This window comes from Symphalangus syndactylus, chromosome 1 (assembly GCF_028878055.3).
Source record: "Symphalangus syndactylus isolate Jambi chromosome 1, NHGRI_mSymSyn1-v2.1_pri, whole genome shotgun sequence".
Classification (NCBI taxonomy): Eukaryota; Metazoa; Chordata; class Mammalia; order Primates; family Hylobatidae; genus Symphalangus; species Symphalangus syndactylus.
The window spans coordinates 92,684,987-92,927,563 of record NC_072423.2 but is presented as its reverse complement, the minus strand read 5'-3'; the positions used below and the strand labels follow the sequence as shown (position 1 = coordinate 92,927,563).

The window sequence follows — 242,577 nt, the reverse complement described above, 5'->3', positions numbered from 1 at the left end:
AATATTTTTATTTTTTGTGGAGTCAGGGTCCTACTATGTTTCCCAGGCTGGTGTTGAACTTCCAGGCTCAAGCAATCCTCCTGCCTTGGCCTCCTAAAGTACTGTGATTCCAGGCCTGAGCCACAGCACCCTGCTGGCTTTCACTTTTTACTTTATTTCTATGCTGTTAAAATGTATTACAATAAACATTACTTTTAAAGAATTTTGTGCACTTCAATCCAAATGTCCCTGAAGCATCTACCTCCTTCCTGGGCCTTCTCTGAAGTCAGAGTAGGGGCAGCTGAAGCCCTCCCTCTGCCAACTCCAGGGACGAAACCCCCTGGCCCACTAAGGCCCTTCCCCTGGGGAGGGTGGTATGGGATAAGAATATTCAGGGCTGGGCGCGGTGGCTCATGCTTGTAATCCCAGCACTTTGGGAGGCCGAGGCGGGCGGATCACGAGGTCAGGAGATCGAGACCACGGTGAAACCCCGTCTCTACTAAAAATACAAAAAAATTAGCCGGGTGTGGTGGCGGGCGCCTGTAGTCCCAGCTACTCGGAGAGGCTGAGGCAGGAGAATGGCGTGAACCCGGGAGGCGGAGCTTGCAGTGAGCCGAGATTGCGCCACTGCACTCCAGCCTGGGCGAGACAGGGAGACTCCGTCTCAAAAAAAAAAAAAAAAGAAAAAAAAAAAAAAGAATATTCAGTATCTGTCTGGCCCTCTCAAGAGGACTTTCCCAGACAGCTGACATGGTTTTCAGATCACTCTGCCAAACATCATGTAGAGGCTGGGCACAGTGGCTCACGTCTGTAAACTCAGCACTTTGGAAGGGCAACGTGGGTGGATCATCTGAGGTCAGGAGTTCGAGACCAGCCTGGCCAACATTGCAAAACCTCGTCTCTACAAAAATACAAAAGTTAGCTGGGCATGGTGGCATGCGCCTGTAATCCCAGCTACTCAGGAGGCTGAGGCAGGAGAATCACTTGAACCTGGGAGGCGGAGGTTGCAGTGGACCAGGATCGCACCACTGCACTCCAGCCTGGCCAACAGAGTAAGATTCCATCTCAAAAAAAAAAAAAAAAAAAATCAGGTGGAGGGGCATCCTCTGTTTTCTAGGTTTCTGGTTGATAGCTTCAACTCTGGACATTTAATACCTTGTAATCCATCCTTCCCTTGTATACCTGTCAACATAATGACTGTACCATATGGCCAATGAAACGGACAGTAAAATGAAACATAGGCAAGTAATAAAGTGAGATATGAAGAGAGTAGCACAACCTGGATGAGGGTGGAATGCAAAATTGTCATCAGACAGAGAAGATGACAGGAGGACCTGAGAGCTGGAGGGATGGACACTTATCTACTCAAATGAGGCAATAAAAAGTAGAAAGATGGCAGGGTAAAAATGGGGGAGAGTTACCACTTGAAAGACTCTCAGGAAACAGTGATGCATCAGACTTTATCATTAAGTCCCAGGGGAGAGGAGTGGATCTGGGGATCCCTTTAGATATGGTAGAATTCTCCTGGGTCCTGCTCTGGTCTTAAATCTCAGACCAGTAGCAGGAAAACCCTAACTGTACTGTGGTCCTGCATGTCACTGCAACTTCAGCCCTGCTGTGATGGTGCATCTGCTCCTCTGGATGGCTTTGCCACCTTGAAAGGTGAGACCATGTGGAGCAGAGCCAAGGGGCCTCAGCTGACAGCCAGCACCAACCATCAGTCATGTGAGTGAGACCACCTTGGACCCCCAACCCCAATTGGGTTGTCAGATGACTATAGCTGCAGGTACAAGAGTGACCCAGTGACACCAGCAGATGAACCGGCTAGCTTAGCTCAGCCCAAACTGCTGACTTAGAACTGTTGTTATGTTAAGCCAGTAAATTTTCAGTGACTCATTACAAAGCAGTAGATAACCGTGACAGTCTAAGAGGATCTAAGTTTGGAAACAGGATTGAATATTTAAGATAACTGATTTGCCACATTTATAAGTTTATTAGTATATAAGAGTTGCTTGGCTGGGCACAGTGGCTCATGCCTGTAACCCTAACACCTTGGAAGGCTGAAGCAGGAAGATTGTTTGAGCCCAGTTGTTTGAGACCAGCCTGGGCAACACAGTGAGACCCAATCTCTAAAAAAAAAAAAAAAAAAAATTAGCTGGGTGTGGTGACACACACTTGTAGTCCCAGCTGCTCAGGAGGCTGAGGCTGGAGGATCGATTGAGCCCAGGAGGTCGAAGGTAGTGAGTCATGATTGCTCCAGACCCTGTAGATGCTGTCCCTGAAAAAAGGAAAAAGAAAAAGAGTTGCTTAAGTGATAAGAAAAAAAAAATCCTTGTAAGTCTCTTCTGCTGGGAATTCGAGGTGTTTGAGAGGATCAGCTACTTTAAGTCTGTAAAATATAGTTTAAAATCTATTAGAGGATTTAATTACCTGTTTGTAATTGGCATTAATTTTTAGAAGAATTTAATCTGTTGAACTTATGAGTTAATTAAATATTAAAGAATAAGTGAACATAATTGTTCCTACTTTTATAAAAAAATTAGTAGGCTTATACATAGAAAACTAGATTTACAAATTGCACTTGGATGCTTAAGAAAAACTAGTTTTTAAAATTTATATGTTTAATAAATACAGTATTAATTTAAACACAAGCAGCAGTAGGTAGCTTTTCTCTGCACAAAACCCCCTCTCCAACATTAAAAATCCTCAACTGACAACACCCTAAGTCAGAGCCCCAGCAGATGATTCAGCATTCCATAGACTTCCACACCTTTGCTTCTGTGGGTCTCTCTGCCTGGAACGCCCCCAACGCATACACACCTTCCATACCTGGCAAAATTTTACTTTTTCCAAAAGGTCCAGCTCAAATTTTATGAAGATATCCTTCCTCACTAATGTTCACAATCCTGCTGCCTGCCCAGGACCACTTACGCATGTGACCCAGGCCTCCAGTAGACCACGGAGAGCTGTTAGCAGGGACCTTCACTATCTTTGTGACAACAGAGCTGAATCCCAGCAAAAAGAAACAGTAGCGCTGGTACACAGTGGGCGTCCAGAGTGCTTCAGCAGCCTGGCCGTGTAGGACATGGGTTTTGGAGATTTCCGAGCAGGTGAATAACACGATATAAATGTTTTTTTAAAATACATGTTTGTTGGCCGGGCACAGTGGCTCACGCCTGTAATTCCGGCACTTTGGGAGGCCGAGGTGGGTGAATCATCTGAGGTCAGGAGTTCGAGACCAGCCTGACCAACATAGTGAAACCTCGTCTCTACTAAAAGTACAAAAATTAGCGGGGCGTGGTGGCGCAGGCCTGTAATCCCAGATACTTGGGAGGCTGCCCCTTGAACCTGGGGGACAGAGGTTGCAGTGAGCCAAGATCATGCCATTGCACTCCAGCCTGGGCGACAGAGCCAGACTCCGTCTCTAAATAAATAAATAAATAAATAAATATATGTTACTTATTTATTTTTAGAGACAAGGTCTCACTGTGTTGCCCAGGCTGACCTCCAGCTCCTGGACTCAAGTGATCTCCTTGTTTCAGTTTCCCAAGTACTTGGGACTGCAGGTATGACCCACTACACCTGCCTTATTTTTATTATTATTTTTTTTTTGAGAGGGAGTCTCACTCTGTCACCCAGGTTGGAGTGCAGTGGCACAATCTCAGCTCACTGCAACCTCTGCTTCCCAGGTTCAAACAATTCTCCTGCCTCAGCCTCCCGAGTAGCTGGGACTACAGACGTGTGCCACCATGCCCAACTAATTTTTTTTTTTTTTTGTATTTTTAGTAGAGACGGGGTTTCGCTATGTTGGCCAGGCTGGTCTCGAACTCCTGACCTCAGGTGTTCTACCCGCCTCGGCCTTCTAAAGTGCTGGGATTACAGGCGTGAGCCACCGCACCCGGCCTGAACACCAAGACTTTCTTATGGCTGGGGCCCCTGCCTCTACCTCATCATCCTCACTAGACATTGCCAGGAAGGTTGCACAGGGCAGAATAATGGCCCTCCAAAGATTCCACATCCTAAATCCTAGAGCCTGTAAATATGGTACATTAAACGGCAAAGGGGAATGAAGGTTGCAAATCAGCTAAGTACAGAAATTGTCACAGATTATCTAGGTGGGCTCCATGTAATCACAAGTGTCCCTGAAGATGGAAGAGAGAAGCAGAAGGAGAGTATCAGAGGGAAATGCCACTACAGAAGAATGCTCAGATGCAAACGCGCTAGCTTTGAACATGGAGGAAGAAGTCTCAAGCCAAGGAGTGTGAGTGGTCTCTGGGAATCAGAAAAGGCAATGATACAGGCTCTCTGCTAGGGCTTCCAGAAAGGAACATGGCCTCATGTTCCCCTTGATTTTAGCCCAGTGATACCCACATCAGACTTTTGTCCTACAGAACTTTAAGATACTAAATGTGTGTCGTTGAAGCCAGTGAATTTGCGGTAATGGTACAGCAGCAATGGAGAAGTAATATACTGCATCACGCACATGCCTCATTTCACCAATCAGTGACACCTGCATAACCATTTTCCAGACCACAGATGGGAACCAAACAGACCTGGACCCAAGTTGGGGCTGGGATCCTGACTTGACCTTGGGCCAATCATCTCTCTGCCTGGAGGTGGTGAGAGCTGAGGATGTAACGGGCTAATGGAGGTAGTGGGAATGGACATAGAGGGCTTAGCTCAGTACAGCTGGGACTTCGTGCATGTAGGTGTTGGCTCTCCTGGTTGCAGTCAGCAAGGTCCTTTTACTCTGAGTTACTGGAGGGGCCACAACTAGTGAGGTGACCTGGAGCCTGACTCCTACATCCTGAACCATGCCTTGCTGATGTTTTCAGGAGAGGGTGCAGGCCTTGCTGGTGGTCCTGGAATGCTGGGGGCCATGGGCTCTTCCTTCCTGGCCTCTGGCTCCCCTTTGCCCTCACTCCCAGGAATGATGACTGCCTACCCTGCTGCTGGCAAGTTTATGCTGATCCTCTCTTGGGCGGATTTAATGTCTGGAGTCCAAGGCTGAGCCCGTGTCACCATCCCAGTGGTTCCATCTGCATCCATGGCAGGTCAGGGATCCTTGTACAGCCATCCAGCGTTGTTGCCACACTCAGAGCCAGAGGCCTGGAGCACAGGAGCAGATTTGCAACCAGCCAGACTCTCTTGTTCCTAGCTGACAGCTCAAGAAGCTTGAGTCTCAAGGGGCTAGGGCACCCCAGGGCAGCAACACTAGTACTAGAACCTTCTCCGAAACCTGGCTCGTTCCTCCCTGGTATTAAAATATATTCATTATTATTATTACTTTTGAGATGGGGTCTCACTGTGTTGTCCAGGCTGTAGTGCAGTGATGCCATCATGGCTCTCCGCAGCCTTGAACCCTTGGGCTCAAGTGTTTGCCTGCCTCAGCCTCCGGAGTAGCTGGGACTAGACGTGAGTGTCTACCACCATACCAGGGTAATTTTTTTGTGTGTGGGCGGGTAGAGATGAGGGGGTCTCACTATATTGCCCAGGCTGGTCTTGAACTCCTGGCCTCTGATAATCCTCTTGCCTCAGCCTCCCAAAGTGCTGGGATTACAGGTGTGAGGCACCTATTCATTATTCATTATTACATTCATTATATTATTATAATGGCCCGGCCTGTATTCATTATATTTATCATAATATTAATAGTACATAAAAATATATAAAAGTACTTAAAAATCCATCCTCGTGTATTTTTTTTTTTGAGACAGAGTCTCGTTCTGTCACCCAGGCTGGAGTGCAATGGCACGATCTCGGCTCACCACAACCTCCACCTTCCGGGTTCAAGTGATTCTCCTGCCTCAGCCTCCCGAGTAGCTGTAATTACAGGCATGCACCACCACGCCTGGATAATTTTTGTATTTTTAGTAGAGACGGGGTTTCGCCATGTTGGCCAGGCAGGCCTCGAACTCCTGACCTCGTGATCCACCCGCCTCGGCCTCCCAAAGTGCTGGGATTACAGGCGTGAGCCACCGCGACCGGCCGATTTTTGTTAAAAAACAAACAAACAAAAAAAAAACCCCCAAAACAAAAAGAAAAAAAAAACCACACACACACACACACACACACACACACACACACAAACATCACCCCAATCCTTCTACCCTTGAACGCCACTTGAAGCCCAAGTTTCCTGCCTCCAAATTCCAGTGTTTCCACCCTCGACTCCCCTCCCCAGCTGTCCTAGATTCTGCTCCAGCTGAGCCTCGGCTCCGGGGCTGTTAAGAGGCAGAGGCTCTGGGGAGAAGTCCCCAAACTGGATTTACCCGTTCGTCGCACCTGTCCCTAGGAGGGCGGGCTGGGGTGTGGAGGCGGTGCGCTGCTGACCCATGGGGAGAGAAGCCCGGGTCTCCCAGGCTGCAAAACGCTCGGCACCGCGGAAGCCGCGCCAGGCTCTCCCAGCTCGATACGCAGCGGCCGGCGCGCCTGCTCCGCCGCGGAGCCGAGCGGCAGAGGGGCCCGGGGCTGCGTGGAAGGCCCCGGGGGCTTCAGCCCGTGCCGGGGAAGCTGAGGCTCAGCCAACCAGAAAGTCAGAGGCGGCGGAGGTCTCGCGGAGGGGAGGCACCTGGCGGCCACGGGAGAACTCGGAAGGGCTCAGGCGTGGCTCCACCCGCGACACTGGGAGCCCGGGCGGGCGCGCACGTGTGTATACGAATGCGTGGGCCCATCCGGCGGCCCGGACTACAAGTTCCAGGGTGCCCAGCGGCGCTCCCGGGTTTTCTGGCCGCGCCGCCCGCTGGCTCCGAGCAGGTCGCCGCTGGCTGGCAGTCGCCACCCGGTCCCAGAGTAAATAAGGGAGAGACACTCCCGAGCGCCGTAAATAGAGTCCAAGTGGGCGGAGAGCCGTCCCGCGCCGCCCGCTCATGTCTCTGCAGAGCCGACTGTCCGGCCGCCTGGCACAGCTGCGCGCGGCGGGGCAGCTGCTGGTCCCCCCGCGCCCCCGGCCCGGCCACTTGGCGGGTGCCACGAGGACCCGCAGCAGCACGTGCGGTCCCCCGGCGTTCCTGGGCGTGTTCGGCCGCCGCGCGCGGACCTCGGCGGGAGTTGGGGTGTGGGGGGCGGCGGCGGTGGGGCGGACAGCCGGGGTGCGCACTTGGGCCCCCCTGGCCATGGCGGCGAAGGTGGACCTGAGCACCTCCACCGACTGGAAGGAGGCGAAATGTAAGTGTTAAGCACGAGGGGGCGCGAGGGAGAGGGCGGCCTCACGTGGAACTTCCCGGCTGGGCAGCCCCCAACGAGCGAGCAGCCCCTTCCACCCGAGAGACCTGGGGAAGTTGAGGCCCCATCTGCCCTGGAACGGACCCCTCCTCCCCATTCACAGCCCCCTCCGCCCCCGCGCGTGTTCCCAGCCCCACAGAACAATTCACTCCAGACCAGGTCCAAGTGTCCACGCAGGGGGAAGCGTAAGGAAGGCGGCCTCCCATAGCCTCCCCCGCCCCGCCGCGTGTTCCCAGCCCCACAGAACAATTCACTCCAGACCAGGTCCAAGTGTCAACGCAGGGGGAAGAGTGAGGAAGGCGGCCTTCCTTACCCCACTGGCATGGGTCACAGGGCACCCCAGAGATTGTGCAGGACCTACCACCTTCCTCCCCTGTGCAGGAGGAAAACTGAGGCCGAGTGCCACAGCTGGATTCCCCAAGGTCACTCGGAGCTGGTGGCAAAGTGGAGGTTATGATCCTGGACTCTCCAAACTTTGCACAGTGTGGTTCTTAAGTGCTCGGGAATGGGCTGAGGGAAGAGCTCCGAGGCTGGCGTCCCACCTGGTGGGGCACCTAACCCCACAGAGTGACCTTCCTGGGCTGGCCTGGCCTGCCTCCACCCCACCCCAAGGCTGCACTCTGATGCCTTCCTGGGCACGTGGTCTGGCGCCCTTTTCCCCTTCTGGCTGGCCTCTGGCCACTTGTGAGCAGTTTGCTCATACCAGGAACAGAGGGTAGAGGAGCAGGGCAGAGGTGGGGTCTTGTCCCTGTGACAACTGATGACACCCCCCAAGAATCACACCACTTCCTCTTGCTCCTGGAGGGGACATGAGTCCGGGGCCTGGGAAGGGAGAGAACCCGAGCTGCCTCTACTGAGCCCCAAATAGCCCTGCCGGGCACCCAGCTGCCCCTGCCTTTCAGGGCCTGCCTCCTGGGATCCTATGACTCTTCCTGGCTGGATCTCCTTTCAAAAGTGCAGGGAAGTGGCTAATTGGCTGGGCCTCCATGGTGGAGTAGGTGTGACCTCCGGGCTGGGCAGGCAGGATGGAGGGTCCTGCGGTGTTAGGGGTGAAGAGAAGATGGCTTTCTCGGGACCAGAGGTGGAAATCAAAATGATTTACTCCTGACATGAATTGCGTGGGCTGCGCCAGGATCTAAAAGTGACGGCTGAAAGCACCGACTTTAGTCTGTGAGCAGATGGAGAACTTGTCAGGCACTTTTCCCTTGCCCCAGAACAGCAGGAGGAGTTGGGGGCTGGCAGAGACCCCTGGTGGGGGAGCCACTGTCCCCACAGAGACCCCTGCTCCCCTGAGCACTCTCTCAGAGGACAGCAACCCAGGAGGGTGGGAAAGAGCTAGGGAGACAAGGCGCCCAGGCACCTGCTCAAGCGCTGCCGCTGTTTTTAGGATCCAGCCCCCACAACCCCACTCCTTGGTGCCAGGAAAGCAGCCGGACCTTGTGATGGGGCTGGGGTTCCTGGGCTGCTGTGTTGTCACTGGGGTCTTCCTCTTTGCTTCAAGTTGGGATTTCCAATCATGCAGCAAACTTTTATTGAACGCCCTCTAGGTGGTCAGGCTGGGGACTCAGACGTGTCAGATAGGCAAGGGCCCTGCCCTCATGGAGCTTGTAATCTGGTGTGAAGATTACAAAGCATCTATTGTAAAGAATGTGTTCTAGCAGCTGAGACAAGGCCTGGTAACCTCAGTGCTGTGAAGACACCATAGCAGATGGGGCCACCTGAGCTGGGGAGATCAGAGGAGGCGTCTCAGGGGTGGTGGCCTGGGAAGAGGCATCCAGCTGGGGAATGATATTCCAGACCTGTTATTGAGTGACAGTGGGCCAGACCCAAGGAGTGGGGCTGGTCTGGGGCTCTGCCTGCTACTGAAGCCACAGTTAGAGGGACCCTTTTGGGGGTGAGACGTGGAGATCTCCCAATAGTTATCTATTTCTGTGTAACAAAACACCCCGAACCTTAGTGGCGTAAAACAGCAAAACTGCATTCTCTCCGTCTCTTGAGGGTCAGGAAACTGAGAGAAGCTTAGCTGGGTGGTTCTAGCTCAGGGTCTCCCTCTCCTGAGGCCTCGTGGGACTTGGTTAGGGCCGGAGGATGGGCTTCCTAAATAGCTCCCTCCTTTAAAATGGCATTTGGTGAGAGGCCTCAGTTGGTCACTTTGGGGCCTCTCCATGGGGCTGCTTGAGTGTCTCACACAGGATAGATGTCCTAAGCCTTTCCCCCAGAGCATGTGCTCCACGAGAGGGATCGTGAGGAGACCCCGATGGAGCCACAGTGCCTTCTTTGTAACCTCGTCTTCAAAGTCTCTCCTGCTTTATTCTAGGGGTCAGAATCGAGTCAGGGAGTCTGGCCATACTCCAGGAGAGGGAAATTAGGCTCTACCTCTTGAAAGAAAGAATCTCAAAGAATTTGAAGGTGTGTTTTTGTTTTCTTAAAAAAATTTTTTTTTAAAACAGAGTTTCACTCTTTTTGTCCAGGCTGGAGTGCAGTGGTGTGATGTCACTGCAACCTCTGCCTCCCGGGTTCAAGTGATTCTCCTGCCTCAGCCTCCTGAGTAGCTGGGATTACAGGCACCTGCCACCATACCCGGCTAATTTTTTGTTTGTTTGTTTGTTTGTTTGTTTTTTTGAGATGAAGATTCGTTCTGTTGCCCAGGCCGGAGTGCAGTGGTGTGATCTCAGCTCACTGCAACTTCCGCCTCCAGGGTTCAAGTGATTTTCCTGCCTCAGCCTCCCCAGTAGCTGGGATTACAGGTGTGTGCCATCATGCCCGGCTAATTTTTTTGTGTTTTTGGTAGAGATAGGATTTCACCGTGTTAGGCAGGATGGTCTGGATCTCCGGACCTCGTGATCTGCCCGTCTCGGCCTCCCAGAGTGCTGGGGTTACAGGCATGAGCCACTGGGCCTGGCCAATTTTCTTAATTTTTTTTTTTTTTTTTTTGAGATGGAGTCTTGCTCTGTTGCCCAGGCTGGAGTGCAGTGGTGTGACCTCGGCTCATTGCAAGCTCCTCCTCCCGGGTTCACGCCATTCTCCTGCCTCAGCCTCCAGAATAGCTGGGATTACAGGTGCCCGTCACCACGCCCAGCTAATTTTTTGTATTTGTTAGTAGAGACAGGGTTTCACTGTGTTAGCCAGGATGGTCTCGATCTCCTGAACTCGTGATCTGCCCGTCTCAGCCTCCCAAAGTGTTGGGATTACAGGCGTGAGCCACTGTGCCTGGCCAAAATTTTTTAAATGAATTAAAATTTTTTTTGAGACAGGGTCTCGCTCTGTTGCTCAGGCTGAAGTGCAGTGGTGTAATCATAGCTAGCTGCACCCTTAAACTCCTGGGCTCAGCGATCCTCCTGCCTCAGCCACCTGAGTAGTTGGAAGTACAGGCGCGCATCACCATGTGCAACTAATTTTTTTTTCTTTTGAGACAAGGTCTGTTGCCCACGCTGGAGTGCAGTTGTGAGATCTCAGCTCACTGCATCCTCAATCTCCTGGGCTCAAGCGATCCTCCCACCTCAGTCTCCCGAGTAGCTGGAACTGCAGGCGTATGCCACCACGCCCAGCTAATTTTTTGTATTTTTTGTAGAGAGAGTTTTGACATGTTGCCCAGGCTGGTCTCAAACTCCTAAGCTCAAGCGATCTACTCACCTCAGCCTCCCAATGTGCTGAGGTTACAGGCATGAGCCATGGGCTGCTAATGTTTTAAAAACTTTATTGTAGAGACTGGGTCTGACCATGTTGCCCAGGCTGGTCTCAAACTCCTGGCCTCAAGTGATCCGCCCACCTCAGCCTCCCAAGATGCTGGCATTACAGGTGTGAGCCACTGTGCCTGGCCAAGTGTATTTTTTAAGCCATCACATTATGGCAGATCTGGGGGGCTGCCCCAGCTGGACTCTGCCTTTGATTAGGGTCTGAGCCGTGGCCCTTGAAGACCGCTACACTTTTCATCGTTAATTCAAATCACACTTTCAGCCAAGTTACATTTGACAGTCAAGTGCCGCAAGTGTAGAGATCTTCAGTGCACAGCATATGCAACTGTGCAGCCACTACTTGGATCAAAAGATAGAGCATTGCCATCACGCCAGAAGTCGCCTCTTTTCACTTGGTACTGTCTGGAGCTAATCACTCTTGTGGTATCTGTTCGTTTTGTCTCTTCTTGAAGTCTGGCCCCTTTTACTCAATATCCAGCCAGTTCATCCACGTTATTGTATGTGGCAATGGTTCGCTCTTTTTCATTGCTGTATAGTGTTCCAGCATACGAATGTACCACAGCTTGTTTCCCACTCTTTTGTTGTTTTGTTTGGTTTTGTTTTTTGAGATGGAGTTTGCTCTGTTGCCCAGGCTGGAGTGTAATGGCACGATCCCGGCTCATTGCAACCTCCGCTTCCTGGGTTCAAGCGATTCTCCTGCCTCAGCCTCCCGAGTTGCTGGGATTAAAGGCACCTGCCACCACGCCTGGCTAATTTCTGTATTTTAATAGAGACGGAGTTTCACCATGTTGGCCAGGCTGGTCTCAAAATACTGACCTCAGGTGGTCTACCTGCCTCGGCCTTCCAAAGTGCTGGGATTACAAGCGTGAGCCACCATCCCGGCCCCCAGTCTTTTGTTGATAGGCATTTGGGTTTCTTATGAATAAAGCTGTGCTGAACGTTTTTTTTTTTTTTTCTTTAGACAGGGTCTCATTCTGTTGCCCAGGCTGGAGTGCAGTGGTGCAATCACAGCTCACTGCAGCCTCCAACTTCTGGGCTCAAACCATCCTCCCACCTCAGCCTCCTTAGTAGCTGGGACTATAGGCATGTGCCACCATGCCTGGCTAATGCTTTTAAAAATGTTTTGCAGAGACAGGGTCTCATTATGTTGCCCCAGCCTGGTCTCGAACTCCTGGGCTCAAGTGATCCTCCCACCTCCGCCTGCAAAAGTGCTAAGCGCTGAGATTACAGATGTGTGCCACTGTGCCTGGCTTCCTGAACATTCTCTCCATGTCTTTGATGGACATGTGCTCTCATTTCAGGGCTGTACCTAGATAGGTCTCCAAATACTTGTCTGCCTGAATGGATCCTCTCTCAAAGCCTGGCACACAGTAACCAAACTCACAAGAGACTGATGTATACGTCAGAAGGCATATGTGCAGTTTGTGGTGGGGAAATATAATGGCAGTGGGTCTGAAAACTCAGGTGTGCCTGAGCAGAGCCTCCTTTCCCTATGGGAAAGCCTCATGGAAGCCAAATTGTAATCTTAGGATTGCTCAGAGCATTCGATCTCATCCAGGGCTGGTTGAGTGATTTTGGAAGCCTCGCCCTGGGCAAGGCAAGCAAGCTTCCCTGCTTGAGAAGGGTCAGCCCACCCACAAGGATCCCCTTCCCAGGGCATTTGCTCGGTATTTCCATCTATATGCAGTGCTGAGTGCCTGCTCTGGACCCATGTAAGGATGCCCAGCCCATGGCCCAGCTTGTCCTCCAAGCTGATGGCCAAATTCAGCTTGCCCCTGGACACTCCTTTTCTTTACCTCCAAGCTGATGCTCATTTCCATGGGCCCATTCTCCCTCTAGGTATGTACATACCTTCAGGCTGGATCTTCCTGGCTGGGAGACTTTCAGTCTTTTGGGGACACTTCAGCAGTGTCTGATTTTACTAGCCAGGAGTTACTTTCTCTAGTTTATTTTTATTTATTTATTTATTATTATTATTATTTTTTTGAGACCGAGTTTCGCTCTTGTCGCCCAGGCTGGAGTGCAGTGGCGCGATCTCAGCTCACTGCAACCTCCGCCTCCTGGGTTCAGGCAATTCTCCTGCCTCAGCCTCCCGCGTAGCTGGGATTACAGGCATGCGCCACCATGCCCAGCTAATTTTGTATTTTTAGTAGAGACGGAGTTTCTCCATGTTGGTCAGGCTGGTCTCGAACTCCTGACCTCAGGTGATCCGCCCGCCTCGGCCCCCCGAAGTGCTGGGATTACAGGAGTGAGCCACCACGCCTGGCCTGTTTATTTATTTGAGACAGGGTCTCACTTTGTTGCCCAGGCTGGAGTGCAGTGGTGGTATCTTGGCTCACTGCAGCCTCCGCCACCCAGACTCCAGCAATCCTCCCACCTCAGCCTCCCGAGTAGCTGGTATTACAGGTGTGTGCCACCACACCGGCTAATTTTTGTATTATTATTATTTTTTCTGAGACGGAGTCTCTCTCTGTCACCCAGGCTGGAGTGTAATGGTGCAATCTCGGCTCACTGCAACCTCCACCTCCTGGGTTCAAGCGATTCTCCTGCCTCAGCCTGCTGAGTAGCTGAGATTACAGGCCTGTGCCACCACACCGGCTAATTTTTGTATTTTTAGTAGAGACAGGGTTTCACCATGTTGTTCAGGCTGGTCTCGAACTCCTGACCTCGTGATCCGCCTGCCTCAGCCTCCCAAAGTGCTGGCATTACAGGCGTGAGCCCCTGCACCCGGCCTAATTTTTCTATTTTTTGTAGAGACGGGGTTTTGCAATGTTGGCCAGGCTGGTCTTGAACTCATGAGCTCAAGCGATCCACCCACCTCAGCCTCCCAAAGTGCTGGGATTACAGGCATGAGTCGCTGTGCCCGCCCTACTTTCTCTCATTTAATACCCTCAGTTTTGAGGCACTTCGTTATCCCCCCGGGAGTGCCTTTTCATCAGAAGATCATGGAAACACCCTCGCTGTAAAGGCAGTTGGGCATGAGGGACTTACGGTTGGGCCCTTGTCGGTATCTGGCTCTGTGTCATCACAGGAGGGACCTGGCTTTGGGTCCTTGTTCCAAAACCCCCTGCAGGCAGAGCTGTGAGCCACAAAGAGCAGGGACATCGTTGTCGTCAGATGTGGAGATGTGCTGCTGCTTCCTCACTCTCCAAGCCTCAGTTTCCTCATCTATAAAACGGGACCAATGGCACCTGCTTGGAGGTTGTGCTGGGATCACATTAGAAACCACTTTGGGCCAGGCCTAGTGGCTCACGCCTGTAATCCCAGCAGTTTAGGGGCCAAGGTGGGAGGATTGCTAGAGCCCAGGAGTTCGAGACCAGCCTGGGCAACATATCAAGACCTTGTCTCTCCTAAAAATAAAATAAAAAAAGGAAAGAAAAGAAACCATTTTATATACCATGGCCCAGAATGGGTCCCAGCAGCCCCCCTTCCTTGTCACCCCTCAGGCCCTCAGGCCTGTCTCCTCTCTCTGCTCTGTGCTGGCTGTGGTGACACTGGGCTCTTGTAGGCTTGTCTCACATGCTGGGGCCCCGAGCCTGCACAGCCTAAGCCATCCTCTCCTTGGTGACTCAAGGTGGGGCTGCTACGCTCCAGCCTGGCACCACACCGTGCAGAAGCCAGGGCTAATTTCAGCCCCCTGGGATTTCATCCAGAGTGGATGGCTTATCTGATTTGACTGCAGCACTGGCAAATTTTCCAGGTACCCCGGGAGTCGGGGGGCTTCTCCCACCTGTCTTCTGGGGACACAGCCTTGCCAGTGCCCTAGTGTGGGCAGAGACAAGGGGGCAGGGGAGAGGAGAGGGGCTCCAAGGTGCTGCGTGCTCTGTGGACTTTGACAAGACCCTGCTCTTGCGGGCTGGTGAGCGCAGGTGATTAATGCCCCTGCCACCGAGTCTAAATGCCGCCACATTCTGGGAGCCCAGCCTTCATCAGCCCTGCCCACCTGGCATTCTCTCTGAGAGGAGCCCCGCCTTGGCACCCCAGCCTGCCCTCACCTCTCTGAACACCATCTTGCAAAGTGCCATAAAGATACTTCTTAAAACACATCATTGAATTCTCGTTCGCCTGCTGCACTTTATGGTTCTGGCGGAGCCTGCTTCCTCCTGCTCGGCTTTCGTGCCTGGGAGCCGCTGGAAGCTTCGTCCAGGGTCAGGCCTCTCCATCAAAATTTACTGCGGACATCTTTTTACAACACCTGTCTCACTGAGCTGTGAAGTACTCTCGCCTCTTCAAAAATGAAAGAAAATGAAAATGCATGTTTTACATCTTTTATAAAAAATAAAATAAAACTCACTTGTGCTTTAAGTCTGCATTTGTCCTTCTTACAGGAGGAGGTGGGAAATGCTAGAAATTCATGGGGCAAGGCCGGGCGCGGTGGCTCACGCCTGTAATCCCAGCACTTTCGGAGGCTGAGGCGGGTGGATCATCTGAGGTCAGGAGTTCAGAACCAGCCTGGGCAACATCGTGAAACCCTGTCTCTACTAAAAATACAAAAAATTAGCTGGGCGTGGTGGTGCATGCCTGTAATCCCAGCTACTCAGGAGGCTGAGGCATGAGAATCGCTTGAACCCAGGAGGCGGAGGTTGCGGTGAGTCAAGATCGCACCACTGCACTCCAGCCTGGGTGACAGAGTGAGACTCTGTCTCAAAAAAATAAAAAACAAAAACACAGAAATGCATGGGGCATGTTCCTGGCTTAAGGCCCCTGTTTCTCCTCCAGGGGGAATGAAGAGGGGCCTGGCGGGCGAGGATTGCCGATAGAGGGCACGGAGGTGAGATGCTGAATGGGCGCGGTTGGCCTTTTCTTTCTCCATAAATCAAAAACCAGTGTAGTGTGTAGCTCTTTGGGGATCAGCCAGGCCACAGCCTTGTTCTGGTGGTGAGGACACACATGCTGTCTGGCATGCTGGCCTTCTGAGGTATGCACTTGGGTCCATAGACTAGAAGGGACAGGCTGACAGATGTCCTCAAGGTCGGCGCCCAGCCGGCAGGTGGCAGAGCCAGCATGCTGTCTCTGGGAAGTGGAGCCATCCTGTGGGCTTTGCTGGAGAGAAGGGGCTCTGTGGGCTGTGGGTCACTCAGGCCAGGCCACCATGCTTAGGGAGGACAGTGTGGGAGCAAGCCCAGGTTCCTCTCACTTGTGTGTGACCGGGGGCGGGTCATTCTGCCTCTTCTCTAGAACAAGGTGGTGGCATCTGCCAGATGATACCTGCTAGGGCACCTGAGGTGTCTCTGGTCACCCTGGTCTAGTTCCATGGGATTCCCAGGGCCTGCCCAGCCAGAGACACTTCAGCAAGGCCTCTGGGGTCTGTCTGGGTCCCAGCCCACCAGTCCCACCAGCATCACTGTGGGTACCTGACTTTCTGGCCACAGGTCCAGCCATCTGGGAGTACTCACACAGTGGCATGCCAAGGCCTCACAGTGGGGAGGTCACAGTTGCGCAAGGTGACAAATATGGGGACTCAAATTATTTATTTAGAGACAAGGTCTCGCTCTGTTGCGCAGTCTGGAGTGCAGTGGCACAATCACAGCTCACTGCAGCCTTGACCTCCCAGGCTGAAGCAATCCTCCTGCCTCAGCCTCCCAGGCAGTTGAGACTACAGGCACATGTCCACCACGCTCAGCTGATTTTTTTTTTTTTTTTTGAGATGGAGTTTTTCTCTTGTTGCCCAGGCTGGAGTGCAATGGTGTGATCTTGGCTCACCGCAACCTCCGCCTCCCAGGTTCAAGCGATTCTCCTGCCTCAGCCCCCTGAGTAGCTAGGATTACAGGCATGTGCCACCACACCCAGCTAATTTTGTATTTTTAGTAGAGACAGGGTTTCACCATGTTGGCCAGGCTGGTCTCAAACTCCTGACGTCAGGTGATCCACCCGTCTCGTCTTCCCAAAGTGCTGGGATTACAGGTGTGAGCCACCATGCCCGGCCACTCAGCTGATTTTTTGTATTTTTTGGTAGAGATAGGGTTGCTCCATGTTGTCCTGGCTGGTCTTGAACTCCTGGGCTCAGGTGATTGGCCTGCCTTGGCCTCCCCAAGTGCTGGGGACCCAAATAATTAGAAAAGCTCCTCCAGCTGCTGTGTCCCCACGTTGGAAAAAAGAGTTCTCCACAATTTTGTCCTGTTTGCTTTGTTCTATTTGGGCATTATTTCGCCGCCAGGAAGAAGTGAGTGCGTCTGGCGTGTAGACCGCACTTTGCAGCGCACAGCCACCTTCTCTTTGACCCTCCCAGCAAGCCTGGATGTTAGCAAGGGAAGGTCTGCCTTGTCCCTATTCTAGAGATGGGAAAACCAAGGCTCCAAACTGAGCATGGTGTTGGGAGGTCATGAGCCCAAACCTGGTGGAACCTATAACAGAAGAGAAGGCGCAGCCTGGGTCTAGGCCGGCTGCCACCAGCATCTGTCCATCCTCAGACGGGAGGCAGACCTGGAGAGACCGACTGGCCTCACTTTCTCCACCCAAATGCTCTCTCTTTTTTTTTTTTTCTTTTTTAACTAGAGGATCATCTCTGGTTCCCTCTTACCTCTGGGCTTTTGCACATACTGTTCCCTCTGCCTGGAAGACTCTGTTCTTAGCAAACTCGCCCTCAGCCTTTGGTCGTGGCTCATTTATTCCTCAGCGCACCCCTCAGCCACCCTCAGGTGCCCACGCACCATGCCAGGTGGTGGGAATCCGACGGCAAACACAACAGATCCCTTATGGAACCTACAGGTCAAAATGGCCAAGATCAAGAAAGGGGGCCGGGCACCGTGGCTCACGCCTGTAATCCCAACATTTCGGGAGGCTGACACGGGTGGATTGCTTGAGGTCAGGAGTTCAAGTCCAGCCTGGCCAACATGGTGAAACCCCATCTCTATTAAAATACAAAAATTAGTTGGCCGTGGTGGCGCACGCATGTAATCCCAGCTACTAGGGAGGCCGAGGCAGGAGAATTGCTTGAATCCAGGAGTGCAGGTTGCAGTGAGCCAAGATCGTGCCACTGCACTCCAGGCTGGGTGACAGAGTGAGACTCCATCTCAAAAAAAAAAAAAAAAAAAAATAAAGGAATAAATGTAAACAAAAGCAAACTATCCCATATCCTACAGAGCACAGCAGGTACAAAGGGCCTGGGGCAGGAAGCAGCCTGGCTGTTTGGGGAACTGGTGTAGTGGGGAAGGCAGCATTGGGAGTGAGGTGGGAGAGAGGCCAGAGGACTGGCGTTTGAATGCAGTTTTGAACAGAGAGGGGGATGTCACCTGATTTATGTTCCCAGGATCCATGGCTGCTGGTCAAGGAACAGATGGGGATGAGATGCTCATGGGGATCAGCTGGGAGTTGGGAGTGTCTGTTGGGATCTAGGGAGCCATGAGGAAGGCTCAGCCCTGGGGGGTGAGAGGAAGGCTTGGTTTCTAGGGTGTCACAGGGATCAATCCAACAGGGCTGTGGCTGGATGGGACGTAGGGAGGAAGAGGATGGAAAGGGACGGACCCCTAGTGCCGGGCCCCAAGCAAAGAAGGGGGAAGAATGGAGGAACAAAAAAAATGATGTTTTGGGGGAAAGAGTCCAATATTCTGTTTTGCATGCCTGGGCTTTGGGGAATGAGAGCAGGCAGGTGCTGTGGGGGTCAGAGGCTCAGAAAAGAGTGGAGGGACAGCCCCGGAGGTTGCTCGCTTCAAGAGGGTTTTGAATCTGTGCAACTGATTAGAAGACCTAGGGAGGAAAGCAGCAAGGACACATCCTGTCCACAGGGAAGGCAGGAGGGGCCATGGTATGGGGTGTGGTGACCTTGACCTTGACCTTGTTGGAGGGAGGGACCAGACTGTGTGGACTGAAGGGAGCATGGGAGGGAGGAAGTGGACACAGCGGAGGAGGGGGCAGCTGCAGGGGCGTGGAACGCGGGCGTCGAGGGAGGGGACGGGTATTATTTGAGGGCAGGCAGGACAGCCTGGTGGAGGGGGACCTGCAGCAGTGAGTCCTCTGGGAGGTGGGCCTGGCAGGTGGCAGTGCTGGCAGGAGGGACCTTCATGCCCAGTGACCTGAGGGAGGGAGGACAAGGTGCGGGCAGGTGGTGGAGGTGCCCGGCTCGGTGGGAGAGGACAGCAGCTGGAGGAGGAGTGGGGGGCAGCTGGGGAGAGGGGGGAAGGTGGGGTCCACTGCCAAAGCAGCAGCTGAGTGGCCAGGCTGACAGAGCCCCCATGGGGTAGGTGAAAAATTTAGAGGCAGCTTTCTGCTTGGTGGTGAGATTTCCTCCAGTGATTTACAGCCCCTGGGACCAACCAGAGAAATTGGGATCACTTCCTCCCTGAAGCTTTCCTGGCCTCCCCTCTTCTTGGTCAGACTCCAGGACCTCACCTTGGTGAAGGTGAGGATGCTTGATAAATATTTATTAACTGACTTATCGGCATTCGAGCTGCCAATGAGAGGTGCAGAGCCCGGATGGAGTGGCCTCTCCTCCCTGGCCTGTTCTTTGCCCTCAGTAGGTGGTACTGGCTGCCAGCAGCTCAGCCCTTTGTCACGTGCCAGGCTAGCCCGGTCCACTTCCTGTGAAATGCAGGAGGTAGCTTCCCACAGCCTCATTATACAGAAGAGGACAGCAGAGGCTTGGGAATGCTCCTTTCAGATGCCAGCGTCCCCTACCCCCACACAAAGGAGTCTTCAGATGGGAGCCCCTGGCCTGCTTCTCAGGTCCTGCTGGGGTCACGTGCCCAGCAGGGAGGCTGGCCTCTTGAAAAGAGGGGGGCAGGGAATGGGCTGTGAGAAGTGAGGGACGCTAGTGATGGAGGGGCCAGCAGAGGTACCCTTGGCCCCTTAGAAAGAAGGCATATGGCAGCCGGGCGCAGTGGCTCACACCTGTAATCCCAGCACTTTGGGAGGCTGAGGTGGGCAGATCACGAGGTCAGGAGATCGAGACCATCCTGGCTAACACGTTGAAACCCCGTCTCTACTAAAAATGCAAAAAATTAGCCAGATGTGGTGGCACGCACCTGTAGTCCCGGCTACTTGGGAGGCTGAGGCAGGAGAATCCCGGGAGGGGAGGTTGCAGTGAGTCGAGATCACGCCCTGGACTCTAGCCTGGGCGACAAAGCAAGACTCTGTCTCAAAAGAAAAAAAAAAAAAGAGAAAGAAGGCACATGGTACCCTCTTTTTTTGGCAGAGTCTTGCTGTGTTGCCTAGGCTGGAGTGCAGTGGCATGATCTCAGCTCACTGCAACCTCCACCTCCCGGGTTCAAGTGATTCTCCTGCCTCAGCCTCCTGAGTAGCTGGGATTACAGGTGTCCACAACCATTCCCAGCTATTTTTTGTAATTTTAGTAGAGACGGTGTTTCACTATGTTGGCCAGGCTGTTCTCGAACTCCTGACCTCGGGTGATCTGCCCGCCTCGGCCTCCCAAAGTGCTGGGATTACAGGCGTGAGCCACTGCGCCTGGCCAGGTGAAAGCATTTTCAATCTGGTTATAGCGCCCCTGGGATGAAGTCAGTTCCCCACTTCTGTCACCCCACAAATAATTTTATTCTCCTGCGACCTTGTACGTGCTGTTCCTGCTGCCAAACACCCTTTCCGGCCCTGGCTACTTCCCACGCCTCTTCCGAGTCTCCCTTGAGCCTCCCCCGCCGCCCTGCCTGGTCAGGTTCCCCAGGGAACTCCTCTGCCAGCCCCTGAGTGTCTCATAGCACGTCTCAGAATTGGAATTGCTTGACTAAAGTGCCTGGACCAGCTTCTTCTCCCTGGCTGGGTGTAGATTCACGAGGGCCAGTGCCAGGTCAGCCCGCTCAGTGCATCCCTGGCACTGAATGCAGGACCTACTTGTGCCCAAACATGTTTATGGAAGAGGGGGCAGAAGTGGCTGCCAGGAGAGGTGGCTGTGGCTTGAGCAGCAGTTGGGGCTGACCAGGGGTGGGCCTAGCCTTTTGTGGTGACCCCACCTTTGCATCCAGCAGGGACTCTGGACTGGGCCGCTTGCATGAGTTCTGTCATCTAATGCTCTTGGCATCCTCGGGCTGTTATCACCATATCACCACTGCCAGCAGTGGTTAGATGAGGAGATGGAGGCCTGGATGATGAAGTGACTCTGGCCGAGAAAACACCCTGCTGTGTGAGGGTGGCCTCCCAACCTCCCTGAGCATTTGTGGAGGGACCTACCTGTCCCCCTCACCGCTATGTGCATAGAAGCTTCCAGGCTGCAATCCTTCCTTTCTCACCACCTCCTCTAATTGCTCTCCCGCCTCTACATACTTTTTGATGCTTTTTGAGTCTCTCAATTGTAGCCTTTACTGTTTGCCGTGGGGGCTGCCCCATCCCGGGAGCCTGTGGTCCAGGGTGCCAGGCTGAGCTGAGAGCCTGGGTGTGCAGGCGGCCTCTGGCCAGCAGGGGGAGCCCGCGAGCTGCGAGCCTCGCCGGGCGCGGTCGGGGCGGGCCCTTCTGAGACGGGTTCCAGGTTTCTGTGCCTGGTGCCACCCCCAAGGGAAGGCGGAGCCCATGGGACAGTGCCCAGGCAAGAGGAGGCGGCCAGGGTGGACCCAGAGTCTGTGAGCGGGTGGGGGGTGACTGGCTCCTCACTCAAGTCTCTGCTGTGTGAGGGTCGCCTCCCAACCTCCCTGAGCCCTGGTTTCCTCATCTGTAAAATGGGAATGATTCCAGCCCCATTGGTCATGCTGGGAGCCCTCAGCCGCTGTCGGGGGGATGTTGGGGACAGGTGCCAGGTCCGCTTGGTCCTGCAGCTCCTGGAGGAGGACAGCTGTCCCGCTGCCTGCATGCAGTGACAGTGAGGGCAGAACTGACTGGCAGTGGGACTGATGGATAATGTCACTGGCTGAGTGCTGCCAACCAGCTTGGCCTTAGTGTGTGGGAGGAAGCTCGGAGCTGTTCCGCAGGGGACGTCTTCACCCCCGTTCTAATCAGGGAGAAACGGGGGACCCAGAGAGATGTGGACGCTGCTGGAAAGTGGCAGAGCTGAATTCATCGCAACCCAGGTCTGCGATGCCTGAGCCAGTCCCTCAGCCTCCCCAGACCTCAGTTTCCCTCACTGAACAAAGAGAGCAGGACAAGATGTTCTAGGGGCCTCTGAGGCTCCCCCAGCATGCCTGCCCTGTGTGCCCAGGGAAGGATGGACAGGAAGGGCTGGTTTGCATTCTTGGATGAGGCAAGAAGGGAGATGTGGGGGTGCAAGCCCCGGGCCCGTTCCTCTGCCCCCACCCTGACCCTCCTTCCTGCCTCCGCAGCCTTTCTGAAGGGCCTGAGTGACAAGCAGCGGGAGGAACATTACTTCTGCAAGGACTTTGTCAGGCTGAAGAAGATCCCGACATGGAAGGAGATGGCAAAAGGTAGGCCCTGCTCGGGGGAGGCCCTGGTGGGCGGGCTCCAGACCCGTGGCTTGGGAGAATCGTGTAGACAAGAAGAGCGAGTCCAGTGGCGTGTATCGAGTGCTTGCTGCAGGCAGGTGCTCTGCGTGTATCACCTCATTCAATTATTTTATTTTATTTTTCGAGATGGAGTTTCACTCTTTTTGCACAGGCTGGAGTGCAATGGCGCGATCTTGGCTCACTGCAACCTCCGCCTCCCGGGTTCAAGTATTCTCCTGCCTCAGCCTCCCGAGTAGCTGGGATTACAGGCATGTGCCACCACGCCCGGCTAATTTTGTATTTTCAGTAGAAACAGGGTTTTACCATGTTGTCCAGGCTGGTCTTGAACTCCTGACCTCAAGTGATCTGCCCACCTCGGCCTCCCAAAGTGCTGGGATTACAGGCATGAGCCACTGAGCCCGGCCACCTCATTCAATTATTTATATATTTATTTATTTATTTATTTATTTATTTTAGTTTTTGAGATGGAGTCTCACTCTGTCGCTGAGACTGGAGTGCAGTGGTGTGATCTCGGCCTACTGCAACCTCTGCTTCCTGGGTTCAAGCGATTCTCCTGCCTCAGCCTCCTGAGTAGCTGGGATTACAGACATGCACCACCACGCCTGGATAATTTTTGTATTTTTAGTAGAGATGGGGTTTCACCATGTTGACCAGGCTGGTCTCGAACTCCTGACCTCAAGTCATCTGCCCGCCACGGCCTCCCAAAGTGCTGGAATTACAGGCATGAGCCACTGTGCCTGGCCATCTCATTCAATTATTAACACAAGTACAATTTTTATCCCCATTATATGGTAGGAAACAGAGCCCTAGGTTAGGTGAGCCACCTGCCCGAGATTACTTGCTTGTGGGGAGCTGGGGTTTGAAGCTGCGATTTGATTGCTTACAGCGGGGTGTGTTGGTGAGACAGCAGGCCTGGTGACCCATAACCCTGGGCAAGTCCTTGACCCACCTAATCCTCAGTTTCTACCTCTGTGAAATGGGATGGATGATATTGGCACTGTACCTGCTGGTGGCCTTGCTGTGAAGATGCAAGGAGTCCCCGCATGATTTTAGCACACAGTAGGTGCTCGTCAGCACGGGTTCCTGGTACTGGGTCAGCAGTCATGGTGCTGCAGGCTGCCTCTGGAGGTGGAGGGAGGTCGATAGGGAAGGCCCTGGCCCCTGGGCCCTGGCTGGGTCCCTCTGCAGTGGGCAGCCTCTCTGTGACCTCCCCGGCCCCTCCTTATTCCAGGGGTGGCTGTAAAGGTGGAGGAGCCCAGGTATAAAAAGGACAAGCAGCTCAACGAGAAGATCTCCCTGCTCCGCAGCGACATCACCAAGCTGGAGGTGGACGCCATCGTCAATGCTGGTGAGTGGCTGGCCTGAACCAGAGACCTGGTGGCTGCCCTGTTACCTTTGCTCTGCTCTGCTGTGCCAGGCCTGGGTGGACGCCACCTGGCTCCAGTGAGGCTCGGGTTGCTGGCGAGGACGGCCTGCTGGCGCCATGGCAGCCCAACGCGTCGGCCACTCAGGCTCCTCTTCCCTTGAAACCCTGACCTGCTGTGTCGGGGGCGCCTTGCTCCACTGAGACCCATTAGTGGCCGGGGAAGGGGGAGAGCTGGGCTGAAACTGGGCTGCCCTGCCAGGAAGGCAGAGGCCACAGCGGGGAGGTCTGACCTTGGGGGCCACAGAAGCCCCAACCACCGCCTGCCTTCCTCTGCCTTTGGCCTGGCCTGCCCCCCCTTCAGACCTGGGCAGGTGAGGGAGCTTGTCGAGGGATAGTGGGGGCAGAGAGGTCCCCTGCGGCGCCCTGGCAGCTTTCCAGTGCCTGGAAACAGGAGCTGCTCAGCTTCCTGCACTCGCCTCTTGCTGGCTTGGCAGTTTATTGTGATGAGTATGGGAGCCGGCTGCTTCTTTGTGGGAGGGAGGAAGGGGGCTGCTACTCCACGCAGCTAGTGGTTGTCTGGCAAGGTCAAAGGCGCCAGGAAAGGCGCCATGCCTTTGGCATGGGGTGCCAAGGGCTGGTTAAGTCCAGGAGGTGGCTTGTGGAACAGGTCGAGCGGCGGCTGAACCCCGGCCCTCGCCCGCCTGCTCGCTCGCTCCTTTGCTTACCTGGCATCTGCACCAAGCATCGGAGGAAGGGGGGGCCTCTTTCTCAGACCCTGAATGTCGGGGGCAGATCCTGTCGTCTTGGGCTCCAGCTCACAGGGAAAACCCTGTTGTGCCAGCCCCTCCCTAACCTGTGCAGGCCCAGGGCACCCCCGGGAGCTTCTCGAGTCTCCTTCGTCCCCACTTTGCGCTTGTAGTGGTCGTGCCTGGCCCCAGCACTGTCCCCCAGTGACTCTGGGGCGTGGTGATGCCGATGCTGTGAGCATTTCCGTTAATCTCTGTGAGTGACGGGCTCTAGGATCCGGAGAGGGGAGGTCACTCGGCGGCCCCAGGCCTGGTCCATGGGGTCTGAGTTGTGTTTCCTGAAGCAGCCTTGCTCTGTGCGTCTTCCCACCATTGACTGCAAAGCTGGATAGTCATATGGGGGTGCCTTGCCCACACATTACCTGTCTAGGCACACAGGTAACAAGTTACACATAGGCAGGAGTTTCTGCTCAGAGTGGCTGGCTGAGGGGAGCAGGGAGAGCTAGGGTCACCTTGGGCTTCTGCAGGTGGTTCTGGTGTGTTTCTCTAGGGCCACTAGGATGAGAACTGCTAGTCCATCTGGGTACACACGGCTAAGACAAAGCCACATCTGGGTTGGCAGACGTTACAGCGGCCTAGGGGAGAAGGGCATTCTTGCTGCCTGTGCCCAGGAGGGGCTGGCCTGGAGCAGAAGGGCAGAGCCTTGGGGCTGTGGCTGAGGGGCCAGTCAGGCAGGCCAGTGGGTACTCCAGCCCTGCCAGTCACTGGCAAGCATATGAGAGGTACCCCAGCGATACCTTCTTGCTGAGCTGCAAAGTGGCCAGAGGGAAAATGAGGCATCTTGTGAGCTCTGTCCCCCCTGGGTTGGTGGTTGGCTGCAACATGGGCCAGGAGAGAGGGTACAGAGACCAAGGTGGGGTGTTGATGGGTGCAGATGGAACGGGGGCACTCTGGAGGCTGCACCCGGGCTGTGGGAGTGATTAACGCTGCTTCCTAAGTGCCCTTGGGAGTCACAGGCTTTGGATGCAGCAGCTCCATCAGAAGCGCTTTAGTGCCAGCTCCATTTGCACCAGGGCCAGGGCTGGAGCAGTGCTGGCTGAATTTCTCTGGGGACTCCCCTTCTCCGTGTCCTTGCCTAGGCCTCTGTTTCCTCCTCTGCACAATGAGGGTGTCGAAGAAACCATCCGTCAGGTTACTGGGGGCACTCGGAGCTGATGCACGTGACGTGCAAATGATGCACGTAACTCAGCACCTGGTGGAAACCAGGGCTCAGCACCTCGCACTGGTGCTGAAACTGGTGTCATCAGCGCCGTTCTGGGCATCACCCCTGTCCTGGGCGTGCCGAGGGACATGGTACCTCCTGCAAATGATCAGCTTTCGCCTGCCCCTGCTTGCCTCAGTTTACCCACATACCTCGGTGTGTTCTCCTGGGATCTTTTTGTTCTAGACTCTCACAGCCAGGAGGACCCGGTACCCGCCTGGAGTCCCAGGTAATGACGGAGGCAGGGTCTGAACACAGGCTTCCCACACAGAGCCCAAGTCTCCTTTCAGCCGTCCAGGGCTTTGTGGAACCCCAGCGTTCAAAGTGGCCTTGGCACTGGTCAGACTTCCAGGGTCCTGGGTGGCCTTAGCTCCCACCCCAGCCCCTTTGCCCACCAGGGGGCAGCAGAGATTGCAGTTCCCAGGAGCCCATAAATCAGCCTGTTTATTAGTGGAATAAAAGTCGTCGGCAATGGCGGGGCTTTTCGGGGCTGCATAAATCTGCGTCTGTGCCTCGTGAAACCCATATGTGCTTAATTCATATGTAAAGTTTCAAGCAGGAAGAGAATACGTGTCCATTAAATTCTATTTGACTTGATTATAATCATTAGCCGTGAATAATTGCTTCTCAGTGCCTACCGCGGAGCCACCACAATAAGCCAGAGGAGAGAGCAATTATCTTGGGGTGGGGATTTTTAAATTTATATTTTTGAAGCCAGGAGCAGTGCTGGCCCCGCGGGCGTCAGTGGCCCATGGAGAACGCTGTGGGTCACACTGGGCTGGGAGCTTGAGATCTGGATTTTGTTGTGGGGGGCGGTTCTCTTTGTTCCTGCTGCCATATGGGAGGGGCTGTCGCTGCCTGGGCTTAGGTCCAGCTGCAGGGATGTGGAGGGGAAGGGTGCAGTGGGAGCTAGGAGAGGGCTGTGAGGGAAAGGAGGCGGGGGGAGCTCCCAACCCCCCACCCTCCTTCATCCTGAAAAGCTGTGGGCTTGAAGGGGCCTCCAGCCAGGCTGTGGGCATCTCTCCTGCCACTCAGCAGGGCCCTGGGGATCCTTGGAGAGGGAAGTTGCCAGGTGTCCCCCTGCCCGTTCCCCTCACTCCTTCCCCTCCCTGAAGAGGCATCTGCCTGTGACCTTCCTCAGGCCTTTGAGAATCTGACCCTGGGCGGGACGTAGTAGCTCACCCCTGTAATTCCAGCACCGTGGGAGGCCGAGGTGAGAGGATCACTTGAGCTCAGGAGTTTGAGACCAGCCTGGCCAACATAGTGAGACCCTATCTCTACAAAAAAATAAAAAAAAAATAGGCATGGTGGTGTGTGCCGATAGTCCCAGCTAGTCAGGAGGCTGAGGCAGGAGGATTGCTTGAACCTGGGAAGTTGAGGCTGCAGTGAGCCATGGTTGTGCCACTGCACTCCAGCCTGGGTGACAGAGTGAGACCCTATCTAAAATATATATATATAATAGAACATCAGATTCTGGGCCAGATGTGGTGGCTCACGCCTGTAATCCCAGAACTTTGAGAGGCTGAGACAGGCGGATCAGTTGAGGTCAGGAGTTTCGTGACTAGCCTGGCCAACATGGCAAAATCCCATCTCTACTAAAAATACAAAAATCAGCCAGGCATGATGGCACGCACCTGTAATCCCAGCTACTTGGGAGACTGAGGTAGGAGAATCACTCGAACCCAGGAGGCTGAGGCGGGAGGATTGCTTAAACCTGGGAGGTCAAGGCTGCCATGAGCCATGATTGTGTTACTGCCCTCCAGCCTGGGCAACAGAGTAAGACTCCATCTCAAAAAAAAGAAAATCAGACTCTGAGGCTGCACACGGTGGCTCACTCCTGCAATCCCAGCACTTTGAGGGGCTGAGGCAGGAAGATTGCTTGAGCCCAGGAGTTTGAGACCAACTTGAGCAACACAGTGGCACCCTATCTCTACCAAAAAAAAAAAAAAAAAGAAAAAAGATTAGCCAGGTGTGGTGGTGCATGCCTGTAGTCCAGCTACTTGGGAGGCTGAGATGGGAGGACTGCTTGAGCCTGGGAGGTCGAGGCTGCAGTGAGCTGTGACTGTGCCATTGCACTCCAGCCTGGGCAACAGAGTGAGACCCTGTCTCAAAAAACAAATAAAAATAAGAAAATCAGATTCTGTTTCCCTACTGATCTCCTGGCATTTGAAATTCAGGACTGGTTTCCACTCTTACATTATTGGGCTATGAGATGTGATTGGGATGTGTGTGATGGTGTGTGTGTGAGGTCAGGAGTTCGGCCTGTGTGTGTGATGTGTGTGGTGCGTGTGTTTGTGATGTAGCGTGTTTGTGTCTGTGCTTGTGTGATGCGTGGGGTGTGTGTGATAGAGTGTGTGTGTGAGGTCAGGAGTTTGGCCTATGTGTGGGGGGGTGTACGTATGCATTTGATGTGTGTGATGCGTGTGTGTGTGTGATGTGTGTGTGTGTCTGTGCTTGTGTGATGCGTGGGGTGTGGGTGATGGAGGGTGTGTGTGGTGTGATGTGTGTTTGTATGGGATGTGGGGGGAGTGAGGTGGGAGGTTGGGCAGAAGCATAGAAGTGGGGATGCCGGGCTGGCGGGTGGCAGGGCTTGAAGTTACAGGGACGGGACAAACCCCCACACCCTCAGGCACAGTGCAGGCCTCCCTGGGCCCTGTCCCCGTGGGCTGCCAGCTGAGGCCGCTTGCTTGGGCAGCACCCGGGAGAGTCTCAGGCTCCTGCCATCTGTGCCGGCCACAGCTCCTGCCCACAGGAGCATGGCACATCCATCTTAATGAAATTGGGCTGCCGCGTGCAGGAGATAAGCCAGGGAGCCCTCGCAGGCCCCCTCTTCTGGAGGAGGAGATTCTCAGAGCCGGTGCCTGCCTTTCCAGCCTTGCCTATGACCTCGGGCTTGTTTCTGGGGAGAGCTCCAGTCTCAGGGTCTCCACTAGGGGGTGCTGTGGCTTCCAGGGTGTTTATGTCTCCTTTTCACCACAGGGGTGCAGTGACCTTGACTAGGCCACCTCCCTGCCCTTGAGTTTCCTGGTGCATCAGACCTGTGTGTGTGGACTTCTTGTTCCTGACAGATAGCAGAGTCCTGGGCAGGACGTGTCTGGGCACAAAGAAAGATCCCCATTCTTGGCCAGGCACGGTGGCTCAAGCCTGTAATCCTAGCACTTTGGGAGGCCGAGGCGGGAGGATCACTTGAGGTCAGGAGTTTGAGACCAGCCTGGCCAACATGGTGAAACCCAGTCTCTATTAAAAATACAAAAATTAGCCAGACACAGTGGCACGCGCCTGTAGTCCCAGCTACTCAGGAAGCTGAGGCAGAAGAATTGCTTGAACCTGGGAGGCGGAGGTTGCAGTGAGCCGAGATTGCACCACTGCACTCCATCCTGGTTGCTGGGTGACAGAGCAAGATTCCATCTCAAAAAAAAAGAAAGATCCCCATTCTTGGCCAACCCAGGGGTCCGGCTGCCTGGCTTTGGCCTTCATGTCATAAGAGGACAGGGCAGAGATGGATGAAAGTCTTTGTGCAAAGATGGAAGGGATCTTTTGCATCAACGCCAGCCCAGAGCAGTGAGCATGGGCTGTGCGCACCATGGCCAGGAGCAGGTCAGGGTCCCAGCGCCCCTGCTGGCCACTCCGTGGCCTCTACTTCCTCATCTGAGAAATGGCATCAGCATCAGTTCCACCACAGGGCAGGGGCGAGGAGGACAGGAGTTCAGGCCTGTCCAGCCCTGGGCCCAGGGCCTGGCACATGGAGAGTCCCCAGGAAATGATTACTGGAAAGTCAGGAGCGAGAGCAACTAAGCAGAGTATAATGTGACAAAGTGCTAGGAGCAAGGTCTGAACAAAGTGCCACGCAACGCCGCAGGGACCAATTAATTCTGCAAGGAGGTGGCGGGAGGCGAGGCGGGTCGGCAAGCCTTTGAGGGGCCCGGGTGTGCGGCAGGGACGGGCGGGAAGCCATGTTTCACAGCGACAAGCCGACCTCGCAGGGAGATTTTTAAGCCGCTTATTTATTTAAAATAAGTCATGAAGTGGCGTTCTGTCTCCTTAAGTCTTAGGGCTTTGATTTGTGAGAATCTGCTGGCCACTTATCACCGCCCTCCTCCCAAGCACCAGCAGCCCCTGCCTCATCCTCTTCTGCCGCCTGGAGGGCCCAGCAGAGCCTGGCCTGGTGAGAAGGAGCAGGCCAGGACCTGAGTCGCCACCTGAGCGGCCACCTGCCCCTGCGCCTGGCCGTCCCCGGGTGCCGCTTGGAGTCAGTGATTTAGAGACCGCCTTGATGGACTACCAAGCAGGGGGCCCGCAGGGATGCGGACTGCCTTGTGGGAAGTGATCTGACGCTAAACTGTCACCGTAAATCGCTTTATCTGTCACTTCAGATTTAAATGTGTTTGCTGAGGCTTGCCGGCCGCCACGACAGCAGAAACCTCTCCGCAGTGGGCAGGGGAGGTGGCCGGGCCAGCAACGAGCCCAGGGCTGGCTGCATAGCAGACTTTGCTGCTGGAACCTGCTAGCTGCACAGGCCTGGCCCTGGGCTCCCTCCTCCTCAGGGGAAGCCAAGCGCGGGTGGGGCCAGGCCACTTTCCGGTGCTCCGGCCACTCTGGATGTGTGCAGTGCTCTCAGAGGCCCGAGAGGCAGGCAGGATTGTTACCCCATTTTCGGGGATCAAATAACAAGCCCCACCTCAGCAGGTGACTTCAGGCACTTTCATCCATGCAACATACATAGATGATACGGCTGTTATGCACCACACTGTGGGGTGGGCCTGGGCTGCAAAGGACACAGTCTCTAATTCCAGATAAAGAGTGACATATGTGAATGGAAAAGGAACCATGGTGCATGAGAGACAGGAGTCTGGCCTGCGGGGGAGGGAAGCAGTGGGGAAGGCTGCCTGGAGGAGAGGGTGCTTGGGTTGGACGGGGTGCTAAGTCAGAAGTCGGGGCAAGAGCATTCTGTGGGGAGAGAGCACAGACAGGGAGGGGTGAGGTGGACAGGATGCTGTGGGGAGGCTCTGAGAGGTCTGGAGTGAGCCACGGCCCGGGCCTGAGTTGGGGGGGCTTGGTCAGATCACTTGGGCTGCTGGGTGGAAAAATGGGGGCAGGGAGCATAAGATAGTAAGGACAGGGAAACCTAGAGCTTGGGGTGGGAGGTGTCTCCCTCTAGGTCTAGGCTGCATTCATACCCTGTGCAGTTAACCTCTCTTGCACTATTTCAGTCTCATTGTGCTAATGGTGAAATGGAGGCTCAGAGATGTGAAGCAACTTACTTAAGGTCACACAGCTAAATGGTAGTAGAGCTGGAATGGGAGGTTTGCCGAGCTCCAGAGCCCCCAGGAAATTGTGTGTGTGTGTGTGTGTGTGTGTGTGTGTGTGTGTGTGTGTGTGTGTGTGTCAGGGTTGGGGGAAGGAAACACCTCCTCTCTGTTCTCGTTTTTTTGGTTGATGAATTTGAGTTCTGAGAGTGGGTGTGTCCTGTCTGTCCTCATGGCCAGGAAACTGAGAGGTGGGGCAGAAGTTTGCCACAGGGGGGAGGGGTCGTTGTAAAAAAGATGGGACCAACATCTGAATCTGGGCTCCTGGGTCCCCTGAGGCCTCCTGGTGGGCTTCAGCTCCTCAGCCTGCCCGGCATCCTGTGTCCCAAGCCCCTTCAAGTCTCCGGCATGCCCCATGGAGCCCCGGCTCTGGAATGAGGGTAGCCTGTCACCTGCTGATTGGTACTGAGTGTTCCCTCTGCTCGACACGCTGCATACGTTGCCTCGTGTCTGAGTCAGGCACTGACATTTCCCCCATTATACAGATGAGGACACTGAGGACACTGAGGCACCCACGGGTCATGGCTCTGGGTAAAAGGCAGGGCTGGGAATCAAACCCTCATCTTTCAGATTTGGGGTTTAAGAGAGAGACCATCAGGTTTTTTTCTTTCTTTTTCCTTTCTTTCCTTTCTTCCTTCCTTTCTTTCCTTTTTTCCTTTCTTTCCTTCCTCTCTTCCTTTCCTCCCTCCCTCCCTCCCTTCCTCCCTCTCTTCCTCCCTTTTTTTTGACAGGGTCACACTGTTCCCCAGGCTGGAGTACAGTGGTGCAATCATGGCTCACTGCAGCCTCGATCTCCTGGACTCAAGTGTTCCTCCCATCTCAGCCTCCTGAGTAGCAGGGACCACAGGCATGCCACCCCTCCCAGCTAATTTTTTTATTTTTTGTAGAGACGAGGTCTCGCCATGTTGCCCAGGCTGATTTTGAACTCCCAGGCTCAAGCAATCTACCTGCCTCAGCCTCCCAAAGTGCTGGGACTACAGCCGTGAGCCACCATGCCCGGCCCAGGTTTGCTCTTTCGCTAGCTTCCTCTGGGTCGTCTGGAAGTGAGGGGCAGAGTTGATCAGGGGGGCCAGTCAGGATGCCTGGGGTCCAAGGGGCCCCTTCCCCACATTAGAAAGCCCGGAACACCCAGACACGGCCAGGAGCTAATTTCTACCAGTGCAAGAGGAGGGTGGCTCATCCCCACAAGGTCGGGCAGTGGTTACATAAATTCATAAATGATGGATCCCTCCTGAATTATTGAGATGCCCTCATGGGCTCGCAGGGCCTGGTCCAGTGAGTGGAGCATTGGCCGGGGTCGGCACTCAGAAAGGACCTTCCAGGGTCCTTTCATCCCAAGGTCTTCCGCCCAGTCCCCTGCTTCTTACCTTAAGTTCTTCTGTCATTTCCACGGGGAATGTGAGAGTAGACTGTGGACCCAGTAACTCTCTGTCCTGGGTTTCAGTAGATTTCTTTTGTAAATTTTTTTGTAGAGGTAGGGTTTCCCTGTGTTGCCCAGACTGATCTCAAACTCCCGAGCTCAAGTCATCCTCTTGCCTCGGCTTCCCAACATGATCAGATTATAGGTGTGAGCCACCATGTCTGACCTGATGTTTGTTGAATGATAAGTGACTCCATGCCCATGAGACTTGGTCAGGTGGTGGGAGGGGCTGCACGAACCAGTGACACCCTCTAAGTCCCCTCTTCCTGCCTAGCCCAGCCCCCTACCCCACCCCCTGGGCCTGAAGGGGCTGATCCATTTTACAGATTAGGATGGTGGTGGGCATTTCTGGGTCCTCGTGAGGTTCCTGGCTCCTTTCGAGGCGCTGGAGGTACAAGGCCCAGTGTAACCCAGTGCCTGCCCTCCTGGCATTTGGAGTCCTGTAGAGGAGGACAGGGGAGGATCTGAAGCCCAGAGGGGGACAGTGACCTGCTCAGGGTCACACAGCAGGAAGGTGGCAAAGCAGAACTGCAAACCCAAGGGCCTTTTCTCCCCCTTGCGGCAGACTCGTAGTTAGAAAGCCCCAGCTAGGGGTCTGCTGCCCCCACATGGGGTGGCCACCCTGCCTCCCACCCTGTGCCCAGTGTCCCGAGCACATCCTCTCTGGCCCCTTCCTGTCCTTGAGGCCTCAGTGCCCACACCTGTGCCCCTGCCTGTGTCCCCGGTGTGCTGTCCACCCGAGCGCTGAGCCGAGGAGGCCGGAGCTTGTGGGAATGTGTGTGTTTTGAAATTAATGGGGACCATTAAATTGGCCAAGCATGAAAAGGGCTGGATCTGCAGCCCTTGGCTCACTCTCCTGGAATGATCCGCCAGTTCCTTGGCAAGGCGCAGCCGAACTGGTTTCAGGGCTCCCCAGGAGGCCGCGGCTTGCCTGCCCGTTTAACGGATGGGTACTCTGTGTGCCTAGAACATGAAGGGGTCTGGCTGCAACAGCACACGGTGGCCACAGTGCCCCCGCTCCCCGGCTCTGTGCAGATGGCAGTGTCTGTGGGTGCGTTGACTTGAATCTTTGCCCTAGACCTCTAGAGTGGGTTCAGACACACTCCAGACCCTGACCCTGGGGCTTCCTGGATGAGTCCTGGCCGGGCCTGGTCCCAGCTTGGCGTGGATTCCAGGACATAACAGGATTAACAGTCAAGGAGGACCCAGGCCCCGTCTCCTCACCTCCCCCACCGCAAATAGCCCCATCTACTGTGGATTCTCCATGTGGACATTTTCTTAAAGATAGGGTCTTGCTCTGCCACCCAGGCCGGAGTGCATTGGTGTGACCACAGCTCACTGCAGCCTTGACCTCCTGGGCTCAAGCAATCCTCCCGCCTTAGCCTCCCGAGTAGCTGGGACCACAGGCTCAGGCAACCATGCCCAGCTAATTTTTGTATTTTTGGTAGAAGTGGATTTACACCATATTGCCCAGGCTGGTCTCAGACTCCTGGGCTCAAGCGATCCTCCTGCCTAGGCCTCCAAAAGTGCTAGGATTACAGGTGTGAGCCACTATGCCTGGCCATGTGGGACATCTTGTAACTGAGAGTTGGAGTCCTGGGTACAAGTCCTGGCTTCACCGTGTACCAGCTGTGTGACCTTGGGCAAATCACTTAACCTCTCTGAGCCTGTTTTCTTGTCTGTAAAACAGGGATAAGAGTGCATGGGGACCCAGCCCCCAGCACTGTGGGTTTGAGAAGAGACCGCTTGTGTAGCATGCTCAGTACAGTGTCTGGCACAGAGCGAGCGCCCAGGAGATGCCAGCTGTAGTTCTCGTTGCCGTAGCTGCTGCTCTGGAAGGGCTGCTGAGACCCGCTGAACCAGGCATCCTATCAGCCAGCACCTGCCCTGCACCCAGCACTTGGTGGGGCTGGGAACAGGGGAATGGTCCCTCTATCCTGAATGGGCTGAAGGCATCTCCTTCCCATATTCGTGGTAGGGAATCGAGTCACCTGCTGGACCTGGCATGGCCGAGGGGACGGCCCTCTCCTGACCGCCAGAGTCTCTTGGATGGATTTCCTGACTATGAGGGCATAGGGCAGGCAGACTGAGCCCCTCACTCCCCACTGCCAGCAAGGCGCCTGCTCTGCCTTCCATTGGGAAGGATGTGTGGTCATGTGGAAACGGCCTGTGCAGCGGGGCATGAGGTGGCTAGGACAAGGGATGTCCCCAGGGAAGCCATGTGACTGAAGTGGCCCTGTCAGGGCCTGGTTGCCATCTGCTGAGGCCTAAACTGCCAGAGAAGGCCCCTGAAGGCCTTCAGGGGTGGGGCGGAGGGCGCTGGCATGTTTGGTTGGCCAGCTTCGGAGGTCCCACCCAGAGGCCAGGGCAGTGGCTGCTTACCAGACAGAACTGGCTAAGATCTGGTTCCACCACTGTGTTGGGCAAGCCCCTGCCTCTTTTTTTTTTCTTTTTTTGTGAGATGGAGTCTCACTCTTTCACCCAGGCTAGAGTGCAGTGGCCCAATCTCGGCTCACTGCAAGCTCCGCCTCCCAGGTTCACGCTCTTCTCCTGCCTCAGCCTCCCGAGTAGCTGGGATTACAGGCGCCCGCCACCACGCCTGGCTAATTTTTTATATTTTTAGTAGACACAGGGTTTCACCGTGTTAGCCAGGATGGTCTTGATCTCCTGACCTTGTGAACCGCCCGCCTCCACCTCCCAAAGTGCTGGGATTACAGGCGTGAGCCACTGCACCCGGCCATCCCCTGCCTCTTTAGGCCTTGGGGCTTCCCATCTGTTCCTTATGGGGGCATTAATAGGAAAAAAATGCATTACTGCCTGGAAGGCCCAGCACGCTGGAGGGGCTCATAAATGGTAGTGATTGTTATTAGCAGTGAGGGATCTCACTTTACCACCCATAGGACTCTGAGCCCCTCGAGGGCAGGGGAAGCTCCATGGACTCTGGGTCTCCGTCCCTGGACAGGGCTCCTCCGCGGTGGGGGCAGCCCAAGCATGCCTGCCCCTGGAAGGACATACAAGAACTCATGATGGCTCACGGCTAAGCAGGCTGCCCTGGTAGGCACGGCTGTGTGGGGGTCTCCTGCTCTGTCCACTCCTGCTCTGTCCACTCCCGGCAGGGGCAGGGATGCGGCTGTTTATATCCGCGCCGGGTGTCAGGAGATGGAAGCCAGGGAGGACGGGAGGATGCAGGAGCATGGAGAGCATGTGGGCTGCAGATCCGGGGGAGGATGGGCTCCAGGACGGAGCTTGTCCTGACGGTGGTGCGGGAGGCAGCAAGCAGAGGCAGGGCTGAGAGGTCACTGGTGGCTTCCTCCACTGAGGCATGGCTGGCATTCCCTTCGGTTCATTAAAACCCATCAGTGGACCGGGCATGGTGGCTCACACCTATAATCCCAGCACTTTGGGAGGCCAAGGTGGGTGGATCACCTGAGGTCAGGAGCTCAAGACCAGCCTGGCCAACATAGTGAAACCCCGTCTCTACAAAAATACAAAAATTAGCCGGGCATGATGGCAGGTGCCTGTAATCCCAGCTACTCGGGAGGCTGAGGCAGGAGAATTGCTTGAACCTGGGAGGCAGAAGTTGCAGTGAGCTGAGATGGCGCCACCGCACTCCAGCCTGGGCAACAGAGCACGACTCTGTCTTAAAAAAAAAAAAAAAAATTCCCAATCAGTGGCACCCACCTCCTGGCGGCAACAAGTGGCCCTTGAACGCCCATTCCCCACTCTCCTCCTCCCCGCCGCTGCCTCCTCCTCCTCTTTGGACATTGTAATTGCGGTAAAAACCAGAGTCGAGCGAGCAGCATCGCAGGTGGGGAGAGAGGCCCGGCTGTCAGCCATTCCTCTGCCAGCAGGGCCCGCGGCTGTTTTATTATTGCCGCCTGGCTGTATTTCAGGTACGGTTTAAACATCATCAAACGCCACATCCCTTTTGAAAATCAAGAGCTACCTTGCTGAGGACGTTGAGGAGAAACAGGAACATTAAAATCTACGAAGCAAATGGCCCAGAATTGACATTTGTGACGAGAGCTTTGCAGCTTCAATTGTCAAAGGAGCTAAATCCCCTCTGGCAGCCGGCGGGTTCCCCGTGAGGGTCACAGGAAGGTGGAGTATGTTTGCCCGGGAGGAGACCAGGCAGTGCTGGGGAGGGGGTTCTGTGAGTCAGCTGACTGCCTCTCAGGGCCTCCCTGGCCTCGGCTTCCACCCAGCCTCCTCTTTCTCCTAACAAGGAGGCAGGAGTCTTCCGGTGTGCATGGGACAGGGCTGGGTTCAAGTCCTGCTGTGGCCACTTGCTAGCTCTTGTGACCTTGGCCAGGATACACCTCTCCCCTGAACCTCAGTTTCCTCATCTGTAAACCCAGGAGAGCGATGTCCCCTCTGAAGGCGGAGGACGGTGCATGCAAACACTTGACAAGTCATTGGAATTCAGTAAATGGTGACTACTGTCACCAAGGAAATGGGCATGTGAGCTGGCATTAATTTTTTAAAAAACATTTACTTATTTCCACCGAAAAATAGGAACAGTAAAATTGAGAACCATTAAAACAGGAACAAAAAGAACCAAGCCACAGCAGGGGATGCTGAGCTGGGTATCTCCTAAGAACTGTGCTCCTGGTCCCAACTGGAATTCTGCGGCCTGGATGCCCTCAGCACGTGCTTTCCAGGCCACCAGCCTCTTGCCTGGTTCCTGGTCACGGCCTGCTCTCTGCCCCGGCACCTGCCACTCGATGCTGGTGTGTGGCCTTCCGAGGAACTATGGCTCATATCTGCCCTTGTAGTTTACACTCTCGATGGCTACTTGGGGGTATCTTGGCTCCTGGTATCCTCTCCTGACCCGGCCCGGATGACACCTCAAAACTAGGCTGAGCAAATCTGTTGCAACTGAATATGAGATGCAGCTTTGAGCTTCCCAGCAGCCACTGCAAAATTTGTAACAAGATTTTAGGATCCATAACTCCAAGCTTGGAAGTCAATTTAAATTTCGGCTGAATGCCTCCTTTTCTTTCTCCTCTTGGCCTTTTTTCTTCATTTTTCCTCTCTAGTATCCTCACCAACTATTCTTTATCTCCCCCAAGGGTGGTTTATCCCTTGCTCCAGAGCCCATCCCAAAGTGCTCGCCCCTCACATGGCTGTGCCCCAGCTCAGGAGACCCCCCCGCCGCTGCCCTCCTATTTGCCACTGTCGACTCCCCTGTGTCGTGCTCATGGCAGCTGGCCTCTGGGCCTCTTGTCTTGCTCAGGCCCACTGGGTTCTGCTGTTGCTGTTTCTCTCAGATGAGCCTGTGACTAATAAGCATTGCCCCTGGGGGGCTGGCAAAATCTTTCCCTCCTTAATATCGGAGTTTAAAAATGTGTCACCATCGATTTGAAGAAAAGCCTTGTTCCTGCTGAGAAAAGCGGCCTGGAGATTCGTCTCGCCTTAGGAATCACACAAGCGGCTGCATAAATTCAGCACCACAGAGAGCTCTCCATGCAAATGCTGAGATGCCCACTCCAGCCCCGCGCCAGCCCTCCCTGCTGCTCCCGAGGGCTGGCACCCCCACTTCCTTATCCCCCCATCCCTGCAGAGACTTGGGGAGGCCCCTGTGCAGGGAGGGTCTCCCTGGTTGGAAGATCCCCATCTCCCGAATCTGTCCACCTCTTTTCAGAGGCTGATCCCGTAGCTAATTCCACGTCACGATGTGTTCTAATCCCGGAGAAAAAGGAGGATGAGTGACTTCCGGGCTTGGGGCTCCTGGAAGCCATCTGGGTCCCTCACAGGTCGGGGGGGTCCCTCTGACCCTCTCTGGTGGGTCTGCCCTGGACAGGCCTTGTCTCCTGGCCTTGTTGCATCCTTGCCTGGAAAGGACTGTTGGGGTCCTTCGGTGCATCCCCCTGCCTCCAGGCAGGCCCCTCCCCTCTGGACCTTGCCCTCATACTGGGCCCAGGCTTGCAGCTGCTAACGTGTCCCACTCTCATCCAGCAGCTCTCCCAACCCAGAATAACCATCACAGTCATGGCCTGAGAGGTGGCTATGAGTCCCACTTCTCAGGTTGGGAAGCTATGCTATAGAGACCGTAAGTGACTTGTCTGGGATCCAGGAAGCTTGAACCCAGATCTTTTCCCTATGTATCCTGGGATGTGCCCTTAAATGAATCAATGAATGGGTGAATGGATGAATGAATGAGGAGGTGTGGGCACACGGTGACCACTCTAGGTGTTGTTCTGGTTAGTGAACTTGGTGACAGCCCAGGATGGGTGTGTCTGGAGAGCTTGAGGGAGGGCTGAGGTTTCTGGTCCCTGATGGGATCCCCTCCCACTCTGCCATCGAGGTCATGGTGGCCACCTTTGTGGCAGTGTCCTTTGCATTCCCCAGAGAGCTCAGCCGAGCGTGGCGGGGAGCAGGACGGTGGGTTTGGCTGCCTAGGACTTCCACCGGGCCGCCCGCAGCATGGGCCGTCCCCTGCACTGGCTGCAGCAGGGGTGACTTGGACCAGCTGGGAAGCTGCTCTAGGGGTCCTTGCAGAGAGCTAAGTGAGGGAAGGGGAGAGAGGGCAGGCACGGGGTGCCAACGAGGCTTCCCTGGTTCTTGGGGAACCACACAGCCTTGGGCAGGGGCACCAGGGAAGAGGGTAAGCAGGCAGTTTGCAGTCTCTCTGGCTGCCGTGGGCCCTTGGAACATGTGCTGGGTGGCCATTTACCACCTGGCGCGGGGAAGGCTGCAGGCTGGCCCTGCGCTGCTCCCCTCAAGCTGCAGAAGGGGCCCCTCGAGGACTCCCGGCAGCCGTTACTCTAGGAAAGGAGGGGCTTTATTTTTCCTCCTCCCTAAATGTTATTGCCTTTATAGGCTTTGGAAATCAGTTTTATGGCCTGCGTGTTTGTCCGCTGAAATGTGGGATGCTCTGGAAGGAAAATAAAATGCAGGGATGGTTCTGGCCCTGAAAGGTCAGGTGGCCGAGGGCAAGCGGTAAGGGCTCAGGTGTCTCCTGCAAAGCTCAGGGTGGGGTGGAGTGACTGTGATGGACATGGTGACCTCCAAAGTTGAGTGGCCCTGGCCGGGGTTGCCCTTTAGGGACCGTTGTAGCTGGAAAGGGGGACAGGGAAGGTGTGTGCCAGGACCGGGTGGGGGCCTGGAATTCTAGTGGGAGGGCCGGACTGAGGCTTCAGGACCTGTCCCGTTTGTCATATGGTCCCCGCTAGACTGACCTGGGATGGCGAGAGTCATTCTGTCCTCTGTGATGCCCGGGTATGCCAGCTGGCTCCCCTCAGGTGCCATCTGGGGCACCTTGCCAGCCACTGGCAGTGTAGACTTCTCAGTGTAAGTGAAAAATAAGCCCTCTGGGTTTTACCAGTCAGGATGCAGGCCTGGCAGGGGCTCTCACCTGCAGGAGATGCCTCATCTTCCAGCAGAGTTGGCTGATCGGGAGCTGGGCAGGGGGCAGAGATTCAGCGGGAGCACCCAGCAACTCACACAAATCTTCCTGCCTTCCCTGGGACCAAGGACCCTGGAGGGAGACTCTGAGGGCCCCGCCCTAGGAGAAGGCTGCTTCTCTACTCCTCTCTTAATATGCGAAGAGCTCCTACAAATCAATAAGAAAAATGGGTGAAAGATGTGGACAGGCAATTCCCGGTAGGAGAAAAACAAATGGCCAGTAAACAAGTGAAAAGACGCAGAACTTCGCTAGTAATCAAGAAAAAGCTAATTGAAATGAGAGACATCATTCTTCACCCACCGGAGAGGCAGGTGCTACAAGTATTACTGTGTACAGGTGTGGCACAGCCAGGGGAGGCAGGTGCTTCCTCAGGTGCTGTCCCCCACCCCTGCATCTCACACCAAACCCGCACATAGTAGGTGCCTGGAAATACTTGCTTCATGCCAGATAAACAGGGCTCCTCTCTGCTCACAGCAAGTCTCAGCGGGGCTGCTGCCACTGCCTTTGTATCCTTTGCTTTCACTCCTCCCTGTGGGTTCAGCTTCCAGTCTCACCCCTACGCCCCCAGCTCCCTTGCCCCTGGGGTCCTCACGCTTCCTTGACAGAGGCTGGGGTCTCTGGGCCTGGCCTCTCACTAGGGGAATGCTGCTTCCTGCTTCAGGGTTTCAACTCTCTGCGACCTCATGGCTGGTGCCATGGGTGCACTGCAAAGCTCAGGGTGCGGTGGAGTGACTGTGATGGACATGGGGACCTCCAGAGCTGGGCGGCCCTGGCTGTTATCTTGGCTTCTTTGGAATCCCCTGGAATCCTCCACTGTGAGAAGCTCTAATAGTGACCTCAGCCTTCTTGCCCTGATGACCACTTCCATCATCCAGCCCCAGAACTTCTCCTGCCTTTTCTCATTAATTCATTCCCTCTCCTACCCTATCCATTCTAGCTGGGCTGGGTGACTTTGGGCTTTATAGCTGCATGTTCTGTCTCTGCTCCTGGCCTTTGCCTGGGCACTTACCCCTGACAGGAGCACCCTCTCCTCCATTTCCTTGGCTGACTCCGACCATCCTCCAGGTCCCAGCTGAGAAACCCTCCCCTCCAGGAACTTCCCCAGACCTGGGTTTGCCGTCGCTCTCATGTACTCCGTAACAGTCATTCATTCATTTCATTAATTCCTGCAGCAGGTGCTGGGGCTGCAAGGGGGAATAAGGGAGATGTACCCGGGCAGCTGGGGTGCCCTAGGGTCCTGCAAGTCACCTGTCATGACCGGATCCCAGGGGAAAACCTATCTGAGAGTCAGGGACAGGGGACAAGGGCCCTGGGTCAGCCCGCTCTGGGAGTGGCTCAGCCCGCTCTGGGAGTGGCTCAGCTTGCTGCACTGGGAAGGGAGGCTGGGGTGGGTTGCAGGGCCATGCCCATGGGGTCCGGGTCCAGATGTCTTTCTCTGCCTGCTCCACCTGCGTCCAGTGCTTCCAGAGCACAGGGGAGCTGCCTTTCGGGAGGAGATCAAGGGAAAGAACGCAAGCCACACTTCACACGGCCGCAGCCCCGGGCATCTGGCTCGGCCTCCTGCCGTCTCACTTTGCATGTGCCTTCCTGTGCAAGGCAGCCAGTGGGAGAGCTCCAGCCTGGGATCCCCAGCAGTCTCCTCCCTCGGCTCCCTCTGTCCCTGTCCCCCATCTTTTGAGGCATAGCCTGGCCTATCCTGTGCCCCTGGCTTCCTGCCAGTCTTCTTTCCAGTTCCCCAAGCCGAGGTGGATGCCACCTTCCTTTCTGCATTCAAAGGGCACGAAGTGATTAAGACCTGGTCCCTGCTCCCTGTGTAGCGGGGCAGCAGGGCATAGCGTGGGGGCTCCGTGCATCTGTGCAGGAATCCAAGGCGCTGGGGGGCTGCTCAGGGACGGCTTCCTGTGGGAGGTCTTCTTGGGGAGGTCTATTTCCCCCCAGGGCGCTCTGGCTGGGGCTCATGGGTGTGCATTTCTCTCCAGCTCACTGACCCTCAGCCTGGTCTCTTCATGAGGCCTCATGGGGCCAGGACTCGGGGCAGTGTGGGGAACCTGGACAGACCTGGTTCCAGAGCTAACTCCGTCACCATTGCCTTGGGCAAGCTGCTTAGATCTGGGCCTTGGTTTGCTTGTTTTAAAATGGGAGTAAGCCAGCCTGCTGTGCCTCCCTGCCATGAGGATGAAGCTCGGTGACAGATGCCTGGTGCCTGGCACCACTGGCCCCCGCTGCCTTGCCTCTCGCAGATGGGCGCCCCTTCAGGAAATATCCCCTAATTATGAAGTTACAGATCTGGATGGTCACATGGGGAAGAGCCACATTCATTAGGAGACCCGGGCACACAGCCTGGACTGTGCCAAGCATCTCTCCGTGCCAGCTTCCTGAGGACCGCAGGCTCAATAGAGCACATCCCTGCATCTTCCTGGTGGCAGATTCCATCTGCCAGACCCTGAGGAGCCGCTGACTGGGGAGGGCTTGCTCGGGACCCGCCCATCCCTGGCAACTGCCCTGAAGCCCTTCAGCCTGGGTTTGTAATCTCTGCTTTAAAGAGGACTTCAATCCCTTTCCCCTCCCCCAGCCCCACCCCCAATGACCAATCCATTCGCCAGGGCCGTGATCCAGGAGAAAGCTAATTAAAGAATTTCTGCTCTTGGCTCAGCCTGGACATAGAAGATTCCCCTTGGTCTTCCTGGAGTATCTGAAAACAGGTGGAGAAAGGGGGCATCAGATAAGCCCCGGGAGCCTCCATAATAGGATTAATCCCCCCAAAGCCAGCAGGCATCAAACAGCTCTCCTCCCGGGACCACTGAGAAAGGGCTCGAGAGCTCGGAGGATGTGGGGCTGTTCCTAACCCCATGGGTCCCAGACTGTAGGTCCCCTTGTCCCCAGCTCCCCATGAATGGGAGACTGTGTTCCTCATGAGTTTGGACGGAGTATCAGCCGTTTCTGCATAGTTCTCCAGAGCAGGGGACGGTGCAGAGACCTGGCCCCAGCAGCTCCGGTGTGGGGAGGCCCCACTTCCAGGGCTGCCAGCAGTCACTGTGATGACTGGCATGTAGCAGATGCTCAGTCAAGTGCGCCCCTCCCTCCCGCCACTCACTTCCCTCCGGTTCCCCTTGCCCCCCTCGTCAGCTTCTTTTCTTTCAAGGGCCTATTTACCTCTAGGAGATTTTCATCAACCAACCTCAACAGGCAGCACGTGAGCTCCACGGGGCAGGGGGCTCTCGGTCCCATTCGCTGCGTGTTCCCCATCTGAACAGGGCCTGGCATGCAGTAGGTGTTCAATAAAGGCTTGGTTGGCAGTCACATCCTGAGACAGGGTAGTCTCTGCTCCCAGGGAGCTTACACTCTTGCTGCCTTCAGAAAACATCCTGAGGGGCCAGGTGTGGTGGCTCACTCCTGTAATCCCAGCACTTTGGGAGACCAAGGTGGGCGGATCATTGAGGTTGGGAGTTCAAGACCAGCCTGGCCAACATGGAGAAACCCCATTTCTAGTAAAAATACAAAAATTAGCCGGGCATGGTGGCACACGCCTGTACACCCAGCTACTTGGGAGGCTGAGGCAGGAGAATCGCTTGAACCTGGGAGGTGGAAGCTGCCGAGATCACCTCACTGTACACCAGCCTTGGCGACACAGCGAGACTCCATCAAAGAAAAGAAAACGTCCCAAGGGTCTTTGAGGGATCACAGAGCCCCCACACGTGGGTGGGGTGAGGGCCTTAAAGCCTGCCCTCCCCGTCACTCTGACCTATGGCCAAGCTGGGTGTAACCCTGGAGAGAGTCAGGGTGTCCTCACCCGCTTCAGGCAGCTGGCCCCCATTTCCCTCTGCAGTGCCTAGGGCGGGGGTGATAGGGAGCATTTAGACCCGCAGCTCCCTGCGCAGGGACCTCCTGGGGCACTCGCCTGCATCACAAGAATAAAAATGATAAAAACCTGCCACCGAATTCTGGGTGGCAGTAAATTACTTAACACCTGAAACAGGTTGAAATGTGGCCACCGTGGTTTTAATAAGCCCATCTCTGATGCAGTGCTTCCTCGTGGGGCCGGCCGGGTCTCTTCTCGAGGCATAATTTCATCTCGTCCCAGGCTTGGCAGCATTGCAAATAAGATTTCACTTCCCCTGTAAATCTCCGAGGGGGGAAGTGCAGGATTTCATTTGTGCTGTCAGTTAGCACTCCAGAGAGCCTGTTTACTTTGCCACAGGAGGAGAAGGTCCTCTGGAGGTGCTGGACAGGGTGGCGGGTGGGGAGGCAGCAGTGTCAGCACTGGAAGGTGACGTGGGTGCAGCGGCAGGGAGGCAGCAGCATGTATGGGGGGGTCCTGGAAGCACGCCTTATTTGGGGTGCCTGAAAGTGGATGAGCCAACGTCAGACCCACGGAGGCAGAATTTCAGGGCCAGCTGGGTGCCCTCCCATGCGTCCGGGACCCTCCTAGGCTGGGTGATAAGACTCAGCCACAGAACTTGGGTGTGAGGGTGTGGCCTGGGGTGTTAGACCCCTCCCGGGTTTGGACGCCTCTTCTCCAGGATGCTCGGTGAGGCCAGAGACCCCTCCTGGGAAGTAGGGGCAGGAGAAGGGAAGCTTCCAGAACCCAGTGGTAGCCAGGTAAGGGCAGTTTCCAAGTACAGGAAAGCAGCCACGGAGGGTAAGGTATCATGCACTCTTTCTCCCGTTTAAGCAGAAACTTTTTAGTCCTGAGTCTGACAAAACAGATGGAGTCAGATACACAAAGCCGGAGCCCCGGGACTTGAGGTGCCTCTTGGCCGCAGGGCAGCCATTCGGGTGTCTTACCCACACATGCCCCTAATCTCAGTGATAATGCAAGTCCTGAGAGATTTGTGGGGAAGGAAAGGGCTCAAAGTGGCTTGGCTGGAGGGTGGCACGGTGGGGGCTGCAGCAGTGGTGGGGGGTAGGTTTCTCGGGGAAACACCCCATCTCCTGGCATCCAGCTGAAGACATGGTGTCAGGGCTCTTTGGGGCCAGCAGGTCCCCTGCAGTGCCTTTGAGGCACTGGCCAGCCCTGCTCGCTCTCCTGTAAGGACGGGAGGCTCACTGCCCCTCCAACCACCCAGTCCTCTTCAGAACAGGTTATGTTTGGAGGGTTTTCCTTTCATTCCTGAAATGCAGGTCCTGGCAATTCCCTCCTGTGCGGCCCAAACCTGGCTGAGCCTCCAACTCCCCTGGGGCGTGTATTAAAACCTGACATGTCCCCCACACCCACCCCCCATCCTGAAGCCTAAGGCTGCAGCCAGCCTGTCATCCTCTTCAGCAGGCTGTGGACCTGCGAGTGTTGCGGGGGTGCTTTGGGGAACAGGCCCCACCCTGTATGGATGCCTCTCTGTGCTGGACCTGGGGGCACTTTGCTGCCTGGCTCCGAAGGTCCTGCCAAGAACCTGGGCCTCCCTGCAAGAAGTGCCAACCAGCTCAGCACCTGGCTCCGTCCCTGGGGGCCAGGAATACGGGAGAAACCCCCTAGGAGGCTGTGCTGGGGGTGGGGGAGGCCTACGCTCTCCAGGCAAACTGTAGGCAACCCGGCCTCCCACGCCCTCTCACAGAGGCTCCGTCACAGCCATAGGGTCAGTGCGGGTGGTTTCTGAGCTGGGCACTCCCAGTGGGTTTACCTGTGTCGTCCCACCTCACCTTCCCAACAGCAGTTGGGGATGGAACTGTTATCATGTACACATGGAGGTGGAAACTGAGGCACAGAGAGGATGAGTAGCACAGGTGGTAACTGGTGGAGCCCATGGGTCTAACCCAATACCCAGGGACTCCAAGGCTCTGCCCCAGGAGGGCAGTGGTGTTAATCCAGTGGTTCCCAAAGGCCTGTGACCGGGAACCCTTTCTGGGCAACACCTCTGTTAGCTCCAGGGGCTGAGGAACACAGTTGGAGAACACAGCCCTTCTTCCCCAGTTTTGAGGGCTCCACAGGTATCCCCAGATTTGTGGCGCTGCCACACATGGGGAGGGTGAGGTAAAGTCGGGAGCAGGACTTCCTGGGGGAAGGGTGGGTTCACTGGGGTTGGCAAGGGCTGTTGTGCTTGGAGAATCATCCTCCTTGTACTCACATGGATCCATGGAGTGATTGGCTGATTGATTTACTGTTTATTGACTCACTCTTCATTCCTGTTTACGGAGCCTCCTGGTGCCAGACCCTCTGGGGATCTGGAGGTGTGGAGGGCAAGACCTGCCAGTCTGGGCCCAGCCAAGCAAGGCGCTAGAAGGGGTCACCTGTGCGGGTAAGAAAGGCCAGCAGAGGCGTGGGAAACTAGCGCAGCATAGACCTGGAGTCTGAGCCAGACCGGGCCTGGGGGGCGTCGGGGGTGGTGGGCAGAGGGCGGGACTGCACTGCGGCTGGAGTCTGAGGGGGGCAACGGGGATATGGGGGGACACAGGGCCTTCCTGAGTGGGGCACAGAAGTGGACCTGCCCTCCTGTCTACCTCAGGTGGGCGGTGTGCCAGGCCTTCCCCATTGCCTCCTAGTCCTCCTTATCCATGGAAACGTCCTCTGTGGAAACCTGGTTCCCCAGAGAGCCTCCCCAGCCCGACCCAGGCTAGGCCCCAGCCACGGAGATTCCTCCCCACTCCTCCATGAGGCAGGAATACACCAGCCCCAGCGAATAGTAGGCCCTCAGTCAATATCTCCTGGCTGGCTGACTGTGTTCCAGAAAGAGCCCTCGGCAGCCCCAGAGAATGGGTCTCAGGTGAGGGAGTGGGCACCCCTCCTAGGCACCCACTGTGCGCTGGGTCTGAGGGAGAAGTTGGAAGAACAGCCTGGGTCCTTTCCTGGGTGGTCACACTGTGTGCCACACCTTAGAGTGGTCTCTCTTGGGCTGCTCCTGCCCTGGCAGGACAGGAGGTGAGGCTGGAGGAGGAGAGTGGGGCAGAGAGCACCTTTGGGGCCCGCGTCACCCCACCCAGGGCCACCTGCCACCGAGAATTAACTTTGCTTCCTTGGAATATGAGGAAAAACCCGTTAACTGTATCCAGACATGAAATCAGATCTCAGGCAGAAGTAATGAGTTCTTGTTTTATGTTAAATTTAGCAGAAACTGCTATTGTTCTCATGGAAATTTTGTTCCTTCCTGTCCCCCTCCCTTTGGGGTGTGAGAGAGGCAGATGAGGCTCCAGAGCTGTGAGTGTAATGGGCACATCTAGGGGATGGGGGACGTCTTGGGTCGTGGCATAAGCTCATGTCCCCAAACACCCGGACAGTCCCACTTTTATCCCGGAGCCACTTGGTTGCTGGAGCCTCTTCCAGGATAACCCACAGCTCCTGCTGACACACTTCTCCATGTAGAGACCCTCTCGGAGTCTGCGTTCAGCTGTGGGTCCCCTCGTGGTGACTCAGGTGTCAGTAGACCTCTGGGGCCTGTGGGTGGGGACAGAGGGCCCTTCTTCCTGCAGCGGAATCATTTTGGTTGGGACGGTGCCCGAGGGAACAGTCTCCATCCTGCCCGGCCACCGCCTCCGAGCCAGGGCACCCCAAGAACAGAGCTGACCCTCGGGGGCAAGGCCTGGGGAGGGGGTGAGCTGACCCTCGGGGTAAGGCCCGGGGAGGGGGTGGGCCGCTGAGACCACGTGTGCCCCGGACACCTGGCCCCTGGCCCAATGGGTTGCCAAGCCGAGAGTCAGCAGCAGAGATGACCGTAAAAGTTAAATCTTTCTATTTATTTCAAGAAAGAACAAGGCAAGTGGACTTGGACATTTTCTATGAAAACAGACAAACAGAAAATAGGACCAAGTAGTTAATCACATTCATCTCAACATTGAAGTTTCAAGGCACCTACAAGAAGGAGGCCAAAGGGCGGTTCGCAGTGCACTTTGGTTTGTGTTGTTGTCGTGGTGGTGGGTGTTTGTGTGTCTCGGTTTTCTGGAAACCCTTGCCTGGTGGTGAGGTTGGGAGCGAGGCAGGTGGGCATGAGGCCAAGCTGGTCTGGGCCCCGCAAAGCCGGGCCAGGTCAGCCATCTGGTCGCATGGCAGCGGGCGGTAGTGGGGATGGTCGGGCCCGTCACTCAGGCCCCTGAGACCACTTCCAAGAAAAAGAAAGGAGACAGTGCTGCACCCGGGTGGCTGATTCTGGAGATGAGGGAGGCTGGGGGGCATGGGAAGTGGGGGTACCGGCACAGGGGCCCCTTGGACATCAGACGGGACCTCGGTCACAGGCTTGGGAGAGATCAGGCCTGCTCCCCCTGACCTGGGCGGTTAGCTGGCGGGCTTCTTGCCTTCTGTGGAGCAGAAGGACCCACCTCATTCGCTAGGGGCTGGCCGAGGACCCCTCCCTGGTCTCCTCCTCCTCTTCAGACCACCGGGAAGGGGATGACGCTGTGTGCCACTCCAGAATGCTTTACAACGCCACATGAGATACAAATAACCTGTTAACATCCGGAAAGGAAATTACTGTTGGTGGCTCTTAAGACATTCCTCTGCCGTGTTTATAGGGGGTACGGGCTCTTTTAGATAACTTTCATCTTTGGCCTCCCTGTTCACACTTACCTCCTGGCTCCAGCCACAGAATCCCACAAGCACCCCTCTCTCTGGCTAGCCTATTTCGACGCCACACACCCACTCCACCCTCCGTCACCTCTCTCCACACTTCTCTCACTCTTGGATGACAAGCCCCGAACGCTGCGCCATGTGGCTTCCTCCCCATGGCTCTCAGCCTCTCCTTATGAGCTGGAAGGCACCAGGCAGGGTCCTCGGAACCCCCTGGTGGCTCGCTTTGGGTACCCAGATGGGCTGCTGGCGGTGTGGAAGTGCGTTGTGTTGGGGAAAAACAGTCTAAGGCTAGTTTTGGGGTTTTGTGGGGGTGTCTTCTCACCTGCGTACTCAGAACTTTTGAAAATGGGACTAGCCCGAGGACGGGTGGGCTCAGAACATTGCAAGCCTGCGTTCCATACAAGAAAGGTGAGAGAGGCCTGGAGCCGCCTGGCTCCAGGGAGATGAACCGCTGGCGGCCCCGCATCCGCCATGGCTTTGATTGTCGGTTTGTGGTGCGTTTGTTTTTTCCCCGTCTACAGAGGAAGCCGGATGAGTTCCTCCAGGTGGGTGGCTCCGGGTGCAGGGATTCTGCGGGGGTGGCAGGCAAGGCAGCAGGTGTCGCCTGGGATCTGGATTTCTTGCAGCGCCTCTGTGGGGCCCTCCCCCAAGTCTGTCCCCCTTGTCATCCACTCAAGGCAAGTCTTGGAGAAGGGAAACTGAGTCACCGACGCAGGTTGGGGCAGCCACTGGATCTCTCAGAGTGGCTACATTTCTCCATCTGGCTCACAGCTGGCGACACGTGGATCCAAGGCAGGGTGGAGCGAGGTGCTTCCGAGAGGTAAAGCTGCCGAGATGAGCCCCACTCTGTGCCAGCTGCTGGCGGGGCAGGTGCAGGACGAGAGAAGCCCGTTTGTTGCCAACACTCGTGCCTGGGCCATCCTCACTGAGTGGGCAGATGGCAACTGGGGAGGAAGTGAGAGGAGGAGGCGGCCTTGTTCCGTTGCTGGCAGAGAAAGGATTGAGTACCCCTGTGCGCCAGGCACTGTGCTGGGCCCCAGTGACCCTGGGAAGGGCAAGGTGCTCACTCTGACCATCTACCTTGATGAGATTTAGGGCTGGTGGAAGCAAAGACCTTCCTTTGAGGACTCTCTGGTCTTAGGCTTTGGGCTTTCAGGTGTAGGGAGGCGGGGGGGCCAGGGCACTGTGCCCGCTCAGATGGCCACAGTGCTTTGGGGGCTGGCTTTGTTAGGACGTGGGGCAGTCATCCCACCCACAGGTTGCCCTATGCCCTCAGCACACCCACACTCTCTCCTGGCACAGGCCGGGCATTTCAGTGACAAGGGGTGGGAGGGGACTGTGACAATGGTCTCAAAGAGCCAGGCCCTGGCCAGGGTCTCCAGTGGGTACCAGAAGCAGGAGCTGTCCCAAGCAGGGGTCTCTGGGGGAGATGTGGAGAAAAGATGAGGCTTTGGCCAGATGCGGTGGCTCATGCCTGTAATCCCAGCACTTTGGGAGGCCAAGGTGGGCGGATCACCTGAGGCTGGGAGTTCAATACCAGTCTGATCCACATGGAGAAACCCCGTCTCTACTAAAAATGCAAAATTAGCCGGGCGTGGTGGTGCACGCCTGTAATCCTAGCTAATCAGGAGGCTGAGGCAGGAGAATCACTTGAACCCGGGAGGCGGGGGTTGCGGTAAGCCGAGATTGCGCCTTTGCACTCCAGCCTGGGCAACAAGAGCAAAACTCCGTCTAAAAAAAAAAAGAAAAAGACCAGGCTTTTCTCTGTGGCTTCGGGGGTCTCCAGGCACACCTGCAAATCTGTTATGGTGAGAAAGGGGGCCTGAACCCCCCTTTTGGAATTTCCAAAACCAGGGAAAACCCACAGATTAAAAATGCTGAGGGAGGGGGAAGAGCAAAGGGAGGGGATGGAGAGCAAAAAGAATCTTTCTGTGAGTTTTTAAAAAGAAGCAAATATGGGCATTTCAGGCACCTACTTGGAACATTTCAAAAGAAACAGTAAATGCTTAAAACCACAGAGTGAAAAGTGCCCCAGGCGCCGTCCACCGGTGGTGATGGATGGATGGATACAGTGGCAGCAGCGGCAGCATGAGCGTGTTGGACTGCACGTGGGGTGGCCCTGGCTTAAGAGACAGGCCCAGGACGCAGCCTGGGCTTCGGAGCTGCAGGGCCCGGGAGGCGCTCTCTGTCAGCCCCTCCGGCGAGCCACAGGTGCTGAGTTTAGACTCTGGAAAGGGGGTGGCACGTATCTGTACTTTCTTGGTGCCTCTTGGACACTGCGGATGGGTATTTTGCAGCCTCTTTGCTGGCACAAGCGGCTCTTTGGTGGGGTGGGATGGTCTGGCTTCAGGACTGCCCTGACTTGGGGTTTTCAGGGGACACCAGTGACTTTGAGCAACATGGTGAACTTCTCTTGATATCTGCTCCCTTTCAGTGTCCTGGGGGATGAGAAAGCAAGGGTGGGAACCACGATCTTCTAGTCAAAGCACCAGATCTTGGGAGGAAAATATCTGCCACGTCCCCATCTAGTGCTTGAATGCTCCCAGTGACGGAGAGCTCACTGCCTGCTTCCTTTGCTAGGCTAGATTTTCTCTTCCCTGACCTTCAGTTTTCCCTTTACCCACTCCCCTTTTACTGGCCACAAGGAATGGATTGGAGACAGACCCACCCAGAACAAAGGAAGCAGAAAAGCCCACGGCTCTAGAGTCCTACTCTCTAAGGACTGGATGGGCCACTTGTCCCAGAGGCCTGAGCCCCTTTCCCTAGGGCAGTACTGGAGCCTCAAGCCTGAGTGCTCTGGCCCATTTGGTGTTGTCTTCAGAGAGCCTGGCTCCCCAGGGAGCCAAGCCAGGGCAGGTGCCCCACCTTGCACCCCCACCCCCCACCCCACCCATCGAGGCCCAGAAAGTCCCTGCTGTGCAGATAGCCACTTGGGGCAGGTTCATAAACCATGAAAAATCCCCCTTTCCCTTCACCTCCAAGGAGTTTAATCTCTCCTAATCAATTTAGCAGACTCGCTTGGTTGTAAACGGTAACGATTTGCATTTTTGAGCCTTTTTATCCCTCCTTAAGAAAAAAAAAATGCCTCCTCTCTGCACTCGGGAAGGCCGATGCACGGCTGCGAATCGCTTGTGAGTGCTCACCCTGGCGCCCATCCAGGGGCAGGCAGCAGCTGCCATCACCTGTGCTGATCGAGTATGAGGAGGCACGTGGACGCCGCCACTGACCCTGGCGGCGTCCTGGCCCTGAGAGCAGGGTCTGGCCCTTGGGGGCACAGGTCCCTGCGCCCGGCCCCTCCTGCCAGCACTGCCCCCGCTCTCCCCATTGCCCTCCCCGCCTCTTTGCTCCCTCTCTGCCGCATCCAATTCTCCTTGTTGTATTTTTCATAAGTGCGAGGCTCAGAAGCCCCAGCCTCCTCTCTGGCACGTTCAGCAGGAAGCAGGTTTCTGAAGTGGGCTGGCTTTGGGACTCGAGCTGCCATTTTCAAGGGGGAGGGTCTGCTCTTTCTCCTCCTCTCCTGGCTCCTTGGCTCTAGGGCCGGAGGTGAAGGAGGGAGGCACAGGTTCGGAGGCAGCCTTGGGTCCCGGCCTGTCCTCCGCTCAGGCCCTGACAAGCCCCTCCAACCCTTCAGGGATCCCTCACCTGACTTGGGCCAGCTAGAACCTTTCAGCACCAGCAGCGAAGAGAGGCCCCCACTTGGCCTCTGGAGCGCTAGTTTCTTGAGTGACGCTGGACCCCTCCCTAGCACAGCCCCCACTTTACAGAAGGGGAAACAGAGGCCATATTCTCACCAAACCCTCTTTCCCTGCACCGCTCGAGAAACATCTCCCCGACCCCCTCCCCAGCTCTCTGCCAGGCTTTGTTAGGACAGGGCGGGGCTGGGCTCAGAGGGAGGGTTTCCCGGACCCCCAGGGGAAGGAGAAGAGGCACACTGCAGGTGTGGGCTTTGGGCTTTGGGAGAGTCAGGTTGGGCCCCTCCTAGCTGCTGCCATCTTCCCAGGTGCTGTCCCCTCCCCTGCCAGCGTCACCCAGAGCCAGGAAGGTGCAATGCCCCTGCTCTTGGCTCCGGACCTGCATCCTGGCCCTGGGTCAGGGAAGCCCCGGCTGCTGCATGCACCATGTTACTGTGGAGCAAGCCCCAGCCTATTTAGAGAAGATGGAGGCTGTGGAGGGAGGCTGTGGGGAGGGGGAAGGAGAAAAGGGAAGAAAACGAGCTTTTGATGCACATCATGTCTGCGGAATTGAGTATGACTAATTAATAGATTTTATTTTTAGTAATCTCTTAAGCATTCCATACGTTGGGCCCCACGCCTGAGCTGAGCTTACAAGAGGCCTCATTCGCAAAATGCAAATGATTCCCGGCCTGCTGGTGCCTTCTCTCTCTCCTTCCTTGCCTTTTCTTTCCTTTCCTTTTTTTTTTTTTTTTTAGGGGAAATTTAAAGGAAAATTGCCATGTAATAGAAAAGAGATTCCAATCACTACATCTAATTACCACGAAGGGTAAACCACTTAACCAAAGAAGTGTCGTGGGCTTTTTTTATCTTTAACTTTAAACCTGCCTTAAATGCCACAAAATGTACTCATCAGTGCTGAGGCTGCTGAGGTTGTTCTGGCTACTTAGAGGCTGTGAGGGTCAGCCCAGCCACGGATGTTCCCTTGGAAATGTTGGCTGTGCACGGGAGCCCGGGAGAATTTAGACAGGCCCGGAGTTGGCATCCCAGGCCTTGTGTCCTCACACATGTCTGAGGCGTAGGGGAGGCTGGGTGTCCTAAAACATCTCCTATCTTGTGGTATGAGACCAGCTGGGAGGAGCTGGGCCAAGAGGGGATAGGGTTTCAGAATGGACCTAGCTTCTGGCCCCTCCCTGGCTGAGGGGGCTGTGACACAGCAGATATTTGGGGGCTTCCTCTGGGAAAGCCCAGAAAGGACCCTGGGAAGGTGTCAGGATAGCTAAGGAGCAGAAAAGATGAGAAAGTCAGCTCTAGAGCTGGGTCCCAGGGCCCTGACTGGGTGGAGCATCCACCTTCATCCACACTTAGAGCTCCAGGGGGCGGGTGATCCCCACGATGAGGAAGGCAGGGTCTGGTAAGAGGGGCCGAGCCCCGCCCTCGCCCAGTTAGTACAAGAACCAGGAGCAGGAGACTCGCGTGGTCCTGGGGCCCAAGGAGCTCTTCTGGGGCAGCTGCCAGGGGTCCTGCCTGCCTGGGCCTGCTCTGTGCAATGGGGGGGAGGAAAGCTCATCACCTAGGCCTTGTCTCGGAGGGCGTGGCTGGGCACAGGCTGGCTCCCAGCTCTGCCTGCTCTCTAGCACTAAGTCCCCCGCACTCCTGCCCCAGCCAAGCAGGACCTTCCCAAGCAGCTCTCACGGTCCAGGCCGCCTGCTGTCCCCAGATGCCTTCCTAGCCTCTAAGGGCATGAACTGACCTGTCTAGGGTGGGGAGAGGAGACAGGGGGACCCAGGTGAGGTGGGGACAGTGTGCTGGCAGCACTGTGTTGCAGATGGGCGGGACTTGGGGGAAGGCAGTGATCAGAGTGGTGCCCTTCAGGGAGGGGGGGGTCTCATTTTAGAATCAGCAGAGACCTGGGACTTCTGTCCCCTGTGCCACCATGGCACACCTCAGGCACACTCTCCTCCCAGACATCCCAGGTGGGCCCTTCTGCTCATCTCGGGGCTGGGAGGTCCATGGTCCACTGGGAGGACCTACTTGTTTTTTTTTTGAGATGGAGTCTCACTCTTTGCCCAGGCTGGAATGCAGTGGCGAAATCTCGGCTCGCTGCAGCCTCTGCCTCCGTGGTTCAAGCGATTCTCCTGCCTCAGCCTCCCGAGTAGCCGGGTAACAGGCGCCTGCCACTATGCCTGGCTAATTTTTGCATTTTTAGAGAGATGGGCTTTCACCATGTTGACCAGGCTGGTCTCAAACTCCTGACCTCAGAAAATCCGCTTGCCTCAGCCTCCCAAAGTGCTGGGATTACAGGCGTGAGCCACCACGCCCGGCCTGGGGCTGACTTTTATACAGACCTGACATTAAGGCCTGGGGAAATTTCTCTCTTGACCTTATTGTGTGAGAAAATGATTCAGGCAGGAAAAGGAAAAACACGTCTAGTTTCGAGTGAAACGTGCCCATGCTGCTCAGCTGTTCCCCAGGGCTGGGGAGTGGACCTATTTTGTGGGCTAGCCCCCCCAGGCCGCGCTGGGAGCCTGCGCCCATTTTTCTACTTTCCACGTGGCTGTCGTGTCCGCTCCTTTCAGCCCCATCTCCTCACTGAAGGCGCCGGTCGGGCCTTTTAACGTAACCCCTGCCCCGCTGCTGCTTCTGCCTTTGCTTTTCGCACGGCGGCAGAGGCCGTTTGAAAACAGCACCAACCAGGCGCTCCCAGCCCTCTCATCCTCCTGCCCTCGGACCAGCATCTCCTCTTTGACGTTCCTTTTCCTTGGCGCAGAACAAGCGGCACAATGACAGATGGTGACCCGGGCTCCCCGACTACTGGGACGCAGGCACGTCGGAACCCCAGGCTCCGCTCTTCCCCCCTCTCCAATTCGCTGTCATTATTTCATCATCGTTTTAATCTCATGGCTCACCACACTGCACTGTCAGTTGATAAATGAATGATAGCGACATGGATTCCAGAGTGAGGAAATAAAATCTTAACTCTTCTGAGGGCCCCAGTCAGGGCCCTTTCGGAGGCTGGCATTTTTAGAAAGAGATCTGGTCTCTCCCTCTAAAGCAAGAGTCCCAGGGGTGGGCCCAGCTGAGTTTTCTACTTTCAGGGAGGGACTGCCATCACCCAGGGTTTTTCCGAGAATTTTTCTTTTTCTGGGCTTTATTTGAGCAGCCATGGAAACCAATAGGTCTAATCAGCTGATATTAAAAAAAAAAAAAATCCCTGCGCTAATTACCCATCCTAGGAGGGAACATTCAGCACATGGTAAATGCTCAGAAAGTAGCTGTTAAGGTGATTGCACGTGGTGGGGGAGGGAGACGAGGACACTGGAATCAAATAAAGCTTTTATCTATATCAGAAAGGAGAGCAGCCCAGCGCTGGCCAAGCTGAGCTAGGATGGGACTGGCAGCCCCAGCTGTGACACCTCCCTAAGCCACCCGTCTGAGACATACACACCTCAGCCTTTAGGAACAGCAGTAGCCCCCGGAGACCAAGTCTCCTCCCCCACCTCACTCCCATCCCCAACACATCGTCTACTTACTCAAGGATTTCTAGGAGAAAGCAACACTTTCGCAATTCTATTGTTCAGGAAATGGTAAGAACTGACCCAAGAAGAATGGTAAGGACCGCGCATGTGGCTCTATCTACCCATCTGTACTTAGAGACACCGCGACAGGGATAGACAGGCAGACAGATGCACCTCCAGGTGGCAGGGAAAGCTACGGCTTCCGCCGGGGCTTCTACGGAGCATGTTGCATGGAACTGAAGAGGGCTTCAGCCTAGGAAAAAAAAGTTTGTTGTTTTTTTTTTAATCGACTACATGATTGTTCAAAGAATGCAGTGAAAGACGCCATGTTTCTGCAAATCTGCAAGGGAAATGGTATGGAATGAGCCAGGGGAGAGATTTCAGGACCATATCTCCAGGGCAAAAGATCTTTTCTTCCCTCTCTCCTTTGTGAGGAGCCTGAAAACCTTCCATCGCGTTGCCAGCGAGTGGCCAGCGGTGGGAGAGCTGCGTGGGAGCTTTGAGAGCCGGCTGCTTCTCCCTGGCAGTTCCTTTGTGATGGCCCTGAACAGAGCATGAGGTGTTCACAGATGTTGTACAGGTAGTATCCTTCCAGTTCAGGGGGAAAAAAAGCAAAACAAAACCCAACCCAGCCCTTCCTGCGATATTATTTTTAGTCTTTCCCTCCCCAACTGGCATAACTCAGTATAAATTATGTCTTCAACAATGTCGAATTCCCCCTTCTGCCTTCTATTCTTTAAAAAAAAATGTCACTGTTGTGTTCTACAAAATCGTCAGCCCTCCCCAAACTTTGCTTTCTGCGGGGGAAGTCACCCGTGGAATTTCTCTTCCTTGCTCTCTCGGATTGCAGCAGGCTGAGCAAAGCCACGTGGCCATGCCAGGGCAGCTGGGGCTGAGGTGGGGCAGCCCGGGTGGGCAGGCATCATGTGTAGGAGTAGTCTATGTCGGGGATGCCACCATCCCGGTAGCCCCGCGTGGTGCCGTAGCCAATGGTGTGTGTGGCCTTGCAGAGGCTGCTGCCGTTGGAGGGGAAGATGGTGTGGACCACGTACTCATCTTTGGCGCGGTACGGGTTGATGGGCAGCATCTGCAGCCCGGGGCCACGGATTTCCAGGATGGAGTTGTCCTTCTTGGTCCCTGACTCCATATAGTCATCCTTTTTCCTGCTGCCCCGGTTGTAGGCCCTCTCCCGGGTCAGCAGCTCGCCAGCCTGGTGCACGTACCAACAGATGGCCCCCAGGACCAGGAAGAGGAAGACCAGAGCCACGGCCCCGCCGATGATGCCGGCCAGGGGCAGGCTCACCATGGGGCCGGCGTTCTGCTCCTGGTTGAGCGTGGTGGTAGGGCCGTAGCTGTCGGCCGTCTCTGCCTTGGCACACACGGGTGTCTCATCAGCTACGTAGGCATTGCCGGTCTCCATGGTGACCATGCAGATGATGTAGGTGGACTTGGGCTCCAGGGCCGTCAGCAGGTACTCTGTCTTGTCCCCCTGCACCAAGGTCTCCGTGATAGAGCCCACAGCCGGGCTGTGGCCCAGGCGCAGCCAACTGAGCCGGAAAGAGGAGGCGGGGAGCGTGGCCTTCCACGTGATGCGGATGGAGTCTGCCGTCAGGGCCTTCACGTGGATGGCCAGGGTCTTGGCGCCATCACCTGTGGCCATGGGGTAGTCAATGTTGGAGTCAGGGAGGCGCAGCCCTGGCCTTTTGGCCTTGAGGGTAAACAGGGAACCCTGGGGCGTGGTGGCGGAGGCATGGTTGCTGGCCGTGGTCTTGGTGGCCGCGTTGGCCATGCCGCCCTGCGACCCCGTCTCAAAACACTCATCCATCTCGCTGGTAATGTCCTTGATGGCCATGCCCCGGACCTTCTCAGGGCCCTGGCACATGAGGCCCCGCACGTTGACCACGGCTGCCCGTGCCTTCACCCAGTCCCGCAGCCACATGAGGTTGCAGCCGCAGAACCAGGGGTTGTTCCTGAGCAGCAGCTGGGCCAGGTTCCCCAGGTCGTCGAACAGGCCACGGGGCAGCGTGGTCAGGTTGTTGTTGGACAGGTCCAGCCGCTCCAGCTCACGCATCTTGGCCAGCGTGTTGTAGGGGATGTGGCTGATGGCATTGTCCTGCAGGTAGAGCTTCTGCAGGTGGGCACTGGGCAGGTTGAGGGGTGGCGCGGCCAGTGAATTGCGCACCAGCGAGAGCTCCGTGAGGTTCTGCAGGCGGCTGAAGGTGTCGTCAGCGATGCGCTGGTTGGCCAGCAGGTTACCATCCAGCACCAGGCGCCGCAGGCTGTTGAGGCCCTTGAAGGCATGCAGCGGGATGGTGGAGATGCGGTTGTCATCCAGCCGCAGCTCCTCCAGCGTGTGCGGCAGCCCCGAGGGGATGCTGCTCAGGTGGTTCCGGCTCAGAAAGAGCAGTTTGAGCTGTTTGCTGTCGGCGAAGGCGTCCTCCTCAATGCTGACGGTGGACACAGAGTTGTCATCCAGGTGCAGCTTCTCCAGCAGCGGGATGCGGGCCAGCGAGTCCCTGGCGATGGTGCGCACGTTGTTGTCCTGCAGGTGCAGCTCCCGGAGGGAGCGGGGCAGGTTGATGGGGAACTCATCCAGGTCATTCTCGTATAGGTAGATGACCTGCACGTTGACCTTGGTCTTGAGGTCCTGGGGAATGCCGGCATTGTTGATCTGGTTGTTCTGCAGGTAGAGGGTGGTGGCGTCGTCAGGGATATCCGCGGGGATGGATGTGAGTCCCCGGTCGTTGCAGTAGATGAAGCCGTTGTCGCAGCGGCACACCGAGGGGCAGGTGGTGCTGTCGATGACCTCCGTCAGGAAGGCGATGAGCCCGTAGCAGAGGAACAGCCAGTCCCGCAGGTCCATGGTGGCTGTGGTCATCACGACGGTGGCCGTGACAGTGGCAGTGGGTGTGGTAGTGGCAGTGGCGGTGGGGTGTGCCACCACCATGGTGGATGGCTGGGGGCGTCCGGCCCTACCTGGCCTGGAGCCTGAATACCTGCAAGGAGCACAGGACAGGGGCAGTGAGAGGGAGGCGGTGACAGCGACCCCAGGAGTGAATCGTGCATTCCCTCCCACGTGCCAGCCTGCACCAAGGGGTGACCGAAGTCCGGTCCTGCAGGGTGAGGTCAAGCTGGAGGAGCGGCCTTTGTGCCAGGTTTATGCCGCAGGTGATTGCTCCTGCCAAGGTCAGACTCTAACAACATCTGGCTAACGTTAAATCGTATCAGGAGCCAAGAGGCTGCCCATTAATGAGACCTGTGCTGCTGTGGCCCTCCTGGAATGTGATCCGGAGCCTCAGGGAGGTTAATTTAGTGAGAGCCATGCGGCAGGTTTGGTTTCTTCTCTCAAGACTTCACACAAAGCCACTTTATGGCCAACGCTAAAGGTACCAGTCAATATGGATGGGATGGATTTAGGGCGTGTTTTATGGATTCATAGCTGCTGTTTCCCTGGCACTGCACGAGGAGCAAGCATTGCTGTCTGGCTCGGACCCAGGGTTCAAAAGGAAAGCTTGTTTCTGGAAGGCCCAGGAGCTCAAAAGGGGGGCGTCGCCAGAACCTGCGGGAACGAAGCTGTCAGTGCCATCATTGGTGAGGAGTGGAGAGCAGGGAGCTTCATTGTCTGGTGTTAAAACAACATGTCCTGTTGTCACTCGTACATTCTACAGACAGAAGAATGAGGTGTCAACCGAATCACTTTCTCATGTATTTACAGAAATCTCTTTTCATCAGAGGTGCCTCCCTGGCCCTGGGTTCCGAGCTATGTGGGAAATTATCCCACACCTTGCCCCTTTCTCAAATCATAAACTTTCAGCTATTCAAAAAAAAAAAAAAAAAGCGGTCTGTTTTCTTGCATTTAAAGGAATGAGACAAATAAAAGGAGGGAGGCATCGCATCTGTACTCTGAGGGAATTGGCTGCAAGGTGTAATTTTGGATTTCACAAATGGAAAAATTGCAGCATAGATTTTTCTTATATTATTTTACTGTTCATAGTGGTAAAAAAAATCAATTAAAGAGAAATTGTCTTTCAGTCTCAGTGAGGAAGGTGTCTTCATGCAGCCAGCAAAAGTCTGCTGTAAAACACTGGGTTCACGGAGGCTTTTCAATGATGGGACATGATGGCCTCTTGGAGCCTGAAGTCCCAGCCTGGGAGGGCAGCCCTGGTGTGCAGAGCAGAGCCGGCACCTGCTCACTGAGCCAGCAGGGACCTTACTTTCATGCCCCAGGGACTGAACATCTCTGTTTCTCAACCAGGCCGAACTTTCTGTCTTCTCTGTCCTTCTCTGTTCCTGAGCTGCTTTTTCTTTCCATCGAGCAAGCCACTCTTGCAGGACCCAGCTCAAATGTTACCTCCTCTGCTAGGTTTTCCTGAGGCCCCAGATAAAGCTTCCCTCTGCTCTCCCCATCCATCTGTCCACCCTCCCATCCACCTACCATCCATTCATCCATCTGTCCACCATCCATCCATCCATCCATCCATCTGTCCATTCATCCGTCCATCCATTCAGGCATGCACCTGTCCATCCATCCATCTATCATCCATCTACCTGTCCATCCATCCATCCATCCACCTGTCCATCCATCCATCCATCCATCCATGCATCCACCTGTCCATTCATCCATCCATCCATTCAGGCATGCACCTGTCCATCCATCCATCCATCCATGTATCCACCTGTCCATCCATCCATCCATCCATCCATCCATCCATCCATCCATCCATCTGTGTATCAATCCATGCATCCACCTGTCCATCCATCCATCCATCCATCCATCCATCCATCCATGCATCCATCCATCCATCCATCCATCCATCCATCCATCCATCCATCCACCTGTCCATTCATCCATCCCTCCATTCTGGCATGCACCTGTCCATCCATCCATCCATCCATCCATCCATCCATCCATCCACCCACCATGCATCTATCCATCCATCCATCCATCCATCTGTATATCAATCCATGCATCCATGTGTCCATCCATCCATCCATCCATCCACCTGTACATTCATCCATCCATCAATTCAGGCATGGACTTGTCCATCCATCCATCCATCCATTCATCCATCCATCTATGTATCAGTCCATGCATCTACCCGTCCATCCATTCATCTATCCACCTGTCTATTCATCCATCCATCCATTCATGCGTGCACCTGTCCATCCATCCATCCATCTGTCCACCATCCTTCCATTGTGCATCTACCTGTCTATCCATCCATCCATCCATGCATGTATCAATCCATGCATCCACCTGTCCATCCATCCATCCATCCATCCATCCACCCATCCATCCATCCATCCATCCATCCATCCATCCATCCATCCATCCATCATGCATCCAACAGAGCTTTATTGAGCATCTACTATATTCCAGGCCCTGTTGTAGCCACTTGAGATTCCATTCTGATGGGATGGATGATAGTTCACACTATAATAAAGACTTTGCTAAGAACTTTCCTAATATTTGAGTCATTTAACCCTCCCAGCAAACATGAGGTCAGTGCCCTTAATCCCATTTAACAGATGAGAAAACTGAAGCTCAGAGATCTTAACTTACTCAAGACTACCTGAGAACCAGGTAGGAGGAACCCAGGCCATCTGGGGAGGAGGCCAGAATCTTGGCAATCTTGAGGCTTGCAGCACTCTGTGGGTTGCAGGTCACACTGTTTGGTGACTGGTGTTTTCATGTCACCAAACTGCAAGGGCAGGGACTGTGGCCAAGCTTGGCTTTGCATCGGTGACCACCCAACGACAGAATGGGCCCTGCCATGGTGAATGTCTCTGCCACTCACCCCTGCACACTCAAACGCTCCCTTCACACTTACAGGGTCTCTGCCCAGGCAGCCACCACAGTCATCAAGGTGGCTGCCAAGGCGCTATGCAATCCTATGTGGCACCCCTGTTGGCCTCATCCACTCCATTCCCCTCTCACTGACTGCAGCAGCCAGGCACCCCCCGGTATCCCCAGGGCCCTTGCACGTGTTATGCTCTCTGCCCGGACAGCTCATCCCCAGATCCATGCCTGCATCTCCTTCCAGTGAGGCCTTTCCTGGGCACTCTATCGAGAATTATAACTCCCAGATACTCCTCTCAGTTCCTTGCTTGCCTATAGTATTTACCACCAACTAACACACTACGTGTTTTGTCTTTTTTGTTTTGTTTTGTCTTGTTTTGTTTTTTGAGATGGAGTCTTGCTCTGTCACCAGGTGGGAGTGCAGTGGAGTGATCTTGGGTCACTACAACCTCTGCCTCCCAGGTTCAAGCAATCCTCCTGCTTCAGCCTCCTGAGTAGCTGGGACTACAGGTGCGCACCACTGTGCCCAGCTAATTTTTTGTATTTTTAGTAGAGACGGGGGTCTCACCATGTTGGCCAGGATGGTCTTGATCTCTAGTCCTCATGATCCACCTCCCTGGGCCTCTCAAAGTGCTGGGATTACAGGTGTGAGCCACCGCGCCTGGCCCTTTTTTGTTTTTATTGTCTGTCTCCCCACTAGAAGGTACGCTCTACAAGGGCAGGGATTTGTGCATCTTATTCATGGTGTTTCCCACGTGGCAGATGCTCACTGAAGATTTCAAAGGAGAAACTGTGATGGACTCGTTCTGTAGATGAGGGAACAGAGGCACAGAGACCTGTCCATGGTCCCCTGGCAGGAGGAGGTGGGGTCTGGATTCCACCCCAGGGCTGTGTGGCTGCAGGACCCCAGTGCTTGACTCCACACCGCTAAGGGCTGTGAGTCCCTAGCCAGCCCAGACACAGTCCTGCGGCCCAGGCTGAGCATTCTCAGACCTTCATGGAGGTGCCCACTCTCCCGTGAGCCTCCTGCTTCCTTTGCCCGGGGCATCCCAGGCTGCCCTGGCCCTTATCTGACCACCTCACCTTTCATTACATCGGGGACTGGGAAGGACACTGGCCCAGATCGTGGGAGAGGATGGGCTTGAAGGCCAGGTCAGCATGCAGAGCTAGACACATCAGCCTCTGGAGGATCAGGAAAAGCCTAGGCAGTGGGTTGACCTCTCTGGCCAGACCTCACCCACTCCCCTTCACAGGCAAGGGTGCAGAGGTTGCCGCCTACACACAGGTCCACAGCCCTCATTTCACAGCCCAGCAGCCTGAGACTCAGAGACATGAGGGGCCCAGCCAAGGTCACAGCCAGCCCAGACTTCCCACTGCACATCTGTCCCTTCTGCACCAAGCCAGGCCCATGAAGGTTATGGAGCCGGAGGTCCTGCCTCAAGCCACTTATGAGCAGGCAGGTAGCACAGGGCAATGCTAGAGACAGGAAGACACAGGCCTGCTCACGGGTCACCTTGCCTCAGTCTCCAGGGTCAAGTCTGAGTCTAGGAGCACCTCTGCCAGGGGGCCCCCAGCATCTGGCTGGAGGATTACCCCCTACCTGGTCTGTTGGCTGCTGAGTCCTGGCATAAGGGATACAGGTGGCCTTTGTACTCAGCTGTTTCTGAGCAGTGCCCTAAGTAGGGGGCAAACTTGTTAAGGCCAAAGCCAAGGCAAGCCACCGCATTCCCTGGCATGGACATCTGTTCCCAGCACCCGCTCAGCTCATGGCCACAGTCCTCAGCCTTCAGAGGCTTCAGCATCATAATAGAGTCTAAATTGCACCTTTCAGAGATGCTTGATGGATAACCAAGAAGCATTTGGGAGGCAGGGACCCAAGGCCTTTCCGCTCCACTGTCCGTAGGCCTCATCCATCTTGGCCAGAGGCTTCCCTGCCGCCCCCATCCCCAAGGCCAGCCTGAGGCTGAGCCCTCTGGCTCCAGGAAAGTAGGGCGGGACTTGGCGGGGGGAGGAAGATAGCATGCCTCACCAGAGGAGTCTTTAATTGCCTGGGTGCCTGGTTGCCTTTTTATTCCCTTGTTGTGTGTTTCATAGTTTATGCGGCCATCAAATTAAACCTGGTAAATCACCCATCTTTTATGGGATCGCTTGTCACCCTTGCGTGGATCCCTCAGACTTCAGCGTGGTGTGAGTTACGACCTGCCAGCTCCATGACTGACAGCCGGATCCTTGGCGGGCCACAAGGGTGGGAGAAGTGAGTGGTGGGATGGCTCAGGCTGTAGGTGTCCAGGACTCCTCCGCTTAGCTGGGGGCCCTGGGGCATTATTCTTGGCATTATTCTTGGCTGTATCAGTCATTGGCCCCTGCCAACCTCCAGGACAGAGAGGCCTGAGTTCAAGTCCTGCCTCTGCCACTTTCAGGTCGTATGATTTCTTTTTTTTTTTTTTTTTTGAGACAGGGTCTCACTCTGCCACCCAGTCTGGAATGCAGTGGCTCGATCATGGCTCACTGCAGCCTCGATCTCCCCAGGCTCAGGTGATCCTCCCACCTCAGCCTCCTGCGGAGCTGGGACCACGGCCTGTACCACCACACCCGGCTAACTTTTCTATTTTTTGCAGAGATGGGGTTTTGCTCTGTTGCCCAGGCTGGTCTTGAACTCCTAGGCTCAAGCAATCCGCCCACTTCAGCATCCCAAAGTGCTGAGATTATAGGCGTGAGCCACCACGCCGGGCCTCAGGCTGTGTTATTTTGAGTAAGCTGCTTGCCCTCTCTGAGCTTTGATTTCCTCATCTATAAATGTGGTCATAATAGGGGCCCTTACATGGGAACTTACAATTCAGGATTCAGACATTATATGTGCAGAGTACCCCCTCCTGAGTGCGATCTGGATGCCCCCAACACATCCAGTTTAAAAGCTGCCCCAAATCTCTGCCTCCCCAGACACACAGCCTAGCTTCTGCAGTAGTTGCCCGTCTCTACTCCCCTGCTCCTGCTGTGCCTTCAGGACAGGCTGACCCCTTATCAGCCTCTGTGAAGCTGAGATGTTGCCCCCCGCCCACCTCAAACTGTGTGGGTGCAACCCTGCCCCTCCCCCAAGCCATGCTGGCAGCCTTGACCCTATGTCTGGGCCGCACAGAGCTGGTGGATGGGGCCATCAACCATCCCCTCCTGTGGGGCCGCACCAGCCTCCCATGGGAGGCCCTCCAGGCTGGGGGCAGGGTGGAGGAGTCCGGGGAGGTAAGAGGGTTTTAAATGGGCCTTCGTCACCAGGTCATCCAGTGGCCAGAAATAGTTCCCTACCTCCTCCACGCCACACTCACTCCCACCCCTGAGAAGTCCTGAGGCTTCTGTCCCCCCTCTTTCCACCCCCTCTGCAGCCCTCCCCAGAAGCTGTGCTCAAGGTGCTTTAGACCCTTTGTGGAGCTGCTGCCCAGTGTCACGAGTGGGGAGAGGCCAGCAGCCTCCCGAGTTTCCCAGGTCTGGGGGAGCAGTAGGGAAGCTGAGTGTGGGTGTCTGCACCCAACTGCAAAGCCTTTATAAGCCAGTGACACCAAGCTTCTTCCCCACCCCTCGTGGTGGCTTGTGGCCCACTGTCTGCTGCTCAGCCTTTGCTGGGGATCCTGCTGCTGGCTCCTGGCCCTCATGGAACCTGGGGATGCTATTTTCTATAACAGACATGTCCCAGGAGCTTCTGGAAGCCAGCAAGGAAACAGCCCCCCATCCCTGTTTGGCCTCGCTCCCAGGTCTCATCTTTCTCCTGCCCCATCCCTGGGATGGGGGCATCTCAGGCAGGGCCAGGCGGGGAGAGGAAGTGTCCTGCATGTAAACTCTGTGTGTAGGAAAGACAAGCACATGCTCACGTGCATGGATGCTGGTCACGTCTCCCCCACCCCCACTTGCCCCTCAGCTTCCTTCCTGCCCACCTGCCTGCCGCTGTCCTCAGGAATCTGGCTGCCCATGTGGCCTGGCACTGGTATGTGGCCTGGCACTGGCGTGTGGCTGCTGCAGTCCCTGGGGTCCTTTGGTTTTTCCCCCACTTCGCAGCCCCCAGGTGGGGTCCCTTGCAGGTGTCTTTCCCCTGCCAGTCCCTCCCTTCAGCAATAATTCATGTGTCTCCCTTAAACCTTGCCGGGCCTTCAAGTCCTCACTGAGAATGCTGTGCAGGCAGACTGTGGGCAGAAGCAGTTTCTCAGCCCCAGAGCGGGAAAGGCCAGTGGGACCCCAGTCCCACCTCCCACTAGACAGGAAGCCCTACCAAGGCACAGTCATCTCAAGCTCTGTGATGGGGCTTCAGCAAACCTTTGTTTAAATTAATGAGAGACCCCAACTTCCTGGGGGCTCAACTGCAAACAAGACAGAGAGGGAAGAGGGCCAGGAGGTAGACAGGGCAGGCCGCTGCCTCCTGGTGCTCAGGGAGACCCAGGGAGAGCTCCCCTCCTTCTCGCCAGGAAGCCCCTTTCCTGTGAAGGCAAGTAGCCCAGTGGTCTGCCTGGCTCAACCAAGCTGCTCAGCCTACTGTGGGGTGGCCTTGGGTCTCAAGTCTTTTTTTTTTTTTTTTCTTTTTTTGAGACAGAGTTTCGCTCTTATTGCCCAGGCTGGAGTGCAATGGTACGATCTCAGCTCACCACAACCTCCGCCTCCTGGGTTCAAGCGATTCTCCTGCCTCAGCCTCCCGCGTAGCTGGGATTACAGGCATGGCTGGGATTACAGGCATGCACCACCACGCCCGGCTAATTTTGTATTTTTAGTAGAGACGCGGTTTCTCCATGTTGGTCAGGCTGGTCACTAACTCCCGACCTCAGGTGATCTGCCCGCCTCGGCCTCCCAAAGTGCTGGGATTACAGAGGTCTCAAGTCTTTATCTGCAAAATGTGACCATAAATGATCTACTTCCCTGGGCTCTTGTGAAGATAAAATAAGGTTACTTTCAATGTTTAGCAGAGTCATATTCAGAATGAGGGAACTATTACCATTACTAGCAATGAGCCATGCTTCCCCGAGCCCCAGACATGAACTGCAGGAAGGGAGGGGAGCCTTGAGTCGTGTGAGTGGGGCTTTTCCAAGCCCTAGTTCAGGCAGATGCCCCAGGGACTGCAGGCCCACCAGAGGCATCTCCTTAGGGCAGGGGCTAGATGCCATGACCCTCAAGGACCTTCTAACCCCAGTTCCTGCCAGGGCAGGGTGCCAGCCAGCCACACCCATCACCCTAAACAGCTTTGCTCCTGGATCCCATCCACTGGTATCATTTAGAGCTTGTGATGCATGGGGGCTGGGGCGGGGATTCTTTTAAAACCTAAAGTTAATTATTTTTCTAATTTCATGCTGCATGCATTATGCATCAGCTGTTATCACTGGCAGTAATTGCAGACAGGTATGCAAATCCACTATAAATGCACCTAACCACATAGGCCGGCTGGGCAGCGCTGGTGCCAGGCGGCGGGATGTCCTGAACTTCAGAGAATGTAAATCGCTTTTAAAAAAACAGGACTTTAGAATTGTGTCTTAGGAGGTTAATTATATTGATAACAGTGTTCGATATTAAACCATTCAAGGTCAGGAGGGGGTGGGGGGATGAAAGGAGACACGTGTAATTTTGTTCCTTTCTCTCTCGGCATTATTTAATAAGATGCTCCTACACCTGATATTTCTGTCTGTCTGTGTCCATTTTTAGTAAAGCTGCCTAAACTGAGACTTAATTCCTTTAGGGAAGGGAAAAGGAAAGCCCAGTGGGCTGGGCGAGGTGGCTCATTGTAATCCCAGCACTTTGGGAGGCTGAGGCGGGTGGATCACCTGAGGTCAGGAGTTCAAAACCAGCCTGGTCAACATGGCGAAACCCTGTCTCTACTAAAAATACAAAAATTAGCTGGGCGTGGTGGTGCGTGCCTGTAATCCCAGCTACTTGGGAGGCTGAGGCAGGAGATTCACTTGAACCTGGGAGGCAGAGGTTGCAGTGAGCCGAGATCATGCCACTGCACTCTAGCCTGGGTAACAGAGTAAGACCCTATCTCAAAAATAAATAAATAAATAAAAGAAAGCCCAGTGGAATTTCAGAGGGAAGGAGAGGGGCTAAAGGTCTTTATTTTGGGGGATGAGGAAAAGGAGGAGAGGCAGTACCAGCAGGGCTGAGGACAGTCCCCCAGAACAGGACTGAGGCTGCGGGCTCTGCGCTGCTTCCCTCCTCAGCCTCCTTTAGGATCCTGGGCCACAGCAGACAGCCTGGAGAGGAGCGGTGTGACCAGTAAAGGCTGGTGATGGGCAACACTCACTGATCGTAGATCAGAGGCTTGGCGCTGGGCTCCGAGGGCAGGGCCTCTCAGGGGCTGAGAACAACCCTGACAAGGCGGGAGGCAGGCCCTGCTCCCAGTGGGACCCTCCCTATTTATTTATCATGAGTTTATGGATTGTCTCCTGCCCTAGAATGTAAACTGCTACAGTTAGGACATGGTCTGCCTTGTGCCTGGCATGGAGCCTGGCACAGAAAGTGCTCAGTAAACATCTGATGAATGAATGAACAGGGCCACCAAAAGGGAGGCCCCTGAACCTAGACCTGGGGCCGGGTGGTGGTAGAGAAGAGGGAGGCTGGCCTTCCTACCACCCACCCCAGGACGTCATGGTGACCCAGGGTGCCCTCACCACAGCAGCCCAAAGAGGCAAAGGGAAAGGTCTGGATTGTGCAGCAGATGGCAGAGGGGTGGCCACAAACCCAGGCCTCAGATTCGATGTCCGGAGCTCTCCCCTTCCCAGGTCTCCTACCGCCTGTCTCAGCTGCCCAGCGGGACCGCTCTGGCCCCAAAGGGAGACTCTTGGCCGTCTGTACTCACCCCCACTGATATGGATGCTGGCCTGGCACTGCCCAACTGCCTGTCTGTCTCCAACTATCAGAGGTGATCCTCACTTTCCTACAGAGGGCCTTTTCCCCTCCCGCCCACCCCACAGATACACTCACGGGTGGAACCCACCACTCAGGACCCTGGAATCATGAGAGAAAGGACCTCAGCGATTGTCTGCTTTTTGCAGATGAGGAAAATCTGAGGCCCTGCATGGATGAGACAAGCTCAGGGTGTAGACAGAGCCCTCCAGCAGCTGTGGGCAGCCTCCCCGCCCACCTCCTGGGGCCTTGGCGCCCAACTGTAACCCTTTCCCAGGGGTTTGGCACAGGGAGGGTGCTGGGGAACAGTGTCCCAACTCCAGCAGGGCCTCATGGGGGCCGCTCTTCTCCACCAGCAGGTCTGCAGCCCCTCAAGCCTGTCGGGTCACTCACACCTGTAGGGTCACTCATGCCTATGGGGTCACGCCTGTTAGCATTAGCAGTAGCTGGCAGGGCTGGGTGCCTGAGTGTTGGGCACGTCATAGAATGCTCTCTCCAGCTGGCCACAGCCTGTGTGGTGGGGAGAGGCTGAATACCCAGTGCAGAAAGGGAGGGGCAGACCTGTCCAAGGTCACACGTTCACAACCAGAGGGCCAGGCCCCAACCCAGGTCTGTCTGCCCAGAGCGTTTGTTTCTTGCCTCCCTTTGCACAGAGCCACTGAGCAGACCTTCCATGGCAGCAGTCCTTGGGGACAGCAGCTGCTCCCCTCTAGCTTGGCTTCAGCCTAGGAATGACCCCCAAGCCCTCCTAGGGACTGGAGGGGCAGTAGGGACCAGGGCTGGGCACTGGGAGAGAAGCAGCCAGCCCAGCTCCGGCTCAGGCATGCTCGCAGCCCCGCTGTTGGGCTGGCGCACTTTTATAATAAATAACAGCAAATAGCCCATCCACAGGGCATCTTTCACGCCGGTGGCTAATAACATGGCTATTAATGCCCCCGCAGACGGCATGCACACTGCGCTGCGCTGACGAATGTCCCAGGCCCTGGTGCAATCATAAATCAACCCCTCTCCTGAGGAAAAGCATGGGAAGTGTCATTTTCCATCTTGGTAATGAATTGGGGCTTCCCTGTCCTGCCCAGGGCACCACGGCTTAAGGTTGCTGGGATTTGTGTTTTTGGAGGTGCAGCCTCTCCCTCTGGCCTCCTGGGATCCCTGGAGGAGTCAGCCCCGCCTCAGCGGGAGGGAGCACTCACCGCCTGCTGTGTGACCCTTGGGGCACTCTCTGCCCTTCTCTGGGCCTCAGCTCGCTCCAGTAACCAACGAAGAGGCTGAACTGGAAGCCAGCGCAGATGGTGCCCAAGGGCCAACAGGAGCAGGACCTTGGGCAGTAGCTTTAGATCAACCCACCCTAGGTCCCCCGGCCAGAGCAGGGGCGGGCCCTGATATAGACTTGTGGACTCCCTCCTGTTCAAAGGCAGCAGGCGCCAGGGCAAGTAGCCTAGGTTACCAGAGCTCCTGCCCACCGCCCCGCCAAGGCCTCACTGTTACCACCTTTAGGGAGGGGGCTCAAAATGAGATTCCTCCACCCTGCTGCAGGGCCATTTACTCCAGGAGAGGCCACTCCGTTACATCCTGGGTCCAGCTGCTGGGCAGAGCTGGACCAAATGATGCTTATGCCGGCAAGCATACGCCGGCAAGCAGAAGCCGCCAGCTGCATGAACTGCATGAGTGGGTGGGTGGGATGGAGCTGCAGACCCGTGGAGACCTGTGGAGCTCTGGCTGGGAAAAGGGGCCTTTGGAGGGCGCGACCCAGCTGTCTGGGTGCGAGGAACCCTGGGCCACCCTGGAGCCCTTCCGAATTCGCATCCCTCTTCCCTCCTCCTTGGGCCTTACCTCCTTCGTCGCTGCAGCCCAGGAGCCCTCTGGTTCCGACTGGGGTCACAGGTCCGGAGGCCCCCGCCAAAGTCACGAAGCCGCGACTCGGGATACCGTGAGCTCGGATGGCGCTCACATTCCCAGCCTCGTGGTCCTACCAGGCCTTGCACCACTAGGGACGCAGACCTCAGCCCTGGGGTGACTGGGCAGCACTGGGGCTCCCCAGGGCACAGAGAGGGGATCCGGTGCCTCGGTCTTCTGATCTCCTGGCGTTCAGATGAGGCTGCAGGCCACAGTCAGCAGAATCCTTGGCAGCCTAGGCCGCAGGCGCAGCTGGCTTATCCCTGCAGAGTGAGGGTCCTGTGTGCAAGGGGTACAGGGACACCCCTCTGGACCCCAGGACTCCTGAGGGTGGCCTGAGGGGGTTCCGACTCCCTGTTCGTCGGGCATGCCCTGTGGCCTGGCACCCAGCCCTGAGCAGGGTGGCCTCTGCTGCTTGCTACTGCCACGGCCCTTTTCAACTCTTGCCCTTTTGTCTGCAGGCCGCCACCTCTTCTGAAAGGCCTCTGCGTGGCTTTTACCCCCTTTTTGTTTACCAAGTCTTTTTTTTTTTTTTTTTTAATCCCTTTAAGTCACTTGGCAGAATGGGCTGGGTGCAGAGAGCGTTCTTGCGTGACAGAGCTGAGAGGGAGCCACTCTCCAAAGGCTCTGTATTCCTGCCACTCAGGCTGCGTCTCTGGGGGGAAGGAGGGGGTCCATTACCCCGCTGAGGAGTTCAGATGTTCATGGTGGGGCTGGAGCTGCTGACACATGCAGCTGAGCTGTCAGGCCCCCACATGCCCTTCTTTGGGAAGATGCTTGGGGGGCGAGGGCCTCAGTCCTGCTTGGCTGCTCCTGTTTGTAGAGGTTTCCTTGCTGGGGAGGTAGGGAGGATGGGTTATTCCCGCTTCACTCCCTGGTCTTGTCTGTCCAAAAAGGAATCCATCTTCTCGCCCACTGCCTGCTTCCTCACCTGCCAAAAACAATACCAGTGATTAAGCCCAGAGACATGAGGGACCGCACTGGGACAACATCCACCAGGGCCACTGGGCCACAGCCCCCTTTGCTTTGGATCCTGTGGTTTTTTTTTTTTTTTTTGGAGATGGAGTCTCACTCTGTCGCCAGGCTGGAGTGCAGTGGCGCGATCTCAGCTCACTGCAACCTCTGCCTCCCAGGTTCAACCGATTCCCCTGCCTCAGCCTCCCAAGGAGCTAGGACTACAGGCGTGAGCCACCACACCCGGCTAATTTTTTTTTTTAATTTTAGTAGAGATGGAGTTTCACCATGTTGGCCAGGATGGTCTCGATCTCCTGACCTCGCCCGCCTCGGCCTCCCAAAGTGATGGGATTACAGGCATCAGCCACTGTACCCAGCCTGGATCCTGTTTTTTTTCTTAATGCCACTTGCCCATGAGCCGGGGAAGGGGCTGGGGTTATTCTCCCTATCTCCTGCCTCTTTCCAAATCCTGACAACAGTTAGCCATGCATAGTGCCCAGCCTTGCAGCTACCTGGTTTTCCCTCCCTGGTGGTGGAAGGACTGGGAAGAGAAAAAAAATGAAGTTTTTCGAGCTCCTGGCCGTGCAGGGCCACCCGCCCAGCCCAGAGCTGGCTCCAATTCCCCCGGCACCTGCTCTTCTTGCTAAATGTCATTCAAAGGCTCCAACTGGGCCGCCATGGCCTGGGCTTCCAGAACAAGCACTGCCTTTCCCCACCACGGGAAGCAGGACCATCAGGGAACTGGGGAAGTTGGGTCTCTGTGTTCCTGGCCTCTGTCTGGTGCCCACCCCACTTTCTAGGTGGGGGGTCAGTCCTCAACACCGGCAGCCGCCCTCCTCTTCCGCACAGACGGAGGGCAGGGCAGGCTGTTCTGGAATCCAAAACAAAACCCCGAGCCCTCCCCAGCACCTCTCATTAGCGCGGCATGTGGAAGGGCCGAGGTGCCCTGGTGTCTGTATTCCCCCTGCAGGAGCCCCTCTTTGGAAAAGGGCTTTTATTACACATCTGAGAGTGCTCGCTCTGGTTTGAAATCAGATCCAGATGGGCTCAGCTGCATCTAGGCACTTTTCTTTGTAGGGCCTAAGGTGGCTGATTTGAGAAATGCTTGTTGTCGGAGGCCGTTACAAATAAAAACAAGGATATTAGGGTTCATGTTTTAATAAGCCTAGCACTCAGATGGGGGGTGGCTGCCCACGGGGCTCACAGCCTGGCAGAGAAGGCATTTGGGAAGGGTGTGTGCCAGCCAGGTGGTATGCAGGCTGAGTCTGATGGGGTGGACAGGGTGGCGGGGAGAATTTTCTTGGGACAAGCTGCCCTAGGAAGAAGGTTTCAGAGCCAGCCAGCCCCATAGGACATCGATTCTGAATGGCCAGTGCCTGGTGAATACTACACGTGGGGCAGAGGCCCTGGAAGGGGTACGGTGGGGCTTACGCAGGAGGGAAGATGAGGACAGAGTCCCTGTATGCGGGGGGGAGGGCGGCCGGCTCCAGCACAAGCCCTTATTGCTATTACCACCCGCGTGATTTCATCCAATTATAAATTGTAATTTCTCCATGAAAGCGAGAGATGGAAAAAGTCCAGTGAGGTCATCTGCCTCCCTGGCCAGGGCACAGAAATTGTTTTATACCGATGGGGGTGGGGCAGGGGCAGCGGGCCTTGGCATTTTGAGAGGATGACGGCCGTGTCCTGGGAGCCCAGAGGCTCCAGTCAGCTGTGGCCGCTGCCTCCCCATAAAGAGAGAAACCACTGAGCTCTGCTTTTGAAATTTAGAATTCAAAAAGGAGGCAGGTTCATCCCACTGGTGTGTTCGCCTCAGACCCTTCCCATAGCTTCTCGGCTTTATCCTGAGACCGTCCCATAGCTCTCAGGATAGAGGCAGTGCTCCTACGGTAGTTTCCAAGGGCCCTGCCCAGCCCACCAGCTGTGTCTCCCACTACTGCCCACTAATGCCCCGAGCTGACTCCAGCCTGGCCCTTCACTGTACTTTTCCCCTTCTGTAAGAATCCGTGCAGACGTCATCCCTCCCTCCCTGCAATGGGCCACCCTCCCCTTGGCTTGTGTGGTCCTGTGAACCATGACAGCAACGACATAGCATGAAAAGAATTGTCTCCCTGGCTTCAAGGGAGGACCTGAGGCCGGATCCCCCAGGGCCTGGCTCAGTGCCTTGCATGCAGTTGGTGCTTAATAAATGCACCCATCAAACTCTCCATCTGCTCCCTCATTTAGAAAACCAAGGCACTAAGCAAGGCTCTTGGTGCCCGTCCAGCTTTGTATGTCCTCAGTCCACCTTCCCTGCTGCAGCCCCCACCCCCACCTTCCCTGGGGCCTGCAGAGCCTCCTGGAACCCCAGTGCTGGGATACTGGGCTCCTCAGCATCTGTGCCCTGGATAAGTGGGGCCTCTCAGGCTTCTGGGGTGTGTATTGGTTTTCCAAGTGAGTCTGGCTGGCAGTGGTTGGGAGGTGTGAGCTCTCCAGCAGCACTGTGGCTCTTCCCTTGTGTGGGTGCATAATGATGATCATTAGTAGCCACCTGCATTCACTGAACCAAAGGAGGCCCAAGAATAAATATGTAAATGCGTGTGCCTGGCAGACACCTCCCGCCAGAGCCATAGCGCCCCCAGTGGCCGCCCTCCTGGCTCGAGTGAGTGGAGACCATGCCATGTGAAGTTAGTGGTTACACTCCTTGCCTTGGCCTCCCCTGTTCCCACAGGCTCCAGGTCTGGTCTCTGTGCTCAAAACCAATAAACCATTTTTTGAGTCAACATCATAAAAGCTGCCATTTTGAGTAAAAGTACTTTGAGACGCTTACACAATTCTACTTTTGTTGTCGTCAATCACATCACAACTGTATTAAAAGAAATTTGAAAGGAGGGAAAGAAAGCCAAGTGCCCAGTCTCACATCTCTGCACCACCCTCTGATTTTGGCCGAATCTGCCCATACATATGTGCCAGGGGACAATGCACCTTGTCCTTTCCCAGTAATTTCTGCCTTGCCATCTTCCCTGAGCTTGGGAAGACAGCATGGCTAGCAGGTCAGGGAGGACCACTTCCATTGTGTGGACTGAGAATAGGGAGCGGGACTTGTCCAGGGTTATACAACCTGCAGCAGTGTCAGGGCCTCAAACTCCAGGCCAATTTCCTTCTTGCTGCACTACTCCAAGACAGTGCAAGAGAAATGGACCATCCACCAAACACTGCACTGAGGGGCCCTGGGCTTCTCCCAAGGCTCTCTTGTGCACCCCTCCATCCATCCATCCCTCCATCCTTCCATCTCTCCTTCCATTTCTCTATCCCTCCATCTCACCATTTCTCTATTCATTCATCCATCCATCCATCCATCTATCCATTCATCTCTCCATCCGTCCATCCTTCCTTCTCATTTCTCCATTCACCCATCCATCTCTCCATCTGTCAACCCATCCATTCATCTCTCCATCCATCCTTCCATCTATCTCTCCATTCATCCTTCTATCTCTCCATTCATCCTTCCATCTCTTCATCCATCCATCCCTCCATCAATCTATCCATTCATCTCTCCATCCATCCTCCTATCTCTCCATCCATCCATCCTTCCATCTCTGTATTCATCCTTCCATCCCTCCATCTCTCCATCAATCCATCTATTCACCTCTATCCATCCATCCATCTCTCCATCTTTTCATCCATCCATCCATTTCTCCATCTATCCATCTGTCCATTCATCCATCCATCTCTCCATCCATCCATTTCTCTCCACCTATCCATTTCTCCATCTTTCCGTCTACCCATCTCTCCATCCAGCAAACATATTCTGAGTGTAATCATGCTCCAGGCATTGTACAAGACATTGGGGATCCAAAGAGATGCCCCCATCCTCCAGGAGCTTACAGTCCAGTGGGGAGGGCACTGGTTTTCAGAAGGCTACGGTGTGAGATGCACACAGGGCAGTTTGGGAGCCAAGAGCCCCGCCTTCCCAGCCTTCGGGGAGTGGGGTGGATCACGGAGGCTTCTTGGAGAAGATGACGCTGTGCTGTGGTTCTGAGGTACTCTCATGTCATGACAATCACATGTGAGCTCATTGGCAATCCAGAGTGGGGCAGGTCTGGCTGGGTTTTCCCTTGACCACCTGCCTATCTTCTAGAGCCACTGCCCACCCTTGGCCCTCAGGGCTTCCTCCCGAAGTAGAAATGGTCCTCAGGCCCTCAGCTTTATAGTTCATAGCTGCCTTAAAGATCGGAGCTCTCTGATATTAATTCCTATATTGGCAATTAGCCCTCCTGTTTCATTTCAACCTTTGGCTCTTCGGGATGGATTTTTATGTATGTGTCATTAATCAGATGGCTGGTGTGTGCTGCTAGAAACCCAGGTGGGCTTTATGGCTGGTGACTTAGTGAAGTGGTGTTTTAAATGAACAACATGCCTGCCCCCTCCCTGGGCAGAGGTGCCCTGTGGCAAAGAGGGCAGAGTTTAGATCATTGTAAGCAGGTCAGAGCTGATGCGAGCTAGGAGACCCAGGATTTTCTTTCATTTTGGACTTCCAGGCTGAGGTCAGCATCTGTATCTGACCTTTATAGATGAAAAGGCTCTTTGTGACTCAAACTGGAGTTTGTTCTATGGCTGCTGACTTCCCCCTACCAGGATGGCCGTCCACAGAGCCTGTTCCTTTCTTTCCCATTGCAGAGAGTGGTCTGGGGGCTGCTTATTCCCTCTCTCCCGAGGGCACTGGAGACGGAAGGCTGGGGGCAGGGAGAGCATTGCCGTGTGGGGGCTAGGACCGCTCCAGTAATGGGCTCAGCATGTAGGGAGTGGGATGGGAAGAACATTTCAGGCTGAGGGAACAGCCTATGTGAAGGCTGGAGGTGGGAGGGCTTGGTACAATGAGAGGTCAGTGTCCCAGAGCTCTGAGTGAGTGGAGGGCCGTGATCCGAGCTGAAGCAGGGCCCGGAGCCTGGTCTTGGGGGCGCTCTGAATGCTACGCTGAGGGGCCTGGTCTTCGTACAAGGGCAGCGGGGAGGCCGTGAGGGTGCCGAGGCATGGAAGAGTGTGACCAGACTTGCAATTTAGAAAGAGCGTTCTTGCTGCTGCATGGAGACCTGGAAGGTGCCCGAGTGCATGGAGAGGACCAGTGAAAAGCTGGGACTGCGTCCTCAGGAACAGGGGCAGGGACCTGGGCTAGGGACCTCACACAGTGAGGGGTTGAAGGGAAGGGGCCAACTTGGGAGGCCCCCAGGCTTTACTCCCTGAAGACAGGCCTGGGTGCTGAGTGGGTTCCCACCTCCTTCTCCTCACTGGAGGGCAGCTGAGTGCTCCCAGGAGCACCACCAAGAGAGCCATGGGCAGCCGGCTTGCTATGGGCTTCGAGCCTGGTCCTGATCTGCAGCCTGCAGCCCCGGGCCTGAGCAGGAGCAGGAAGGCCACTGGTGGCTGTGCCTTCTGCTCTGTGAGATGGGCCCACCCCATTCCCTGCCCACTCGCTCCCGGCCCCCAGGCTTGGCACCGCTGCATGGCACCCGAGTAGCAGGGTGAGAAGAGGCGGAGGCGAGAGCCTGCTTGTGTGGTGCGAACCCTTCCAGCCTCCGCTCTGCTAATTAAACCATCTCCTGACAAAACCCAGACTTTCAGGGTATTTGCAAGTGTGCGAGCCAGGCTGTGGGTGGCTTCAGGAGTTTGTGCCGCCCGGCCGGCAGGCCTGGGCCTTTGCCAGCGCCCACCCTCAAGATGGCCATCAGAGAAACTCAGCAGGCAGCGCCCAGAGCAGGGCGCTCCAGGGGTGCGGGGCCCACTCACCCAGGACAGAGCTTCTCTTGCCATGGGACATCTCTCCTTCTTTATTCTCTTCCTTCCTTCCCTTCACACATGGGCAGCTCTGGCCAGAGGTGGCCTGGGAGTTCACCCATCCCCTGGTGCTGAGTTGGCAGAGAAGCCCAAATTGGGCACAGACTGTAGCCACCTGCCCCTCCCTACCTGCCCCACTGGACCCAGCAGTCCCTCCCTGTACTGTCTGGGGGGTCTGGAGGCCCAGTTCTGCCAGGCTCAGGGTGCTGCAGAGGAGGAGGGTTCCCTAGCTGAAGCTGCTGCCCTCACAGTGCAGCTGAGCAACAGGGGACCTAGAAACGGCTGCCGGTGGGCACCGCCATCCCCGGGCAGCAGGGAGACAGGAGCAGGCAGGCGCCTGAAGAGTCCTCATCCGCCTGGAGTGCTCTTGTGCCTTTGAAATCTCCTCCCAGCAAGGGCAGGCAGGAACTCCCAGGCCCAGACGCTGAGAGAGTGGGTGAGCGGGGGACCAGCAAGGGCCGCTCGCACCCAGCTCACTGAGTGACAGGCATTGGCTCTCAGCTCTGCGGGGGGAGGCCCTCGAGGGGACACAGCCGGCAGTGTGCTTGGAGGGTATGGGGACATGGCAGCCCCCCACAGGCCTGCCCTCTTCACCTCAGGGAGAGGCACTGCGGCCAGAGCCTGCCCCTTCACAGAGCAACTCTAGGCACAAAAGCGGACAGGGCAGGGTGCGGTGGCTCACGCCTGTAATCCCAGCACTTTGGGAGGCTGAGGCAGGCAGATCACTTGAGGTCAGGAGTTCGAGACCAGCCTGGCCAACATGTTGATACCCTTGTGTCTACTAAAAATAAAAAAATTAGCTGGGCATGATGGCAGGCGCCTGTAATCCCAGATACTCGGTGGGCTGAGGCAAGACAATCGCTTGAACCCAGGAGGCAGAGGTTGCAGTGAGCCGAGATCATACCACTGCACTTCATCCTGGGCAGCACAGTGAGACTCAGTCTCAAAAAAAAAAAAAAAAAAAGAGGGGACAGGAACGACCACTTGCCTGCCAGCTCTACCTGGCAGACCTCACTGTAATGCGTCGCCTGTGCCCATTAGGGCCCGTGTCCACCCTAGAGGAAGCTCGGGGTGATGAACCTGGTGCCACCAGCCAAGGCCGGAACCTCTTCTTTCAGGAAATTGGCCTGCTTTTGTCGGCAGAACAGTGGCTGTTCAACCCCCTGCCTGCCCATCACAGTGCTCTTGGCTGCCCCTTGGCCGAGGCAGGTGGTGGAGCCAGCAGGCAGCTCTGGTCCCCTCCTGGCCTCCAGGGTCTGGGCACTCTCACAGTGTCTCCTGGCAGCCTGGCTGTGAAGTGGGCCCCACGCTGTCCCCACACTAGAGCTCTTGAGTGGCAGTTTGAAGCAGCACTGTGCTGGCTGCAGCGCAACACATCCTGCAGGCTCATGGGCCCCTGGGGGGTGGGGGGACCACTGCTGGAGACTCCCCAGGGAGAAAGCTGAGGAGCTGTCAGAGAACCCAGGCTCTGCCCAAAGGCAGTCAGCTCCCTCCCTCAGCTGCCCCTTCCCCAGACCCTCTCCTCAGCCTCGCGCTCCTCCATTCAGGTCTCAACCCCTGACTTGGAGCCCCTCTTGGCCTATTTCAGGAGCCCCCTGCTCACCTCCTTCAAGGGCTCTGTGCTAGTGCTGGGGGTCCGGTTTGCAGCACCTCCCTCCGCCTGCTGCATCTAGAAACCCAGCCCTTCTCAGACCTCCGCTGTGAGCTGGGGATTCCAGGCCACGCGTATGCCATCATCCGAGTTACTCAGGTGCAGCTGGGGGAAGCTGCCTTTCCTTCCAGAAGCATCCACTAGCAACCTCAGTTCTCTATTTCCCTCCCACCAGCTCTGCCAGCCTCCAGGCCCCAGGGACAGGTGCCCTCTCACTCAGCTCCCAGCTCTCTGGTTTCCCTGCACCAGCAAGAGCCTGTGCCAAGGGATTTTTTGCCTGTGTTGGAAATCTCCCACCCTTTCCCTCCTTCCCGTAAACATGCTCTCTCTGGCCGAGAGCAATGCTGTGCGCTCGGCCCAGGAGGCCAGACTTTGTTAATATTTACAGCGAGTGGCTCAGGAAGCTATTAGCTTCCTTTTCTTGTTGTTAATTGAAAGAGGAGAAAATGGTTGTAACACTTCAAAAGAACTTAAAGCGCAGCCTGAGAGACTAGCTGAATTGGGAGGAATGGGGGAAAAAGAGAGAGACTATTTTAAATAAATAAAGCAAGCAAGCCAGCCCACACCTCACACAGGAGTGGAATGTCGTTCCTTCCCCATCTTTGCAGACGCCTGGCTTTCCTCTGAGGTTTCCTTAGTGCCTCTCATTGTATATTTTCCTTTTCATTCGGGAGCCTGCCTTAAGGAGAGAAGGAGGAAGAGAAAGGACTCGCAGCACACTTTTGTTAATAACAAGGCTCTTTGAAGCCACAGCTAACGAGGCCCCTGCTACCTTCACTCCTGGAGCACACGGGGCTGGGTGACCTGTGGCTGCCTCCCCTCCTGGGACACAGGCCCAGATGGGACATTCAGAGAAATCCACTCCTGGGCCCCACAACCCGGATGTGACCTCTGAGAAGTGCTTCAGCCTCAGTTCTCCTGTGAACCCCAGGCACAGCCAAGGATGCCGTGGTTGTGGGGTCGGGGGTGACTTTCTGAATCCTGGTAGATAGGGGCCAGCATTGAGAGGCCTCTGGCCTCTGTGGTCAGCCTCCCTGAACCACTTTTCCCAAAGACAAATGGTCCCGCCCGCAGCAGCCACACATTGAGCTTCCAGAGTCTGCCCCATGACGTACGCGACCAAATGGCTCTGCCAGTCACCCTGCGGTTAGGCAGGGACAGGAATGGATGACTCAGGAGGCCTTCACTCCAGGAGCCTGCCATTCATTTCTAACTGACAACTGTTTCTTCCTCCAAGAAGCTTCCCTGACCCTTCCTTGTCCCCAGCCTGCTTAACTTTGTTTTTTGGGATTTTTTTTTTTTTTTTTTAGATGGACTCTCACTCTGTCACCCAGGCTGGAGTGCAGTGGCATGATCTCAGCTCACTGCGACCTCCACCTCCCGGGTTCAAGCAATTCTCTGCCCCAGCCTCCCAAGTAGCTGGGATTTCAGGTGCCCACCACCATGCCCGGCTAACTTTTTTTTGTATTTTTAGTAGAGACGGGGTTTCACCATCTTCCAGGTTGGTCTTGAACTCCTGACCTCGTGCTCCACCTGCCTTGGCCTCCCAAAGTGCTGAGATTACAGGCGTAAGCCACCACGCCCAGCCTAAGTTTTGTATTTTTAATAGAGATGGGGTTTCACCATGTTGGCCAGGCTGGTCTCAAACTCCTGACCTCAGACGATCTGCCTGGCTTGGCCCTCAAAGTGCTGGGATTACAGGCGTGAGCCACCGCGCCCGGCCCTGGCCTGCTTAGCTTTGGCCTCTCAGGCTCCCCTGGCACCCTGCTTTCTATCAGCGGGCTCTTCTCTGCTTCGGCGGAGCAAGATGGCTCACTGTACCAGACACAGAGGGATGCCTTGCCCCCAGCTTCTGGTTGCTGCACAGGCTGCATTAATGGAGGAATCAACAGCATATTGAAGGAGGTGATCACTACACCACCTCCTCCCTCCTTCCACCCTGGTCACGCCAGACTAGAACACTTTTCTGTTCTGGGCTCTTAGAGACGCACAGCCACACTACAGAGCGGGAGGCCCAGCGAGTGGGGAGTGACCTTGGCCATGACCAAGAAGGGGTGGGGCTTGTTCAGCTCTGTCCAGGGAAGAGGGCAGTCTCCTGTCCTCAGCAAAGAAGGAAGACCGACCTGTTCTGGGAGGCCCAAGAACTGGAAGGACTGGGAGGGAAGGACTGGGAGGGATGGAATTAAGAAAGAAATCTGTACCAGGCAGAGATGCCCAAAGGTGGGCCAGGCTGCCCCCGCCAGGGGCATCCATACCTAGTCTACATGGCCACTGGCAGAGATGCCAGGCAGCGGTGAGCATGCCAGGTGGAGGCCTGGCTTCCCGGCTCACTCAGCCCTTGCCCTCTCCACCGGGGAGTATAACTGTCTTTTCCCAAAGGGCCGTGAGCTCTTACGGGTAAGGACTGTGTCCACAGCAGTGACAACACCAGCAGCTGACTCGATTGAGTTCTAGATGGCCCAGGCACACAGAGCTGAGATGTTGATGTGGATAATAATAATACTAACAACAACAGTAGTGGCCGCCCTGTGTTGTGTCCGAGGCAGACACTACTCACACGTCGCCTCACTGAATGCACAGGCATTGTTATTACCATTCCAATTTTCCACCTGAGAAAACAGATACTCAGGAGCCTGCCCAGGGTCCCACAGGGGGTCTGCTCCAGAGCCTGGATGCAAACTCACTCCTCTCTCCACTCTGGGTCCTCAATGCCACACCAGCCACTCCAGTCTGGCCAGGGACTAAAGGTCGGCAGGAGGCTGCAAGCCGAGCTCCCTCTGCAGGGTCACAGGGCACATTAGCATATTAAAGGCTCTGAGAAGTCCTGCGGCAAAGATGCCAATTGAAGTTTGTTCACTCCGACGGTTACCAACTGACTTTGTCTTTGGTGACACCAGTTAACCTCCCAGCATTCGTGTCTTCTTCAAACCATGCTTGGGGAGATGCTGTGAGTGTTCATGCACCTGTTTACTCAGGCTTTTGGTAAGGGGCTGCTGTGTGCCACGCAGGGGCCTGGTGCTGGTGACATGCAGTGGGGAGGACAGGCCTGTCCCTGCCCTGTGCCTCCCTGGTGCCCAGCTGGTGGCTGGCACACAGTGGCACACGTGCCTGCAGCAAGTGAGGCCTGAATGAGAGTGGGAGTGGACGGGGCAGAGGAGCCAGGCTGGGCCATGGGAAGCCATGTGTCATGACCACACGCGGTCTCTGAGCCGCCCCATCTCCTCCCATCGTGGATGCTGTGTCAAGACCTCTGGCCACACCCAACCTCAACCTCTCCAGTGGCATATAGGCCCCTGGGAGGCCCCACCAGCCTTCCATTGGCAGGGTCAGAGCCCTCTGCCCCCACCCCAGGACCCCTGCCAGGTCCAGCACCTCTTCCCTTCCCTTCAGGCCCTGTCTCTCTGGACCTGACATTCTGATCACATCCCCTGGCCTGCCTGGAATACTAATTCTCCCCATATGAAACCATCCGTGTTTAATTTTTTTAAGAGGCAGACAGAAAGACAAGAACAGGGGAGATGTCAGTGGGTAGGAATTGGAGCCCTCTTTGGAGCCTGAGACTGTGCAGTGACTCCAGCCACTCAGGATGCCACGGCGACCCTAACACAGGCCAAGCTTGGAGGCCGGGAAGGACGGTGGCCTTTTGAATACACCAGAAGGACGGTGGCCTTTTGAATGTGCTATGGTCCTGGCTTGGGTGGGAGGATTGTTTTTTGGGACCCTCAGGAGCTGAGATCACGTGGGGATAGAGGGTCGGCAGCCCCGCTGTCCTCTGTACCACCTGAGAGCCCAGAGTGCCCCACCGCCCTCAGTATGCTTCCTGCAGCCCCAGAGAGAGGCCTCGGGACACAGAGAAGAGTGGCCAGATGGTGGGATTGGCCCAGCAGCTGCTCTGGTGCTCCTGCCTTTGGCTGTGCCGGGCCTCAGCAGCCTCTTGGTGGACTGGGGTAGTGGCCCACTGTCAGGAGGGCTGTTGTGGGAAGAATAGGTAAGCCTTGCTGGAGGGGACAGGACAGTGCTAACGGCCGGTGTCCAGGTGGGGAGTTGGGGCCCCTCATGCAACTTCAGCAGCTGCACCCCTTGGGCTGAGTGTCTTCTGAACATCAGTCTCCTTATCTGTCGGATGGGGGGATGGTGGCGGCAACGTCCTAGGCTGTGGCGAGGACTCCAGGAGGTGCTGTGCAAACGACCGAAGGACTGGCCCAGCTCTTCCTGGGCATGCACCTCAGCTACTGTTCTAACCCACCAGCCCCGACCCCACCCCAGCCTCACCCCTATAGGCTCGTCCCCCACATCCACCTCCCTGGCACCGGTGCAGCCCTGGGGCAAAAGCTGCGGTGGTACCACCCGCCCCCCAACCTCCCTACCTGGCATCCTTATGTCCCCAGAGGAATGAATGAGATTGTAACGGCAGGAAACTTGACAGAAAATGAAACGTGATGAAATCAGCTATGTGAATGATGAAATCCAAATTCCAGCCTCCCTGTGAGGCGGGGTGAACGCTGTCCCATGCTCTGCGGGCTGCAGACCCTGCAGCGGAGCCCGCCACTGCCCACTTCCCTTGCCCCAGGAGCTGGAATCTTAGGCCCCCTCCCCATCCCACTTCTATCCTCCTCCTATGCCCCCTCCCCACCCTCCCTTCCTTCTCCTCTCCCTCCTCCTCCCATGTCGCTCCTCATCTTCTCTTCCCTCCTCCTCCTCCGTCTTCTTCCTCCCCTCCCTCCTCCTCCCATGTCCCCATCCTCTTCCCTCCTTCTCCCCTCCCTCCTCCCCTTCATCCTCCCCTCATCCTCCCATGTCCCTCTCCATCCTCCCCTCCCTCCTCCCCCTTCTCCTAGGCAGTCAGCAGTCAGTGACCAACTGACCCAGAGGTCAGAGGTCAGTGCTGCAGATTCTGCCAGTGCCCCCTGCAGAGCAGACCAAACTGAGACCACCCTGGCTGGCACTCCCCCTGCCCTCTCCTGCTTTACTTCCTCCCTCAGGGCTCCCTGGGAGCGCAGGGCTGGACCCGACTCAGGCTCTGCTTCTGCAGAGCCCCAGAGACAAACCCCAAGGGCCTGATAGAGATACGCCACCACCCCTGCCCCCATTTTAGTCTTGGGACGCCCCTGCCTCAGAGAAGGGGTCTATCGGTGGCTGGGGACAAGGCCTGGGGCTGCGCAATGCTCCAGCTGGGACCCCTTCCTGCGGCGATGGCTGGCCACAGCCTCCACTTCCTGCCTCATCCCGCAGCCTCCTGGCCCAGCCACCTGTGAGCAGGCAGAGCCGGTCGAGGGAGGGCCCAGGGAAGCAAATGTGATTATTTGGCCTCCTCCTCCTCCTCCTCCTCCACCTCGGGGGCTGCCTCATAAATTATTATCGACCCACTGCTGCCCGGGCTGGAGGCGAGTTGAGGAAATAAAGCACCGGGCTCAGTAATTGTGCCCTGCTGCCTGAGTTTACTTATTTGTGGCTTTCCTACCCACTAAGAAACAAGACGATAAATAACTGCTATTAGGCTCCCAGATGGGAAAAGCAATGCACGATGCATTTCCCGAGGACGAGCAAAGGCTGGACACCCACACGCCCGTTGGCCTTTCCCACACCCTGTCACCCTGTGGACTCAGGCTGTTCAGGGCCTGAAACCTGGGGCCTGGGAAGACAGGCAGAGGATGAGTCCCCAGCCCCGTGGGGAGAGGGTGCATATCTTCCCCTCCCCCAGCCCCATTCTAGAAGGTTCTGCGCTCAGGATGACACGGCTGTTGAGTCCAGTCACAGGCTTTGTGTTTCTCTTTTGTTTGTTAGTTGGATGGAGGGCCTTGTCGTAAGTGCTGAAAGAATGAATACGCCACCTTATCCAACCCTCTCACTCTACAGGGCGTGGGGGGCAAACTGAGGCTCAGAGAGGTGAATGCCCTGCCCAGGGTCACACAGGGCAGAGCTGGTCTCTACTCCAGCACCATCGTCCTCCTCATTCTTTCCCTGGGGGCAGGACACCTACGAGCGGGCACAGAGACTGGCATCAGGGGCCCTTACCCTCCTCTCAGCCCTGCCCCCACGGGACTGGCAGCTTCCCCGAAGGCACCATCTCAGGGCCTCTCACCCTCCCTCAAGAGCCCTACTTTGTCCAGGCCCTGGGCCGGCTTCTCTCAAGGCATCACCTCCACCCCAGGAGTGGGGCCAGGCTGGGACTGGAGAACTTCTTGCTCTGAGAACAGTCTCCCCAAGTTTTTAGCCGCTTTCTCTGGTCCGTGGCTGCTGACCTGGCAGCTGGGAAGGAAGGTGCATGGATAAGAGGAGGAGGCTGGAGAAAGCCCCTGGGGAGTCAGGGGAGAGGGCTGGACCCACACCCGTGTTGAATCCCACCCCTGCTCCGTGAGGCAACGACTCCTCCATGTTACAGATGGGGACTCTGGGCTCAGAGATGATGAGCCTCCTGCCCAGGTCTGGGGGACTTGCGGGCCCTGTTTTGACCGAGTTTGGGTACGAATCCCTGGCACACTGGGACACTTGGCTGCCCTACCCCGGTCTCACAGCTGGTAAACAGCAGCACCAAGCCCTGCTCTCCCACCCAGAGCCCGGGGCCCTCACCTCTGCGGTGCAATGCCAGCCCCTCAGCAGAGCACCTGTCCCGTCAGATCACTCCCCAACCTGCCCTGTGCCTGGAAGGCTGCTGGTCACCAGCGGGCTCCTGGGCCCCTGCCTTCCGGCTGGGTTCACAGAGGAGCCACAGCAGCAGGCCGGAGGAAGGGAGGGCAGCCCGGGGGGCACCAGTCCCTGAGGCGTCCCTCTCTTGTCAGTGGCCCTCCCAGTGGCTTCGGTGGCTCTCTCTAAGTCTGGTAACCTCTGCCTCCTCCCCAGCCTCCATGGTGACAGCTGCCCACCTTCCGCTGTTGGTTTCCTAACCCCACCCATGACTTTGTGAATGGCGCCTTCAATACACTCGATTCCGCCTGCGATCCTGCCTAGTGCCCCTGCCAAGTAATAACAGAACAATCGCTCCCACCCACCAAGAGCCCACCATGTGCCAGGTTCAGTCTCTTACTGTCTGCTGTCGTTCATCTCATGCTCTTAGTGACCCCAGGTCACACACGATTATCCCCATTTCACAGACAGGGCAGCTGAGACCCAGAGAGGTCGAGTGACTTGCCGTGGGTCACACAGCCAATAAGGGTGAGCTGGTGGTGTGTGCTGATGGAAAAACAAAACCCAGGGAGGAGGAGGAGAGACCTGCTCCAGGCCAGGAGAAACAAACTGTAAAGGGCGGCGCCACCTGCAGGTGAGAGGAGAGTCAGCCTCTGCCATCCTGGGTGAGCAAGGGGAGGCCAGGCAGCCAGCTCCTGAGCGCCTGCCCTGCCCCAGGCCCACGGCCGCACCTGCAGGGCTCACAGGGAGGATGCTTATGCCGGCCTTCCACAGGTGAGGACCCCGAGGCTCCCAGACAGTCACGCGCAAGGCCCCACTGCCCCCTGGTCTGTGCTGCCCCTCCCTGGCCCCGCCTGGCCACCGAGCCTAGTGACGAAAGGTCCCCCCATCTCCTGGCTACGGCTCCCCTGGGTGCTTGCCTGGTTCCTCCCCAGAGGAGGCAGCGACTTTTACCAGCCTCCCCACCCTACACCCCTGGAGGAGTCTGGCTGCTTTGGGTCCCTGCGGGATTCGACTTTATTTTTGCAGAGCACTTTCTGAGTAACAGAACCCCCGGGGCCCTGGGGTGGAGACAGAGGGGCCAAGTGCCTATGGGAAGAGCCAGGGGAGGCCCAGAGAGCCAGTGACAGGGCCACCAGGGCCTCCACCGCCAGGGTGTTTCCACACCACAGCCCCTCTCGGGGACCTCCCAGCTCTGGCCCCTCCAATAGCTGAGGAGGCCTGGCCTCCCCTCCTGACACAATCCAGGCCTCTCCACCTCTCCCCTGTCGCAGAAGGAAGGAGCTAAGCCCTGTGCACCCACTGCCTTCATCTCCTGAAACAGCCCCCAGGAGAGGTGGTCTGTGGACCCCACAGTGCAGAGAAGCCAGCCCTGGGCAGGCATCCAGCCTCCGGTCATTCAGACATGCACAGCGTGCTCTGTGTCCTGGGTGGACAGGGTGAGGGACCACAAGGGCCAGGCCAAGCATGCAGCATCATGAGATCATCACAGGAGAGTGAATGTGAGGACAAGGACCCGTGGCAGCATGTCCTGCAGGGTGGCTGGGGCCGCGGGCAAGGCCAGCCTTGCAGGCCGCAGCGAGTGAAGCTGCAGGATGCTGGTACCAGCTGCGCCCATTTCTTGGGGACTGCGTGCCTGCCCCCAAGCCCAGAGCTCCAGCAAGGGGTGGCGACTGTGGAGAGGTGTGGCCAACTGGACCCTGCCCAGTCTGGTTCCCAGAAAACCTGGCTTTCTTGGGAAGCAGATGCACCCTGGAGTCTCCTCGGGCTGGGGACAACTGGCCTGTGGTCAGAGCTGGGCAGGACCTACAGCCAAGGCAGGGGTGGCAGGGGTGGCAGGGTTAGGGTGAGGTCTGGGTGGCGGACCCTGTTCCCACATCCGAGGTGACAGGAGCAGGTTGACTTCCCTGCACAGAGGCCATGGAGCTGGGGCAGGGGCCCAAGAGAGCAGTGGGGGCGCTGCGCAGGCGCACTTCTGACGGACCCGAGAATCGAAGACCTCACTGAACTGTGCCGTCATTTATTTTAATGCCTCTGTGGCCCACATTTGGGTGCAGGTGAAATATGGCCCCACATCATTTACTGGTGGGGATGTGAATTGTGCTTTGCTGTGGGAGGACAAACACATCTGGGGGGTGTTGGTCACTGTGGCAGCTGCTCAGGGTGGCCATGTGGCTGCTGTGTGGGTGGAGGCCGGGGAGGGTTCATCTCCCTGCGTCAAAAGGTTTCTCTTCATACCCTGCCATCAAGGAGAGAGGCAGTGACAGCTCCTGCCAGGACAGGGAAGGGCTAGCCGGCTGCCTGCTACCTCCCCTCCCAGCTCCATCCCCAGCCTCTACCCCCAGCACCGCCGGTGGAAGTCACAGGCTAGTTGGAGGAGCGGATGAGGGCTCACATCCAGCTCCACAGCTGCTTGGGTGATCTGGGTGTGTCTACATCTCTGTACTGTGAGCACGAGAACCTTCCTTCCTCATGCTCTTCTCCCCCTCTCTGTCTTCCTTGAACACACGACGTGAGTCCCTAGAGCATGAATAGGAGTCTCAGACAGAAGTGGGGCTGCAGGGGCTGGAAAAAGCACCCCCAGCTGCAGAACCGCTGTGCAAAGGCCCGGAGGCAGGAGGAAGGCTGGCTTTGTGGCTGTCCTGAGAGAACTCAGCCTGGGGCAGGGCGGTCAGCCAGGGGACCTCAGGGAAGGGCCTGGAGTTCCTCCTGAGGGCATGGGGAGAGCAGAGGGACAGGTTTGGACTGGAGAGTAGAAAGCTGGGGGTGGGGAGAGAATGTTCCATCCTCTGAGCTCAGGGGTAGTCACAAGGGCACCATATGCATATGTAAGATTCCCAGGTCTTAGAGCTGCGCACTCCAGGCTGTGCAGGTGCAGGTATGCACTTTACGCCTCCTAAAACCACAATTCAACAAAGGAAGCCTCCCTCTGGCCCCGAATGCAGGACCTGGGGCAGGGTGGGCTCTGAGCTAAGCCCCTCCTCCCCACTCCAGCCCTGGGGGATCCCAGTGTTGAGTCCTAGCTTCCTCTGAATGGCTGTGTGTGCGCAGCCACCCACCCCACCAGTGCTGACTGCTCATGGCCTGGCCCAGCCGACTCAGCTCACATCCCCCAGGGCTCCAGAGGGAGGGAGGGCAGGGACAGGCTGTGGCCACCTCCACCCCCACCCTCCCTCCCTGAGCCTCCTTTGAGGCTGCAAGGCCACTAACCATCTGCTGAGGCAGGGGCTGGGGGCGCAGGAAGGGCACCTGAGCCTCCCCCTCTGAGGGGGTGGGGTGGCCCCTGAGAAGAGCCCCCTTTCCTCACCCCCCCAGGACTTTGCATCATCTCTTATTCCTCCTGCATCCCTGCTGGGGATGCTGTTATTCCTCCACTTGCCCAGCTGAGGAAACTGAGGCCTGAGAAGTTAAGGTTGCTGGGAGAAGCAGGCCTCCAATGGATAACACTGAACTTCCTCCTGGGACAGCCTGCAGGTTGCCCCAGGCCTGTCTGTGGGTGACCGTCCCACTTCCCAAGGCAGGTAGGCCCAGCCTCCCTACAGCCACGTGGGGCAGAGGAACAAGGCTGTCGCTGTGCTGGCCCACGCTGCGGCCTGGGGTGGACCTAGTGGGTGGCAGAGGACGTACTTAGTGGAAGATTTATGAGCTGGGTTAAAATTTAATCTGGGTGGACAATCCTAGCCAGCTAAGCCAGCCACCCCAGACACGGCCTGGTCCCGGCAGCCCCGTGGTTGGGCCTGGCCCCCCTGCCAGTCTCCCCTGCCCTCCGTCCCCAGAAGGCAAGCAGCCCACCGCCCGCAGAGAAATATTAGCACGAATTCGATTTGGGGTGGGAGCAGCGGGTGCTGAGGCTTGTTTGCACTTCAGTTCAAAATTGAACAGGACAGAATCAGCTTTGGCCAGGAACCACCTCCGTGGTGCCCAGGGACAGCGCTGCTCTCCAAGGAGCCCCGCTAAGCCTTCCAGCTCCCCACCTGTCCACTCGGGCGTGCCCCTCCAAGCCGCCCTCTGCCCTCAGGCCCCATCCTCTGCCCAGAACTCCCAATCCTCCCTAGTGCCCCACTGCCTGGGCTTGAAACCTACTGATATGTTGGGGGGTCTGTGCAATGACTGAATCTGAGCCTCAGTTTCTTCATCTGTAAAATGGGGATAATAATAGGACCCATTGTTATAGTAAGGCAGAGTTAGAACTGTGTCTGCACGTGGCCTCCCCATAGACGGAAACCCTCACTGTGGGAGGGCAGCACCAAGGCTGGCTGGAGGGAGCAGGGGGACTGCAGAGCCCCCACACACGCACGTCTCCCTGTGAGTCCTGTGGTCTTGCGGCCTGCCCAGGCCAGGGCATTACCTCTTTGGACCTTGGGGCTACGGTTCTTGGTTGCCCAGTTTGGGCTGGTGGGTGAGGGAGAATGCTGGGGTCGCCAAGGCACGGAGTGTGGCCTAGGGCTGAGCCGAAGCAGCATGAGCACGTGGACAGCCCTGCTCCCTCCTGACTGGCCCTGCCTGACCTGCCCATCACTCTTTGACCACTGCCATGTGCTGGGTCCCTTCTAGGCGCTTTCCTAAGTGGGTACTGTCCACCCATTTTACAGAGAAGGAAAGTGAGGCTCAGAGAGGCAAAGAAACTGCCTCAGGCCTGTAGCAGCAATGACCCAAGCCCAGGCCCCTTGACCCCAAGGCTCACTGTCCTCCCACCCCCGCTGCCTCTTCGCTGCTGCCTCCACAGCACCTGCCCACAGTGCAGGGAGGGGGCTTCGCGGGAAAGGCAGGCAGATCAGGCAGCGGGGGCAGAGCAGGAAATGCACGTGGGCAGAGCACGTGCCAGGGGCTTCTCGAGGCTGGGGGACAGGCATCCCCCACTTTCACACATGCATTCCTGCTGCCTCTGGCCAGGATCCAGGCCTGGAAATAGCCGTGTCACCTTCGGAGGCTGAGTCCCTGTCACTGCTTTGCCCCAGGCCTGGGAGGGGGCTGAGAGGAGGGGGAGGCAGCATCCTCCAGGACTGCAGAAGGCGCGTGTGCCATGCACTCATGTACAGGTATACCTGCATGCACACCTGTGTACACGCACACGCTCATAGATGCACACACAGGCCCGTGTGCAGGATGGCAGGGACATGCTATGGAAACCTCAGTGTCTGCCTCACCACCAGCTCCGCCTCCTGAGGGACCAGTGAAAGTTAGGTCGTAACCCGGCACCTGTTCCAGTTGTGTAAATGACACTCTCCATGTCAGCCGGCGCTGCTGCACATGTGCCCCTACCCATGGGGCCGGCCGCACGCCCACCTGCACACTGCTCACACTCGCCCAGCACCCCCCAGGGCAGCTCCCCCCACCGGCCCTGGCAGGTCCGTCGGTCTATTGATGCCCACCCCTGCTGACTCACCCCTTGACCTTGGGAATTTGGGGCTGGGACCCTTCAGGAGTCACTGAACCCCCATCCCACACACTAGCAGAAGACTTGGAGCCAGTCTGGCGAGTCCCATTCCTATTTTGATACCAGGTCCTAGCTCTGACCTGGCGTCAGCATCTCACTGCGGCCTCTCATTACTCACTTACATGCTTATTTATTTATTCCCGGCTCGTTCTCGAAAGGATTTGTGGCAGCTTACAGAAATACAACATAATACGAGAGGATCAAGAGGCGGGAGGGGGGAGACAGGATGGAAAAAAGCCAGGCATCCGAAGCGGACAGGCTGGGGTTCAAATCCCGCCATTTACTTCTTTTATTTTGGGGGGACAGAGTCTCACTGTGTTGCCCAGGCTGGAGTGCAGTGGTGCAATCTCAGCTCATGGCACCCTCCACCTCCTGGGTTCAAGAGATTCTCCTGCCTCAGCCTCTGGAGTAGCTGGGACCATAGGTGCCCGCCACCACACCCAGCTATTCTTTTTGTATTTTAGTAGAGATGGGGTTTCACCATGTTGCCCAGGCTGGTCTCGAACTCCTGAGCTCAGGCAATCCACCCGCCTCAGCCTCCCAAAGTGCTGGGATTACAGGCATGAACCACCGCGCCCAGCTCCATTTACATATTATACCACTGTTTACGCATTCATCTTTGGCCTGTGGAGTCACTTTGCCCCCCTGAGCCTCAGTTTCCTCACCTGTGAAATGGGGATGATGATACCCACCGTGTGGGTTGTTAATGGGATATGAGAAGATACCAGGGGAGACTAAGCCAGCACTTGGCACACAGGAGGTGCCAATGGCACACAGCAGCTGCTGTGACGAGGAAGGAAGGCAGAGAGAGGTCAGGGTGGGGACAGATGAGGGCAGAGAGGCAGGGGGCCCTGGGTTGGAGCAGGCACAGCCCTGCCTACCTCTGTGTCTGGTGCCCTGTGGGTCGTGGTGAAGTCTGAGCTGAGGGAAACAGGTGAAATGGGAGCAGATGACTTTCAGGGGCCCCAAATGCCAAGGCCCAGGAATCCCCTCCGAGTCCTCTCAGAGGAGGATGCTCCACATTCCTTGTGTGAGACCCAGGGGCCTGCAGGGTGGAGCAGGACAGGGGTCTGGGGCTCCAAGCTGGGGGTCCCCACCCTCCCACCTGGTGCCTACACTCAGAGGTTTGGTCTTCAGCCCAGGGACCCCTGAGCTTCACCTGAATCCGAACCCCACTTCTGCCTGGAGCTCTGACTCCCACGGCCACCACCGTTAGGCATTGAGCCTTGTTTCGCCCCCCAGGACCAGCTCTTGGCCCCAGCCTGGCCCTCAGTCCCTCAGCCCTGCGCCCCAAGCCCCTCACCTGCCTGCCCCTCACCTTAGGGCACCCCCACTTCAGCCTCCCTCCCAGCCATCAATCACTCCAGCCATGCTCCTGGCCCCTGTCCTGCCTTTCACGGTCTCCCCGAATCATCCTCCACCCAGTGTCCCCACTGGCTGCTCAGAGCAGGAGGCAAGATTTTCTCCACGCCCCAGGCTCAGCCACCCTCTGCTAAGCAGGGGCCCAGTGCTGCCGAGAGCACCAATATTTAAGGGATGTTTCGGGCCTGCTCCTGGCTCTGGCCTCCCTCCTGGGGGACTCCAGGCGCAGCCACAGGAGGGCCTGGGGAGATGGGCACAGCCCCATCCGTTCTCGCCACGGCCCCTCTGCCCCAGCCCAGGACGCTGCAGCTCACACACTTTTCAACCCTGTCATGGGATCCGGCGCCCACTCTGTAAATGGCTGATTTATTGACACAGCTGTGGGGATGGCATGTCCATTTAGAACACAGCAGGTGGAACGCGGCACTCGAGAGCCAGGAGTCCAGAGGGCTGCAGGATGCTGCCAAGCCCCAGCCCCACCACCAAGTGGCCACTGGAACCATGGCCTCAGTCTTCATGTCTGTGAATTGGGGAGAACGGACCCGGACCTCTCTCTGGCAGCTCCAGGAGGCAGTGGAGGGGGGCTGTCAGGCTCAGCTCTGGACGTGGAGTTGGGATGTTGTGTGGCCAATCCCCAAGCAGGAACAGGCTTCAGCCACACGCCCTCACCTGCATGGTTCAAGCAGAGAAGCATGTATGGGGCGCTGACTGAATACCAGAGTCTACACCCAGAGTGGTCCCCTCCCTCACCTTGCTCCCCGTCCTTGGCCTGTGCCTTCAACCACTGCTCTGATAATACCCATGATATGTGTGGTTTGCAGTGGGGTGCCGGGGGGTGTTACGCTGATGTTCACAGAACCCCACGTCCCAGGCAGGGCCTGTCCTGAGCCCTTGCTGGCACTCTGCCAATCCCTGTATGAGGGTCACAGCTGGGACAGGTCCCAGGACCACAGTGCTGTTGTAACATCCCTGAGCACGCCCAGCACTCTCGACACCTCAGGATAGGCGAGTTCATGGTCATTGATTTTAAAATATGAAGTGTAGGCTGGGCGTGGTGGCTCACGCCTGCAATGCCAGCACTTTGGGAGGCCGAGGTGGGCAGATCACCTGAGGTCAGGAGCTTGAGACCAGCCTGGCCAATATGGTGAAACCCCATCTCTACTAAAACTACAAAAATTAGCTGGGCATGGTGGTGGACGCCTGTAATCCCAGCTACTCCAAAAGCTGAGGCAGAAGAATTGCTTGAACCCGGGAGGCCGAGGTTGCAGTGAGCTAAGATCATACCACTGCACCCCAGCCTAGGGGACAGAGCAAGACTTCGTCTCAAAATAAATAAAATAAATAAAATAAGAAGTGTAGCCTTTGGGGGAAGATGGCAGAATGTCCCCTCATTAAACAGACTTCAACAATGTCACATAATTCCAACAGAGTGGAGGGACTTCAGGAGCAGTGGGGATCCCCTGAAGGTCTGCCTGCAGCCCGAGTCCTCAGTGCCAGAAACAGCCACTGATGGCCACTCAGGGCGCCTCTTCCCTCCCCATCACCCCAAGAGTTCTCCCGTCACTAAGCCCAAGGACACTGCCAGTCCTCTCTGAGCACCGCTGGCTCTAAAAGCCACGCCTGGATCCAGCCGGGGGCCTGTCCCCTCTGCACGTCCTCCTTCCCCGGTCCTGGGTCTGAGAGGTCCTCAGTAGTTGAGGTCTGTGTAGTAGACGCAAGGAGGGGAGGCTCCCCAGGGCCATCTAGGATGGAGACACGGGGAAGGGCCACATTTCTGCATCATAAACGTAACCTTCCCTTGCTGAACACCTATGTGTCGAGCACTGTACTGGGTGTCTTGTGTTCAACCCTCGCCACCTCCCTTTGACTTAGGTGCTTATTTTTGTCCCCACTTTACAAATGATAAACCTGAGGCTTCTTTTTAGGGGATGAAAATGTTCTGGAATTACATAGGAATCATAGTTGCACAACCTTGTAAATACACACAAAAAACCCGCTGAATTCTACACGTTGAAGGGGTGACTTTTATGGTATGTGAGTTATATCTCAGTGTTTAAAGATGAATTTGAACTAAGCTTATAAAGAAAAATATTCGTGGCCGGGCGTGGTGGCTCAAGCCTGTAATCCTAGCACTTTGGGAGGCTGAGGTGGGCGGATCACGAGGTCAGGAGTTCGAGACCATCCTGGCCAACATAGTGAAACCCTGTCTCTACTAAAAATACAAAAAAATTAGCAGGGCATGGTGGCAGGCGCCTGTAGTCCTAGCTACTCGGAAGGCTGAGGCAGGAGAATGGCGTGAACCCGGGAGGCGGAGCTTGCAGTGAGCCAAGATGGTGCCACTGCACTCCAGCCTGGGGGACAGAGCCAGACTCTGTCTCAAAAAAAAAAAAAAAGAAAAGAAAAGAAAAATATTCAGCCAGGCACAGTGGCTCATGTCTGTAATCCCAGCACTTTGGGAGGCTGAGGCAGGCAGATCACTTGAGGTCAGGAGTTTGAGACCAGCCTGGCCAACATGTTGATACCCCGTCTCTACTAAAAATACAAAAATTAACCGGGCGTGGTGGCACACACCTGTAATCCCCGCTACTCGGGAGGCTGAGACAGGAGAATCTCTTGAACCCGGGAGGCGGAGGTTGCAGTGAGCAGGGATGGTGCCGTTGCACTCCAGCCTGGGCGACAGAGTGAGACTCCATCTCAAAAATAAAATAAAATTCCAGGCTCAGAGAGGGGAAGCAACTTGTTCAAGGTCTCAAGTGAATAACACAGCTGAGGCCTGATCTCAGGTCAGTTTGCCCCTTCCTGTGATACAACCCTGTTTCCCTCATTTACAACTGAAGACAAGCTTCTGTCTTGGTACATCCTCACCCCGGAGCTGTCGCTGGCTCCCTGTGGCTCCTTCCTGGGGTCCAAGTGGTCCCCAGGCCCAGCTATACCTCCAGATGGAAGTGCCTTCTTCTCCCTCCTTACCTCCACTCTACATTTCCCTGAGCGTGCGCCCCACTCTCTCCCTGAACCCAATCCCCAGTCCTGCTTGTCCCCAACCACACCTCCTCCACCTCCTCCAGGGGTCTCGGCTCCCACAGGCTTTGAGTGAGGGGCCTCTGGGCCCAACTCTGCCTCCCTCTAGCCCATCTCCCACCCCACGCCCAGGACCCTGGACTCCTCTCCGTGCCTGTGGTGGCTGCAGTCTCTCTCACCTCCAAGCCTTTGCACTTGCTGGTGACTCTGCTTAAGGCACAGTTCTCATCCCTACCCCATTCCTGCCCCTGCGTGCCCAGCTGCTCATTCCTTGGATCTTGGCTTCAACACCCACTGTCTTCTGCACACCCCCCCATCGACCCCCTTCCCTCCTATCATCCCTCGCTCCAAATCTGTCTCCCCTTTAACCGTAACCTCCCAGAGGGCAGACCCCTGTCTGTCTCATTCCCAGAGACATCTGCAGCGCCAGCTGCACACAGCACGGGTGGGAGCCCCTGTGACCCCTCAAGCCACATGCCAGAGCAGGAAGGGGCCATGGTGCTCCCTGCACACCCTCTTCCCTCATCCTACACAAAGTCGTCAGCAAGTCCTTTCCAAATCCAATGAATCCAACCACCTCCCTCCCGTCCACCGCCCCCCACTGCACCATCTCTTGCCAGGAGACAGCAGCGCCTCCCCACCGCCCCCGGTCTGTCCGCACAGCAGCTCAGCAAGCCCCTGGGAACCCAGCCCCATCACCACCCTCCCTTCAGAACAAATCCATGTTCCTTGTCAGAGTCTACAGACCTCTGTCTCCGCCATTCACCACCCTTAACCGCACTGGCATAAAGATATGTCCTGGAACCTACCACACCCCCACTCTGAGTTCTCGCTGTCCCCTCTGCTGGGACAGTCTCCACAGCCAGCTCTGTGTCCTCAAGCTGGCCCCTGCCCCCACACTCCCTGCTCAGAGAGGCCTCCCCCCCTGCAGTCACCTGCCCTTCGGGTTTCCTTGTGGCCTGTCTCCCCAGCTTGGGGTTCCCTCCCTGAGGGCAGAGCCTGGCTCCCCCTTTGCTGCTGGGGCACCTCAAAGCTTGGTGAAGAGCACATATTTGTAGGACAAGGATGCAGGAGCCACGATCACCTCAGGAGAGGGCCAGGCAATCCTGTGGCCACCCCCCATGGGACCCTGTGGGGCACGGGGCCACGCTCACACCACTGCCCACCCAGACAGCTCCCCCCACCCCGGGTATCCCTCCGATGCTGCCAGGGGAGGCCGGGGCGGAATAACCAGATTAGCCTAAGCGGCTCCTCTTGTTTCCTGGCATAATTGGATTGAGGCCATGTTTCGGTGCAGCTGCATTTAATATTGTAATTCTGCAGCCGCTTAGCCCCCTGAGAGCAGCCGCTGAACGCAGACGGGCCAGGGACTGGGAGGGGAGACAGGCCTGCAGGTAGGGGTCCAGGCTGGAGAAGAGGCCAGGGCAGGGGTCTCATGCCTGGGACCTGTGCTGAGAGCACACCTGCCCACCTCCCTTCTGGAGGGCACATCCTACTGGGCATGGGCATGGCCAGTTCTTTCTGCATCTCCGGGCCGGGCACAGAGCTGGGCACAAGGAGGGTTGAGGGTGGGAGGAAGGAAAGGAGTGCTGCCTGCAGCCCCGAGCCGGCAGGTGCACAGGGCAGCATGACTGTGAAAGGGAAGGCCATTCCCAGAGCCGCGGTACCTCCCTGTGCCCTGATGCCTGGGCCTTGGGCACGGGGAGAGCGTCTGGGACCCCTGCTGAGGAGCAGGCAGGGGAAAGGAGGCCAGGCTGAGCACGGGCCCATCAGGGCTTAGCTGGCTGCAGGCCACAGTCCCCAGAGGGTCTAAGGGCCTAAACATATCTGCTGTTGCCACCAATCAGGGGGCCCTGGGCTCCTGAAGCCCACCCATAGCCAAAGGAGACTCCTCGCCCAGGTGTCCGAGTGGCAGCCGGAGGCCCAGCCGGGCCCAGTCCAGTCATGGGTTGGGGACTTCTCCCTCGGCAGTGCAGTAAGGGGTAGTGAGGCCCTGAGATCTGTTTGAATGCTGATGCCCTCAGAGACCAAGGGGGCACGGCAGGTGGGGGCATGTCAGCGTGTGCCTCTGAGCGTCCATCTGTGAGTTCTGTTCGTGTGTGCCTGTCAGTCTGTGTCTAGGCGGAACGTGTGCGCATGTGCACTGGGAGTGAGGGAACTCCCCCACACCCGCCCCAGCCCTCACCTTCCCACATACGTCCTGCAGCCCACTCTCTCTCCACAAATGCCCATCAGTACCTGGGTCCTGAGGCCAGGCTGATGGGTCTTTAAAAACCAAGAAGCTGGGGGGGAAAATCTGAGGACGGGGCACAGTTGGGGAGGGACAGAGGGCAGGGCAGCCCCGTGACAGGGGCCCCCAATTCCTAGACATTGCTTCTGGAAGCACAGCCCCTGAGAGATGGTGCTGGCCTCCCTGACCCCCTGGATGCAAACATTTCCAGCTGGCCGGCTGGGGTACCTGTTGGGCAGATGAATCACTGGGTCCCTGTGGCTGGTGCCTTTCCAGGTAGCTCCTCCTGGAGGCTCAGACCTAGTTCTGAAGACCTCAGCTGCAGAACAGTTTCTCCCCCATCAGGGAGAAGGGGTTCGGGGCTACCCTGGGCTGGACTGAGGTGGAGGGCACTGGGCTGAGGCTTGTGGGGTCTGCGGTCTGTGGACCCCCCAACCCTGCCCTCTCTCCCTCCCTCCCATCTACTCCCCACAGCTCAAGGGCCTAGCGACAGCTCCCATCCATCACTCAGCCCTATTTTTAGGAGGTGATAACCCAGCTGTGAAAATTCTCTCCGTGCTGATCCCTTCCACATGAAGAAGTCTTAGCCCCATGCCGATGAGTGAGTGTGGCAGCTTGGGAAGGCAAGGGATGGAGGCAGGAAGAGGCTTGCAGGAGGGCCGGGGGGCTGCTCACGCAGTAGGAGGGATGGGAGCGCAGAGCCTGGGTCCCACCTTAGCTCTGCCAACAACAACATGCTCGTCTCAGTGTTGGCCTGGATCAAACCTCCGGCTCCTGAAAACATGGAGGACCAACCTCTTTCTGAGCTGTGTGTTCTTAGGTGATTTTGTCTCTCTCTGTGCCTCAGCTTCCTCCTTTGGAAAATGGAGATAATGATAGTATCTGCCCAATAAGGCTGTTGTGAGGATGACATGAGCCAACACTGGCCGAGAACTTAGAGAAGCAACTATGTCTCCAGACCCCAGTGCCTGCACAGGGCCCAGCACAGATGAGACATCACCCATCCATCCATCCATCCATCCATCCATCCATCCGTGCGTGCGTCCGTCCATCCATCCATCCATCCATCCATCCATCCATCCATCCATCCATCCAGTACAGTTGACCACCTGTGATGTGCCAAGCACTGCTGTGGGCACTGGAGACAATCAGGGTCTCCAGGCTGCTCTGGGCACCAGGGAGCCTCCAGACCTGTCCCTGTCCCTAACCCCAAGTCAGAGTGTAGCATATGGGGTCTTTTGACCCATGGAGTGGAGGGTCATGGGGGCACCTGGTGAGGGTCGGAGGGTCTTGCTAAGGAAGCAGGACGCTGCATGGTGAGATGGAGGGGCAGGAGCACAGCAAGGGAAGAGTGACGGATTGGGATCTGGGAAGGTCACTGGGGTCAGGGCAGGGGCAGGTGACTGGCAGGGCCAGCCTGCGCTTGAGGGAAAGGCCGCTGGCTGCAGGCTGGATCTGCCAGGAGGCCGTGGGAAGGAGGGATCGAGAGAGCAACTTGGAACCAGGGCTTCCTTCACCCCAGCCTGAGGTAGCAGCATGCCAAGAAGACAGGGCCAGGCTGGGCGCGGTGGCTCATGCCTGTAATCCCAGCACTTTGGGAAGCCAAGGTGGGTGGATCACTTGAGGTCAGGAGTTTGAGACCAGCCTGACCAACATGGTGAAACCCCGTCTCTACTAAAAAAATACAAAATTAGCTGGGCGTGGTGGCTCATGTCTATAACTCCAGCTACTTGGGAGGCTGAGGCAGGAGAATCGCTTGAACCTGGGAGGTGGAGGTTGCAGTGAGCTGAGATTGTGCCACCGCACTCCAGCCTGGGCAAGAAGAGCGCAACTCCATCTCAAAAAAAAAAAAAACAACAAAACAAAAAAGAAGCCAGGGCCAGATTTGGGGTCCCCCTTCTTCTTGATCAGAGCTGTGTAGGTTGTTACTCCATATCAGGATGGAATGGGACAAGGATCTGGCTGCTGAGGGGAGGAGGGCAGCAGGCCAGATCATCCCTCCACCTCCGCCTGTTCCTCGGTTTGAACCTGGCTGGGGCTCTGCCACCTACTAGCTAGGCAGCTTTGGGCAAGTTACTTAGCTTCTCTGAGCTTCGGTTGCTTCCATCTGTAAAGTGGAAACAATATTGGATTGCAATGAAGAAATGATGGGTATAAAGTGTCAAGCTTGGGATAGTGCCCAGGGAACGGTTTAGACCCACAAAGATGACTTCTGTCTAAACAGGGTGATGGGATGTCACCTGGAGGGAGGGGCCAAGGGCCAGCCAGGCAGGTCCCAGCCTATCTAGACATGGTCCAGGAGTCCCTGAGAGGCTGGAGCTGGCATGTGGATCAGAATGGTCCGGGCTCATGGCCTCAGACCCTCACGTGCTGCCCTGTGGGGTCAGCCTCACCAACCATTTTCTCCAACTGAGAGAAAGAGGCCCAGAGAGACCAAGGTGCTTCCTGAAGCCACAGTGGAACCCAGGCCTTCCCCAAAGCCAGAACCCCCTGTCCCCACACAGGTGGCTAAGGTGGGGTCTTGAATTCCTGGACCTCCCTTTTCAATCCTGAGGAGATTGGTACAGTGGTCAGGAGCCCAACTGATTTAATGGGAAGTGACCCCTTTGGCCCCAGGGTGGCATCTCCCTGACCCTGCAGGAGGCTCCCAGATGGAAAGGGGGGTGTTCAGGATCCCAGAGTGAGGCCAGAGATCAGCAGGCAGGCCACAGGCTTCCCCACCCCAAGCCCCAGGAACTGGGGAGTGACTTCATTCAATAATCTGCTTGTTTCATGAGAAGCCTAGAGCCTGGTCACCCCTGGGCCTCTGGGGCACCAGCTCAGGGACCCACAGGGCAGTTTGGTGGTATCTGGCTCCTGGGAGGAAGGGGGTCTCACTACCTGGACATGCTGTAAGGGCACAGCCCCCCTTGGGGAAAGCCCAGTTCAGCAATGGGAGAAGGGCTGCCACGGAGGGCCTGCGGGGACACGGAGGTGTCATCGGAATTGCTTCTCCACACGTTATTTGCTGCGTGACCTTGGGCCAGAAACTGAACCTCTCTGAGCTCTGTTCCTCATCTATAACATGACAGGTCCTCCCCCTCCCACGGCTGTTCCTAGGGTCACATGGGATCCTGTGGGTGGACCACACCCCTGGAGCTCAGCATAGGAAGCTGCTATTAGAAACTGCAGAGGTGAGAGGGCAGTGGTTGGGAAATCCTCCCAGAGGGGGGCCTTGCAGAATGCATAGGAGCTCGGCAGCTAGGAAAGGTGGGGAAGCCTTCCTCATGAGCCTCACACCCTGGGAAAGAGGAAAGAACCCCACGAACTGCATTCTGGGGCCTTGGGGGAAGCCCTTCCTTTCTCTGTGCCTCGGTTTCCCTGTCATAAAAGGAGACCATTGCCCTGAACCAGCTTCATGTCTACTTGTGACATTTTAGATGACTCTTTCTTTGAAGGGAGGCAAGGCCAGAGTGGGGAGGGGGTATTCCCCCCACCCCCATCCCCAGCTGACTGGGCTGACAGTGGCCCTGGAGCAGATATGCTGGGGACTCAGGACCTGGCCAGACGCCTCTGCCTTGTGCCTGGGCCTCCAAAGCACCCCCGGGGGCTCAGAGCCCCAGCCTCCCTCCCTGACCCTCAGCCTAACCAACCCTCCAACCCCAGAGCCACTAAGTGACTGGGCTGGATCCGGGTCCCCAACTGCATGTCTGGCCCTGCAAGGCCCTGGGGGCTGTGGGCCCCCCTCTCCAACACAGGGCTGGACTCGGCTGCTGGGTTTCTCAGTGGGAAGCTCCAGTGTTTACCCTGCCGAGGCCCAGCTTTTACTCCCCGAGGAGTGTGTTTGGGAGGCGAGAACCCACGCGCATGCACGCTCTCACATGCCATCTGATGTGCCAGACCGCACAGGCTCCCGGCCCAGACGCAGATGTGCACCCCCAGCGCTGGCTCTGGCCTGCACCTGCCGTACCTGGGCCAGGCCGGTGGCCTCAGCATGGCAGGCAACTGGCACTAATTTTGAATTAGTAAGTTAATTAGTAAGTGCCACAGAGGACCTGAGCTAATCCTTCCACCAACCTCCAGTTTCATGCTGTCCACCTGACAGGTGCCCAAACTAAGGCTCAAGGGAGTTAAGAGTAGAAGCCAGAAATTGCAAGTGGGGTTCAAAGACAGGTCCCTGGGACCCCCAAGTCTGGTCTGGGCTGCCTCAGAGCGAAGCCAGGATGGGCATGGGGGGAGTGGGAGTCTGCTGAGGGCACAGGACACTGGTTGGGTGATAGCCGGTTGATCACAGCCAGCTCCAGTCAGCACAGAGCGGATACCCAGAAGTGTCTCTGAAGAAACCGATGGCCAGATGAGGGGGTAAACTGAGGCAGAAGCAGGCAGCCCTGGGAGTCTGTGCCTGGTGCCCCGTGGCTCTCAGAAACCCACAGTGGGGGTCTCTGGCCCCCTCCACAGCCTCTCTGCATGTGGCTGGGCACCCTGGAGCAGGGACAAGTGGCTCTGTGCCATCAGGAGCTGGGCCTGCCGGCTCTGCCTCTGGCCACCTGTGGGTGGGTCCCGACCCCTCTCTGGGCTGCAGGACCCTTCAGAAGACAGGACAGTTAGAACAGATCAGAGGGTTCCACTGTGGGGAAGGTCACCTTGAGAACCTGACTCTTTTGAGAAAAAAATAAAGCCCCTGCCCCACACTTAGGTTCATGTGGGAGTCGGGGATCACAGACCCTTAGATGCTCAGGTTGGGGACCACTGAGCCACATGCAGGGTGGAGCTGCAACACAAAGCAAGACAGAGATAAACCCCAGATTCCAAAAGCAGTTGCTTCTTAATGTATTTCTAGTGCTTTAATACATTAACTCCTCTAATCCCCAGAACAGCCGTATAACCAGAGCATGGGGAGAACAGCCCTATAACCAGGGCATGGAGGCGAGGGGGCTTTGTTATCCCCATTTGATGTTTGTGGAGGCCAAGGCCACACGTCAGGATGCAGCGCAGCTGCTATGTTATTAGTTTCTGTGGCGGGTTCATGGAGCCTGGTTTATTAGCAGGCTCATAACTTATGGAATGCCACATGTACGTTTCATATTTATCCAATGTTATATAATTATTTTTGTTTTTTTTTTTTTAAATGAGCCAGATCAGCTGACCTTCTAATTTTGGCTTCTGGGATTCCTGCATTGCTGGCTTCCACGGCCTCTGCCAGAGACAACCCCCAAAGGCTCGCCCTGGTGCAGCCACAGGCTGCTACAGTTCCGGGGCCTGGCTCCCCAGGGCCGGCATCACCCCTGCACCTGCATCTGCGGGTTGGGTGCAGAACCAGCCCCTCCATCCCACAGCAGCTGAGGATGAAGCAGACCCTGCTCCTGGTCCCCACGTCCCCCCAGGCCCAGCCACAGCTCCCACTCACTCCCACCCCTGGCTGCCAGCCGGGGCAGGGCCCAGCGGTTATGAGTTCAGCAGTCGATTTGATTTGGGCTCACATCATCTTGTCTGCCGGGAGGATTTAGTGCGCGCGGTGGTCAATAGTGCATTTGTTTTGCTATCGACCTGCTGGAGTGGCTCAGGAGCCAGTCCGTCCCCCTCGGCAGCTGAGGCCTCTCCAGGCTGCAGAGCCAGGACCTGAAAGCGTCACTGGGCAGATTAGGGGGTGCTTCTTGGGGCGCCCTCCCAGAGCTCTCGCCACTGCCGCCCCCAACCCACAGCCTGGCCTGGGTGAGTCTCGATGCCCCTTAAAGATCCATCCCTACCCCTTAGCCTTTAGGCCCCACAGGCCCTGAGGAGGATGGGGCAGGCCAGTCTCCTGCCATCTGTGACTCTAGGGCCTCCTGCTTGACAAAGGGCCTTGGTTGGTCTCATGACCACCCCATAACCACCAAGCTGGGGGGCTCTGTGGTTCCCACTTCACAAATGGGGAAACTGAGGTCTGGAGAGGTGATGCGACAGAACCTGTAGTGGGAAGAGCGGTCATTTGGGGAAGGAAACTAAGGGGCAAGGTTTCCCACCCTGCCCAGAGTGGGCACCTGGTCTGGGATGGGCCCCAGGGTGACTCCTGGGAGAGCTGGCCAAGGGGACGACGCTCTCCTTGGCCTCAGTCCAGCCCAGCCCTGGCCATACCAGTTAAGGGGAAGGGTAGACACTGGGTCTCCATCCGTGAGTTTCACTCATTCATTCAACAAACATTGCTAGAGAGCTGCTCTGTGCTGGGCCCAGAGATTGAGACCACAGGTCTGGGATCCCAGCTGGAATCAGGGAGCATCTGAGTACCCCACACAGGCCTGTGCTGGGTGGGAACCCTGTGGGTTCCCTGAGAGAGATGTACCTGACAGGGTCTTAGGGAGGAAGGCTGGGAGGGTGGCTTGCAGCTGGGGGAAACCAGGGGTCTTAGAGAAGGTTTTTTTGAGGGGGCTCTGGGGAAGGATGAATCGAATTTTGACAACAAAGGCAAAAAGCCACCCCAGGTGGAGGTCCCAGCAGAGACAAAGGCCTGGTGTCCCCAACAGGTGCACAGAGGAGAATAAAGAGATGAGTACGGCCGCTCTGTGAACCATGGAGGTCTGAGGATTGAATGGGCAAATCCTTCAGAGCCTGGAATAAAGACAGCGCCTCCTTGGTCTACTTAACCAACCCCTAGAAGACATGGACCCATGGGTACCCCTTCCCCAAGTGTCCCAGAGGGGGGCCCCACTCACTCCTCCTTCCTCCTCTCCCGCCTTCCAAAATGAGAAAGAGCAAAAAACTATTATTGTTCACGCCTCATCTCCCACCAAAGTTATTAAATTTCATTCCACGAACAAATAAATCCATTTTTATTGCAGCGGGAGGAGCAGGCAGCGGTTTTGCTGTTTTACCTTTTTTATTTTTCAAAGTCCTGTTAAATCTGCCCCAATCAGCTGGGAGGCCTCTGAGGCCCCAGCCCTCGTGTTAGTTATAGTGCTTTCTCCTCCTCGGGGAAGGGGGCCCCTCCGGGGGAACAGGGAGGGTGAGGCTGGATCCCACCTGACTTGCTCCGAGTTCTGGAGCTCTCGGGCTCTTGGGCAGCCTTCCCATGGCCTGCATTCCTGCAAGGAGGGTCCGAAAGCTTCCCACCAGCTCCTATTTGTTTGGCGTTTTATCCGTTGCGGTCCCTCCCGGACGCCTCTCCTGGAGAGGCGTGGCCGGCTCTATTTTATAGGAGAGAAAGCTCAAGTTCAGAAGGGCCAGGAGGATCGTTGGAATTCTCAGTCACAGCTCCGAGGGCCCCAGGAAACATGAGGAGGCTCCAATTCCTTCCCCAAGGCTGGGCTGAGGACTGACAGCCCAGGTAGGGCTCTGATCAGCAGACTCAGATGCCCCACTTGGTGCAGCAGGGATTCACCTCACATCTCTGTCACCCAACCAGCTGTGTGACCCTGAGCACACGACCTGGCCTCTCTGGGCCTCAGTTTCCGCATCCGTGTAAGGGGTATAATAGTGATAACAGCATCCATCTCTCAGGCCGCCCTGAGGATTAAGAGGCTGCAGGGTGTGCTTAGCACAGAGCCTGGTCTGGCAGACACCTCTCGCCACCCCCGCCCGTCCCCCAGCTTCCTGGCCCCCTGCTCTGCCCCCTGCAGAGGGACATTGATCCCACTGGGGACGAGTCGGGCTCAGGGTGACATGTGCCTTCTCAGTTGAGGTCTGGGAGGGGTGCCCAAGATAAATCCTCATCGTGGTTATTTTTTCTCCCTGAACCATTTGCTAAAGACTTAATGACTGTCGATAAGAAGCCTGTTGCGTCTGCTGCGTCTGCAGTGGCCGGCAGTGTGCGGAGGTTTCCTGGCGAAGCATTTAGGTGACACAGCTGCCGGGGCCAGGCCCAGGGGTGTCACCAGCCCTGCCACCGCCTGCTCTGCCTGTGCCCCTGCAGGGAGGCCGTGGAGGTGCTGCCTCCCCATGCCCAGGATGCGGTCAGGCCACTGCAGGAGGCATCAGCAGCCTTGGCCCCCTCCACACCTGGCCCCACAGCTAGAGGCACCACATGGGAAGGGAGAGCCCCTCCTTCCCCACAAAGGTTTCCTGTGGCTGTGCTCACCCTTCCCCCACCCCAGAGCCAGAGGCTAAAGGGGACCAGACTGGCCAGCAGCTTGTCCTTGGGGAGTGGGCTCCAAGACCCCCAGGGTCTCTGAGCCAGATGGCAGGGAGAAGGTCTGGCTCCTGGGGCTTTGGGCCAGAGAGAGACCCCCTTCCTCTGGCGGCCTCCTGTGCCCCCCCAGGCTCTGTGGCTGACAGCCGTGCCTCATCCAGGCCTGGCAGCACCTTCCCCTGTGGTTCAGAGCTGTCTCTCGTGTCAGGTAGAACTGCGGATCCAGGTGAAGGCGCCCACCTCGGCCCCCCAGCCGCGCGCAGCGGCCCTCGTGCTCTGCTTCCCCCACCTCCCCCTCGGCCCCTGCAATCGAAGGTTGGGAGAAGGGCTGGCCACCGTCACCCTCACACCCCTAACTGGTTCTCCAGGGCTCCGTCTCCTGCCCCCATCCTGCCCCACCCCCACCTGCCACTGCCCCCAGGAGAATCCCTCTTCTTTTCTGTCCCAAGCTGATTAGTGAGTGGCGCTATCAGGACAGGCAGCTCTAGATAATGTTCCCAGTGCTGTCTGTTGGCACCTGGGCCACTCTGGGGTGGGGGTTCACACGGATGCCCATTTCCCGCCAAGCCCCCACACTTCTGTGAACCTCCGGGGAAGCCGAGGCTGACTCAACCAAGGTGGGAGGGCTGCTCAGGGACACAGGCCCACAAAGGATGGGAGGGACATGCCCACGGGGGTGCTCCCAGGTTCTGAGCCCATTATCTGGGCTCCCAGGCTAGCAGCTGGCCCAGCTGCAGCTTCTCTGCCCTCAGCTGGGAGAGACAACGATGTGAGATCAGGACCCTTGGAGCAGGCTGGAGGGAGTGGAGACAAAAGCCCCTCTGCACACGGAACCCTATCTATTCTGCCTGGGCCTCCCTGGCTTCAGTTTATCTGCCAATCAAATGGGAATGCGGGGCTCTGTAAGAGTCAATCGGCAGTAAATATGTGCAAGGGAGACAACCATCGTTATCCTAGGACCTCATGCTTATGGAGGGCTCCAATCTGTGCCAGCCCTTACCGTGCCCAGTCTCTTTTATTGCTTGCTAGCAGCTGGCGAGGTCAATGCAGTAGATACCTCCATTTTACAGCTACTAGGGCGTGCGGGGAGCTGGGCCTGAGCCTGCCAGGGCCTGGTAGGCGTGACTGTCCCCAAAGGCGGAAGAGTGGGACAGGGGGGTGCTGGGTGGGGTCGGGGTGGCCTTGCCACCAGCTCCCCAATGCCTGGGACTGAAGGGGTTTCTGGCACCGCCTGGAGGTGCCACGTCACCTGAACAGAAGGCAGAACCGTTGCCAACACTCCCGAAGCGTGAGTCCTGCCAATTCGAACGCTGTATCTTAACGCCATTAATTTACATTTTGATTCAACTTTCTTAATTTTACTTCAACTTCGCCCGGCTCCGGTTTGAGAATCATTTTAATGTATTTATCTGTGAGGCAATTTGTTAAATAACCCCCAAGACTCGGCGGTTTTCCGTCTGAGCTTTTATTGCAAGGCTGTTTTAAATTAAATTAGTTGTCAGGGTCCCTGAGTGCATTGTAACGGGGATGGGTTCACCGCCAGCCCCCTCCTAAAAGCCGAGCGAACTGAACCGCTGGCTAAATGGATGGCAGCAGGAAGTGGGCCGCTCAGCTCCTCCCCAACCCCCTCATCACCCATTTCAGGAGTGTGGGGGTGGCACAGCCACCCCTCAGTCAGGGAAAACAAACAGCTCTGGGGCCACCCCCAGTTCACAAGCTGGGGGTGGCAGCCTGCGGTGCCTCGAGAGGGGCGTGTCCGCAATCACTGCAGGCGGGGCAGCTCCAGGCACCCCAACTCTCCAGCTGCCTGCTTGGGGACCCTGTGTGTGCACCGGAGGCTACGGGCATGTTGGTGCGTCACCCACCTAGGGACAGGAGGGAGGCAAGCCTGGGTCCTGGTCCCTGCTTTGGGTCCCTGAGCCCCAGGGGGAGGGGCTGGGGAGTTGGGGAGGTGTCGTCTGTCCCTGTCCCCGACCTGTCTCCTCCCTTCTGTTATCTGAGCCAGGCGTCTGTGCTGGCTGTCACCTGGGCCGGGGGCATGATTTGTGCGCTGAAAGGCGCAGGTATTGAATCTATATTTCATTTTCACGTCAGCAGCTGCTATTTTGCCCGATAATGGATTCCCCCTCACCATCCTCCGGGAGAGGCTGAGCAGTGGGGGGGAGGCCGTGTCCTGTTAATGATGCTCCTTCCCTCCCTCTCGTGCCGCACAGGTAGGAGTGGGTGCCATGCAAGGCCTCTCCCCACCCCTCCCGTCTGCCATCTCCTTGGAGCCGCATGTGCCTACAGGTGGCTATGGCTGGCCTCCTGCCCCCACCAGCCCTGCCTACTTGGCCCTGGCCTGTGGTGTAATGAGAATGGCTTCCATTCTGCCAGGCCTTAGTTTACCCAAATGAGCCAGGACATTGGGCATGGGGAGTCACTGAGCCCCTCATCCAGTCTCCCCAGGGATTGCCCAGCACGAGGGCAGAGGCTCGGGATGCTGGCTGGGCTCTGTGTGACCCTCTGTAGCGCAATGGGACGGGCAGCACCGGGGCTGGGGTGTGGGCTCTGGAGCTATAGCCTGAGCCTGAATCCTGGCTCTTCAGCTTCCAGCAGCCTGACCTTGGCCATCTGCTTCACAGTCTGCGCCTCAAGTTGCCTCTCTGTCTAATGGAGTTCTCATAGGATAGTTGTTAGGATTAAGTTGATCTAAGTACTCAGAAGGGCCTGGAAGGTAGGAAGGAAGCCTCATGCCTGGGGGCTCTCATTGTATTCCCACCTTGCAGGCAGACATCTCAGAAGGAGCGTGATTATTTACATTCATTTTTTTTTTTTTTTTTTTTTGAAGACTCGGTCTTGCTTTGTTGCCCAGGCTGGAGGCTGGAATGCAGTGGCTATTCACAGGCAGGATCATACTGCACTGTAGCCTTGACCTCCCAGGCTCAAGTGATCCTCCTGCCTAAGCCTCTGGAGTAGCTGGGACTACAGGCGCATGCCACCACACCCCGCTAATTTTTTAAAATTTTTTGTAGAGATAGCGGGAGTCTTGCTTTGTTGCCCAGGCTGGTCTGAAACTCCTGGCTTCTAGTGATCCTACCACCTCAGCCTCCTAAAGTGCTGGGACCACAGGTGTGAGCCACCACGCCCGGCCTAAATTCATCTTTTTTTTTTTTTTTTGAGACAGAGTCTTGCTCTGTCACCGAGGCTGGAGTGCAGTGGTAAAATCTTGGCTCACTGCAACCTCCGCCTCCCAGGTTCTAGCAATTCTCCTGCCTCAGCCTCCTGAGCAGCTGGGATTACAGGTGCCCACCACCATGCCTAGCTAATTTTTGTATTTTTAGTAGAGACAGGGTTTCACCATGTTGGCCAGGCTGCTCTTGAGCTCCTGATCTCAGGTGATCTGCCCACCTCGGCCCCCCAAAGTGTTGGGATTACAGGCGTGAGCCACCATGCCCGGCCTAAATTCATCTCTATAGCCACTTGGCAAGCTTCTTTTTGTCTATCAAGACTCATCCAAAGGTCACCTCCCCTGGGAAGCCTTCCTGAGGCAGGATTAGCTGTGCTCTTCTCCCTGCCAACCACTCTGCACTGGAGTGAATGGTTGTTGCGATCTCCCACCTGCCTGCCTGTGCATGGAGAGAGGGGGAGTCTCCTTGTTCATCTTTTAAGTCCTCTGTAGCTCAGGACAAGCACACACCCTGCCAGGCTCTCTGGAGCCTCAGTAAATGTTCTGTTTTGGAGCGGAGGTAGGGAGGGAACTCTTTGTACATGGCAAATCTATGAGGACCTGGCTTAAAACCCTCCAAGCCCCAGCCGCCCTCAGAACAAAGCCTGGCCTCCTGCATGTTGAGGCAGCTGACGCCTGCCCACCACCTGCCTGATCCTGCCCACCTGCCGCCTCACTGCTCCGATCGCTCAACACTCCACCCGCTCTTCATCTCTGGGCCTCTCTGACCCCAGGCCTGCTTCCTGAAACTCTGTCCTGTACCTGTTTCCTGGGCCACCTCTACCTCACCTCCAGGCCCACGTGTAGCCCATTCTCCTCTGGGAAGTCTCCCCGAGGTCGCTGAGTCTGGCTCAGGTGCCTGTGCTGGGCGCCGCTGGGCTTCTTCACCCATGCTCATGTCCCTAGCACCACACTGCCCACCTCTGGCTTGTTCCCCCAACTAGCCTGTGCTCTGGAGTGGAAGGAAAGACCCTGTCTCAGTCACCATGGTGGCCCTCCTGCCTGCTGCCTGCCGCCTTCCCTGGCACGTCATAGGTGGGCTCTGGAAGCACTTATCAAAGGAATGAATGAATGAATGAATGAGGTCCTTGTGAAACTCTAGCCTCTTGGCCACTGGGTGCCCAGGTTTTAGTTGGCAGCCTCCCTTCAGTCGGCCTTTGCTGGATGGTGGGTCCAGGTCTGGCTGCCTGCTGGGGGGCTGGCAGGGAGGGGAGAGGAGAACTCAAGGAAGGCCCCCCTCCCTCTATTGAGGTGCCGTTTAACATCCTGCCAGAGGCCCCTACTCTGTATCCTGCTCCGATGCTGTCAGGATACATTCTGGGTTTTAACAGGGCCAGAGAAGAAAGCCAGCTCCGTGTCAGCCAGCAGGCAGGACTCAGGCAAGGACCATGCCAGGTACATATGTACATATGCACCCTGCCTGCTGCCCATCCAGGGCAGGCCTGAGGCCTCCGATTCTTTGGCCAAGAGAAAACAGCGATTGCCTGCCCAGTGCCCAGAGGAGCTGGAGTCCCAGCACTGGCCCTGAGCCTCCTCCATGCTCCATCCAATGCCTGTGGCCCCATAGGATCTACCTGGACAGGCAGGCCCCTCTTCTGATGAGACATCACCCCCCTACCCGCCGCCTGAACAGGGCTGCACGTGGACTACAGTGTGGCTTGGTTGCTTTTTGTCCCCAACCCTAGGCTGTGCAGTTTGGGATTTTTTTCCCCTACACTGATGTTTTATTCATGTAAACCCAGCCTGCATCTGTCCTCAGAAGACAAGAGAGAGAATATGCTGAAAGGGAGAGTGGGAGAGACCGAGGGGCTCGGAGAGATAGGGGGCGCAGAGAGAGAGACCTCAGGTTTGTGTGGGTGTCGCTGTTCAAAGCCGGCTAACCTACAAAGATCCAGTGAAGATGCGCTCTCTCCCTGCGGCTGCCTGACAAGAGGAGCCGTCACTCGGATGCGATTCATTGTCACCTCTTAGTCTATCACCGGTTCCTTTCAAACCTCTCCACAGCTCACTGGGGAGGGCCTGGCTGGTCCCCCTCCACCAGCCTCTTTGGGGCCGGGGAGGAAGCGGGAGGCATTGTCTGTGCTAATTGCATTGTTAGAGTGAAGGTGCTCCTGTTCGGCTGTCTCATTTGGGGCCTTTATTAGGCATGATTGCTGGCTGACAGCCGGGGGAGGACCGCGTGGCTGCCCATAGAGGGGGGAGTAGGTTTCAGCACCCGCTGAGGTGTGTCCCTTGACACCCCCAGGCTTCTGCCCATCCAGCACACACTCCCACGTCACCCAAACCCCACTCCTCCAGAGGTGGTTTCATTCCTACATGAGCTTCACCAGGCAGAGACGCCGGGGAAGAGGCTGCATTGAAGGTTGCTGGCTGCTGGGCAGTAATGGAGGCTTTTTGGGGGCACCTGGGACTTTGCCAGGATGCCCTTCCCCACCCCTTGATGAACTGTTCATCCTTGAAGAAAAGCAAAATTCGCCACCCCGGAAGTCCTCCTCCTCTCCCTCCATCACTCCTTGGGCTTCCCTGACATCTGGCATGGGTCACTGCTGGATTTTCAGTTGACACATGTGTGGCACCTTCCTGCACCCAGCAATCCTCTAGGTGTTTTACAACTGTTAACTTATTTGGCCAATATGAACCCTAGGAAGAGGGCACTAATATTGCTCTCCATTGTTCAGATGAGGAAACTGAGGCACAGAGAGGGTAAGCGACCTCTCTGTGTACCCTAAGCAGGGCGCACAGAGCCGTAACACACCCAGCTCCTGCATCTGTGCCTTTGATCACCACAGGGTGGCCTCTCCACTGCCCGAGTTGTTCTCTGAAGTCTCCACTCATATGGAGACTAAACTAGAACGACTGTCACCACGCATGGTGCTTTTGCTCAAGTTATCTCACTGAATCCCTCACAGCTCAGAAGATGGGCCGGGAGCCCTGTCCCCTTGCAGCTGTGTTGTCCCAGCCCCAGGCCATGCTGGAGCACGGAGGTGGCTCAGGTGTTTGTGAGGAACGAAGGGTCACACTGAGTGCAGGGCTGGGAAGGACTGGCGTGGGAGGCGGGGCCAGGGTGGAGGTGCCCGTGCTGAGTTTTGCCCCTGCTGTGTGAGCTGTGTGGGCAGGCACCTGATAAAGCCAGGCACCCCAGACCTGCCTGGCCTGGTTTTGGGGTGGGCATCTGAGGCCTCAGCCTGGGTCAGGCTACACGGGGCAGGACGGGTACACTGGAAGCCTTCGGCACTCTGGCTTCCCTGAGAAACCTCGCTGCAGAGCGGGAGACTGAGGCAGGGCCACGTGCCTTTGCTGCTTCATCCCCAGCGCCCAGGACAGCGCCTGTACCTGGTGGTGTTCAGGAAACAGAGACCGAGCTTGTACAAGAGTCTCACAGTCACCTCTGTTTGGGTGCCAGAGTGCGGGAGGAGGCTGCGCCAGATTGGCTGAAATCTGTGATGCTTCCTTCAGCCCTGTGTGAGCGAGTCTTCCGCCTATGCCCAGTTGGTTCCGGGGTATGGGCAGAGGGCTAGGCAGACATAAGACCTCCAGGTGTGGGAGGGCCTCTGCATATGCCTAAGCCAGCCACAGACGCAGGACTCCCTCTGGGAGACACCCAAGGCTCGTCACTCACTCACTGATTGATGCGTTTACTGAGCACCTACTGTGTGCCAAGTATTATGCAAGGCACAGGGGCTACTCCAAGAAGCAAAGGGGAGGTGGAACCCTCATAGTGTGGCAGGACCAGGCCCCTGGGGGTGCTCGGCCAGAGGAATCCCTGTCTCAGGAAGTCCAGGAAGGCTTCACGGAGGAGAGGGGCATTGCAGCACAGCTAAGCAGACATCCCCAGGCAGAGAAGGGGCAAAGGCATGCCAGGCAGAAGCTTGGGACAGGACAGAATCTCAGGACAGGATTTGTTTGGGAAAGTAACTAACAGAAGCAAGTAGAAGGAAGCAGGGGGGTGGGGGTGGCGTGGTGGTGGCAGAGGCCCAGGAATTTGAGTCCAGCCTGCGCAACATAGCGAGACTCCATCTCTACAAAAAAAAAAAAAAAAAAAGCCAGCGTGGTGGCACACGCCTGTGGTCCGGCTACTTGGGAGGCTGAAGTGGGAGGATGGCTTGAAGGATGGCTTGAGCCCAGGAAGTTGAGGCTGCAGTGAGCTGTGATTGTGCCATTGCACTCCAGCCTGGGTGACAGAGTGAGACCCTATATAAAAAAAAAAAAAGTCTCATTTACTCCTCTAAAAATTAAAATTGGACCTTGATGGTATAATATCAAAAGTGCCCTGGCTGCCTAACTTGGAGCCAGAGAGAGGCATGCTGATTCGGACCCCATCTACAGATAACCCAATGCAGCAAATAGGGGGTGGTGCTCAGAACCCTGAATGGTGAACAAGGCCGGTGATCACAGTGCAGAGCCGGGGAGGGGCTGCCTGGGGGGACTGCGGGGTCAGAGGCAGGCGACTTGGAAAGCCCACGCTGCTGTTGGGCTCAGGAGGCACCCCAAGGTCCTGGGAGGCCGGCCTGGGGTCTGGGGGGGCCAAGCCCATTCCTCTTGCCTAGCAGAGGGCCCTCAACTCCAGGCTGCGGGCTGGGGGCGGAGGCTCAGCGTGAAGGAAGGGCAGACGGCTGCAAAGTCGGCGCGCGGAGCATCCATCTGCCCTGACAGCCAGCAATTACACCGTGTGATCGCCAGATTACTCCAAATGCATTTATTACAGGGGTTAGAAGCGGGGGACTTATTTACTGGCAAATCCATACTCATTACAAGACTCAGCCTAGCCTAGACTGAAAACAGCTCAACTGAAACAAATAATTACCAAAGTCCTTCCAACGCGAGGCTCTCAGGTGGTTGGGAGTAGGGGGGACGCCAAGCCCTTTCCATCAAGACAAGGGAGGAGGAGGCCGCGGTTGAGGATGCCTGAGTCGGGGAAGGTCGACGCCAGCCCGCCCCGTCGCCTGGCCGCCCTGGAGCCCCGCCGCCGCCGCGGTGCGCATGCTCGCCAAGGTCATGAATATGCAAAGAGCCTCGGGGGCGGGGCTGACGCGCCCAGCCTGGAGGGCTTTGGCCCCGTTCACACCCGCCTACTCCGGGACCCGGGAGACCCGGGGGCTGCAGGACTCAAAGACTGGGCATTCGAGAGGTAGAAATGAAAGTCTCGCATTTTCCAGTGAAAATACATTGGGCTCGGCACAGAGCACAGCCCCGAAGTTGCTGAATGAATGAATGAATGAATGAAAACTAATGAACTAAAGAGAAGCGCAGACAGGCCTTGCCCCAGGTCACGGCGTCCGGAAGAGAACCCAGTTTCACCAATTCTAATCCTCAGGCTGTGGGCGCATGGGAGGCCAATGCCCAGGGTATCCCCAGGCTGAGGCCTGTTTCAGGTACCCCTCACAGCACACACAGCTTCGACCTCGGAGCCGCTAGGCATCTGTGAGGGCCTGGAGTCGCGGGCAGCCCCGACAGGGGCCCCAGGTCCCACATGCCTCCCGCACCTGCCTGGGACTCTAGGGATGCGGAAACAAAACCAATTCGAGGCCTTCTGGGTCTGGCAGAAAGGCTGGTGTTCTGCTGGACTCCTGCTCCCCATTTTACAGATAAGGAAACTGAGGCCCAGATCGGCCTGCAGGCGGAGGAAGAGCTTCCGCCGCTCCCGGAGCTCTGGGGCCTCCTGGGCGCCCGCGTGGGGAGCTGTCAGGCCGCTTGAAATGTGGGCCCGGCCTCTCTGCCCGCTGGGCAGATGCTGGCACCGCCGTCTGCGCCTTAAATATTCATTCACTTGACAGAACACTAATTAAACAAAGTAAGGTGCATTATTACTTGATTAAATTTTTTATTGGCAGTTTAATTGGTCTGTTAGTTGCCCCTTAGGGAGTTGTTCGCCATTCCCCCCTGCCGTGTGGGAGGGGGGCCCCTGGACGTCCCGCACCGCCCTTGCCGGCCCTCAGTGCCACAGGGTGCCCCGGCCCCCCAACATCCCCCAAGCGCCCCAGCTGCTCAGGAGGTCGCGGTTGCCAGCCTCGCCTTGCTGGACCCTATTGGATCAGTAGCAACCAATCAGCGCCTAGGGGCGGGCCTCTCGGGGTCAGGACCCTTGGAAGACCCAAAATGATTAACTCAGAAACTCAGGAGAGGGAATAGACCCGGACTCAGAGGGGAAGGCCTGCGTTTGCCTCAGCTGGGAGTAGCTGAGTGACCTGCCTCTCTCTGTGCCTAGGCCTCAGTTTCCCCATCTGTACCACTGCAGGGCTAGGCCTTTCTGGCCCACCATCCATCCAAGAGTCCAGGTACCCCGAGACCCTTGCGGAGGCACACACAACTTCCTGCCCACGGCCTCTGAGCTGCCTGTTCCCCAGATGAGAGCGGAAGTGCCCTGCAGGGGGGCCTGGGTACCCAGGGTCAGCCTGTGGAGGGGCATGGGATGCCCTCTCAGAACAGGTGGGCCCACCCTTCCCTGTCCAGCCTCCAACCCTGGGGGGACATGTCTTCCCAACGCCACTATAGGGAGCAGGGCAGCCTGCTGGGCTGCGAGCCTCTTGGGATAAGCCCACAACGCCTCCCATGTCAGTGGCTACACACATCCACCTTCAGTGGAGCCAGGACCTGCAAGACCCTCTTTGCAGGGCAGCACCTCTCACCTGCTTCTCCCCTCTCCCCGCCCGGCAAGAGGAATCTGGAGCCAGCCTTTGCCCCTTTTAGACAGGCTGCCCCTCCTACTGCTCCCCAAGTCTGTCCTCTGGGGGACACAGAAGAGGAAGAGAAGAGGCCAGGCGCGGTGGCTCACGCCTGTAATCCCAGCACTTTGGGAGGCCGAGACGGGCAGATCACGAGGTCAGGAGATCGAGACCATCTTGGCTAACACGGTGAAACCCCGTTTCTACTAAAAATACAAAAAATTAGCCAGGCATGTTGGCAGGCGCCTGTAGTCCCAGCTACTCGGGAGGCTGAGGCAGGAGAATGGGGTCGTGAACCCAGGAGGGGGAGCTTGCAGTGAGCTGAGATCACGCCACTGCACTCCAACCTGGGGGACACAGCGAGACGCCGTCTCAAAAAAAAAAAAAAAAAAAAAAAAGAGGAAGAAAAGGACCAGGGGCTGTTCCATCCTTTTAGCACTAGTCAAATTTCCATGTGAGCCTCAGTTTCCCCCAGTGCAAATTGGGTGCCCATCCTTCCTCACTCCATCCAAAGAGCATCAGGCACTCCTCAGCCCATTCAGTAGACAGTGAGCTCCTGTTTTGAAGGTTGGGGCAGAGGGGGAAATGGAGCCCTCCCAGGGTAGCCTGGGTCCATATGTCACTCACCCCCACCTCCAGCTGTGCCCAGGTGTGGCCCAGGCCAGAGTGAAGATGGAAGCTCCCCTATCGCTGGTCCTACCCCCCCTTGCCGGCTGCCCTCTTCACGCCCTCCCACCCTCCAGAGAGGATCCAGGCCCTGGCCGATGACAGAGGAATCGTCTAGCCACGCCAGAAGCTGCCGCTGGCAAGCAGGAGGCGAGGTAATTGGCATCGCTGGCCAGGAAGCAGGAAATGAGCGGTTGCAGCCGGCGTGGAGCGGGAAGCTGTTCAGTGTCATGGGCCTTATCTGGGAACAGGCTGCCCAATTACAGGGCCGTGCCCACTGTACCCGGCAGCTGCCGGCTCCTCCACCACCCCCTCTTCAGTGTCCTCGTGGCATCTCTCAGGCCTGGGCATCTGCTGCCCCTTCCAAAAGGCACAAGGCAGCTGCCTGGGAAAAGGCCTGACCTGCTCTTCGCCCACCCAGGTGGCAGCTACAGGTGCCCCCTCGTCAGGCCTGGCATACAGGGGAGGCCCCCCCCCAGCCCTCCTCACCTGCAGGTGACTGTCTGGGCTAAGCCCTGCCTGGGCTGCCTCCTATAAGCATCCCTTCAGGTGGGGGCTGAGATGGGCACCAAGGAGCACAGCAGAGCCGCCAGTAGTCCCCAGCTGCTCATCCGAGAGCACCCTCGGGGCAGGAGCAGGTTACCCTGCTCAGATGCCCACCTCTCTACCAGCCCCAGAAAGAGAAGATTAGTCATTTCGTGGGTGGACAGCATTCCACCGTCTATCCCAGAAACACAGTCGCTGGGGGCTGCAGTAAGGTGTCATGGATTAGGAAAATAGGCCTGTAATGGGTTCGCAATTGTTCCTAGCGCAGCCCAGTGTCGCAGATTACACTGCGCATTACTCAGTGGCTCACAGATGGTGGCAGGCCAGCTGTCCCAGGAGGCTGAGCACAAGATGGGGTGGCAGTGGCAGCGTCGTCTTGGGAGCCCAGGGGTGGCACAGTGGAAAGAAAACTGGCTTTGGGGTTAGACCCACATGAGTTCAAATCCTGTGACCTCACGAATTCGTGCCTCGGTTTCCACATCTGTAAAGTGAGGGTGCTGCTGCCTGCTGGACCCGCGAACATGCACAGCACTGAGTACAGAGTAAGCGCTCAATAAGTGGCTGTCCCCTTCCTCCTCCTGGGCCATGTCAGGCACCCCTTTGTGGGAAGGTCTCCCTCAGGTCTGGGTACAGATAGAGTGGGGGAGCAGACACCCTGGGGACCCTGTAGCCCCCTCTCTTGACCTTGACCTTCAAGGGGTCCAGGCCCTTGGGTGTAGGTCCTGCTCGGGCAGTGACCAGCCAGATGGCCTCAGGATGCCAGCCCCTCTCTCATCTGTAAAATGGGTGTGGCAGCTCTTTGGCCTGGAGAGCTGGGCTTGCCTCCACACCAGCCTTCCTGGCTGGCTGGGGCTTCCTGAGGGGAGGGACTGGGTCTGGCCTCTCTCTGTCCTCAGAACTGGCATGAGCTGGCACCGTGTGGGTCACTTCCCATGAGGTTTTAAATCTGCCTCAGTAGGTGAAACTGTTCACCAAGCAAGAGCTGTGCACATACAGGGTGGATGAGGGGTCCTTGCGGCCTGAGCAGAGGGACCCCACCTGCTCTCAGTCTGCAGGGAGGAACCACCAATGGGCTGTCCTGTCCCCTACGTTCAGCCCCCAGCCAAGCTGGTCCCAGAGGCTGCCCTTTCTCCCAGCCTTATAAACACGGGGCTGGCTGTGGCCCAAAGTGGCACAGGGGCACCCGGGTCCAGCAAGCACTCAGGGAGCCGATGAACACACAGGAAGCCCTGTTTCGTGAGAGCTGGTGTGACGCAGGCTGGCCTGCAGGGAGGCCTGGAGCCTGGGAACCCAGGGCAGGCTTGCTTAGGGGGGTGACACGGGCGCAGAAGCTGAAAGGAAGGGCCAGGACTGTCCCTGGGCTGGGTGGGGAAGCTGGGGGCAAAGGAGGGGCTGTCCTGTGGCAGTGAGCCTGATGGGTGCAGACCAGCTCCAACCCTGGTACCTTGGGTCTAGGGAGTGTAGATGAGTTTAGAAGGCAGAGTGGGGGTCATCCCAGGGAGTGGAACAGGCCTTCCACCAGCCAGACCCCTTCCTTCAGCCCAGGGTTCACACTACCCCATCCCACCCCAAGGGGTCCCCAGGATGGACCTCACACCTCTGCTGGGTTCTCAGTTGTCCCCTATGAGTGCTGCTGGTGGGCACAGCCCTGGGTGGTGCCTGTCCACCGTGACCTGTCAGCCATGTTTCTCCATCACAACCAGCCCTGGCTGCAGCCGTCCGGACTCAGGGCTGGCCAACCTGGCCGCAGCCTCTGGGGCGTGAGGTTTGGGCCGGGTCCCCGGCTGTTGCCTACAGATGGAGACCCAGGCTCCGTCTCTCCGTCCGTCTGTCTTCTCTCTAGTAGAGCCTCCTGTTCCCGCAGCTGCTCCCCCTTCCTCCCCACCCTCCTCCCCACAGGCAGCCTGGTTGGGCTGTGGGTGTGAATTTCCACTAGGAGAGGGGGCCTGTTCGTTCTGGCACTGAAGCAGAGCCTAGGCAGGGGTAGGGGGTAGCGGGAGGAGCAGGAAGCAAAATGGGGAGGGGCTGCAGCAGGGACCCTGGAGACAGGCTGAGGCCCAGCTCCCTCAGCCTCTCCCACGGGCCCGCCTGCTGCAGCTCCTCCAGGGAAGCCAAATGGGCAAAGACACCCAGGCATTTTTGCCTGCACAGCCCAGAAGATGGGAACAAAGTGGGCGGGGGTCCTAACTGCCGGGGCTGCATATTGCCAGGGGGTGGAGCGGACTCCAAGCTCCCTTCCTCCTCCTGTCTTAATACAGCCTCCTGCCAACCCTGGCCCACAGGGAGGACAAACTGTGCTCCCATTCTGTGGACAGGAGGCCCGAGGCCCAGAGGACCAACAACGTGTCCCTCCCGGGAGCTCCCCGGGTGCTGATATGGCTGTCGGCTGCAGGCAGCATGGCATCTGTCCCCCACCTGCTGTGCCCTGCCTGCCAAAAGCCCTGGAAGGACAATAGCAGACCCAAGAGTCACCAGCCTGGCCTGGCTCTAAGAATGGTACCCAGAAAGAGGCTGAATCCCACCAACCAGCATCCTCTGTATGAAAGGGGAAACTGAGGCAGTGCAGAGGAGCAGGGAATCCCCCTGCCACTCCCTCCCATGGCCCATCATCCATCCATCCATCCATCTGTCCACCCATCCATCCATCCAGGCTATTTATTCCTGGTCTAACATGCAGACCCCGGGGAACAGAAGCAAGAGATGATGTCCCTGCCTCTGCTGGGCTGGCTGCCTCGTGGAGGGACAGAGAAAGTCCCCTTGTGCTCCGTGCTGGAAAGGACACCAGTGAAAGGTTCCCTAGCTCCCTTTAGCCCCCTAGTGGGGCAGGGGAGCCACTTAGGTTGGGGACAAGCAGACCCTGGGCCCCAGGAGCTACCTGCCCCGCCACTAGCTCCCATCCCGGCCTGTGCAAAGCACTCATCCCCCATGGTTTCTTGTGAATGAAGGGCAACTCCACCCACCCAGAAACCGGGCTGCTTCCAGCTGGTATTTAAAGAGGTATCTCTGAGTGTGATGATGGCATTTGTTCCTGTCTCCCGCCCACTGCATGGTGTCCCGCTCAAGGCAAATTCGAGGCAAAGCTACTGGCTGCCCCTCACCCTGCTCCCAGCCCAGAGGAGCACCTCCTGCAGGCTGGGCTTCATGCCAGGCCCTGTGCTGGGCATGGTGGATCTGAGGACAACTAAAGCCCAGGGCTGCTCTCAGGACACACAGGTTGGCAGTGATGAGGGTCACCTTCTGGACCAGGCTAGGAGAATCTGGGAAGGCTTCCTGGAGGAAGGGCTGTCAGCATGGGAAAGAAAGGAAAAGACCAGTGGAGTCTGGATGGTAGTGGGAGTAGGAAAGGGCTGGTAGGAGATCCTGAGCCATCCTGAGAAATTCAGCGGTGAAGAGCAGGGGAGAAAGAGGGCAGTCACCAGACAGAAAGAGTAGTGGGGGTATTTGTCATGGGAGATGGCTAGAATTCCCTTAAAAGCTGGCTGGAAAGTACCACCCAAGGAAGGGGTGGCCACTCGAGGAGACAAGATGAGTGACACAGGAGGACCCGTCGAGGCAGGAAGGGGCTGGCCAGGCGGGGGTTCAGGCAGGAACAAGAAAGTTTGTTGATTTGGCAGCAAGATAGAGGGGAATGTCTGTCTTCTTCGAAAAGCAGGAGGTGAGGCTGTCTCTCTCCTCAGCAAGTACTCCACCCATTTTAAAGATGAGGAAACGGAGGCCCAGGAACCGTGGCTTGCCCTGGTAGATGGACCAGCCTGGGGCCTGCTGGTTGGCTGTCACTCTGCATCCCATCCAGCATCTCTGAGCAGAGAGAAGATGCAAGGGGTGAGGGCTGCTGAGGGCACCACACAGCGAACCCAGCACCCACTTTGTTGATATTTACTGGAAACACCCTGGATTTATAGTGCAGTGTTCGCAGAAGAGCTCAAAGCCTATCAGGCTGGCTGCCGAAAGCACTCAGTCTCCTGGAGAAGTGGCCGCTTCCTTCCTTTGCAAACTTGTTAATAATCCCCGTTGTCAGGCAGTTCTTCCTCTGTCTAACCTAATCTCTCCTGTCATGACTTGAGCCAACTATCTCCTGAGCAAGGTGTGGTCTGTCTTCTCAACCCCGGGGAGACCTAAAGACGTCCCCAGGGAGGTTGGGGCCTCCCTTCCGCTTCCCTGCCCTGACCCTGGCTAGCTGTGGGGCTCCACACTCCTGCCTGGTAGGAGAACTCAGGGGCCGTGGAGCTGGGCTCCTCATCCCCATTTGCAGGTGGAGGTGACAGCTGCTTGCTGCCACCAGGGCCAGGGCCTCACTTTCTGAACCACGCCGGAGTGAGGAGTCAACTAGATCACAGTGCAGAGCGCCCAGCACGGTGCTGGAGCACAGGAACGGCTCCATGCCATGCAAGGATGACTCCGGGCCAGCAGAGGTGGTGGGGGGATGACGGAAGGAACTGGGGATGCAGCCTTGCATCTTAGCCCTGCCCCTAGCTCCCATGTGACCTTGAGCACTCCCCTCCCCATCTGCAGGCAGGCAAGGGGCTCGGGATGCTGCTATAGGGCTCAACCCCACTGGGCTAGAAGCAACCAAGGCCCCAGAGAGCGGAAGGCAAGGGAAGGAGAAAGTAGGGACTCCAGGCCCCCTAAGCCCCTTCCCCCAGGCAGTCACACCTGCTGAGGACCCCGCTGAGCTAGTTGCCCCCTGTAGATCCCCAGAGTAGGGGCCCCACATCCCTCCCGCTTCCTGCTCCCACTCTGGCCCTTGCGTGCTGTGGTATCTGAGTCCAGGGTTGTTCCTACTGCCTCAGACCAGCCTTGCCTCCCCAACCCAGGCCTGAGTTCCTGGCCACACTCCAATGGGGGCCACAGACATCCCCGCCCCAGCCTGACCCTGCACCTCAGCGCCCCTGGAGGGAGGGCTGGCCTCTAAGTCCAGATCTGCAGGAAACCATGGGCTGTGACAGCCCCAGTTAACAGAGCCCGGCCTGCTTAATCTGCTTCATTAAAGGCACTAATTAATTGGCTTAATTAAAAGGGTAACCTCAAAGCCAGGAAAACTACCTCCTAACGAGGCCCAAGGTGTACTGAGGCAGCCAGCCTAGCAGCTAAAGAGGGGAGCCTCACCCCACCCTGCTCCCCAGCACACCCGCCCCGGGGCCCCAAGCCCAGCCCCAGCTCTCAGCCTGGGGCCTGCATGAGCCTGGTGACTGCACCTTCTTGGTCCCTGCACACCCCTCAGGCAGGCCCAGCGTGCTGGAGGGAATCGGAAGCCCCACATTCGGAGGCTGCAGCGCACTGTTTGGCTGCAGTTGACAGCCCGGGGTGTAAGCGACCGAATGTAATTAGACCCAAGCACAGGCAGGTTGCAGCCGGGGCTGGGGAAAGAGAGATGGCCGTGACCGTGAGGCCAAGCCTGGCCTATCTGGAGGGTAGCTGGGTGGAGTAGTGGTGGGCTCTGGCAGGGGCATAATTAAGGCTGCTGGCACCATGGCAGAACCCCACCTGGGCAAAGGGCCCCTGGACCACCAGCTTCCATGATCACAAAGTTCTGGAGTTGGGAGAACCAGGCTTACATCACAACTCCACCTCCAGGAGCTGGGAGGTTGTGGCAGGCTACTTGGCTTCTCTAAACGCCATTTCCTCATTTGCAAAACACTATCAGGGATGCCCAGGTCAGGTGCCTTCCCAGGTGGGCCCTCCCTGGACTCAGCAGGAGACAGGGCTGGGATTGATTGGCCATGTCTGCCAAGGGCAGCGGGTGAGGAGTAGAAGCTCAGATACTGTCCTGCTCCTGACCATCCTGCCAACCTCAGAAGGGCTAACTCTGCATGTCAACATTTAAACCTTCCCACGAGCTGGGCCCAGGCCTGCCCCTATAGTCCCAGCAACTGGGGAGAGAGACTGAGGTGGAAGATCGCTTGAGGCCAGGAATTTGAGTCCAGCCTGTGCAGCCTAGTGAGACCCCCATCTCTTTAAAAATTTTTAAAAACTCTTTCCAGGGTCACAGGGAAATAATTCTCACAACTTCTCACATTGTTTCAAGGCCTCACAGCAAAAAAAGTTGTTTTTTCCCCCGCCCCGACAATGCTTATTTGGGCTTCCTGCCATCCTTCTAGATTTAGAACTGAGCATCCCTGGTTTGGCACCAGGGCTCTGGGTGCCTTGTTGGGAGCCATCCTCTGGCCCCAAGGCCACTCTTTCTCACTACAGGGAGGAGAGCCAGGGCTTCCTCCAAGGGATTTGCTCCAGTGCAGGGACTCTGCCTTCCTCCTTCCCAAAATGCCCCCCCTAGATACCAGCCAAGTTCATTAGCAAGCCCCCAGCTCTCGCCTGGACCCCCTCTCATCCAAGCAGGAATGGCATAAACACATAACACTGTCCGGGCACCAGTGGCCTTGGAGTATCCAGTCTCTACCTCTCTTGCAGCCCCCCCAGAGAGGAAAGGCAGGACCCCACGATGGGATGGCCATGGCCCCCAATATCCAGAGGATCCTAGCTAGGCCCTGATGTCCCTGGGGGTGGACAGGGAATGAAGCCATGGGCAATGGGCACCCTCAGAAGTTGTCCTGAGAGGGACTGGGCTGCAGGGCTATCTGGCCAGCCCACTGTTCAGGGAGTAGCTCACCAACCTCGGCCCCTGCCCCATCAGCTCCGGGCCGTGAGCTCGGAGAGGGCTGATGTACACACTGCCACCAGCCCACCACCTGCTCCACACAGGAATGGCAGTGGTGGCACAAGGCCGTCTGTCAGACCCGGACAGATTTAGTCTCTGCACAACAGCTGTTAGCCTGCCCGGCCGACAGCTCTGCCACCCAGGAGCCAGGAGCGAGGCTTCCGAGAGGGTGCCCCCGCCCCACAACAATGAGACTCAATCAGTGCCACCCTGGGGAGGGTGGGGCTGCCATCGCTGTCACCACCGAGTGTCAGGCCAAGCCACCAGAGTCCCTGCTGCCTCCTTAGCTCGTGACCACACGCACCCACCCCACCACCACATCAGCACCCAGAGGGCTGTCAAGGCTGGTGTCTGCCCAGAGCTACTTCAAAAGAAGGACCAGCCCCTCCCCTCCCCTGATTGGGCACCTACATGGGGTAAGGCTGCTGCCCACATCATCCTGTCTTGGCACCCCCGGCCCCATGTCACAGATGACAAAACTGAGGCCTAGCAAGGTGGCTAGGTGAGTGGTCAGGGGGCCTCAAACCTGGGGCTTTGGGGGCCGCACCCACAGGCAGCATCCATGGAGTGAACCTCTCCCCCAGATGTGTGGGACACAATACTTGAGCCCCAATCCTTGGAACTCACCAGGCTGTCCCCCTGGGCAAGGCTGGTCCAGAGGATTCAGGAGTGGGGCTCAGGGGACGGGCTTGGCTGCCTGCAACAAGAAAGTCTTGGAGGGTCAAGAAAAGCAAGGCTGTGGCCGGGCGTGGCGGCTCAGGCCTGCAATCCCAGCACTTTGGGAAGCCAAGGCAGGCGGATCACCTGAGGTCAGGAGTTTGAGACCAGCCTGGCCAACATGACAGAACCCCATCTCAACTAGAAATACAAAATTTAGTGGGGCATTATGGCATGCGCCTGTAATCCTAGCTACTCAGGAGGCTGAGGCAGGAGAATCGCTTGAACCCGGGAGGCAGAGGTTGCAGTGAGCCATGATCGCGCCACTGCACTCCAGCCTGAGCGACAAGAGCGAAAGTCAGCTGGGCCATGGTCACCGCTGGGTCATGGTCACCGCTGGACAGCCCTCACTGTGTGCCAGGCTTGTCCTTAGCGCTGTGAGGGAGGGCTGTCCTCACCAGGTGACCCTTGGGAACGGAAGCAATAGAGGGTACGGGGGCCAAAGCGTCCATGGCCACACAGCCAGGAAGGGGCAGAGTGGGAACAGTGCTCAGGCATCTGGGTCCCCAACACTGTCACACTGAGGGCTGGCCAAGGGCCTGGCCCCAGGACCCCTACGTGTCCAGCTGCCCCTAGGTGGCCTGCACATTTCAGAAGGGTCAGTGGGAAGAGCACTAAACTCAGTCAAGCTCTGGGCCTCGTGGTAGCTGTGAGTCCTGGGGAGCCACTCATCTCTCGGGGTCTCAGGTCCCTCCTCCTGTGGGGATGGGTCATCGGCCCTCCTTGCATCCCCAGGCTGGGGTCCAGGGAGGGAGGGAGGGCTGGAGGGAGGGGTGGGAGTGGCAGGGTGAGGACGGAGCCTGCACCCGGCTTCCCTGTGGGGCATAAGGGCCGAGGGCCTGGTTTCCCAGCCTCCGGAGAGATCTCGAGGGAAGAGCAGGCCATCACCCTCATCATCACTTTACCAGGCCATTTTTTATTAATATTAATAACATTATTTATAATCTGGCATCCAGACCTGGGCTGGCCCTGTGCGATCTCTAGGCCAAAAGGGCTCTGAGAGAGGTTTGGCCTCCCCAGGGCCACAGCGTCATGGTCTGGGACACAGCCTTTCTAGAACAGAGCTGGGGGATGGTGAGGTGGGTCACAGCTCAGCCAGGCCCCAGCCCTAGCAATCAGGGAGTCTGCAGAGACGACTTCACTTGTGGATCCCCCACAGGCTGGCGCCCATTTCACAGATGGAGAAACCAATCCCCCTCGGGATGAGAAGGCAAGCTCAGTGGCAGGACACTGGGCTCTGGGGTGCGCAGCCTGCCCCGCAGATCACTGAGCTGTCTGTCTGCACCCCCAGCCTCCACCCCCTTCAGCAGGCACCTCCAACCCTGAACCATCAGGATGTCTGTGCACGAGTCAGCAGGTCCTGCAGGACAGGAAGCCAGTAGAACCAGCTGAGCTAGGAGACCAAGACCGCTCGGAGAGGCTGACCTTGGAGGTGTGGCTTGGGGAAGGGGCCTCAGTTTCCTCGTACCTCCCCCATAAGTTTGTGAGGATGAAGCGAGTCATGCGGGTAATGCTCAGAACTGGGCCTGGCGCACAGGAAGTGCTCAGGGGGCCTGCTGACCTCCCTGCCCAGGACCGGCCGTGGGCACCGCTGTGAACAGCACAGCCTTTGGCCATCGGTAGGACCCTGTTCAATCCCCAAGGCTTTGGGGATCCTGGGCCAGTCCCTTTTTTGCCTCTCTGTGCCTCAGTTTCCCACTACACAATGGGGTGTTAACAAACACAGTGGTCTCTGGGGGTCCTTCCAAGAGTGGGACTATGAATGGGGTGGCTCAGCCCTGAAGTCCCCCAGACCTCTCAGGGGCTCTGTCACTTTTCCTCCACTGTTCCTCACTCCAGTGAACGCAATACCTCATCCACAAAGTGCAGGCAAAGGCCCCACCACCTGAAGGACAAATATGTGATCTGCCCATCACCCACACTCAGGGCAGGAGGCAGCCGGCACCCCAGTCCATCTCCATGTGATCTGCCCATCACCCACACTCAGGGCAGGAGGCAGCCGGCACCCCAGTCCGTCTCCATGTGATCTGCCCATCACCCACACTCAGGGCAGTAGGCAGCCGGCACCCCAGTCCGTCTCCATGTGATCTGCCCATCACCCACACTCAGGGCAGTAGGCAGCCGGCACCCCAGTCCGTCTCCATGTGATCTGCCCATCACCCACACTCAGGGCAGTAGGCAGCCGGCACCCCAGTCCGTCTCCATGTGATCTGCCCATCACCCACACTCAGGGCAGTAGGCAGCCGGCACCCCAGTCTGTCTCTCTGAGCATCAGTTTCCTTGGCTCTAAAATGGGATGACAGGCTCTCCCTCACACCAGACTGCTTTGAGGGTCTGGCGAGCTGTCTGGGAGCTCTGTGGGGACAGGGCAAGGGCGGCTTCAGGTCGGCACCATGGGATGGCCCTGGTGCCTGCCCCACCTCGGGTGCTTGGCGGGGATAGCAGCCCCTAGGGCTCAGAATGGGTTCTGGAGTGGGATCCAGCTCTGCCCTTAGAGTTATGGGATCTGGGTCGAATTTCCTAACCCTGCAGAGCCTCAGTTTTCTCATCTCTAAAATGGAGCAAATAACTGCAGGCACCTTGTAGGGCTGCTTTAAGGAATCGGTGATAATGCATAAAGTGCTTAGTGGCAGGAACAGTAAGAATTCCGCTGGGGCCGCAGCCCCTGCTGCCATGACTGTTATTAACCATCCTGCTTGACTTCTGCACCTCTCCAAGCCTGAGTCAGGCCAAGGGCCAGCCCCCTCCATGGCTGGATCTGGAAGCTGGAAGGGCTCCTGGGTCCCTGGCAACCATAGCCTGGCAACACAGACCACACCCGTCCCAGGCCAACGGAGGGTCCAGGGCAGCCCCTCCCCGGGAGGCCCCCAGCCTCCACAGACAAGGGCCTCTGTCCTGCTGACCCTAGGTCAGGGCAGGGACAGTGCACTGGCACAAAGGCTGAGCTCTGTCTGTACCTCCCATGGGGGCAGCTGCCCATGGCAGACTCTCCTGCCACAATGAGGCCTTTGAGTAGCTGCCGGCGGGAGCTGAGCTCTCCTCGAAGGCCCCCGGCTCTCACAAGCCCTGTCTGTCTGAGAGGCCAGTGCCAGAGAGGCAGCTGTCGTGGGGGCAGGGCCCCCGCCCGGCCCTGCTTCTGGGCCCACTGCCTCCCACTGGTCAGAGCAAGCTGCAGGCCTGAGAGCCAGGCTGGGCCTCAGGCGGGCAAGGCCTGCCAACATCCCCACTCTGAAGTGGTGGCTCAGGCCCAGCACACAGGGCACTGGGAAAGCTCCTATCCACCATCAAGGTCCCAGGAAGTTGCTGCAGGGCTGGGGCTCTGCCTCCCTGCTTCCTTCTTTTTTTTTTTTTTTTTTTTTTTGAGACAGAGTTTCACTCTTGTCACCCAGGCTGGAGTGCAATGGTGCAATCTCAGCTCACTGCAACCTCTACCTCCCGGGTTCAAGCAATTCTCCTGCCTCAGCCTCCCGAGTTGCTAGGATTACAGGCACCTGCCACCATGCCCAGCTAATTTTTGTAATTTTAGTAGAGACGGGGTTTCTCCACATTGGCCAGGCTGGTCTCGAGCTCCTGACCTCAGGTGATCCACCCGCCTCGGCCTCCCAAAGTGCTGGGATTACAAGCATAAGCCACCGCGCCCGGCCTTCCTTCCCTACAGATGAGTTTCCTCATCTGTAAAATGGAGCCTCTGAGTACATCTGGGCCACTGTAAAGATTAAATGTGATCCTCTGTGAATGCCAGGCAGGTGACGAGGGCTCAGGGAATGCCAAGCTGGTCACTCCTCCACCTGCTTTACGGCTGCTGGGGGTGAAACAGAACAGGACAGGGACCCTATGGCATGGACCTGGCTTCATCTCCTCCGATTGCTGGGTGACCTTGGCCCAGTGACTGAACCTCCCTGAGTCTCAGGTTTCACCTTCTTAAAATGGGCTCACGCTACCCACTCCCAGGGCTGTTGTACAAAGAAATCCATTTATCAGCGAATCTTGGGCCGGGAAGGCTTGCTGGGAGGAGTTAAGGAATCTGACTGCTTCCACAGTTCAGCAGCACCTCGCTGGGGCAGGGGGCTGGCACCACAGGTGGGTGGAGGCAGGCAGTGCCACCTGCACCGCCTTTCATGAGGCAGCCAATGTCACCTGCACCGCCTTTCATGAGGCAGCCAATGTCGGGGAGTGAGACACAGGGAACAGCACATCGAAGGCTCAGAGGTGTGAGCATGCTGGACGGGGGAGGCACTGGGGCGAGGCTGGTGCATCAGCCAGGGCCATGCTGGGAAGGTCTGAAATGCCAGGCTGAGGGCGCTGGACTTCTCAGGAACTAGGGAGCCACTGATGGTCTCAGAGCTAGTGCGTGACTTGACTAAATTCAAGTTTTTTAAAATGTCTGGCAGTGTCTGGCTAGAGGATGGGGAGAGGCAGGGATGGGGAAGACTTCGTATCACACCGTGAATTCCTGCCTCCACAGCTTAAAGAACGGGCCAGGCCAGATGCAGTGGCTCACGCCTGTAATCCCAGCACTTTGGGAGATTGAGGCGGGCGGATTACTCAAGGTCAGGAGTTCAAGACCAGCCTGGCCAACATGGTGACACCCTGCTTCTATTAAAAATACAAAATTAGCTGGGCATAGTGGCACACGCCTGTAGTCCCAGCTACTTGGGAGGGTACATGATCTTGTACTCCAGCCTGAGTGACGAGAGCAAAACTCCATCTCAAAAAGATAAAAAGAACGGGCCAGTCAGGAGTGTGCATGAAGCTGACCTGGGCTGGAGCACAGCGCAGGGTCCCAGACAAAGGCCAGCACTGTCTAGGGTCCAGGGCAAGGATAGGACCCAGCTCCCTCCTGTCCCCTTGGGCAGCCTCGTACCCCAGCACAGGGAACACTTTGGGAACCCAGGGCCAGCCTGGCTCCACCCTGCCTTTGTCACCTCTGTAAGCCTCTGTTTCCTCATCTGTGCCCCACCAGGCTCTAGTAGCAACTAAGTTTGCTACTAGAAGGTTCTGTAGGAGGTGGCCCCTCTTCCGTCTTCTGGGGCTTCCTCACTTTGGATGAGAGGCACTGGGGACCCAGTGGGAGTCGGCTGCTGTAGGGGACAGAGGCTCAGGAGGCCAGAAGCAGCAACCGTGCTAAGAGAAGCCGGGTTCCCATCCTACCCCTGCCGCTCAGAACCTGTGTGACCTTGGCTGCCTGTAACTCAGTTTCCTCATGTGTAAAAAGGGAATAATAACAGTATCAGTGCCCACTTACGGGGATTAAATGAGATACAGTACTGTACGTGACATGCTTAGCACACTGCAGGTCCACAGTGAATGCTCAGTCATGTTAGCCAGCATCACTGCTGTTATTGTTTTAAGAGATGGGGTCTCGCTATGTTGCCCAGGCTGGTCTCAAACTCCTGGCCTCAAGCCATCCTCCTGCCTCAGCCTCCCAAGATGCTGGGATTGCAGGTTTGAGCCACCATGCCCACCTGTCATTACTATTATTGTTAGTTCTGAATTCCTTCTCATCCCCCAGAAAAGTGAGGTCTATTTCTGGCTTTTGGCATCCAGGGGTACAGTGGCTTATGCAACCACATGGCTGGCCAGGAGCAGGGATGCGAGCCTGCCCTTGCGACCCCAAGAGTAGTCTCTCCAATCTGCACCCTCAGGACGCAGCAAGGTGGCTACCCCAGCTGAACGCCACTGGTCCCTCGGCAGACCCTCAGCCCCCACCTACCAAATTGGGTCCCATAAGTGACCCAGAGGCTGGGATAGGGGTGGTAGAGCCCCCTCTCCAGCTGCCCCACGGCAGGGCCCATGCTGCAGAAACCAGGCTGAGTAAATAACGACATTTCCTCCTCTCTCCTGCGCTCTTCGCCCCTTTCCCTTCCACAAATAAATTATCAACATGCCCAGGTCCCGGCGGAGCAGAGCATAACGCGGGGAACAATGAAAAAGCTTTTAATAGGATTCCAGGAGCTGCTGCCACCCGCTCACGGGCCCTAATGGAGATTGCTCCGTGACCGCAGACCGCCAGCACCCTCCCGGGCCCCCTCGCCCACCGCCCGCCCCACTCCTCCCGAGGGCACCAGCGGGCAGCGAGGCCCAGCTGGGCCACCTGCTGACGTCACAGGCCAGCGTCTGGGCTGGAGAGAAGCGCTCGGCCAAGGCAGAAGCACATGCCACCCACCACATGCACCCAGACTGTTCCCCCTCAGCCCGCACAGGCCTGACCGCTCACAATGCCTCTGCCAAGGCTGTTCCCCTCCAGGAATAATGCCCTTCTGCCTGGCTCCAAGGTGCAAATGACACCTCTCCTATGAGGCCTTCCCTGATTCCTCTCTGACACATATGTTAAATGACATCACCTACTGTCAGTACCAGCCCCAGGCCCAGCACACAGTGGGGCCTCAGGAAACGAAGGCAGAATCCAGGCAAGGAAGAGGAAGCATGAGGCTCTTAGACCACAGGAGACAGCCCAGAGGTCCTGGGCAGGTCCCCAGCTTGGGGAGGGGTCTGGTGAAGGGGGAGCATGACAGATAGCAAAGCTCAGGCCCTGGTGACCTCGGGCAGTTACCTGCCATCTCCATGCCTCAGTTTCCCATCCTCCTTTGTAAAGGACCCAAGTTCACCTTAATGAACGTGGTTCCCCTTCCTCTGTGTGACCTTGGGCACTCAGTGCCTCAGTTTACCCCTGGGGTAAAATCAGGATAATAATAGTGCCTACTTCAGAAATTGCTGGGGGAGCAGGTGCAGTGTCTCACACCTGTAATCAGGAGACCAAGGCGGGAGGATCGCTTGAGGCCAGGAGTTCAAGGCCAGCCTGGGCAACATAATGAAACCTTATCTCTGCCAAATTAAAAAATTAGCCAGTGTGGTGGTGCGTGCCTGTAGTCCGAGCTACTTGGGCTACTGAGGTGGGAGGATCACTTGAGCCCAAAAGTAAGAGGCTGCAGTGAGCTATGATTGTGCCTCTGCACTCCAGCCTGGGCGACAGAGCAAGACTCCATCTCAAAAAAAAAAAGAAAGTTGTTGGGGGAACTGCCAACCACCAGGTACATAGTAAGTGTGACATAAATGTCAGCTACTACTGCTGTGTCGATAACTCTCATGTGTTGTAGGCCGGGGGGGTTATGAGCATATGCTTTAAGATGCCATGTCCTGGGCCAGGCGCAGTGGCTCACACCTGTAATCTCAGCACTTTGGGAGGCTGAGGCGGGTGGATCACCTGAGGGTCAGGAGTTCGAGACCATCCTGGCTAACACGGTGAAACCCCGTCTCTACTAAAAATACAAAAAATTAGCTGGGCGTGGTAGCGGGCGCCTGTAGTCCCAGCTACCAGGGAGGCTGAGGCAGGAGAATGGCGTGAACCCAGGAGGCAGAGCTTGCAGTAAGCTGAGATCACGCCACTGCACTCCAGCCTGGGTGACAGAGCGAGACTCCGTCTCAAAAAAAAAAAAAAAAAAGAAACCCCGTATCTATTAAAAATACAAAGATTAGCTGGGCGTGGTGGTGCACACCTGTAATCCCAGCTACTTGGGAGGCTGAGGCAGGAGAATAGCTTGAACCTGTTGCAGACAGAGGTTGCAGTGAGCTCAGATTGCACCATCACACTCCAGTCTGGGCAACAAGAGTGAAACTCGGTCAAAAAAAAAAAAGAAAAAAAAAGATGCCATGTCCTGGCTACGTGACCTTGGTCCAATCACTTTGCCTGAGCCTCAGTTTTCTCTTCCGTGCAATGGGGCTGTTGTGAGGCCTCAGTGGGATTCTGCAAGGTAGAGTCCTTAGCATGGTGCTCTATGAAATACGCATCTTATGCAGTAAACACTCAATAATGGCTGCAGTGACCTCTCTGCCACCCTTAACGAGCAGAAGGTGACATTTGAGCCCCATGTTTTCCCTGTCCACGGTTTGACCTCTAGCCCCTCCCACACCTGCTGCCTCCTAACCCTTGCTGCTCTCCAGAGCCCTCCAGAGCTCAGCTCTCCCCAGATCCCCGAGGAGTCACCCACACTCCAACTTGCCCTTTTGTCACAACCAGGCAGTTAGAGTCCACTGCTCCCTGATGCCTTCCACCTGCTACTGCATGGGCCCCAGACCTCGGGGCTCAGCAGTGCCCCACAAGCCTTCCTGCCAGAGAGGGTGGGGACCTGAGGGCGGAAAGCTAGCCTGTACAGCCCCCCTCCAGCCCCTGAGCTCCTCAGAGCCCCCAGCAGGGTCATTATCCCAGCACTTCTCTGGTGGGGCCTGTCCAATGATTCGAAGTAACTGCTGGTTCCCACAAAGCCTTTCTGTGGACACAGTCACGTGGAGTCTTCATGCTAACCCTGGAATGTGAGCACGTGTGCCATCGTCCTGTTTCACAGGTGTGGAGACTGAGGCACAGAGAGGGGACGTGAGGCGTCCAGGGTACCCAGATGATAAGTAACAAAGGTGCACTTCGAGCCCCAGTCCATCGACTCCAGAGCCTGGCACTTTCACTTCACAGCCCTGCCGCCCTGGGGTGTGTCCTGACCACCACATGGCATTGGACAGGGCATGTCTCCATTCTGTGCCTCAGTCTCCCTGCTCTCACAGTGGGAAGAGGATAAACCAGGCAGAGCTTGTCAAGCCAGAAGCCCCTGGAAACTGGGAGGGCTCAGAGCCATGGTGCTGCTCTGAGTGGCAGCTACTAGGGACCTAGTGGTCCAACCCCTTGTCCAGAAGTAGTGGGGAAACTGAGGCATGGAGCGCCCCACTGTGACTGGGGAGTCAGGGGAGTGTTGTATGATCTATCTCCCTGGGACCGGTGGACAGCCTAGGAGGCATGCAGCCCCAGTGAGGCAGGGAAGGGCTTCCAAGACCCTCACAGGCCTGGGCACCAAGCCAGCCCCCCATCGGCTGGCCAGGGGGGTGGCCTTACCCAGAGCCTACCTGACTGCTGGCTCCCTGGGGTCAACGGTTACGCTGCAGGGCTGGCCATCACAGGGCCTCCTCCATTGGAGCAGGGCTTAGGGGAGGGGTTGTCACTCCCACTTTTCATTCCTTCGCACCCACCCATTCCCCAGAGAGGGGCCCAGGCCTGGGCAACAGATGGCCACTGTCTGGGGGCAGGAAGGGCAGGGGACTGCACGGGAAGGGTGGGGCAGCCACTCCAGCCCCTTCCTCATGGCAGCTTCCAGAGGTGGGGGTGACATGTGGGTTTCATTCACCTCAGAGCCTGGCTCAGGCCGGCTCAGGGAAGACAGGAGAGGAAGGTGGGTTAGGTGTGAGCATGTGTGTGCAAGAGTGTGTGCATGAAGGTGCATGTGCGCCCACCAGAGGTGTGAGCGTGGTGCGCATCTGCCTCCCCCTCCCGCCTGGTCCCACTGGACTGGGCCGCTGCCACCTTCCCTGTGGCCAGCTCCAGGCCTGGCCCACTGTGGCCGCTGCCTGAGAGAGTGAGTGGGCAAAGAAGGAAGGGTGGGCCCCTAACTGCCCCCCACTGAACCCAAGTCCCCACTCAGGGTGGGGCAGCCCAGCCCAGACTAGGAGCCCAGGGGCTCTCAGCCCACCGAATCTCACCCCTGTGCTTTAACTGGGTGGGGCACCCTCAGCCTTGAGGTCAAACTCCCGTGACCCTCTTCGACTTGCCATCTCCCCAGGGCCAGACACCCACCCCCTAACAGCCAGATTCCCTGAACCAGCCAGGCCCCCTCTGGTCTGAGCAGAGAGAAATGGAATTGGATCCAAGACCCAAGATGCTATGTTGCTTGAGAGACAGCTCAGTCCCTCGGATTTTGTCCCTAGGAATCCTGATGGGCAGGCTGGACCCTCCACTGCCACCACACCAGCTCCCAAGGTGGTCATTCGGTCCTGGCTGCACCCCTTTTTCCATTCATTCATCCGTTCACTCGCTCTGCCCTATACCAAGCCTCAGCCCTGCCACCACTCAGAACCAGCCAGGCGTCCCCTGACACACCCTCCAGAGCAGCCCCGGGCACCCTCCACACTCCCCTGAGCTCTCCTCTCCTCCGCAGCCCCTGGCTGACCTCCCCCAGGAAAAGCCCCTCCTGGCTCCAGCACCCGGCAGCATTTCTGAGGACATTTTCCCGAGCAGCATTTCCCAGGCATCACGGGGGGGTGGAGGGGTGGGGGGCGACAGGAACGGTTCAACAAGAGCAATTTGCTTCTGGAGATAAATGCCGGCTCCTCGCGGAAGGCATTCCCTCCTTTCTTTTCTCTCTTCCTCTCTCACTCATGCTCTCTCTCTCTCTCTTTTTTTTTTTTTACAGTTTGCTAAATCTGTTGTAATCTGGTGCCAACGATTAATTCAGGCAGAAGGAGGGAAAGGGGCGTGAAAAAAATACTGCCACAGAGCTGCCTCTGGAGAGGGACGCGGGCAGGAATGGCCAGGACTAGCGCCCTGTGACCCCAGTTTTAATCCCAGTTTTAATTAAGTATAAGCCATCCCCAACCAGCCTGGCCACTGCCTCCCTGCCAGCCAGACAAGAGACCCCCGTCTGCCCATGAGGACTCCCCTCGACCCCTCGAAGCAGAGCCTGCGGCACCTGGGGCCTGGCCGGACGTCGGATGCCTGGGTCCTGCGGTCTGCCTGGGAGGCAGTGTCCCCTAGTGGCTAGCTGAGCCCCATACAGCTGGGTCCGGGGCCCTCCAGGACACAGCCTCTTCACTCCCTTCTCCCTCTGCCTGCACCCCAGCCCGCTTCCCTGCACCGGGAACATTCAGGGCTGGGGAGGGTTTCTGCGGACTCTTCTTCATCACTAATAGCTTTCGGTCCACCCAGGGCTACCGCCCCCGTCATAAACAAGCCCACATTTGTCTCACAGCCCATCAGATGCTGGGGCAACCTGTCTATGCAGGTGAACACACAGCTCTCAGGAAAAGGGGACCTGGCATCCTGGGCCTAGGAAGCCCACTCTTCCAGAGGCCCACCTACAAGGACAGGCAGAGGGTCCCTGAGGCAGACCCAGGAATCCTGAGAGAGCTGGAGAGGGATAGGCCATAGAGACCCAGGGAGACAGCCCACCAGCCCCAGCCCTGGCCAGGTGCCTTGAGCCCCTCTGCCCTCCTGCCAAGGGGTCTCCATGCAGCCCTCTCCATCCATCCTGTCCTCCAGGCCCTTGTTTCTGTCCCTGCCCTTCCCCGGCTCCAGCTCACTCTTCACATCTTAAGCACCCCCTTCCCTGGGAAGTCCCCATCAATCCCACCCCCCAGCAGGCCCCTCTGTTACTTGACCTCACCACTTTGTGCCTTCAGAGCCAAGGCTTCACAGGGAAGAGGTAGATCTGACTAATGTCTGACACCACATCTGACTGGCAGCGCCCTGAGGGCAAGACACTCACTGCTTTTGCTCCCCACTTTTGTCCCAGAGCCCAGCACTGTGCCTGGCAATAGCTAATGCTCAATGATTATCTCAAGAATGAATGAATGAATGAATGAATGAGCAGGAAAGGAGGGAAGGAGTGAGGGAAGGGAAAACAGAAGAGCCAGGGAGCCAGGGGTGCCAGAGGAGCACTGGTGGGCCAGCCCATTTATTCTCCATGGCTTCAGCCCCAGACTCCCACCCATCCTCCTCCCTGCCCTCTCCCCCACCCTCACTAGCCACCAGCTCTGCAGGTTGTCAGTTTAAAACCCAGGGCTGCAGGAATCCAGCAAACAACCTCCACAAAGCAAGGAGAGGCCCCCAAACCCTGACATCATCTGCAGGGCCGCTGGCCCGGGGGAGCAGCAGTGCTCTGGGGGCCTCGAGCGATGGTAAACACACAAACACAGGCCTGCGCAAACACAGCCTGCTCCGTGGAACCCTCTTGGCGGCTCCAGCTGCTGCCAGAGAACTCCAGGCAGGCTGTCCGAGGGGAGGAGGGCAAAACAGGGGTGCTGTCCTTTCCCATCTCCCGGCCATCCAGTCTGCCCCACACCGCAGCCCTGGCCCTCTCAGGGTGAGTGTCCCATGGCAGAGGACAGAATGCAGCTGCCTCGTGGGCCAGCCAGAGCCTGAACTTTGTCTCCAGGAGAACAACACAGGTTCTGAGGAGGGACCCCCTGCCGCCCCGACCTCAAACACACTCGGAGGGCAGTACACCGGGGGCAGCAGCCAGGGCCTGGGGCCTGGGCCTCCCAGAGGCTGGTGCTCTCCTCTGCCAGTGAGCAGGGAAAGCGACCCCCTGGGGCAGTCCCCACCCATCCCACTCTAGGCAGTTAGCACCCTCGCCATACCCACGCCCCTTCTTGTCCACCCTTGCTCACTCACCCACATGCCTCACGCACCCCATCCTATAAGGGGCCTCAGCAAAAGCCCTCCAGCTCCCCTTTGCTCTGGTGCATTTCCCACTGCCCCTTGGGCCGGGTACCAGAGTGGATGGCCCCTGCCTGCAGGGGATGAGGGCCACCTCAGTCCTCTCTGCCACCCCAAGGCCTGAAGAAGCTGAAAGCCCTTGGCCCACAGTGAATGAGGGGTGCAGACCAGGCAAGGGCCCCACATTGCTAGGCATGAACTCTGCTAGAAACTCATACGCATCCTCTCAAAGTGGGTGTCTCCCCAAGGTAGGTATTGCTGTTACCCCACCCTACAGATGAGGAAGGCAGGTCACTTGCCGAAGGTCAGCAGGCCTGGTAGAGAAACCCTCTCCAGGAACCGAAAGTCCTTAGGACCCTGTGATGGCATTCTAGTGTCCCAGGAACAGATCAACAGAAGTGACTAGGTGGTTGATATCATTTCCAGACTCTAGAGCAGAAGGGCCAGCACAGCCAGACCCACACAGCCCCAGACAGGCCCCATCTCTGAGATCAGGCCATGTCCAGCCCTGATTCTGGGGATGTCTGGCTGGCTGGGGACGGGGCTGCTAGCCCCATGACTGGGCAGAGGTGGCTGTGCCCAGCTGATCCCAGAGGCCTCACCCTCCCCCTGCACCAGAGCAGCCACTTGACAGCTGCCACCTCGCCGGCCTCTGGGCTCTACACCCACCTCTCCGTCCCTCAACACCCGCAGGGTCAAGGCCACCTGGAGCCCTAGTCCTCTCAGCTGACTTTGAAGCGAGCACAGATGCCACCTGCTCATGTGTGCACCGCCCTTCCCTGTGCCCACACGCAGAACACCCAGGCATCCTCTCTGTGGGGCAACTGCTGTAAACCCCTGTGCAGGCAAGGAAGCCGGTCCCAGAGGGGAGGCTGCAGGCCCAGGGTCACCCAGCGAATGCGACACAGGCTCAGCCACCAGGCATCAATCTCTACAGAGCTGAGTCTGTACAGCCCTGGCAGTGGGTGACCGGTGGGATGACAGCACCCCCTCCCCATCACCTCCTTAGAAACAGGCTGGGCGGATCTCCCAGGGGCTTCCATGGGAGGCCTCGAGATGGGGAAGAGGGGACACAGGGCGCTGCCACTGAGGGCCAGCGTGAGGATGAAGTCCAATGACAGCACACTGGCTGGGGGTGGGAAAATCCGACCCCCCGACTCTCTAACGTCCCTGCAGGTACCCTCAGCCCTTGAGAATCCTCCAGTCTAGGAGCAGGACCACTGACAACATGCGTCAAATGCACTTACAAAGCAGCACCCCAGCTCAGGCTCAGGAGGTGGCACTATCAACCCTATTTTACCAATAAGGGAAACTGAGGCACAGGGAGGTGGAGGGACTGATAAATGGTAGAGTGCAGACGCATAGACCCAGGTCTAGGTGAAGTCCAGCAGGCCACAGCTGCCTCGGGGGTGTGGGCTAGGGAGCCTCCATGCTGGGGTCAGGGTGCTTTTTACTGAAGAGTACCCAGTCTCTGTGTCTGGGAAAGAACATGGGACCGGGCGCACGCACACACACACCCTGTGCCCATGGCCGACCCTTCAGCCAGATGTGACAGCCCTCAGGTCTTCCTGGCTCTCACACCTACCAGGGCCCCCTCACTGCTGGCCCAGCTAGGCAGCGTCCCCTCCCAGGCACTGGCCCCGTCAGCTCAGGCCATTTCCATTTTAAACCTTCTGAGGAAGCCCTGAACAGTCGCCCACGGAGTCAGCACCAGCTGACAGGTGATGTCTGCGCCTCTCCTCCCTGGGCTGGCGGAATAGATGCAGTAGCTTTCAACTCCAGAAACCGGAATCTGGAGCCCCTGAGCGCGGCTGCCTCCCCGGCGTCCGCTGGGCAGAGACAGGGTGCCCCAGCCACCTCCCTCCACAGTGGCATCGTGGGTTCCCCCCACAGGCAGCCTGCTTCCTAACTCCTGAGCCACCTGGGGAGGGGGATGTAGAGGGGCTGGTTTCCATCCAACCCGAGGACGTAGGGGCCGCGGTGAGGCAGGGCTGTTCTCAGTCACCCCTCACCTCCATCCCCAGCCTTGGCTGTATTTATTCACATCAGAGCTCTGGCTTGCGCCTCGGGGGCCTGGCACACCCCAGCTGGGCTGTGTTCTCTCAAAACTGCCCACCCTGGAGGGCCTCGAAGGCCTCCCCGGGCCACCGGGAAAGCTGTGGCAGCTCCCTGGTGTCCCTGCTCCACAACTTTCTCCTCCTCGGGGAGCTCTGATCAGCCACGGTTCCCTGCAGCTGGGCGACAACACTCCCCAGCCTTCCTCCCCGGGGCCTCCAGTGCCCGCAAGGAGGGGCATGCTCCGCCGGGTCGGGCCGCCTCCTTGTCTTGAGAGCTGGGGGATGGGGGGGTGCCCGCCGCCCCCCGCCCAGGCACCGTGGTCTCACCGTTCCAGCCGCCAGGTGCACGGCCCCAGCCCCCGCCTGGCTCAGGGCTGACGGTCCACAGCACGCACAGGGAGGGAAGTTGGAGGCTGTTCATGCCCCCCTTGAAGTCGTTTTAAAAATAAAACCTCGCTCCAACCGTGACTCACGCGGCTGGTGGGGACGGGAGCGCGGCGCCCGGGCCGGCTGGCTGTCCCTGGCCGCGCGCCCTCCTCCGGTTCCCGAGTGCGGGAGCTGGGACCCACATGATCGGCCTGACGCCCCTCATGGGCCAGCCACCCTCCCTGGGGGCGCAGCGAGGGCATGGACTAGAGCTCCAGCTGAACCCCCGCCCTTTCCAGCCTCGGCTCGGGAGAGCTGAGCCGCCGGCCGCGCACCCCGCGCCTCCCCGCGGCGGGGCCAGCGCCACCGCCACTGGCGCTTGGCTCTTGACTCAGGGACCCCCACCCCAAATCCCAAAGGCTGGGCGTCCCGTCTCCCGCCGCTCTGGGGCAAAGCCAGGCTGCCTGACCCCGTGGCGCCTCGGGGCCCCCAGGCCCCCGGCCCCCGCCCTGCCGGCTCCGGCGCCCTGTCCCAGACGCGCGGACCCCGACCCCCGCCCGGTGCAGCCAGCCCTACCTGCGCAGCGGCCGGAGAGGCGGGTCTCCTCGGGAAACTTTGCGGTGACGGCTGGAGCCTCAGGGGTTATTCCAAGGAGCGGGCGGGAACCAGAGCCGGAGGGCGCCCAGGGGGGCCCTGGAGAGGAGCCCCCGGCGCGCGGCAGAGCACGGTGGCGGGCCCGGAGCGGGGGGCGCGCGGCGGCGCATCTGCCCGGCTCGGGCGCCCGGCGGAGCCGCGGGACGAGTGCGGGGGGTGCGTCCAGCAGCGGGGTGCGTGTGCCCGGGCGGGTGCGCTCGGCGGCGAGGCGGGGGCCAGCGGCGGTGCCCGCGCGAGCGGCGGCGGCGAGCAGGGCGCGGGGAACCAGGCTGTGCGGCCGCCTCTCCCCTCGCGGCGGCGGCGGCAGCGGCGGCGGCGGGGGCCGTGCGTGCAGGCGCGGAGCAGGGAGGGAGGGGAGGAGGAGAGGGAGGCAGCGGGCTGGGAGGAGGTGGCGGAGGCGGGGGCGCCGCGCTGCGCACTGGCCGGCGGGACCCGGCGCGGGAGGCTGCGCCGCCGCGCGGGGACTCTGGCCCAGCCCGGGAGAAGCGGCCTCCGCGCCCCGTTCCCCCGCCCTCGGCTAAACTGCCTGGGGGGAGGGCGGGTGGGGGAGCCGACCCCTCTGGGGAGTGGGGGGAGGGAGGCTCCCAAAGCCAGCCTCCACCGCGGAGGCGGGGGAGAAAGGGGTTCTAGCTCACGCGCCGCCTCCGCAACACCCTCCTCTCCGCACCCACTCATTCAACCATCCCTCCATCCATCCATTCATTCATTCATTCATTCATCCGTCCACCCATGCATTCATTCACAAACAGGTACCCACCGCCTACTCTGCATGCCAAAGTAACCCCTTCCTTCCTGCCTGGTGCCCCTTCCCTGGGCAGACCCTCTTATCCGCCGCGTGCTGTAAACACCCGGGCGCTCCCCAGTAGTACCCCTCCCACCTATTAAGGGGGCAGTGCCAGGGTCCCATGCCAGCGCCCCCTCCCATCCCCAGCTGACTGTGACCTTGGCCAAGTTGCTGAACCTCTCCCAGCCTCAGTGTCCTGGATTGTGAAATGGGAGCGTTACTACCTAGCTCCAAATGTTACTGTGAGAGATCAAGAAGACCTTGAATGGGAGGGTGGCTGGCCCGGTGCCTGGCACCTATTAGAGACTAGGAAGATGTTCATGCCTGTGGTGTGGCATCTGGGTGGGGCAAGGGAGTGTTTAGACCAGGCAGCCTCCTCTTAGCCTGAAAGTCCCCGTGCTCTTGCCATTCGCTGGGACACTAAGTAAGGGACTCTCCCATATACCCAGCCTGGCCTGCCCTGGTCAGACCTCATCACCTTGTCAGTGGCTGCTCTGAGTCCCAAGCCCCCCAGAGCCCCCACCAGGGCCCCAGTGCTCCTGATCCACCCTCAGACCGCCCACAGTCTGGCTGGGACCCTCTGCCGGCCCTGCTCTTTGCTGTCCATCGAGGCCTGGAGGCCACCTCCCCTCTGGGATGCCTTCCCAGATCCCCCTGGGGAGGGTCCCCCACAGAGACTCCAGCACCTCTCCCCCTCCTTTCCCTGTGCAAACCCAGCCCTCTTGTGCCCAGCCCTCTTGCGCCCAGCCCGGGACAGACTGGGGCCTAGCCTGAGGCTGCCGCCTCTGGCCTCTGTGCGCTCTGCGCTCTGCGTGCGCCTGTCTTTGCCCTTCCTGCCTCTCCCTCCTCACTTCACCCTTCCAGATTTCCCTCCCCTTAACTCCCTTTCTTCCTTCTCCCGATTTCTACTCAGTTCACCAAACAGCTATTTTTTCCTCCCAATTTTTATTTATTGCCCAAACAGCATTATACCAACAATAAAAGAAAGAAAAATCACCCACAATGCCACCGCCCTGTGGCGTCAACAGCTTCCGTTCCTCTGCTCCCTTCCAGGCTTGTCCATGCAGAGACGGCTGTAATTTTTACAGAGCTGTGGTTTCTGTTCCGCCTTCCCAGACCCCTAGATGGACGTGTGGCCCTGGGGCTCCGTCATTCCTCCATCATGGCGCTTGGCGTGTGGCTCAGGAATTATGTTCAAGCCTTCCTCCTCTTCTGAACCAAATGTCTTGAAGAAGAGACCCCTTTCTATCCCTGCCGCCCCCATGCCAAGCCACGGAGCTGGCACAGAGCACGGGTACTCAGTGCCTCGCAGTGGAATGGATTGTATGATTGTAGCTCTGTTTGACATGTCACACTTAGATATCAAAATGTTATCTTCAAGCCAGCCATGGTGTCTCACACCTGTAATCCCAGAGCTTTGGGGGGCTGTGGTGGGATGATTGCTTGAGGCCAGGAGTTTGAGATCAAAAATAATGTACAAAAAAATACAAAAAATAATTTTTTTTTTGAGATGGCGTTTCGCTCGTGTCGCCCAGGCTGGAGTGCAATGGCATGATCTCGGCTCATGGCAACCTCTGCCTCCCAGGTTCAAGCAATTCTCCTGCCTCAGCCTCCCAAGTAGCTGGAATGACAGGAATGCGCCACTACGCCTGGCTAATTTTTGTATTTTTAGCAGAGACGGGGTTTCACTATGTTGGCCAGGCTGGTCTCAAGCTCCTGACCTCAGGTGATCTGCCCAACTCGGCCTCCCAAAGTGCTGGGATTACAGACGTAAGCCACCGCACCCGGCAAAAAATAATTTAAAACAAACTAGGCACCTGTAGTCCCAGCTACTCAGGAGACTGAGGCGAGAGGATCACTTGAGCCCAGGAGGTCGAGGCTGCAGTGAGCTATGATCTTGCCACTACACTCCAGCCTGGGCAACCTTGTCCCTAAAAAACAAACAAAAATCATCTTCATAATTGTGGTTTTAACAGCTGCACGATATTCCACAAAGCTGATGGAATAACCTGCTCAGCCATGCCTGGTAGCTGTGCACAGTTCAGGGGATATGGCTGGAAGTCCACTGTGTGCAGGCGCTGTTTAGGGCACCAGGGACCAGAAGTGAATCGGGCCCTGCTGGATCTCGCCCTGGCAAAGCTGAAACTCTAGCATGGGGGCTGGGCACCTAGACAGTTATGGCTTAGCAAGATCTTGCTGAAGTAGGCATTACCTCGTGACCCCAAGACACAGGGCCAAGTCGATTTTGACATCAGCTTCCCCAGGGAGGTGCCTCTTGATCTGGGTCTTGGAGGGGCAGGAGGGATGTTCATGCAGACAGCAGAAGCTCACAGTTGCTGTGACGTAAAACAGCCTCGGCTTTGAGGCTCAGGAATTCTTGGTTAGAGTGGGGGACAGAAGCCGGGGGGGCATAGTGGAAGATGAGGTGGCTGGTGTCAGGATGGGTGTGCAGGGTCTTAGACAAACCTGGAGAGCCTCAACTTTATCTTGGAAGGAGTAGGGCACCACGAGGGAGTGTCATTCCAGGAAGGGGACAGTGGGCTCTGAGAGTCAGAAAAATCGCTGTTCAGTCAACAAACGCTTGCCGAGCCCCTGGGAGCTGTGGGCTCCAGGAGGACACAGGTGACTGGTAAAAGCAGTGTGGCCTTGGGCTGGAGGACTGGGCTAGTCCCTGCTGGGCACTCATGGGGGATGCACTCAGCCGCGAGGGCAGCTCAAGTCACCCGGCGATGATTTGTAGGTTCAACCTTGAGCTCACCAAGCCCTAGCTTCCCGGCTCCCAGAGGGGCAGTAACCCACGAGGCCTGGTGGGGTGGGCCTTGCCACCGGGCAGCCAAGGTCACCCTGGCCCTGCGGGAAGCATCCTTACCTCTCCAGCTGCCATCTACCCTCTCGGAGCCCCTAAATCTGGGTCCTGCTCACCATCCTGCAACTCACCAGCCATCGGCCCTGGGCACCATCCCAGCCTTGCTGTGCCTCCATTTCCTTATCTTAACGGGGCCATCTCAGACCTCCTAGGGCTAGCGAGAGTCCAGTGAGGTCCCAGGAGGAAAGTGCTTCGTATACAGTGAAGTATACGAAGTATACAATACGACTCACCATTATTAGACTGTGGTCAACTAAAGCTGGGCCACCCCTGGCTTCACTTGGGCCTGTTCTCAGCTGGGGGCAGGGGAAGGAAGTGACTTGACTCAAGGGAGGAACAGGGTCTTCCTCACTGGGGGTGGGGTCTGTGGTCATCATCAAGGACCCTTAGCCCCAGGCTCTGTGCTGGGCATCCAGGCATGAAGCCATCCCAGGGCAGTGGTCAGGGGTTGGCACCAAGGCAAGGACAAATTGCAGATGTTCAGAGGGCACAACCCTGGCCTCAGCCTTTCCCACAGGCCCCAGCCTGGGTATCACCTCCAAGGAGGGGTGGACTCCTAGCCCAGGGCCCCAGTGATGCCCCAGTGTACTACAGGATGTTCACACGAATGCATGGATATGTAACCTGTGGATAGGCAGGCTGTGCGCGCCACTTCAGGGACACCTGGCCAGCACACATCAGAAAGCTCCAGCAGCGGCCGGGTGCGATAGCTCACGCCTGTAATCCCAGCACTTTGGGAGGCTGAGGCAGGTGGATCACTTGAGGTCAGGCATTCGTGACCAGCCTGGCCAACATGGCAAAACCCCGTCTCTACTAAAAATACAAAAATTAGCTGGCGTGGTGGTGGATGCCTGTAATCCCAGCTACTGGGAAGGCTGAGGCAGGAGAATCACTTGAACCTGGGAGGCAGAGGTTGCCAGTGAGCAGAGATTGTGCCACTGCCCTCCAGCCTGGGCGACAGAGTGAGACTATGTCACACAAAAAAAAAAAAAAGGAAGGAAGGAAGGAAGGCAGGCAGGCTCCAGCAGCTTCTCTGATCCAAGTTCTAACTCCACATGTGTTCCCCTCCCACCATTATGCACAACTCAGAGGGCTGGGGCTTCTCTCCTCTAAGCACAAGGTCTAGGACCAGGAGGGTGGGCCCTGGCAGAGAGCTTCAGGGAGAGCCAGAGAGCAAGACCTCCAGCCGAGGAGGAAAGTCCCAGAGAGGGTGCCCCAAGGAGCAGGCACAGAAGGGACAAAGCCAGGTAGGGTGAAGTCAGCAAGCCCCAGGACTGGTGCTGAGAGCAGGGAGGGGCCCAAGGCAGGTCAGACCAGGCCACTGGCACTGGGGAGGCTGCCAGCCAGGACAAGAGCACGCCTCCAGCCCTGCTCCAGTGCCTGCCTCCTCCTCGTCCTCATCCCTCCCCTCAGCATGCTCCTGCCCCCAGGCCTTGAAACAAGGGTCTCACTTCTCTGCACCCTTCCACCTCTCCAGTCCTAACTACTCCTCCTCATCAGCCCAGGGCCTGGCCAACCTGTCATCAGAGAGGCCTCCCTAACCCCCACATCCCCACCACCCACCCACCTTCCTTTTTTTTTTTTTTTTAAGAGACAGGCTCTACTATATTGCCCAGGCTGGATTCGAACTCCTGAGCTCAAGTGATGCTCCCACCTCAGCCTCCCAAGTAGCTGGAATTGCAGGTGCGCGCCACCATGCCCAGCCTCTAACCCCACCTTCCCGATTAGGTCACCTTCTTCTGTCTCCCTCCTCCACTTCTGTTTTGTAGCACTTAGCTCGTTGGTGATTGCTTATGATTTCTATGACTCCGTTTTTCGTCTACCGGCCAACATGTCCACATCTCTAAGATCCGGGTGTGGCTGATTTTTTCTCTGGCGGTGTGTTTGCTTCCTGGGGAGTACACACAATAGTAGCGTGACTTAGAATCACAGGCATCTGTGCCCAGTGATGCGTGTTTTGTTAGTATTCATCTCTCCAGCAGACTGTGGGCACCTTGAGGGCACAGCCGGGCCTATTTGGGTTCCTGCGTGTCCCCAACCCCTGCTACAGTGTCCAGCATGTGGGGACAGCATGGTCAGGCATTGGTGAATGTGGCGAATGAATGAATGGACAGAACATTAAACAGGAGTGAGCATCAGGCTGACAGAGCCCTTCAAGGCAACAATGACGGAGCTGTCCCAAGGCCAACCATGATTCATAAAACTGGGAATTGCCCGGAGATGATGGCTCCTGGGGTTCTGGGGGGCCAGATGCACATCCAGCTACTGGGGAGTGTGTAGAGTCTGGGTGTGAGTTTGGCGGGTGATGGAGACATGACGGGGGAGATCAGGTCTAACCAGCTGCCCCTGGGTGGGTGGGCAGACAGACAGGGTGGGAACGCAGGCCTGGGCAGAGGCAAGACTGTGTCACCCGGTGGAGGGTGGTTCCACCTGTTAGCTGGTCAGCCCCCGGCCCCAGCAGGACTGAGGCGGTTGGTGACTAGGCTTCTCTCATGGGCCCCTCCTTCCCTTGGGAGCTTCCTCTGCTCCCCATCAGTGACATCACCTCCCCTGCCCCCATCCCTTCCAGATACTCAGGGCTGCCTCTCCCGGCTCCCTCCCTTCTCAGCGATCATTCCCAGCAGAGGATATGCTTTTTGCGGTGATTTAGACCTTCCTTTACTCCAGCTGTCATTCACCTGTTACACACATCCCAAGTTCAGGAAGGAGATGTAAACTGTGTCCTGAAAGACAGCCCTGTGGAGACACCAGCCTCAGCCAGGGTAGGGAGGGCTGTGTGATGAGCAGCTCATGGGCGTGGGTCCGAGAGGGGGGTGGGGGCGAGGCCAGCTGTGCAGGATGGGCTGGGAAGGGCCTCCAGGAGAGAGACTGGGCCTTCTGGCCGGTGCAGAGTCTGTAGCAGGTGGAAGCAGATGGGGGCTGGAGCCCGGGACAGTGAGAAAGGGGATGCCATTGGGAGTGAGAGGTGGGGCCTGATCCAAAGAGAAGGCGGCAGCCCCAAGACATCAGGGAGCCAGGGGACGGGGTCCTTGTGACTGCCCAAGGTCGGGGATGTAGGAGGCTCTGAGATTGGTGCCTCAGAGACCTCTATTGGGGATCCCCCCACCCCATCACTGTGCCTCTTCTGCCGGCCGCCAGATTCCTGTTTCAGGGGCTCCAAGTTCTGCAGCCCCCTCATCTCCCCTCCCGTTCCTCTGCCCCAGTGTGAGCTGCTTTATGGCCTCAGCCTCCCCCACAGCACAAAGGCTCTTGAGGCCCAGCGCCCACATCCCAGCACCCGCACCCGGCTCAACCAACCGCAGCAGGTGGCCACTCCCCACCTCACTGGGAACTCAAGCGGCTCCTGGCCCTTCCCCTTGGGTTGTCTCTGTCCGCCAACAGACGCCAATAAAGCTAAGGCCACTGATGGTGCCCTGGGGCGGGGAGGTGGGGATGGGAGAGTCTGAGGTGGGGTGCCCTGAGCCCAGGGTCCCTCTCCCAGAGTCCTGGGGCTGCAGAGCTGGGGTTGAGGAAACAGATGGCATCTTCTGGGACCCCTCACCTGCCCTCGCCTGCTGGCCTAGGTGCTCCAGGGGCAGGGAAGTAAGGAGAAAGAGTGTCCTAAACCCAGGGTCTCCCTCCCTGAGTCCTGGGAGGCAGAGCTGTGGTCCAGAGCTGGGGCTGGATGTAGTCACTCAAAGCCCCTTACCTGCCGGGCACAGGTGCCCCCAGCAGCCAGGCCTGGCAGGTTCTGAGCTAGGAGCACCAGCGCCGCTGAGGCTGGGCACTGGGAGGAGCTGCGGGAGGAGGGGGAGGGGAAGAGGGCCAGCGCCAGCGGCAGGGGGCGGGGCGCGATGGGGTTGCCCAGCAACCAGCACGCTGCCGCTGCCGAGGAGGGATTCTTAAAGAGCTGGGCAGAAAGGCTGGGCCGCGGAGGGAGCAGAGGGGCTGAGGCCGGGCCTCGCATACCAATGGCTGCCACAGTGACCTCCTCCTGCGTCCTGCTCCCACCTCCCTCCACCCTTCTCCCTCCTCCTTCTCCCTCCTCCTGCAGCGTGGAGCCCAAGCTGGGAGGGCAGGGGAACAGAGAAGAGGAGGCGCCCAGGCCAGGGGGGCCCTAAGGTAGGCAGGCAGGCAGGGACCAGGCTAGGGTCCTCTCGTGTCCCCACAGGACAAGGCCTGGGAGGGGTAATAACACAGGGCAAGGGGCACCCTCGGCTCCAGACCCTCAGCACAGGCCCTGGCGCTGGGGACAGCAGGGAACTAGAAGGCCTGGTCCCCACCCCACCCGGCCCTTCCCATGCGCCTCCCAGGCACTCCCCACTAGGGAAGCACTAGTTTTAGAGTCAGACACAACTGCTTCTTCCGCCTGCCCAGCCCCGTGTCCTGAGAGTCCTGGGCAGCCTCAGAGAATGAGCAGCCACTGGCTGCAGAGAGGCGGCGGGTGCCCGGCAGGCAGAGGACGGTGCTTCCTGGTGTCTGACTTAGATTCCCTGTGCAGCAAGTGGCTGCTGCCTTTCTTCTGTCTTTACTGAGAAGGGAACGTTTTTGGCCTTGGTGCAACACTTCATATTCCAAAAAGCAAAGTGACAATTCAGCTGTGCCACCTTCTTCCAGTTCCTTTCCTTCTAGGGCGTTGGTTTCAAATCTGTGGTGGGGGAGGGGAACATAGGTCAAGGGCTCCTTGCTGGGGGCCCCGGGAGGATCCGCCCACGGAAACTGTAGGCCCAGTGTAGTGCTTACAGGCAGCGTCTGGGGAAGTGTTCAAAGCAGTCACTGGGGGCCAGGGGGAGGCTATAACCCCAGAGGTTAAGACCTGAGCCTCTGGGTGGGCTAGACATGAATGAGCCCCTTCCCAGCTTCTTGCAGAGGGTGGTGGAAGCCAGCATGGGCAGGAGGGTGGGAGGGCTACAGCTACCACTGTGTCTTCATAGACAATGTGCTCTTCCATTGACTGGATTGAGCCACAGTTCTGAGCCAATCGCATCCTTGATCTAGTCCCATCTCCATGATCTTCTCTTTGGTCCCATGGGCTCAGTCATGCCGCCTCTCCCAGCCCTCCCTCAACTCATCCTCAGCCACCACCATCCCTGCAGCCCCTGCCTCCATCCCTTCACCTGCAGCCCCTGCCTCCAGGCCCACCCCTTCAATCTGCTCCCTTCCCCAGCTCTAAAGAGGGTCTTTCTAAAGGGCAAGACCAACCCTGCTGCTCCCAGCTCCAGCACCCGCCATGACACCCCATGACTGTGGGAGAAGGATCAGGGAGGGCCCCGTGGGCCTGGTCACCTCTCTGCCCTCCTCTCAGCCACAGTCCCCTCTGCAAAGCCCTTTCCCCACTGCTCACCCTCTGTGACATCGGTGGCCTCATCAATGTCTGTCGAATGAATGAGTAGTCCTAAGAGGAGCTCTTAGGTGCCAGGCCATGCCGGCCTTTGGGATCCAGGAATGCACAAAGCAGATGAGGTTGTCCCCCCAATAAACCAGCAAACACATCAGAGGATGAGGTCATTATGGGCCCAGGGTGTGGGCTCCAGAGGAAATAAAGAGGCTGATAAGAGGAATGGGGCAGAAGGCCCTTTAACTGGGTGGTCAGGGGCAGCCCCTTAGAGGAGGTGACATTTTCATTGAGTCCTGAAGGATAAGAAGGAGCTCAGCTTGGGAAGAGCTGGAAGAAGAGTGTGCCAGGCAGAGGGAACTGCATGTGCAAAGGCCCTGGAGCGTGAAAGAGCCAGACCTATTGAAGGAAGAGAAAGGAGGCCAGGAAATTGTGGGGGAGGGGTGTGGGATACAGCCATGCCTCCATGGAGGGAAGCGTGGATTTTATTCTAAGTATAATCGGAAGCTATTGGAGAATTTTAAGCAGGGAAGTGACATGATCTAATTTATATTTTAAAACGATCATCCGAACAACCACTTTGCAGAGCAATTTGGCAATAACTAGTAAAGTTAAGATATGCGCACTCCACAACCCAGCAGTCCGCTCCCAAGCGTGGACCCAAGAGAAATTCTGGTGCATGTGTGCATGGGGCGTGTAAAGATGCTACTGCCACTGTGTTTGCATGAGACAAAACCAAGCATGCTTGACTGTGGGTCAGTGGGAGAATGGGTGGCTGGGCGTGGGGTAGTTCCACCATGGAACATTAAACACCAGTGAACAAGAGGCCGAGCGCAGTGGCTCACACCTGTAATCCCAGCCCTTAGGGAGGCTGAGGCAGGAGGCTCACTTGAGCCCAGGAGTTCAAGACCAGCCTGGGCAACATGGGGAGATCTTGTCTCTGTGAAATTTTTGTTTGTTTGTTTTCCCGAGATAAGTCTTGCTCTCTCGCCCAGAGCTGGAGTGCAATAGCACGATCTTGGCTCACTGCAACCTCCGCCTCCCAGGTTCAAGCAGTTCTCCTGCCTTAGCCTCCCGAGTAGCTGGGATTACAGGCGCGCACCACCACACCCAGCTGATTTTTGTATTTTTAGTAGAGACGGGGTTTCACCATGTTGGCCAGGCTGGTCTTGAACTCTTGACCTTGTGATATGCCCGCCTTGGCCTCCCAAAGTGCTGAGATTACAAGCATGAGTTACCGCGCCCGGCCCGAAAATTTTAAAATTAGCCAGGTGTGGTGGTGTGTGCCTGTAGTCTTAGCTACTTGGGAGGCTGAGACAGAATGATCTCTTGAGCCCGGGAGGTCATGGCTGCAGTGAGCTATGATCCCACCATTGCACTCACTCCAGTCTGGGCAACAGAGTGAGACCGTCTGAAAAAAAAAAAAAAAAAAGGGTGGGGGGCCCATGAGAGCAGTGTGGGCCTGCCCAGATAAATCTCACAAGCATTGCAATGAATGATAACAGCAAACCGGGAGCTCTTGTTTATACAAAACTCAAAGACACAGAACCTGTCTTACCTTGTTGAGGGGCATGCATAGTAAAACTCTAAAAAAATACATGCCAAATCCAGAATAGTGGATACCTCTGCAGGGAAGGGGCTTCCGCTGTTTTGTAGGGTTGATTTCATGCATGTGGGAAATGCGTGGAAAAGGCTCACCAGTTGCTGGGAGAGGAAGGCATGGAGGGGTGAGGGGCAGCTGAGGAGCCGCCTAGGTAGGAGACCCCAGCAGCCAGGCCTCCTGGGATGGGGATCGGGGAGTCAAGGGGAGCCCAGGCTGGCCTGGCTGTTCAGAGCTGGTGCTCACTCTTTCCTCTTGCAAACCCCTGCTTTGTTTTCTACTAAAATAGCCCCGGCTGGGTGTGGTGGCTCCCACCTGTAATCTGAGTACTTTGACTTGTGGTTAGGAGTTCAAGACTAGCCTGGCCAACATAGTGAAACCCCATCTCTACTAAAAATGCAAAAATCAGATGGGTGTGGTATCGTGTGCCTGTAGTCCCAGCAACTCAGGAGGCTGAGGCCTGGCAGAATCTCTTGAACCTGAGAGGCGGAGGTTGCAGTGAGCCCAGATAGCGCCACTGCACTCCAGCCTGGGTCACAGAGTGAGACTCTGTCTCAAAAAAAATTTAAAAATTAAAGAACAATAAAATAGCTCCTGGTTTTCTCCTTTTAGAAGAAAGCTGAATCACAGAGAGGCAAGGGGCTTTCTGGGGTCACCCAGCAAGCTGGGTGCAGAGGAACCTGTGACCCTTCCTACGGAGCAGTCGGACCTGCCCAGCTAGGGCTGCGCCTTGACCTTTCCTGGGGGTCAAGGCTGCCTTCAAGACCCACACACTGAGGGGTCCATGGCCGTCCTAAGGCCCCCCAACTCCTCCCTTATCTTCTCTGACGCCCTCCACCCTCCCACCCGCCAAGGCTCCCTGGATCACCAGCCCCTCATTCTTGCAAGGATGGAGACTGCCCGGCTGGCTGGGGCCCAAGCCATCTCCTGGTAATTGAGTTTTAGGGATGCTTATGGTTATGCTAATGTGGGATGCTGAGTGCCTGCCCCATGGTGCCTGGGAGAGGGGAGGCCCAGGCAGCAGCTCAGTCCTCCCGTGGAAGTCAGACAGCCCAATTCAGACCCAGCTCCCCACTCCCCAGCTGCATGAACTTGGGCAAGTCACTCAGCCTCTGCGAACCTCTATTTTCTCATCTGTAAAGTGGGGAAAATCATAGGACCCCCTCAATGGGCTCTTGTGGGGAGGGCAAAATGAAAGAAGCCACTGGAAATACTTGGCCCAATGCATGGCACGGAGAACTTGCTTGATAAATGTGTCATCAGCTATTTTTTGTTTCGTTTTAAAGTCTGGAAGGTCCTTCAGGGCCATGGGAATGGGGCGAGCCGAGTCTGCGCCAAGAGCGAGCAGCTGACTTCGTTTCTCTTGTGTTTGTGTTGCATGCTCATGGTATTCCATTCGGTGGAATGAACATGAATTTCTTACTTAGCAAAATACCAGTACGTGGAAGGTGCTTGGGGTCAGGACTTGGAGAGGGGGTGTTGAGGACCTCCAATGTTGCCAGGGGGTTAGGGGCCAGCTTGGGGTGGGACTGGCCAGGAGATTGGGTCTCCAGGGGCCTAGGCAGCCAGGCAGACAGAACCCAAGAAACCCAGGCAGGAAGCAGACAAGAGAGGCCGAGGCCAGCTGGAACTGCAGCCACGTCATTTTGAACAGTGAACTGTGAGGCTTTTATGGGGAGAGGCGTGGGGGTGGGATGCCTCGATTGGACCAGGAAGAGGGGCTATAGAATGGAGTGGACGTGGGTGAACGGGCAGGGAGCACCTGGAGGTGTGTGGGAGTGAAGGAGGCTGCTCTGAGGTACAGGGGAGTTAGGGGAAGGAGGGCCTGGAATGGGCCCAGGGGGAAGGAGGAGACTGAGGGGAATCTAGTGGGGATGCCCAGCTGGGTACCACCCCCAGCAGCTTTGAGCAGCTCCCAGGCTCCTGTCAGAGAAGACGTGGTGAGGGGCTTAGCCCTGGACCAGCGAGGTTCAAATCCTTCTCCCTGACTTACCAGGGGTGCTGGGACCTTCTGCTCCCAGGAACCGCTCCCCCTGCTTCGGGGCCCACTGCCACAGTGAAGCCCTATGAGGCTGTAGGTTTTACGGGCATTTTTAACTTTATCATCTATGCCTCACAAGGGCCTCAGTTAAATGATCACCCCCCCTACAGATGAGGAAACTGAGGCCCCAGGAGGTGGGGTCTGACCCAAGATCACAGCTGGGGGTTTCAGGACCAGGGCTGGCAAGGCATAAGGATGTTGGCTCCTCCCACTGAAGTCTGTGGCCTTGGGCAAGTCATTTCTCTTCTCTGGGCCTCAGCTTCCCCATCTGTAAGTGGGGCAGGAGGGTGTGTGAGCACGTGCAAAGATGATGGTCAAAGATCCATGTGGAGGCCAGGCGTGGTGGCTCACCTGTAATCCCAGCACTTTGGGAGGCTAAGGCAGATGGATCACTTGAAATCAGGAATTTGAGACCAGCCTGGCCAACATAGTGAAACCCCGTTTGTACTAAAAATAGAAAAATTATCCCGGCATGGTGGCACATGCCTGTAGTCCCAGCTACTCGGGAGGCTGAGGCAGGAGAATCTCTTGAAACCAGGAGGCAGAGGTTGCAGTGAGCTGAGATCGCACTACTGTGCTCCAGCCTGGGCAACAGAGCAAGACTCCATCCAAAAAAAAAAAAAAAAAAATCCATGTGGAAGCTTGCTGGGGATGCACTTGGTGCCCATAAATGGGAGCCCTCACCCTCCAGTGAGGCCCCTGCTCCCCTGGCTCCCCAGTCTGGAAAATGTCCAGGAAGTCTCCCACCTTCCACCTGGGCCACCCCACCACGGAGGACAGTGACCTTGGCCTGGGGGGACAGAGCTTGTCAAACAAGCAACTGCTCTCACAGCTTGAAATGCCTTTGAAGTCTCTTATTTTATCTTCAAAATCTAGCACATTTCACATTTTATTCCATCTGCGGGGTGTTTCTAATATAAAACATGTTTTAAACGACTCGCCCTCAGGTCACACGGATACCCACCGCTGGCCTGCAGGAAGTGGGGCATCGGTTTCCAAGAACAAATCCCGCTCCCCTAAGCCCCCTGTGGGGCCAGGCCTGCCAGCTGGTCAGATGATGGGACAGTTGGCAGTCACGGAGCCCCTTGGAGGTGCCAGGCTCTGTGCTGATGGGCAGGATCTGGGCTCGGGGAGGGTGAGGAGGATGCTGGGGACGCACTTTGCGGGAGCACCCAGGAGGCTTACTATCCCCAGGGGAAGTCTGAGAGGCATCCCGAAGGCAGGGGTCACCCGGACACTGCAGTAGCCAGGAGGCCCCTCCTGCTACCACCTGTGCCCCCAGTCCCTTCCCTGTGAAGTTCATCCCTCCTCTGTCTAAACCCCCCAGCAGCTCCCATTTCTCACTAAGGCTCTCAAGGCCCCCCAGGGGCTGCTCCTGCCTGACCCCCCTCACTTCTGTCCTCCTTCCCTGCTCCTCACTCAGCCCCCAGGCTTCAAGGCCTTTGCTCCTCATCCCCCACCCCTGCCTGGCTGTACTGCTCACACCAGCTCCAGGGTTCAGCAGGCCCCGCCCACCACCCCTCCAGATCCACTGCCCGCCACCACCACATCCCCCGCCCCGCCACACTCCCTTGCATTTCCTGAGCAGCCTCTGGCACTCACAGGGATTCTTGTGCAAGTTGATTCTCATGCTGTCTTTCCTGATGGTCTCCCGGCCAGATGATGCACGTGCCAGCAGGGCTTTGCCCATCCGTGTCCCAGCACCCGGCACACGGTAGGGCTGGCTGCACACTTGTCAGAGGACAGAAGGCTGAGATCCGGCTCACGAGGGGGAGGGGAGAATGAAGGCCAGGCCAGGACGCTGGGTGACTTAGGGGAGCAGCCCCCAGCCCCCCACTCCTGGCTGGGGCCCCTCCAGGCAGCTGAGGCCAGGGTGAGGCGCAGAGCAGCAAGCAGGGGGAGTGGAGGCGGCCTCCAGGGACATGCAGGTGAGCCGTGCCCGCCTCAAAGTCACCGCTGTGCCTGCTCACTCGGCCTCTCCCTGGCCCAGGAACCTGCTCAGCGCTTTCCTCGGGTCACTGCGTCTCCTCTGATGTCCTGGCCCCCACACAGCGCCCCTCACCGCCCTCGGCAGCCCCCCTCCCTGGGCTGGAGGATTTCGTCCCTGTCAGGGAACAGCAGAGGCAGCTCCTGCACCTGAGCACCTTCATGGCTTGGTCCTCCTGCCACTGCCCTTGGAGCAGCTGCTGTCGCCTACACAGCTCCCGGCCCAGGTCCTGCCTCCGGAGGGCCCCAGGGTGGGCTCCCCTGCATGGCCCATGGTAGAGAGCTGAAGCTTGGGAGTCAGGCAGGCAAACCCAGCTCAAATCCAGCTGAGTGACTCTGGGCACCATCTGTAATGTCCATGGGATCCTTCAGGAACTCATTAGTGGGCACCTGCTGTGAGCCAGGGGCTGTGCTGAGAGCCGAGGAAGAACCATGGGGGAGACACCCCAGGGCAGGAGTGGGGGTGTCAAGATAAGCACCTGGGGGCCAGGCGCCGTGACTCATGCCTGTAATCCTAGCGCTTTGGGAGACCGAGGTGGGTGGATCACCTGAGCTCAGGAGTTCAAGACCAGCCTGGCCAACATGGTGAAACCCCATCTCTAAAAATAAAAAAAATTAGCCAGGCATGGTGGCTTGCACCTAGACTTTCAGCTACTTGGGAGGCTGAAGTGGGAGAATCACTTGAACCCTGGAGGCAGAGGTTGCAGTGAACCGAGATCAAACCACAGCACTCCAGCCTGAACGACAGTGAGACTTCATTTCCAAAAAAAAAGATAGGCACCTGGGAGGGGATTCTGGAGGCAGTGATAGCGATTCATGGCCCCCCAGGAGAGCATCACCGGGGGCCAGGAGACCTGAGGAGGTGGGAGATGATGAGGGTCTCCTCCAGGCAGAGGTGCCATGGCAGAGTCTATGCGGAGGGCCTGGGGCTGGAGAGTATGGGGCAAGTTTGAGGACCATATGTATGGCAGAGGGAGAGGAGGAGGGGAGGAGATGGTCGATGGGGCCTGGGGGTCTACAAGGAGCCAGTCTTTATCCTAAGAGCAAAGGGATTTCTCATTTCTCACTAAGGATCCCAAGGCCCCCAGGGCTCCCCACTGGGAGGGTTTTCATAGGGCAGCTGAGGCAAAATAGGAGAGTTTACCTCCTCTCCGAATGTACATTGTGAGAGGATCACTTTCCATGGCTCAGCGTCCTCATCTGTAAAACGGGTTTGTAATCACATCTTCCAAACAGGGAAAGGATTAAACGAGCTGTGCAAGCACCAAGCTTACCCAGCCTGGGCCCAGGCATTCCACCCTGTTGGTCCCTTTCCTCCATAAAAAATATCTTAAATTATATTTTATGACTTGGTTAGCATCAAGACAAATGTATTAATATTGTATCTGATAACATTGTCTTTGACCTAAAAGTTCACTGTTTTCTTCTGATTTTAAAAGAACTACAACATCTTTGTGGGCCCCTAAAAGTGTCATGGGCCCTAAGCACGTGCGTACTGTACCCAGCAGGGAGGCTGGCCCTGCCTGGGCCCTAGGAGGCTGGCGCTGCCCTCTCAGTGAGGTGTTGGCTGGTAGGGTGCCCTCCTCATGCACGTCCCTGTGCCCCTCCCTCCATGCCTTTCCTTCTTATCCCTCAAGCCTCAGCTCAAATGCCACCTCCTCTGAGAAGCCTTCCCAGTCTGCAGACTTCAGTAGATCCCACACACTCCCATTCCCCTTGCCACGGCATTTAGCATGCCCAGGGCAGCTCTCAAGCCTGCTCCCAGCTACCCCTCTGGTCAGGACTGGAAGCTTCCAAGGCCCAGGGACTACATACTGTTCTTTTCTCTGTGCCTGCTGCCCAGCACAACCCTGTCACCCAATTAGCACTGAATTCAAATGTTTTGTGTGGAGCATGGAGGAGGGGCCGGGTGCCACCTGTGCCTCGGGCCTCCTGTGACCTGTCGTTTCCAAGTACTCAGGTCTGGCCCTCTCCTTTTCGCTGGACAGTGGACACCTGCCAGCCTCTAACTAGGCTGGGAGCAGGGGCACAAACTGGGGAGCTACTGCACCTGCCCTCAGGGACAGCAAGTGCTGGGGCAGAGGAGGGCCAGGAGGAGGGGTGTGTGGGAGACGGAGACTGAGGCTTCCAGGCCCCCAGTCCCCAGGGACCACCAGCAGGGGACAGAGGACTTGGCAGTGATTGGCATTGAGGGGTGCCACCCCAAGGTCACAGGCGCAGCACCGGGCTCAGAGCCAGTTAATCAAGTCCCAGGGAGCATGGCGCAGGCACGTCCTTGGGCGGGGGGATCCCGATGGGGCCGGGCTGCCTCGGCCTGCAGTGGGGGCCGACAGGCGACTCTAAGAGCAGACCACAGACTAGAGCGCCCCACAGCCTCCAGGATGTGCTTGCTGCCGGGAGGCCCCACCCACACCCAGAGCCAAAGCAAACTGTGCCCCTCCAAGCTCCCAGGGCCAGGCTCGGGTCCCCCACTCAGCCCCACATGGCGTTCAAAGACCCCTGTTTGCTGGGAGCAGGTCTGGGTCCCTTGGGTGGGGCCGGGTCATGAGCCCCAGCCTGGACTCGAAGTCCAGTGCCCATCCCCCACCTCACGTGGCCACCGCCTGCCCGAAGCCACTACGCCTTCAGCAAGAAGAGCCCTTTGAGATGCACATGTTGGGGGTCAAGAAAAGGAGCTGTGACAACCAGTGCTCCTGGGCCCAGCTGCATCTCCCCCACTCCCCAGGTACTCTGTGAGCCTCAGTTTCCTCCTCTAGAAACTGGGTTGATGACTTGTTGTATAAGGACCAGAGCCTCCCAGCAAACTGAGGGGGGTGGTGCAGTACAGAGGGGACTTAGAGGCTCAAGCCGGTGGCCAGGGACTAGCTGAGGTGAAAAGGGCCAGCCACGGGCCAAGATGTTGGGGTGCACGGAGGCCTGAGGAGCAGGGAGACCCGAGAGGCCCTGCCCTGGGCTGGGTGGGCTGGGTGGCCACTCCCGGAAGGCTGTCTGTTGGCGTCGGCTGGCACAGCTGCCCTAGGCTCTTCTCTGCAAGCCTCCAGGCCATTCCTCTGCACAGCCTGGCCCAGCTCTCGGGCCTTGGAGGCAGCTTTATGGGGAAACCATGCAGCCGGGTGTCGAGGCCCAGGGGCCAGAACGGGGACCCAGGGAAAAGAGGAGCTGAGGAACTGGGTCCCAGCCATCAGATTGGCCACCTGCCCCCTAGAGCCCCCACCCGTGGGACGTCAGGCACAGGGGGCTAGAGAAGGGGGCACAGTAGACTGGCCTCCCGGGGCACCTACTGCGCGTGGGTCAGGCCTGGGACCAGGTCCTCTGTGCATCTGAGTCTGAGCCCCCAGCACTGGGCCGCAGCCACTCTCTCCCACCTGTGGCAAATCACATCTCCTGGCCTGGCCTCCCCCAGCTTCACCCAGCGAAGTCTTCCCTCTGCCCCCAGCTCACCCCCTCCTTAGGCTTTGGCCCGGTTGGCGTCAGGTCAGTTCACCCCACTCACCTTGCCAGGCACAGTGCAGGCCACACACAGTGGAGTTTGGGGGGTGCCAGGTGGGCAGGGGGATGGCATCACCTTCCCACAGGGGCCCGCAGAACGGTAGGTCAGCGCCCCTCCCCTACCACCCCTTCGAGGCTCGCTGCCAACCTATTTGGCATGGCGCCCTCTTTGAGCAGGAGCCAGGTCATTTGTGGCTGGTGTTAATTAAGAGAGAGAGGTGATGGGGGGAGGTGGGGAGGGGCCAAGGAGGGCAGCTGCCAACCGCTGCCAGGACTGCCCAGGCCGAGGGGCCTGGAGCTGGACCGAGACCTGAGATGCCCCCTCCTCCCTCACTGGCTCTGGGGTCGCACTGCCCAGACGCCCAGCCCTCGCCTCTGCGGCTGGACCTGCTGGGGTGGGGAGTGGGTGGAGGCTGCATCTGGGGCTTGCGGGGTGCTCTGCCTGGTTTCGAGAAGGCAGGCCCCACCCCTGGCCAGGAAAAGGCAGTCCCTCTGACCAACCCTCAGACAGCGTCCCTGGGGTCAGCTGGCTTTGTGGCTTGGCTTTGGAGTCAGACAGACTCTTCCAATTCTGCTGCTGCCACCCCATGAATCAAGCTCCCTAAGCCTCAGTCTCCTTCTCTGTAAAATGGGAACCATCGCACCTCCCTTGTGGCTTTGTTACGATAATAAATGGGCCCATCTGTGCCCAGCACCCAGTATACACCCAGCAAATAGTCTTGGTCAGTAGAACTGTACATTCGTGCCCAGGCGCGGTGGCTCACACCTGTAATCCCAGCACTTTGGGAGGCCATGGCGGGCGGATCACTTGAGGTCAGGAGTTCGAGACCAGTTCAACATGGTGAAAACCTGTCTCTACCAAAAATACAAAAAATTAGCCAGGTGTGGTGGCGCATGCCTGTAGTCCCAGCTACTCAGGAGGCTGAGGCAGGAGAATCGCTTGAACCTGGGAGGTGGAGGTTGCAGTGAGCTGAGATGCTGCCACTGCACTCCAGCCTGGGCCACAGGGCCAGACTCCATCTCAAAAAAAAAAAAAAGAAATGTGCATTTGTGGGCGCAGGCCCCACCCAGAGTCATTGAGGGGCCCACCCTTCTGCAGCCTGTCCCGGGCCAACCTGGGCACCCCATTGTGGTTCGGCTCCTGCTCTCCCTCCAGCTCTGGCTCCGGCTCCGGCTCATGCTCCCACTGCCTCGCTGGCACCACTCAGCTCACCTCCCCCTCACTTCCCGCGGCCCCCACCCCTGCTTTGGGAGCGCCCAGCCGCTCCTCGCCTCTCCATCTTAATTAGCTGCTTGTATTAATCTCGCAAGTAACGCGGCAACTTGCAGCCCTGGGTTTTCGGGCTGTGGAATTAATTATTCCCCAAGCGAAGAGCTGTCAGCTCTGGGAGACCAGCCACTCAGAGCCGCCCGACACCACTTAGCAGCGTCCATGCCGTCCTCACGGCATCTTGGGCCTGCAGCCTGGCTGGCCCAGCTCAGCTGTGTGTCCCCCCATCCTTTCTACAGAAAGGGCTGCAATGGGCTGGGCAGATGGGGTGGGTAGCAAAGCTGTGTGCAGAGCTGAAGGCCCTGTCTGGGAGCCAGAACTCCTCGGCAGAGGGGCGGGCGCAGCTGGCCTCCCACCTGGGCAGCATCTGGGCCTGGGCGGCACCTGCCTGGCCTCACCCGCTGCTTTCCCTGATGAGCTCTGGCAGTTACCACGGACTCAGGCTGCAGATGGGGGCTGGAACCCAGGCTGGGGGCAGCGCTGGCATGCACAGCTCTGGCATTCCAGCAGAGAGGGGCTGCCAGCCTCACTTTGCCCCCATGTCAGCTGCATAGTGGCGGGGGGCAGCCGGTCGGACAGACTGAGATGGACAGGGCTGTGCAGGAAGGTGGCAGCCACAAAGCTGTCCATCAGTCCAGCTCTGCCTGGCAGCACTACCCCTAGCCCAAGGAGGGGACAGGGACCCAGGTCTTCCTGCAGCGGGGCTCAGAGCTGAGGACCCCCCTCCACTGGCCTTCACACCAGCTGGTGAGGTGGGGCTATTCTCCCACATGGGGAAAATGAGGCACGAGGCCACATGGCCCCGGTCACCCTGATGTTGATCCGGCCTTGGCTCCAGTAGTGGTGCTCCAGGCCCCTTATCCGGCTCGCCTTGTCCCTCTCACAGTTGGGCGCCCCCGCCCCTGCCCCCGCCCCCTTCTGCAGCCCCCCAGCGCTGCTCCGTGTTCTCAGTCCTCCAGCTCTGGCCCTGGGCAGCACTTAGCCCGGTCGCAAAGGTGCAGTTTGCTTCCTAGTGGCTTCAAGGCTGTGCCCTGCCGGAAGCTGTGAGCCCTGGGGACGGGGACCTGTCCTTTCCTCCCCACATCCCTGCACCAGGCCTGGCGCTGACCGGCCTCAGGAGATACTGTGGGCGAAACAGTGATGGAATGAAAGGGCCGTGGCGGGAGCCATCTGCCTCTCTGGACCCCCACATGTGTCTGCGTCCGGGTGAGCAGGCAGGCTCTGATGGCTCTCCTGTGTCCCCAGCCCTGCCACCCTACAAACCCCAGGCCCATGAGGAACCTCCTCCCTCCTCGCCATTGTCTACCACCACCCCAGAGGGCTGGGAAGACCCTGTGCCCAAGTCTGAAAACCTAGCTGGCAGCCCGCTCCCATCTTGACCTCACCCTCCCCTCAAGGCTGATATTCCCGCCACAGCCCCTTCCCCACTGATCTGCTTTTGTCTCCCTCTCTCTTGCAGCCAACAGCTCCCTGCTTGGAGGCGGTGGTGGTGAGTGGAACTTCTGTCTTGATGGGGGTGGGGGTGGGGGTGGGGTGTGGCATCTCCCCTGCTGGGTCTGCTCCTCCCCTGCCCCTCGCCCTCGGCGCCCAGCTCACTGCCATCCACCTTCCCCGCTGACATCACAGGGCGCCTCCCTTCCCCAGAGCTGGAGACCTGAATGGCAGGCCTGGCACCCTCACCACCAGGCACCCTGGGCCAGCTCCCCACCGCTCTGAACGCAGGCCTCCTGCTCTGTAACTGGGCAGGGGCCACAAGTGTGGTGGAAAAAGCCCAGCCCTGACCTTGATCTCCCTGTGACCTTGGGCAGCTCTGTCCCTCTCGGCCTCAGTTTCCCTACCTGTGAGGGCAAAATTATCATCTCTGCCCTACCCTTGGACCTCGGGCTCTGCAGCCAGGACAGGGCTCGGAAAGTCAGGGAGAGAGCTGCCAGCTCTCAGCCCTGCGATGTCCGTGTTTGCCATTGTTAACGACCACCACGGAGCAGGGGTTCTGGCAGGGCCAGGCAGGCAGGAGGTTAGAGGTCAGGGTGGACCTGGCCGCAAGGGATACAGGCCAGGTCACAGGTACCAAGCAGGGGTGTCCCTGTACCCCCAGCACCTGTCTCCATGGCCAGCCCACCTAGGGCAGACCACACCAGCCCCTCAGCCCCATCCCTCAGCCCCCAGCTGGCCGGGCTGCCCGCTGTCTGCACAGGCAGCAGGATGATTGGTGAGCCAGGGGCCAGGGGTTAATGCGCCGTCGGATAAATCCCGGGGTCGGTGTTTACAGCAGCGGTGGCGGGGCCCAGGCCAGGTTTTAAAAGGGGGAAAAATAAAAGGGGCGTGAAGGTCAGGAATAAATAAGAGCAGCGTTAAGAGCTGTCGGTGACCAGCCAGGATGCAGAATGGGGGTCTGTTTGTGGCTGAGATGTTTTCCCTCCTCCCCATTCTCCTCTAGCTGTCCCCATGGAGGTCACAGCTCCCCAGAGGCCTCACAGAATGAGGGGCTTTGCCAGGGACTGTGGTCCTGAAAACAGGCCACCTAGGACCCTCTTCCAAAGCCTGTCCTTTTGGAGGACACTTTGCAGACTTGACACCTGTGTGTCCCACCCACAGCACCCTGCCCTTCCTCCGTTCATTCATCACCCCTGTGTGTGGGGCCCTGAGCTGGGTGCCAGGACAGGTACTGCCGGGCACAGATGGGCCTGGTCCCTGTCCCCTGAGCTCCCAGTGCAGTTGAGAGCACCACCAAGACACAGGGTGATCTGTGGTGTGGGCGTGGGGGTGGGAGTGGCACTGTAGGAGCTTGATGAGGAGTGCCTGTCCCTGCTTGGGCATCAGGAAGGCTTCTAGAAGGAGGTGGTGCCTCCTCTGCAATCCGAGGGACGCGTAGGTGTGAGCCCAGTGAAGAGTGCTGGAAGGGTGTCCCCGGCAGAGGGAACAGCGCAGGCAAAGGCTTGGAAGTGGAGGAGAGGGAGGCTCTGACACAGGAATGGCTGGAGCCCAGCCAAGAGGTGGGGAGATGGGAGATAGCCCAGGATCCCAGAGAGCCTGTGAGGAGCGAGATCTTTAGCCATTCAGTTCAGGAAGATAAAGGATCACAAAGGGGGTGGGCCTTTCAGTCCCACGTCAGCTCATTGAGTCTCTTCTGCCCACCACCCTGCCAGGGTTCTCATCTCACTCAGGGCCTAGGCCAAGTTCCTAGCATGGCCCGTTAGGTCCCCAGCCACCTCTCACAGTCACCTCCACGCTGCCACCCTCTCCACTTTGCTCTGGCCACCCTGGCCTCCCTGGACAGGCCCCGCCCACTCCTGACTCCAGGCTTTTGCCCTGGCAGTTCCTTCTGCCTGCAATGCCCTTGCTCCAGTTGTCCATGCGGCTGCTCCGTTCACTCCGACAGCCTTGATTTGAATGCCATCTCTTGGGGGGGCCACCCTGGCCCCTAGCTGAAATTGCAGCTGCCTCTCCTGCCCCATGCTGGCACTCCCCCAGCCCCCACCCTGCTCTGGTTTTAATTTTTCTGAGCACCTATCTCCTTCTAATGTGCTGTATAATTTACTCATATATTGTGTTCCTTGTCTTCTACCCCCTGAAAATGAAAGACTGTATCTCCTGCACCCAGAACTGGGGCTGGCACTTAAAATAAGTGCTCAATAAATGTTTGTAATCCCAGCCTATACTCCTAGCACTTTGGGAGGCCGAGGCAGGATCGCTTGAGCCCAGGAATTTGAGACCAGCCTAGGGAACATAGTAACACCCCATCTCTACAAAAAACAAACAAACAAACAAACAAAAAAAAAACCAACCATGGTATCATGCGTGCCTGTAGTCATAGCTTGGGAAGCTGAGGGAGGAGGATCACTTGAGCCCGGGCAGTTAAGGCTGCAGTGAGCCATGATTGCGCCACTGCACTCCAGCCAGGGTGACAGAGTTAGACCCTGTCTCAAAACACAAGGAACAAGGGGCCAGGCATGGTGGCTCATGCCTGTAATCCCAGCACTTTGGGAGGCCAAGGCGGGTGGATCACCTCAGGTCAAGAGTTTGAGACCAGCCTGGCCAACATGGTGAAACCCCGTCTCTACTAAAAACATAAACATTAAGGCCGGAAGTGGTGGCTCATGCCTGTAATTCCAATTCTTTGGGAGGCTGAGGTGGGCAGATCATGAGGTCAGGAGTTCAAGACCAGCCTAGCCAACATGGTGAAGCCCTGTCTCTACTAAAAATACAAAAATTAGCTGGGCATGGTGTTACACACCTGTAATCCCAGCTACTCAGGAGGCTGAGGCAGGAGAATTTCTTGAACCCCATAGGCAGAGGCTGCAGTGAGCCAAGATCATACCACTGCACTCCAGCTTGGGTGACAGAGCGAGACCCTGTCTCAAAGAAAAAAAAAAGTTTATTGAATGAATGAACTACAGGTAAAGGTGGAGATGACCCTACACATTAAGCAATGGGCTTACCTAAGGGCAGCAGGTGGAAACCAAAGATGTTTTGGCAAATCCAGGAGTGGCTCACAGATGGCCTGTGACCTCCCTCTAGGAAGTGGAGGGGCCCTGCCCTGGCCACTCACAGGTACGGTGGAGGTCTCTCTGGTTCCCCTTCCAGCATTTAGGGGTGAGGAGCAGCTGGCACAGGCCTCTCACACAACCTGACTGATGCAGAGATGGACCAGGCGGGTGCCCCTGGAGGAAGTAGGCCTGGAGTCCAACCTTTTAACGTGGGCTGAGATTTATGGAGCCGCCGCCAGCACTTGTTGGGACTGTCATTCTGCTAATGTGATTGGAACACAGTGGAGGTGGTGGGGAGGGGGCTGTGGTAGGGACGAGACTGGGGCTGGAATGGAGCCCAGCCTGGTCCCCAGAGGTGCTCTGCCTTCCCCTATATCCCTGCTCCTCCCACCATCCTTTGAGTTCATCCAGTCCTAATCCCCTACCTGACCAAGTTAGACCCCATCTGACTCTGCCCAGACACACCCATCTTCCCATGGGGTCCCTAGACATCCCTCCTACAGGAGTTCAGGCCTCTACCCACGCCCCTCCCATGACCAGCCACCCATTGTTCGAACAAGCACAAGGGCCATCCTGCCTGCCCTGGCCACTCTGCCCAAAACCCTGATGCACCCCCCTGCTCCATGTCTTCGTCCTGCAGCCCTGATTCCCTACTTGTGTTTTGTGTTTGTTCTTCATTACCTGCCTCCCCACCGGAATGGACTCTCCCTGAGGGCAGGGTTATGGGAGATTCTGAGACCCTAGAAGAGCTTCCTGCTCTGAAGTAAATAATTAACATCTGTGATGCAGTGAGTGGCACCCTCTGTGTGCCCTGGGAGCTGGGGACACAGATCTCAGTCTGGCACCCCCATCCCATCACCTCACCCTGGGGACTGCCAGCCTGCCAGTCCCTCAATGGAGAGGGGCAGCAGGCAACACCCTGGCCAACACCCCAATCAGCATCCTAGCCAACACCCCGACCAACATTCCAGCCAACACCCCAAACAACACACCAGCAAACACCCCAACCAACATGCCAACCAACACCCCAACACCCCAACACTCCAGCCAACACACCAGCCAACATCCCAACCAATACCCCAACCAACATGCCAGCCAACATCCCAACCAACACCCCAACCAACTTGCACCAACCAATATGCCAGCCAACACCCCAACCAACATGCCAACCAACACCTAAGCCAACACCCCAACACCCCAACCAACATGCCAGCCAACACACCAGCCAACACCCCAACCAACACCCCAACCAACACGCCAACCAACATCCCAACCAACACCAACCAACACACACCAACCAACATGCCAGCCAACACCCCAGCCAATATGCCAGCCAACACCCTGGCCAACACCCCAACCAACATGCCAATCAGCACCCCAACTAACACCCCAAACAACACTCCAACCAACACCCCAGCCAACACCTCAAGCAACATGCCAGCCAACACCCCAACCAACACCCCAATCAACATGCCAGCCAACATCCCAACCAACACCCCAACCAACACATGCCAACCAACATGCCAGCCACCACCCCAACCAACATGCCAACACCCCAACCAACATGCCAGCCAACACCCCAACCAACATGCCAGCCAACACCCCAACCAATGTGCCAGCCAACACCCCAACACCCCAACCAACACTCCAACCAACACCCCAGCCAACACTCCAACCAACATGCCAGCCAGCACCCCAACCAACACCCCAACCAACATGTCAGCCAACATCCCAACCAACACTCCAGCCAACACCCCGGTCAACACCCCAGCCAACACCCCAGCCAACACTCCAACCAACACTCCAACCAACACCCCAAACAACATACCAGCCAACACTCCAACCAACACCCCAACCAACATGCCAGCCAACACCCCAACATGCCAGCCAACACCCAGCCAACACCCCAGCCAACACCCAGCCAACACCCCAACCAACACCCCAGCTAACACCCTGGGCAACACCCCAACCAATATGCCAACCAACACTCCAGCCAACACACCAACCAACACCCCAGGCAACACCCAAACCAACACCCCAACCAACACCCCAGCCAACACCCCAGCCAACACCCCAACCAATACCCCAACCAATACCCCGGGCAACAACCAACCAAAACCCAGGCCAACTCCCTGGCCAACACCCTGGTGTGGGTGGTGGCATGGAGTTCCTGCCAGGAGGGGCTGGCGCCACGGGGGCTCAGAAGATGGGGCTGGGACTGGCCTGCAGGGCTTTGGGGCCCGAGCAAATGTGCGATGATTTAGAGCAGGAGAGGGCTGCAGTCTTAGGGGAGCAGAGCAGGGAGTCTCCCGGGCACCCCCAATGCAGTGAGAGCCCCCAGGGGCTGCTGGGGCTAAAGGGACTTAACCTGGAGGGCACAGGACTCCTGTGCCTGCCTCACTCTGGGCCTGGACCCCCACCCACCAGGCCCTGGGGCCGAACTAGATGGTGCTGGCAATGCAGTGAGTCCCAGGGAAGTCCTCCTACTCCCCTACTACCCATTCTTCTCTGGGGCTCTCTCTCTGAGTTGAGGGAGCTATGCCAAATGCCAAATGCTGGGACTCAGGACTTGGCTCTGCCTTCAGGGAGACCCAGTTTGGTAGGAGGCTTCCCAGCAGAGGGAGCACTTGACTTGGGTCCCAAAGGCTAAATAGGAGTTCTGCAGGTAGAGCAGGATGGAGGGGTCCCCCAGGCAGAGGGCCTGTGTCTGCTTCAGGAAGGCTTGATGGGCTTGGGGCAGCCACCAGCCTTCCCGACAGACCCTTGGCCTGGTGTCTGCCAGGCCCCCTCCTCTCTCCCACCTCCCTCCTGGAAAGCTTTTAGTGGCTCAATAAAAACATTTTTTAAAACACTCCCCTATTGTATGGTAAGAAGGGAGGCAGGTCCTAAATCAGGATGGGAATCGACAGAGCCCTGACGCGTGTCTCTCCTGTTTATTAGGACTGAAATGTTTACTCGGTGATAAGGAGCCAGCTTTCTCGGGGAGATTTGTGCGCTCTTTTTCAATTACCCCTCGTCTTTCTCTGCCACTTTTGCACTAAAGGGATAATAAATGTATCGGAGCGTTTCAATTATTCATCTAAATCATGACTGCGCCTGCCACGGCCAAGCTTTAGTGACAGATTAATTCAGGGCCGCCTTCCTCTGGCTGCGTGGCCGCCATCTCTACTCCGGCCTGGCCAGTGCCCCAAAGGGTCAGCTCCTGGGGTGCGAGGGTGGGTGGGAGGGAGTCAGGCAGGTCCCCGGCAGGCGGGCAGGAGAGGATGGAACCCCATCCCCACCCTCCCCACATTCTGTCCAGGGCCTTCCTGAGGTCAGCGACCCCACTCAAACTGCAGGAGCCGGGCCTGCCTGTGTGGGTACAGCTGCCCCTGCCCCCATGCCGTCGGCCCTGTGCACCTCTGCACCCTGCGCCGGCAGGGCAAGCCCATGTGTGTGTCTCCTACACCCGGGCCTAGCAGCTGCTTCCCGCCCAAGAGAAGCTAGGGTGGCTGGGCTTCCCTCACTGTCTTCCCCTAGCACCCGGCCTTTGAACATGCTGCTCTCAGGCCCGAGCGCTCCTCTGCCCTCCTGCCGCAACCCTCCTGCCTAGTTTCGCCTTCCCATGTCAGGGCAGCCCCTCCGACACCTCGTCCACTGCTGTGTTTAGTGAAGGCCTGCCATGTGGACAACACTCCCTGTCCCTCACCCGCACCCCAACCCTGGGCGCCTATGTGTGCGTGGGACCTCGCGCCTCTCCCCAGGCTCCACCGCAGACTCCCTCACCTGCTCAGAAGCCGCCACCCAGGGCCCGTCCCTCCTCACACACATGCTGGGACCCTGGAGGCCAGCCGAGCGCCCTCCCCCACAACCCTGCCTCTCTCCCTCAGGTCTTTCTCTTGCCACCTCCCTCTCTCTCTTGTTTTCTCCATTTCTCCCTCCACGCTTTGCCTCTGTCTGGCTCCCTCTCCCTTCTCCTGTCGTTCTTCCTCTCTGGCTCTGGCTGGTTCTCTGTTCGTAGACCCGCAGGCCCGGGAGGATTCGCCCAGGCCTCTAAGTATTCGGCACTCGACTCCTGCCCGGCTCGAAAGCGCTCCGCGCCCTGCTCTGGCACTATCTCCCATCGCCCGGCCGCTGCTAATCCGTGATTGCTTCCCGCGGCCGCTAGGAAAAGGCTCAGCTCCGGCTGCTCCGATTAGCCGTGGCCTTGCTCTGCGAACAGATAAACGTGAGCTCCGTGGCCTGTGGCCAGCCTCGGCCCTCTGGAGGCGGGAATGTGTGCGGCCCTCCCCTCCCCAGCAGGGCTGAACTCAGAAGCAGCAGGCAGCCCGAAGGGCTCAGCAGTCCCCGCACCTGTCCCTGTGCCAGTCTGGTGGGTGTTGTGTGTGCAGGGTGGGCGTGCCGGGGCCCTCTGGCGTGGGGCTGTCGGGCAAAGGGCAGGGGTGGGGGCTGTGCTTCAGCATAGAAGGGAAGGGCGTGCCAGGAAGAGGGAACAGAAGAGGGCCCAGAGGCCGAACCAGAACACATCTCTCCACTGCTGGAAACTTCCCACCGTGCTCGAATCAGTTCCCAATTGCTCGATTCCTCACACCTCCCAGGAGGTCCTGTGGAGGCAGCGCTCCCTCCCAGCCTCATCCGCCGGCCTGTTCCCGCCACAGGGCTCTGTCCTTCCTGAGCTCTCCGCCCGGACTCTCCTCCCGGACTCTCCTCCCCATCTCCTTCCAAAGCCGCTTCTTTCTCATTACTCAGGGCTCTGCTCAAACGCCACCTCCTCGGAGGGGCCACCTCATCCTCTGAACAGCGCCCGCCCCTCCCTCCTCCCTCGGGTCCAGCTCCATTTTCCCCTTCTCCTTTTTCACCACGCCCACAACTTAGAGCTGCGTGTCCCATCCCTAGAACTGCCGCCACAGGACTCCTGGCCCTTGCATAGGGCTGGCACGTGGCACGCTGCCCCTCAGCCCTGGTACGCATTTTTTGAATGGCAGAGTTTGGAACCAGTAGGAGGGGTGCGGGACGTAGTGAATTCATCTGAGAGGGAGGCTGCAGGGAGCCCCAGAGAGTCCTTGAAAGCTTTGTTAGAGTTGAGGATTTTATTCCATGTACCCTTGGGAGCCATGGGAGGTTTTATGACAGGTGGCACATGCCCTTCCCCAAGGAAGGGCCCCCAGGCCTTCCTGCCACCCCTGCCTGACCCCAGTTGATGATGATGGTGCCAATGGCAGCCAGGCATTCTCAGTACTCACGACATGGCCACCAGCGCCCTTTGAACCTCTCCCTGCAGAATCTCATACACCCTTACCCAGCCCTATGGGAGGCATCATTAGCATCTCCATTTTGCAGATGAAGAAACTGAGGCACTAAGTCCCTGGAGCTGAACCTCACTTCCCGCCCCACCCCGCAGCTGGCCCCTGTGTAAGAGGAGTGCTGGGACTTGGGCCCCTGTCCCGTGGCCACAGCTTTGACCAGGCAGGGCTGTGGAGCTCCTGCTCTGCCCCCAGCGGGCACGATGCCACCAAGCCCCGGCATGCAGCTGCCACAGGCATTTTTAATAACGGGAGTGATTTTTGCATGATGAATGAGGCACTGCCGTTGTGTACATAATGAAGCCCTAATGTTTTCAAATCCCCATTTAAGGAGCTGATCTCACCCCGTAATGAATTTCAGATCACATCACAGAACTGTCGTCCATCCATCTTCTCCCTGGGGCAGCCACCCGCCTTGGCACCGAGAGGGTGGGGCCTGGTGAGGATGGGCTCTGCACCCCACTGGGCTGAGCCCAAGCCTAGCACAGAGCTGGGGCTGGCTAGAGTTTGTTGATTGAATGGCCGACCAGGAGGGTGTGAGCAGAAGCAAAGATGGTTCCGGCAATGGGGTATTGCTCAGGTCTTGGCCTAGGAGTTGAATAGAAGCCAGAGGTGGAGCATGAGGAGTGGGCTGGGAGAGAAGAGAGCGCAAGACCCTTGGGTAGGTCACTTATCCAGGCTTTGTGGCTAAATCTTCCCTCTGCAGGGTTAGAAGCCCGGGGCAGCAGGTCAGATGTCTGCCCTTGACGCAGTTGGTACCCTTTCAGAGACTCAGTTTCCCCCATTTCCCTGGGGAGCCTGGCCCCTTTCTGCCTTGGCATCTGGTATTTCTGTAGCCCTCCTCCGGAGAGGGAAACCAGCACGGGCTGCACCGAGGCTCGGCTGCCAATGCCCTCCAGGCTGTTCCCAGCCCGTCCAGGCGGGAGTGGTCCCTGGAGCCCAGACCCCTGGTCCTTTCTGGGCTGGAGGGGAGACACACCCCTCCCTCAACCCCCAGCTCACACCTCTGCCTCCCCAAGGCCCTCTGTCCCCAGCCCCCCCTGCCTGCCTTCTCAGGGGCATCTCCACCCTGGCAGTGCGGCCAGTCCCTGGGGTACAAGGCCCCCAAGAGCATGACAAGGCAAAGGAATCCCCTGCCTGTGAAGTCCGTGGCTGAGCCTCAGCCTCCCATCTGTAAAAAGGGAATCCTCCCATACAGCCCCCGAAAGCTCATTTCAGAGGCGTGAGGTTGAGCCAGAGAGGTATGAGACTCGGCACCTGAGAGGCAGAGCCAGACGCTGCAGTCACAGGGCAGCAGGCCGGAGACCCAGCCAGCCCAGGCCCCATTCACCCTCACAACCTTGCCCAGGCCCCCCTTCCTGCTCACCTCCGTGCTCTTGGGGCCCACAGGAGTCTAGGAAGGTGGGGGGCAGGGGCGAGAGCTGCCCAGGCAAGGCCTTACACTTTCCTGTGTGGCTCTGGGAAAGTGGCTTTGCCTCTCTGAACCTATCACTACTTCTGTAAGATGAGGGTTAATAATGTGGGTCTTGGCCGGGCGCGGTGGCTCACGCCTATAATCCCAGCACTTTGGGAGGCCAAGGTGGGCGGATCACGAGGTCAGGAGTTCAAGACCAGCCTGGCCAACATGGCAAAACCCCATCTCTACTAAAAATACAAAAATTAGCCAGGCATCATGGCACGTGCCTGTAATCCCAGCTACTCAGGAGGCTGAGGCAGGAGAATTGCTTGAACCCAGGAGGCGGAGGTTGCAGTGAGCTGAGATCACGCCAATGCACTCCAGCCTGGGCAACGAGCAAAAAACTGTCTCAAAAACTAACTAACTAAATAAATAAACAAATAATGTGGATCTTAGTGTCTGCTCCTTTTCTTACTGTGGGGCCTTGGACAACTTAAGTTGCTTAACTCCCCTGGCCCTCAGTCTTCCATCCCCCTTGACACCTCCCAGTATATCTCAGTGCTCCCCCCCACTCTTCTTTCTTTTATTTGAGATGGGGTCTCACTATGTCGTCCAGGCTGGTTTCAAACTCCTGAACTCAAGTGACCCTCCCACCTCAGCCTCCCAAAGCACTGAGATTACAGGCATGAGCCACCCCTCTCAGCCCCCAGCACTCTCTTGAGGCCAGAGCTCTAAGACTCAGGTAAAGTGACTTGCACCAAACCACCAGCAATCTCATGACCAGAAATTCTGAGAAGACAAATCTCAAAGAGTACACACCACAGACCAACACCTGAAACAGTAGGGGGAATGGGGGAGCAGAGAGAGACCAGGAGCAGGTCCAGACCTGCAGGTTAGGGTGCCCTGCCCTCAGCAGGGGCACAGCTGCCCTCCTGGTCCCCCGGGCCACAGGCCTCCTCATGTCCCTGTAAATAATTAATTAGCCCCTGCCTGCTTGTTTGTTTAGCATGAGGAATGCTCCCCACTGAGACACATTTATTGCTGAATAAATTTAAATATCTAATCTTCCCTTCATGAATATTACAGCACCCTAAATAGCGGCCAACTCATCCTAAGCGCCTTGGCGGATGGCCCCACTGGAGGCTGCCTGCCTTCCACCTCTCCTGATCTGAGGACTGCCCACTCCTGATGCCCTCCACTGCCCCAGGAATGCCCAGGACCATGGGCAATCACTCAGCCCAGCCCTCCTTCCTTCCTCAACATCCTTCCATGAGAGGCACACAGAGGCTGGGCTGAATGCTGGCCGTGGAGGCTGGAAGGCAGGGCTTTACCACAGCAAAGCAGGGAGATGCCTAAGATCGGGCGGAGGGCCAAGGGCCGCTCAGAGGCCAGGGCTTGAAGCAGAGAGCGGTTCCTCCGGGCTCAGGCGAGGGCAGACAGAGCCCCAGTGGCATTTGAGGAGTGGCCTGAGGAACGAGAGCCCACGAAGGAGACGGGAGGGCCCGCTGGATGGAGGGAGCCGTCAGCGCTGGGGGCAGCCAAACCGTCCAGAAAGACAGTGGCCTCAGAACACTGTGCAACAAGAGGCCACCAGGGCAGCCCCACTGCTGGGAGGGGATGTGCTGATGTGGGGAGACACCGCCTCCCCAAGAGCGTGGACAGGGGGCCATTCGAACCAGTCAGCCAGAGTGGTTCAAGGTGAGGCCCTTTTATGGTCCCAGAGGAAGCAGAGCCACCGAGGTTGGGAGCCCAATGTTGCAGCCATGTGGGCAAGTTTCCCTCTCTGTGCCTCAGTTTCTTCTTCTACAAACAGGAAAAATAATAAGACAGCGGCTGTAAATCACTACGCAGGTGCTTACCCAACAAGAAGGCTGACAAAGGCCACGGGGGGTGAGTCATACCAGCTACTTAGGAGGCTTAGGCAGGGCAACATAGCAAGAGCCTCAAAAAAAAACAGGCTCACATCTGTAATCCCAGCACTTTGGAAGGCCAAGACAGGTGGATCACATGAGGTCAGGAGTTCAAGACCAGCCTGGGCAACATGGTGAAACCCCGTCTCTACTAAAAATACAAAAAATTAGCTGGGCATAGTGGTGCGCCCCTGTAATCCCAGCTACTCGGGAGGCTGAGGCATAAGAATCACTTGAACCCAGGAGGCAGAGGTTGCAGTGAGCCAAGATTGCGCCACTGCACTCCAGCCTGGATGATATAGTGAGACAGAGGGCTGACGTGAAGGAGCCCGATCAGGGGGAGCTTAACGGTAGAGGAGGGAGGAGGGAAGAAGGGGCTGCAGGGAGGAGGCAGAGGGGCCTTAGGGGCCATCTTCTGGCCACAGGTGGAAGAAGGCTTCATCTTTGACCTGATGGAGAAACATCTCAGGGGGGCCCCACCACCCAAGTGGGCTCTGTCTCCCCAGGAGTGACCACAGGTTTTCTGCTGACTTGGGGTGAGGGTTGAGCTGGAGCCTGGAGGTTTGTTTTGGTGATTGAGGGCCCTGGAGAGGAGACTGAGGGTTGGTCAGCTCCTGTGAACTGGGAATACCCCACCTCCCACCAGGTAGCCCCAGGGACCAGGGCTGCTGGTGGGGTGGAGTGGGAAGAGGGAAGGAAGGGCATCTCCCCTGAATGGGACCCCAGGAAGCTTGAGTCTCTAGGACCTAGCTTAGTCCCAGGTAAGAGCCAGGACAGGGCCTGGAGGGCAGAGCTAAGGGGGCTTTGGGAGTGTGTGTGGGAAGGGTCCTTTGGGCCTATGGCTAAGGAGAGCAGAGTGGGAGGGCTCCCCTCTGCACTCACAGGGGAGAGAGCGAGAAGGCTGGTGTGTGGACAGGGAGGGACATGCAGGCAGGAGGGGCCAGGCTGCACTCTAGCTTGTTGGGGTAGCAGTGGGCTGACAGTGACCTGTCCCTCATCTCTGCTTTAGGGGAGCCCCTCCCTGGGGCCCCTGTAGAGCCATTACCTGGCCCAGGCCCTGTTCTGGAACTGCTGGGGGTGAGGAGGGGGCATCCGGCCTGAGCCCTCTGCCAGCATTGATTCCAGCTCCCTGCACCTCCCTTGCGCCCCCAGGTCAGCCCCAAAGGCCTGGCTGCAAGCCCGTCCACTTCCGCAGGAAACATTAAATCCCTCAAACACTGAGCTCCACTTCTGCACAGCCCCCACAGCTGGCCGAGGTCACCTGCAGGGTGGTTAGCCCCCAGAGACTTCAAGCAGCCAGGTGCCAGGTGGCTGAGGCCTTCAGGGCAGAGCCCGGGAGGCTCCTAGGAGAGCCAGCTCAGACAGGTCCCTGGGCTCACCCACACACACTGTGAACACCCTGTGTGCACCCACCTCCCATCACACTGATGTACACATACCCGAACATGCCCACACTGTCACACTGTTGTTAATAACAGGATACACTCACATGACCTCCATTCTTGCCAAGTACTGCCTTAAGCACATTACAAAGTTAGTTAACTCAATCCTTCCAACAACCCAGTGAGCTCTGAGGTGGGTGCTATTATCCCATTTTCCAGATGGAGCAACTGAGACCCAGAGAGGTTAAATGATATGTGAGGAGTCACACATCTGTGGCTGGCAGAGCCAGGATTTGAACTCAGGCTGCCCAGCTCCACAGCCCAGCCACGGCACCCCATTCGGAACACTCACTTCCCAGCACTGGAAGCTCCAGCCTGGACGCCCGCTCTGGGCCCTGCCTTCTTGCTCCATCTCAGCCTCACCCTGAGCTACAGCTGCCTTTCTCCCTGCAGAGGAGAGGAGCAGGTAGAAAGGATCCAGGCCTGAGCCGTTCTCAGGGTGCCCCTAACCTCTCTGCCCTCCCATCCCTGGGACGCTCTGGGAAATTGCCTAGTGCCAGCTCTGAGTAAAGTTGCAGAATGAGGTTTAATTGCGCCCCCAGGGCACAAGAGAAAACAGCAAAAGAAAGGGGCGTGAGCCAGCTGGCATCCCTGGAACTGTGCCGAGACTGAGGTGATGAAGAAGGGGGCCTTGGCTTGTCCATCTGTAAAATGGGGAATGATGGTCCTCTCTTGATGCCCACCTGTGAGCACCAGGCAGCTGGTGCCTGAGGAGCTCCTGGCGTGGGCGATCAGAGCTGCCAAAGATGGGCCGTGTCCTCCCGGCCAGCACGCAGCGTTTTCCTCTGTGGGAGGGTCGCTGTCCCGGTATTCCAGATGAGACAGTGGACGCCAGAGAGGGGAAGGGGCAGGATCTCACAGCCGATGAGGGGTTAACCCCGGGCTGGACCCAGGCCTGCCTGAGGCCGCGCCTCTCCTGCACGGTGCCCTGGCGAGGCTGGGCTGCTGGAGCGTTTCCTCCACGCCTCCCGCTGCGCCCCGGTTGTTTATCTGTGCCCAGGTCCCCAGGGTCGCTCGCGAGGCCCTGGAGCCGCCCTCGGATAAACAAGCCCAGGCGGGGCCGCAATTAAGCCGGATGCGCTAACGAGGCGGTTCATTAACCAGCAGGGGTTTGCGCGCCAGGAGACCCGGGCCCGGGCGTCGGGCTCACCTCCCCGCGCGGCTGGAAGACCCAGGCTCCAGCTACAGATCTGATCACCCTGTAACAAGGTGGCCTCTGTTTCCTCATCCGCGAAATGGGTCCTAGGGTTTGCCGCCGCCCCGTGGTGGGGCGCCGCCTGGGGAGGTGGGCCTTGGGATCGCACCGACGCTGAGGCCCGGGCGGAGACAGCGACTGGTCGCGGGCCCTGCAGCGCGCCCGGGACAGGGCTAGGGAGGGGCGTCGGGGAGGAAGGCGAAGCTTCCCCGTCACCCCGGCTCGGACGGCGGTTCCTGCCCCGGCGGCCCTCGCCTCCCGGAGCCGCCCTGCCTGGGCCCTGGCGGCGCGGCCTGGAAGGGACAGGGTGGGCCGGGTGCGCCCCCTGCCGGCCTCCTTGCGCCACTTCCCGCCAGGCTCAGGGCCGTCCCGCTCTGCGCCTCGGTTTCCCCAGATGTGAAACACTCCGGGCGGGGGTGGGGGCAGCGGCCGGAGGCCACGGGGTTGGGGCGCGGCGCCGCATGGGTCCTCGCACCGCCGAGGGGCTTCTCGGGACTAAGGGTGCTCACCCCGGGGCCGCAGCCTTGCCAGGCCGGCTCAGTCCCGCCCGCCCTCCCCGCAGTGGACGGCTGCATTCACCGGGCCGCCGGCCCCCTGCTTACCGACGAGTGCCGGACCCTGCAGAGCTGTGAGACTGGCAAGGCCAAGATCACCGGCGGCTATCGGCTCCCGGCCAAGTGTGAGTCCCCGACGCGCCCCCAGTTGCGGGGCGCAGACAGGGCGCCCGTGTGTCACTGGGACATCAGGGGTGAGGCCCCCACAGGAGTGCTAGGGACCTCCTCAGGGGGCCCTTCTTAACCTTAAGGGCCAAGACCCGGCCCCCACCCCGCACCCCCCAGGAAGCAGATGGGGGAGACCGTGCGCGGAGGCTGAGGATGCAGCTGGGGGGGCAACGCCTTCGCGCCCACACTTGCGCTCAGGTCTCAGCCGGGCCCATACAGATATGGGGAGGGGGCGCAGGGCGCTGTGCGCGTGCGGATTCAGGCTCGAGGGGGCCCACAGGGGTGAGGGCCTTCGCGGAGGAGGCTCAGCGCTTGGGGGGAAAGGTGTTTCCTGCCCCCTTCTGCCCAGGCCGGCAGGGGGAAGCGAGGGAGCTGAGGACCTTGTAGACCCCCGCCGGTCTGACCCCGTCGTCCCCCGTAGACGTCATCCACACAGTGGGGCCCATCGCCTACGGGGAGCCCAGCGCCAGCCAGGCTGCCGAGCTCCGCAGCTGCTACCTGAGCAGTCTGGACCTGCTGCTGGAGCACCGGCTCCGCTCGGTGGTGAGGGACGGCCCGCGAGGGAGGGCGGGGGGCGGGGCGCAGTGACAATGTTCCAACCCCCTCTCACCCCTCCCCTCCCAGGCGTTCCCCTGCATCTCCACTGGCGTGTTTGGTGAGTCTGGAAGGGCAAGGGCCAGGAGTGGGCGGTGGACCCAGACGCCGGGAGGGGCCAGGGCGGACGAGGGAGTGGGCGGGGCCGAGCCTAGGCCTCACTCCCGCCCCACCCGCCTCAGGATACCCCTGTGAGGCGGCGGCCGAGATCGTGCTGGCCACGCTGCGAGAGTGGCTGGAGCAGCACAAGGACAAGGTGAGTCCTGGGCCCGGGCGAGGGTGGGGTCCGCATCCCGGCCAGAGTGACCAGACCCCGTCATCGCCCAAGGAGTCAGGGTGCAGAGCGCAGGGCCAGGCCCGCCCCTTCCTTCCCTATTTCTCCTGCGCAAGGGCGCCTGGCGGTGGTGAGATGGGGTTGATGGCACACAGCCGTGAACCTCCATGAAGGGCGCGGGGCCAGGCAGGTGAAAGCCTGCACCGGGGCAGGCAGTCACAGGATCCTGGGGCCAGGCGTGGCGGCCCGGCCCAAGCTGAGCAGCCCCTGGCGCAGGTGGACCGGCTGATCATCTGCGTGTTCCTCGAGAAGGACGAGGACATCTACCGGAGCCGGCTCCCCCACTACTTCCCCGTGGGTACGTGCCCCGCACCGCCCCACGGCCCGCCCCTGCCCCGGTCCACCCTGGGGGCGGGTTCTCACTGTCCTCTGCCTTCCAGCCTGAGGCTCCCGCAGCCCACCCTGACCGGGACTGGTAAGCAGGGCCTCGCCCCGTGCGGCGGCCCCGGCCCTAGACTAACCCGCCCACTAACCCCCGCTCACCCCCAAGCAAGGCGGGAAACCACGGGGCAGCCTGGGAGGTCGGGGACGCCCACAGACACCTCTGACTCTGCTCTGCCCTCAGACCCGCCTTCGGGACCCCGCTCCCAGCTCTGAGAGGTCGCCAAAGCCTGCAGCCTGGCCTGGGCCTGGCCACCCCTTCTTTCCCTCCGCGCCCCATCCCTGAGGAGCCTAATAAAGATCACGTTGTGGCAGCTCCTACTGTCTGAGCTCTGACTGGGGGGAAGGAGGCGGCCCAGGTGTTGGATGGAGCCCTGGTCAGATGCTTTCGCTGAAAGGGGCTAGCAAGAGCTCTCGGTGAGCCAGGCGGGCAGAGGCACAGGCGGACGGCAGAGGCGGCAGCAGCAGTTCACATTTATTGAGGGCCTGCCCCCAAGGAGCTCACAGCCTGGGGGCTGAGACCCCGAATGTGCAGGGGGCGGGGAAGAAAAGAGGTGAAGGCAAAGAGGCAGGCAATGCAGAGACACCGTGGCCCAAGCAGAGGGGGTGCAAGGCAGGCACAGGCAGGGGGCCTGGGGCAGATGGGGAGGTGGAGAACCAGCAGCCCCGAATAGACCTGAGGACTGTGGACCCCACACGTTTGAAGGCTGCCCTCCCCCACCAGGATGGCGCTGCCGGGGCACCCTGTGGGAGGCCCAGCTCCTCCACCTGCCCTGAGCCAGGTCCAGCCTCACAAAGGCCCCTCCACCCAGGACTCCCGACCATGCAGACCCCTGGTGGAGGGCAGGAAGCTGGGGTCTGGGGCCCAGCCGGGATGTGGAGGTGGGGCCTATGAGGGAGCAGATGAAGTGTGGGTGGCCCTGGGACCCTGGGCAAGTCCCCAAGGAACTTCCAGGATCCCATAGAAGCCCCTGAGCCAGCTAAGAAGGGAAGGGGGGCCTTAGGGAAGGAAGCAGAACCCAAGGAAGCAGGAGGGGCCTCCAAGAGGCCTGGCCCCTCAAACCTGCTCCTGTTGGGGAAGCTCAGGGGTGGATAGGTGAAAAGCAGGGGGACCCACCTGGGGGGAGGGGGCAGCAGACAGAGCAGCCAGGCGGGCAGCAGAGCAGGGACACACACACACGGCTCACCACCAGCACCCCCTTTAATAAAACATGGGGGGGTCATGTGACAGGAAGAAGGGGGTGAAATAGGACCATTTACAACCACAGAAAAACCTCTGTACATGTCTAGCGCCTGGCAGAGGGGGGCAGCAGGGCAGCAGCGGGCCGGGGCCAGCCCTATTTGTAGAGGATATCGTAGTGTCCAGGCCGGTAGAGAAGGTAGACCTTGGGCTCCGAGCCCTCAGGGAAGATGTGCGGATTAGTGGTGCCGCCCTCGCCGCGGTCCATGTACTCCACCTGGATGGACACGCTGAGGGCCTGGGCCAGCGCGATGATGTGGATGTGATCGCTCTCCTTGCACATGGGCTCCACCTCCTGTGGCATAGGTGCGGGTCAGGCCCCGGTCTCCGCACCCCGCCCCAGGCCCTGTGGACCCACTGCACTCCCCCGGCCGAGAGTAAAGGGGAGGGGGACGGCACCTGCTGGCAGAACTCCTTGACAGTCCGCCCACCCTCGATGAAGTGCTCGAAGAACTTGCTCTCGCGTTGCAGGTAGCCCGAGGTGAGCAGCCGCAGGTAGACCACAAGGTAGTCGGAGGTGCTCTGGTCATTGAAGGAGGCCAGCAGGTCGGCGACAGAGGTCTGCTTCTCCACCTGCTCAATCAGGTCCATGAACTGCAGCCGCGGAGGGAGAAAGCGCAAGATGAGGGGGAGGAGATGGGTGGTCCTCACCAGGTGAACCCCTCCACCCTGGCCCAGCCCAGACAGGCGCCAGGGCTCACCGTGTTGTGGAAATCCTCAATTGTGAATTCAGTGAAGCCCTGGGACACCAGGTCCTCCTTGCTCTTGGCAGATACAGCCTTGAACCTGGGGGTGGGATGGAAAGGCGGGCCCAGCATGGGCTCCTCGACCAGCCCAGATACCAGGGCCCAGACAGCACCGCCCCGCCTGGCAAGGCCAGAGTCCAGCCCATCGCCTGCCCTCAGGTGGAGCTGCACTTCCTACTCACCCGGGGAGGAGGGAGACACCCACCTGCCTCGGTGCCCAGTGCCCACCCTTCTCACCGCTGCAACTCCTTGCTGTCATCCAGCAGTGCCTCCAAGTGGGAGAATCCGAAAGCCCGATAGAAACAGTTGCCGTCAGGCCTGGTCTTGCGGATGTACGAGTACTTTTTGTGGAGGTCCTGCAGAGGCAGCCCCACCCCAACAGGTTAACATCAGGCCAGAACTGGGGCTGTCCAAGGAAATGTCCCCCAGCAAAGGTCACATTCCAAACGTGGCAAATGAGCTCCCAGCAGCCACCTGCCACCCTGGGCCCCTGAAACAGGCTGCTGAACGTGGCAATGGGAGCAGCCCACTGCCCAGAGTCCTCCCAAAAGACGGCAGGAAGCTGGGGACTTAAGGACAAACTAGTTGCATGGGTCACTAAAGTGCTGCGGTGCCTACAGGACTGTACAACAACAGGCAAGTGAATCTGTCCTTGAGCAATGCGTCCTCTCCGGTCTTTCAGCCCAAGAGAACTTCAGGGCAAGCAAGTCAGGGCCAGGGTGGAGTGCTGGCCTCCACGCCTCAGCCAGGCGGCTGGGGCCCTCTGCACAGCCCAGCTCAGCCCCGCTCCCGCCACACTGAGAAGAGTTCCCCCACCTCCAGGCCTTGCCTGCAGCCCTCCTGGGGCTAGAAACAGCCTCCCTCCTCTACTTGTTTTTTTGAGACGGAGTTTTGCTCTTGCTGCCCAGGCTGGAGTGCAGTGAGTGGCGCGATCTCGGCTCACTGCAACCTCTGCCTCCCGGGTTCCAATGATTCTCCTGCCTCAGCCTTCCAAGTAGCTGGGATTACAGGTGCCCACTCACCACGCACACTTCACCTGGCAAGCACACTTCACTCCCCTGGCCTGGGCACCCTCCCCCCTCCCCTACCCATCTTGCTCCCACCCCCAGCTGATGACCTTGTCTTTTCTCCTCAGCCCCCACCAGCACATCTGCCCTTGGCTTCCTCCCACAATCCTCACAGGATCTGTTCCAGCTGCCACCTAAGCTGCCTCTCTACTCCACACTAGCCCACCCCCACCCTCAGGCTCAAGCACATCATTCCAAGCTGGGCGCCATGGCTCATACCTGTAATCCCAACATTTTGGGAGGCCAAGGTGGGAGGACTGCTTAAGCCCAGGAGTTCGAGACCAGTCTGGGCAACACAGTGAGACCCCCATCTCTCTAAAAAAAATAAGTAAGTGGCTGGGTGCGGTGGCTCACTCCTGTAATCCCAGCACTTTGGGAGGTCGAGGTGGTTGGATCACCTGAGGTCGGGAGTTCGAGACCAGCATGACCAACATGGCGAAACTCCATCTCTACTAAAAATATAATATTAGCTCGGCATGGTGGTGCATGCCTGTAATCCCAGCTACTCGGGAGGCTGAAGCAGGAGAATCGCTTGGAGCTGGGAAGCAGAGGTTGCAGTGAGCTGAGATTGTGCCATTGCACTCCAGCCTGGGCAACAGAGCAAAACTCCATCTTGAAAAAATAAATAAGTAAGTTAGCTGCACACGGTGCTGCATCCTGTGGCCCCAGCTACTCGAGAGGCTGAGGTTGGAGGACTGTGTGGGCCCAGGAGGTCGAGGCTGCAAGTGAGCTGTGATGGCACCACTGCACTCTAGCCTGGGTGACAGAGTGTGTGAGATCCTATCTCAAAAAAAAAAAGACATCATCCTAGTAAGTCCCCCCATGATCAATTTTTCCCTCCCTACTGGTTTAGACCCAACAGCATATACACATTCGGCTACTTCTTTAAAAGGAAGGGAATCCTGAACTTTACGTTTCTGTCTGGCTACCCTTCAATTTCTCTGCTTTCTTTACAGCAAAACTCCTCATGAAGCTGTCCGTGCTGTCTCCACCTCTTTTCTCCCTCGGGAAGCTTTTGCTCTAGCCAAGGTCAGCTGAACACCCTCAATCAGAGGGGGCAAACCTAGCCCCCCACCCCCACTGGCCCCTTAGCAGAACTGAGACCACTGACTGTGGCCCTGCCTAGATGCCTCCTTCCCTGGGCTGGCGCCCCCACCCTCTCCTTGTCTTCCTCCTGCCTCCAAGGCCACTCCTCATCTCTCTAAGCTCTGAGGATCAGGGATGCCACCAAACCATACAGCACCCTTCAAGACATGGTGTGTCACCTGCAAGAAAACAGTCACTGAGGCTGGGCGCGGTGGCTCACGCCTATAATCCCAGCACTTTGGGAGGCTGAGGCAGGCAGTAATCGAGGTCAAGAGATCAAAACCATCCTGGCCAACATGGTGAAACCCCGTCTCTACTAAAAATACAAAAATTAGCTGGGTGTGGTGGCGCACACCTGTAGTCCCAGCTACTCGGGAGGCTGAGGCAAGAGAATCACTTGAACCCAGGAGGTGGAGGTTGCAGTGAGCCGAGATCGCACCACTGCACTCCAGCCTGGGCAACAAAGCGAGACTCCGTTTCAAAAAAGAAAAAAGGAAAACAGTCACTGCACACTTAGCCACTGTGCCTGCCATGTGACCACGGGCATGAGGGCTGTCTCCCATGTGCCTACCCTGCCCTGCTCAGGCCGGGGACAGCTTCCACTTTTTTCTTTCTTTTCTGAGACAGGGTCTCCTCTGTCACCTGGGCTGGAGTGCAGTGGCAAGATCACGGCTCACTGCAGCATCAACCTACCAGGCTCAAGCAATTCTCCCACCTCATATTTCAGAGTAGCTGGAACTACAGGTGCACACCACCACACCCATTTAATCGTTGTATTTTTTTGTAGAGATGGGATTTCACCATATTGCCCAGGCTGGTCTCGAACTCCTGGGCTCAAGTGATCTGCCTGCCACAGCCTCCCAAAGTGCTGCACCCGGCCAGCTTCCTCTTTGAAACTACACTCACTCTCGTGGCCAGGTACAGTGGCTCACACCTGTAATCCCAGTGTTTTGGGAGGCCAAAGGGGGAGGATCAAGTTGAAGCCTAGCCTGGGCAACACAACAAGACCTCGTCTCTACAAAAACGTAAATTATACTTGCTCTCTTGACGACGTCAGTCTCAAGCAATTTTTGTTTGTTTGTTTGTTTTTGAGACAGTCTCGCTCTGTCATCCAGGCTGGAGTGCAGTAGCACGATCTCGGTTCACTGCAACCTCCGCCTTCCAGGTTCAAGCAATTCTCCCGTCTCAGCCTCCTGAGTAGCTGGGACTACAGGCGCGTGCCACTATGCCCGCCTAATTTTTTTGTATTTTTAGTAGAGACGGGGTTTCACCGTGTTGGCCAGGCTAGTTTTGAACTCCTGACCTCAAGTGATCCACCCACCTTGGCCTCCCAAAGTGCTAGGATTACAAGCATGAGCCATTGCCCCTAGCCAAAGTCTCAAGGATTTAAATAGCCCCAAGTGTGAATCTCAACTCTCAACTCCATTTGCGATCCTATCTACCAGCCTCACCACACCTCCTCTGAACTGTCCAACAGGCATTTCCACTGAGTGCAGTTGAGATCAACCTCCGAACAACTGCTCCTCCCCAAGGCTGCCCCACCTCAGTCACCCACAGCACCTTACAGTCACTGCCGACTCCAACACCATATCCATCCCTTCAATATGTCTGGTATCCAACTGCTTCTCACTCCTCACCTCCACCGCCCGCTGCCCACCTCCAGCAGATTTTACTGCACAAGCCTCCTGGCAGTGTCCCTGCCTCCACTTCACCTTCCGGAGTTTATTCTCACCCCAGCACGAGAATGGCCAGGGTCGGCTTGGAGTGATGGCTAAGGCCTGTAATCCCAGCACTTTGGGAGGCCAAAGTGGGTGGATCAGTTGAGGTCAGGAGTTCAAGACCAGCCTAGCCAATACGGTGAAACCCCGCCTCTACTAAAAATACAAAAATTAGCCAGACATGGTGGCGGGCATCTGTAATCTCAGCTACTCAGGAGGCTAAGGCAGGAGAATCACTTGGACCTGGGAGGCGGAGGTTGCAGTGAGCTGAGATGGTGCCATTGCACTCCAGTGCACTCCAGCCTGGGTGACAGGGCAACACTCTGTCTCAAAAAAAAAAAAAAAAAAAGTGACCAGAGTCACCTGCTAGATGCACCCCATCTCCCTCAGAGTCCTTTCTCTCACCACAACACCCCACCCCGCCCTGCCCCGCTCAGTTCCCCAGCCCTAACCCCTAATTCTGCACCAGCCACACTGGCCTCCATGCTGGCCTCAAACCATCCAGGTGCCCTCTTGCCTCGGGCCTGGGTGGGCACTGCTCTCCGACGCCTGTGACTCGCTCCCCGCTCTTTTTCTGTTCATTACTCAAATACCACCTCATCAGCAAGGCCTTCACCAAGCCCTGTTTAAAATGGCAAATGCTCCCACTCCCAATCCCCTCTTTTTTTTTTTTTTGAGGTGGCGTTTTGCTCTGGTCACTCAGGCTGGAGTGCATTGGCACAATCTCAGCTCACTGCAACCTCCACCTCCCAGGTTCAAGAGATTCTCCTGCCTCAGCCTAAGTAGCTGGGATTACAGGGATGTGCCACCACACCCGGCTAATTTTGTATTTTTAGTAGAGACGAGGTTTCACCATGTTAGTCAGGCTGGTCTCAAACTCCTAGACCTCAGGTGATCCACCTGCCTCAGCCTCCCAGAGTGCTGGGATTACAGGTGTGAGCCACCACGCCTGGCCCCGATCCCCTTTTCATTTTTCTCCACAGCACTCACTGCCTTCTGATACCCCACATGTCCTAGAGCCCTCTTTGGCTTATCATGTCTTTCCACCCTGAACTGTAAGTTTTGTGAGGGCAGGACTTTGTCGGCATCGCTCTATCTTCAGTACCTACAACAGCGCCTGGACCACAGTCCATTCTCAATAAATGTTAAATGAGTAGCACACCAGGACCACAAAGAGCCCAAATCACCACTGCTACCGTAGCAGCCACCATGGCCATTGTGAGCACGCTCTCTGTGCCAGGCACTTGGCACAGGGCGAATAAACGTCATCCTAATTGATCCTCACAAGAGCCCATTTAGAGAGAGAGGAGTTCTCTGCAACCAGGCCTGCTTGGGCTCTGCTGCCACAGCTGTCTCTGCCCAGGGAGAAAAGGTGGGCTCAGGCACAGCACACAGAATGCGGGTGCTGGGGGCACAGAGAGGCCTCTTAGACAGCATGCTCTGGACATCCAAATGTTTGATGACTCCGTGGGAAGAACCTGGGGCCCAGCCTGTCCTGTCCACTTTACCAGGGTGATCTAGCATGAGTGGCAGGCCTTGGCATGGGGGGGTCCCGCTGGAGGACAGTGACATAAGAGGAATGAATGAATGAAGCTCACCCCCTGTATGGGGAGAGGAGGTTTGTAACCCACTGCTTACAACCCCCCGTAACATCTCCTTCAACCCTCACACTTGCCCTGTGAGGAAAACAATGTCCCCGCCCACAGAGAAGAGAACAGGGGATCCAAGAGCTTCAGGGTGTTGCCCGAGATCATGCAGCTCGAAGTGGTGAGGCCAGGACTGGAACCCAGGCCCATCAGGCTCCACAGCCAGTGCCTTCATCTCTCCACAGGCACCCTGAGGAAATCTAGCTCCCTGAGGAGGGGGCCTCAGGAGATCACAGAGCACAGACCTCACACAGCTGGATCTGGCCTGCAGGTGTGTTTGGCCCACACATTTAAAATCTGAATTAGCTGCCAACTGTTAGAAGTCAGGAGCTGTGGTTACCTCTGGCTCCTCTTGGAAAAACAGATCTGGAGACAATGGAGTCACAGGTATGGACACTCCCATTTCCCCCAGGGGCCTCTGCTCCCTATTACTGTCTGGCTGATACTGAGCTGTGCTACCCTCCTTGTTCACCACCTGACTGCCTGGCCACCTTCAATCACCTGGGTTACCTACCTGGCCACGGAGGCCTCCCCTACCAGTAGAGGACTCTTAAGCATCTGTCATCTTCCAGGGGAAGAGAAATATTTACTAAACACTTACACTGAGCCTACCAGATACGGTTTCCACACACCCATTGTCACATTTCTTTTTTTTTTTTTTTTTTTTTTTTTTTTTTAGAGACAGGTCTCACGTCACCCAGGCTGGAGTGAAGTGGTATAATCATGGCTCAACTTCTTGGGCTCAAGTGATCCTCCAACTGCAGCCTCTTGAGTAGCTGGGACTACAGGCATGTGCTACCACACCCAGGAATTTTTTGATTTGGAGGGACAAGGTCTCACTATGTTGCTTGGGTTGGCTTGAACTCCTGGGCTCAAGCGATCCTCTGGCCTCAGCCTCCCAAAGTGCTAGGATTCCAGGCTCGAGTCACCATGCCTGGCCCCATTTCACATGTCAACCTCCCAGCTCACAGACCTAGAAAGTGGGTGGTAAAGTTTGCCTCCGTTTGAGTGATGCAGCACGGCCCTTTGAGGAAATCTGTGGCTGCTTGACCCCACTGCTGCCTGCCTCTCCACAAAGATCCAGGAGGCAAGCTGTGGGAAACGGCCCTCTGGCAACCCTTCTGCCCCACTGAGCACCAGCCTGGTCAGCCCCTGTATGGGCACCGAGATCATCAGCTCCCGCCCAGCCTGCACCTCCCTCAATCTCACAATCGCCCTATGAGAAGATGCTTTTTTTTTTTTTTTTTGAGACAGAGTCTCACTCTGTCGCCCAGGCTGGAGTGCAGTGGCACAATCTCAGCTCACTGCAACCTCCGCCTCCCAGATGCACGCAATTCTCCTGCCTCAGCCTTCCCAATAGCTGGAACTACATGCATGCGCCACCACTCCCAGCTAATTTTTGTATTTTTAGTACAGATGGGGTTTCACCATGTTGACCAGGCTGGTCTCGAACTCCTGACCTCAGGTGATCTGCCTGCCTCAACCTCCCAAAGTGCTGGGATTACAGGCGTGAGCCACCGTGCCTGGCCAGAAGATGCTTTTATTGTCCCTATTTTATAGATGAGAACACCCATTTTAGAGACACTAAAGGACTTGCCAAGGATACAGCTGCTGAGTAGCAGAGTCTAGATTTGAATCAATGTCTTTTTTTTTTTTTTTTTTTGAGACAGTCTTCTTCTGTTGCTCTGGCTGGAGTGCAGTGCCGCAATCTCAGCTCACTGCAACCTCCGCTTTCCAGATTCAAGCAATTCTCCTGACTCAGCCAGGCAAGTAGCTGGGATTACAGGAACCTGCCACCACATCCGGCTAATTATTGTATTTTTAGTAGAGATGGGGTTTCACCATATCAGCCAGGCTGGTCTCCAACTCCTGACCTCAGGGCATCTGCCCACCCTGGACTCCCAAAGCGCTGGGATTACAGGCATGAGCCACCGTGCCCGCCCCGCACCCCCTTCTTTTTTCTGAGATGAAGTTTTGCTCTTGTCACCCAGGCTGGAGTGCAATGGTGTGATCTTGGCTCCCTACAACCTCCACCTCCCGGGTTCAAGCGTTGAATCAGTGTGTTTTTGAGGCCTCAGCCTATGCACTTCAAGAACCAGCAACGAAAGGTGTCCTCCAACACCCTACTCCCTCAGGTGACAGACCCAGCAGGAAGCAAGTCTGAAGCAGGCACCCTCCTGCCCCGCCCCCAGGGTGCTTCCCACCAGCTCTGGCCAGGCTCCCACCTTGATCTTCTGTTGATAGATGTTGTCATCTTCAGCATACTCCTTGTATAGGACCGAGAGCTCCAGCCGCTCTGACACCAGAGGGTTCTGCACAGCAATCTGGAGGAGGCAGGGATCTGTCATGTCCTAGCAGGGAGATGGAGTGACCCATGCCTAACAGCCAGAATAACTACATATGGGCTGGGCTGGTCACCCGGTGGCCCAGCAACCCCCAGAAAAGCACCAGTACCTAGCATAGCCTAGGGAGGAGGGAGCTTCCAAAGTAGAGACAGACAATAGGCTTCATGCCCAGCCTATGCATTTCCACAATGGGGCTGCTGGCCACTGCCTCCCTCGCCCACTGCAGCCCCTCACCTCTTGCTGAATTCGGTCCTGTTGAGCCATGATGGCTTCATCATAGGCCAGACAGTTAACACCTGGGAAAAGGAAAAAAGCCAAAGATTACAGGGGGTCCTGGCTGTCTCCACTGAAGGCAGCTGGGCCAGGGACAAGAGCAGCCCAGGAGCAGGAAGACAGGCTTAGAATCTGGAAGCAGGTATGTTACAGATGTCCCAGATGCAAGCAATTCTCCTGCCTCAGCTTTCCCAATAGCTGGAACTACACGCGTGCACCACCACTCCCAGCTAATTTTTGTATTTTTAGTACAGATGGGGTTTCGCCATGTTGACCAGGCTCATCTTGAACTCCTGATCTCAGGTGATCTGCCCGCCTCAACCTCCCAAAGTGCTGGGATTAGAGGCGTGCTCCACCTCAACTGTGTCATCTTGGCAAAGTCCCTTCCCCTTCTGGGCTTTCATTTCCTCATCTTTAAAATGAAGGGACAGAGGTATACCGTGGTACCCCTAAGGTGCGCTCTTCCAGCTCTGACACCCCCTTCCTCCCGTTAACATCACTTCCCAGCGGCCTGGGAATGTTCTGGGGCCAGGCGTGGTCTCTTGCGGAAAGTAGGATGAGGAAGCAGAGTCCTGGCCTGGAGGAGAGCTTCCTGTGAGCCTGCACTTTACTCCATCACCGCCTTCATCCTCTTGCGGTCCTGGATATTGTTAATGGTGCCCATTTTACAATTAACAAAACAAATGCAGAGAGGTGAAGCAATCTGCCCAAGATCACAACTAGCAAAGACCTGTGATCAAACCCAGGTTTGTCTAATTCCAGGCTGAGCTCTTCAGCACAATACCTCTCCTTGGCTACCACATGGCAGAGACCTTTCCTCAACTGTAAAATGGGGCGAGTACCCCCGCCTTTCTTAGAGGCATACCAGTACGTGCTCTAGTATTATCAGCCAGCTGGGCAGGTCCACCCTATGGACCCCACTGTGAGCAGCTATCGGTGAGGAGCTAGGACACCTGAATTTTAGTCCTGGCTCTCTCTTAATGTCATCTTGAACAAGTCCCTTCCGGGGCCCAGTTTTCCCACTTCTCGTTCCCTCAAGTGTTCGGTGAGAATAAGGTGCGTGTGCTGAATGACTTTAAAGGTCAACCCTTTTGGGGCTCGCCATCCCAAATTCTTGGCTGGGCGTCGACCTACCCTTTTCGCACTACTCTGCAAAAGATCTGTCCCTGCCACCCAATGACCTACGCGGTCCCCAGGGCCCAACTCATAGGCGGGAAAAGACAGAGTGGGACCATTTTTGAAAGGCCCATCTCCTCAGGAGACTAACAATGTCTAGGCAGGAGGAAAGGGGCTGCAAGGCCAGAAGAGGCAGCTCTACCAGAAAAAGTCGCAGGCCTCAGGGACAGATCCCGCAGTCCCCTCACATCCCAGGGCCGCCTACGACATCCCGAATGGCCTGCCCGGACCTTTGTGCTCCGTAGCCCAGCGAAACTCGAGGCCCTCACGGCGCGGGCCGCCGCTGGAGCAGGCCGGGGGGCTCGGCCCTGGCCTAGGCCTCAGCCTGACTGCAAGGACAGGGGCGGCAGGGCTCGGGGCCCCTGGAGCCGGGAGCCGAGGGGTTGGGCAGAGGGTGGGGCGGCCCAGGCCCCGCCCCGGGCGCACACGATGGAGAAGGGCCGCGGGCCTTGGCCCGCCTCGTGCGTCCTCCCTCCCGGCCGGGGGTCGCGGCGGTGGCTCCTTCCATTGTGAGGGGGAGGGGAGGCAGCGGAGGTGGAGGAAGGGACCCCCGCGCACCTCGACCCCAGAGCCGGCGGCCCTGCCTCCCCTCCCTCCTCGGGAGCAGCTGGCCCGGCATCGCCCCCACTAGCCCGGGCCGGACATCCCTCCTTGGATCTGTACCTTCGGAGTCGCTGCCCAGCGGCTCCTGCTTCTGCTGCTGAGGTTCCTCCGCCGCCATCTTTAAACAGCGCCGCACTGCCGACCGCTTCCGGGTTGCCAATTGCCGTCCTCCCGGAAGTGAGCCCCTCCTCGTGGCCCCGCCTTGGCAACAGCCCTAGCAATGGGATCCCCTCAGACGTTGTCAAGGAATGGGCTTCCAGTCCCGTGGCAGGTGCTGGCACGCCAGGCCTGCTGACCTGAGACCTGTAGGAGAGGCCGGCCGCCCCAGGTCCGCACCTCCACCCCACACACTGGTTTGGCTCCATCTTCCCAGCCTCCCAAAGTTCCCGGTGGTGATTGCAGATCCTCCTGGAGCCAATTCCGTTTTCTTTTTCCTGGAGTTTGAAACGCGGATTGTGTTATTGAGAGAAGTAGGAAAGTGAAATTAAAATCACCGAAGGCAGCATTCCTGCTGCGGGCTTCGGCACGCACTGCATGCGACCATAGCTGCAGTGCGGAGCGGCATCTGACCCAGGAGACAGGAAGTCGGCCAGCGCCGGGGCGCCCGCGGAGCCCCACATCGTGGCCCCACGGAACCTGGGTTCTCTGCCGGCTTTGGTGAGCTGCTTCCGGCAGGGAGACAGCATCCCTTGGTGTCAAGGCCAAAGCCTCATGACCTAACTTTGGGCTCTGTGTCCTTCTGGTTGTGACAAAGCAGGACCTTTAAAAAAAAAAAAAAAAAAGAAGAAAGAAAAGAAAGAGTCTCGCTATGTTGCATGGGGTAGTCTCCAACTCCTGGGCACGAGCGATCTTCGGGCCCTGTCTGAAGAGTAGCTGAGACTCCAGCCGCGAGCCACCACTAAAGCAGGGTCTTTATAAAAGCAAAGACTTCACAAAAAAGGAAAATAATGGTTGCCAACAGTCAAGCAGAGGTGCTGGAGGGAAGTGGATGTGGCTGTGAAAGGGAAAGTCTGGATTCTTGTGAAGGTGGAAATGCGCAATACCCTGACTATGTCAGTACCGTGGTGTATGCTTTACTACATTTTTGCAAGATGTTAGTGGGGGCAGGGGAGACTGAGTAAAGGATACATGGAATCTTTATAATTTCTTTAATTTCCCTGTGAATTATCTAAAAATTACATTTAACATTTTTTTTTTTTTTTTTTTTTTTTTTTGAGACGGAGTCTCGCTCTGTTGCCCAGGCTGGAGTGCAGTGGCGCGATCTCGGCTCACTGCAAGCTCCGCCTCCCGGGTTCACGCCATTCTCCTGCCTCAGCCTCTCCAAGTAGCTGGGACTACAGGCGCCCGCCACCACGCCCGGCTAATTTTTTGTATTTTTAGTAGAGACGGGGTTTCACCGTAGTCTCGATCTCCTGACCTCGTGATCCGCCCGCCTCGGCCTCCCAAAGTGCTGGGATTACAAGCGTGAGCCACCGCGCCCGGCCCATTTTTTTTTTTTTGAGACAGAGTTTCTCTCTGACCATCCAGGCTGGAGTGCAGTGGCATGATCTTGGCTCACTGCAACCTCTGCCTCCCGGGTTCAAGCCATTCTCCTACCTCAGCCTCCCGAGTAGCTGGGACTACAGGCACCCGCCACCACGCCCGGCTAATTTTTTGTATTTTTAGTAGAGACAGGGTTTCACCGTGTTAGCCAGGATGGTCTCGATCTCCTGACCTCATGACCCGCCCACCTCGGCCTCCCAAAGTGCTGGGATTACAGGCGTGAGCCACCGCGCCCAGCCACGTTTAATTTTTTAAATGGTAAAGATGGCTGGGTGTGGTGGCTTATGCCTGTAATCCCAGCATTTTGGGAGGCCAAGCTGGGAGAATTGCTTGAGCCCAGGCATTGGAGACCAGCCTGGGCAACACAGGGAGACCCACCCCCGCATCTCTATAAAAAACATTAAAAAAAAAAGTAGCCAGGTGTGGTGGCATGCACCTGTAGTCCCAGCTACAGGAATGCAATAGTGATCTCGGCTCACCGCAACCTCTTCCTCCTGGGTTCAAGCGATTCTCCTGCTTCAGCCTCCCAAGTAGCTGGGATTACAGGCATGTAGCACCATGCCTGGCTAATTTTGTATTTTCAGTAGAGACGAGGTTTCTCCACGTTGGTCAAGCTGGTCTCGAATCCCAACCTCAGGTATCCACCCGCCTCGGCCTCCCAAAGTGATAAGATTACAGGTATGAGCCGCCGCACCCGGCCTTGCCTAGCTCTTTTCAATGATGGTTTATTTGGTGGTTAATAACTGTTCTCTTGGCCAGGCACAGTGGCTCACTCCTGTAATCCCAGCACTTTAGGAGGCCAAGGCAGGTGGATCACCTGAAGTCAGGAGTTCAAGACCAGCCTAATATGGTGAAACCCCGTCTCTACCAAAAATACAAAAATTAGCTGGCTGTGGTGGCGCATGCCTGTAATCCCAGCTACTCAGGAGGCTGAGGCACAAGAATAGCTTCAACCTGGGAGGCGGAGGTTGCAGTGAGCCGAGATCAAGCCACTACACTCTAGTCCGTGCGACAGAACGAGACTCCATCTAAAAATAACAATAATAATAAATAAGTAAATAACTGTTCTTATCCCCATTCCATCTGTCCTGTTAATTTCACTGTGTGAGGATTTTGGTTCTCTATCCTGAAGCATCTAAATCCCACCTGCAGGCCGGGCTCGGTGGCTCATGCCTGTAATCCTAGCACTTTGGGAGGCTGAGGTGGATGGATCACCTGACATCAGGAGTTCGAGACTGGCCTGGCCAACGTGGTGAAACCACGTCTCTACTAAAAGTACAAAAAAATTAGCTGGGTGTGGTGGCAGGCGCCTGTAATCCTAGCTGCTCGGGAGGCTGAGGCAGAAGAATCGCTTGAACCCAGGGGGTGGAGGTTGCAGTGGGCCGAGATCATGCCACTTCACTCCAGCCTGGGTGAAAGAGGGAGACTCCGTCTCAAAAAATAAAAAAATAAAACCCTTGGCTGGGCACGGTGGCTCAGGCCTGTAATCCCAGCACTTTGGGAAGCTGAGGCGGGTGGATCATGAGGTTAGGAGTTTGAGACCAGCCTGGTCAAGATGGTGAAACCCCATCTCTACTACAAACACAAAAATTAGCCAGGCACGGTGGCAGGTGCCTGTAATCCCAGCTACTCGGGAGGCTGAGGCAGGAGAATCGCTTGAACCCGGGAGGCAGAGGTTACAGTGAGCCATGACTGCACCACTACACTCCAGCCTGGGCAACAGGTGAAACTGTCTCAAGAAAAATAAATAAATAAATAAAATTAAATAAAATAAAACCCACCTGCAGATTCGCCAGGAGCCCCTGGCACAGCCCCAGACATTTGTCTCTGCTCCCCAATTTGCCACCCTGGAAATGGTCCCATGCTGCTGGTCCTTGCTGTCAAGGGCCTATAATGACACAGGCAGCACAGGCACTTGGTTGAGGCTGTATGTCGGAGACAGTCACAGAGGTGACAGGTAGCAGCCAAAGTGCCAACATGGCACAGATGCCTCCTCACACCAACCTGCCAGACTAGTGCCTGCCCAGGCCCCACATCCATGTCCATGGGATTCCATCAGGTGGAGGGAGGGGAGGAGACCCCATAGTGGGTCTCAGGGACTGTGAAACTTCAGCTTTAGAGGAAGTTTACACAACAGCCCAGAGGCCCCAAGGGGCCACATGGCTCCAGACCCACCCAATCTCGTCTGCCCCTGCCTCTCAGGGAAGGGAGCCAGGCTGAATGGACCAAGACAACAGGGGCATGGCATGGGCCCCGGAACAGCCACAGTCCTCACAGGAAGGCATGGCCAGCCGAAAGCCTCGAAGGGTGGGCCACACATGGGGATTAGGCGACCATTCTCGGTGCAGGCTTGGGAGTCGGGCAGCTGCCCAGACAGCAGGAGTAGGGGCATGCTTGGCCCCCACATGAATCTTGCATTGTACCCACAAGAGTCTCCAGGCAGCAGCCCTGAAATCGTGGTCCAGGGAGGCTTTGACAGCAGCAAAGGCTGATGCGGCAGAGCAGGGTCTATGCCTCAGGGCCATCAGTTGGGCTGTGAGTCACCTGCAGGATTCAGACCTCCTAAGGCCAAAAGCAAGCAGAGGGGCAGAGGCAATGCAGGCAGAGCCCCTCCCAAGCAACTCCCACCACCCCAGTCCTCACTGGGGCACCCACTATAAGTGCTGTACATTCACTTCACTTTATGCCTGCAGAGGGTCCCAGCAGCTGGTCCCAGCCCCTCCCCAGGGCCTCACAGCACCACATGATGCATTACTTTCCTTATTGCTTCCGTAACGAGTCACCACAAACCTAGCGGCTTAAAACAACAATTTATTCTCTTACAATTTTTTTTTTTTTTTTTTTTTTTGAGACACAGTCTTGCTCGGTCCCCCAGGCTGGAGTGCAGTGGCGCGATCTTGGCTCACTGCAAGCTCCACCTCCTGGGTTCAAGCGATTCTCCTGCCTCAGCCTCCTGAGTACCTGGGATTATAGGCATGCGCCGCCACGCCCAGCTAATTTTTTGTATTTTTTGTAGAGACAGGGTTTCACCATGTTGGCCAGGATGGTCTCGATCTCTTGACCTAGTGATCCACCTGCCTCAGCCTCCCAAAGTGCTGGGATTACAGGCCTGAGCCACCATGCTCAGCCTCTCTTACAGTTTAGGAGGTCAGAAGTCTGGGTTTCACCAGACTAAAATCAAGGTGTCTGCAGGCTGCATTTCTTTCCAGAGGCTCTAAAGGAGATCCACTTCCTGCTCGTCCAGGTTGGCAGAAGGTAGGACCAAGGTCCCCATGTTCTTGCTGGCTGTAAAAGAAGGCTGTTCCCAGCTCTAGAGGCCCCTGCAGTCCTTGGCTCATGGCCCGCTTCCTCTGTCCTCAAAGCCAGCAACAGTAGGCTAAGTGCTTCTCACTTCAGGACTTACGACGACATTGCGCCCGCCTGGATCTCCAAGGATAGCCTCTCATTTCAAGGTCATGACCTTACATCTACAAAGCCCCCACACCATGTAAGATAACATACTCACTGGTTCCAGGGAGTAGACCATGGGCATTTTCAGGGGGCCATTATTCTGTCTGCCACAATATCTTCATTTTACAAAACTGAGATTCAGAGACCAGATGACTTGCCCAAGGTTGTACAGTTCAGTGGCCATGCCAGGCCTCAAGCCCAAGCCTCCCCACTCCCAGACCACTGTTCCTGACATTACAGCACCTGCCGGGACTTTAGCCTCTCCAGTCAGCATGCACACCAGGCACAGAAACCCACACACGTGGACACAGAAAATGTTTGGGGTACAAGGATCCTTGCTTTCTCTATAGGGAATTGCTCCAGGGCCCTGAATTGGTTGGGGACGAGGGTAGGCCAGTGAAAGACCAGATTTTAGACCTAATGGCCACACAAGGGACCAAGGAGTTTGGGGTTTAAATGTGATAGGTCACTCAAACTCTACACTCTCCTGCCCACCCCTACGTACATCACCCCACCCATCCCCACAAATGCAGAACATGGCAGGTTGTGGGAGGAAGAGGGGCTGGAGGAACAGCCGGGCTTGCTGAGGGCTTCTTCAGACCAGGGTCCTCAAGGACTTGCCTGGAGCCATTGGTGTTGCACAGGTTAGGGCAGTGGCTCAATCAATCGAACTTTGGGCTGGAGCAGTCCTCCTCGGAGGGGGACCATCACCCATCATTCAATTCCAGGGACACAAAAATGGAGGACACCCAATCAAACCCTTAGCAGGGCAGTGGAGTTACCATAGAAACTGAAGACAGGCCGGGCGCAGTGGCTCATGCCTGTGATCCCAGCACTTTGGGAGGCTGAGGCGGGTGGATCACGAGGTCAGGAGATCGAGACCATCCTGGCTAACACAGTGAAACCCTGTCTCTACTAAAAATACAAAAAATTAGCCAGGCGTGGTGGCGGGTCCCTGTAGTCCCAGCTACTCGGGAGGCTGAGGCAGGAGAATGGCATGAACCCGGGAGGCAGAGCTTGCAGTGAGCTGAGAGATTGCGCCACTGCACTCCAGCCTGGGTGACAAAGCAAGACTCCATCTCAGCCGGGCGCGGTGGCTCACGCCTGTAATCCCAGCACTTTGGGAGGCCGAGGCGGGCGGATCACGAGGTCAGGAGATCGAGACCATCCTGGCTAACACGGTGAAACCCCGTCTCTACTAAAAATACAAAAAATTAGCCAGGCGAGGTGGCGGGCGCCTGTAGTCCCAGCTACTCGGAGAGGCTGAGGCAGGAGAATGGCGTGAACCCTGGGGGGCGGAGCCTGCAGTGAGCCGAGATCGCGCCACTGCACTCCAGCCCAGCCTGGGTGAAAGAGCGAGACTCCGTCTCAAAAAAAAAAAAAAAAAAAAAAAGACTCCATCTCAAAAAAAAAAAGAAAGAAAGAAAGAAAGAAAGAAAGAAAGAAACTCAAGACAACAGGCTGGGTGCAGTGGCTCACGCCTGTGATCCCAGCACTTTGGGAGGTCCAGGTATGAGGATCACCTGAGGTTAGGAGCTGGAGACCAGCCTGGCCAACATGGTGAAACCCTACCTCTACTAAAAATACAAAAATTAGGCAGGTGTGGTGGCCTACGCCTATAGTCCCAGCTACTCGGGAGGCTGAGGCAGCAGAATCGCTTGAACCTGAGAGGCAGAGGCTGCAGTGAGCCAAGATCGTGACACTGCACTCCAGCCTGGACAACAGAGCGAGACTCTGTCTCAAAAAAAAAAAAAGAAAGAAAAGAAGAAGGCCGGGCACGGTGGCTTATGCCTATCCTAGCGCTTTGGGAGGCCAAGGCGGGTGGATCACCTGAGATCGAGAGTTCGAGACCAGCCTGACCAACATAGAGAAACCCCTTCTCTACTAAAAATACAAAATTGGCTGTGTGTGGTGGTGCATGTCTGTAGTCCCAGCTACTCAGGAGGCTGAGGCAAGAGAATCACTTGAACTCGGGAGGCAGAGGTTGCAATGACCCAAGGTCGTGCCATTGCACTCCCACCTGGGCAACAAGGGTGAAACTCCGTCTCAAAAAAAGAAAAACTCAAGATAACACTTTTTCCAGTGCCACATCCTTGCTGTGTGCAGCCCCGTGGCTATGAGACCAGCACCTCATCTGTGCCCACAGCCAGAGGAAAGCAGCCCTGAGTAGCAGGCCACTCACGGCCCTCTACTCAGGAAGCGAGGGATTGTTGAGAACGCCCCGGCCTCCCACACTGCAATGGCTGGTCCCCAGGTCCAGGGAGCTGCCAGCCAGGCCAGGAGATGGGCTTGAGAGGACAGTCAGGGGGCACTCAGGTCCCACCTCCATAGGGACTAATGTAAGCAGAAAAGCCTCCCAAAACCATGCACAGAACAAGGGGTGGTCCTGCTGTGTGGAAGATGGCCATGAGGCCCCTCCATCCAGAAACAAGGGAGCTATTGAGATACCCGCATGTGGCAGATGAATTCTCCTAGGTCAGCACCCCATCCTGGCTCCAGATCCAACACAGGCTCGCCCCTCCCCAGCCGATGCTCCCACCAGGCACACCTGCAGCATTCTGAACCCCACTAGGGGCAACAGGCCCAGGCAGCTTCTCCCCGGCCCTCCAACCAGGCCGTGACCCTTCAGCCTCATATACAAAGTCTGGCTTGTGTGGAAGGAAAGGAGCCACCTAGGAGGCAGAGGACAATTTCCTAACGCTCAAGGAAACAGCTATGGCAGGAGCTGAACCCACTACAGTATCGGGCACTGGGCCCCACAGGCTTCCTTGGGCATCACGCAGAAAAGACAAGCAAGACCAGGCTACGGCAGGAGAGTTGGGTCCACTCTCAGCTCTGTCAACATAAATCAGGAAACAGCCTGCAGAACAGGAGCTGGGAAGACGTGTGTTCAGACACTCAGGGCCTGAGGCCAACCACAGCCCTCCCCTCTCACCTGACATCTTTGCCCACTATTCCAGGCACAGGCGTCTTGGCACCCTCAGCCCCACAGGGGAGACCGAACCTGTGTCTTTTCAGAAATCAACCAAGTCACCCCAGCAAAGAGGATGCAAAGGAGAGGTAAAGCCATGTCTTCCTCGAGGGTGGAACCCGGCACGTCTCAGTGTTCCTTCCAGACGCTGGCAATCAGGACTCCAGCTCAGCTCGCAGTGTTTCGGAATATCGCCACTGCTGAGGTACTTCCTGCCCCTCACACATCAGGAGAAAGAATCACTGAGGAAGGACTCCTGGGGACAGAGGAATGGCAGATTCCCCAAGTCAAACAGAGGAGGAGAAAGCGAAGCTGGCAGATAGAACAAGGAAGGACAATTAGTCCATAACCATGTATGGAAAGTGTTGGAAGGAAAGGGGCCCTGGAATTGACATTTAAAACGCAAGCAGGGGCCGGCGGTGGTGGCTCACGCCTGTAATCCCAGCATTTTGGGAGGCCAAGGAGGGCAGATATCAAGGTTCAAGAGATCAAGACCATCCTGGCCAACAGGGTGAAACCCTGTCTCTATTAAAAATACAAAAATTAGCTGGGCGTGGTGGCACACGCCTGTAGTCCTAGCTACTCGGGAGGCTGAGGCAGGAGAATCACTTGAACCCAAGAGGCGGAGGTTGCAGTGAGCCGAGACTGCACCACTGCACTCCAGCCTGGCTACAGAGTGAGACTGTCTCAAAAAAAAAAAAAAAAGGAAGCAGCCAGGCGCAGTGGCTCACGCCTGTAGTCCCGACACTTTGAAAGGCTGAGGTAGGAGAATCACTTGAGCCCAGGAGTTTGAGATCAGCCTGTCCAACATAGTAAGACCCCATCTCTACAAGAAAATATTTTAAGAAACTAGCCAGGCATGGCTGGGCGCAGTGGCTCATGCCTGTAATCCCAGCACTTTGGGAGGCCAAGGTGGGCGGATCACGAGGTCAGAAGTTCGAGACCAGCCTGACCGACAGGGTGAAACCCCATCTCTACTAAAAAATATATATATATATATATATATATATATACCATTAGCCAGGCATGGTGGTGCACACCTGTAATCCCAGCTACTCAGGAGGCTGAGGCAGAAGAACCACTTGAACCCGGGAGGCGGAGGTTGCAGTGAGCTGAGATCGCTCCACTACACTCCAGCCTGGGCAACAAAGCGAGACTCAATCTCAAAAAAAAAAAAAAAAAAAAAGGAAGAAGAAGAAACTAGCCAGGCATGGTGGTAGCACATGCCTATAGTCCCAGCTACTGGGGTACAACCTGTGGTGGGAGGATCGCTTGAGCCTGGGAGGTCAAGGCTGTAGTCAAAGTCAAGGCTACAGAGCTGTGATTGCACCACTGCAGTCCAGCCTCAAAAAAAAAACACGGGGCTGGGAGCGGTCTCTCACACCTGTTAATCCCAGCACTTTGGGAGGACGAGGAGGGTGGATCACAAGGTCAAGAGTTTGAGACCTGGCCAACATGGTAAAATACCATCTCTACTAAGAATACAAAAATTAGCCAGGTGTGGTGGCATGTGCCTGTAATCCCAGCTACTCAGGAGGCTGAGGCAGGAGAATTGCTTGAACACCAGAGGCAGAGGTTGCAGTGAACTGAGATCGCACCACTGCACTCCAGCCTGGGTGACAGAGCAAGACTCTGTCTTGAAAAAAAAATTAAAAAGGCAAGATTGCCAGGCGCGGTGGCTGTAATCTCAGCACTTTGGGAGGCCAAGGCGGGCGGATCACTTGAGGTCAGGAGGAGTTCGAGACCAGCCTGGCCAACATGGTGAAACCTCGTCTCTACTAAAAATACAAAAAACTTAGCCAGGCGTGGTAGTGGGTGCCTGTAATGCCTCGGGAGGTTGAGACAGGAGAATCCCTTGAACCTGAGAGGCGGAGGTTGCAGTGAGCCGAGATCGCATCACTGCACTCCAGCCTGGGCAATAGAGTGGGACTCAGTCTAAATCTGCAAAGTCCCTACCCCCAATTAGGAAGGGCACCAGCACCTAAGAAATGAAGTCCACCAAAAAGGAAGACCAGAGAAGGCTGGCCCCTTACAGGAAAGGCTTCTAGCTGAAGATCCAGCCCCAGTGGGACAGACAGACACACACACACACACACACACACACACACACACACACACACAGAGACACATACACATACACGCCCACTGGGCTTTTCACAAACAAGGGAGCTGGTGGGGATGAGCCAGAAAAGCTGCACAATGACAACAGGCTTTGTCTTCCCAGGAAGCCAGGCACCACAGCTGAGGCACACAAAACCTACCACAGGGCAGCTAGCCGGGCGCTCTTCTCCACACCCCCACCCGGTGCCAGTGGAGGCATGAGCCCAGGCAGGAGGGAAGGCACAATGAATTTCTGAAGTAAAGTTTAAATAGATTTTATTGTTACAAGGGGGACCCCACCAAGCAGAGTCAGTGACCCCCCAGGAGGTCACCATGGAGACATCAAGAGGTCATGATTGCAGAAGAGGTGACTGGAATTGAACGACATGATCCAGGGGAGGCCGGCCAGAAATGCAGTAACATGACCAGGATGGGCCGGTGGGGCTGGTCAGGTCACAGTGTAAGGGGCATAACAGACCCCTTCACTCCGGCCTCCTGTAGGTCTCCAGGTGTGACAGGATCCAGCCCGCTGGCAGGAGGAAGGTCACAAAGCAGGAGGTAAGCCCAATGGCCAATTCCTACACAGAGCACAAGAAAGAAGGCACCTCGGAGTCAGTATTCCCCTAGGCTCTCAAGTCCTAGCAGTTCCCAGGCAGCAGAAAGCCCCCCTCAGGGAGCCAGGACTCAGAGGCAAGTGGGAGGCCCCAAATCCTCACGTTAAAGGAATCCACGCTCCAGGGAGCAGACAGAGCAGATCCAAGGCTACGCTAACCCTTGAGGTAAAGGGTCAGTTATAAGGAGGGAGAAGAGTGAGAGGAAGGAGAGACAGCTGGGGTTAGGGTTCAGGGAGAAATGCACCACCAGATCACAAAGGAAGGGACAGGAAGCAGGATTTATTGAAACCTGTTTTAAAACTGGTCTGGGCCGGGCATGGTGGCTCACACCTGTAATCCCAGCAATTTGGGAGGCCAAGGCGGGTGGATCACGAGGTCAGGAGTTAGAGACCAGCCTGACCAACATGGTGAAACTCCGTCTCTACTAAAAATACAAAAATTAGCTGGGAGCGGTGGCGGGCGCCTATGATCCCAGCTACTCCGGAGGCTGAGGCAGGAGAATGGCTTGGCTTAAACCTGGGAGGCGGAGGTTGCAGTGAGCCGAGATCGCACCACTGCACTCCAGCCCGGATGACAGAGCGAGACTCTGTCTCAAAAAAAAAAAAAAAACAAAAAACAAACAAAAACAGCAAAGCTTGTATGTTAAGACCCAGGATCCTTGCATGGGCCAGTAACTCCAAAACTATACCTATCCTTCCTTGCCTTAAAACCCCCTCCCAGGCCGGGCGCAGTGGCTCACGCCTGTAATCCCAGCACTTTGGGAGGTTGAGGCAGGCGGATCACGAGGTCAAGAGATCGAGACCATCCTGGCCAACATAGTGAAACCCCGTCTCTACTAAAAATACAAAATTTAGCTGGGCATGGTGGCGCGCGCCTGTAGTCCCAGCTATTCGGGAGGCTGAGGCAGGAGAATCGCTTGAACCCGGGAGGCAGAGGTTGCAGTGAGCCGAGATCGCGCCACTGCACTCCAGCCTGGCGACAGAGCAAGACCCCGTCTCAAAATAAAATAAAATAACACAAGATAAAATAAAATAAATAGCAGTAACAACCATTTTCGTCGCTGACAGGGTCAGGCATCCCCCAATGAACCAATGAGAAAATGGGCTCAGAGCGGCTAAAGAAGTCGGCTCGAGGCAGCGCAGCGAGGAGGTGGCAGGGGAGGGAGGGCCTGACAGGACCAGACCCGAGATCCTGGGGCTGTGGGGAAAGACCTAATGCCGACAGCCCCGACTGTCGCCCGGGCACTGTCCCCGTCGTTCGCGCCCTCCAGACATGCCCAAACCGGCACTGCTGCTCCCCGCTATGCTGCGGGGCGCGGGGTGCGAGGCACTCTCAGGACCACCTGAGGTCAGCTAGGCAGAAGGGGCCAGCCAGCCCACGGCGCCTCCCGTGCTCTTCCAGGCCCGTTCCTCACCATGATCCCAAGCTTCTCCTCCGGCGGCAACGAATGGATCTTGGCGCGCGGCATTGGGAGCCGCCGGGCTGAGCCTGTCAAGCCCCGCAGCAGCAGCGGCGTCAGGACGGACATGATGGCACGGAGTACACCACGACAAGCGGTCAGCCGTAGCCCAAGGTCAGGAAGCCAAAATGGCTGCGCTGGCCGGAACTTCCGGAGCTGGGGAGGCCGGGAAACTGCGGCCCGGAAGTCTCTCGGAAATGACGCAAGAACACACCTCCCACAGCCCTTGGCAGTTTTTGGCGCGTTCCTCGAAACAGCCAATTGACACCTTCCTACCGCTATGGGCGGAGCACAAAAGGGCTCTTCTTCGGGTTACGTTCCGCCTCCAAGGCTTATACTTCTGAGTGACATCTGGGGCCACCCAATCATGTACGCGAGAAGCCTAAACTGTTCTTAACTCCTCCCTCCATTCATAGTGTTAAATCTCTCTCTATTCAGGCGGGGCGCGGTGGCTCACGCCCGTAATCTCAGCACTTTTGGGAGGCCGTCTGTACTAAAAATAAAGTACGGGCTGGGCGCGGTGGCTCACGCGTCTAATCCCAGCACTTTGGGAGGCCGAGGCGGGTGGGTAGATCATCTGAGGTCAGGAGTTTGAGACCAGTCTTGCCAACATGGTGAAACCCCATCTCTACTAAAAATACAAAAATTGGCCGGGCGCAGTGGCTCATGCATGTAATCCCAACACTGGGAGGACGAGGCAGGTGGATCATCTGAGGTCAACAGTTCAAGACCAGACTGACCAACATAGTGAAACCCCGTCTCTACTAAAAATACAAAAATTAGCTGGGCATGGTGGTGGGCACGTGTAATTCCAGCTACTCGGGAGGCTGAGTCAGGAGAATTGCTGAACCCAGGAGACAGAGGTTGCAGTGAGCCGAGATTGAGCCATTGCACTCCAGACTGGGCCACAAGAGCGAAACTCCATCTCAAAAACAAAAAACAACACTAAAAAAAGTTTGAAAGCAGCCTGGCCATCATGGTGAAACCCCATCTCGACTAAGAATACAAAAAATAGCCAGGCATGGTGGTAGATGCTTGTAATCCCAGCTACTAGGGAGGCTGAGGCAGGAGAACTGCTTGAACCCTGTAGGCAGAGGTTGCAGTGAGCCAAGATCACGCCACTGCACTCCAGCCTGGGCGACACAGCAAGACTCCGTCTCAAAAAAAAAAATAAAAATCTCTCTATTCAGAGTCCCCTCCTCTCCACCAGTCCTCCGTCGTTTCTGTTCAGAATTCCTGACACTGACCTAGTAACCAAACCTCCCTCAATTACTATTACACTCTTCAATTCCAGTTACCATGCTGGAGCAGCCAACTTCCCTTCCTTCCTACCCTATCACTATCTCTCCCTCCCCCATCCCTTCCTTCTTGGTTTTTTAAACCTAAATCTGACCAAGTCATATACTTTCAGTGGCTCCCCATTGCTTCATAGGCAAAATCCCAATTCCTGGATGTCACTGTCCAGCCTCAACTCTCAAAACTCTTCAATATTCCACACCTTCGACCCTGTTCTCCAATTTCCACCACGAAACCTTTTGTTGCATTCAAAATGCACTCTGCATTTTGTTGTTGTTGTTGAGACAAGGTCTAGCTCTAAGCCCAGGCTGGAGTGGAGTGCGGTGTGATCTCAGCTCACTGCAGCCTTGCAACCTCCACCTCCCAGACTCAAGCCATCCTCCCACCTCAGCCTCCCAAGTAGCTGGGATTACAGGTGCCCACCACCATGCCTGGCTTTTTTTTTTTTTTTTTTTTGAGATGGAGTCTCTCTGTTGCCCAGGCTGGAGTGCAGTGGCGCTACCTTGGCTCATGGCAACCTCCGCCTCCTGGGTTCAAGCAATTCTCCTGCCTCAGCCTCCCGAGTAGCTGGGATTAGAGGCATCTGCCACCATGCCTGGCTATTTTTTGTATTTTTAGTAGAGACAGGGTTTCACCCTTTTGGCCAGGCTGGTCTCGAACTCCTGACTTCAGGCGATCCAGCCACCTTGGCCTCCCAAGGTGCTGGGATTACAGGCATGAGCCACAGCACCCAGCCTAATTTTTGTCGTTTTTGTAGAGATGGAGGGGGGTCTTGCTATGTTAGTCAGGCTGGTCTCAAACTCGTGAGCTGAAGCGATCCACCCAGATTAGCCTCCCAAAGTGCTGGGATTACAAGCGTTTGCCACGGCGCCTGGCCTTGCCTCTGCACTTTGGGTTTTGTTTTTGTTTTGAGACATGCATCACCCAAGCTGGAGTGCAGTGGTGCAATCTCGGCTCACTGCAACCTCCACCTCCCTGGCTCAAGCGATTCTCCTGCCTCAGCCTCCCAAGCAGCTGGGATTACAGGTGTATGCCACCACACCCGGCTAATTTTTGCATTTTTAATAGAGACAGGGTTTCGACATGTTGGCCAGGCTGGTCTTGAACTCCTGGCCTCATGTCATCTGCCCCCCTCAGCCTCCCAAAGTGCTGGGATTACAGGCATGAGCCACTGTGCCCGGCCTTGCTTCTGCATTTTATGTTCATTTTTTCAGCTCCTATCCAGGCTGCCTTTTTCACCATGCTAACTCCTGCTTCCTGGCTTCCAGTTAATGATACCACTTACTTTATTCAGTGAGTATTTATTAGCCTCTACTGTGTGTTAGGAACTATTGTAGACACCAGTATAAACGAGGTGGATAAAGTTTCTTGTCACAAAGCTGACATTCTGGAGGGGAAAAAACAGACAACAGGCACTTAATTAGAAACTATTGTGTAAGTGTCACGGTGAAAATAAAACCATGATGTGCTAGGAAGATATCTGGGATGGGACTACTCAGGATGCCTTCGCTGGCCACCCCAAGCCTGCGTCTCCTCTGTGCCCAGCAACACCTGTGTCAGCCCTGCCCCACATGGTGGGTATCCATCAAGACTAGGGGCCACCTGAGGGCAGAGCCTGTGTTGGTTCACCACTGTTTCCAACCAGACACTCAGAATGTTTATAAACTGCAGGAGGCTGAACAGTATTGAACTAGGTAGAAGGCACACGAGGAAAGGGGGTGTGGGACCACCCACTGGGCCAGGTCTTAATGGTACAATCTCATTCCAGGTTTACAATAATGTCATGAAATAGATGCTATTATTATTTCAATTATTTTATTTTGAGACAGTGTCTTGCTCTGTTGCTTAGGCTGGAGTGAAGTGTCATGACCACACCTCACTGCAGCCTTGACCTCCCAGGCTCAAGTGATCCTCTTGCTTCGGTTTCCCCAGTAGTTGGGGACTACAGGCACACACCAGCATACCTGGCTACCTTTTTATTTTTTGTAGAGACAGGGTCCCACTATGTTGCCCAGGCTGCTCTTGAACTCCTGGGCTCAAGCAATCCTCCCACCATGGCCTCCCAAAATGCTGGGATTATGGGCGGGAGCCACTGTACCTGCCCTATTTCAAATTTTTTACAAATGAGGAAATAGGCCCGAAGGGTCAGGTGACTTGATCAAGATCATGAAGCTACAAGGCTGCCTTGCCAGGATTACAGTGCAGTTCTGTTGCCTCCAAAACCCATGCTTTTAGCCACCACACATGCTGCTGCAGATTTGGACTTCTCAGATGTTCCAGTTTTGACATTCAGGTTAATAACATCAAAGGCTGTGGCAGGGGGTGGCAATGGGGTGGCAAGAGATTGAGAAACAGGAGCTTTGAAAGAGAAACCTCAGCTAGTGGGTGTTGTGGGGGGGGTGTCACAGCAAGGTTGCAATGAACTCGGGGTGCCCTAAAAGGGGAGCTGTGTCTAAGCTTCCCCTGGAGGGATGTGTTCCTAGGCCCCAAGCTCATCCCTCTTCATTGCTCCCTCACCTTCCCCACCCCATTCTAGTTTTTTGTTTGTTTGCTTTTGGCTTACAACACCACAAATTCATTTTCTTACAGTTCTAAAGATCAGAAATATAAAATCAAGATGTCAGAAGGCCAGAATTTCTTGTCGTGGCTCCAGGGCAGAATCCATTATCTTTTCTTTTCTAATTTCTAGAAGCCACTTGTATTTCTTGGTTTGCAATCCCTTCAAAATATATGGAATGCTTCACAAATTTGCGTGTCATCCTTGCACAAGGGCCATGTTAATCTCTGTATCGTTCCAATTTTAGTATATGTGCTGCCAAAGCGAGCACTTTTTTTTTTTTAGACAGAGTCTCGCTCTGTATCCCAGGCTGGTGAGCCGTGGTACCATCTCAGCTCACTGCAAACTCTGCCTCCTGAGTTCAAGTGATTCTCCTGCCTCAGCCTCCCCGGTAGCCGGGATTACAGGCACACGCCACCACGCCTGGATGATTTTTGTATTTTTAGTAGAGACAGGGTTTCACCATGTTGGCCAGGCTGGTCTCAAAACTCCAGAACTCAAGTGATCCACCTGCCTCGGCCTCCCAAAGTGCTGTGATTACGGGCGTGAGCCACCGTGCCGGGCCCCATTCTTAGCAATCTCAGCCCAACCCCACCAACAACCACCAGGGCCCTGTTCTTGCCCTGCACTGAGCCCTAGCAAACAGCCCAGGACAGATGCTTCTAAACTCCCTTCCCGATCCCTAGGGGCACAGGGTTAAGAGGCCCAGGCCCCAGCTGGCTGCCACTGGGAGAAGGAAGGGGCAAGGACCTCCCTGCTGCCCTCCTAGGCTTGTCTGGCACTGGGAAACAAGGGAATAACTCCCCCAATTAGAGCACAGTCAGGTGTAGGCAAGAGAAAAATGGCTTCCCTCCACCCCTCTAGGTTCTTTGGCTGGACTATGAACTAAATTGACTTAAGACAGATCAACAGGTGAAAAACCATTTCTAATTAGATACATACTATGACGGTTAATACTGAGTGTCAATTTGATTGGATTGAAGGATACGAAGTATTGATCCTGGGTGTGTCTGTGAGGGTGTTGCCAAAGGAGATTAACATTTGAGTCTGGGCTGGGAAAGGGAGACTCACCCTTAATCTGGGTGGGCACCATCTAATCACCTGCTAGTGGGGCTAGAATATAAAGCAGGCAGAAAAATATGAAAAGACAAGACTGGCCTCACCTCCCAGCCTACAACTTTCTCCCATGCTAGATGCTTCCTGGCCTCAAACATCAAATTCCAAGTTCTTCAGTTGTGGGACTCGGACTGGCTCTCCTTGCTCCTCAGCTTGCAGGCAGCCTGTTGTGGGACCTTGTGATTATGTAAGTTAATAGTTAATAAATTCTATTAGTTCTGTCCCTCTAGAGAACCCTAATACACATACACAAGGGAGTACCAAAAAACATGTAGCTCGAAGGGTCAAATGACTGAAGCTTATATAGCATCCTGAGCTACAGAAAGAAACAGGGGATGGGAGTTCACAGGGGTTATGAGGGTGAGGGTTATGAGGATGTGTGCGGTGAATAAAGGCTGTCTCGTTACACAGATGAAGTCTCCGGTGATAAAAATTGTCTAGGCCGGGCTTGGTGGTTTACGCCTGTAATCCCAGCACTTTGGGAGGCCGAGATGGGCAGATCACGAAGTCCAGAGATTGAGACCATCCTGGCCAACATGGTGAAACCCCGTCTCTACTAAAAATACAAAAAATTAGCTGGGTGTGGTGGCAGGTGCCTATAGTTCCAGCTACTCGGGAGGCCAAGGCAGGAGAATCACGTGAAACTGGGAGGCAGAGGTTGCAGTGAGCTGAGATCGAGCCACTGCACTCCAGCCTGGCAACAGAGCATGACTGTCTCAAAAAAAAAAAAAAAAAAAAGTTGTCTGGAGCAGCCCTCTTCCTGATATAAGATACTCTTACCAATGTAAAGATAATATAATTTCCATTATGCATGTAAATTACAAAATAGCAACCTAAAAGGAAGAAGCTGAAACAAAATTAACATAAGCAGAGAGCTTATTTGGGCCAAGTTTGATGATTATAACCTGAGAGCATAGAATCAAGTTATCCTGAATATACACTCTGATTAGCAGCAGTTGTAACTGGATTTTTTTTTTTTTTTTTTTTAAGACGGAGTCTGGCTCCGTCGCGCAGGCTGGACTGCAGTGGCACCATCTCGACTCATTGCAACCTCCGCCTCCTGGGTTTAAGCGATTCTCCTGCTTCAGCCTCCCGCGTAGTTTGGATTACAGGCGCCCACCACCACGCCCGGCTAATTTTTGTATTTTTATTTTTTTTTTATTTATTTTATTTTTTTTTGAGACGGAGTCTCACTCTGTCACCCAGGCTGGAGTGCAGTGGCGCAATCTCGGCTCACTGCAAGCTCCGCCTCCCGGGTTCACGCCATTCTCCCGCCTCAGCCTCTCCGAGTAGCTGGGACTACAGGCGCCCGCCACCGCGCCCGGCTAATTTTTTGTATTTTTAGTAGAGACGGGGTTTCACCGTGGTCTCGATCTCCTGACCTCGTGATCCGCCCGCCTCGGCCTCCCAAAGTGCTGGGATTACAAGCGTGAGCCACCGCGCCCGGCCTGTATTTTTATTTTTTATTTTATTTATTTTTGAGACAGAGTCTCACTCTGTCACCCAGGCTGGAGTGCAGTGGGGTGATCTCAGCTCACTGCAAGCTCCACCTCCCAGGTTCACGCCATTCTTCTGCCTCAGCCTCCCGAGTAGCTGGGACTACAGGCGCCCGCCACCACGCCCGGCTAATTTTTTGTATTTTTAGTAGAGACGGGGTTTCACCGTGGTCTCGATCTCCTGACCTCGTGATCCGCCCGCCTCGGCCTCCCAAAGTGCTGGGATTACAAGCGTGAGCTACCGCGCCCGGCCTTGTAAGTGGATTTTTAAAGGCAAAAAAGTAGGATAGGGAGCCAGGAGGATCGCTTGAAACCAAGAGTTCAAGACCAGACTAAGCAATAAAGTAAAACCCTTGTCTCTACAAAAAAATAATAATGGTGTGGCATGCGAGTGTCTGTAGTCCCAGCTACTTGGGAGGCTGAGGTGGGAGGATTGCTTGAGCCTGGGAGATAAAGGCTGCTGTGAGCCATGATCATGCCACCGCAAGAGTGACAGAGTGAGACCCTGTCTCTAATAATAATAATAATAATAATAATAAAAGTAACAACTTAAAAGGGGGGACAGAGAGTGAGCCAATACAACTGTCAGAGGTGTTTGAACCACAGAGACTCCATCTTGAGTAGGGGCTGGGTAAAATAAAGCTGAGACCTGCCAGATTGCACTCTCAATAGGTTAGGCTTTTTTTTTTTTTTTTTTTTTTTTGAGACGGAGTCTTGCTCTATCGCCCAGGCTGGAGAGCAGTGCCACGATCTTGGCTCATTGCAACCTCTGCCTCCCGGGTTCAAGCGATTCCCCTCCCTCAGCCTCCCGAGTAGCTGGGATTACAGGCGCATGCCACCATGGCTGGCTAATTTTTTTTTTTGTATTTTTAATAGAGATGAGGTTTCACCATGTTGGCCAGACTGGTCTCGAACTCCTGACCTCAGGCAATCCGCCCACCTCGCCCTCCCGAAGTGCTGGGATTACAAGCGTAAGCCACTGTGCCGAGCCCAAATTTATTTATTATTATTATTTTTTGAGACAGTCTCACTCTGTCACCCAGGCTGGTGTGCAGTGGTGCCATCTCAGCTCACTGCAACCTCTGCCTCCCAGGTTCAAGCAATTCTCTTGCCTCAGTCTCCTGAGTAGCTGGGATTACAGGCATGCACCACCACGCCCGGCTAATTTTTGTATTTTTAGTAGAGACGGGATTTCACCATGTTGGTCAGGCTGGTGTCAAACTCCTGGCCTCAAGCAATCCACTTGCCTTGGCCTCCAAAGTGCTGGTATTACAGGCGTGAGCTACCACACCCAGCCTAAACTGATTGATTATGGAGTCTCACTCTGTGACCCAGGCTGGAGCGCAATGGCACGATCTCGGCTCATTGCAATCTCTGCCTCCCAGGTTCAAGCGATTCTCCTGCCTCAGCCTCCCGAGTAGCTGGGATTACAGGCACATGGCACCACACACGGCTAATTTTGGTATTTTTAGTAGAGACGGGGTTTCACCATGTTGATCTCGAACTTCTGATCTCGTGATCTGCCTGCCTTGGCCTCCCAAAGTGCTGGGATTACAGGCATGAGGCACCGTGCACAGCCTCCTTTCCATTCTTAAACAACTTGCTTTTGCTTTATGCTACGGACTCGCCCCAAATTACTTCTTTCGGGAGGTCCAAGAACCCTCTCTTGGGGTCTGGATTAGGACTCCTTTCCTGTAACACAATGTTGTTTGTAAGGACTTATTGGTTTATAGAAATGAGGCTGATTAGTGTTACATTATAGGGTATGGGTTATAGTGTCTGGCATGGCACTGTTAGGTTAATGTGTAGCTACTTGTGGCAATAGTAAGCAGTTTCAAGAGATGAACACATAGCTCAAAAGATGAATATCTCTCTGGGCCTAGTAATTAAAAAGATTTACATTCCTTAGGCTGGGAGTGGTGGCTCATGCCTGTAATCCCAGCACTTCAAGTCAGGAGTTCAAGACCAGCCTAGCCAATATGGTGAAACCCCATCTCCACTAAAAATACAAAAATTAGCCAGGTGTGCTGGCACACACCTGTAGTCCCAGCTACCCAGGAGGCTGAAGCAGGAGAATCATTTGAACCTGGGAGGCGGAGGTTGCAGTGAGCTCAGATCACTCCACTGCACTCCAGCCTGGGCAACAGAGGGAGACTCCATCATAGATTAGATTGGATTGGATTGGATTGCACTGGGTTGGGTTGGGTTGGGTTGGATTGGGTTGGATTGGATTGGATTGGATTAGATTGATTTACTTTCCTCAGATAAAAATGCTTTTTTCTCAAAAAGGACCGGGCACAGTGGCTCACACCTGTAATCCCAGCACTTTGGGAGGCCAAGGTGGGCAGATCACCTGAGGTCAGGAGTTCGAGACCAGCCTGGCCCACGTGGTGAAACCCCATCTCTACTAAAAATACAAAAATTAGCTGGGCATGGTGGCGAGCACCTGTAATCCCAGCTACTCAGGAGGCTGAGGCAGGAGAATTGCTTGAACCCGGGAGGTGGACGGTGCAGTGATCTGAGATCAGGCCATTGCACTCCAGCCTGGACAATGAGCAAAATATTGTCTCTCACACACACAAAAAAATTAAAACATTAAAAAGGTTAGCTTTTCAGAGCTTCTCTCATGTCTGCAGTTTCTCTGAATAACCACCTCACAATATGCCAAAGTAGCATATTTCAGGGTGGGATATTCTGGTCTCCTACAGTCGCATTTTGAAGTGGTGTGTCCTGAGCCCCAACACAGGCAAGGGGCCTGGAGATACTCTAGGAGGCGATGGGGACTTTCTGGCGCTGAGAAACTAAACTTTTTGTTTGTGCTCTGTTCCAGGGCTTTCCTCAGGCCTTTGTGATATGTTTCTCTCAGAACCCCTATCACCATGGAGGAAAGAGAGGCTGGTGGACAGGTTCCATAACGCAGCTGAGTCTGCTAGTGCCAGGCAGGGCTTGCACCTAGGTCTGTCTGTTGGATTAATACCAAGGTCTCTGCTCTTTCCCCATCCCTCCCAGCAATCAACCCATCCCAGAATCCAGGCACAGTCCTTCAACAAAAGAGCAGTGAGACTGTGTGGTGCATTTATACAATGAAACGTGACAGAGTAGCGAAAATGAATGAACTCCAGCTGCAGCACGGATGGATCCCAAAATGTTGAGGGGAGAGGCCAGGCCTGAAAGAGCACAGGGTGCATGCTTCTATTTATACAAAGCTCAACAGCACGCAGGTCTGAGCCATGAGGTGGGAGTCAGGTGGTGGGGTCCCCAGGGGAAGAGGGAAGACAGGGGGCCAAGAAGAGGCATGACTGGCTTCTGGATGCTGGTCCTCTGTTCACTTAGTGATGAGTCCATTGTGAGTGGTGGGACTTTCACAGTTTGTGCACTTTTCTGTATGTATGTTACACTTCAATTAAAAACTTAAAAAAATTTTTGACAAGACAGGCCAGATACAGCGGCTCGTACCTGTAATCCCAATGCTTTGGGAGGCCCAGGTGGGAGGATCATTTGAGATTAGGAGTTCGAGACCAGCCTGGGCAACAAACGAGACTCCTGTCTTTACTAAAAACAAAAAATTAGCCGGGCATGGTGGTGCAAACCTGTAGTCCTAGCTACTTGGGAGGCTGAGGCAGAAGCATCACTTGAGCCCAGGAGGGTGAGGCTACAGTGAGCTATGATTGTGCCACTGCACTCCAGCCTGGATGACAGAGCAAGACCCTGTCTCAAAAAAATAAGGCCAGGCTGGGTGCGGTGGCTCATGCCTGTAATCCCAGCACTTTGGGAGGCCAAGGCAGGTGAATCACGAGGTCAAGAGTTCAAGACCAGCCTGGCCAAGATGGTGAAACCCGTCTCTACTAAAAATACAAAAATTAGCCAGGCACAGTGGCAGGTGCCTGTAATCCCAGCTACTCAGGAGGCTGAGGCAGGAGAATCGCTTGAACCTGGGGGACAGAGGCTACAGTGAACCCAGATCATACCATTGCACTCCAGCCTGGGTGACAGAGAGAGACTCTGTCTCAAAACAAGTAAGTTTTAAAAATAAGGCCAGGCGCAGTGGCTCATCCCTGTAATCCCAGCACTTCGGGAGGCCAAGGCGGGAAGATCACCTGAAGTCAGGAGTTCGAGACCAGCTTGGCCAACATGGGGAAACCCCGACTCTGCTAAAAATAAAAAAATTAGCCAAGCGTGGTGGCATGTGCCTGTAGTCCCAGCTACCCAGGAGGCTGAGGCAGGAGAATCATTTGAACCCAGAAGGTGGAGGTTGCAGTGAGACCAGATCGCATCACTGCACTCCAGCCTGGGCGACACAGCAAGACCTTGTCTCTAAATAAATAAATAAATAACAATAAAAATAGACAAAAAGCAGAGAAAAATAATATGCCATATGATCTTGTTTTGCTAAAATAAAGACAAATAGAGAAATAGATATGCATGTAAAAATCTAGGGCACATACAAATTGTGACCAATAGTGTTCTCTAGATAGTGGCAGGAAAGTAGGTGATTTCTGGTCTTTCTCTACTGTATTTCCAAGATTCCATATAAGGCAATTCTTGTTTTCTTTTTCTTGGAGATGGGGTCTCGCTCGGTCGCCCAGGCTGCAGTGCAGTAGCAAGATCTCAGCTCACTGCAATCTCTGCCTCCTGGGTTCAAGCAATTCTCCTGCCTCAGCCTCCTGAGCAGCTGGGACTATAGGCGCCTGCCACCATACCTGGCTAATTTTTTATTTTTAGTAGAGATGAGGTCTCGCTATGTTGCCCAGGCTGGTCTCGAACTCCTAATCTCAAATGATCCTCCCACCTGGGCAGAGTATATATTTTTGTATTACAAAAACATTTCTGGGCTGGGCACGGTGGCTCACGCTTATAATCCCAGCACTTTGGGAGGCCGAGGCGGGCGGATCACAAGGTCAGGAGATCGAGACCATGGTGAAATCCCGTCTCTACTAAAAATACAAAAAAATTAGCCCAGCGTGGTGGCGGGCGCCTGTAGTCCCAGCTACTCGGAGAGGCTGAGGCAGGAGAATGGCGTGAACCCGGGAGGCGGAGCTTGCAGTGAGCCGAGATTGCGCCACTGCACTACAGCCTGGGCGACAGAGCGAGACTCCGCTTCAAAAAAAAAAAATAATAAATTTGTATATTACAATAATACACTTTTTTGTATATATTTTGTAATATATTACAAAAAAAGTTTGTATTTTAGAAGAGACAGGGTTTTACCACTTTGCCCAGCCTGGTCTTGAACTCCTGAGCTCAGGCATTCCACCCGCTTCGGCCTCAAAGTGCTGGGATTACAGGTGAGAGCCAGCATGCCCAGCCTAGGGCAATTCTTACTGCTTAAAAGCAAGCAAGCCCGGGTGCAGTAGCTCATGCCTGTGATCTCAGCACTGTGGGAGGCCGAGGTGGGCAGATCACCTGAGGTCAAGAGTTCGAGACCAGCCTGGCCAACATGGTGAAACCCCATCTCTACCACAAATACAAAACTAGCTGGGCGTGGTGGCACACACCTGTAGTCCCAGTTACTCGGGAGACTGAGGCAGGAGAATCCCTTGAACCCAGGAGGCAGAGGTTGCAGTGAGCCGAGATCGCACCACTGCCCTCCAAGCTGGGCGACAGAGCAAGACTCCATCTCAAAATAATAAAATAAACTAGCAAGGAGAGAGGGGTTTGTTGGTCCAATGAGGGAGGTGTGCCCCATGTAGTGACAGGCTCTCTGACAGGAACCTTCCACAGGACAGGGACTCCCTCTATCACCCTGGACAGCTGCTGTGCTGCCTGCAAAGATGGGGAGCTCAGTTCCCCCACGTGGGACTGCCCCCACGCTCCGATTGCTTTGCTAGGGAGTCCCTCCCTACTAAGGGGTAAGGCCTAAGTCTCTTGAGCCCTTGGTCTCTCTGATCCCCGGGCTCAACCTGTTCCCTCCTGAGTGGGGCACTAGGGATAGATCTCAAGCCTTGGGGATGGGTAGGGGAGCTGGTCCAGGCCTCCTGTCACTGATTGTCATACCAGGTGCCCCACCCCAGAGGCAGCCCCCAGACCCACTGCTTACACATGGCCTGGAAAAACACTGGGTCTCCCCAGCCCAGGCCTGGCCCTCTCTCCATGAAAGGCTCTGGTCCAGCAGCGGCTCTTGTCCAAATATGGAACTGCGAGGCCTGGGGAGGGGGCTGCACCCCAGTCCTGAGGGGCCAGCAGGTAAGAATCCTCAGCTGCCCCTCCTCTGCACACTTTCTAGAGCTTGCCACCTCCCAAAGCATCTGATCTAGAGCTGGTAAGAACCTGAGTTTTGGGTCTCCAGTTTCCCTACCTGGCCTGGTCTCTCCTCCTGGCACATCAGGTGGGTGCCTGGCACTGAGCCCTGGGGCTGGCCAGAGGGAGGGCTGCAGGGTGAGGGTGCAAAGAAGCCAGCCCTGTGCTCTCAGATGGCAGCTGGGGCCTCTTCATCTACCTGTGGGGAATGACTCTTGGGGTGACGGCAGCAGCAGGAGATGCTAGTGAAGCTGCAGGAAGGGCCCAGTGCCCAGAGGTGGAGGGTGAACAAGGGCCTTGGGGAAGGAGATGCAGGCCTAACACTGGGGTGCTGGGTACCTCGAGAATGTACCTTTCCCTCCGTGGGCCTTAGCTTCCCCATCTGCAAAATGGGGGCGCTAATGCAAAGTCCAGGAGAAGGTGGAGGGAGAGACGGCATCACTGGAAGAGCTAGTTTGGGAAACCTAACCAGGCAACGGTCAAGGGAAGGGGCGGGACAGAGACAAGGATCCCAGAGGAGCGTTTGCTCTTCCTGGGGCACAGCTGTTGCCAGGCGTCCAGGGGGCAGGCCCAGACACAGCTGTCGGGGGCAGGGTTGGGGGTGGAGGGGTTGCTCTCTAGGCAGGCACAGCTGTCCTGGCTGGGGCACCCCAGGGTTCCAGCAGCGGGAGGGAAGGGTGCAAGCTGAGGGCTGGGCGGGCCTGCTGACAGCCTGTGGTGGTTAACCCCTTCCGGAACGCAGCCCACAGCCAGTGGCCCTGTGTGATGAGCGCGAGATCACCGCGTTTGCACCCATGTGGGACTGCAGCTCCAACCTGGTGAAGACTGGCTTCTCAAGCCACATTTCCCTCCATCATGGGCTGGCCCCCAGCCTCGCCCCTACCAGGCTGTGAACCACATCCAGGCCCCTAGCCTGGGCTCATAGCTCCAATACCCATGGGCCTCTTGCCTCTAGACCCCTGATCAGCTTAGGGCAGGTCCCCACTCCTTTTCATGTTCCTGGACACCAGTCTCACTGCCAGGACCCTCAGAGGGCCCTAGCCTGAGTGCCCCATCCCTGGACCCCTCCAGCCACATACCCCACCTTTCCCCATCCCACATATCCAACATTCAGGAGAGGGGCCGCCACAGGAGTGATCCCCCCCACAGCTCCCACATGTGACACCCCTGTGTGGCCCACCTGCCGGGCATCGAGCTAGGCACGGGGGCAGTTCCACAACATGACCAACTTCAAGGGCGTGTGCTGCCCCATGCCATCCACAGTGCCTGCACTTGGCGGCTTGAGACTTCACTATGATCCTCAGTGGACGTGGGTGCCTAGTCCTTTGTCACCACTGAGGGGCTAGGGCCAGGGAGCCGGACAGGAGCCACTAGTGTCCAGGCCACCTGTCAGCCTCACCTGCTGCAACAGAGCCATCCTGTATCAGAGCATGGTGCAGGGCCTGGCTTTCAACAGCCAGATCAGCCACAGCTGGCTCTCACCCTGCTCCCGATCTCCCAGCTGTGGCCTACCAAGCCCTGCTCTGAGTTAAACAGCCTCCACCCCTTAGGGGGCTCCCAGCCTGGTCCCATTTCTCAGGGCCTCCTCCCTCAAGCGCTGGGGTGGCCTGCACTAAGCACCAGCACCACATGATGTGACCTCAGCTCCAGCCCTGCCAGTCCGTAGGGACTATTAAATGTTCACCTTTAATAGAATTAACACTCCACAGCAGGGCCAGGCTTGGGAGCTCACGCCTGTAATCCCAGCACTTTGGGAGGCCGAGGTGGGTGGATCACCTGAGCTCAGGAGTTTGAGACTAGCCTGGCTAACATGGTGAAACCATGTCTCTACCAAAAATACAAAAATTAGCTGGGTGTGATGGCGTGTGCCTATAGTCTCAACTACTCAGGAGGCTGAAGTGGGAGGATCACTTGAGCCCAGGAGGTTGAGGCTGCAATGAGCTGATTGTGCCACCGCACTCCAGCCTGGGCGACAGAGATCTTGTCTCAAAAAAAAAAAAAACCCCACAGCAGACTCCTAAAGCCCCAGTACAGGTTTGAAGGTTCTCTTTGCTCACTTCAGCATAGTAGGAATCCAGGAATGTAGACGGAATCACAGAAACCAACGTCCTGTCCAGGGCAGCACTGCATAATACCCTGGCATTGCAGGCCAGAAGCAGGAGACACCACCCTTGTCCCCAGCACCAGGAATAGCAAGGTGGGGTGGGAGGGGCCTCTGGGGCCCATAGCTCCCGCTCAGGAAGAAGCTGGGCTTCTCACAGCCACCGTGGGGCAGGGCAGCATAGGGAGGGAAAGGACCTAAGTCAGGCACAGCTGTGGGTGTCCTTGGCTTGCTCCTGTCTTTTCTTTCCCAAGCTGCAGGTTACCTAACTGTGAAATGGGAATAACACCTCCTACGCTGTGTTCAAATCTTGGCTCTGCCATTTACTACTGGGCCCATGAGCAAGTTACTTCTCACTCTCAATTTATCTTTTTGAGAGAGTCCTGCTTTGTCGCCCAGGCTGGAGTGCAGTGGGGCGATCTCGGCTCACTGCAGCCTCTGCTTTCCAAGTAGCTGCGATTACAAGCACACATCACCACAATAAGCTAATTTTTTTTTTTTTGAGATGGAGTCTCACTTCTTCGCCCAGGCTGGAGTACAATGGCACAATCTCGGCTCACTGCAACCTCCGCCTCCCGGGTTCAAGCGATTCTCCATGTGCCACCACGCCTGGCTAATTTTTGTATTTTTAGTAGAGACAGGGTTTCACCATGTTGGCCAGGATGGTCTCGATCTTTTCACCTCGTGATCCACCTGCCTCAGCCTCCCAAAGTGCTGGGATTACAGGTGTGAGCCACTGCGTTCGACCTAATTTTTTGAGACAGAGTCTCACTCTGTCACCAGGCTAGAGCGCAATGGCGTGATCTCAGCTCACTGCAACTCCGCCTCCCAGGTTCAAGCGATTCTCCTACCTCAGCCTCCCAAGTAGCTGGGATTACAGGCATGCGCCACCATGCCCAGCTAATTTTTATGTTTTTAGTAAAGACGGGATTTCACCCTGTTGGCCAGGATGGTCTCGATCTCTTGACCTCGTGATCCACCCGCCTCAGCCTCCCAAAGTGCTGGGATTACAGGAGTGAGCCACCGCGCCCAGCCTAATTTTTTTATTTTTAGTAGAGACGGGGCTTCACCATGTTGCCCAGGTTGGTCTCGAACTCCTGGCCTCAAGTGATCTGCCTGCCTAGGCCTCCCAAAGTGCTGAGATTACAGGCGTAAGACACAATGACTGCAATTTTTTTTTTTTTTTTTAAGAACAGGGTCTTGTTTGCTCTGTCACTCAGGCTGGAGTGCAGTGGCACAATCATGGCTCACTGCAGCCTCAGACTCCTAGGCTCAGGCAATCCTCCCGTCTCAGCCTCTCAAGTAGCTGGGATTATAGGTGCCTGCCACCAGGCCCAACTAATCAAAAAATATTTTTTTTTAGTGACAGGGTCTCACTATGTTGCCCAGGCTGGTCTCAAACTCCTGGCCTAAAGCAATCCTCCCACCTCAGCTTCCCAGAGTGCTGGGGCTATAGGTGTGAGCCATGGCGCTGGCAATTTATCCTTAGATTGGGAGTAACACCACCACATTAGTTCACCAGGCTCGGCAGCAACACATCCCCTCTCCCTAGACCCCGTCTGTCCTCAGGGGTATAGAACAACCTCTGTTGCACTTGGGGAGGGAATATTCTAGCCAAAACTAGAAAAGCCTGCCCCCTAGTTTGAACTACCTTCAAAGCCAGCAGCAGAAACCATCTGGTGAGTGGCGTCCCTCCCCCTGGGGACATAGTCCCTTTCAGTCCAGCCCAGGCTCTGGACTGTCTACTGCTCAGCGGTGGTGCCTCTTGCTCCGCCTGCCCGCCGAAGCTGTGGCAGCAGCATGGGGCAGCCCCAGGAGTCACACCACACCTCACTGAAGCAGCCGCTGTGGAGGGCCCAGGCCATTGTGAAGATGGAAGAGGAGGAATGGGTGCAGACCTCAACTCTCCCTGCACTCAGCCGGCAGGGATGAAGGAATGGCCCCAAGCTCTCCAACTGTGGCCATTTACCCTTCAAGGGGATGATCATTCCAAGAAGTTTCTGCCTAGGATGAAAACACAGCCTTTAAGGAACAAATAACTTGAGGGGCAGAATTCTGTCACATGGGAAACTGGCCGTGTGATTCGCCAGGCAAATTGCTCTCCCTTCCCAAGGGCTGTGCTGCCTTTCTTTGGGCCTCAAAGATAAGACAGCTGCACAAACTACCCGCGGGTGTGCCCCCGCCCACAGGGGAGAGGCCACAACATGCCACGGCTGGGACCCACGGAACAGGTATGACCCCGGCTCCTCTTTCCCCAGATGCTTGCTCTGCCAGGGCATGAACACTCCATGTGGATCAGGGTCTCCCGCTTCCCGTTCCAGCAGATGCAGACCACCAGGCAGAGTACAATGGGGCGGCCCCTCCACCGTCCACAGAAAGTACTGAGCTCCAGCTCCCCCAGGCCAGGGCTGGCAGGAGCCCTGCTTGGGGAACAACCTGCACAGCCCCATCTGTCACACTAGGGGGTCACAGTCTCCACCAGCTCATAACTCTCCCGCCCCAGCAGGCCTGACATGAGCTCCCCTTCCTTGGAGCCTTTGTCTTCTGTGAATGGATGGAAGAGGGCAGGAATCTTGAGACAAAGAATATTTTGAGTAACCCAATAAAGTCAAAGAGGAAAGAATCACTCTCGTCTATTCACCTCCCACACACAGGCACTGGAATTTACGTTTGGACACAGATTTCAAATGTCACAAGGCCTGGCTTGGGACTTTCTCTCCAGGATGCAAAGCAGGCACCGTTCAGAACACCTTTGGCCTCTACTCAGAATTTCTGGGAAGTGGCACAAACACATACATTTGGTCTCTGTTCCCAGCTCTGGCTGCTTTCCCCGGACAGCCTGAGTTTTTCTCTGGCATGGGGCTTTTTCACAGGGCAAGGCGTGGGGCTATCATAACCATGCACCTCCTGATGTTCGGGCCCAATGTTGGGACAGGCTGAGGGTCCAGAGCTTCCCCGATCCACGCTGCCCATGGTGCCCCAGCATCAGGAAGCCATCTCAGCAGCTGAACAAAGTGTCTTTTATTTGTGACATACAAATACAACCAATGCAAAAAGAGATCACTTTTTCCCTTTGATTCCAGTGATAACAAGCTGCTAAAGAAAAAAATATATATATATATATTATCAAGGAGTTTATCTTCCGAATTTCCTCTTAAAAAAAAATTAAAAAGAACCATTCACATGTCCTATACATACTTGACACCAACAAAAATAACCTGAAACAGGGTGGATATAACTAAAATTTTAAAAATCTTAAAAAAATCTTAACACGCTCCAAACAAACAAAACACAAAAAGCCTGGTACAAAAGGCCTGCTATGTTTCTCTGTTTTTTTTTTTTTTGAGATGGAGTCTCGCTCTGTCACCTAGGCTGGAGTGCAATGGCATGATCTCAGCTCACCACAACCTCCACCTCCTGGGTTCAAGTGAGTCTCCTGCCCCAGCCTCCCTAGCTGGGATTACAGGCCACAACCACGCCCGGCTAATTTTTGTATTTTTTAGGAGAGATGGGCTTTTGCCATGTTGACCGGGCTGGTCTTGAACTCCTGACCTCAGGTGACCTGCCTGCCTCAGCCTCCCAAAGTGCTGGGATTACAGGTGTAAGCCACCGCACCCAGCCATGCCAGCTGTTTCTCAAAACCAAGACCTGGAGGAAGTGGAGAAAGATGGATGTTTTGGAAATGAATGGGCTCAAGACCAACAAGAGTGACTGCGGGTCTCAGACAGTGCCTCTCCCACCCTAGTCCTGACCTCCTGAGGAACCCTTCAGGACATGGCCTGCAGAGACTGGGGTGAGCAGGGTATGGCACCAAGCACCCATTAACCAGTTGGTGCCACGCATCCAGTGACTGGAAAGAGACAACGTACACTGAACTCACCTTACAAGGGATGAACACGGGGGGTTCCTTTTGGTCCCCTTGAGTGAGAGGTATCAGGAATCCATGATCTAAGACAATAAATATTTATCATCTGTGTCCTTTGAGAGACAGGGACCAGAGAAAAATCTCTTCCTAAACATGTTCCTGTGGTTTCATGATTCTTAGGAGTCCACCAAACCCCTCCAGAGATGTCAACTCTGCCTGGGATGAAACCCACCAGGAGCAAGCAGGGTGAGGCAAAGGCAGACTTATTCCAGTGTAAAGCTGCAAGGCCCTCTCTAAGGAGTTCCCAGTCCCACTGCTGCCCATCAAGAGCAGTGCAGAGTGCTCGGCAGAGGGGCCAGGCTGGGTGAGGGAGGCCCTGCGTACACAGGCTCCTGCACAAGCAGGAATCCAGGTGAGAAGCAAGGACCACTCTGGGGAGATCTGCCAGGACAGACTGCCAGAGTTGGGCAGAGGGTGGGATGTGAGCAGATGCTGAGGTCAGAGGGACCAACACACCTCCACGAGAGCAACTTCACGAAGGCTAGAACCTTTATGATACTCCCCACAGCAGAGCTCAGGAATATCCAAAGGGAGCTGTTAGGTGCTTTTTCTTTGATAAGGATTTGGTTTTTCTTCCCTGGAAGAGGAACAAGGCCTAGAGATCAGGATAAGCATTGGTTCTGAGCCTGCCTTTCTTTTTTTTTTTTTTTGGGAAGGAGTCTCACTCTTTCACCCAGGCTGGAGTGCAGTGGCGCGATCTCGGCTCACTGCAGGCTCCGCCCCCCGGGGTTCACGCCATTCTCCTGCCTCAGCCTCCCGCGTAGCTGGGACTACAGGCGCCTGCCACCTTGCCCGGCTAATTTTTTGTAGACAGGGTTTCACTGTGTTAGCCAGGATGGTCTCGATCTCCTGACCTCGTGATCCACCCGCCTCGGCCTCCCAAAGTGCTGGGATTACAGGAGTGAGCCACCGCGCCCGGCCGAGCCTGCCTTTCTATCCTATGAGAGAAGAGGAAGGCTTTCTCCTTCCCCTGCTCCAGCCTGTTGCCACAGGGTGACACTAGAGAGAAAAGTAACTGTTGGCCACTGAGAGGCATTCCTGCTGCAGCCTGAGCTATGGCCCGGCTGGGCCATGGCAGTGGCACTAGTGCCTCACTGAGGCAGCAAGGGGCAAGCCTGAGGAGTGCAGGCAGAGGGGCCTGCTGCTGGCTGGGGGCTCTCTGAAGAGGGAGGGTGGCTGCGGGGAGGGGTGCCCTACCCTTAGAGAGCTATCAGCACCAAGATATGAAAATAAATGGAGTTAACTACATGAAGAACGAGAAGTCCTTCTGGGGAAGACGAGGGGCTCCCTGATGTTATTCTCCCCTTGAGACTAAGAACAGAGGTATTTGGGGTAGAGGTGAGAGGCAGAGGAGAAAGAACGGTGAGGGCTGGCAGGCAAGAACAAGCAGAACCTCTGGCTTTCTTCTACGAATCAAAAGCTCAAGTCACTGCCATGAGACCAGGAGGTTAAGCTTAGAATGCAGCAACATCCAGGAGCCTAGAGAAGCAATCATCCCCATGGCGGGTCCCACAGAACACCTCATTCCTGGTCCTTTCGGGCTCTCTCTGACAGCGATGGAGAGGCAGTCTTCCTCCCAGAGTCAGCTGGTCCCAACAAGAGCCCATTCCATGAATCCATAAAAACAGCTGGAAAGAGCTTTCTTCACTTCCCTGCATCTTGGCACAAAAGATCTTCCCACAGCCTCCGTAAGAGCATTCCATCTGCGAAAGTGTGAGTCTCTCTGAAGCCGCCCTCTATGCCCAGATCTTACACCCAGTGTGTTCCTCTTTGGGGATCAGCAAACCCCAGACCCAGGACTCCAGAACTTTCATACAGGTGGGCATAAACATCCCATTTGTCCAAGTGTGTATTTGTCAGGGGAGGGGAGGTTGCCCTGAATCTAGGAGCTGCAGAGGTGCGAGAACCTCCACTGCAGGCCCCAGGAGCCAAGTGAGGCGGCAGCCACTGTGGAGGATGAGCTTCACTGCCAGGCCCCACCCACTCTTCCCTCTCCCTTTCACTCCCTCCTAGCACTCTGGTCTCCTAGGAGAGGAGGAGCAGCTCATACCACTTCTCCCCAGGGTTCTGTGCTCTCAGGGTGCAGCCTGGCACGTGCAGGGCTGGGGAGGCCACAGCTCTGAGGACACCCAGTGAACGGTGAGACCAGGAAAGAGGAAAGGCCTTAGGAGAGAGCACTGTGACTTGAAAGTGGCTCTGAGAGTTCAGTGGCAGCAGCCACCACAGTGCCCACCCGCGTGGGAGTGATGGCTGTCCCCAAACTTGGTCCTCCGGCTCAGGATCTCATAGGAGCAATCCTCCCCACAGCAACCAGACATGCTGGGGGAAGTGTCATCAATTTCAAATCTGCAAGGCAGGCAGAAGAAAAGGGTTGGTGGCAGGCAGCTGAGTGCCTTCCTCCCTGGCCCGAGAACTCTTCTACCAGCCACACCGATGAGACCCTTAGGATGAGGGTGCAGGAGGTGGGCAGTGGACCAAGTCAGAGAGCACTGCCATACCATCTCCCTGAACCTGAACCCCCACGGAGCACTGGACCATGAGCTCAGGCATCAGGATGAGTGGGGGCCAGGACCAGAAAAATGGCCCTGGGCAGGCCCACCTACCACCCAGAAGGGCCCACACCCAGCTCCTTACTGCAATGCTTCTCTGAAGAACTGGTAGGCACCATGATTGTGTTTAAATACTGTTAACATAACCTTCTTCATCTGTGTGCTGGAAGAAAGCAGAGCAAACGCCTTTTAGAAAGAGAAACATGGCTGGGCATGGTGGCATGCACCTGTAATCCCAGCACTTTGGGGGGCAAAGGTGGGAGGATCATTTGAGCCCAGGAGTTAGAGACCAGCCTGGAAAACATAGTGGGACCCCATTTCTACGAAACATTTAAAAATTTAAAAAAATCAGCCCAGTATAGTGGCATGTGCCTTTAGTCCCAGCTACTCCAGAGGCTGAGGCCGGAGGATCACTTGAGCCTGGGAGGTAAAGGCTGCAGTGAGATATGATCACACCACTGCACTCCAGCCTGGGTGACAGAGTGAGACCCTGTCTCAAAAAAGAAAAGAAAAGAAAAGAAAAGAAAAGAAACAGAGACTAAGGTCATGCCTCCTTTCCTTTCTGTCTTTGTCTGTTACCTCCCTTTCACCCACACAAGTGTTCCTGAATTTGGCCTCTAGCCTCTAGAGGTCTTGGACCCCCACACGGCACTCACTGCTTCCCCCCATCACAGGCTGATCAGACTACACAGGCATCAGCCCTGACCAGACTGGCTTTGTCCAGAGCAGGGATGTTTCCTACTTCCTCTCTGTAGCACCATTACTTAGGTACAGAATGTGGCACAGATTAGGAACGCAAAAGATGCTCATTGACCAGGTGCGGTGGCTCATGCCTGTAATCCCAGCACTTTGGGAGGCTGAGGTAGGCAGATCACCTGAGGTCAGGAGTTCGAGACCAGCCTCAACATGGAGAAACTCCGTCTCTACTAAAAATACAAAAATTAGCCGGGCATGGCAGTGCATGCCTGTAATTCCAGCCACTCGGGAAGCTGAGGCAGAAGAATTGCTTAAACCCGGTAGGTGGAGGCTGCAGTGAGCCAAGATCGCGCCATTGCACTCCAGGCTGGGCAGTAAGAGTGAAACTCTGTCTCAAAAAAAAAAAAAAAGATGCTCGCTGCACTGAGCTAAACAAACAAAATCTGGAGTCATAACAAGGCAGGGAGTGTCTTACTGAGAGGGTTCTAAGACACCTTTCTCCCAAAACACGCCTATGAGCCTCCTCCTCCAACGAGGCTCAAAGAATGGCAAGTGCCTCAGCGACAGCTCCTTCCAACTGAGTGCTATATGGGCCTCCTAAGAAGGAAGGCCTTACCTGTTGGCCATGAGCTGCAGGATCTGTATGAGGAACTTCCCCAGGCCTTTCCGCCGCACCTTGCTTTCCAACTGCACTTCATAGCTAGGTGAAGAAAGCAGAGAGGTGAGCGTGCAGGATGGGACATGAAGAGGCTGTAAGGTCTGGCAGAGGAGCTTGCAGTCCTTGGCAGCTCATAGACCTAGATAGGTCCAGGGGCTTTGTCACCTGGCTGGAGTGCCTGGACCATCACCAGGGTCTCTCTCCCCTACCTCCCCCAAGCCATGGCTCCTACCAGTACAAGACTTCATCCCCACACTCCACGTCAAACCGGAAGTGAGAAAAGGCAACAGGGACGGAGCTGTTTTCCCACGCGATGAGGTACCAGGCTCGGTCATCTGTCATTTCCTCCCGTTTCTCTCGGTCCTTCCAGCCCCACTCGCTCTGCTCATACCTGGGGAATTTGGGAGCAGTCAGACGAGAAAGCTGGGAGAGGAACTAGGCTCCCCTGGTCGGGACATGCTTACATGGTTTGCATATTCGTTTTGGTCAGGTCGAAGGCCCAATCCACGGTGGCTGGCTCCAGTCCAGACACTCGCTTACATTCAATGGAGACATTCAACCTGAGAAGAGGACAGGACGTGTACGGAATTGGTTACAGCACTCCTGCCAGGGCACTGCTGTTCCTCCCTCAAAATCACAGGGAGGAGGGCCCAGTCTCAGTTACTGTAGACAGAAAAGCCAACCCTATATCTGCCCCAGCATGACTAGAGAAGGTGCAGGAACAAAGTCTTTCAGGCTGAGATTAACAACTGTGGCCACACAGCCCACCCCCCAACCACAAGGCCCATTTCCTGCCTCCCCAAGCTGTCCTAATCTGCCTCGGCACTTTGTAAACTTCTTGTCCCTCTCTGCTCTCTCTTTATTCTTTTTCTACATTTTCTGTCTCTTCTGTACTTTGTTATAAACACTCATGTCTTCCGTTATTTAGTTCCTGCCCTTAGGCATTTTTCCTGTTGCTGTAATTTCTGAACTGACTCCTCACTGGGCTCCCATGGGACCCCATTCCTCTTATCTACCAACCACGCCTTCAAAACCACTGGGTGACCCTAGGTCCTTCAAGAAGACTACAGCTCAACACACCCCACCCCGCCCCAGGAGTCCTGCCTGCCTCATCTGAGCAGGGGGGATACTCTCAGCTGATCAACAGATTGAGGCAGGAATGGTGGCTCACACCTGTAATCCCAGCACTTTGGGATGCCAAGGCATACGGATCACCTGAGGTCAGGAGTTCGAGACTAGCCTGACCAACACGGTGAAATCCCGTGTGTACTAAAACTACAAAAAAATTAGCTGGGCATGGTGGTGGGTGCCTGTAATCCCAGCTACTCGGGAGGCTGAGGCAGGAGAATCGCTTGAACCTGGGAGGCAGAGGTTGCAGTGAGCCAAGATCATGCCATTGCACTACAGCCTGGGCAATGAGAGCGAAACTCTGTCTCCAAACAAACAAAAAAATGGGTGAAGCAGGCTTCAGCCCAACACTGTTTTTTTAAACCCACAAATGCCGTAAGTGTTAAGGTATCTGTTTCTAAATGAAATTTAAGTAAAAAACAGTTAAACTCCTTGACTGATCTGTGAAATCACATTCCCTAGATAGCACTACATTCTGAAAGGACTCTTTATAAAGGACTCTAAGCCTTTAAAGAGCTCCCGTATCAGTATCTTCCAGTGACCTTTGATACAACCCCCAGAGGATGTGCCCACTGGAATCCCATCACCTCTACTGACTGGAACACCACACTCAGCCTTATAAATTCAAAACTTCCTGCCCCTGAAGCATCTTCCTTTATCAACAACTTAGCCATCACAGCAGCCCAAACACAGCACTGCATCTGTCTTAACTATAAAATGTCCAAAGCCCACCTGCAGGTACAAATTCTCCATTAAAGTACGTGAAAGTAAGATCACAACCACAGGAGCCACACAAAATTCAAGGCACCAGAGGAACCCAGAGTTGGCTGGCAATGCCTGTTTTGGAGCTATTCCACATTTCTGGAAGTCAATGGGAATATGGAATATGAAAACACTATGAGGCCGGGCACAGTGGCTCACGCCTGTGATCCCAACACTTTGGGAGGCCGAGGCGGGCAGATCACAATGTCAGGAGATGGAGACCATCCTGGCTAACATGGTGAAACCTCATCTCTACTAAAAATACAAAAAATTAGCCAAGCGTGGTGGTGGGCACCTGTAGTCCCAGCTACTCGGGAGGCTGAGGCAGGATAATGGCATGAATCTGGGAGGCTGAGCTTGCAGTGAGCCGAGATGGCGCCACTGCACTCCAGCCTGGGTGACAGAGCAAGACTCCGTCTCAAAAAATAAAAAACTTGCAAGTTTGGCATCATCATCCTATTTGACAGGTAAGAAAATGAGGCTTGAGGAATATGAGTGACTTCTCCAAGTAGAGATAGTAAGAAGCCCAGCTACAATTCAATCCCCCAGCACAGAGAAACCAGAGCCCCTGTTTATCCCCAAGCCAAGACGTTACATTCTGGAAGCACAACTCATCAACAGCATCTCAGGTAAGGCAGATTATGCTTCCTATTTTAGAAACCAAAACGACAAAAAAACGTGAGGGAGCCTTCACTCCAGAGCCTGTAGTTAACTGGATCAGTAATAACAACAACAAACACAGTAAGGGTTGAAAATCTACCTATTGGGTACAATGATTACTATTTGGGTGATGGGTACACTAGATGCCCAACCCCACCACTACACAATACATCTGCACATGTACCCCACGAATTTAAAATAAAATAAAATTTTAAAATAAAATAACAGCAAACATTTATCTAGCTTTTATTATGCTGCAGGAACACTTCACATCTTACCCTCCTGACAACTCCATGAGAAAGGTACTATTATTAGCACCATTTTTGGTTTTTGGGTTTTTGTTTTGTTTTGAGACAGGATCTTGCTGTCACCCAGGCTAGAGTGCAATGCTGCTACCATGGCTCACTGCAGCCTGCATCTCCCAGGCTCAAGCAATTCTCCCACATCAGCCTTCTCAGTAGCTGGGACTACAGGCATGTGCCACCATGCCTAGCTAATTAAAAAAAAAATTTTTTTGTAGAGACAGGGTCTTCCTATGTCTCCAGGACTGGTCTTGCACCCCTGGGAACAAATGATCCTCCCAACCTCAGCCTCCCAAAGTGCTGGGATTACAGGTATGAGCCACCACACCTGGCCCAGGCCCATTTTTAACTAGAAAATTGAGGAACAGAAAGGTTAAGTAATTTGTTCAGGGTCAGCTGGGCACAGCACTTTAGGAGGCCGAGGTGGGAGGATCACTTGAGGACAGCAGTTTGAGACCAGCCTGGGCAACATAGGTGAGACCCCTTCTCTATCAAAAAACATTTTTTTTTTTTTTTGAGATGGAGTTTCGCTCTGTCGCCCAGGCTGGAGTGCAGTGGTGCAATCTTGGCTCACTGCAAGCTCTGCCTCCCCGGTTCACGCCATTCTCCTGCCTCAGCCTCCCGAGTAGCTGGGACTACAGGCGCCCGCCACCAAGCCTGGCTAATTTTTTATATTTTTAGTAGAGACAGGGTTTTACCGTGTTAGCCAGGATGGTCTCGATCTCCTGACCTCGTGATCCGCCCACCTCGGCCTCCCAAAGTACTGAGATTACAGGCATGAGCCACCACGCCCGGCAAATATTTTTCTTTTTGAAGAAAAAGAAAAGTAATGTGTTCAGGGCCAAATAGCCAGTAATTGGCTTTTAACAATTATACTGTATACTCAGGAAAAGAGCACTAGATTGGAAATTAAAAGCCCCTCAGCTGTCAGGGGAAACTCCATAAACTCAGAAAGCTCATTTGACTCTCTGAGCCTCAGTTTCCCATGCATTAAATGTGAGTGTCAGCCTAGATAATTTTCCAACTTTGTTTCAGCTCAATGATTCTTTGCAGAGAGAATAATCAGGGCGGGTGTGGTGGCTCACACCTGTAATCCCAGCACTTTGGGAGGCTGAGGCAGGTGGGTCAGTTGAGGTCAGGAGTTCGAGACCAGACTGGCCAACATGGTGAAACCCCGTCTCTACTAAAAATACAAAAATTAGCTGGGCGCAGTGGCTCACACCTGTAATTCCAATACTTTGGGAGGCTGAGACAGGTGGATCACGAGGTCAGGAGTTCAAGACCAGCCTGGCCAAGATGGTGAAACGCTGACTCTACTAAAAATACAAAAATTAGCTGGACGTGGTGGCGGGCGCCTGTAATCCTAGCTATTTGAGAGGCTGAGACACAGAATTGCTTGAACCTGGGAGGCAGAGGTTGCAGTGAGCCGAGATCGCACCACTGCACTCCAGCCTAAGCGACAGAGCGAGATTCTGTCTCAAAAAAAAAAAAAAAAAAAAACCCACAAAAATTAGTGAGGTGTGGTGGCACGCACCTATAATCCCACGTACTTGGGAGGCTGAGGCAGGAGAATCGGCTGAACCCAGAAGGCGGAGGTTGCAGTGAGCAGAGATTGCGTCACTGCACTCCAGCCTGGGTGACTGAGCAAGACTCCATCTCAAAAAATAAAAGAAAAATTTATCTAAAGAGACATCAGTCTGAGATTAAGTGCAATCTTTGCTCATTTATGGATTCTTCTGCCACCCTATCTGGGGGATTTTATATCAACAGAGAGCACGAGTCAGTTTCTGCTTTTTTTTTTTTGTTTTGAGATGGAGTTTCACTCTTGTTACCCAAGCTGGAGTGCAATGGTGCTATCTCAGCTCACTGCAACCTCTGCCCCCTGGGTTCAAGCGATTCTCCTGCCTCAGCCTCCTGAGTAGCTGGGATTACAGGCGCTCGCCACCATGCCCAGCTAATTTTTTGTATTTTTAGTAGAAATGGGGTTTCACTATGTTAGCCAGGCTGGTCTCGAACTCCTGACCTCAGGTGATCCACCCACCTTGGTCTCCCAAAGTGCTGGGATTACAGGTGTGAGCCACTGCGCCCAGCCCTGTTTTTTCGTAAATATGAAGAACAATGAGAAAATGTGTGTCTCAGGAAGCCTACTCTGGAAAGGGAATTCCTGAAGACACTCAGAGACAGCAGTTGGTAATGCTCAATGTGACTCACCCGTTTCTATCATATTTCTTGAACACTGGGAAAGCCTCCAGAGGGTCCCCGAGCTGTGGAGGGAAAGAAAAGAGGAATAGCACAGACAAGTGTGGCGGAGGCGCAGATCCTATCCCAAGAGCTGTTGTCTTGGAGTGGGATGCTGTGGGGACCCACAACGGGAGAATAACTTCAGACCCAGGAGCAGCTTCCCCAAACCCTCCATTTGCCTAGCTCTGAAGTCACATGTGCAAGGAAGGCTTTGGTGGGGAGGCCCAGGAGAGTTAAGTTTGGCATCACCTGACAGGGCAAGAGGAGACCTCATTAGCCTGTGGGCATACAACCTGCTCACAGCACAGCTAACCCAAAGAAGAGGCTACCTGATCTGCTGCACACTTCTTAAAAGAAGCCTCCACTGACTTCACCTGGTTACAACTCCAGATGGAAAATCAAGTCCCTGAGCCACATCCTTATAAATGAGTGTTTACTATGAGTGGGTTAAAAGAATGACCAAAAAATGGGATACTAAATAAAATAAAATAAATGGAGGCAGGGGATGGGCACTGTGGCTCATGCCTGTAATCCCAGCATTTTGGGAGGCCAAGGCAGGTGAAATGCTTAAGCTCAGGAGTTCAAGACCATCCTGGGCAATAAGGCCAAACTCCGTCTCTACAAAAATTACCCGGGTGTGGTGGCAGGCACCTATAGTCCCAGCTAATTGAGAGTCTGAGGTGGGAGGATCACTTGGGCCCAGGCAGCAGAGGCTGCAAGGTTGAAGTGAGCCGAGATCGTGCCACTGCATTCCAGCCTGGATGACAGAGACCCTGTCTCATACAAAAGAAAAAAAAATTATCTAGACCCTCCTCTATTCATAAGGAAGAAGATCCACAGGGAGGCAGCCGCTTCACCGGAATCCACATTTTCCCAAACACCTGGGCCAACTGCTGGCGCCAACTCCCAACACACAGGTATGAGCTCAGTTCCCTGCACAGCAAGGAGGCAGAGGCGGTGTGGGTGGGTAGTGTCACAATTCTGCCACAGGGTGGCGACAAAATAAGTCAAATTATAAATCAAGCTGAAGTCCCAGGAGGCAGGGACTGGGAAGGGAGAATCACCCTGTTGGCAGCGTCCACTTTGGCACAAACGGCATCCATGGCTGCTCGCTCCTCCAACCGCTTCTGCTTCTTCTCCTTGGCTTTGCTTGACTTTCTCTGCAACAGGGAAAAGCAACGTTAGCTGGAAGGGCTGTGGCCAAACACTGACTTTCCCTTTAAGGAACCGAAGGGGCCAGGCGCGGTGGCTCACGCTTGTAATCCCAGCACTTTGGGAGGCCAAGGCGGGCGGATCACGAGGTCAGGAGATCGAGACCATGGTGAAACCCCGTCTCTACTAAAAATACAAAAAAAATTAGCCGGGCGTGGTGGCGGGAGCCTGTAGTCCCAGCTACTCGGAGAGGCTGAGGCAGGAGAATGGTGTGAACCCAGGAGGTGGAGCTTGCAGTGAGCCGAGATCGTGCCACTGCACTCCAGCCTGGGTGACAGAGTGAGACTCCGTCTCAAAAAAAATAAATAAATAAAAAATAAAAATAAATAAATAAATAAAATAAAATAAAATAAAAAGGAACCGAAGGGCCCTGCATCCACAGGCCTGGCCCAGCAGTGAGAAATTTCCCACCTCGGCTGCCACACATTTGGAGGGGCGGAAAGACCCAAGCAGGTCATTTTGTAGTGGGGAGTCCTCAGAGGTCACCAGACTTCTTAGCTTCCCTTCAGAAAGAGCACTGGCCGTCCTGACACAGACACTGTGGGGACCCAGCGAAACAGCTGACAATGCCTGCAGCAGGCCAGCCCCCAGCAGAAACTTAGTATATATTCACTCACCCGCTCCCTCCTAAGGAGGGAACACCCAACTTTAGACACACTGAAGACCGCTTCAGGGAGGAGACAGCATCTGAGGTAGCCACTGACGGCTGTTCCTAAGTATAACTTTATTCAAAGCCTTTCCGGTGTCCTCCAGCTTTGGGAGACAAAGATCTGGTTGGCCACAGCTCCTGTGGGAGCTGGGTCTCATTTCAAGAGGGGGCCACCGTGTTCTGACTCAAAGACACAGAGCCATTCCCAGAAGCCCTGCTCAGTTAAGGCCAATGAGTGACGGGGCACACCCAGTGACAGGGCAGAGGGCAGGGGCCCAAGGGGTTCACCTCAGGACAGAGATGACACATGGCCAGCAAGACGAAGCTGCAGGCACGCAGTCAGCAGCGGGGCGGCAGAGCAGCAGCAAGTGGGGATTCTCCTGGCATACAGCAGCGAATGGCAAATTGCCCACAGCTGCTTCTAGATCAGGTCCTGTTTTGAGTCCAATGTGAGATTCTCTCAGGCCTAAGACCCGCTCACCCTATTGTGAAAAGCCAGGTAACACAGGGCAAGAGCCAGGCTCTGACACCTGGCAGGCCTCATCCAAAGCCTCCTTTTTTCTTTTTTTCTTTTTTTTTTGAGATGGAGTCTCACTCTATTGCCCAAGCTGGAATGCAGTGGTGAGATCTCGGTTCACGGCAGCCTCTGCCTCCTGGATTCAAGCGATTCTCCTGCCTCAGCCTCCCGAGTAGCTGGGATTACAGGCGTGCACCACCATGTCCAGCTAATTTTTGTATTTTTAAGTAGTGACGGGGTTTCACCAAGTTGGCCAGGCTGGTCACTAACTCCTGACCTCAAGTAATCCACCTGTCTCAGCCTCACAAAGTCCTGGGATTACAGGCGTGAGCCACCCCACCAGGGCTGTCCAAAGCCTCTTCCTGCTCTCCACCCCCCTGCAGCGCTAGGACGAGGCACAGCACTTCTCCAAGCCTCCCCTGGCTTGATGACTGAGGGTCCTTATGAGGGTTAATATGGTATGTGTTCAATAAAAGGCTATTCTCATTCTCTCTCCCCAGGACAAGAGAGCACAGGCATGCAGAGCGCATGCACCACTCAGCTGGTCCCCAGAAGGCACTCCAAAGGCACTGGTAAGTTGGCTCTGCTTTTTACCAATAGAGCAGCCTCTTTTGACACCTCCTCCCCCAACACCCCTCCTTTCCCTGAGCTCTCCGGAGAGGTCTGACAACCCCCAATTACATCTAGCCCTGACATGGACTGGCCCCAGGAAAGGACACTCAGAGCGATTAACCTTCTGCATGAGTTGAAAAACCAGCTGCTGGGGAAGTTCTCAGAATCAATTCTACCCACAATTTTCCAAGGAATGACACTCCTTACCTCCTACTTTAACCAACCAAGAAGCAAAGGAGTTCAGATACCAGGAACTCACAGGGATTGCTCTTATAGCCACAAACTCTACCAACACCAGCTATTAATTATCTCGTGGCTGAGTGCTGTGGAACACAGGCCGATCTCATATCTTACCTCCCTAGAGGAAGGAACAAAATAGAGAACGGGCTGTCTTCATAAGGCTGGACTCCTGGGACAGAACTAGCCTCCCTCTACCATGGATAGGTTTAGAGCATTCATCTTTTTCTCTGGAAATTTAGGTTTCAAGACAACACTGAGATAAGTCTTGCAAAGTACCTTTACAAACATTATGTTTCTTTTTTTTCTTTAGTTTTTTTTTTTTTTAGAGATAGGAGGAGTCTCACTATGTTGCCTAGGCTGGTCTCAAACTCCTGGGCTCAAGCGATCCTCCTGTCTTGGCCTCCCAAAGTGCTGGGATTACAGGTGTGAGCCACCACACCCGGCCTAGGTTATGTGTTTCAATTATCAGGGCAGAAACTATCACTTCCCTTTACACAATAGGAAACTGAGGCTTGAAGAGACAATGTGACCATTCAGTTCTGCAGTGAATAAAGGGCAGAGGGGAGACTCAATCCCAGGGATGGGCTGCAGGTCATGTTTGTTCCACTGGCCACTGTCCCCTACTAAGGTGCCTATGTCCTGCATAGTGGACTTCCACTTGGTCATCAACAAAGATTCTTGCACCCTGCCACGATAAGGCCTGGGCTTCAGAAGCCCTCAGCAACCACTTGGCAACTCCTTTCTCATTGCCTGGCTGGTTTGGTTAACAGCGTGCCAACACAGTGCTGCTATAGTGCCTCTGCATTGAGGCAGAGGTGAGAGACAGAGAAGCCTCGGATGGAAGGTGTCCAGGGCTGCACCACAGGGCAGAAGAGCATGAGCTTTGGCGTCAATCAGATTGGGCCTATGCTCTTCCTGACGCCCCCAGAATGACTTATGAAAGCAGCTCCATCTCCATGAAGATGGCGGTGCAAATGCTGGGCTCTTGGAGCTGTAAGGGTAGGTTAGAAGCCAGCACACCTTCAGAGCAGGTACAAGCTCCCTTACTCCACCCTATATGCTTGCTCTCTTATACAGGGCTCAGGGATCAAACGTGCTGGAGGGCAAGGGTAACGCCCAGAACCCAGAAAGCACTGAAGCCTGGGTTCCCTCCATCTCACTTCTAAGCATGAGCAGTAATTCCCAAGAACAAGCAGCAGGAGGGCCAGCTGGGCCTCTAGTAGATTTGTGGGCTCATTCATGTAGACCTGGCAATCCTCAGAGCAAGGCCTGGGGCTGCCATGGCCTGAGACAGCAGTAACTCAAGAACCCCTTACGAGCTCCACTGCCTGCCCACAGGGCAGAAGGCAGGGTGCAGCCAGCTGGGCCAGACAGGCAGAGAGGGGCTGCACTAGGAAAAGTGGTCTCCTACTGTTCCAATTAGCTTTGCCCCTGCCTTGTGGAGGTAAGGCTGTCCTACAGGGACGCAGGAAAATGCTCCTAATTAAAATGGATAATAAGCACAGTGAACAGTAAAGCTCATTGTGGTTAAGTGTCTTTTCCAAGGGAGCTTTGTATAAAAAAAGAGAGTACGGGATTTTGAATCAAAAGACCTGGATTTGATTTTCAGCTCCTTCACTTACTAGCTGTGTGACTTCAGGCAAGTTACTTAAGCTCTTTTCAGCAAGTTGCTCAAAATTTCTCAGTTTTCTTCTCCATAAAATGGGGCTTGCAATGCCTACACCAACAGTCGCAGGAGGGGACTTCTGTTTACAAAGACCTCTCTCAGATCTTCTGCCGGTGCTTTAATAAAGGTGATCTATTTTACTTTTCACAACCCAGGATGGTAGGTGTGACTACTTCTTTGATGAGAAACCTGAGGCACAGAGAGTTTATGGAACTTGCAGGGTCACAGAGCCGGTGAGGAGAGTTCTCAAAGCGGTCTCTTCCTCCCACTCCCTCCGACTCTCCCCATGAGATGAGGGTAGATCCGCTTTATCTGGCTATGTTCACCCAGTGCTCACCAAACAGCAGATACTCAGTTCATGTCTGCTGAATGAATCATCCAAGATCCAAATCCACGTTTGAACCCTAAAGTCATGCTCCTTCCACCATGTCACAATTACATATATGGCATTTTTTGTTATAAAGTGTTACATAAATGTTTTCATGTGCAGTGTAAAACTCGTCCCCTTACTATTCCCATTGAAAAAGTAACTCCACACACAGTTCTACAACTGGAAGGGGTCATAAAGACAAATTAAAAAAAACACACCCAGGCTGGGCGCAGTGGCTCATGCCTATAACTCCAGCACTTTGGGAGGCCGAGGTGGGTGGATCACTTGAGGTCAGGAGTTCAAGACCAGCCTAGCCAACATAGTGAAACCCCGTCTCTACTAAAAATAGAAAAAAGTAGCCAGGCATGGTGGTTGATACCTGTAATTCCAGCTACTCGGGAGGCTGAGGCAGGAGAATCACTTAGAACCTGGGAGGCAGAGATTGCAGTGAGCTGAGATTGTGCCACTACACTCCAGCCTGGGCAAAAAGAGCACAACTCCGTCTGAAAAAACAGGAAAAGAAAACAAAGGAAACATCCAGATGGGAGGAGGAGCCACTTTTCAGAAAAAGAATTTGGCATCTCTTAGATTTTCAGTGTCAATGTCTCTACCCCATATACTATCCAATATCCAAAAAGAACCTGTTTTTGGTGAAACAAGAAATATAAATTCTAATTCCTGAAAGATGACACGCGTGTGGCAACTAGGACACGTGGGTGGCAACTGAAGAGAAAGCGCTCCAACTGAAGCCTCACTCAGCCTGAGGCCAGGCTCCGCCACAGGGTGACTACAAGGAATGATGACTTCCCCAGCACCCACAGTTGTGGAATGAGGGTGATGAGACGGTTCCAGCTGTTTCAGGAAGGAGAATTCAAGTCTCTCTGTTATTGTGAATTTTAGGCGAGAAGAGACTTTGTAGGGTCTAATGTGAGAAACATATCTGTAAAGTGTAAGATTCAGGCCCTAAAGGAAGCAAGGATCGCAGAATCTCTGGGGCATATTTCTTTTTTCCTTCACCCTGTCTTACGGTGTTGAGAGCCTGCTATTTCAACCCAACCAACGAGGAAGTGTTGTACTAGAACGGCATGTTACACTTTTTGTTTTCTGCTTAATCCGCAGTGGCTGCTTCTGGTTAGACAGTTACTAAGCGACACCAGGGACACAGGTTTCATTTAGTTTCAACAATGGCTGCGTCTAGGACCTTTCACCAAAATTTAGGTTAAATATGCCTAAGGTCTCTAGACTTGGTTTTCTACATATGAAGTACGTAGTACCCAAAACTATTTGTTAAAACATGATGACTGTTCTGACACGGATTAGACAACTATTTTTGTCTAGTAAGTTGATTTGTTCAGTCGATAAATAGTGGAGTGAGGGGAAAAAAAAACTAGGTTAACAACAGTAGGGACAAACCCAATGGGTTAAAAATAGCACAATTCTATTTTAGATCAGTAAAGTGAAGGCTGAGGATACAGACAAAAATAACAGCCACTACTTAGGAGACACCTCCTTAGCAATCTACATCCATTATCTCACTTAATCTTCACTACTACCCTAAGGGTGAGGTATCAGAATCCCAATTTCAGAGGTGAGGAAATTCACACACATAAAGGCCAACTCACTGGCACACTATTATACCACCAGCAGCGAAGACGGGGCTGGAATTGAGGTACCTCGGGCTCCAAAGTCAGGGTTCCCTTAAGGTGATGGAAATTCCATGTAAATACTAATAAAGGCCTGTGTGGTGGCTCACGCCTGTAATCCCAGCACTTTGGGAGGCCTAGGCGAGTGGATCACGAGGTCAGGAGTTCGAGACCAGCCTGGCCAACATGGTGAAACCCTGTCTCTACTAAAAATACAAAAATTAGCTGGGCATGGTAGCGGGCGCCTGTAATCCCAGCTGCTGGGGAGGCTGAGGCAGGAGAACCGCTTGAACCCAGGAGAAGGAGGATGCAGTGAGCCGAGATCGCGCCATTGCACTCCAGCTTCAGCGACAAGAGCAAAACTCCATAAAAAAAAAAAAAAAAATACAGCCAATACTAGGAAAGGCGTTATCTTTTTAGGAGGGTGACTGATACTGCTGTAATTGAGACTTAGTACGGTGAACGCACAGAAACTTGCAAATAACTTCTGCCCTACCGTATATCCCGGGAAAGTAAACTAAAATGCACCTCCAGGCTGCCGGCACGGAACAGGTGGTCAATATCCATCCGCGGCTGGGCCGCCGCCCCCGCCTCCCCGCATCTTCCCCGCACACCTGCACAGCCCTCCGCTTGCAAAAACACCTGCACTACCAAAACCCCTAACAACCCAAGTGGTCATAAGAACCATTTCATTGCAACCAGGAGGCGTCGAAGGCAGGAAGGAGTCTATGGGAAAGGAAGGCTGTGTTTATCAGGAGCAGCAGGAACCTGGTGAAGAGGTTTCGAAAGAGTGTAGGGGAACCGGCTTCGCTGAGACTCGAGTAGCGGGAAGCGCAGTGGACTGGGATTTGGGAGGCCCAAGGTGGGGTCTGACGCCCCCGCCAGTGTGACCTTGGCTAGGCGCCTTCTTTCCTCTGGGCTTCAATTCCCTCCAAGCCAGGGTTGACCTCGGATGTGAAAAGCGACGAAGCTGGTGACAGCCAGGTGATGAGTGACCCTGGGGGAGCAGGAGGCTAACCCCAGGGTCCCCGCGGGGGACGGGGGTGGAGAGGCCGGTAACGGGTCCGCGAGGCAGGAAGGGGCGGGCGTGACGCTGGGGGCGCCGAGGGGGTGGGGCCCCGGACAAGGGGCTCTTCAGAGGACTCCCGGGCTAGGCCTAGCGTAGGGACCCTTAGAATGGGGGAGTCAGGTCATGTGGGGGTCAGGGGTCACGTGAGAGGAGGTTTAAGAACAAAGGGGGCGAGGGTAGCGAAGAGCGCCCCTGGACCTCCCATCTCTTCTCTCTGCCTCACTCACCCCCATAGCGGCGGCGACAACGTTCAGCTTCTTCACACACTAGCCGGCAGGGAGGCGGCAACGGCGGCGGCTGCAACGGCGTCGGCGGCAGAGCGGCGGGCCCCGCACCGCGCATGCGCCTCGCAGCTCCCCCGCGCGCCCTCGTACCGCGCCGGCGCAGAACTGGTGTAGGGGAGCGGGGAGCCGGTGCGCAGGTGGAGCGCCCGCTGGGATGGCCGAGGGTCTCCGACCAGGAGGAGGCGGGAGCGCGGAGGAGCGTCGCGCCGGGAATGACGTGCGGCCCGGGCCCGCCCCCTCGCAGGGCTGCGTCTGTAACTATGGTAACGGCGGCGCCAGGCATGGCTGCTCACCCAGGCCGTGAGCCGCACGCCGCTGGGGGCCGGGTGGTTGGCAGCACCTCCCCTGCGGCCAGCGACTCCTTGGCCCCGCGGGTAGCAGCCGGCGGCGCAACCACATTCCCAGGCGGCCAATCGCGTCTCGACCTCTGAAGTACCTGCCCCTCCAGAGCCCTAGCGCGCGTAGCGGAAGTCTTTGGAAACTTTCCCACCTTCCGGATCTTGACTCTTGAAATTCCTTTTCTAACCAGAGTCCTGTTATTCATTCATTCGTCTTCTAACCATCCATTCCCCCTCCATTCATTCACGTTCTCAATAAAAATTAACTCGCACCTACGGCGGTGCTGAGCCCAGGGGGCACAGAGAGGAGCGAGGTGCCATCTCAGCGCCACACCTCAGGGTTTAGAGGGGAGACGGGCACGTAAGCACTGTTTAGGAGAGAGTGGATGGTGCTGTTAGCGTAAACACCAGGCATCCCGGACAGTTTTAATTTCAACCCATCCCCAGCACACCGAAGTGACCCGCACGTGACCCGAATCCAAACCGCCGGGGGCGCTTCCGCAATGTGCATACCCCTGCAACCTACCCCAGAATCTCCAGGGGTGGAGCCAGAGTCTTCACTTCCCAGTGCTCCCCAGGTAGGGTCTTAGACACGAAAATTAGTGAAATGCTGCCCAACACTTAAGCTTCATGGACTTTTTCAGGTTTTGCTCATTATTCCATCTTTTTGTTTTTTTAAGAGACAGGGTCTCGCGGTCGCCCAGGCTGGAGTGCAGTGGTGCAATCACAGCTCACTGCAGCCTCGACCTCCTGGGCTCAAGCGATCCTCCCGCCTCAGCTTCCTGAGTAGCTGGGACTACAGGTGTGCACTACCACACGCAGCTCAATTTTTATTTATTTTTTGTTGAGATGGGGTCTCACTATGTTACCCAGACTGGTCCCAAACTCCTGGGCCCAAGCGATCCTCCCACTTTGGCCTCCCAAAGTGCTAGGATTACAGGCGTCAGCCACTGTGCTTAGCCTCATTATTCCAACCTTAGTGCTCAGTTCAGTGGTGGCCTCAGCAACATTTATCCAGCGCCTACTGTATGCTAGGCACTGTTCCAAGCAGCAAGGAAAACAACAATAAGAAACAGAATAGGCACCACCTTTGTATCCTAGAAGGAAGAGACCGATAATAGATGAAATAAATAGGTAATATACATAGTAAGTTAAATGATACAGGCTCTAGAAGGAAGAAAAAGCAGGGAGAGAGCACAGGGAAGGTCAAGATTTATAGTTTCGGCCTGGCGCAGTGCCTCGCACCTGTAATCCCAACACTTTAGGAGGCTGAGATGGGCGGACTGCTTGAGCTCACGACTTTGAGACCAGCCTGGGCAACAAGAGTGAGATCCTGTCTCTACAAAAAAATTTAAAAATAAAAAAAAATTAGCCAGGCATGGTGGTGTGCACTTGTGGTCCCAGCTACTCCGGAGGCTGAGGTTAGAGGATTGCTTGAGCCCGGGAGGTGAAGGTTGCCGTGAGCCGATAGTGCCACTGAACTCCAGCCTGGGTAACAGAGCCAGACTCGGTCTCAAAAAAAATAAATAAAAGCTGGGCGCGGTGGCTCATGCCTGTAATCCCAGCACTTTGGGAGGCCGAGGCAGGCAGATCACGAGGTCAGGAGATCAAGACCATCCTGGCTAACACCACGAAACCCCATCTCTACTAAAAATACAAAAAAATTAGCCGGGCGTGGTGGCAGGTGCCTGTAGTCCCAGCTACTTGGGAGACTGAGGCAGAAGAATGGCATGAACCCGAAGGCGGAGCTTGCAGTGAGCCAGGATAATGCCACTGCACTCCAGCCTGGGCAACAGAGCGAGACTGTCTCGAAAAATAAAATAAATAAATAAATAAATAAATAAATAAATAAAAAAGGCCGGGCATGGTGGCTCACGACTGTAATCCCAGCACTTTGGGAGGCCAAGGCGGGAGGATTACCTGAGGTCAGGAGTTCAAGACCAGCCTGACCAACATGGAGAAACCCCATCTCTACTAAAAATACAAAATTAGCTAGGTGTGGTGGCACATGCCTGTAATCCCAGCTACTCGGGAGGCTGAAGCAGGAGAATCACTTGAACTGGGGAGTCAAAGGTTGCAGTGAGCCAAGATTGTACTGTTGTACTCCAGCCTGGGCAACAAGAATGAAACTCCATCTCAAAAAAAAAAAAGAGAGACTTATGGTTTTAACTATGATGCTCAGGAAAGGCAAACATGAGGTGATACTTGAGTCAACATCTGAAGGTGAGGGAGCAAGTAATGAGGACGTCTGGGGGAAGGGCATTGCAGGCAGAGGAGGTCCTAGAACCACCCCGGCTTCTGGGTTGAGATGAGAATGTAGGGACAAGGTCAAAGGAAGGACAGTCCAGGCTGGGCAAGGTGGTGGCTCACGCCTGTAATCCCTGCACTTTGGGAGGCTGAGACAGGCAGATCACTTGAGGTCAGGAGTTTGAGACCAGCCTGGCCAACATAGTGAAACCCCGTCTCTACTAAAAATACAAAAACTAGCCAGGCATGATGGCAGGGGCCTATAATCCCAGCTACTCGAGAGGCTGAGGCAGGAGAATCGCTTGGACCTGGGAGGCGAAGTTTGCAGTGAGCAGACATCAGGCCACTGCACTCCAGTCTGGGTAACAGAGCAAGACTCTGTCTCAAAAAAAAAAAAAAAAAAAAAAGGACAGTGCAGAGGCCACTGCTATAATCAAGGCAACAGATAAAGCCTCCATGGTTGAGCAGCGGCAGACGTGGGAGAAGGGCATTGAAGGTAGAGCCTACAGGACTTGCAGATTGGGTGTGAGGTGTGAGGGAAGGATCAGAGCCAAGCTACCTTCATGGTTTTTAGCCTGAGCTGCTAGAAAAATGGAGTGGCTTCAATTGAGATGTGGATGACTTTGAAAGGAGCTTGCTTGAGTATAGGGAAGATCAGGATTCTGTTTTGGCCACATCAGGTCTGAGTGCTTTTTGGACGTTCTGGTGGAGACGTGGGGTAGTCAGAGTTGAGCTCAGGAGAGGGGTCCACACTGGAGATAACAATTTCGGCACAGTCGGCTCATAGATAATATTTAAAGCTGTGAGACTGGCCGGGTGTGGTGGCTCACGCCTGTAATCCCAACACTTAGGGAGGCTGAGGCAGACAGATCATTTGAGGTCAGGAGTTTGAAACCAGCCTGACCAACATGGTGAAACCCTGTCTCTACTAAAGTACAAAAAAACCTTAGCTGGCCATGGTGGCAGGCTTCTGTAATCTCAGCTACTCGGGAGACTGAGGCAGGAGAATCGCTTGAACCCAGGAGGCAGAGGTTGCAATGAGCTGAGATTGCACCACTGCACTTCAGGCTGGGTAACAGAACGAGACTCCCTCTCAAAAATAATAATAATAATAAAAAGAAAAGACAAAATCAAATTTGATTTTTTTTTTTTTTTTTTTTTTGAGACGGAGTCTGGCTCTGTCACCCAGGCTGGAGTGCAGTGGCACAATCTCGGCTCACTGCAAGCTCCACCTCCCGGGTTCACGCTATTCTCCTGCCTCAGCCTCCCGAGTAGCTGGGACTACAGGCGCCCGCCAACACGCCTTGCTAATTTTTTTTTGTATTTTTAGTAGAGACGGGGTTTCACCGTGTTAGCCAGGATGGTCTCGATCTCCTGACCTCGTGATCCGCCCGCCTCGGCCTCCCAAAGTGCTGGGATTACAGGCTTGAGCCACCGCGCCCGGCCTCAAATTTGATTTTTTTTTAAATAAATTAATAAAACTGTGAGACTGAGGCCAAGTGTGGCGGCTCACGCCTGTAATCCCAGCACTTTGGGAGGCCGAGGTAGACGGGTCCCTTGAGCTCAGGAGCTCAAGACCAGCTTGTGCAACATAGCGAGGCCCTGTCTCTACCACAAGAAGAAAAAAAAAAAAAAAGCTGTGAGACTGGATGAGGCCGTGGAGGGAATGCAGTTAGACTGGAATGAGTGAATCTTTGGCCTGACAGCCCTATTTTGTGGTCAGGAAATTTGTTGTGGTTGCCAGCCCTCTAGGGACCAGGAGAGGGAGCTGAGAGTGGAAGGAGGGTAGCCAGGTGGGAAGAGGGGATATCTGAGCTTATCCTTGAAGAAGGAAGAGAAGGCAAGGAAATTTCTTTTTTTTTTTTTTTTTTTTTTTTTTTTTTGAGAGAAAGTCTTGCTCTGTCGCCAGGCTGGAGTGCGCTGGAGTGCAGTGCAGTGGCACGATCTTGGCTCACTGCAACCTCTGTCTCCTGGGTTCAAGCAATTATCTGCCTCAGCCTCCCCAGTAGCTGGGATTACAGGCGCCCGCCACCATGCCTGGCTAATGTTTTTGTATTTTTATTAGAGACGGGATTTCACCATCTTGGCCAGGCTGGTATTGAACTCCTGATCTCGTGATCTACCCGCCTCAGCCTCCCAAAGTGCTGGGATTACAGGCATGAGCCACCATGCCCAGCCTAGAAATTTCTTTTCTTTTCTTTTTTGAGATGGAGTCTAGCTGTGATGCCCAGGCTGGAGTGCAGTGGTGCAATATCGGCTCACCGCAACCTCCCCTCCCTGGTTCAGCGATTATCCTGCCTCAGCCTCCTGAGTAGCTGGGACTACAGGCATGTGCCACTGTGTCTGGCTAATTTTTGTATCTTTAGTAGAGACAGGGTTTCACCATGTTGGTCAGGCTGGTCTTGAACTCCTGACCTCATGATCCGACTGCCACAGCCTCCCAAAGTGTTGTGATTACAGGCGTGAGCCACCGCGCCCAGCCTAGGCAAGGAAATTTCAACGGACAGAAAAGGATTTGCAGAGCCAGGGCGGTGTGAGGGAGTGGATAAGGTGGGGGATGAGACTCCACCCTCACCTCAGCACAGTCCCCACTGTGTTTTGTTTTTTCTGGTCTCCTTACCTACAGGGAACTTCATGGTCAGCTGTTTCAGTGCACAGATGACTGCCACCACCATCCCCTGTGCCCTGTCCCTTCTGCCACGCCCCACTCTTGGGTTTGCTCCCTGCTCCCCCAGCCTGCTGGAATTTGCTGGAAACCAGGCAAGGCCTGGGAGGTGAGCCCAGTAGTCCTTGGGGGAGGTGACATCATCCAGGCCACCCAAGAGGCCTGAAAAGGCCCAGTGCCCTATTTCTGCCCCAAGGCAGCATCCTTCTGTCTGAGGCCTGCCCTGATTATGGGCCATCTCTCCTGCTCAGGGCTTCCTTGTTCTTATGGGGTGGTGGACAGAGCCTGCTCTGGAGTTGGACCAACCTGTGTTTAAATCTCCTTTCTGCTACTTGTTGGCCTTGTGACTTGAGGCAAGGTGCCTACTATCTCTGAGACTCAGTTTCCTTATTTGTAAAGTGAGACCACCAGTAGCAATCATCTTCATCTTCAGTAAAATCTTCTTCTAGGGGTGGTTGTGAGAATTAAATAAGATGGGATGGATGGCAAGGCCTGGGGCAGGAACAGAACCCCATATACCCATACAAAAGTATATCAAAACGGCCAGGCGCGGTGGCTCACACCTGTAATCCCAGCACTTTGGGAGGCTGAGGGGGGTGGATCGCCTGAGGCCAGGAGTTTGAGACCAGCCTGGGCAACATGGTGAAACCCCGTCTCTACCAAAAATATAAAAGTTAGGCCAGGTGCAGTAGCTCACGCTGTAATCCCAGCACTTTGGGAGGCCGAGGCTGGTGGATCACGAGGGTGGATTCGAGACCAGCCTAGCCAATATGGTGAAACCCCATCTCTACTAAAAATACAAAAACTAGCTGGGCCTGGTGGCAGGTGCCTATAGTCCCAGCTACTCAGGAGGCTGAAGCAGGAGAATCGCTTGAACCCAAAAGGCTGAGGTTGCAGTGGGCCAAGATTGAGCCACTGCACTCCAGCCTGGGCAACAGAGGGAGACTCCATCTCAAAAAAAAAAAAAAAAAAAAGAGGTGAAACCCCGTCTCTACTAAAAATACAAAAGTTAGCTGGACCTGGTGGCGGGCACCTGTAATCCCGGCTACTCGGGAGGCTGAGGCAGAGAATTGCTTGAACCTGGGAGGCAGAGGTTGCAGTGAGCAGAGATCGCACCACCGCACTCCAGCCTGGGCAACAGAGCGAGACTCCATCTCAAAAAAAAAAAAAAAAAATTAGCCAGGCATAGTAACGCACATCTGTAGTCCCAGCTACTTGGGAGGCTGAGGCAGGAGAATCGCTTGAACCCTACAGGCGGAGGTTGCAGTGAGCCA

At 56.1% G+C, this 242,577-nt stretch overlaps 5 protein-coding genes, 2 long non-coding RNA genes and 1 other non-coding gene across 21 annotated transcripts; 1 reads left to right on the top strand and 7 right to left on the bottom strand.

Annotated features, from left to right (window-relative positions):
- Window positions 1-1,940: 1,940 nt before the first annotated feature.
- LOC134737112 (uncharacterized) lies at window positions 1,941-6,659 on the bottom strand. The gene is made up of 3 exons (XR_010121701.1): window positions 6,265-6,659; window positions 4,925-5,088; window positions 1,941-2,257 (listed from the first exon to the last, which is right to left on the bottom strand). It is a non-coding gene; the product is annotated as an uncharacterized lncRNA (long non-coding RNA).
- A 43-nt stretch (window positions 6,660-6,702) lies between these two features.
- On the top strand, window positions 6,703-176,345 carry MACROD1 (mono-ADP ribosylhydrolase 1). Of its 3 annotated transcripts, XM_055233585.2 has the most exons (11): window positions 6,703-7,146; window positions 22,094-22,195; window positions 23,466-23,582; window positions 159,748-159,777; window positions 174,563-174,679; window positions 175,144-175,265; window positions 175,347-175,377; window positions 175,499-175,572; window positions 175,867-175,948; window positions 176,031-176,065; window positions 176,216-176,345. In XM_055233585.2, exons 1-10 carry the CDS (start codon window positions 6,849-6,851, stop codon window positions 176,033-176,035), a joined length of 978 nt encoding a protein of 325 aa, XP_055089560.1. In that variant the 5' UTR covers window positions 6,703-6,848; the 3' UTR covers window positions 176,036-176,065; window positions 176,216-176,345. The 3 variants fall into 3 exon arrangements, with proteins under 3 accessions (XP_055089560.1, XP_055089480.1, XP_055089643.1); XM_055233505.2 differs by lacking the exon at window positions 176,031-176,065; XM_055233668.2 differs by lacking the exons at window positions 159,748-159,777; window positions 176,031-176,065.
- FLRT1 (fibronectin leucine rich transmembrane protein 1) lies at window positions 55,684-139,315 on the bottom strand. Of its 3 annotated transcripts, none has more exons than XM_055232667.2 (3): window positions 138,861-139,315; window positions 69,922-70,915; window positions 55,684-58,417 (listed from the first exon to the last, which is right to left on the bottom strand). In XM_055232667.2, exon 3 carries the CDS (start codon window positions 58,366-58,368, stop codon window positions 56,344-56,346), a length of 2,025 nt encoding a protein of 674 aa, XP_055088642.1. In that variant the 5' UTR covers window positions 58,369-58,417; window positions 69,922-70,915; window positions 138,861-139,315; the 3' UTR covers window positions 55,684-56,343. The 3 variants fall into 3 exon arrangements, with proteins under 3 accessions (XP_055088642.1, XP_055088714.1, XP_055088793.1); XM_055232739.2 differs by lacking the exon at window positions 138,861-139,315 and adding an exon at window positions 138,246-138,386; XM_055232818.2 differs by lacking the exon at window positions 138,861-139,315 and adding an exon at window positions 78,970-79,266.
- LOC134732074 (uncharacterized) lies at window positions 147,077-148,032 on the bottom strand. Its single transcript, XR_010115003.1, has 2 exons — window positions 147,912-148,032; window positions 147,077-147,215 (listed from the first exon to the last, which is right to left on the bottom strand). It is a non-coding gene; the product is annotated as an uncharacterized lncRNA (long non-coding RNA).
- A 143-nt stretch (window positions 176,346-176,488) lies between the features above and the next one.
- OTUB1 (OTU deubiquitinase, ubiquitin aldehyde binding 1) lies at window positions 176,489-188,938 on the bottom strand. Its single transcript, XM_055236088.2, has 7 exons — window positions 187,992-188,938; window positions 186,114-186,175; window positions 185,760-185,858; window positions 178,255-178,373; window positions 177,973-178,057; window positions 177,671-177,865; window positions 176,489-177,566 (listed from the first exon to the last, which is right to left on the bottom strand). The coding sequence occupies exons 1-7, from the start codon at window positions 188,047-188,049 to the stop codon at window positions 177,369-177,371; spliced, it is 816 nt and encodes a 271-aa protein (XP_055092063.1). The 5' UTR covers window positions 188,050-188,938; the 3' UTR covers window positions 176,489-177,368.
- A 9,315-nt stretch (window positions 188,939-198,253) lies between these two features.
- Window positions 198,254-200,264, bottom strand: COX8A (cytochrome c oxidase subunit 8A). Its single transcript, XM_055236703.2, has 2 exons — window positions 200,023-200,264; window positions 198,254-198,572 (listed from the first exon to the last, which is right to left on the bottom strand). Exons 1-2 carry the CDS (start codon window positions 200,134-200,136, stop codon window positions 198,477-198,479), a joined length of 210 nt encoding a protein of 69 aa, XP_055092678.2. The 5' UTR covers window positions 200,137-200,264; the 3' UTR covers window positions 198,254-198,476.
- Window positions 200,265-202,659: 2,395 nt separating this feature from the next.
- Window positions 202,660-236,265, bottom strand: NAA40 (N-alpha-acetyltransferase 40, NatD catalytic subunit). 10 transcript variants are annotated; one of them, XM_063642579.1, is made up of 10 exons: window positions 235,229-235,569; window positions 228,856-228,951; window positions 227,762-227,814; window positions 223,163-223,258; window positions 222,931-223,089; window positions 222,657-222,740; window positions 221,430-221,507; window positions 221,029-221,141; window positions 218,751-218,818; window positions 202,660-202,750 (listed from the first exon to the last, which is right to left on the bottom strand). In XM_063642579.1, exons 1-10 carry the CDS (start codon window positions 235,265-235,267, stop codon window positions 202,685-202,687), a joined length of 852 nt encoding a protein of 283 aa, XP_063498649.1. In that variant the 5' UTR covers window positions 235,268-235,569; the 3' UTR covers window positions 202,660-202,684. The 10 variants fall into 10 exon arrangements, with proteins under 10 accessions (XP_063498649.1, XP_063498652.1, XP_063498638.1 ...); XM_063642582.1 differs by lacking the exons at window positions 202,660-202,750; window positions 235,229-235,569 and adding exons at window positions 217,877-217,966; window positions 235,997-236,233; XM_063642568.1 differs by lacking the exons at window positions 202,660-202,750; window positions 235,229-235,569 and adding an exon at window positions 235,997-236,231 and having other exon boundaries at window positions 217,877-218,818.
- On the bottom strand, window positions 204,088-204,191 carry LOC129461131 (U6 spliceosomal RNA). Its single transcript, XR_008650396.2, has one exon. It is a non-coding gene; the product is annotated as a U6 spliceosomal RNA (small nuclear RNA).
- Window positions 236,266-242,577: the final 6,312 nt, after the last annotated feature.

Coding starts and splice junctions, on each gene's coding strand:
- FLRT1 (XM_055232667.2), bottom strand. CDS start 58,368: ATGGTGGTGGCACACCCCACCGCCACTGCCACTACCACACCCACTGCC.
- NAA40 (XM_063642568.1), bottom strand. Junction 223,090..223,162: donor AAAACGAATATGCAAACCAT/GTAAGCATGTCC, acceptor CAAATTCCCCAG/GTATGAGCAGAGCGAGTGGG. Junction 218,819..221,028: donor CAGCCATCACTCCCACGCGG/GTGGGCACTGTG, acceptor TTATTGTCTTAG/ATCATGGATTCCTGATACCT.
- MACROD1 (XM_055233505.2), top strand. CDS start 6,849: ATGTCTCTGCAGAGCCGACTGTCCGGCCGCCTGGCACAGCTGCGCGCG. Junction 175,573..175,866: donor TGGAGCAGCACAAGGACAAG/GTGAGTCCTGGG, acceptor CCCCTGGCGCAG/GTGGACCGGCTGATCATCTG. Junction 175,949..176,215: donor CCCCCACTACTTCCCCGTGG/GTACGTGCCCCG, acceptor CTCTGCCCTCAG/ACCCGCCTTCGGGACCCCGC.
- OTUB1 (XM_055236088.2), bottom strand. CDS start 188,049: ATGGCGGCGGAGGAACCTCAGCAGCAGAAGCAGGAGCCGCTGGGCAGC. Junction 177,866..177,972: donor TTGAGGATTTCCACAACACG/GTGAGCCCTGGC, acceptor CCGCGGCTGCAG/TTCATGGACCTGATTGAGCA. Junction 177,567..177,670: donor TCAAGGAGTTCTGCCAGCAG/GTGCCGTCCCCC, acceptor CCTATGCCACAG/GAGGTGGAGCCCATGTGCAA.
- COX8A (XM_055236703.2), bottom strand. CDS start 200,136: ATGTCCGTCCTGACGCCGCTGCTGCTGCGGGGCTTGACAGGCTCAGCC. Junction 198,573..200,022: donor AGGAGAAGCTTGGGATCATG/GTGAGGAACGGG, acceptor TGCTCTGTGTAG/GAATTGGCCATTGGGCTTAC.